The sequence below is a fragment of the Ursus arctos genome, unplaced genomic scaffold (genome assembly GCF_023065955.2).
Source record: "Ursus arctos isolate Adak ecotype North America unplaced genomic scaffold, UrsArc2.0 scaffold_37, whole genome shotgun sequence".
Lineage (NCBI taxonomy): Eukaryota > Metazoa > Chordata > Mammalia > Carnivora > Ursidae > Ursus > Ursus arctos.
In genome coordinates this window covers 5,644,621-5,922,987 of record NW_026623053.1, presented here as the reverse complement: position 1 = coordinate 5,922,987, position 278,367 = coordinate 5,644,621, and the positions used below count along the sequence as shown (strand labels likewise).

General features: G+C 47.2%; 13 protein-coding genes, 1 long non-coding RNA gene, 2 other non-coding genes and 1 pseudogene across 61 annotated transcripts; 12 read left to right on the top strand and 5 right to left on the bottom strand.

Annotated features, from left to right (window-relative positions):
- Nucleotides 1-4,678: 4,678 nt before the first annotated feature.
- Nucleotides 4,679-20,857, bottom strand: PABPN1 (poly(A) binding protein nuclear 1). Of its 5 annotated transcripts, XM_044379567.3 has the most exons (10): nt 20,681-20,773; nt 20,290-20,377; nt 19,375-19,814; nt 11,031-11,126; nt 8,490-8,604; nt 7,710-7,777; nt 7,318-7,424; nt 6,779-6,866; nt 6,538-6,689; nt 4,679-5,593 (listed from the first exon to the last, which is right to left on the bottom strand). In XM_044379567.3, the coding sequence occupies exons 3-10, from the start codon at nt 19,804-19,806 to the stop codon at nt 5,554-5,556; spliced, it is 1,098 nt and encodes a 365-aa protein (XP_044235502.1). In that variant the 5' UTR covers nt 19,807-19,814; nt 20,290-20,377; nt 20,681-20,773; the 3' UTR covers nt 4,679-5,553. The 5 variants fall into 5 exon arrangements, with proteins under 5 accessions (XP_044235502.1, XP_026342343.1, XP_057162340.1 ...); XM_026486558.4 differs by lacking the exons at nt 11,031-11,126; nt 19,375-19,814; nt 20,290-20,377; nt 20,681-20,773 and adding an exon at nt 8,955-9,320; XM_057306357.1 differs by lacking the exons at nt 11,031-11,126; nt 19,375-19,814; nt 20,290-20,377; nt 20,681-20,773 and adding an exon at nt 8,754-8,809.
- Nucleotides 9,706-19,619, top strand: LOC130542524 (uncharacterized). Its single transcript, XR_008957168.1, has 2 exons — nt 9,706-9,952; nt 19,152-19,619. It is a non-coding gene; the product is annotated as an uncharacterized LOC130542524 (long non-coding RNA).
- Nucleotides 20,858-20,880: 23 nt separating the features above from the next.
- PPP1R3E (protein phosphatase 1 regulatory subunit 3E) lies at nt 20,881-33,221 on the top strand. 20 transcript variants are annotated; one of them, XR_008957161.1, is made up of 6 exons: nt 20,881-21,273; nt 22,332-25,380; nt 25,634-26,087; nt 27,794-27,933; nt 30,915-31,063; nt 31,140-33,221. XR_008957161.1 is itself a non-coding variant. In XM_057306358.1 (4 exons), the coding sequence occupies exons 2-3, from the start codon at nt 24,964-24,966 to the stop codon at nt 26,054-26,056; spliced, it is 840 nt and encodes a 279-aa protein (XP_057162341.1). In that variant the 5' UTR covers nt 20,881-21,273; nt 22,332-24,963; the 3' UTR covers nt 26,057-26,087; nt 27,794-30,291. The 20 variants fall into 20 exon arrangements, 1 of the variants encoding a protein (XP_057162341.1); XR_008957164.1 differs by lacking the exon at nt 30,915-31,063; XR_008957163.1 differs by lacking the exon at nt 30,915-31,063 and having other exon boundaries at nt 25,634-26,173.
- A 1,764-nt stretch (nt 33,222-34,985) lies between these two features.
- On the top strand, nt 34,986-50,940 carry HOMEZ (homeobox and leucine zipper encoding). Of its 2 annotated transcripts, XM_044379561.3 has the most exons (3): nt 34,986-35,203; nt 40,365-41,989; nt 47,481-50,940. In XM_044379561.3, exons 1-2 carry the CDS (start codon nt 35,164-35,166, stop codon nt 41,963-41,965), a joined length of 1,641 nt encoding a protein of 546 aa, XP_044235496.2. In that variant the 5' UTR covers nt 34,986-35,163; the 3' UTR covers nt 41,966-41,989; nt 47,481-50,940. The 2 variants fall into 2 exon arrangements, with proteins under 2 accessions (XP_044235496.2, XP_026342334.2); XM_026486549.4 differs by lacking the exon at nt 47,481-50,940 and having other exon boundaries at nt 34,987-35,203; nt 40,365-43,144.
- RNF212B (ring finger protein 212B) lies at nt 43,878-70,156 on the bottom strand. The gene is made up of 14 exons (XM_026486551.3): nt 70,057-70,156; nt 67,500-67,552; nt 67,036-67,110; nt 54,275-54,390; nt 53,635-53,695; nt 52,875-52,903; nt 51,827-51,873; nt 51,562-51,604; nt 51,341-51,401; nt 50,692-50,740; nt 46,705-46,744; nt 46,320-46,420; nt 46,006-46,067; nt 43,878-44,479 (listed from the first exon to the last, which is right to left on the bottom strand). The coding sequence occupies exons 1-14, from the start codon at nt 70,154-70,156 to the stop codon at nt 44,414-44,416; spliced, it is 903 nt and encodes a 300-aa protein (XP_026342336.1). The 3' UTR covers nt 43,878-44,413.
- Nucleotides 70,157-95,386: 25,230 nt separating this feature from the next.
- On the top strand, nt 95,387-146,329 carry SLC7A8 (solute carrier family 7 member 8). Of its 3 annotated transcripts, XM_026486427.4 has the most exons (11): nt 95,387-96,448; nt 111,845-112,049; nt 112,966-113,117; nt 131,845-131,970; nt 133,646-133,799; nt 134,391-134,514; nt 135,992-136,095; nt 139,409-139,505; nt 141,616-141,765; nt 143,509-143,686; nt 144,196-146,329. In XM_026486427.4, exons 1-11 carry the CDS (start codon nt 96,298-96,300, stop codon nt 144,357-144,359), a joined length of 1,605 nt encoding a protein of 534 aa, XP_026342212.1. In that variant the 5' UTR covers nt 95,387-96,297; the 3' UTR covers nt 144,360-146,329. The 3 variants fall into 3 exon arrangements, with proteins under 3 accessions (XP_026342212.1, XP_044235506.1, XP_026342213.1); XM_044379571.3 differs by lacking the exons at nt 95,387-96,448; nt 111,845-112,049; nt 112,966-113,117 and adding an exon at nt 124,063-124,160; XM_026486428.4 differs by lacking the exons at nt 95,387-96,448; nt 111,845-112,049; nt 112,966-113,117; nt 133,646-133,799 and having other exon boundaries at nt 131,855-131,970.
- Nucleotides 132,666-132,827, top strand: LOC113246089 (U1 spliceosomal RNA). The gene has a single exon (XR_003312879.1). It is a non-coding gene; the product is annotated as a U1 spliceosomal RNA (small nuclear RNA).
- A 5,168-nt stretch (nt 146,330-151,497) lies between the features above and the next one.
- CEBPE (CCAAT enhancer binding protein epsilon) lies at nt 151,498-153,085 on the top strand. Its single transcript, XM_026486400.3, has 2 exons — nt 151,498-152,007; nt 152,600-153,085. Exons 1-2 carry the CDS (start codon nt 151,498-151,500, stop codon nt 152,933-152,935), a joined length of 846 nt encoding a protein of 281 aa, XP_026342185.1. The 3' UTR covers nt 152,936-153,085.
- An 8,495-nt stretch (nt 153,086-161,580) lies between these two features.
- On the top strand, nt 161,581-166,296 carry CIROP (ciliated left-right organizer metallopeptidase). Its single transcript, XM_048225549.2, has 14 exons — nt 161,581-161,884; nt 162,003-162,096; nt 162,187-162,238; nt 162,511-162,654; nt 162,939-163,064; nt 163,272-163,356; nt 163,502-163,647; nt 163,723-163,894; nt 164,051-164,120; nt 164,202-164,298; nt 164,403-164,675; nt 164,894-165,123; nt 165,299-165,478; nt 165,989-166,296. The coding sequence occupies exons 1-14, from the start codon at nt 161,581-161,583 to the stop codon at nt 166,194-166,196; spliced, it is 2,181 nt and encodes a 726-aa protein (XP_048081506.1). The 3' UTR covers nt 166,197-166,296.
- A 60-nt stretch (nt 166,297-166,356) lies between these two features.
- Nucleotides 166,357-169,359, bottom strand: LOC113246018 (uncharacterized). Its single transcript, XR_008957173.1, has 2 exons — nt 169,055-169,359; nt 166,357-167,678 (listed from the first exon to the last, which is right to left on the bottom strand). It is a non-coding gene; the product is annotated as an uncharacterized LOC113246018 (transcript).
- Nucleotides 169,360-169,376: 17 nt separating this feature from the next.
- Nucleotides 169,377-202,990, top strand: ACIN1 (apoptotic chromatin condensation inducer 1). 14 transcript variants are annotated; one of them, XM_026486430.4, is made up of 19 exons: nt 169,377-169,703; nt 171,117-171,182; nt 173,151-173,262; nt 173,664-173,783; nt 181,335-181,423; nt 182,713-183,984; nt 184,479-184,694; nt 185,191-185,306; nt 193,657-193,798; nt 197,277-197,319; nt 198,210-198,340; nt 198,474-198,590; nt 199,099-199,240; nt 199,571-199,716; nt 200,105-200,212; nt 200,352-200,459; nt 200,701-201,025; nt 201,137-201,237; nt 202,048-202,990. In XM_026486430.4, the coding sequence occupies exons 1-19, from the start codon at nt 169,392-169,394 to the stop codon at nt 202,372-202,374; spliced, it is 3,993 nt and encodes a 1,330-aa protein (XP_026342215.1). In that variant the 5' UTR covers nt 169,377-169,391; the 3' UTR covers nt 202,375-202,990. The 14 variants fall into 14 exon arrangements, with proteins under 14 accessions (XP_026342215.1, XP_026342214.1, XP_026342216.1 ...); XM_026486429.4 differs by having other exon boundaries at nt 198,207-198,340; nt 198,438-198,590; XM_044379609.3 differs by having other exon boundaries at nt 169,522-169,703; nt 198,438-198,590.
- Nucleotides 181,674-182,245, bottom strand: LOC113246002 (60S ribosomal protein L27a-like; annotated as a pseudogene).
- A 989-nt stretch (nt 202,991-203,979) lies between the features above and the next one.
- Nucleotides 203,980-213,287, top strand: CDH24 (cadherin 24). The gene is made up of 12 exons (XM_026486407.4): nt 203,980-204,092; nt 205,623-205,927; nt 206,112-206,406; nt 206,560-206,679; nt 206,753-206,920; nt 207,177-207,364; nt 207,763-208,016; nt 208,987-209,123; nt 211,390-211,511; nt 211,593-211,704; nt 211,933-212,181; nt 212,690-213,287. The coding sequence occupies exons 2-12, from the start codon at nt 205,727-205,729 to the stop codon at nt 213,187-213,189; spliced, it is 2,346 nt and encodes a 781-aa protein (XP_026342192.2). The 5' UTR covers nt 203,980-204,092; nt 205,623-205,726; the 3' UTR covers nt 213,190-213,287.
- A 4,454-nt stretch (nt 213,288-217,741) lies between these two features.
- On the bottom strand, nt 217,742-218,593 carry PSMB11 (proteasome subunit beta 11). Its single transcript, XM_026486471.2, has one exon. The coding sequence runs from the start codon at nt 218,591-218,593 to the stop codon at nt 217,742-217,744; it is 852 nt and encodes a 283-aa protein (XP_026342256.2).
- A 4,015-nt stretch (nt 218,594-222,608) lies between these two features.
- On the top strand, nt 222,609-229,137 carry PSMB5 (proteasome 20S subunit beta 5). Its single transcript, XM_026486569.3, has 3 exons — nt 222,609-222,864; nt 223,604-223,910; nt 228,634-229,137. The coding sequence occupies exons 1-3, from the start codon at nt 222,667-222,669 to the stop codon at nt 228,918-228,920; spliced, it is 792 nt and encodes a 263-aa protein (XP_026342354.1). The 5' UTR covers nt 222,609-222,666; the 3' UTR covers nt 228,921-229,137.
- Nucleotides 229,138-241,881: 12,744 nt separating this feature from the next.
- On the top strand, nt 241,882-263,454 carry CUNH14orf93 (chromosome unknown C14orf93 homolog). Of its 7 annotated transcripts, XM_044379578.3 has the most exons (9): nt 241,895-242,243; nt 242,344-242,442; nt 251,494-251,595; nt 253,721-254,481; nt 256,654-256,974; nt 260,717-260,778; nt 261,002-261,105; nt 261,999-262,111; nt 262,383-263,454. In XM_044379578.3, exons 4-9 carry the CDS (start codon nt 253,882-253,884, stop codon nt 262,800-262,802), a joined length of 1,620 nt encoding a protein of 539 aa, XP_044235513.1. In that variant the 5' UTR covers nt 241,895-242,243; nt 242,344-242,442; nt 251,494-251,595; nt 253,721-253,881; the 3' UTR covers nt 262,803-263,454. The 7 variants fall into 7 exon arrangements, with proteins under 7 accessions (XP_026342261.1, XP_057162378.1, XP_044235513.1 ...); XM_057306395.1 differs by lacking the exon at nt 251,494-251,595 and having other exon boundaries at nt 241,890-241,949; nt 253,657-254,481; XM_044379577.3 differs by lacking the exon at nt 251,494-251,595.
- A 3,200-nt stretch (nt 263,455-266,654) lies between these two features.
- AJUBA (ajuba LIM protein) lies at nt 266,655-277,276 on the top strand. The gene is made up of 8 exons (XM_026486538.4): nt 266,655-268,109; nt 270,820-270,921; nt 272,599-272,666; nt 272,800-272,862; nt 273,579-273,709; nt 273,791-273,842; nt 274,578-274,646; nt 275,126-277,276. The coding sequence occupies exons 1-8, from the start codon at nt 267,074-267,076 to the stop codon at nt 275,249-275,251; spliced, it is 1,647 nt and encodes a 548-aa protein (XP_026342323.1). The 5' UTR covers nt 266,655-267,073; the 3' UTR covers nt 275,252-277,276.
- Nucleotides 277,277-278,367: the final 1,091 nt, after the last annotated feature.

Here is a 278,367-nt window from a genome sequence, read left to right as displayed (position 1 = left end):
TTCTAGCCAGGGAAATGGGGCAAGAAAATGAGGAAAAAAAAAAAAAAAAAAGAGAGAGACACCTGGAATATAAGGACAATGTAAAACTATATTTGCAGATGGCATGATCTTGTATATATAGAATCCTAAGGACTACACACACACACAAACTGTTAGAACTAAACAAACAAGCTCAGTAAGGTTACTAAACTTACAATTAAACTTGTAGGATACCAGATCAATGTACAAAATGAACTGTATTTCTATACAACAGCAATGAACAACCTGAAAGCAAAATTAAGAAAACTCCATTTAATATAGCAAAAAAACAACACTTAGGAATAAATGTACTAAAAGAAGCATTGAGACGGGCACTGAAAACTACAAAACACTGTTGAAAGAAATGAAAGAAGACTTAAAGACATACCACTTTAGTAGTTTGGAAAACATGATACTGTTACAATGGCAATCGTCCCCAAATGGTTCTACAAATTCAATGTAATCCCTATTAAAATCCTGGCTTCCTTTTTTGCACAAACTGACAAGCGGGTTCTGAAATTCATATAAAATGTACAAGTCCCAAAATAGCTAAACAATCTTGAAAAAGAGCAAAATTGGAGGCCTCACACTTCCCACTTCCAAAACTTATTACAAAGGTACAGTAATGAACACAGTGTAGTATTGGCATAGGACAGCTATTATAGATCAATGGAGTAGAATTGAGACTCCAGAAATAAACCTATACGTTCATGGTTAATTAATTCATTTTCAGCAAGGGTGCCAACACCATTTAATGAGGAAAGAACAGCTTTTTAAACAAATGGTTCTGAGACAAATGCATATCTGCAAGGAGAAGAATGAAGTGGCCCTCTCCCTCACACCACACACAAAAGTTCATTCAAAATGGATCAAAGACCTAAATATAAGAGCTAAATTATAAAACTTTTAGGAGAAAATAGGGGCACCTGGGTGACTCAGTCAGCTAAGCAGCTGCCTTCGGCTCAGGTCATGATCTCAGGGTCCTGAGATCAAGCCCCGCTTCAGGCTCCCCGCCCAGTGGGGAGTCTGCTGCTCCCTCTCCCTCTGCTGCTGCCCCTGCTTGTGCTCTCACTCATGTTCTCTCAAATAAATAAAATCTTAAAAAAAAAAAACTTTTAGGAAAAAACATAGGCATAAATCTTCGTGACTTTTGCACTTCAAAGGATACTATCAAGAAAGTGAAAAAGCAACCTACAAAATGGGAGAAAATATTTGCAAATCATGTATATAAGGGTTTAGTATTCAGCATATATAAAGAACTCTTAAACTTCATCAATAAAAAGACAAATAAGCCAATTAAAAAGTGGGCAAAGAATCCAAACAGACGTTTCTTCAAAGAAGATACACAGATGGCTAGTAAGCATGAGAAAAGATGCTCAACATCATTAGTCATTAGGGAAATGCAAATAAGAAACATGAGATACCCCTTCATACCCACTAGGATGGCTGTAACCAACAAGATGGACAGTAATGAGTTTGATGAGGACGTGGAGAAACTGGAACCCTCATACACTACTGGCAGAAACGTCAAACAAAGCAGCTGCTTTCAAAAGCAGCCCAATGGTTCCTCAAAAGGTTAAACATGGTTTATTACCTCCACTCCCAGGTATATACCTAAGAAAAATGAAAAGGTATGTTCACAGAAAATCGTGTAGCTTGTAGCAGCACTGTCCCTAAGAGCAAAAAAGAAAAGAAAAGAAAAGAAAAGAAAAGAAAAGAAAAGAAAAGAAAAGAAAGAAAGGAAGAAAAAATGCAAATGTCCATCAACTCATGGATAATCAAATGTGGTCGATCAAAACAAGAAGCTATTACCCAGCTACGAAAAGGAATGAAGTACTGATACATGCTACAACATGGACTCTTGCAAACACGATGCTAAGTGAAGGAAACCAGACACAAAAGGCCACGTATTGTATGACCCCATTTATATGAAATATTCAGAACCCGCAAAGTCAGAGAAACAGAAATTAATAGTTGCTAAGGGGGAAAAAAATTAGGAGTGCTTGCTAATGGGTATAGGGTTCTTTTTGGGGTTATGAAAATGCTCTAAAATTACGTAATGGTGATAAATGGATATGTTAACCATCACCATATAAATATATATGTTATGCTAAACACCACTGAATTGTACACTTACAAGGTACATTTTTATGGTATGTGAATTATATTTAACAACAAAATCCATTCAGCTTTCAGTGGGATGCAAGTCAGAGTTACGGCAAAGTGACACTTCCCTTCAGCAAATAAAATGAAAGTTCTCTTACTAAATGATTCTTCTTGAACAAATGCTGGCACCCAAAACAGTACCCAGCACTTGGTAAATACTCAGTAAATGTCTGTTGAATCCACGATTACCACAAGCACAAATAAATGGAAAGAAGCATGAGAAATTAGCATTAGCAGAGTTGAAAGAGGTTTTAAAATTAGATCACGATTTTTAAAAAGCTACTCATTTCAACCATATAGAAGAACAACTATTTTTTTGAAAAAACGGTCTGGAAAAAAAAAAAAAACCAGCAAACTGTTTCTCTATTGTTGATGTCAGGTTGGGCATATCCTATCTGAAAAAGTTCTGGGTTGTCTTCGTTTGTTTTGTATCACTCATTGTCCCGCTTAAGATCTCTGACTCACTCTCACTCCAGAGAAATCTTGGAGACAGGCTCCCCCCAATCTCTTAAACACTTCCCTCCCCCACAATCCCAGTGAGACTAAGTTCATTACAATCCTTTGGTTAAGAGGGGGCTCATCAGGAGTGACTGACCAAAAAATAAGCAATCCTTCCCAAGGAAAGCAACTTTCTTCCATGCCACTTCCTCTAAAATCACTAAGATACAGGAAAAATAAGACCAGGTAAGGAGGGAAATCTGATTCTTGTGAGGATAGGAACCAGCAGGTCCAGGATAAAGGGAACTCCCAAGGGGGAATTAACACCTTCTGAGCACCTACTAAGTTATATAAAGGCACAATTCATGCCTTCAAGGAGCTTGCGACTCCAAGTGGGGAAACAGGGATGTAACTGCGTTAATTATAAAACCATGAAAGTGCTAAACAGAGATAGGAACGATTTGCCCTGAGAACGAAAGCGATTCATTCATGACTACGCAATGAAGGTTTCTGGCTTTGGTGCTTGGCTTTACACCTTGGCTTACACCTTATGATTCTGACACAGTAAATAGAATGGCCACAGCACAATCAATACAGGAACATAAAGTAAAAGTCAACTGGAATGCACAGGGCATCAGATGTAGAGCAAGATGTGGCAGGGAGCCTTAATCAGGATCAAATTGGGAAAGGGCTCAGTTCCGCATCTAAGTACATTTGTAATTATTGGTGGTAGAACAGGGGGGATTCTGGCAACACGAACTGGAGCCAGACATCTACCAGGAACCCACTTAAAGATAGGGAGTTGCTCAAGCAGTTAAAACAGAATGGAGAGAATGGGCATGATGCTGAAAATTGACTGGACATACAAAATTAAAAACAAAGAAGGGTAAAAAAAAAAAAAAAAAAAAAAAAAAAAGGACATTCACCCTGTCCAAGATCCAACAATTTATAGGGATTTCTTAGCTAAGCATTTAGTGCCCCCTGGTGGATAGAAGGGACCTTCCCAGCTTTAAGACACATTCTAGCCAATCTGATATTGAGATGCTATCCAGGCTCCTACTCATGAGCCTCTGCAGAAATCCCCACATTCAGATTACAAGGCACTATTCCAGTTGAATGGAGTTAGAGACGACAGACCCCTGAATGCTTAACAGACGACACAACAGGTGGCAGTAAAATACATGAGCAAATGCTAATGTCAACACTAGACCTGAGAACTCAGAAGACAAAGCCATTTGAGAAGTGGGGTAAGGCTTCATGGATATATAGGTCACTCATTTCCTTCACCTAAGATTACTGAGATCAGAGGCAATCACAAAATATCCTTTGAACATAAGTGAATAGAATACATAAAGGTTTCGGTATTTAGAAATCCTGTTAAGTAATGGGAAGACTGGAGCAAAAAGCCAGGAGGGCGATGTAGCACCCAAGAATTTTAAGACCAATCTCACGTAAGAATATAAAATGGAGTAATTCGGTTATTAATGTGACCAAGTACTAAACTCAAGGATACTAAATCAGTGAAAACCAGTTAAGTCCTAATTAACGGTGATTCAAAATGTTAGCTGAGCATAGTAAGTGGTCACCACGTGACTACAGAAGATAGCATAAGCTTTCCAATTGTCCTTGTTACCAAACTACTGCCTTTTCCCCCCATTTTTTGAGCTTACCTTGACGTAAAGACAAGAAAAGCTACCCAGACCCCAAGCTAAGACTCCAGTGCTGCTGCTGTGGGTAATTTGCACATGAAGTTTAATCAGGAGCGCACACTGAAGTGCCACTAGATCACTCTCATCTGGCCATTCTTTCACATCCCAGACTTATTCGGTGTACCTCTCAAACGCCAATCAGGCTGCATGCTACCCAGAAAACTCATCAGTCCCAACTAAATACACACTGTCCCTCTTGTAATTTTAACTCCTACTCCTTAACTGTGAGTGAGAACTTCCCCTCCACAACACCAGCACTTCCACAAAGGAGAATTAACAGCCATCTGGGATCTAAGAGAAAATAGGAAAATAGATAAATAATCCTTACACCCAAAAGGCCAAACAAATTTTTATTTTCAAAAACAACTTTATTCATGACACATATTAAAAAAAAACTCCCACCCCCTGGAAATGAGCTAAAAAAATAAACAAAATCCACCTCCCACCTCCCTGTTCCCACTTCCTCCCATTCCCTCCAAATAAAAGGGAAAAAAAGGCAAAGGAAAACAAAACAAAACAAAACAAAAAACTGAAAAACAAAAAACGCCCCAAAACCCCCCAAAACAAGGTAGTGCATTTCCCCAGGGGGTAGGGGAATTTACACTGGAGCCGCTGGGAGCGGAACGGAGATCTTCCGGCTACAGAAACCTGCAAAGAAAGACACTCAAAACAGAAAAAGAAACACAAAAGGAAACAAAAGAGATCACCAGGCAATCTGGAGGGGCAGGGAGCCGGAAAAGAGGGGTGGGGTGGGTGGCAGACCTGGCAGGACAGGAGCAGGTGGAGGGGACTGTGAAAGTTAGGGAGAAGATGGAGGGAAGGTAACAAGCAGAACAGTTTGGTGTCCTTCCAGAGCCCTGGGTAAAAAAACCCCTCCTACCACCCATGCCCACCTACCCTTGAGCAGCCCCCAAGGGGGTGAAGTGGGACAGGGAAACAAGGGGAGCAGCTTGAGCAGTTGAGACGTGTCCATGGCGAATCCCCAGAGTGAATGAGCAGCCCCCTGCCCCACTCCCTGGGCCTTCCCCTACTCCCCAAAGCAGGTCCCTCCTCAGCAGTTAGTTATGGGATTCTCCCCCCTTCCACAGTATATCTTTTTTTTAAAAAATATTTTTTTTTCCATCAAGGTCATCTTCTGTTTTTCTTTTTTTTTTTTTAATTCTTTTTTTTTTTTCCTTCTTTCCTCTTTTTTTCCTCTCTCTCCTCCTAATACACACTTTTTTTAGTAAGGGGAATACCATGATGTCGCTCTAGCCCGGCCCCTGGAAGAAAGAAGGAGAGTTAGGTGTTAACATGATCACTTAGGAGTTCAGCACAAGCCCCTCCCCGTGGGCCCTTGCCCCAGTTACAGTGCAGGGAATAGGGGGAAAGAAGTTTCCAAGTATCCTAAAACCGACCCCACGATCCCAGAAATTGCAACACTCCTGGCAAATGGGAGGGGGCAATTTAACAGAATACCTTGCCAGAGGCAAAAAAGCGCATCTGAGATATAGGGGCAAGAAAATGGACTCATTATTTATCCAGTTTCAGTTCTTCACAGCTCTTAAACCCCAGGCCTTCACGATCAGATCCTCCCTAATTCCTGGGAGCAGATAAGTAAATCTCATGAAAAGCCAAGGTCTATATGCCTATTCTGATTCTGTCTATCTAAAGGCAGAGAGATGATAGTAAAGCAACATGGGCACCACAAGAGGCCCAGAGACAAAGTTAACCTTGCAGAACACTGGCTCAGTTAAGGAGTAAATATCTCAGTATCCTCCCACACGGCTGTTGAGGAGGATCAACCAGCCTCTGGTACTCTTCCAAGGGAGGTTCAATCTTCAACCCCTCCTTAACTCTGGGAAAAGTAGCAAATGTCCAAGCAGAGCCTTCACTACTCTGAGGCCGTTCTTCCTGGCCTGCTGGGTAAACACCTTCACTGCCACCAACTCTCAAGGAAAAAAAAAAAAAGGCTGGGGGAAGAAGCATCTCTCAGAACAACAGTGGAGAGATCCAGCCCTTATCACCAATTCCTGCTCCAGAAAACGATGATGAGACTGGCCTCCTGGCCTGGCCTGCAACTACCTTCCTCACCCTGCACAGGCAGGAGACCAAGTCCCTGGAGACCAAGGGGAGGGTAAGTGAGGGAGGTTCCTCAGATCAGGAAAGAAGGAAACATACAGGGCTCATGGGAGGCGGGGGAGAGGAGCAGCCCATCTATCCTGACCTGTAGACGCGACCCCGGGGCCTGCTGTTAAAACCACTGTAGAATCGAGAGCGGGAACTGTTGTAGTTGGTGGTCCGGGCACGGTATCGGGCTCGTGGGAAACCCCGGTCTGTTGTGCTGATGCCTGGTCTGTTGGTTCGTTTTGGGATCACCTGAGAGAAAGGGATGTATAACAGAAAGCCTCAGAGTAAGCCTGGAGAGTTTATGCAGAACCAGAACAGCAGTGGGCAATGGGGCTTACCTTGATTTGTCTTCCTCTAAACAGGGACTCATCTAAGGCCAAGGAAGTCCTCACTGACTCTTTATCTGAGAACTCTATATATGCAAACCTGAAACAAATCATTGTCATTTATCTATCTGCAGTCACAAACAGCAGCTTCCACGTCAAATCCACCTTGCAGGTACGCTCTGCTTAGTAACGGCGTAGCCACATTTTTAATTATTTGTCAAAAATTTTTTAAATGGAATACTTCAATCTAAAATTCCAGCTACTCTTGGAAAATTATAGAATAGTTTACACAGGACCTGGATTTTCATATAGCAGAACCAGCTAGGGCTAAGCAAAAGCTGTCCCTCCCTCTTCTAGTTCATGATCCCACCCACGCTAACCTTCATCTTTGTCTGGTCTCTGAAGGCATTTATGTGCAACCCGATATATAACATTAATACCCAAACTTGTAAGACAAACACCACTTATTTTAACTTACTGCTTCGTATAATACATAATTTATCTATTTCTAAAATGTGATTAAAAAGACCTCAGTTTACTTCCCTACTTACCCTTTAGGATGGCCACTAAATTTGTCACAGAGTATGGTAACACGATTGACTGAACCACAGCCATGAAAGTGTGCTTCCAGCTCTTCTGCTGTTGCACCATAGTCCACCTGTGGGGGTAGAGGCGGTCATGTTTCACAGGTACCCTGCCTAGCCTCTAGGCTGGGCCACTCACATATACCAAGGCACATCAAATCTGGTTCTCTAAGAAACTAATCTTTTCTCTTCCCAACCCAGAGCCTCTGCTGATCGCCATTACCTTTTACCTCCTCCAACCCCCCCCCAATACTCCCCAAATCCACCACCTATTCTTGAGATGTTCCTTTCGAGGCTCCTATTAAGCAACTCCCAAAACAAGAGCTTCCCCCAACCCCAAATGAGACCCTAATACATACGTTGCCAACATAGATGGAACGGGCATCAGCCTCCATCTTCTCTTCAATAGACATGATCACTGGGCCAGCTTTGAAGAAAAAAGAACCCGGGGGGGGGGGGAGCTGGTTTTCTACTTGGCCAATTTTTGCTCCACTACCACCACCACCACTAGAGTGAGGGCAAGATTTTTATCTGTTCTGTTCGCTGCTGTACCCGTTAACAAGAATACTGTTTAGCACACAATAGGTACTCGCTGAACATTTGACAAATCAAGCAACAGATTAACACATTCTTAAAAATCAGAGAAAATGGTACAGGAATTCCCTCCTGCCCCCAAATCAATTGAAAAGCTTTGACTGAAATCATTTGAAAAGTGAACAAAATCAAGGGAACCCTAACTCAACATTTCTAGATTAAAGAGAAAGCCCCCCCCCACCCCCCTGCAGTCGAGCAGTTTCTCTTAGAGGACTCCTAACTAAAGGGTCTCCAACTAAAGGAAGAACTATGAGACTTGAAGGTCAAATGCCAGTTGGCAATCTCCACAAAGAGTAGAGGTAGACTAAAGAACAAAGAACACATTTGTGAAAAGGACAAAGAAAGGCACAAGACTACCATCATCAAAATATAGGTTTTTGCCTCACTAAGGTCAGAGAAACACACAATGGACTATGACCGCAGCACCTGCCCAGTAATTGCTCAGACAAGCAGCTCCAAGGTCCCGAGCATCTAATCCCATACAACCCGTGCTCGCACAACCCTTCCGAGGGCTCGGGCTCCGCGTGCAACCGACAGTTACTCACCATTGCCTGGAGGTGGACTCATATTCATCTGTTTCTCTACCTCGTTCTGTAGCTCCTTTAGCTTCTCAGCTTCTTCCTCCATCTCCCTGACTCGAGCTTTGATCGCTTCCAGCTCCTACAACGAGTGGAGAGGGTATGGAGAAGAGCTTAAGAGGAACCAACGCAGGGGCTCTGCCCTGCTCTCCGTCCGAGTGCGGCCCTAGCCATGCTCGGCCATTTCCCTCGCCCCACGCGCGGGTCACGATGAAAAGAAAAGCAAGCTACCTTCTCTAGAACAACACTAGGCACCCATAACGCCCGAATCAACCCGGCTGGGCCCCTTCTGGCGGTCGAGGATCCGTCCCCGGCCCTGCCCCAGCCACGTTATTCCCCGCCCACCCCCACCCCCCGCCTGCCTCCCGCTCGCCCGAGCTCTGGGCCTCCCGTGACACGGCCGGGCCTGCTCGCTCGCCCTCCTTCCCTCACCGGGTCCTCAATGGCGCCGTCCCCCGGGTCACCCTCGACCAGTCCCGGCTCCTCCTCCTCCTCCTGGCTGCCGGGGGCTCCCGAGCCAGGCCCAGGGCCCGGAGCTCCCGGGGGGGCGCGGGGCCGGGGCGGCTCCTCTTCGGGCTCGGGCTCCTGCTCGGGCTCCAGCAGCAGCTCCTCAGTCTCCAGTTCCTCAGACTCCAGGCCGTTCCCGTAGTCCCCTGCGCCCCCCGGGGCCCCCTCCCCGGCCTCCCCACCGGCCCCGGGCACAAGATGGCGCCGCCGCCCCGGCCCGGAGCCCCGACCGCCCGCAGCCCCCGCTGCTGCTGCCGCCGCCGCCGCCGCCGCCATCGCCGCTCAGACTGGGGCCCGCCGCCCGGCGATTGGAGAACTGCGCCGGGCACGCCGAGGATTCATTAGTCTAGCAGCCTGCCCGTCACCACGAGCTAGGACTCCATTGGGGAATATTACTTGGCAATCAAATAAGACCCCACCTCTAAGGCGGGATATTGCGCCAAATTCTCAAACCCTGGTAGGGGAATTGGCCTGTCAATCAACATACGTCCCACCTCCTCTAAAATCCTTAGGTAACAATACCGCCACGCTGTGACGACATTCTTGCTTCCCCCCCTGCCCCCCCCCCCCCCGCCGCCTCCAGGCGGGTCCGCGAAGTATATGACGCTCGGTGATTGGCCGCTGGCTGGGCGAGAGGAAAGGGCCAATCTTCCGATCGCCTCGCCGCAATGGCCGTCTCAGATGCCGATTGGCTCGTGAGATTCGAAGGGCTAATACCCGTTTCGTGACAGGTGAACCTTTGCCCCGCAACGGACCTCCAGGCTTCCAGCAATGGAAACCCGAGGTCACATGACTAGTCCTTAGGGGGGCCGCCATCTTGACACTACTGGTTGGCAAGTAGAGAGCTGTTGGAAAGCAGAGGCCGGAAACATTGAGGCGGTTCTTGGAAACTGGTTTGCTGACCAGGAAAGGACCAGTAGATGGTATGTTGCTGGAAATGGAGGTTCTGAATGTTGCTCTCCAGTAAGGAGCTTACTTTTCCCATCGAGGTTACTGGTACCAACATCCATCGGGTCTCCCAAACCAGAAAGCGGGGAGAAATCCTCACGCCAGAGCTACCAGTCCTGTCTAATTTGTCTTCCTTGCACAGGCATACTTTCCAAGCCTTCTGCTTATGCCCCAGTGTCAGCCTGTTTCTTGGACTTCTTGCTACAGCCCCCTAATAGGTCTCTTAGATTACAGTGTCACCCTTCCATCGCTACTAGACTGAGCTGGCCCCCCTTTGCTGGCCAGGTAAAAGTAAAACTCCACCATGGCCTTAGAGACCTCAGGACCAGCCTACTTCACAATGTTATTTCTACACTCCTCACTCCTGCACCCGGCTCTGTGCCTCTGTACACCCTGTCCCTCTTCAACCAGATAACTGCAAACCTCAGCATCACCTCCGGTGCAAAACCTTCCGCTAGCCTCTCCTTTCCCGTGACAAGCAGGCCTACCTCCACAGTGCGCTTAATCATTTTGTCCTGCATTGTGAGGGTTTGGAGTTGAGAGGCTGGATCCTATCTATATTTGCAGCTCCACTGTGGGGCAATATGCTTTGCATATAGTAGGTGTCAATAGATGTTTGCATTGACTGGGGATCTGGGTGCCACCCTCATTCTTCAACGCTTTCCCAGCCCCCAACCCTTTCTTCAGACCGCAGAGGAATTCCTCCACGCAGGTTCCCACCACATGTTCACTCTGAGATAACCTGTGAGACCTAGCCCTGGAAAGCAGGGTTGCCATATTGTAGTAGTAATACTACTCATTTATTAAAAAGGAAGGAACGACGGTGCTAAGTTTGCAAGAGGGTTATTTGTAGCCAGACCAAGCTAGGGCTTGACAGCCAGATTCAAATGAGCCCAACCAAATTAGTTAATCAGACAACCCCAGCAGGATGTGTATAGCTGGGGTGGGGAGATTTGGATAAGAGGAGATCCCTGTTAGCTAACCAAAAAATCAAAAGCTTCTTAGTATACCCCACTCTTCCCCTCACCCTCACTTTTTCTCACAAATCCTTACCTTAGGAACAAGGGGATTCAAAGCACAGTCATAGTCGCTTAAAATTTCACTGAAAATTACTTCAGCAGCCATCTCAGCTCCAGTGGTCTGGGAGAACTAACTTGAGCATGGAAGACAAGCTCTAAAAGACTGTGGGGTCCCTGGAAGAAAAAGGTTTTCTACTAATCCTAATCTAATCAAGATTTTGGTGTTTTATTGGTTCCTGGTTTAAACTAATCAAGCTGATCAAGGGAAATGGGATTTTTTTATAATGCCTTCAAATCCTATTTTTGTTGAGTACTTGATTTTCTAACAGGCACAATCCCAGACTCCTTATTATATTATTTCATTGAATTCTCACAACTCTACGAAGCAAATATTTCCAAAACTATAACTTTTTTAGGGATGAAGAAAGAGTGAAGTAACCTGCCCAAGTCATGGAACTAATTAAAAGTGAGCAGAGGTGGGGGGAAAAAAAAGTTAGCAGGGAACTCAGAGCTAGCTTTCAAAGCTTAGATCAAAATTACTATAAGGTCTGCTTTGCTACACAGAGCTTACATTATATATGATGTTGAAACTGGAAAAAGACTAAATTCCAACAATAGACAGATGATTAGGCAGACTTAATTATATCCAAAGATGATTATGCACCTATTAAAAGGGATACACATAGCATGTAATAACAAGCAAAAATAATTCTTGTTAAGCCAAAGAAGTAGAATGCAAAATTGTATATAAAGTATGATTAAAGTGTGATTATGGTATCTTATTTTTTAAAAAAATAACTTGGACTTGGGGGGAAAAGGGAACAAGAAACAGTCTGATCTTTTCTTTGGTAATATGTACTAAAAGCTTACAAACTATTGAGATTCTTAACCCAGTGATTGTATTTCTTATACTCTGCTCTAAAGAAACAATCTAAAACCTGGGTAAACATCTGAAAATAAAGACATTCATCAAAGTGAAAAAATGTAAGCAATTTGAATGTCCAAGTGGGCACATTCAGGAAAGTTGTTACACACACATAGATATAACTTTACATACTCATTTTGTCTTCAAAATATTTTTAATGACAAGGAAAAACTGTGCAATAGAACGGTAAGCAGAATTATAGTATAGAAAATTGTATATACAGCATAATCCTAAAATCGAAGCACAGATAGGAGATGGGAAAGAAATATGCCAAAATGTTAACAGTGGTACTTTCTGAGTAGTAGGATTAAACTTGATTTATACTTTTCTATGTTCTATGATTTTTCCACAATATATTATTTTTATTTCAAATTAACCCTCCAACTTCCAAACTTACTCTAGTAAGCACGATTACTGTCAAAGACATATTTAAAAAGATATTTGAATGGTGACTTGTAAAGTAAGATATACTTCCCTATTAGACTGTAAACTGCAAAAGGCCGGGACATCATCTTAATTATATTTGTATTCCCATTGCTCATCACTGTGTGCTCAATAAATGCTAACTGAATGAACTCTCTCCCATAATAATTTTAATATCTTGCCCATTGTTGATGCATAGAAAACATCAAAGAGGTAAGTTTCTAAGAATGAATTTGTAAGAAATTAGTGTGTAATGATGTGAAATTTACCCAACATGAGTATAATTTTCCTTCAGTAATAGCCTCTCAATAGAGGCCATGGAGTTTCGGGAACACTGAAACTCAGCGATGTTGTGCCCTAGAAGGAAACATGTGTTAAAAGAAGTGACTGGTTAGTGGACTTAAGAAAAGGAGAATTAAATCAGTAAAAAATGGATGAGGGCATCTCCAGTTCTGTCCAAAAGGTTAAAGCTGTCTCACTAAACTACATAAATACTTGGCTTCTTGGTATAGTTTCATCCCTATTTTTGACTCTTGCTTTTTTTGCCTGCTATAAGTCTCTATAATCTAGAACTTCGTTGTTTAGTAACGTACCCACTAGCCACACATGCCTTAAGCACTTGGAACATGAGTAGTCTGACTGGAGATGTACTGAAAGTGTCAAATATACACCAAATTTCAAAGACTTAGTATGAAAAAGCAACTGTAAAATAATTTAATAGCTGTAATATTAATTATAGGTTGAAATTATAATAATTTTTATAGACTGGCCTAAGTAAAATAGTATTAAAATTAGTTTTTACTTGTTTATTTTTGCTTTTTTAATGAAGCTACTAGAAAATGTAAAACTACTTATATGGCTTGCATTATATTTCCGTTGGACAGTGCTGATATAGAAGCTTGAAGCCTTGATCGTTTACTTACCTCCACTGTGGGGTGAACTCCAGTAATTTTGTTGTTTTTTGGGGGGGCTGAGCCCAACACGGGGCTTGAACTCACAACCCTGAGATGGAGACCTGAGCAGAGATGCCCAACCGACTGAGCCATCCAGGTGCCCCAACCCCAATTATTTTCTGATGCAAAGTCTAGCCTCGCCTACCTTAACTCCCTAGGTCTGTCCTTGGAGGGAAGTGCGGTGTCCATTTAAATGAGAAAGAACCTCCATTGGGCTGCTTATTTTCTATTCTGCTTGGTTAACTTCTTAAAAGCGGTGTACCTGGAAAACTTATTTTCATATACTGTACCAGAAATATGTGTTCTTTATGGAAAGATCAGAAAATACTGACATTAAGAAGAACAAAATAAAATCACCAGTAAAATCCAACACCCAGAGATAATCACTACTATTTTGGCATATACCCTTCCTGAAATTTTCAATACATAAATACGTATAAGAGGCGTGCGTGCACACACACACACACACACGTGTTTATATATTTATTTTAGCAAACTGGGATCATACTGTGTATATTATTTTCTGTTTTCTTTTTACCAAGTCAGAAACATCTTTCCGTGTCAATAAAAATATTTTTCCAATTTTATTTTCCATGACTTTACTCAAAAAAGTTACCTTAGAACTGAGGGCTTCCCTGACTAGGCTATTTAACATTAAAATCTATACTTACACCTTCCCAATTCCATGATAATGAATTATTTTTCTTCATAGCATTTATCACCTCCTAACGTGAAATGTTATGTTAATGAATAATGTGAGATGAATTTATTTAGTTAGTTTTTGTCTGTTTCCCTTATTAGAATGTAAGTAACATGAGGGCAGAAATTTGTGTCTGTGCACTTCTCTATCTCAGTGCCACGCACTGTGCTTAGCACACAGAAGAGGCCTGAATATTTGCTGCATGAATGAATGATTGAATCAGTAAAGAACTACAGAGATTTCTATTATATTACGTTTTCTGGTTGATTTTTAAAATAGTCTTAATTTATTTATGTCACACCTATATCCATATTTAAGGCAGCTTTTAAAGTTTTCAAAGGATCTGCTCTTAAGTAAAAACACAGAATGTCTACAATCCATCTATTTGCTAGCAACTGTTAACTAAATGTTGCCCAACTTTTATCAAAAGTACCATTTGAAGAAATGACATGTCATGGAGAAATGTCTGAAGGATAAACAATCCATCTATCCATTTAGGTAATCTGAAATTTAGCCCTGTATTAAAGCATCACAGGGTATCTTTGGGCTAAAATGTGATGAGCCTGATAAAACATGCTTAGGACCTACTGAATCCCCATTTGGTGTTTCTATGAGAAATACTGGTGTACAACTCGACATCGTATTTACCGTCGGGTGTTACAGAGGGTGACATCCTCCATATCATGTCAGAAGAGCCACAGAAGTTTTTGCCCAACTTAAGGAATAGATAGGCTTTTCTAAATCCTAACAAGAATGTGAATCTTGTTGTGTTTTCCAATTTGCCTTAGCTGCCAAGAAAGCTCAAGGCCTAATTCGTAGCTTCGCTTTAGTATTTGGAAATACTGCTTACAGAATGCTTTTCTGTACGTTAATTTTCCCTTTGCTGCCATCTTATTGTAAAATTTCAATTTACCGTTTACCTCTACTCTAAAAATCCGTATCTTCCTACTGTTTTGTCTTTTGTGTATTATAGTAAGATGTTACAAATGCTTTTTGGAAAGGAACTAGTCATATACAAATCAACCAATCATTAATTCAATCCTACTGCAGTGGACAGAAATGCTCTCATAGCCTGACAATATTAACGATTAAGGGCAGCTAATTCTCTTTCCCCTAATGCCACGTTCACCAAGCCACTCTTGGATTTTAATATGGCTTGCCCTGTTGATTTTCTGTAGAGACAGGATGGAAGCTCTCCTCTGAGCTGTATATTTCTAACTACAATTTAACACATAAACCCAGACGCAATTTAATTGCACTGGATTATATAAAGACTAAAAATTCCTGCTTATAATTTGAAATTAGGATCACCATTCCTGTCAGACGTGATTTTGATGTGGTCCTAGACTAGATGTACAGAGGGATGGGCTGAATAATTCCTGTAGCTTCCATCCACTTTAGCCGTTCGCATTAAAATGGCTGAAACCAAATATCTCAGGGGGCCAGGAAAGGAAGCAGGGGCTCCATTTTTGCCAGAAGTAGGCAGCAGGGTACGGGGGAGAAATGCTCATTATCATTAGAGGCTGAACCACAACTGGGGACTTGATTATCATCACAAAAAGATTTGGGGTAAGTTTTCTTTATTTTGGTTTGTTTTTCCTTTGTAGCCATCCCAAAGTACTGTATACACACGCCCTCTTAAGATTTGGGTTGGCACAAAGGAGCTCTTGGCTTTGGGTATTTGGCAGGGGTTGGGGGTGGGGGGAGAGAACAACTCTGATTTTCTTTTCTTTTTTGTCTCAACACTTTCCAAAATCCCTGTTACTCTAATTCTTGCCCTTAACAAGGTCATGAAGAGATGATTAGATCAAGAAATATCCTTACACCAGGCTACAGAGTGTAGAAGTCACAAACCCTGCTCAGTCCTTCTCATTAAACTTCTGGGCTTTATTTTTTTTTAATACGACCATTACATATTACACAAAAATAAAAGTCAAATGAACTTGGTATTTATAAATTATTAAATAAAAATACAGGAATATATATTTATATTTATAGAGCTTTTTCTTTTCTTCTAAACTAACCAAATCTGGTCTCCCGCCATTTTATGATTTAAAAAAGTAAAATAGCATATACCCTAGAATAAGTGGGGAGTGGGATTAATAATTGCAGGACCTAGTTGCCCTACTTCTGTCCTTCCTTGGCCTAAACAAAGTCCCTATTGTCCCTTTGGGCTCTGGAAAGCAAGAAACACCCTCTCCACCTATTTAATCTCTGAAAAATGGCAATTAGATTTATTTCCCTTATTTAAAAAAAAATGAAATAGATTTAAAAATTGGGAGCCATACTCAGCCTTCCTGGCCAAGAGCTAATCCCAAGGAACTATATGGCTCTAGAAGAGAGTCTCTAGTTTTCCCTGACAGAAGAGTCTCTGGGGTTTCCATTGCCCCTCAAGCTAAAAAGGACAGGACAGATCAAAACTGCCCACTATGGTCCCAAGCAAGCTATGCTCCTGGGAATCCAAGCCCTTTCCCCTTTCAGAAAACAACCTGTCCTTCCACGCGGGTGTGAAGGCCTCAGAGCAGGGCATTTCAGTTACCTCCCCAGGGTCCCTGCTGCTCCATTTGCTAAAGACCCCCAGGAGAGGTAACAGAGATAGGCGTCCTGTGGTAAAGGGGAGGGTGAAGAGTCTGCCCCAAACCTGGGGGAGCGCAGGCTCCAATTTGGAGCTGATGGTCTAGTCAGTGGTTTTCCAACTTTTTTTTTTTTCAGCAGCAAACCCCTTAATGCAAATAAAATCTTACCCTGAACCCCGATATGTAAGACAGCTACAAGGGGAGCTATTCTGTTTGAGGACATGTAGCCCAGCCTGCTTAGCACCCCCTCTTCACCTCCCCAAGGCCTCCTGAGGCAACCCCTAGGAAACTTCAGGGCTCTGCCAAGCAGTCTGAAAACCACTGGTCTAGTTTGTCCTGAGCAAGTCAGAGACCCCCCACCCCAACCGCCTGCCACAGACCAGCTCTGAGTTTCTGGTATCAGCATACTCACAACAGACCAAGTGGCTCATGCAGTCTACCACCTCCCCTATAAATACCATTAAAAAGTGCAGCCCTCTCTCAAAAGCAAAAGTCTGGGCTAAACACCTGAGGCCAATTTTGGTCCCACATTCTTGTGAGTACAACTATGTTGCCACATTCTGGGACCAAATGAAAATCTCCAAGAGTTAACCATGGTCTAGCTAAGCTGATCAGTGCTCAGGATCAAGGGCAGGGTTCTAGAGCACTGTGTCTGAAGTCAGCATTGGAGAGCAGCAATTTTAGCACCTTGGGAAGTGCAGCAGTGAGGTCTGGCTCAGGACATGCATCTGGAGTGAAACCGTTTCTCTTTCAAAAGAAAAAGCTATAATCGGAATCTGTTCTAGAGGACTGTGAGCTCTAAAGTTAATGTCCTCAGACTCTGAGGTACAGACAAGTAACACCCATGCAAACAGCGTGGCTTCGAAGAAAATAGAAATGCTTCTAGGTCATGGTAGGTACTCTAGAACCCATACACCTGGCCCTGGATAAAGCAGCACCAAAGCCCACTACATGGAATAGGCCAGTCACGGAGTATAGGTCACCCTCACACCCATGGGGTTCAGAGCTGGAATGTTCCTCTCAAGGCATCAGCAGTCTCACTGAGACACAGTGCAGGACCCAGACTGTACTCCAGGTCAACATTTACCTCCGCACACTCAAAAGGAAAATTAGAGTCCCAATTTAGAGTTTAAGTTTGGGTACAGAAGGTCCCAGAGACAGGGAACACTTTAGGCACCAATGTGCCCCAGTGGGAGAAGAGGGTGGCAGGTAGGTCCAGCGCCGCCCCCCCCCCCCCCAACCCGCCCACTGCAGGCTCCGCAGCCCTGTTTTCTGTTCAGGGCCCAGGAGGCAGCAGCAAGCACGTGATGCACAAGGAATGGGGATGGTGAAGCAAGGCCAGCTACAGAACTCTTCTCTCCAAAGCTCTGCTAATGACTTTCTGCCAAAAAGTGCCCAAAGCCCTCTTCTGGATACAGTGTTTCTCCCGCAGCCTTGAGGCATCAGGACAAGGAGAGGGGGGAGGAGAGGGTTGGGAGGAGGGGCAGAGAACTGCCCCTTGTTCTTGCCACTCCAACAGGGAGGTTTTCTCCTTGAATACGGCCACCAACAGGTTAGACAAGCAGCCCAGCATGCACACGAGCATGCGTGCACATGCACACGCGTGTCCAAGCAGCCCACCATCACAGCCACCTCTCCCTATCACCCGAGAACCTCAAGCTTCCATTTCAAAGGGATGTGCCTTCTGTGTTTTCCCCAAATCTCACTCATCTGAAGGAGACACAACTCCTTATGCAAGTCAACCTTCCTCAGGGCTACAAATTAAGGTCTAGGTATAGTTTTGTGTGCCCACACCTATAGATATGACCTCTCCCACCTCCTCCCAACCCTCGAATGACTTCACCTCCTGGACCCCCGACCTTCCAAATACATTCCCTAATGTCTCCGGCTCATCCTTCCAGCTGCCTGCCTGGCACACACAGCTCCTTCACACAGTGCCCTGCCCCTTCCCATCCCCATTCCATGCCCATCCATTCACCCCACTTCCTCCAAGGGCATTTCTCTTGTTCTGTTCCTGCTCTCCTGTCCCCCAGCCACACCTAGCCCCACCTGGCCCTGGACTTTCTCACTTGCTAGCAAAAAAGGCCCCTACAGTTACCAGGGCCCCCAGTGCCACGGCCCCTGTCAGCACTGTCCTCACTGAGGCCCAGTTCCCCTCCCGCAGACGCCGCGCCTCCTCCAGGGCCCCGTCCCCGTATAGAGCTGTGAACTCCGCCTGTGGGAGAGAAGGGAAGTAGGAGAGAAAGAAGGAGAAAGGGGTATCAGGAGAGGAAAGAGTGGAGGAAAGAGGAGAGGAAGAGTTCCAGTTCCATCCACTGCAAGCACTACCCCATACCCAGCTCCTCTCCAGCCAAAGCTCTACTGGCTGCAAGCCCCCATCATCCCCCCTGAGCTCCTGGCTCATTTGCCCTCTCTGCAGCAAGTGAATCCCAGCCTCTCCCTGGCCAAAATTTTTGCCCAGAACCGGCATCCTTTGCCGAGGCTTTCCTGACCACCACCCATCCCTGACACCCCCCACCCCCATGTCACGTACTCTGGTGTAAAAAGTTCCCAACAGTTGGATGCCATTTCCCTGCAGGCACTGTGTATTCTGTCCTCTGCTTTGGACCATGAGCCCATCCAGTGATGACTGCATGGCAGCCCTGGAGCGCAGAGTCCAGCGGGACACCCATAGTGAGGCCATCGGATTCCACCCAAATAGGGAGACTCAGCCCCCAGCCTCCAGCCAGAGCCCCCATCTTCCCTCTGGAGACCAGCTTTGCAGAGGGGTGTGCAGAGCAGCAATTTGAGAAGCTTCTTACCCAGCCCCCACTGCTGTGGATCCAGTCAGCCAGCCGTGTCTCCAGGTAGGCCACCATCCACTCTTGCACTTGTCCCACAAGTGGCTCCATCTCTTTGTTGACACTCTCAGCACACAGTGCGGCTCCAAAGACAAAGAAGGCCACCAGGCGGCCCCAGTTGGGGCCCCCTTGGAAGAGTTCGTCAGAGACCTGGGTGAAGCGTTGCTGGGCTGAGCCTGGGGTCACATGCAGCTGGGCTGCCAAATCAGAGAAGGTGCGCCGGAAGCGGGTCTCAAACTCATCTCCAGCTGCCCGCATGGCTTGGTGCAGTGGGTCAGCTGCTGGGCCCTCCCCAGGGCCAGCTCCACACACATAACCTTTCTGCCTCAGCTTATAGCCTACAAAGTCTGCCACTAGAGCCCGTGTGTCTGGGGCTGAGGCTGGGGTCGCCATCCGAGCGGCTGTAAGAGTCAAGGATGAAAGACTGGCATGAATATATGGTCAGAGAGCCAGAAGGGGTCCTTCAGGCTTGGCCAACCCAGTGAGGCAGGGAGAGAGGTGGGAGGAAAATGCTCAGAGACCACTGGGCAGGCAAGGGCAAGAACACGGGAATTAAGTCAAGGTGAGAGGCCAGGGCATGAGGGGCTGGCCATTAAATTCGTAATCTGCCACATTAAATGCAAAACAAGTAAATTTTATTTTTAAAATACTTTAGATTCTTTCCCTAATAGGAGAATACTAGCTCTGTAACACCCCCTACAAAACCCCTTTCCCCAGCACACACCTTTTTGGCTAAAGGAAGGGGCTTAGTACCTCCCCAGAGGGAAGATGTGAAGATGCTGGCAGAGGCACAAGATGGGGGAGGAGACAGGGGCTGAAGGGAAACGTGGGAGAAGCAAAGGGCTGCCCGGGACAGAGAAGGAAGGGGACACTCACCCAGCCTGGATGGCAGCTCTTAGGACCCAGCGCTGGTGGCAAGGAGCCCCCAGCTGGGGCCTTTCATCCTCCTGGCCAGCGTGGAGCCCTGGGAAGGGGAGGGGGAGAGCAGAGCTAGGCGGGGAAGGCCAGGGATCAGGGTCTGGACTGAGAAGGCTGGGGTTGCAGCTCCCCGGACCGGCCCCTGCCCCTGCCCCCAACGTTCTACCAGCTGTGTGGCCGAATCCATGTTTAATGACTGTCCTCCCGGGAAACCCAGGGCCAAGGGCTTCCTGCCGACACCATCTCTACTCCCGGCTCCCCCCAGTGCAGTCCAACAGCCCAGCTCCTCCTTCACCCCCACCCTTAGCAAGTCTCCAACCCCGCCTGCCTGCCAGGTTAGGGATCTCACGGGTCAGGCCGCTGCCAGGATCCGGGCCGTTTCCTGGTGCAGGAGCTGGGAGGGAGGGAGAGAGGGAGGAAGGGAGGGAAGGAAGGAGGGAGGAGAAAGGGGGGGGGCGGGAGGGAGGGCCCGGCGCCGGGTGATGATGGGGCCCAGAGATGCGTCCAGAGAGAGGGGCGGGGCTGGGAAGCAAGCTTGGGAAGGGCCACAACTCCGGAAGAGAGAGGCTGCTGGAGGCCAAGAAGAGCAGGGCGGAGAGGACACACAGGGCCAGGCTGGGCTCCTGGATCTGAAGGCTGCCCAGAGAAGCCGCCTAGGCCTCAGGACACCTCGGAGCAAATTCGCCATTTCCAGAAGGTCTCTGATGTTCCATGCACTTGTTGAATTTTTCCAGCCCTGGAGCGGATGCCTGGATTAGAGGAGCAGTTCCCATTTCAGTGGGAACTGCCTGCCAGGTGCCTCACCGTGTGGGACTGGCAGACACGACAGGGACACTGAACATTTCACTCCCTCTTTTCTCCAGGACCTTTAACCCAGTAGTCTCTCTGTGGGCTGGGGCTTTAGCCAGGCATCAAGACTTGGATCGCAAGTAGTTTCTGCAGGTAACTTTTCTTTACCTTCTTTCATTTTTTTTAAATCGGATTGGTTTTCTTTTTAATTCTTTTTACTCAACACATGAACTTATTCTCATGACAAGTTCAAACAATGTAGAGGTATAAGGGGAAAAAATACAAGTCCTCAATCTCCCTCCTTCCACCCCTTGCTCAATTCCACCTCCCTTTCTGGAGGTTGCCAATGTCAAGGTTGATGTTTACCCTTTCAGGTTTATATATATATATATATATATATATATATATATATATAATACACACACACATATATATATATAATACACATACATATGTGTATGCGTATTATTTATACATGGTAGTATATTGATACAGGGCAGTTCACAGGATGTGAAGCAGTGTGACCACAGGCGAGCCTCTTGAGGGCTCTCTCGGGCATTCTGATGGGGCCCCACTGGCTCTTGCACTGGCACTTCCTTTAGCTTCATTCGGAGGGATCTCCAACCAAAGGCTAGAAAGAGGGGTGACTCAGTCGTTAAGCATCTGCCTTCGGCTCAGGTCATGATCCTAGGGTCCTGGGATCGAGCCCCCACATTGGGCTCCCAGCTCAGTGGAGAGCCTGCTTCTCCCTCTCCCTCTGTTCCCTCTGCTTGTGCGTGCTCTCTCTCTCTCTGTCAAATAAATAAATAAATAAATAAAATCTTTAAAAAAACAAAAACAAAGGCTAGAAAGAGGCAACCCAATTTTCCTTTCCTGCTGGTTCCCTTTGCTTCTGCCTCCAGCCCAAGCCTTGATATTCCTATCTGCCCCTACAGTCGCCGGAGAAGAAAGGTCGTTTCTGTACCAATCAGAGTAACAACTCATACATTTGGAGGACTTATTAGGAGCTCGGTGCTTTCTTTGCATGCATGATATTTATCCTCACACCAATCCCTGTGCTGCTTTATTCTCATTCTATAGAAGAAGAGACTGAGGCTTGGAGAGGTTATTTACCCAAAGCCATATACTTAGAAACTGGTACTCAATTTTGTCTGACTGTAAAGTTTGTCTTAACGTCAGTGCATTGCTCTAAAGTCATCTCTCTGTTTCAGGTAATCTATGTTGTTATCACAGCACTGACAAGTCCAAACTCAGTTATCACCTCCATTCGGAATGCACAGCAGATTCCACACCTTTATGACTGTATCCTTTCAACCATCCTCCTTACTTTTTTGCTCTTGGGCTGATCGTTCCAGCTGCCACCAGCAAGCTGCCTTCTTTAGAGAATAACCTACTCCAATCCTTCATTTGCAATCCCGATTTCTTCTAAGACACTTACTTGAAATAACAACGCTTTTAGGTCTCAGGATCCAAATATATTTCTGTCTGCCCTCCCATTTATTTATAAACCCTCTGAGAGCAGGAACGGAATTTTATTGACTGTTATATCCTTCAGGGCTAATAGACCCTCAGTAAATGTTGATTGAACAAATCATTCAACGCCCCTGGCCAGTTATTGAGTAGGCCCACTCCGATGTTTGAAGATAACTGTAGTGGCTATTTAAGAAACAAAGACTGAACTGTGAAGTGGAAAAAAAAGAAAAGAAACAAACATTGATTTGGAATAAAAGTTCAATGTCAGTCTGAGCAGCCAGAACAGAGCTGCTAGACCAACACACATTATACCTGGTCCAAAGCTGCGTACCTCAAGGATCTTCTCAGACCAACACCACGGAGCCAAGGAATGACAGCTCAAACTATAGACAAAGCACAAGTATTTTTACCAGAAAACCTCAGGCCATATAGGCCCATGTAGAACCTTATTTATTCCTTCAATTATATATATATATATATAATTTCAATTAATATATATTAAAGATTTTATTTATTTGAAAGAGACAGAGAGAGCATGAGCAGGGGAGGGACAGAGGGAGAAGCAGACTCCTCGCTGAGCAGGGAATCTGATGTGGGGCTGGATCCCAGGCCCCTGGGATCATGACCTGAGCCAAAGGCAGATGCTTAACCGACTGAGGCACCCAGGAGCCCCTCAATGATATGTTTTACAAGAGCAGGGAAGACAGTTTTAAAATGCTCGACTATAACACAAATTAGTGTGACATTATTTTACACCCTAAAATAGGAAAAGAATATGTCCATGGATTATATATACATGTATAAAATCAAAAAATAAAACTCAGTATCACTTTAAAAATGATTCCTGGCTAAATAGCATTGCTAAGGTTAATACCGAGTTAAAATGCAAACAAGAATGACTTGTGTAACAAAATAGTATGTGTCCCACTGCTTATTTCCAACTTAGTCACTTGTGATTTTACAGTTAAACTATTGTGCTGTTTTAAATTTAGAGATTCCATTTCTACTCTAAGATTCCTCCTTACAATACTCTGAAGATGTTATCTATTACCACTAAATGTTTTAATCTTACATAACCAAGTGGATAAGAGAGTGGGCTCTATCTAGCACTGGACTACTGATGTTCTAATCCCAGGTCCTCAATCATTGCCTATGTGACCCTGGGCAAGAGTCCTAGCCCCTCTCTTCCTCAAATTTCTCAACTGTAAAATAGGCATACTAGTACTCCCTACTCTTTAGATGGCTATTTATAGGAGTTAATATTTGTAAGACTCTTACAAGCATACCTAGTAAATTGTTAAGTGTTATACAAAATCAGTAGGGGATTTAGGGGAAAATAATACACAAAATACTTCACTTTTTTCCCCCACCAATGTAGAACAAAATGAAGAAGAAAAAGCCAGCTCTGTGCCCCTGTTGGAAGCTCCCAGTGGAACTAGAACTCCACAGTCCCAACTGCAAGAGAGTTGTGTGTCCATTCATTCAATAATTTGAGAGCCTACTATGTGCTGAAACTGTGAATCAGACACAACCCCTGCCCTCAAAGGGCTTGCGGTGGGGTTGGAGATCAGAACTCTAATCTACCCTTTCACAGATGAGAAAACTGAGGTCCAGAGAAGTTATGCCACGCTCAAGGTCACACAGCAAAATACTACCAGAGGTGAGACCAGAGCTGTCTTCCCACAATTCAGCTTAGAACTCTTTTCCAGTGGACAACCCACCCTTTGGAGCGCCACATCTCAGCTTCTATTTGAGACACTGCCTAGTTTTTATGACCTGTCCTTCTGTGCACCCTCTGCAACCCCCCTCCAAAACCTGAAGCCTGGGGTTTGGAAAAGAAAATGGTGAGCCGAAGAGAAAGTCACACGCTGGGCATTTTGAACCATCCTCTACAAGAAAAGGAACGGTTACTCTGCCCTCGCTTAAGCATTAACTCTTCCCCTGCCAGAGAGGTTGAAGCCGTTTAAAAAAAAAAAAAAAAAAAAGCCTGAGTGGTCTCACTCAGGACCGGAAGGTGGATCCCCGCCCCCTGGTACGCGGCGAAGACAGATGGGGAGCCACCTGTCAGAGGACTGTGGGCGGGGGCCGGGGCCGAGAGGGCCGCGGGACCGGAGTAAGCGCCGCTGAGCGCACGCTCAGAGCAGACAGCTTGCAGGAGGCAGGAGATGATGGTCTAAAACCCTGAGAGCTGATGGTCAGAGCGGGGGAGAAATGTAGTCTCAGCTCCTGGTGGAGGATCCTGGAGGTGACAGCAAGGAGAGTACGCAACGGCGAGGGGCGGCTTCTGCGCCGACGCCGGGCAGTCGGGCGAGAGGAAAGCAGGGCAACGCGGCGGCGCTGCGGGCGGGCTCCGCCCGGGCGGGGGGTGCCATGTCTCGAGAGCGGCCCCCCCGCACCGACATCCCCCGCAACCTGAGCTTCATAGCCGCACTAACAGAGCGTGCCTACTACCGCAGCCAGCGGCCCAGCCTCGAGGAGGAGCCGGAGGTGGAGTCAGCCGAGGGCGGGACGCGCCTTGGGGCCCGATCCCGCGCTCACGCTCCGAGTCGGGGTCGCCGGGCCCTTTCTGCGCCCGCCGGAGGCGGCGGGGTCCGGGCGCCCCGCAGCCGCAGCCCCGACACCCGCAAGAGAGTGCGTTTCGCCGACGCACTCGGGCTGGAGCTGGCCGCGGTGCGCCGCTTCCGCCCCGGAGAGCTGCCCCGGGTGCCGCGCCACGTGCAAGTCCAGCTGCAGAGGGACGCCCTCCGCCACTTCGCGCCGTGCCAGCCTCGCGCCCGCGGCCTCCAGGTAGGCAGGCGGCAGCGGCACGCCCCTTTCCCGGGATCTCCCCGACCCGACCGCCGTGGGCGTGTGGGAGAGGATTTATCAAGCAACACCCATCTCCATCCCCAGCCCTAGACTTGGTCTTGCTCATTCGTTTTGGGGCCACTCTCTCAGCTGGGCTCCACTCCGACTGCGCCACGCCGGGGTCGGCCTCGGATTGGTCCAGTGCCTCGCCCTGACCCCGCCCCCGTCTCTCCTCTCCTCCCCCTTCCCCCAGGAGGCGCGCGCGGCCCTGGAGCCGGCCAGCGAGCCCGGCTTCGCCGCCCGCTTGCAGGCGCAGCGTATCTGCCTGGAACGCGCCGAGGCGGGCCCGCTGGGCGTGGCCGGGAGCGCGCGCGTGCTGGACCTGGCCTACGAGAAGCGCGTGAGCGTGCGCTGGAGCGCCGACGGCTGGCGGAGCCAACGCGAGGCACCCGCCTCCTACGCCGGCCCGGCCCCGCCCCCGCCGCGCGCGGACCGCTTCGCCTTCCGCCTTCCGGCGCCTCCCATTGGGGGCGCCCTGCTTTTCGCCTTGCGCTACCGCGTGACTGGCCACGAGTTCTGGGACAACAACGGCGGTCGTGACTATGCTCTACGTGGGCCCGAGCACCCCGGGAGTGGCGGAGCCCCGGAGCCCCAGGGCTGGATCCACTTTATCTGAGACGCCTGGGCCGACGGCGGGGAAACCAAAGGCACCCAGGGGCTGGGGGAGCCCGAAGATTTGGCGGGGAGGAACGAGAGAAACCGAGATTGGCTGGGAGCTGTCCAAGAGAGTCAAGTGGGGAGGACGAGGAGGATGGGAAAAATCAAAGGGGTGTGGGGAGTGGGCGGAATCAGCGAAGATCGGAGAGATAGGGGTGGAAAAACAGTTGGATGTGAGCGGTAGGAACCCAAAGCATAGAAGAAAAGAAACCAGAAAGGGCGCTGGAAGGATTAGAAAAAAAGCCAAACACTGGAGTTTAATGGTGATGTCCTATACCGTGAGTTAGTACTGGGAGAAAGTAAGTGGGTTCGTCAGACCTAGGCATTTGAAGATTAGGGTACGTCTTTGAGATTTAGGAGGTATTTTGTTTGAAGTAGGAGCCCACCCTACTGATGTCATTTGGATTGCCAGCTCATTCCCTCTTATCGCCGTTGCCACCTCAGGTCCCCCAAGTCCTGCCCATCCTAGCTTTATACTCAGCCATAATTGCCTTGCTTAAGTCCCAGGAACTTGGCCATTGCTCCACAATCCCTGACATTATGACAGGATTCCCTTGTCATTCCCGACTATCTATCCTGGGCTTCATTTTCCCCTGACTGGCTGGGTAGTGACGGCAGACTACAATCAGAGCTCCTTCCTCCTCCTCCAGGCAGCCCTGGGGATTAAAATGAAGGCAAAACCAACTCCAGGCCTGTCCTTGTAGCCAAATAATGCCGTGCCTGAGGAGTTGGTACACTCAGGGGCTTCCAGAAAAATGCCAGCCTTACCTTTCTGGGGTGCCTTTTAATGACCTTTAAGCACTTTATGCACTGTTTGTCAAGGAACAGTGAATCACAAGAATCACTGTAATGATTCTGCCTCAGAAGGAGTCACTGACTAGCTGTATTACTTTGGACAAAGTTACTTTACCTCTCTGGGCCCAGTCTTCTTGGGAAATTAGATTTTGACTAGGTGATCGGTCATAGTCTCTTCTTGCTTTGACATCTTATGATCTATGAGTGACGGCGTTAAAGAAGCCACATTCTCCAACCTACCGTTGGAGTGCTACAGTTCAGAACACACAACGCTCCCAGCATGTGGTTGGGGCTGAGGATGGGTCCTCCAGTTTTTGACACAGATACTCCAGAGCCCAGGAAGCATCCTATAACCAGCTTGCAGCCTGATGGTATTCCAGGGCCTTTTTCAAACTGCAGCTCATCCTCTGCCCCGTGCTTTTTGCTCTTGCCCCACAGACTTCCAGTCTAGGTACTTTGAGACAATTTGGGGCAGGTGCATCTCTGTTGGGGAAAGTGATGTTTGGGAGCCCCAGAGATGAAAGGAAACAATGTTGAGGCTCTCTTGGGAATAAAGGATTATGGATATAAGAAATGGAAAACATTTCAAGTCAAGAATCAAAGCCACTTAGTACTTAAATGGCGCCAGAAGATGGCAGTCTGTTCCAAACCCTGAGCAAGTGAAATGGGATAGCTGCACTCTTCTACCCATTCACAATCATGCCTTCCTGCTTAACCTCTGCTGGTAGTTTTTCCTTTCCTCTTGCCCTATTCCTAAGCTCTTTGCTTTTTTCTCTCCTTGTCCCTTTCTCTCATCACTTTCATTTTTCTTTTAGCATATAGGGTATTTACCTTCGTTTTCTCTTTTCAGTTTGCCTCCATCTTCATCCTTGGTGATATTTGCTATTCCTTCTCCCTCCAGAAGGGGTGGAGAACCTACTTCCTTTTCTCCAAGACCGTGGTTGATCGACCTTCCTCCCTCAGGCTCCTTCTTGACAGTCTTCTAGAAGGGAGAAGAGGGAAAAGAAGCAGTTCCTGATGCAGATGAACAGCTGCTCCCAGGTAACCAGCTCCCTACACCCTTTTCTGTCTGTTACTAGTTTCTCAAAAATACCTGGATCCCCCTCTTCCTTATTACTGAGTCAGAGAGTGCATGCACATGTGCCCATACATGCATTCAGAACAGAGTATGGGGCGTGTTACCAGGCCCCTCCTGTCCAGAGCCTTAGTCCTTTGAAGGAAGATGGCCGACAGAGAGGAACTCCGAGTCGCTCCTCAAAGAAATTCCGGTTTAAACATCATCCCTACGTGATGAGGAAAACAAAGAATTTCATGCATCTTGTGGGTCACCTTCAGGTCGAAGTTCCAGCAGAGTGAAGAGAGAACCTCCTGGAAGCCACCAAGCAATGCGCTTTTTAGTCATCAATGAAGAGCCCAAGGGAGAATGATGGAGAAGGAGCCTGGGTCAAGGCTCAGTGTATACTCATCTCTTGCCTAATGTGTATGCACTGTTGTCATGTTGTGTTAACAATCATAATAGCTCACATGTGCTTATCCACTCAGGTCTGGTGTCTTGCATGCATTATAATCCTCAGAGCAACCCTGTCAGTTGAGAAATACTATCCCTGTTTTAGAGATGAAGAAACAGCTCAGAAAAGCTCAGTAATTTGTTCGAGATCATATCACTGGTAAATGGCATAGCTGTGAACTCAGGATCTCCAGAGCCGCTGTGTATAACCATGTTACTATATTTTTTCCCTTTAAAAACGAAACTGAAAACTTTGCCATATATGATCTTCTATTAGGAAAAGACCACAGTTTCTAACTGCTCTGCCTTCCCACCCTCCCAGTTTACCGAACTGGCTTCGAGAAGGCAAAGTGCTGAGGGTCCCAAGCCCCCATGCGGAGCTTGCTGCTCTCCCCTGTACCAGTGTCCCAGCGCTGCAAAATCAGCAAGGGACCACACTGCCTGCCTGCTAGAGAACTTGGGAACCCACTTGAACTCCAGCTTTTCCATATATCGAGATTCTCTCCTGGCCCTAACCAACATTCTACACCTGTTGGTGCGACACCCCTTTCCACTCCCCGGACTGGTCTTGAACTGACCAATCCCTAAAGTTTCCACTAAAAGGTATCCCTGACTAGGACAGCTGCTGAGTGGTCTGTGCTTGGGCCCTCTCTGCGAGCTCAGGTATTACTGAGTGGATAAGTGTAAACTGGTTGGAGACCGGGAACTAAGGATAATCCATTTTCCCCTGAGCTTTCTCTGTAAGAAGTACTATGGCTTGCCCACCCCCCATTCTCAGCTTTATAGAACCAACACCTGAAACTTCTAGTTCTCCCCATATAGAGCTGCCCCAGGGCCTGAGGGGTAAGGTGATCGTCTAATCTGATATGGGAAACACTAGGAATTTGGTGGAATCTTTAGAGATGTGTTAGGTGTTAGGCATTGGGATGGGTCTTTCCCCTAGAGGCTAATGACTATATGAATAGGAGCAATTTCGTGTATAACTGGTCAGCTGTGGACTAGGCAGTGCTAGAAGAGAAAACATTACCCTGGTCGGGGGCTCAGGTCCTTGAGGCCACACAGCGGGACACTTTTGCCCATTTCTCTCATCCAGACCTCAGATGTCTTCCTACACTTACCTGACAGCCTTCCTCTCATACTTTCATTTCTCTTTATGAATGTAGCTCATTTCTCTTCACAATAAGCCCTAACTACTGAACTTTTCCAATCTAACTCCCACATTCCCTTGCTTCTAACACCTGTGTTTCTCTGGAGCTCCTCTGGATCCTTGCAATCTGCAGGCCATAGAGTCAGAGACCTGGAAAAGCTTGTCTTTGGAGATCCCATGCTCCAGTACAAATGAGGACTCAAGACTTCAGCAGGGTCAGAGAATTTGTTAGTGCCGCTCGAGATGGGGCTTAACCCCAGCCCTCCTGACCATGTCCCACTCCCAGGCTACAAAACAGGCCTCTACAGTCAGACCCGCACTTTTTCATGGCGAGGGATAATATCACAAATGCTTCATTTTCTGCTGCTAGTTTCCATTCCCTTCCCTATCCAGGCATAAAAAGAAACAAAAGGCACTTGTAGTTTTCTCTGTTTTCCCAGCCTTGGCACTTCTTTGGGTGATATTGCTAAGGAACAGTGAAGTTGCAGGAAGACTGAATAATCCACCCATTGACTAGCTAACCTGGAGAGGAATTGAAAGTTTGCTCTGTGAATCCCCCCAAACCACTGTTCTCATCAGGCTCTCCCAGAGCGTCCTCACCCTCTTCCCAGTGCAGCCCTGTTCACTGGGCCCCAAACCCACTAGTACTGTGCCTCACTTCAGCTTCCTCATGCAAATGCCCTCCCTTCTGGATAAAAGACCTCATATTTGAAATAAAGTCGAAATATGAAAGTATATCATAAAATACTGAGAAATATTGTTTGTTTGGGGTGGAGGGTGGCAAGAGACCCAGAAGTGAGATTTCTCTCTCCCACCCCCCATCTCTTGGTCATCTCATTTCTTAAAAGCCCTGTCTGCTGTTGTCCTATTGCTGTGCAAAAGCTGGGTGGGCAAAAGATATGGAGGAGTTGGGCAGCCCTGGAATAAGACCCCCTCCAATTGAATCCCACCACCATATTGGGTAGTGGTAGGAAAGTTATCAGGGCCCAGCTTTAGTCCCCTGGGGGCACCCAGCTCCAATTCCTGGTGCAGTTAAAGGGTAAGGCTTGGGTAAAAGTGCTGAGTTGCCCCTCAGGTTGGGGTGGGGCTCTTCTTCCTTGAGGGGGTCATCTAAGTTACATTCTCCTCCTCACTGAAGGAAAGAGCAAAGCCCCTTTTTTTCTGTCAAGGATAACCCTAAAGCAAAGCACAGGAAATGTGATGAAGAAGAAAAGCAAAGGCCTCTGTCTAATCCAGAACAGAGCAACAGGTATTAAAGTGAGGCATCCTTGAAAAAGATCAAGTTCTAACATAATATTGACTCCCACATCACCTGAAGGATGAGAGAATCCAGTTACCCACAAAATAATGAGACAATGTTTCTAATAGGGAAGCCGTAGCCTGAGACTAATCAGATGCTTCCTCATTACATCATAATGGCCAAGTTGTGACGTCATGGCCGAGCTCCCACACTTGCGTTGTGAAACTAGGTATGCTGAAGGGTGGAGTCAGCATGAGGAGCAGACACCCAAAGAGAGGTAAGCAGGCACTTCCCAGGGTTTTTCTCCGTGGCTTATTGCCTAAGGTCCCTCTGTGGCTCTAATGTCTTTCCAGGCTTCTCCCTGCGAGGTCTGTCTGAAATCCGTCTTCCACAAGCTCCACCGTGGCTTCTGCTATCCCAGATCTTCAACAGTTGCAGTTCTGATTGGTCAGCCCTCAGCTTTTGCATTTCTTAGGAGACCGGGCACAGGATGGTGGAGTGTGGTTCCCCTAAGTGATGCAGAAACTTGCCATACCCATTTGGGTTGTCCCAGGGGTAGATACACGTTTTGGGGTGCCTGAAACACAACTTTTGGAGCCTTTGAAAAGAAAAATACATTAGGCACAAAAGTGAAAACAGTTTAGAATGAGAAAAGATAAAATTTTTAAGGAGCTGACAAATACCACATCATAAAATCAAGAAAAATAACAAATTTTAAAAATTATCTACTTGACAAGCATATTTTTTTTACAGTTTTGTTTTTGGGAGCGTGCTCCTCGGTAGCTTTTTCATATGGTTGTAATGTTTTCTGTAAGGAGTGTAGAAAGGTAATTCAGCGTTCTACATGACCGCTTTTTTAAAAATTCTTAGTGATTTAGGAAATTTTCACCATCACACTTTATAAGTGATAATGTCACATAATTTTTTAGGATTTTTGTCAAACTTGAAAAAAAACACTACCAAATTTCTTTGATATATGTGTAAAATTTCAGAGCATTTCAAATTTGTAATGACTAATATACTCTGGATTGTCGACATTAGGATTAAGGTATAGGTATTAATCTGCTGGAGCTGCCATACAAAATACAACCCCCTGGGTGGCTTAAACCTGAAATTCTCAGTGGGGTCGGGGGAAGGGCTAGCCCAGTGAAGGGTATTCAGGAGGACACGTATTGCGTGGAGCACTGGGCGTTATATGCAAACAACGAATCATGGAACACTACATCAAAAGCTAATGCTGTATGGTGACTAACATATCATCATGATAATAAAAAAAATCCCAGAAATTCTCTTACAGTTGTAGAGCGTCGAAGTCTGAGATCGACGGATCTGCAGAGTTTACTTAATTCTGAGGTTCCTTTCCTTGGCTTATGGATAGCCATCTTCTCCCTATGGCTTCCCATGGTCTTTCCTATCTTTATGTCAGTGTCCAAATTTCCTATTATAAAGATACCAGGAATGTTGGATTAGGACTCACCCTGAAGACCTCATTTTAACTTAATTACCTCTTTATAGAACTTATTTCCAAATACGGTTACATTCTAAGATATCCGGAATTAGGACTTTATCAAATGAATGCGGGATGGGGGGGGGTGGACGACACAGTTCAGCCCCTAACACTATACTGGCTACTAAACTACAGAAGTAACTGCAAACCACAGTCATATACCGACTCAACCCAAACTAAATGTATCCCCAACTCAGTTTCCTTAGCCAATCCCAAAATACCCATGGCCTTTCCACTGCCACCTGACAAAAGGAGAAGTGTAATGGAGGGGAAGTCAGAAAGGAAAGAGACATCAATCTTAGCAAATTGCAGTTTGAATATTTTTTTTCAAGTTTTACAAAAAACCATGACCACGTTAACACATTCCTGGGGCTCCTCCAGTACTTTGGAAGAAGTCTGTGAAAGGGGTGGCCCTAAAACTTGAGTTTCCTTAGCTATATGGTAAATGTGCCTTTGGTTAATCCTGCTAATATCTAAGCCATGCAAAGGAAGAGAGAATTTTCACCAAAGATGGGGAATGAACATCTCTATGTTGAGGATGACATGACGAGTCCCCATTCTTCAGCACTAGTCTCTGGAAGAGCTGGGAAGGGTTGTTGTCTTGCTAAAGGTGGGGGTCCTCCCTTGTCTGATATTGTCACCCTGCATCTGTTCCTGTCTTCCAATCCTCATCCCAGTCCACTCCATCCCCTAAAGCTTTACGGTGAAATCCACATAAGAGGGAGGCTTCACGGGGAGCCTGGGTGGCTCAGTCAGTTAAGCGTTTGCCTTTGGCTCAGGTCATGATCCCAGGGTCCTGGGATGGAGCACCACATCAGGCTTCCTGCCTGCTTCTCCCTCTCCCTCTGCCCCTCCCCCTGCTTGTGCCCTCTCTCTCAAATAAATACATAAATAAATAAATAAAATCTTAATTAAAAAAAAAAAAAAAGAGGGAGGCTCCGGAAAAGGGGCAGATGAGTTTCTTCTTTCCTTGGACTTCCCCTCTCCTAAACTTGTCTTCAACTCTGCTCCCTACTCCTGAGTCTCAGGAGTGAGTGTCTTAATGAGACAAGAAAGGTGGCAGAGTTGTCCATCTTTCATATTTCCAAAAGCCCGTGATTAGTGTTGTCCAGGGTGCCTAACTGAACCGCCTATAGAGGGGCAGACACTAAGTTCCCACAGACTGCCTGGCTTTCCAGCCAGATAAGCATGAGTTCTTCCCAGTCAACCCAGTCTTATTTGTTTGGATTATGGGAGAACAACTTCTCCACTGAAAACTGAGGGCTGCTGCCGCCTGAAGTGTTTCACTTTTCTTTTTATTATATACAAACTCTTGGGGTATGGTAATAGTCAAGATTTAGGACAAAGTCTATGTATACTACCAGCCCCGGCTTAAACCCTGAGGGATCAGAAGTTTCTAACTCTAAAGCTGAGTATATATATCTTTCCTTGTTTACGCCTATTATGTTTTTGCTGGATACTAGTTTGAAGATTGTAGGGCTGGCTCTTAGGTTGAAATTTTTATTGAATGTAACGGGGGCTGGGAGGTGGGCAGGTACAAATACACGCATAACATAAAATAGGGCTCAGTGTTGAAGTGGAAATACATTTCTGATGTCTGACAACCATGAAAGTGCTCTAGACCTTAAATTGGAGCAATAAAGAATCTGTAATGGGGGTTGGTTTTGGGGGGAGTAAATGGGAGGGATGATGTCCGTGGAATACAAAGTCTGAAATTGTTTTATAAATTATTGTAGCTATGTAAGCTATTAAGTGACCTAAATAGGCAAAAAGAGACTTTTTCAAAGACCAGCATATGAGAAAAAAGAATCACTTCAGAAAGTACTGGTTCCAAGTTTTAGTCTGAAGACCGAGAATCCTAAATTTACAGATTTTTGGCCCAAATTCCAAATATATGAACTTTTGGCCCACAACTTCAGAGTGTGTGACTACTTTGGTGAAAAGTCCATTTTAATGCCATCCCTTTCTTGATAGTGAAAACCGAGGTCCCCTAAATATGAGGCAGGGTTGCAGGTACTCCTCACTGGGACAGAGAGGAGGGCCTAGGGGTCTGGTGGGTCCCAAACAGGTGCCCCTTCCGGCACTTAGTCTTTGGGAACACCTCTTCGGTGTTCCGAAGGCGCCGGGCTGCTGGGATCCTCGTCTTTCAGAAGGCGGCAAGAGATTTGATCCAGCCGGAGAACAAGTTCCCGGTTGCTCTAGGCGCTTCGTTTACAGTGACGCTGCTGACGGCCCTCGGCTGGGCAGGCGCGGCGCGGCTCCGTTCTACTCGCGTGTATGGCTGGCAAGGGGATGCTGAAAAAAGTCTTCCTTCAGGAGGAACAAATGGCGAGTAGGTGCAAGGCGGTCTTGGACAATTCAACAAACTGCTGTGAATTCCTTGGGGGAATTCCGGGAGGACCAGGGCTCAGCGTACTCCGAAGGTCCGGCGCGGAAAGGTCGAAGGCGGGGGGGGGGGGGGGGGGGGGGGGAGGTACCATTCACAGCACCCTGTCCCCGGGGGACATCTTCCCTGCCCCAGGCAGCCAATAGCCACCCCGGCTGAGGCCCACGCAGCCAATAACCGACTCCAGCCGAGACTCACGCAGCCAATGGCCGACCCACTGCGCTCCGCCGGGGCCCGCCTGCCTACTTCCACCAATCGGGACTCGGGCCACCTTGGCACCGCCCCTGGAGCCCGCCCCACCCATCCGCCCCGCCTCCAACTCGCCCGAGCAGGGTTGGGCTAGACGGGCGCGCTCTGGGGGACAGGGGGGGCAGTCCCGGTCCCGGCCCTCCGCGCGGGTGGGCTTGGAGCAGGCCGCACCGGGCGGGAACCCCACTCCCACCCCGGAGGCCCCCTGCCCTTTCTCCCCCTTTCCCCCCGGCCCATGGTGCGAGGCTGGGAGCCGCCGCCCGGGCCGGACCGCGGTGAGTGATCCCCAGCCCCTTCGACTTCCCTCCCAGCCCCTGTAAGATCTCCGACCTCCGGAGCCCCATCCCCACGTTGGGGGGGAGGAGAATTCTAGGCTCGAAGTCGCCGGGTTCTCTCTCGTTTCTCCTCTGGACTTTTCGGTTCCCTGTTGTAACTGGGGGAGGGTGAGTGGGTGTGTAGGGAGGAGGGGAAGGCTGGGTTGGGACGCCCTCCGCGAGGGGAGGATTGAGATTCGCCTGCTCCCTGGGGCTCATCGCCCCAAGTGCAGCAACTTTTTGTTCTCTGACCCAGTTTGGAGCCTTGTAGACTGCCTGCGAAATGGAGGATAGGAGAAACGTTTCCTTCCCAGGCCTCTCCTCCTCCCCCCACGACTACCTCCTGGCGACCTCAACACACTACAGAAATCTGGCCTTACTTCTGGGGAGCAGTGGTCTTTGGGAATGAAAGGTTTGGGAGAAACTGCCCCTTCTGACCCCCTACCCAGCCATACTCAGAAAACAAACCAGGAAAGTGAGAACCCGAATCCTCAGAGGTTCCTGGTTTTGCGTCCTAATCTGAGACTTCTAAACTGAAAGAAGACTCAAGCTGAGACCTGTTTGGTAATGTGGGCCCAGATCAGATCTTTTATCATATGAACCTCCTTCTCATCATACATTTGAAGCCCTTTTCTATTATATGATTAGGACAGGTAGGTGGCAATGATTGAAAAAAAACAAAAAAAGCCAGTTAAACTTGGGAATTTTTAAAATGATGCATACATATCTTAAGCATTGTCATTAAAAGTATGTTCTTTGCACCAATCTTTTGGGGTAGTGTCCAGGCGTTTTCTTTGTGTAAGTCTGCTGATTGGAGTTCCCAGTTGTCTTTCTAGTATAAACTGCACAAGCGAATTTCAAATCTGGCTGCACCCTGAGAACTTTAAAAAGTACTGATGCCTGGGCCCTAGTCCAGACTAAATCAGAATAAGGAGGAGGGTTCCCTGGTTTAAGTTTCCCAGGTAATTCTGATGTGCCACTGCCTGTCATCTATGATTTCCAGGTTTGGTTTTTGTTTTTGTTTTTTTTTTAATCCAGTGAGAATTTAAACATTTTGGAGCAATCCAAATGCAGAATACTTTTGAGATTTTTAAATCCCCTGCCCCTCCAATCTTTTTACAGTTGCCTACTACTCCCCACTCAACAACTGTACACTCCTTAACATCTGACTTTGTTCTCATAGAAACAATTTTTAGTGCACTAATTTTTCATAGGTTTATGTGATATTTAATTACATTATTATATAAATAAATTTTAAAAACCAGGCATAAACAGGTTGGGAATCACACACAACTGGTCCAGGCACACAGGGCAGCTGAAGGAAGCAGATGATTTTGGCACACTAGAGACTAGCCGGCCAGCCTCTAGGACGCAGCACACTGTGAGTGTCGGTCACATAACCCAATGGATCAGTTAAGCCAGGCTCCTGGCCCAATTGAACACCTCTCCCTTCCACTCACTCCACCTAATATCACCAATACCCAGTCCCTTCTAGACTTAAATTCTCGAGTCTTCCATCCACTCTTTCCGTTTGTTCACATCAAGCTGTATGTTCCTCTTTAAGCAATTAGCATCACTCCTTTTTTATTAAGTTGGAGGTACATAAGGCAGAGGTTCTTAACTTGGGCTTCTGGGCAGTTAGTGAACCCTCTTGAGATTATATATAATGTGTAGGTTTGGATGTTTATGGGGGGTAGTCATAACGTTCTGAGGGTCCATACCTTTATCTGATTCTCAAAGAAGTTCATGACCCAACAAGTTGAGAAGCACATAAGTTGAACACCACTAAAGATTCTTCAAGGCCCTTAAAACTGTATCACCAAAACACGTTTCAGTCAGTACTTCAATTCTTCTCTGAATAAAGATATAGGGTAATTTTGCAGGATCATTAGTTTCTCATTTGAACTGTCTCCTGCTTTAACCATAAATCTAGGCTCAAGCCTAAAGTTGTGAATACCTCTTTTTCCTAGGATTGTACGTACACCTAGACTGGAGGTTTAAGGTAGTCCATTCTTTTCTGCCATCTGTCTATGGGTATGGAAAGCCCAAAGGGAAAGAAGGGTGTTATCCTCTCTCTCTCTGTTTTTCTCATTACATTTCTTATTAGCTACTTGAAGTAGCTAATCCAGCTACTTCAGTAAGGCATATCCAGCATATTTAATAAGGATACAAATTTAGTAATTATTCAGAATAGGTAATCCCACCATCACTACCATCTCTGCCCCTAGGAGTCCTTACTTCTCCAGTTTTGATTCCCTTCTTTTTGTACCCTTTCCAAATGGAGGCATAAGAACACAAGACACCAGTGTCTTCATTGTGGTTTCGATTACTGTGGGGGTCTACCCTCCTTGTTATAGGTCTCATGAGCCACTCTGGTGGTAGTTTCTTCCTACATCAAAGCCATATTCTTCCAGGGAGGTACCAGGTAGCCATACAGTTGTGCCTTGATTTAAGCCACCATCCTATATCAGGAAATCGTCCACAATTGTGTGTGTGTGTAATTGGAAAGCTGGACGTATACAGTACACCAAATATAGTATTTGCATTACTGCTTGTTATAATTGATATAATTGATACCATGAGAATCTGGACGATAGCAAACCACATGAATGAAAGCAAAAATGCTTCCTTGTAAGGCTTATAGCTGTGCCTGTCTTATTTCCTGTCTGGCAGTCTTCATCCTTACACTGGACTGCTTTATTCCTTATGCTACAGTTTTATCTAAAGTATAACTGTGTCCTTAAAAAACAGGACACAAATAAGGTTAAGCAGATGTCAAGCGTTGCAATCATAAAGTATTCTCCAGCTTAGGTTTCCTGGTGTTCCTGGTGGGCCACAATGTCTTAAGTGGTGGTTTAGCACCTGTCAGTTGCTCACAGGCTACTCAGCTGTGTCTGGGATGAACCTGGAGGGTACGGGTAGAGTGACTACTACATTGGCCATTCATCTCGCTATCAAAAAGGATTTATATTCAAATTATGGATTCAATTCTCCTAAAGCTGCGATTTTCATACTTTTTTTTAAAGCAGCATAATCCATTCTGGAATTAAATCCAACTCCCAAAATGTAAAGAGCATAAAATCATGGATACCCTGGTTTCCTCCACTGCTCATTAGAATTAGGACCCTGCAAAAAGAGATTGAAACCAATGATTTTGAAGAATGCAGACTTTGCTTCACTTCCCTCGTCTAGGAGGAGAATGGCATTCCCTGATATCAGAATCACCCTGTGATGCTGAAGTAATGAGAAAAGCTGCTATTTATTGAGCCTTTACTTTGTTCTAGACATCACAGCAACTGCATTTTTTTCATTTAGCCAAAAACTTGTGAGGAAAGTGCTGTTTTGACCGCCTTTCTGAGGGGAAACTAAGGCTTCCTGAGGTTAAATGATTTGTCCAAGGACAGGCCGCACTCTAGGAAGGGGCGGAGCTGCAGTTAATCTCAAATGGGCCTCATCCAGGCCTCCACCCCAACAGCTGCTTTAGGTGTTGGCTACACAGGACACCTAGCACATAGTAGGTGTCTGGTAAAAATACATAACTTTACAGACGCTTAACACTGTGCATTTCTTACACATGGAGAAACTAAAGCTCCCCTAAGTTCAGTAACTTGCCCAAGATCACATAGCTGGTAAGTGGCAGAACTAGGATTCAAACTGCAGGCTGGCCTTACTCAGGGATCATATTTCTACCCACTGTGCCATGCTGCCTCCATTTACCCTCTTCTCTTCAAGCCTTTGGGATCTGCATGGCCTTCGGTTCATTAGATCCGCTTGTTAAAAGGAAGTGGTGACTCATTAAAATGCTTCCAAATTTTTCTAATCGTCAGATAAAATCCCTTGATACCACACTGTACTATAACTTCCTGGAGTTTCTTAAATTCCTTGAGATTCTTCTCAGTTCATCATGTAGCATTTACGTAGGAATCCTGTCCTATCCTTAACACATCAGAGGTAAATATTTATAAACTCGGATGGGATTTTTCTAAGAGTAAAGGGTGACAGATCTGTGAAAAGAGTTTCTAATGCCCAGACAGGGAGCTGAGTTAAAATTTGGTCAACAGAACTTCCTAGGAAATAACCTGAGCAGGGATTTCAGGAATGATGCAGAGTCAGGGGCTCTCCCTGCAGCCCCCACACCCACAGCCCTGGGAGCAGTGGCGCTGCTGGGGACATTGCAGGACCTGGCTGCAATTCGTAGTGCATGTGCCCACCTGGCCCTGAGAAAAAAGCTGGGCTACAGAGATAAGAGTGGCAGGCCTTCGGCCCTGTGTGAAGGGGCTGTTACAGTCTGAGGGAGCTCTCCAGGCTCCCCGGAGAGAGACTGAGCTGTTGGAAGAGACAAAGGCTGGGGGGAGGGGCTAACCTTTGTTCCGAGGATGACTTGGTGGAAACAGTTCCCTCTCTCTACCCCCACAGGACCCCCAAACCCAGGAGGAGTAAGCCCCATTTATCCCAGATATCTGACCTCTTATCCTACCGAGAGAAAATAAAGCTTAGCAGGTTTGGGTTTAGGGCTTAAAGCCACCATCATTCCCCTCCCGGAAGGACTCCACCACTGAGAAGGGAAGAGGAAAGGGGGCCGGGGGCTGGGCAGAGGAACAGTGCTGTCCTGCCTTCTCCATACTCCTCTCTCGTATTTCCCACCTGTCTCCACATTCTAGAGAGAATCATAAATTGTCAGGAGTTTAAGCATTTGCATCAGTTCTGAGATTACTGCACTTCATGTTTTTGTGGTTCAGTTTTCATCTTGTGACTCCTGTTCCATGAATTTAGAGGATGAAGGGAGATTGAATTAGAACAATAAAGGCAATAGAAGGAGGAGTTTTCCTCCTTAACCTCTACAGACAGATTTTTGTCCTGCGGACAGTATTCACTAGTCATGTGACTTGGGGTAAATTTAACTTCTATGGACTTTGGTTTTCCCATACATATGACAGGAATTATAACAGGCTTATAAAGTTAGGAAAATTAAATGAGAAATTGTTAAAACACTTTAAAAGCAATCCAGCACGGTACACAGACAGTTGATGGTATTGGAGTCCAGCACTTTTGTTTGGCAGAAATTGAGCAATGGGCTGAAAGAGGAGCCCCAGTGATTGAGCTGTTTCTCTTCTTATTACAGCTATCTCTGAAGGGCACAAATCAGAGAGCACCATGCCTCCTAATAAAGAGGCCAGCAGTCTTAATAGCTCCCCGGCGGGGCTCATCTGCCTCCCTCCAATCTCCGAGGAGCTACAGCTTGTGTGGACCCAAGCAGCCCAGACCAGTGAGCTGGATGGCAATGAACACTTGCTACAAACCTTCAGCTACTTCCCCTATCCCAGTCTAGCAGACATTGCCCTTCTCTGCTTACGCTATGGGCTGCAGATGGAGAAAGTCAAGACTTGGTTCATGGCCCAGCGCCTCCGCTGTGGCATTAGCTGGTCGTCTGAAGAAATAGAAGAGACTCGAGCCCGAGTGGTCTACCATCGGGACCAGCTCCATTTCAAATCCCTTCTCTCTTTTACTCATCATGCAGGGCGGCCCCCTGAGGAGGTGCCTCCTTCTCCAATGCCACCTCCAGAACAAGTGGGTCTTGGAATAGTGCCCCTGACTCTTAGTGAGCCCACCCAGATGAAAGGATTGAAGGTAGAGCCCGAGGAGTCCTCAGAGCTGCTGAGTCACCAGAAAGCAAAGGAACCCCTGATGGCACCTGGCAGTGGGGCATTCCCCCACCAATCAGATTTTTGGCAGGATCTTCAAAGCAGTGGCTTCTCCAAGCAGCAGGCAGGCAGAGGTCCCAACCAGTCACATGGCCTAGGTTCTGCTTCCTGGAACCACTCCACAGCTGTCCACCAGCCACATGCTCGGGATAAGCCCCCACCAATCTCACTACTTGCTAGTAGTTGTAAGCAGGAGTCAGCATCTAATACGACTCCTTCTTCTTCCTCTACCTCTTCTTCCACTTTCCCGGTACTGGCTAATGGAGCTACTGCCACCTCTAAACCCCTCCAGTCACTGGGCTGTATTTCACAGCCACTGTCACCCAATGAACAGGCACTGCCCCCACATCTGGAGCCAGCCTGGCCCCAGGGGCTAAGACATAACTCAGTACCAGGTAGGGTTGGCCCTGCAGAGTACCTTTCCCCAGATATGCAACGCCAGCGAAAGACCAAGCGCAAAACCAAAGAGCAGCTGGCTATCCTCAAATCTTTTTTTTTACAGTGCCAGTGGGCACGGCGTGAGGATTACCATAAATTAGAACAGATCACTGGTTTACCTCGGCCTGAGATCATTCAGTGGTTTGGTGACACACGCTATGCCTTGAAGCATGGGCAACTAAAATGGTTTCGGGACAACGCTGTACCTGGTGCCCCTAGTTTCCAGGACCCAGCAATTCCCACACCCCCACCTTCAACCCGCTCCTTGAATGAATGGGCTGAGACACCACCTCTGCCGAACCCCCCACCCCCACCGGATATACGACCCCTGGAGAGGTACTGGGCGGCCCACCAACAGCTACGGGAAAGTGATATCCCTCAACTGAGTCAGGCGTCAAGGCTTAGCACCCAGCAGGTTCTGGATTGGTTTGACTCTCGATTACCTGAGCCAGCTGAGGTGGTGGTTTGTCTAGATGAAGAGGAGGAAGAGGAGGAGGAAGAACTGCCAGAAGATGACGAGGATGAAGAGGAGGAGGAGGAGGAAGATGAGGATGACGATGACGATGTGATCATACAGGACTGAGTCGAGGGGACTAGGGGAGGGAAGGTCTGTTACTAAAAGATGAACCAACTTAGTAACTGTTTAAACAAAGAAACCACATTTTTTAAATTACCTTGTGGCAAAGAACTGAAAAGCTTTGTGTTCTTGAGGTTGGGGGATCGGGGATGTAGTGAGGGTGGACCAGGGAGGATGGCCATAGGACCCAAAGAGAGGTGGGGACTGGATGAGCAGAAATCAGGCCTCTCGTCTCAATGAAGAGAGTGCTGAGGATCTGGTCTGAGCCATGGGCTGGGAAAAGGCTTTTGCCCTCTTCATGTCTGCTGTTGTTTTCCCTTAGTGTACTATGGAGAGGCCAGTCCTTGGCCCCATATCTACAGGAGGACTGGAAAGGAGGAGTAAAGAATTTTTATTCAATTGATGATTCCAGTGCATCCCCCGGTCCCACCATTTTCCCTGGAATGTAAGGCTGCCTCACACCCCTTTTCTTTCTGAGTACAAGTCCATGCATAATACAGCTAAGAGTCTTAGTATGACTCAGTCTCATCACAAGTCTTTCTTAACGCACACCAACTTGACTGTATGTTTTACCTTCGCTGTTACTGAGGTGCACAGGTAGCAGAATGTTTTCATTTCTGATACTGGGACCATTTTGCCTTGTACTTTTTTTTTTTAATCTTTTTCCAAAATGCCCATTCTGTTCACTATTTGTCTCAGGGTAAATCTTCCCCATGGAGCTTGTGAAAAGTTTAATAATTGGGTGGAGAATAATTTAGACTGGATATTTATTGGACGTGGGAATTAGGGGAAATGTCCTTTTAAAAAGTAGAATTAGGTCACAGAGGGATAGAGGAGAGGGATGGTTTCTACTTTTCGGGAGGTGGGTGCGGGTACGTTCCAGGTTTGGTTTTACAAACCTGAAATTCCCTCCTGCCTAGCTTGACGGAGACTAATTTTTCATCTTTTTTGGTGTTGGTTCAATTTGTGTCTGTAATTGAGACTTTTTCCTCTATAGGGTCTGTCTTGGGGACAGAGGGACTCTGGTCTTTAACTGAATTGGTTATTGATGTTTTAGAATGGTTTTCATCAGATGGAGTCAGATATAAAAATGTCAATGGGTTAACCATCTAGAAATAAGAGTGGAAGCCCCATATCGGTAGAATAAGAATAAAAGGCCACAAATAAAATTGTTTCTCTCTCCTCCACTTTGCCACTTCTATGGTTTAGAGATTAATGGAGCCAAATCCATTAACATTCTGATTTAGTACACTTTTTTTTTTTTTTTTTTTTTAAGCAGCAGGATATATTGAGGTAGATTCAGAAAACAAAAACTTGGGGCGCCTGGGTGGCTCAGTTGGTTAGGCATCCAACTCATGGTTTCAGCTCAGGTTATAATCTCATGGGTCGTGAGATCTGGCTCTGCGCTCAGTGGGGCCTCTGTGTGAGGACTCTCTCCCTCTGTCCCTTCCCCCACTCGCATGTACACATGCGCGCGCTCTCTAAAATAAATAAATAAATACATCTTTAAAAAAAAATTAAAAGAACAGAAACTTTAAAAGGCAGTACATCTGTACCTATCACTGGGCAGGTCTGTTTCCTGTAGCTGCTACAGCACAGGCTCTTGCCCAGAAGAGGTGTCTAGAAATGCCTTTTAAAACAAATTCAGAGTTCCAGAAAGAACAGGGAATCCTAGTTCAGCTTCAGGGTCATTCCCAGGACCTAATTCATTTCTGGCAGATGTTTGCTGTGTTTACGCTTTTTCCATATTTTTGCTGATGGCCTGCCTGCCAGTGGCTGGCCCATTTAATTCCTCATTTCTATTTAGTACGCAAAGAAGAATACAGGTTTCATCTCAGTGGTGGTGGTCTTTGCCCATTCTCCCATTCTAGAGCTTGTAATATAAAACCAATAGAGTTGCAATAACAATAAAAGGACGTCTTTATTTTATCCATATACTTTAGTAAGCTGAAAGTCTGGGTCTCCAACTGTTCTCCGACAGAAAGAAAAATCAGCATAGTTAAGTAGGCATAGAGGAAACAATAGGCAAACAGAAGTATAATAAGTGAGGACAAGGAACAGAGTTGTTGCTTATTAACATTGGCAATGGAAGAATATAACCAAAGCTAAAAGAGTGAAATATAGAAATGAACCACACTTCATGAGTATATTACCTCTCACCCTCAGTGATGCCAAGAATTGTTTTTAAAACCTTTACTGTGCAGGAAACGAGAGCTTCATGAGTGTGGGAGAGATCTAAACATCTTCCTGAAGTACTAGCCTTATATAATGCCTGACCGTTTTTCTAGGAGGTAATACAGGGTGTATATGGTAAAGGTCAAGAGAGGTAAGGGTACAAAGTGAAACCAGGAAACAAGGCAGGGAAACATTTTCCAAGGCCATCGCTCTTAATGGGTATTGGATGCTCTAGGCCTTCCTTAATGCAATATGTATAGATCAGACCTTGAAGAACCTTCATCTGGAAGTAGTCCATGCTTCTCTTGACCTGGCTAGTCCCATCTGTCTCTGTTCGTAGAGAGTCTGCGGCGGAGGGCAGGAAGGCAGATATGGGCATTTATAGCAAAAAGCGTAATTAAGGCCCTCTCAAACCATTATGTGAAGTTTATCAAGACAGCAAATCACCGCTGCTGCTTCCCCATAGTTTTTTCCACTGTGTGATAACTAACTTTTCCAAACTTAAGATTTTATACACCTAGTGTGACAAAGGCTTCGTTGCTAATTATGAAACTCTCTAGAACACTTTAGTGGCTTATGGTAATAATAAGGCGGAATATTTAAAAAGCTATTTTGGAAGACCTGGAGAGGAGACTGGAGACCTGGAGACTATGCTGAGAGAGGAGTACCAGTGAGGCAGTATTCTCATGCCTCTGGGGAGGTAGCACTTCTTTTAATAACTTCTTTTTAAACTTTATTATCTAAATTTTCAAAAACTACAAAAGTAGAGTAGTATAACGAGCTGACGAGTACCCATCACCCAACTTCAACAAATAACTCATGGTGAATTTTTTTTTTTCATTTCTATTCTCTCTGTGTCCTATGTCCACTAGATTATACTAAAGCAAAACTCAGACAATCATCTAACTTCCTATCTTTAAATATTTTAGTAAGTTATCTCCAAAAGATAGACTATTTTTAAAAACATAACCAGAACAGCATTATGCCTACAAAAAAAATGATTAACAATTCCCTAATATCAAATATCCAAGGGGTATTCAGTTTTCAACTTTCTCATAAATGTTTTTGTTTTTTTACAGTTTGTTTCAATCAGGATCCAATTAGGGGCCATATATTTGTAGATGGCTTATATGTCTCTTAATTCTTTCTCATCTGTAAGTTAGTCCCTCCATTTGTGAGGATCTCAGCGATGTTATTTCCCCAGTGTTGCCTCTTAGGGCTTAGACCCTAATTTTTTGCCAATGAAAATAAAAGGCATTTGGAATATGAGAGCAAAATATTTACCTACCTTAGAATGTCCTTGGGGTCACCAGGAGCTTGGCATTGAAAAAGGGCCTAAATATCCTCAAAACCTGGGCCATAAAAGTTAAGAGGCAAGACTGGACTTTTCATGTAGAGCTCCTTACAAACCTCTCTTCTCGTTCCCATGCCCTTTTCCTCTTGTTGCCTACATCATATCAGAGTCCCATAAATTTATAAAGCATTATTCTAACCATCTCTAGAGAAGTGCAGTACCTCTACCCAAAAGATATATTCCATTGAAATACCTTTTTGTGGAACTTTTGGGAATGTTAGTTGTGTCTACACACTTAGTTCACACTGGCCACGACCTCTCAGTTTAAAGCCATTCACTACCATGTGACCTAATTTTTAAACCCCAAGCTAGGAAGCTAATCTGATAGTAGGACAGAATCTTTGAAATTGAGACCATCCTGGAAAATTGTGAACATATGATACCACATTTGAAACCCATGTCATTCTCCACTGGTTATATTCTACCACCTTAACAGGGGACCAAAAAGGCATTTCATGTGCAGGCCTAACCATGTGAGTTTTTCATACGCAGGCAAGTTAGACTAGCCAGGGCTCACCTGCTGAACTGGTAGCTGGAAACCAGGAAGACTCTCTAGTGGGGTTCTGCTTTCCCTCTGACCTGAAGGACAGAATTGAAATGGTGAAAGATAACTCCCTTGGGCAGTTCTTTGGCAGTGTTACTTATGGGTCAGGGTAAATAGGTAGGTCTTAATCTGTAGAACACTACTCAGAAGGGAAAAGACTTAGCAATTTAAGAGGTAGGCTATAAAGTCCATTCTTTTCCTAACTTCTTTTCATCTTGAAAATCTTCCTTTTAGTATATATGTCAATGGTTGAAGCTCCATTCCTTTGGGAATGTTATTTAACATACCTGAATTGTTGGGGGTGAGGACTCTTGTGTGGCCTGAATCCCCACCATTTAGGGATGGTCTGAAAGAAAAAATCCCCTGTCCAGAAGAGGCAGGTGAAGGCCTGAGGAGGGGAAATAGAAGCATTAGCAGGGAAAAGGAAGGTAAAGGTAAAAAGCATATGTCAAAGGAGAGCCTATATATTTAGACAAGATGGGAAATAAATACACTGCTTGCGACTGAAAGTAATTTGGACATATATAAGACACAGTACTATTAAATGCTCTCTTGTTTACAAGGTAGATTTATAAACTTCAGTGGTATAAGGCAGTAGAAAAGTAACCCCAGGGCTGCTGGCAGAGTGTCAGTGTGAACAGATGCCCAGTGAAAGGGAGCATAATTACTTACCTGTAAGATAGGCTGTGAGTAGAAGCTGGTGAAGGGGTTTCTGGAAAAAATAAAAATGAGCCTGTGAGATAACCCATGAACTGGAGGAGAGATTCATTCGAGTATACTTGGGACCAGGGCAAAGAAACCGGGGACCAAAGATTTTCAGTATATATGTTAGGCTTAGGGGCGAATAGCAAATGAAAAAGCTCACAAATCACCTAGCAGTGTCTCCTAAAGGTGCTTTCCTCTCTCTCTCTCTTTTAAAGATTTTATTTATTTTGAGAGAGCACAAACAGGGAGGGGCGGATGGAGAGGGAGAAGCAGACTCTCTGCTGAGCAGGGAGCCCCATGTGGGGCTCCATCCCAGGACTCCAGGGGATCATGACCTGAGCTGAAGGCAGACACTTAGCCGACTGAGACACCCAGGCCCCCCGTCTCTTTCATTAATTTGTGGACCAGGATTCATTACTGCCTTGATGTGCTCTAATATATCTGTGCATTGGTTTCCCCTCTAAGATGGGCATTACCAGGAAGAATGGCTATAGACAAAGGGTCATTAAATTAGTTAGGAGTGACAGCAAAAATGGTGGCATAAGGACCTCCAAAAGTTCTCTCCATAAAAGGAAAGAGAAAACTGGCAAAAATTGTCAGAATCAACTTTTTCAGAACTCCGTAAATTAACAAAGGGCTTGCAGCAGTCTGGGGAATGTTTATTCCAGAAAAATAGCCAAATGAGGTTAAGAACAATGGACTTTGTGGCATTTTAACTCGCCCTATTCCCATTTCTCCTCCAGCTCCGCGGTAGCCTTGAAAACCAACATTCTGGCAGTCATCGTGGGGATGGAATGGGGTTGGAACTCTTTCAAAGCCTCATTCCCAGAAAATAACCATTTGACCTGTCCAGTGGCAACTGGAAGACTCCACTTACAAGGCTGACTTTATTTGACCTGACCTGGAGCGCAAACTCATCAGGACTTGGAGCTTAGAGTTCACCACCTGTGAAAAGACTTTTCCCCAGGAGTGTTTGTTGTAAACAATTAGAAGCACTTTTTTGGGCTGCCTGAGGATGTGACTATCAATTGGGGCAAATAATAGGCTAACAGGAAAACACAGATGGAAGAGATGGGGAATGAGTTGTTGGGGACTCTGAAAACAACACATTCTTGGGATCTAGACCATATGCATATGCGGGACTGTATGCATGCTCAGAAAAGACCTGAAAAGGCCCCAGTCTCTTACCTTGAGGTCATACAAGCAGGTTGAAGGCTAAGGCACAGTTGTCAATTGCCTGGTTAAGTGCTGAAAGTGAGCCCCAACACACACAGAATCCCTCAGCAAAGACTGAGAGACTTACTGGTTCCAAGTGTTTAAGGGAATCTCTGTCCAATCATTAGCTGCCCACTAAACTAACTGAATAGAGACTTTGGTGGCTCCATATGACGATACAGCTTTTATAGAATTATTTTTAAAAAGTCACTAAACAACAATAAACAGCAAGAACAAAAAAAACCCCAGGGAGGGAGAAGAATCTGATTCCTAGAATTGCCATGTTATGTTATTTTAAATGTCCAGTTTCCAACAAAAAATGAAGTATACAAAGAAACAAGAAAGTATGACCCATATAAAAAAATAAAGCATCAATAGAAACTGTCCTTGAGGAAGCCCAGACATTGGACTAAGCCCAGCCTAGACTTTGTCTAGACAGACTTTAAATCAGATATTTTATTTTATTTAAAAGATTTTATTTATTTATTTGAGAGAGAGAGCGAGAGAGAGCATGAGCAGGGAAGAGAAGGAAAAGCAGGCTCCCTGTGAGCAAGGAGCCCCACGCGATGCCCGATCCCAGGACCCTGAGATCATGACCTGAGCTGAAGGCAAGACGCTTAACCAATTGAGCCACCCAGGCACCCTAAATCAGCTATTTAAAAAAATATGCTCAAATATCTTTGGGAACCATGTCTAAAGCACTAAAGGGAAGTGTAAGTATAGTATCTCAACAAATAGAGAATACTAATAAGGAAAAAAATATATTTAAAAGAACCAAATATAAATTTTGGAATTGAAAAGTATAACAAAAAGGAAAACTTCACTAGAGCAGCTCATCAGCACAAACAAGGAAAACAATCAGCAATTTGAAGTCCATTGAGATTATCCAATGTGAGGAAGAGAAAGAAAAAATAATGAAGAAAAATGGACAGAGTCTCAGAGACCTTGGTGGAACACCATCAAGTATATCAACACACGCATTATGGGATTCCTAGAAGAAGAATATTTGAAGAAAGAATATTTGAAGAAATAATGGCTGACAACTTCCCAAATTAGGTGAAAAAAAAATGAATCTACACGTCCAGCAAGCTCAACTTCTAAAGAAGTCTGTTAGATTTAGTTGGTATATAATGTTGTTCAAATCTTCTATTCCATTGGTTATCTTCTGTCTAGTTGTTCTATTTGTTATTGAAAGTAGGGTATTGAAATCCAGTAGTTTCCCTCTAGCTCTCTTCAGTTCTGTTAGTTTTGCTTCATGTGTTCTAGGACTTTGTTGTTAGGTGCATTTTTTTAAGATTTTATTTATTTGAGGGAGAGCAAGTGAGAGAGAGAACGAATTGGGGAAGGAGCAGAGGGAGAAGCGGGCTCCCTGCTCTGTGGGGAGACTAAAAGCAGGGGCAGCAGTCAGAGCAGAGGGAGAAGCAGACTCCCCTCTGAGCAGGGAGCCCAACACGGGACTCCATCCCAGGACCCTGGGATCATGGCCTGAGCCAAAGGCAGATGCTTAACTGACTGAGCCACCCAGGCACCCCAGGCCATACATGTTAAAGTATCTAAATTATACAAAGTATTTTGTCCTACCACAATGGAATGAAATAAAAAATCAATAACAGGAGGAAATCTGGGAAAATTAAATATGTGTTGATATTAAACAACATAGTGCCAAATAACCAATGGTTCAAAGAAAAAAAATCACAAAAGAAATTAGAGAATACTTTGAGACCAATGAAAAAGCCAGAAAATACTAAACCTTATAGGACACAATGAAAACATTGTGCTTAGGGTGAAATTTATAACTGAAAATGTCTACATTAAAAATGCACATCTCCAATCAATAATCCAACCTTTTTTCTTAAGAAACTAAAAGAGAACTAAACCCAAAACAAGCAGAAGGAAAGAAATAAAGCTTAGAGCAGAAATAAATGAAATAGAGAAGAGAAAAACAAAATCAACAAAACCAAAAGTAGTTTCTTTGAAATGTTCAACTAGATTGGCTAGTCTTCAGACAGGCTGTCCAAGAAAAAAGTAGAAAGCTTCAAATAACTAAAATCAGGAATGAAAGAGAGAATATTACTACTAACCTGACAAACTCTCCAGAAATTCTACATTTTTCAAAGGGTGGATATGAAAGAATTGGAGGGAAACTATTTGATGATTTTCAAAAATGGTTATCTAGAAAAAAATGTGCAAATTTCACAATTGCCTCTTGTGAAAGAAAGGGAAATCCTCTGATTAAGTATTCTGTACGGACTGGCTAATGTCCTTGAAAATAGTAATAACAAAAATAGTTCTAAGGGGAAAGAGACAAGAAATTAAGTGAGTATTCTTCACTGGAATATTTTTAAGATTAATACACGGTGAAGAAACCTGATACCTTTCAGGCCAACATAATCAGTGTCTAGTTAACCTTCCTTTTAGACCTAACTTCTACTGCCATCTTGTGGCAACTTAAAAAATCCAAATCTATTTTACTCAAATTCCATCTCTTGACCAGAGGTTTTCAGTGACTTTCTATTGCTCAAAAAAAGTTTCTCCTTATCAGTTTGAGAACAAGAATATCATTATTTGAAAAGTAGTAATATATCTGTGGATACCTGGAATCAGTGTCTGGAAAAAACCAAATGGCATTATATTATGCACCGAAAATGCATAATGGCATTATATTTGCAGAGAAAACCAGAAATCTGCTGGTATCTACACAAAATATGTTGGTTTCTGATGCTTTTTCCCCCTTCTCACCAATATAAGAGTCCCTGGGAGTGCTTCTTCCCTGCAGGCCTCTGGCTCCCTGATGGACAAATATTAAACATCAATTAATAAATATATCCCAATTCTCTGGTTTCCATATTCTTTGTAATTTCTCTATATCTACACATTGAAGCCTGTGTTGTGCCAGAATAGGAATGCTAGTTCAAGAAGGATACACACATTATTCCTTCCAAAATGAATTATTACTGTTAATTGAACATTTCCACTACTTTCATCCCATTTATTCTCTGTGTTAGCTTCTTTCTTTGAAAAAGACTTATTTATTTTAGAGAGTGAGAGTGAGGGAGTTGGGGGAGGGGCAGAGGGAGGGAATCTTTCAAGCAGACTCCCTGCTGGGTATGGAGCCCAGCACGGGGCTCCATCCCAGGACCCACGCAATCATGAGATCAAGAGATCATGACCCAGCCAAAACCAACCCAACTGACTGAGCAACTCTGGTGCCCCTCTCTGTGTTAGTTTCTAATATCAGGCCTGCATTTCCAAAAGAAAAGAGAGTCCAGGGATGGCATCGGATAATTTATGCCAAAACCAATATAAGCTTAATATTCTTGCCTGACATCTTTGCTTTCATTTAGCATTAGAAATCTCAATCTGGGAAGAGAACGTAAATATTACTTACTTGTCCCAAGCTACTAAAGCCAGACATTCTGTAAGAGAGAGATTCCACTGAGGGGGACCGACTGCGTAAGGTGAGACAAAAAGAAAACAAACAAACCTGGTGTGAAACTTGACATAGACCTAAAGTCTCCCCAGTCCCTACCTCTGCCATATCTAGGTATTTCTTTTATCTTCCAACTTTTGCCAGCAGTTTTCACGTGGCTGTGTAGGCTTCCTACTCACCTGACCACCTGGCTGCTATGCCGAGAACTGGGTCGTGGAGTGACTGAAAGACAATCAAGTGAGGAGTGAAGAGCTGCCATCCATGTCGTGGCCTGCCTTGCCTAGCCAACCTGTCACAAATGGGCATCTGGTTGTATGTTCCTCTCATATCACACACAAGATTAGGAAAATCGCATTATAGTCTCTGAAAGGAAACTATCTTCTATATGGGAAAAGGATATTTATTCATCTCACACAGATATTTGGGCAAACAAATGTTCTCTACCTGACTGTGATGGAGAAGTAATGCCCACTGGTCGAGGTGTGGCCAACCTGCAGGGAAAAAAAGAGGAAGCTCTAAGCGGAAGTTAAGTGCCCCCTGAGAGGATCAGTCAGATCATTGTTCATAGAAATAACAGCTTACCCTCTGAGTGCAAATTGCTTACTATCATGTATTACAGCTATCACCCCAAAATATGGAGGCAAAGTTTCCCTATGAGTTTCCTTGGCTCTCTAACTCCCTGAGTGAAACCTTCTCTACTGCCCATAATAGGAGAAATTTTGAAGTCCTCCTTTCTTCTTTCCCTCAGTGCCTTACCAAGCATATATCTACTATATATATATATATATATATATACATAAATTTTATATATATCTATCAATCTGTTTATCCACTCATAAATCCATCATTCCCTCTCTCCCATCATCCTCTCATCCATCTCTCCAACAAGCATTTATTTAGTGTTTATACATCCTAGATCCTGAGATTACAAAGATAACTAGAATATAGTTCCTAACTTTGAAAGGCTCACAGGCTAGTGGGAAAGACAAAAATAAATAAAAGCAATGTTTAAGTGTTATGATGGGTATATCAGAAGTAGAGAAACATGGAAGAACATTAGACTAACTTCTGTGAGCGTAGGAGCCATGTCTCTTAACCCACCAACACAGGGCTGAGGTAAAAAACATTTAATAGTTGGTACAGTACAGACTAACTGGTGACGTACCTCCAGCACCTAGCATGGTACCTGATAAACAACAGGCACTTAATATTGTTGAATAAATGAATAATAGAACATCAAGCTCTGCCTAATGTGGTCTTGACAGAGGAAATGACATGTGAGTTGAATTTTGAAGGATGAGTAGGATTTCATAAGAGTGAGCATTACATTCAAGATTTCACTTCAGCACTTTTCAGTGAGTAACCGGAGAAGTGAAAGATAAATTCACCAACCATTTCCTCCACCTTAGAGCCCACACAGGTGTTGCAGCCAAGAGTCAAGAAAGAACAGCAATTTTCAAACAGGGCTAGTATGGGGCCTGATAAAACTGACCTGCTTCCTTGGTACCAGTTTGGAGATTCCTGTAGGTGAAAAAAATGGGAGTGAAGGAAGCTGCAGCTAGGATTAGGGTTCTAATAGATGAATGTTACTTGCTAGATAACTAAGCTGCAATGTCCTCTAGCTGTGGTTGCTAAGATTCCCAGTAGGAGAAAAAAATAGCAGCAATGTTTCCCTAGGAAATCATTAGCTTTGACGGAATAAAATCTTAGTTCCTTTTCATAAAAACATATTGGGAATCCCTAAGACTGATTTATGTGGGAAAATATGGAGAGTCTAGGGGGGAGAGAAAGGAAAATGACAGGATAAAATGTGCTAGAATAGTTACAGTAGTAGGATCAATAGGAAAATCATATAAATACAAAGAACATTCTTAGGAAGAAAGAAACGTCTAGGAAATAGAGAGTTGGATTGGAGGAAGAGGAAGGGTCCTGAGGTGCCTTGGGATTCTTGAAGAGAAATTTTAAGTTACAACAGATGTCTCCGCAATAAGAGAGTTTCCCAAATGGCATGTCATGACTTCCTGATGTTCCAGAATGGGTTACCAGTATGTGACATATTGATCCTTTCAGTCTTCCTAGGTCTTCTGTGGCCTCGACCATTTATTACAGTGCACTTGTTGTATAAATATTATGTTATTTATGCCATGGTGTGGAAAAGGTTAGGAAACACTGTTCTATACAGCATCTAGTCAGCTAGACAAATGGGAAAAGTAGAAGAAAGAATACTAGTAAGGAAAACCTGTTTCATTCACCTTTAGAATGGCAAGACATTTCTTCAGTTCTCCATTTTCCTTCTTTAAGACTGACAGCTCTCTAGGGAAAAGATGGAAATAATCATCTCCAGTAGGTCAGTGGGATACAAACCCCGATTTTTATTGTTGTTGACATCTAGTTAATGCTTACAGAGAGATGCCTGCCACTATTCGAGGTATTTCTGTCAGAGATCTAGGGATTCAGGAGACAGAGGCAGAGTCTGATGGCCAAGAGAATCAGGTGGATAAAATAAGCAGTCACTAGGCATGATTTCAGAGGAGTTTACATTGAGTTCCGTTTCCTTTCCACACATACCCCTGGCCTGCTGCTGTCTGAAAACTTCCATCGAGGATTCCATCTTCTGGCTTAAGATTTCCAAAATACGCCCTCCTAGAGGTAACATTTTAAATGCTATCCCTCATCTTTATCACTGAAAAGCTATGCCCTATTTCTCCAAAGAAGCAATTTTTGACAGGGAAGTACAAGAGGAAAGCTGTAAAGTGAGGAGGGCCCCTACAGGGAAGAAAGAGAAAAACGAAATGGGGATTGAGGGGACCAAAAATTCTGTACCCAATTGACCCAAGACAAACACAAACACACGCAGCAATGTTCAGGCTTTGCTTGTAATTTGTCACTTACTTGTCCTGGCTGGTCACCATCTGTTGTGCCTCCTGCATGGCTGCTTCTAACTTTGTAATTCTATGCTTATAAAAGGCGATGAGGAGATCTGTTTGTTTCTTCTGGAAACGCCACACCTAGGGAAAAATAGATCTTTTTTTTGTTTTTAAAGATTTTACTTATTTATTTGACAGAGAGAGAGAGCCAGCGAGAGAGGGAACACAAGCAGGGGGAGTGGGAGAGGAAGAAGCAGGCTCCCAGTGGAGCAGGGAGCCGGATGTGGGGCTCGATCCCAGGACTCTGGGATCATGCCCTGAGCTGAAGGTAGACGCTTAACGACTGAGCCACCCAGGAACCCCCAAAAATAGATCTCTGACATACGCCCCCATAACTCCTTCCCCCTTACTTTTGGCAACCAAAGGAAATCCATCAATTCATCCTTTAATACTAATCATTTTCTTCTGGAGCATTTGGCCTAAATCATGACTGCCCAAAATTAGAGAATTTGGCGCTAGGGAAAGCCAAGTTTCTCATTTCCAGGACAATGACCTTTTAATATCTTAATGAGAATATTCTGGCATGGTAGAATAGCCCTTTGAAAACATAATCTTTCATCTTGAGCAAGGAGAGTGATACCAAAAAACTTTTTCAAGCTTAGAACTGGTTCTGACCTAACTTGTCTACTATTTGTCTGGACTCAACTTCCACATTCCTAGCTATTACAGAGCACTGGTAACCAAATTACTTCCCCTGAGGTTCTCACACTGGGGCACTTGCAGGTTCTTTATGCCACTACAGTAAAGGGCAAAGAAGCACAGAAGGAGATTACCTATTCCTGAATTTTATTTCTGGGCATGAGCAAATAATTTTATCTTTTGCTTTGTTTTACCATTTGATATACTGATGTGCCTTTCAGGGGATTACTGAATCAGAGCAAAAGTTAATATTTAGAAAGTGTTTTAGCTTTGTCAGGCTCTACTTTTGAATACACAGCAGTATTTATGTCTCATCTGCTTCCTCCCTACCAGACTATAAACCTTTTGTCTAAGGTCCTTCCCTAGATCTTGGTACTTTTGTCATAAACCTTTTGTTCGCACCTAATTTGCAAGTTGCTTTTGCCACCTTACTACAGAATCGTTCTTAAGAGTTTATATAGTCTCTAGGCTCTCTCCTTTCCAAACAAAAGCAAACTAGTTTCAACTAATTCTAGTTACGTAACATTTCATTATAGTCTTCTTTAGTTTTTTTTAAAAAGTGGTCATTTTCATAAAAATAAAACATGATCATTTTAAAAAATCTGAACAGTGCAGCTGCAGAAAAAGCCGCTCAGAATCACAGAAGTTACTTAAAGTGGCAAGGGGTTGGGGAGCAGTAGATGTTGAAAATAAATGTAATGTTTAGCCAAGAGATAGTATCCCAAACATCTTGACCCATTCTTGGGAGCAGTTTGCAGTGAAATATGCCTGATGCTAACTTAATTTATTTTAAAGGTATTGGTAAACTCATTATCTACCTTTTTTTTTTTTAAGATTTTATTTATTTATTCGACAAAGAGAGAGACAGCCAGCGAGAGAGGGAACACAAGCAGGGGGAGTGGGAGAGGAAGAAGCAGGCTCATAGTGGAGGAGCCTGATGTGGGGCTCGATCCCAGAACGCCGGGATCACGCCCTGAGCCAAAGGCAGACGCCTAACCGCTGTGCCACCCAGGCGCCCCTCATTATCTACCTTTGACTCTCACAACCTATTGGTTTGTCTTATCTATCTTTTTTTTTGGTCTTATCTATCTTTTATGAAACTGACTCCCTCATTTCATAGTATCTAAAGGTCTTAATATTTTAAATTATATCTCAAGGTAATCATACAGTTGAGAAAATATAAGTTTCTCTTTATAGAAGTATTCCACCTAAAAAAATGAGATAGGAATGACAGAATTAAATATTAGCATTTTGCAGCTCCTAATGAATGAATGGATCCATGTAAAGTTCATCATTGGCTACCATCACACAAACCAAGAGATGGAAGACTATTACGTACCTCTTGGTGGAGCACAACACCAAAAACTAGGCTTGCTTCACACCCACCCCCAACCAAATGATCTGATTAAGGAAATACAGAGCACAGACAAGCATTATTAAATGACTCCACAAGGGTACAATGAACAAAATCCACTCTGGGAACAACTCTATAGAACAAAAGACCATTTTTCTTCAATAACAATAAAAAAAGAGGGACACCTGGGTGCCTAGTGGGTTAAGTGTCCAACTCTTTATTTCAGCTCTGGTCATCTCAAGGTCCTCAGATGGAGCCCTATGTCTGGCTCCATGCTTAGCGGGGAGTCTGCTTGAGATTCTCCCTCTCCCTTTGCCCCTTCCCTGGTGCACACACACTCTTTTTCTCTCTCTAAAATACATAAATAAATCTTTTAAAAAAGTAATAAAGAAACGAGAGGAAACCTATAGTTAAATAGGAACTAAAGAGACATTAACAACTAACTGAATTATGGACCTTACTGAAACCCAAGTCAAACAAAATTTTAAAATAATTATGAAACAGCTGAAGAATTGTGAATACTGACTACTTACTGGAGAAGATTAGGGGATTGTTATTTTACTATGACATGCTTGTATTTAAGAAATGAGTCCCCATCTTTTAAGAGACACATTCTGAAACATTACCAGATTAAAATCATGTAATATCTGGTTTTGGCTTCAAAATAGTCTGGATGGAGTGGCTGGAAGTATACATAAAGGAAGATCGGCCATGAGCTGATAACTGGTGAAGTGGGGGGACAGATATATTAAACTGGAATTACTAAGATGGATAGTATGGGTTTCTGTCCTTTAGTAGTTCATCACCATAGTACAAGATGTTCAGAGATGTGAACCAATAAATAAAACACAAAGTGATCTGTAGAACAGAAGAAATATATGTAAAGTATAGAAATAATGATCAAGAGTTAACTGTTTAGGGGGTGCCTGAGTGGCTCAGTTGGTTAAGCATCTGACTTTCGATTTCAGCTCAGGTCATGATCTCACGGTGGGATCGCCTGCATCGGGCTCCGCGCTCAGTGGGGAGTCTGCTTCAGGATTCTCTCCTTCTGCCCCTCATCCCACTCATTCTCTCTCTCTCTCTCTAATAAATAAATAAATAAATCTTTAAATTAAAAAAAAGAGTTAACTATTTGGACTTCAGAGTGTAGAAGTCAGGCATTTCAGGCAGAGGTATGAAACTATACGGTGCATAAAAGAACTGCAAAGAACTCAATCTACCCTATAGATTAGGTAATAAATAGCCTACATAAGAACTGATGTTGGTATATAAGATGCGAGGTGGTCGTTGTGGATGTGATTGGAGAGGTTAGAAGAAACCAGACCATTAAGAGAACTAGGTGTCACTCTGAAAAATCTGAAACACAGGTGATGAAAAGCCACCAAAGGGTCTTGAAAAGGCAGTTACATGTTCAGATTTCTAATTGAAATAGATTATTATGGGGCTCAGAGAGGACAGATTTGAGCAAAACAGATCCCTAAAAACACCTCCTTATCAAAAGCAATTAGAGGACTGTTGATAAGATATCAGAGGCACCCACTCTGAATAGGAAAGCCATAGCAGCCCACCAGGTGGGCAGTTAAGTTTTGAGTTTCATAATTTGTGATCAAAACAATATTCCCTTTCACACTGCAACCTCCTGGTCAGTGATTTTAAAAAACTCAAATATACTGATTCAGAAGTCCTAAATATGACAGATTACCTTCTACTTTTCAGGTAAAATAATTTTAGACTAAATAAACCTTTCTTCAAAGGCATCATTGATTAGCTCAGTTGTTCAATTTTTAAATTCAAGTAAGGGGTGAAGAACTGGTCTGGTCTACTGATGAGATCAGGCCTTGACCTGATTTTACTCAAATGGCATATGTGGTAGTTACTTACGTATATGTTAGCAAAACATATGACCTCCAAGTCAGCAAACCACTGACCGTGGCCAGCTGCCTGTTTTTGTAAATAAAGTTTACTGGAATACCGTGCCCGTTTGTTTACATGCTGTCTGTAGCTGCTTCTCTGCTAGGGCAGCAGAGCGGAGTAGTTGCAACAGAGACTGTATGGCCTGCAATGCCGGAAAGGTTTACTGGCCTTTTAAGAAAAAGTTTATCGGGGTGCCCGAGTGGCTCGGTTGGTTGAGCGTTCGACTCTTGGTTTCGGCTCAGGTCAAGATCTCATGGGTTGTGAGATCGAGCCCCATGGGCTCTGTGCTCAGCTGGGAGTCTGCTTGAGGATTCTCTCCCTCTGCCCCTTCCCCCACTGGTGCGTGCGCGCTCTCTCTGTAAAATAAATAAATAGATCTTAAAAAAAAAAGTTTATCAATCCCAACACTAAATTTATGAAAGTCTTTATAAATCCATTTCTGTCTTTTTCTCTGAATTTTTTTGTGTGTGAATTTCTATCTTTCCCTCTTTTTCTATCACTCTCCTATTTCTTACTCTATTTAATGTCCTATTTTGTCTGTTCTTCCTATTTATATTTACTTAATGAACATTTGGGTTACTTGTTCTTAATTTTAAAATGGATGGGCCCAAAGAATGGGAGAAAATGTATGCAAATTGGGGTGCCTGGGTGGCTCAGTTGGTTAATCGGCTGTCTTTGGCTCAGGTCATGATCTTGGGGTCCTGGGATCGAGCCCCGTGTTGGGCTCCCTGCACAGTGGGGGAGTCTGCTTCTCTCTCTGCCCCTCCCCCCTCATGCACTCTCTCTCTCTCTCTCAAATAAATAAAATCTTTTAAAAAATGTGTGCAAATCATATATCTGGCAAGAGACTTGTACCTAGAATACATAAAGAACTCTTACAACTAATAACATAAAAACAATCCAATTTAAAAATGGGCAAAGGATCTGAATAGACATTACTTTAAAGAAGATATATAGGGGTGCCTGGGTGGCTCAGTCGTTAAGCGTCTGCCTTCGGCTCGGGTCATGATCTCAGGGTCCTGGGATCGAGTCCCGCATCGGGCTCCCTGCCCGGCAGGGAGCCGGCTTCTCCCTCTCCCACTCCCCCTGCTGTGTTCCCTCTCTTGCTGTCTCTCTCTCTCTCTGTCAAATAAATAAATAAATAAATAAAATATTAAAAAAAGAATAGGATATATAAATGGCCAGTAAGCACATGAAAAGATACTCAACATCATTTGTCATCAGAGGAATCCAAATCAAAACCACAATGAGATACCACTTTGCACCATTAAGATGGTTATAATAAAAAAGACAGATAAAAACAAGAGTTGGTGAGGACATGGAGAAATCAAAACCCTCATAAACTGCAGGTAAAAATGTAAAATATTGCAGGCATTTGAGAAAACAGTCTGGTATTTCCCCAAAAACATAAACATAGATTTCCCCCTTGACCCAGTAGTTCGACTCTTACGTATATACCCAAGAGAAATGAAAATACATGCCCACACAAAAACTTGTACACAAATATCAATAGAATTATTCATAATAGCCAAAAAGTGGAAACAGCCCAAATATCTCTCAACTGATGAATGAATATGTGAAATGTATACCCATCTATATAATGCAATATTATCTGGTCATGAAAAGGACTGAAGTACTAACGAAGTCTTAATACGTGCTACAATGTGGATGAACCTTAGAAGTACCCTGCCTAGTGAAGGCAGTCACAACAGATCACACATTGTAAAATTCCATATTTAGGAAATGTCCAGAATAGGCAAACCTATAGGGATAGAAAGTAAATTAGTGATTGCCTAGGGCTAGGGAGGGTAGAGAAGATTTGGAAAGTGCCTCTTCATGGATATAGGGTTTCTTCTGGGGGTAATAAAAATGTTCTAAAATTAGGTAACGATGATTGCATAATTACGTGAATATACTAAAAACACTGAAATGCATACTTCAAAGGGGTGAATTTGGTATGTAAAGTGTATGTCTATAAAGTTGTTATTTAAAAGCTAGGCAGGGGGCACCTGGGTGGCTCAGTCGGTTAAACGTCTGCCTTCAGCTCAGGTCATGATCCCCGGGTCCTGGGATCGAGTCCCATATAGGGCTCTCTGCTCAGCAGGGAGTCTGCTTCTCCCTCTCCCTCTCCCTCTCCCTCTGTGGTCTCCCTCCCTCTCTCTCAAATAAATAAAGTCTTAAAAAAAAAACTTAGGCAAGTATTTTATACTTCCCTTTGAAAACAACTTAAAAATACAAACTTTTTACTTATATGATCTTTAATTATTTTCCCATAGGTTTGTGACCTTCCATAATCCACTATGAGTTTTCCACATTATTCTTTAAACTAATATAGTACTTTACAGCTTTCAGAATGCTTTCACAGCATTATTTCACTGGACCTTTACAATAACTAAGATGAGTATTATTATTATTTCACATTACATGTGAGGGAGTGTGAATGATTCAAAGAAAGTTACAAGCTAGCAGACAGGTTTAGCTTCAATATTTCTACTTCAGTAATTTTCTCAGTATTACCACTTTACCATATTTCATATACTACAGTAAGGGAAAACCTCAATAGGAAAGATTATTCTATTCATTCTTTCAAAAAGTACTTACTGAATCCAGGTACTATGTCAGGAGCTTACAGAAAAGATGAATAAGATTAATTAATACTGCCCCTATTCTCATGGGATGACGCAGATGAGCAAACAGAAAATTATAATACAATATGGCAATATGGTATTGCATTGTAAGTACTGTGTGTACTTATCCCTGTATATGTCTGGGGACAAGAATGTTCTAGACAGATGGAACAGCATGTACAAAACAGCATGAAGCAACAGAGAAAATAATTTATATCAACAATTAAAATAAATTCGGGTATGTCTATATTATAGCTGGGGGTTGAGGGAGAGGATAAGAGGTGAGACTAAAAGGATCAGCAGGGACCAAATCAGGTCTGGCTGTCTGGGCCATGTTAAAGGTTGGGCTTTATTCTCAGAGCAACAGTTGTATTGAATGGTTTTAAGTAGTGAAATGAACTGATCATACCTATATTTTTTTAAAGGTTTCATTTATTTATTTTAGAGAGAGAGAGATATCATGAGCAGTTGGAGCAAAGGGAAAGGGAGACTCAAGCAGACTCTGTGCTGAGCATGGAGCCCAATGCAGGGCTCGATCTCACCACCCTAAGATCACCACCCAAGCAGAAACCAAGAGTCGGTCAATTAACTGACTGTGCCACCAGTCACCCCCTGATCACACCTATATTTAGAATGATTTCCTGTTGGGTGCCTGGGTGGCTCAGTCAATTCAGCAGCTGCCTTTGGCTCAGGTCATGATCCTGGAGACCCAGGATCAAGACCTGTATCAGTCTCCTAGCTCAGTCGGGGAGTCTGCTTCTCCCTCTGATCCTCCCCTCTCTCATGTTCTCTCTCCCCCTCATTCTCTCCCTCTCAAATGAATAAAATCTTTTAAAAAAATGATTTCCTGACTTCAGTATGGAGAACTGATAGGAAAAGACTGGAGGTCAAAAGATCTGTTAGGAAGGTACTACAATAATCGAGGAGAGAAACAATGATGAATTGAATTAGAAGGTTTGAGATAAAGTAGAAAGAGTCAAGGTTTGTTGTTGTTTTTTAAGATTTTATTTATTTGAGAGTGAGCGTGCATGTGCACAAATGGGGGAGGGGCAGAGAGAGAGGGAGAGAGAGAGAGAGGGAATGTCAAGCAGACCCTGTGCTGAGCGTGGCGCTCGACATGGAGCTAGATCTCACGACCCTGAGATCATGACCTGAGCCGAAATCAACCTGAGCCACCCAGGCACCCTGAAAGATTCAAGTTTTTTGGAGACATAATAATATGATTTAATAATGGATTGGAAATGCAAAGAAAAGAAGGAAGGAATTAAGAATGACTCACAGATTTTTGGTTTGGTCATTATGTGGATGGTAGACATTGACCATGATAGAAATAGGAAGAGTAGCCTGTTCTGTGTGTACGTGAAGGGTAGGCTGGGTAGAGGGGTGTTTAGGATACTGAGTTCAGTTTGAGACATATGGAATTAGTGAAGATATCAAGTCGGCAAATGGATATATGCCTGAAGTTGGGGGGGGGCAGGGAGCACTCATTCATTCAGCAAAGATTTATTGAGTGCTTCCTATGTAGCCAAACTGTGATCTTTGCATAGGATACAACGATGAACAAAACAAAGCTAGTCCCTGCCTCTGTGGAGCTTACAGTCTATGGAGCATACAACAAACACCTCAAAAATTGCAAATTATCCAAGTGTTACTAAGAAAACAAAAAGGTTTCTAGGACAGGGGCACCTGGGTGGCTCTTGATTTCGGCTCAGGTCATGATCTCAGGTCTTAGGATCAAGCCCTGCATCAGGCTCACTGCTCAGGTGGGAGTCTGCTTCTCTCTCTCCCTCTTCCTCTGCCCCTTCCTCCACTCTCACTCTCTCTCCCTAAAAAGGAGAAATAAATCTTAAAAAAAAAAAAGTTTCTAGGACAGAGAATAAAGGGGGCGGTACCCATTTTAAATATAGCAGTCAGAGAAAGGCTCCTCTGAGGTGACATTTAAGCTGAGATCTTTACTGGAGATAATAGAATGGGAAGTGATCCCCACGTTGACGATAACTGGAGCATGAGAGCGGATGAGATTATCCATGGAGAGTGTACGTGTCTGGTATAGAACCTGAGAAATAGAACGATTCAAGAGATGGACAGAGGAAGATAAACACAAAAGGGAGAAAGAAGTTGGTTCCAGTAGTCAAAGAAAGAATATTTTAAGGGGAGAGAGTGGGCCTAGATTGCTGCTGAGAAATCAAGGTCAGTAACAACAACAAAAAGTATCCATTGGATTTGATAACAAGGAAGCTATTAGTATTCTTTGCAAGAGCAGTTTCACTGAGATAATCTAAATGAAGCAGACTGCCGAGGGTTGGAAAGAGGTGTGGGAGGTGAGGAAGTGGACAGAGCGTAGACACATATCCTCCAGTGCACTCCAGTATGTTTCTCTTTCTCAAGAGTCTACACAACATGCTTTTGTGAGTGTCACCAACAATCCTCATGTCGCCAAATCCAGTCCTCCCTCCTTTGCCCGCATCTTCATGCCTCAACAGCATTTGACCCATCTGGTTATTTCTTCCTTCTTGAAACATTTCCCTTTCTTAGTTTCTGCGATACCACACTCTCCTTGCTGCCGCTCACTCACTGCTGCTCTTTTTTCTCTTCCTCCTCTACCTAATCACTAAATGTTGAAGGGGCTCCTTCTCTGGGTGATCTCATCCAGTCCCAAGGCTTTAAAAACTATCTGTATCCTAATGAGTTCCATATTTATATCTCTCTCTTTTTTTAAAGATTTTATTTATTTATTCGACAGAGGTAGAGACAGCCAGCGAGAGAGGGAACACAAGCAGGGGGAGTGGGAGAGGAAGAAGCAGGCTCATAGCGGAGGAGCCTGATGTGGGGCTCGATCCCATAATGCCGGGATCACGCCCTGAGCCGAAGGCAGACGCTTAACCGCTGTGCCACCCAGGCGCCCCCATATTTATATCTCTATCCTCGACCTATGTCCTGAGCTTCAGAATAGTAAATTTATCCACCTTTGTGATATCCTCCTGGAGCTCTAACAAGCATCTGTAACCTAATATGTCCCAAATCGTATTTTCCCTCAAATGGTCTTCTCAGCCTTGGTAAAGAGTATAATCATCCCATATATTTGTCTTGTTTTGCTCAAGACAAAAACCCGGATGTCTTCCTCAATTTCTCTCTTTCTCTCCTCTTCCACGTCCAAATCAACAACAGTTCTACCAGTTCTTCCTAGAAAACATCTCCGATTTGATTACCCTTCTCCATTTCTATTGTGACCATTTTAGCTCAAGAAGTCATACCTAGATTTCTCCCATAGCCTCTTATGTGGTCTCCCTGCTTCTACTCATCACTTCTCTATCGTTCGTTCTCCACTCAGCAGCCAGATTTCCTTTTAATATTCTATATCAGATAATGCCATTTCTGGGCTTAAAACCCTTCAATGGTGTCCACTGCCACTCAGAAGAAAATCTAAATTCCTTATCACGGGCTACAAGTACCTATATATAGGTTCAAGCCTCTCTCTCTGACCTTACCTTGAACCATTTCCACCTCCCTCCCAGCCTTAATGTGCATTCATTCATTTAACAAACATTTCTTATTCACTTAATTTTTGCCAGGTACCTCATTAGCCATTGGGCAATACAAAATTGATACCTGCCTTTCAAAAGTTTCGGTTAAGTAAGAGAAATAGACATAAGAACAAATAATTTAAAACACTTTTGCAGAAGTAAGAGCAAGGTGTTACGGGATTACAAAGGACTGTGCAGAAATCTGCCTACAGGAACCAGGGAAGGCTTTACCAAAGAAGGAACAATTACTGGCATGCATTTGAAAGATGGCTAGTTATGAGGGGCGCCTGGGTGGCTCAGTCATTAAGCGTCTGCCTTGGGCTCAGGGCGTGATCCCAAAGTCCTGGGATCGAGCCCCACATCGGGCTCCTCTGCCGGGAGCTTGCTTCTTCCTCTCCCATTCCCCCTGCTTGTGTTCCCTCTCGCTGGCTCTCTCTGTGTCAAATAAATAAATAAAATCTTAAAAAAAGAAAGATGGCTACTTATGGATAAGGGTGCAGTCTAAGACCTAGGATTAGAAGAATGCTCACAGGTCTATGAGGCTCTCCAATCCCCAAAGATACTTAAATAGTTTTACCTAGAGGTGAGTAAAGATTTCAAAACAGGAAGTTTTAACTATTTGCCATGGAGTAGTACAGCAGAAAAATGACCTTGGCAGGTCATTAACAAAGATCTGGGATGATTAAAACACAAGTGGATATTTAGATCAATATGCCATTCATTCATTTAACAATTTTTTGAGTGTCTGCTACATATTAAGAACTATCCAAAGAGCTGGGTATATAACAACAAACACAACCTACCAAATCTCTGAATTTATTGAGCCTACATTCCAGTGCAGGATTCAAACAATAAATAAGTATATAATGTTAGAGATAAGCGCTATGATGAAAAATAAAGCAGGGTAAATAGTGCTGGGGCTACCATTTGATATATGAGAGTCCATAAAGGTCTGACTGAGAAAGAACAATTTGAGCAGAGGCCTGAATGAGGCAATCTAGATATTATTTGGATCAGTTTTTCAACTTCACAGACTAGGAAAACACATTTTCAGACATTGCTGACTTCACCAAACTGGCCCTTCACTAAAGTGATGATTAACTGACCCTTTCCATTTATTTTATCTTGATTATTTGACCATGTGTAATTGGTCCCTTGATTAGGCAGGTTAGAATTCAGACTACATATAATTGCTCTACTGATCATTAGCTAATCCTGAGGTTAGTTATTAACCAAAAGTCTGCTCTTTCTCTTGCTCATGTGATCTTGTTTACATTTCTCCTTGAGTCTCAGCTAGATTTTATCTCCCCATAATGTTAAATAGTATCTCAAATATGATGGCTCACCCAAGCAACTAAAAACAGTATGCAATGAAAGCTTTAATTCCCCTTCCTCTATTTCCAGAGTTAGGATTGAGGGGTGAGACACCAACAAAAAATTAAATCTGCTATCTTCAGCCAGAACATGACAAAGGATCATCTTCATGTTAAGGAAAGGACTACTCTCATAAGAATGAGAAGTAAGAGTACAGAAGAAAAAAAGTGATAAAATCTCAAGAAACACTTCATGATAGAAATCCCATTAGGTTATAAAATAATCTCAGTGGAGAACTGGAGAATGGAAGGGGAAAACCAAAGTTTTTACAATTTGGGAACTTTCAAATGGTTATTCTGTCTTTTCTTCACTTCCTACCACATTCCTATTGCTCTTGACAAAGTCAACAGTATGCAAATATATGATGCATCAGGAAAGAAAAATATTTTCTAGGGGCGCCTGGGTAGCGCAGTCGTTAAAGCGTCTGCCTTCGGCTCAGGGCGTGATCCTGGCGTACCGGGATCGAGTCCCACATCAGGCTCCTCCGCTAGGAGCCTGCTTCTTCCTCTCCCACTCCCCCTGCTGTGTTCCCTCTCTCACTGGCTGTCTCTCTGTCACATAAATAAATAAAATCTTTAAAAAAAAAATATTTTCTAAAATTCAGGCAACCAATTATAAACACTAAAAGAATTAAATATATATGCATTACCAAAAAAGGTTACTGAAAAGTGAGAATGGGGAACAAGAAATCCCTTCTTGAACATAGGTCTTTAAGCAAAAGTTTGAGAGCTAGCCCACTAAATCTACTGACTACAGGGTCAGGCCTATATATCTAAAGCAATTTTTAGAAGATTCATTAGTCTGCACAGAAAGATGATAAAGCTCCTAGACCCTTCTTTATTCTTTTTCTGGGTGGGGAGAGGCTGAGGAGAGGGAGAGAGAAAATCTTAAACAGGCTCCATGCCCAGTGTGGAGCTGGCTATGAAGCTTGATCTTACAATCCTGAGATCATGACCCGAGCCATTATCAAAAGTCAGACACTTAACCAACTGAGCCACCCAGGTATCCCTAGAGCCTTCTTTATTCTTAAAAATTGCTTAATAGAAGCAGGAAGTGTAAGGCATGATATCAGCTACATAGTGGTTTTTACAGTCTATCACAGGTTTGGGGTCAGTAAAAAAGGTAACTGTTGAGATTTGTATCATTAGGGAAGAAAGCAAATGAACAGTCAATTCTCTCCATTGTGTACAAACAGAAAAATGTTATGTACAAAGAGAATCTTTGATTTAAAAAATTAGATGCAAATAGAATTTGCCTGGTGAATCTGATTTTTCTTCACTTTTGTTTCTCATACCTGAGAAATGTGACTAAAATACTGCAAAGCTGTTTCCACAGGGCTTTTGAAGTATATCTTCTCCTGAGGCTTCAGCTATGAAGAGAGTAAGACAAACATTGAGCATATCCACAATGGAATGAAATAAGATACTGGCAAATATGGCAAAGGATGGCAAAGGATGTTTCTAAAGCATCTGGTATTATTTCACTATGTTAAGTATGAGGAAGCTCACCACTGTCCTAGGAGAGTCAATTTTATGTTCTAACCCTCCTTACCTCATGCTTCAATAGCAGCAGCCACAAATAATTCTTCTACCTGTTGTTTAACCCCCTTTTTTTCCATTGCTATCTTTGAGTTTTATTTCTTTCCTTTTCTTTTTTTTTAATTTCAGTGCTTGGTCACTCATTAACTGTACTCCTTGTATACTTACTACAGACCAGGAATGGGATAAGATGGTTTGTGGCAGAGGTAGAAAAACTTACGTTATCAGAAAGAGCCAGATGCTTGCAAGCAGTTCCACAAACAGCACATTTTTCTAGGGGGGAAAGGGGAAAAAAATGTTTGGTTCTTCTGGGCAAGAGGTAAGATCTTCCTAAATTACATGGTAACAGTCAAGTAGGCTAGCAAGAAACAGGTTCTTACTGAATTTAGAATATTTTTGTGCTACAAAAGGACATCATCTTGAGCTCTGTCCTCAAAATCAATATTTCCAAACTTGTATGTTGGTGACAAGTACGGCTTTCACACTGTAGTTCTACCAATCTCCTCTTTTTTTTAAAAAAGATTTATTATTTATTTTGAGAGAAAGAGAGTGCACACGCATGATTTGGGGGGAGGGGCAGAGGGAGAGAGAGAGGGAGACAGAATCTCCAGCAGACTCTCCACTGACCTGGGGGCCTGACAAGGGACTTGATCAAGACCCTGAGATCATAACCCGAGCCAAAGTCAGACACTTAAATGACTGACCCACCCAAGCGTCCCTACCCATCTCCTCTTTATGAATTCCCAGTTTTCTTCTGCAGATGAGGGGGCAGTTCTAACCCTTCAGCAAGAGTACTAGAGTACACTTATGAGAGTGCTAGGAAGAACATGAGAGTACCAATGGTTTCAACTGTAGCTTGCTCTTTTCTCCCCCCATCTACCTGACAGTAGGCACACTGTAAATACTGCAAGAAACTCCCCAATTATTCCTGCCCTGTTGTCACTTTGCTAATAATCCTGGAACTTGTTTTGAAGCTCTTCTGCTCTCATTCTCTTATTAACCCAATCTGAAAGATGTAAAAATTAAAATTCCTAATTTTTCCCCTGAGTTAAAGTTTTAGTAGTAGTGCTGGTTATTGATTAAGATAAATGCCACATCAAGAGAAAACATCACATGACATATGCTTCACCGAGACAACCCTCTCCAAGGTGAGCTGCTGTTACCATAGTAAACAGTTTTGTTACTTCAGCAGATAAGTTAAAAGGGTCACGAGATCCATATAAAGAAAAAAAGCTTCTCCAGAGTCTAGTAACCTCAGTCTTCTTTCCTTGAGGACTAAAGGCTTTCCCCATTCTTCCCTCCATATTATTGCAGAGTGAGCTAGTAAGTATAAAACGCAAAACAAAGAAACTTCCCCAGCTCTCTGTCACCTGCAGGATAAAGTTCAGGCTCTTCAGTCTTGTATATAGAACCTTCCATCATCTGTCCATTGCCTACCTCTCTAGCCTCATCTTTTAACCATTTCTTACTTTATTTCTATGCTCTACCAATCCCAACGATGTGTAGCCCTCTGCACTATGGGTTTACAATATGGTATGCCTTTATACATACTGTTCTCTTAAACTAGAATGATCTTCCCTGCTTTATCCACTTCGCAACTCCAGTTTATTATTTAAACTCTACTGAAGCAACAGCTCTTCTATGAAATCTTTCCCTGATCAAAGCACCCTATCCTAAGTCCCTCTTCTGGGCTATCTCTATACCTTGTATGCATTTTGGCATGAAAAAAAAAACAACTTAAATTTAAGTCTCATTTCTAAGACCTAATAGCTGCAAGAAATTGGTCAAATCACTTATCCTATCTGAACCAGTTCCTCATTTGTAATACGGATCTACTAATAATTAGGGATTATTAGTGGGATTGTGATAAGGATACATAAAATTCATACATGTGGAAAATACTTTTTATTTTATTTTTTAAAGATTTATTTGTTTATTTTGGAGAGAGAGAGCAGGAGCAGGAACGGGGCAGAGGGAGAAGGAGAGGGAGAAAAGCAGACTCCCCGCTGAGCAGGGAGTCCAATTTGAGGCTCGATCCCAGGACCCTGAGATCATGACCTGAGCCGAAAACAAGAGTTGAACGCTCAACCTACTGAGCCATCCCGGCGCCCCCGGAAAATACTTTTTATTTTATTTTTAAAATATTTTATTTATTTATTTGAGAGAGAGGGAGAGAGAGAGAACACGAGTGGGGTGAGGGACAGAGGGAGAAGCAGACTCCCTGCCAAGCAGGGAGCTCGACGGAGCGCTCAATCCTGGGACTCCAGGATCATGACCTGAGCTGAAGGCAAAAACTTAACCGACTGAGACACCCAGGCTCCCTGGAAAATACTTTTTAAATTCCAAATGTATCACTACCACCACCACTACCATTATCATCTTCATCATCATCATCATTTCTAATCAAACATTTCACAGGCTAGACCACTTCCCATTAGAAATGACTCTTGTTATCAACCAAACTTTCCCCAATTCCTATTCATTACACTTATTTTTTCTCTATTCTCTAATTAGTCTGATAACCTTGGGGCTTTCCCTGTCACAGACCTCAAAACACTGACAAGTACCTTCTTGTCAAGTATTAGATATTCCATTTGCTAAATCATTCTTTATTAATGGGTGCCTCAAATTTACATAATCAATAGTGTCCTACTGTATCCATACTAACTTTGGCGTAATATGTGATTTTTATCCCAAGTCACATAGAGAAATGGCTAATCATCATTTCTAGGTTAAAAACATTTTTGCCTGAATCTGGAAACAGTTAAGGCACTCACCCAGAGTCACACACTTTTTACAGAAAATATGGCCACAGCTGGTGACAAAGAAATGGTCCCCATCTTTTCGGAAACACTGGTTGCAGTGAAACCAATCCATTCTGGAACAGACAACGAGAAAGAGGAAGAATAACCTGGAGCATAATATAATTACAGCTGTTCCAAAATCTATGTGACAATGTTTGCTTAGCTTCTGTTATCTTTTGGGGATGTAGGGACTATTTTTGTGGGTATTCCAGTTGGTTTTAAGGAAGTACACATACCTCTGAAGTGAAAAAAAGCAGACCGCAAACTATGTTATACCATTTTTTAAAAAGAAAAAATACATATATATTTAGAAAAGTAATGGGACAATGAGATTTTTTTTTTGAATGGTGAGATGATGATAGGTATTTGTGTGTGTGTGTGTGACCTTTACATATTTTTTGTTTTCCAAGTTTTCTGGATTAATTCGTGTACTGATTTGTAATCAGAAAAAACAATCTTAAAAAAAAAAAAGAACCATTCATTTCTTTCCTAATAGTTCCCTGTGATACAGTGAGATGGAGCAAGGAGGAAAGAATGGACCAAATAATAGATCTCATATTAGTCACTTGGGACGTATTTTTAGGTGAACATAAGAATGGACCAAATAATAGATCTCATATTAGTCACTTGGGACGTATTTTTAGGTGAACATGGTTTGTGAAAGATAATGTTGTCTCAGCTTGTACACTTTCCCTTCTACTCTACAGACACTCAGAATCATAGTTCTGGAAGGGGCTTCAAAAATCATTTAACATTTTATTCAATCCCATCATTTTTCAAAAGATATACCTGATGTTCACTGAAATTCAGTGACTTGTCCAAAGTTCCATCTTTAGTTAATGTCAGCTCTGGGATTAGAACTTGAGTCTTTTCACTCCCTGTCAAGCTCTTGCTACCACATCAAGTAAGCCTTTGTGTTAGACATGGCAACCATACATCCTATATTTTATGCCAATACTAATTCTATCCATATAATTGGTGAAATATATAATTATGTAAACGTGACTTTGTAAGATTTTTAAATGAAGAAATTGACATAAAAACATTTTAAAAACAAAATTTTAAATGAAAAATTTGACATATTAAAAAAATAAGTGAGCTGAAACACATGGAGCTGTAATTAGTTCATACCTATAATGAATTCACGTTTCATTCCATGAATATGTTATTTAAGAATATAATATCTATTAGTTTGATTTCCTTTAAAATTACATTAGGAAAATAACCCAAACAGAAGGTGACATTGTTTTCTCCATGTAAGTCTTTTCTTTAAAAAAGTTTTTAAGTGGCTTGTGGAGCGTTTCGCTAAAAGAATGGTGGCTAGTGTGCACCGCACTTTAACATTTTTGCCACAAAAGACAAGATTCACGATAAAAACTTGCTGAATAATCAGTTCAATGCAAATGCATTATATACAGCCATGAGCTTTAAATTTCGATTTATTGCTCACAATACACTAACTTCTGCCAGGAGGTGAGTCTGAAGAACTACTGAAAAGGTCCCACTATATATATACCCTGCTTTGTATAAGGGCAGCAAAAACAGTGTTAATCAAATGAGTTGTCCATAGGAACCCCTTATAAGAAGGGCAGTTAAGGGCTTGTGAGGGCAAGACTTGCCGGACTTCTAGAAGTGATGGCGATTTAGCAGTCTCATGACCGGTAATCCTTTTCTAGCTACAGTCCCTACCCGCTTGGCCGCCACGATCTCAGAAGCCCTGGAATCTCACCGAAATCATCCAGTTCTCCTCACGAAGAGCTGGAACTGGCGGGAAAATATACAGCAAGGCAGGCACCAGGCAGAAGCAAGAGGCTGGGAGTGGCCCGCGACGGCTCGTGAAAGGCGTGGGCGGGGCTCGAGGCAGTGGGCTGAGTGGGCGGGGCCTGGGGCGTGCGTGAGGCGTGGGCAGAGCCCACGGCCACGTACTGGGCGGGAAAGTTGGGCTCGTGGTAGCTGGCAAGAGGCAAGGGTGCCGCTTCTTGGTACTTGAGGAAAATTTACATCGTTTAAGAATGGGAACAAATGAGGAATATGGCCTAATCCCGTACAAATTACTGCGGAAACAAGGTAAGAGTAAATTTAAGAATGCTCCTATAGGTAATAACACGCTAGGAGAAAGTGGTCACAGAGCAGAGGAAAATTTCAACCATTTTTTAGTGAAATAAAAGAATGAATGTTTTGAAAGAATAGCATAAATCAGAAATAGGAAAGCTAAAAATGATGTGGGTAGAGAACATATTAAATAAGAACTAACAAATCCCGGGGGAAAAAGTTATAACTTTTTTCAGAAATAAAAGAATGAGAAAAAAAGCACAATTAATGGCTGAAAGAATAGTTTTTTCTTTTTAAAAAAAAGAGAAAAGGTTTTAAGAGAAAGTGATAGAAACAGAAAACAAGCAGAAGAGATTTTACACACACACACACACACACACACACACACGCACACGCATACTCAAACACGTTTATTCCTCCAAGGAAAACCAGAGAGCAATGCATTAGAACAAATATTTAAAACAAAATTTGGAACAAATTTTCCTGAAATAAAATAAGACTTAAGTCTACATATCGAAAGGGCATACCGTATATAGGAGGAAACTGACCCAGAACGGTCAAAACCAAAACATTTTTTTAAAAGATTTTATTTATTTATTTAAGAGAGAGACATCATGAGCAGGGGAGAGGGGCAGAGGGAGAAGCAGACTCCCCGCTGAGCACGGAGCAGGACTTGGGGCTCCATCCCAGGACCCCGGGATCGTGACCTGATCCGAAGGCAGGCGCTTAACCGACTGAGCCACCCAGGCGCCCAAGACCAGAACATTTCCTAATAAAATGATTGGTCTTTTTTTTTTTTTTTAAAGATTTTATTTATTTATTCGACAGAGATAGAGACAGCCAGTGAGAGAGGGAACACAAGCAGGGGGAGTGGGAGAGGAAGAAGCAGGCTCCTAGCGGAGGAGCCTGATGTGGGGCTCGATCCCAGAACGCCGGGATCACGCCCTGAGCCGAAGGCAGACGCTTAACCACTGTGCCACCTAGGCGCCCCTAAAATGATTGGTTTTAAAGACAAAGAAAGACCGCTTTAAACATCCAGACAAAAAAGTACTAGTCACTTATAAGGGAAAGAAAAGTATATTGGCATCAGACTTACCTACAGCCGCATTTTGTGCTAGAAACAATAAGGCAGCATTTTCAAGATTTTCACAATGAGAATATGATCTAAGAACTTTGTTTCTCCTTACATTGTGTTCAGGCGTAAAGGCTGCTGACAACAACAACAACAACAACAAAAATGTGAACATGAGCTTTCCCTGAGGAATCCAGTAAGCTGTGGTTTGCAAACTTTTTGGCCTCAGAACTCCTTCACATTTAAAAAATTATTGAAGACCCTCTTCCCAAAAATCTTTTGTGTATGTGGATTGTATCTATCAACATGAATGGTATTAGCAATTCAAACCAAGAAATTTTTTAAATATTTATTAATTCATTTGAAAACAACAATTATAAGCCCATTAAGTAGTAATATAACCTATGAAAAATAGTTATATTTTCCAAAATAAAAACTAGTGAGAAGAGTAGCATCATTGTTTTAGTTTCCTGATCTTTTACTGTCTGACTTTTATAGAAAGCAGCTGGGTTTGTGCATCTGCTTCTATACTCTGTTGCAGTATGTTGTTTTGGTTGAAATGTGTGAAGAAGATCTAGACTCACCCAAAAATGTAGTTAGAAAAGGCAGTAGTATTTTAATAGCCTATTCAGCTAATTGTGAAAATTTTTCTTTGACACTCCACCAAAATTCAAGTGGGAGTTTGTTAAAAGCTAGTTGTGATGTGGGATCTAACACCATGTTAATGAACGCGTAACATCTTATGTTTAAACCAAACCAGTCATTTGGAAAATATTGGTTCACTGAGTTATACACATTGACATATTTCATTATATGATATTAAATATTGACACATTTTATTATATAATTTTGAAAAATCATTTTTGTTAATATTACTACCCATTTTATTAGAAAAATCTTTGAAAATTGGGAAGTTGTCAGGCTCACAGTTGCAGATACAAATTTTCCAAAATTCAAATTTTTGTCTGAAAGCTTAAATTTTATCATTGGCAACAAATACTTTGCTTTTTCCTTGAAGTGACAAGCTCATTTTGTTTATTTTTGAGAAAATGTCTACCAAAGTCAGAGTAACTATAGTTTGTTAGTTGTTCTTTCAAGTAAAAATGGTGTTCCATAAAATAAGTGATTAGTTCAGCTCACAACTCAAACCATCACATAAATGGCTTTTCAAAATATAATCTTAATTCTACTCAAATACTCTGGGTCACAGAAAAAGGAAACTTTTAACATTTTTTTATGATCAGGCTCCCTGCTCAGCGGAGCGTCTGCTTCTGTCTCTCTGTCCCTCTATCCCTTCCCACCGCTCGTTCTCTCTCTCTCAAATAAAAACTTTAAAAAAATAAATAAAATTTTTTTTGTGAAATGAACTTAACATTGATAACAAAAAATGAAGAAGATTGCATACACACATAAAGCAACAAAACAGTCTCACTCAAGAATATGGATGTAAAGTTCTTTAAATAAGATATTAACAAATAGAATCCAACAACACATTTTTAAAAAGTATACATTATGACCAAGTGTTGTTCATTACAGGAATGAAATAATGGTTCAATATTGGGAAATCCATTAATGTTATTTATAGTGGTATTTCTAGGAAGAAATACCACGATTATCTCCACAGTTGCCAGTAAAACATTTGTCATAATTCACATCCATTTCTGATTTAAAATCTCATTGAAGTAGAAATCAGTGGATGTTTCCTTAACATGATTAAAAAGTGTGTGTGCGTGTGTGTGCACGCAGACGTGCACAAAAGCCAGCACATTTTTGGCTTTTTGCTTTTTAAGTTTTATTTATTTATTTATTTATTTATTTATTTATTTATTTATTTGAGAGAAAGCATGCTCCAGTCAGTGTGGGCCAGCAGGTGAGCAGGGGTTAGGAGAGGGACAAGGAGACTCTGCTCTGAGTGCGGGGCTGGGCATGGGGCTTGGTGAGGGGCTCCATCCTACAACCCCAGGATCATGACCTGAGCCGAAATCAAGAGCCAGCTGCCCAATGGACTGAGCCACCCAGGCACCCCAAAGCTTGCATGTTTTTTTAATGAGGAAACACTTGAGGCATTATTGTTACTTAGGAATAAGACAAGAATACCACTATCACTAAACGAAGTATCAGAATGTTAATTTAAAAGGATAAGATAAAAACATCTTTTTATAGCAGATGATGTCATGTATATCTGAGAAATGGAAGAGAATCAATAGGAAAATGTAAATAATATGAAAATTTAGTAAAGTAACATGTTATAAAATTAACAAAGGAAATACAGTAACCTTTCCATATTCAAATAATAATCAGAAGATGGAATAGGAAAGAAGACTCTTTAAAATAGCAACAAAGCATGGGGTGCCTGGGTGGCTCAGTTGGTTGGGCATCTGTCTCTTGATTTTAGCTCAGGTCGTGATCTCAGGGTCATGATCTCGGGTTCCTGGGATTGAGCCCCACTGGGCTCTGCACTAGGCGGGGAGTCTGCTTCTCTCTCTCTCTCTCTCCCTTTGCCCCTAAACCTGATCACACACTCTCTCTTTCTGAAGTAAAGAAATAAATCTTTTTTAAAAAAACCTAAAAATAAAATAGCAACAAAGCAGATAAAATGCTTAGGCAATAATTTAACAGAAATATGTAAATGTATATGAAGAATACTTTAAAATATTACTAAAAGAGCAAAAATCAACATAAACAAATGGAAAAGTAAGTCTTGTTTTTATTTTTTTAACATTTTTTATTTAAATTCAATTAATTAACATATATATTATTGGTTTCAGAGGTACAGGCCTGTGATTCATCAGTCTTATATAATACCCAGTACTCATTACATCACATGCCCTCCTTAATGTCCGTCACCCAGTTACCCCATCCCTCCACCCTCTCTAGCAACCCTCAGTTTGTTTCCTGTGATTAAGAGTCTCCTATGGTTTGTCTCCCTTTCTGATTTCATCTTGTTTTATTTTTTCCTCTCTTCCCCTATGATTCTCCATTTTGTTTCTTAAATTCTACATATCAGTGAGATCATATGATAATTATCTTTCTCTGATTGACTTATTTCATTTAGCCTAATGCCCTCTAGTTCCATCTATGTCATTGCAAATGGCAATATTTCCTTTTTGATGGCTGTGTAGTATTCCATTTGTGTGTGTGTGTGTGTGTGTGTGTGTGTGTGTGTGTGTGTGTGTGTAACACATCATCTTTATCCATTCATCTGTCGATGGACATCTGGGCTCTTTCCATAGTTTGGCTATTGTGGACATCGCTGCTATAAACATTGGGATTCAGGTGCTCCTTCAGATTGCTCCATTTGTATCTTTGGGTTAGATACCCAGTAGTGCAATTGCTGGGTCGTAGGGTAGCTCTATTTTTAACTTTTTGAGGAACCTTCATACTGCTTTCCAGAGTGGCTGAACCAGCTTGCATTCCCACCAACAATGAAGGAGGGTTCCCCTTTCTCTGCATCCTCATCAACATCTGTTGCTTCCTGACTTGTTAATTTTAGCCATTCTGGTAAGTCTTGTTTTTAGATAGGAAGAGTCAATATCCTAATGATGTCAGTTCTAAGTTAATTTATAAATGTAACATGATCCCAATTAAAAAAAAAACCACCAACAGGTTGTCTTCTGGAATTAAACAAATTGATCATAAAGTTCACATGAAAAATGACTAAACAAACAAGAGTACCCAGGAAAACCCTGAAAATGTTTAGCATCCTGTGGGGTAAATAGCTAGCTGCACCCAAAATTAAAATGTATTATAAAACCTCTGTAGGGACGCCTGGGTGGCTCAGTCAGTTAAGTGTCTGCCTTCAGCTCAGGTCATGATCCCAGGGTCCTGGGATCGAGCCCCAGGTCAGGCTCCTTGGTCAGTGGGGAGCCTGCTTCTCCCTCTGCCTGCCGCTCCCCTTGCTTGTGCTGTCTGTCTCTCTGATAAATAAATAAATAAATAAATAAATAAATAAATAAATAAATAAATAAAAATCTTTTTTAAAAAGTGGGAAAACATTCCTATGATTCAAAAATCTAGAAGCAATAATAGAAAAGAATGATTAATTTGACTAAAAGAAGACCTTTTGGGATGTCTGGGTGGCTCAATTGGTTAAGCATCTGCCTTCAGTTCAGGTCATGATCCCAGGGTCCTGGGATCGAGTTCCACATCAGGCTCCTTGCTCGGTGGAGAGCCTGCTTCACCCTCTGCCTGCTGCTCCCCTGCTTGTGCTTTCTCTCTCTCTCCCTCTGACAAACAAATAAATAAAATCTTTTAAAAAAATTTTAACAGAATCAAAGAAGACCTTTTGCCTGGCCAGACTCACACACACACACGCACATGCACACGTACACACACATACTCTGCCATAGATAAAGTCAAAAACTGAGTGACAAATTGGGAAATAATATCTTCCACTTAAATCACAAAGTACTGATAGCTTTAATATATAAAGAACATTTTTTAAAAAGACAATGACTTAATAGAAATTTGAGCCAAAGATATTTAGCCTCACTTTTAGTTAGAATTTAATTAGAATTAAGTTAAGACATAATTCCATATTGTCACGTCTATGATGTTCCTTGCCTACCTCTTTAAGTAGCCTTATTTAGTAATTTGTTTTATTGTCTAGTGTTTCTGAAATTAGAATTTCTGAATTTAACTTGTTATATAATTTCATCTTTTGGAAATATAATTGTTTTATGTACATATTCAAAAATATAATTTAAAACCAATTCCTAGAAAATTGGAGGGAAATGGGATTGAAATAAATGACTTTAACTGTACATCAGATTGGTGACCTTTTTTTTTTTTTTTTTTTTTTAAAGATTTTATTTATTTATTTGACAGAGATAGAGACAGCCAGCGAGAGAGGGAACACAAGCAGGGGGAGTGGGAGAGGAAGAAGCAGGCTCATAGCGGAGGAGCCTGATGTGGGGCCCGATCCCACAACGCAGGGATCACGCCCTGAGCCGAAGGCAGATGTTTAACCGCTGTGCCACCCAGGTGCCCCAAGATTGGTGACCTTTTAAACAAGTTTATTGAGATAGAATTGGCATACAATCGACTGTATATATTTAAAACTCACAATTTGATAAGTTTTTTTTTTAAAGATTTTATTTATTTATTTGACAGAGATAGAGACAGCCAGCGAGAGAGGGAACACAAGCAGGGGGAGTGGGAGAGGAAGAGGCAGGCTCAAAGTGGAGGAGCCTGACGTGGGGCTCGATCCCGTAACGCCGGGATCACACCCTGAGCCAAAGGCAGACGCTTAACCGCTGTGCCACTCAGGCGCCCCATAATTTGATAAGTTTTGACACATAAATACCCTTGAAACCATTACTACGATAGAGATAGTGAAGATATCCATCATCCCCCAAAGTTTCCTCATGCTTCTTTGTAAACCATTCTTCTCAACCCTCTCAACACTTCACTCCTCAGGTAACCCAGGTACTTTCTATCACCACAGATCAGTTTGCATTGTCTAGAGTTTTATCTACATAGAATCATATGTACTCTTTTTTGTCTAGTTTCTTTCACTCAGCTTAACGATTTTGGGACCCATCCATGTTGTTGCATGTATTGATAGTTCCTTTTTTCTTTTTGAAGATTTTATTTATTTGTATGAGAGAGCAAGAGCGAGAGTGAGAGAGAGAGAGAGACAGCAGGGGGTGGGGCAAGGGGAGAGGGAGAAGCAGATTCCCCAGTGAGCAGGGTGTGGAACAAGAGCCTGATTCCAGGACCCTGGGATCATGACCTGAAGGGAAGGCAGATGCTTAACTGAGCCACCCAGGCACCCCTCAATAGTTCTTCCATTTTTGCTGCTATTATTTCACTTTACTTCGTTTCACATTTCACTTTATACTGAGTAGTATGTATATACCACAATTTGTTTATCCATTTATCTGTTGATGGACATTTGAGTTGTTTCCAGTTGGGAGCTATTACAGATAAAGCTGCTATAAACATTCATGCACAAATCTTTGCACCTGTGCCTCTTTTTGTCTTGGGTAATTTCCTAGAAGCTGAATGGATAGATCATATAGTAGGTGTGGTAAGTATATGTTTAACTTTTGAAGAAACTGCCAAATTTCTCCAGAGAGGTTGTACCATTTTACATTCCCATCAGCAGTGTGTGAGAATTTCACGTTCTCCGTTTTATTGCTAGCACTTAATATGTTCAGTCTTTTTAATTTTAATGATTCTAACAGGTGTGTCGTAGTGCCTCATTGTGGTTTAATTTGTGTTTTCCTCATGACTAACGAAGGGGAACATCTTTTCATATGCTTATTTGCCATCTGTATATATATTTTTGGTGAAGTGTCCAAATCTTTTGCCCATTTTTAATTTGTTTATTTTCTTATTATTGATTTTGAGACTTCTTCATATATTCTGAAGAAACTCCTTCATCAAGTATATGCCCACGTTGTGGCTTGTCTTTTCAGTCTCTCTTAATAGTGGTTTTTGAAAAGTAAGTTTAATTTTTGATAAAGTCCAGTTTATCAATTTGTTCCTTTATGGAGCATTTTTTGGTGTCATATCTAAGATATCTTTGCCTAACCCAAGGTCACAGTTTCCCATGTTTCCTTCTAGAAATTCAAGAAATCTAAACTATATAGTTTTGAATTTATATTTAGGAATATGATTCATTTCGAGTTAATTTTTCTATATGGTATGAGGTATGGATTAAAGTTCTTTCATATGTATGTATGTGTTGTTTTGTTTTTGTTTTCTGCATGTGGACATCCAATTGTTCCAGCACAATCCATTGAAAAGATTATCTTTTCTCAACTAAATTGCCTTTGTCAAAAAATTAGTTGTCCATAAGAAAACAATTCCATTTATGATAGGATCAAAAATAATAAAATACTTAGGAATAAATGTAACCAAGGAGGTGCAAGACTTGTACATGGAAAACTACTTAACATTGTTGAAATTCTACCCAAAGCAATACACAGATTCAATACAATCCCTATCAAAATGCCAATGGTATATTTTGCAGAAATTGAAAAGCCCATCTTAAAATTCATATAGAATTTCAAAGGATCCAGAATAACCAAAACAATATTGAAAAGGAAGAAAGTTGGAGAACTCACATTTCCCAATTTCAAAACTTACTACAAAGGTAAGTGGTGCTGGCATAAGGGTAAACATATGGACCATGGAATAGAATTCAGAATCCAGAAATAAACCCTCACATCAATGGTCAACTGATTTTCAACAAGGGTGCTGAGACCATTCAGTGGGGGAAAGAATAATCTCTTCAGTAAATAGTGCTGGGAAAACTGGATATCCACATGAAAAAGAATAAAGTTGGACCCTTACCTTGTGCTATATACAAAAATTAACTAAAAATGGATCAAAGATCGAAATGTTATAGCAAAAACTATGAAACTCTTAGAAGAAAATATAAGGGCAAATCTTCATGGCCTTGGATTTCATGATGCTTTCTAAATATGACAAAAACACAAGCAACAAAAGAAAAAATGGATAAATAGTACTTTATTAAAATTAAAAACTTCTGTGTATCAAAGACCACTATCAAGAGAGCAAAAAGGCAATCCACAGAATGGGAGAAAATATTTGCAAATGATGTATTTGATATAGGTTTAATATCCAGAATATATAAAGAACTTCTACAACTCAACTACTAAAAGGCAACTCTTAAAAACAGAGCAGGGGTGCCTGCGTGGCTCAGTTGGTTAAGCATCCAACTCGATTTCAGCTCAGGTCATGACCTCAGGGTTGTGAGATCGAGCCCCACATCGGGCTCAGTGCTCAGTGTAGAATCTGCTTGGGATTCTCTTTCCCTCTTCTTCTGCCCCTCCCCTCACCCCCTCCCCCGCTCGCTCGTGCTCTAAATAAATTAATTAATTAATTAAGTCTTTAAAAGAAACCAGAGCAAATTATTTAAATAGACATTTCTACAAAGAAAAGATACAGATGGCCAATAGACACATGAAAAAATGCTCAATATCATTACTCATCATGGAAATGAAAATCAAAACCACAATGGGATACGATTTCACTTCTAATAGGATGGCTATACTTTTTTTAAAAGGAAAAGAAGAGTTGGGGAGGATGTGGAGAAATTGAAACCCAGGTATGTTACTGGTGAGCATATACAATGATGCCTTTGCTGGAAAACGGTCTGGTGATTCCTCAAAAAGTTAAACATAGAACTGCCTTACCTTATGACCCAGCAATTCCACTCCTAGGTATATGCCCTGAAGTATCAAAAACAGGGACTCAAACAGACAGTTGTACATCAGTGTTCACAATATTAATGCAGCATTATTCACAACAGCCAAAAGGTAGAAACAACATAAGTGTCCATTGACAGATGAATGGATAAATAATATGCTATACCCATATAATGGGATATTATTCAGCTATAAAAAGGAATGAAGTCCTGATACATGCTACAACATGAAGAAAACTTGGAAACATGCTAAGTGAAATGAAACAGACATAAAAGGACAAATATTGGGGCACCTGGGTGACTCAGTCGGTTAAGTGTCTGCCTTCAGCTCAGGTCATGATCTCAGGGTCCTGGGATCGAGCCCCACGTTGGGCTTCCTGCTCAGCATGGAGTCTGCCTCTCCCTCTGCCCCTCCCCCTGCTCCTTCCCTCTCTCTCACACTCTCTAGCACTCTCTCTCTCACTCTCTCAAATAAATTTATTCGAGAAAGAGAGTAAGAGAAATATTTATTCGAGAGAGAGAGTGCATGCATGAGTAGAGTAAGGGGTAGGGGGAGAGGGAGAAGCAGACTCCATGCTGAGCAGGGAGTCCAACCTGAGGCTCCATCCCAGGACCCTGGGATCATGACCTGAGCTAAAGGCAGACGCTTAACCGACTGAGTCACTCAGGTGACCCCAAATAAAATCTTTTTTTAAAAAAGGACAAATATTGTATGATTCTACTTATATGAAATATCTAGAATAGTCAAATTCATAGAGAAAGTAGATTAAAGGTTAGCATGGACTGGGAGAAGGAGAGAATTGGGGAATTATTGCTTAATGAGTACAGAATTTGTTTGAGATGGTGAAAAATTCTGGAACTAGAGGTGATGATTGCACAACATTGTGATGACACAGTTTTAAAAAGAATGCCACATAGGGTCTCCTGCGTGGCTTAGTTGGTTAAGCATCTAGTTTTTTATTTCGGCTCAGGTCATGATCTCAGGGTCATGAGATCAAGCCCTGCATCAGGCTCCATGCTTAGTCCAGAGTCTGCTTGTTCCTCTCCCTCTGCTCCTACACCCACTTGCATGCGTGCATGCTCTCTCTCTCTAAAATAAATAAAATCTTAAATAAAAAAAAAAAAGAATACCACATAGATGCAAGTGTCCTTCTCATCACATCACATTAGGGGGTTCATGATATCAACATGACAAAATGGTGATGTTAGTCTTGATGACTTGTTAAGGTAACGTTTGCCAGATTTCTGCCTTTAAAGTTCAAATATGATTCCCTTTCTATATTCCTTGGAAGCAAGATTACAAGTGCAGCACACCCTCAAAGTGGAGAAGTGTTTAAGCACCACCTCCTATAAGGAAGAATATCTATCTACATTATTTGGAATTCTTCTGTAAAGATTTGTTTCTACTCCACCATTCAGTTATATTTTCTGTCATTTATCTATATCAATATAGACACACCTGTATTTATTTTACACTTTGGATTTTACCCTAATACTATACTATTTTATTGCTCAAGTTATTCCATTTGGCTATTGGGGAACTCGTTCAGGTTGACTCCCCCAACCCTTTGAAACTTCTTTTCTTTCTGGTATCACAAGATGCTCCAGACTTATTTTGTATTTTTCTTGCCCCCAGCTCTAAAATCAGACATTTCTCTGGGGATCGTTGGTTGCTTTTTTTGCAGAATGGTATTTTGAAACCAAAAGCTGAGCACAAGGTGTGACTAGTCCTACGGAGATGTCAGTGCTTCTAGGTCCGCTCAGTGGACAGCCCTAGGTAATATGTATGCATACTAATTTCATGTATACACACATTTCTTTTTTTTTTTAAGGGAGGTTTTCATTTTTTTAAAAGATCTTATTTATTTATTTGACAGAGAGAGACAGCGAGAGAGGGAACACAAGCAGGGGGAGTGGGAGAGGAAGAAGCAGGCTCCTAGCGGAGGAGCCTGATGTGGGGCTCGATCCCAGAGCACCGGGATCACGCCCTGAGCCGCAGGCAGAAGCTTAACGACCAAGCCACCCAGGCACCCCTGTTCTATACCTTTTTAAAATAGCATTTTTATAATTTCAGACTTACAGAAAAGTACATAGAATTTCTGCTTACTTTAGTCCAGATTCTCCAAATGTTAGCATTGACCACATTTACTTTGTTATTCTCTCTATCGTTATTTTTTTCTGTTCCATTTGAGGATAATTTGCAGGCATAATGCCTCATTACTCCTAAATATTTCAGTGTATATTTCCCATAAACAAGGACATTCTCTCCCATAAGCACAGTACCATTATCAAAATCAAGAAACTAACATTGATATGGTACTATTATCTAATCTAGAAACCTTATTCAAATTTCACCAATTGTCCCCCAAATGTTCTTTATAGAAAGAGAAAAAAAAATGTTTTTTTCTGTCCAGAATCACATATTGCATTAAAAAAATTAGTTGTCCATTCAAAAATAATTAAAACAGAAGTTTATAAATTGGGAAGGGAAAGCCTATTGCCCCTGATCCTATTCCCCAAAGACAAATATGGTTGATAGCCTTTATATAAATCCTTCTAGAATTTCTTTCAATGCATATACCAACACACAACACACATATATGTTATACACTTAAACAAAAATATGATATACATAGTATCTACAATTTGTTTCTAGTTAATATTTCATTTTTTATACATCATTTTTTTAAAGTTTGCATGTTTTGATTAATTATACCTTATTTAATTAATAAATCCCATACTGATGGACACATAGTGTTTCCAAATTTTAACTATTGCAAAAACAAGCTGTAATAAACATCTTCATGTCATTTATCTTTGAGCATCCATGCAATTATTTCTAAAAGTAGTTTTCTAGACATACAATTGTTCATTAATTTTATACATTTTATAAATATATCTTGAATCCAGTGTCTTTCCATTTTTACCACTCTTGGATTTTTTTTTTTTTTAGAGAGGGAGAAGGGGAGAAAAAAATTTTTTTTAAGATTTTATTATTTATTTATTAGAGTGAGAGCACAAGCAAGCAGGGGGAGGGAGAGGGACAAGTAGACTCCGCACTCAGCATGGAGCCTGACATGAGGCTTGATCTCACGACCCTGAGATCGTGACTTGAACTGAAATCAAGAGTGGGACACTTGACAACTGAGCCACCCAGGCACCCCTACCACTCTTGCTTTCTTTTAGTCCCTCTTTATTCCCTGCTTTCATTAATAGCCTTCTAACTCTCCCTGCCTCCAGATTTGCCCAACTCCATTCCATCCTACCACTGCTGCCAGATCCAGTCACTCTTCTGCTTAAAACCGCCCAACACTTTCAAGACCATTTATCGAGCATGGAACTCAAACTCTTCATGATCTACATTTCTCTTTGTAACTCTCAATGTTTGGTCACCATGAACTTCAGTCTCATTGAATTTAAGTCACACTGTCTCACCTGTATGCCTTTGTGCAAACTGTTTCCTTTGCTTGGCATATCATCCTCTTTAACTTTTATTCATCCTTCCAGACTTAGCTCAGAAATCACTTTCTCCAGAGGCTTACCCTGGCCTGCCCACAGAGTGGAGCTCGCAGAGCATCCTTTGCATATCTCTAGCATGGCCCTTGTCTCACTGTTTTATAATTGTTTACTTCTTTCTCTCTCTCCAAACAGACTGGGAATATATGCATCTATATATAAGACGTGTGTGTGTGTGCGCGCGCGTGTGTATGTATATATGTGTGTGTGTGTGTGTGTGTGTGTCTTCACTTTGGAATTACTGTTCTAGCCACTAGATATATAACAAGGAGAAAGATAAAGTTCTGGCTCTCATGGATTTTTTGTTCCCCGGGATTCTAGTGGGGCAGTTGTATCTAAGCTCCCACTGTATCCCAGGCACAGAGCTACATGGGATGCAGGGAGGTACAAAGATATAAGAGATATTATCTATCCTTTAAAAAGCCTGTGACCTAACAGGGGAATCCATATGTATATACAACTACACACGCTATAAAGCAGAATATGTGATCATTTCAGAAACATTAATTCACCCAGTCAACAAGTAATTGAGTACCAACTGTATATGGTTAACAGATATGGCTCTTGCCTTGAAGGCACTTCCAGGATAGTAGGAGAAAAAGACACTTTAAAAAAAATCTCACAAATAAGTATACAACCATTAAGTACATTACTGTCATAAAAGACAAAACACCAGGAACTATGAGAGCATGTAATTTGGGAAGGCTTCCCTGAGGAAATATGGATTGCTGTGGGAACACAGAGAAAAGAGAGGTCAGGTTAATTCAGACAGATTTCCAGATGAACAGATATTTGAATGAGCCTAAAACAATGTGAAGATTTTATCCTGCAGAGGTGGAGGGGAGGGAAATTCCAGGCAGAGGGAAACCATCAGTAAAGACATCAATGTGGTCCAATGTGATTGAAGGGGAAGAGTGAATGGGACATAAAAAGGGATGGTGAGGAAAAGAGGAGGTTGTGAGGAAAAGCTGGAAAGATGGATTGAAGCTTCCATACAAGAATTCAGACTTTATTTTATAAGCTAGTAGTTTCCTCAAGCAATAAGCAGATCCACTGAATTAGAATCTCAGAGAGTATTTCGTGGGTGAAATGAAGATAGGCCATTGCATGAAGTTGCCACCAGAGGGTACCATAGGAGAAGGTCTACCTGAGAAATTATTGAGCACTTCCTTTGTGCCAAATATATATTTCCTGGGGTAACTGTGATGCTCCCTCAGCCAGCCATAGGGACCCCTGCTTTATACAATGGAGAATCATCAGAGGCTTTTGGGCAGGAGAGAAACAACGATCAACCCCATATTTTATAATTCTGGGGGCAGAATAAAGGGATGGAAAGTCACAGGCAGGGAGATTAGTTGGTAGTCCCTATTGCAGTGGGACAGGAAAGAGATAAGGATTTCTGGAATAGGGCAACAGCTATGGGATAAGAAGACAGTTGTGAGACAATTTTCAGAGGTGGAACTAACAGGACATTGTGACCAATTGGATATAGGGCTACAAAGGGAAAGGGAGGGGAAAAGATGAAGGTCTCAGGCCTGGGTGATTAAGACCATGATGTTATGATAGCAAGATGCGATGGCCATAGCTGCAAATCGGAACACAGGAGAGAACAGCTTTGTCTGGGTTGTTGAGAAGAGTTTGGTTTTGAAACCAATGACTGATATGACCTAATGGGGCTAAAACCAGAACTCAGAGCTGGGTCTTCTATTCTCACTCTAAGCACCCTTTTGAATATATGAATTGTAATTTTTTGGAAGTTTTCTTCTGCTCCTTGCATCATTCATGTTTTTTATTGTCTAGGGCTTTCATGCTAGAGCTTTCCTCAAATGTCCAGTGATCCTTTGTTGGGGAGTCCAAGTAACTAAGCTGTGGACTTCAGGAGGAAAGAGAAACACCTAAAGTGTCTGTATCTAAGGTCATTGTATTATGCAGAGTTCTTCAGGGAAACAGAACCAGTAGGGAACAATGGATGGATGGATGGATGGATGGATGGATGGATGGATGGATGGTTGGTTGGTTGGATGGAGATAGAGGCATACCTAGTTTTATTGTACTTTGCTTTATTGCACTCCACAGATACTGCATTTTTGACAAATTGAAGATTTGTGGGAATCCTGGTGCCATTTTTTCCAACAACATTTGCTCACTTGGTGTCTCTGTGCCACATTTTGGTAATTCTCATAATATTCCAATTTTTTCATTATTATTATTTGTTATGGTGATCTGTGATCAATCATCTTTAATTACTATTGTTATTTTGGGGGGTGTTACAAACAGCCCCCATATAAAATCACAAAATTAAATGTTGTGTGTGTTCTGACTGCTCTACTGACCAGCCATTCCCTCTTTTCTCTACCTCTCCTTGGGCCTCCCTATTCCTTGAGACACGATAGAATTGAAATAAAGCCAGTTAGGAACCTTACAATGGTCTCTAAGTGTTCAAGGGAAAGCAAGAGTTGCACATCTCTCACTTTTTTTTTTTTTAATTTTTAGAGAGAGAGAGAGAGAGAGCAAGCGGGAGGCAGGGGCAGAGGGAGAGGGAGAATCTTGAGCAGGCTCCATGCTAGGCATGGAGCCTGACATGGGGCTCAATCTCATGACCTGAGATCATGACGTGAGCTGAAATCAAGAGTCAGATGCCTATCCGACTGAGCCACCCAGGCCTTCCAAATATAGCCACCCAAGGCTCTCCAAACATATCTCTCACTTTAAATCAAAAGCTAGAAATGGTTAAGCTTAAGTGAGGAACACATGTCAAAAGCCAAGATAGGCTGAAAGATAGGCCTCTTATGCCAAACACTTAGCCAAGTTGTGAATTCAAAGAAGAGTTCTTGAAATGAAAAGTGCTACTCCAGTGAACACGGAAATGATAAGAAAGCAAAATAGCCTTATTGCTGTTAGTGTTAGTGGTCTGGATAGATCAAACCAGTTACAACATTTCCACAAACCAAAGCCTAATCCAGAGCAAGGCCTTCACTCTCCTCAATTCTTTGAAGGCTGAGAGAGGTGAGGAAGCTGTAGAAGAAAAGTTTATAGCTAGAAGAGGTTGGTTAATGAGGTTTAAGGAAAAAAGCTATCTCGATAACATAAAAGTGCAAGGTGAAGCAGCAGGTGCTGATGTAGAAGCCTCAGCAAGTTAGCCAGAAGATCTAGCTAAGACAGATAAAGGTAGCTACACTAAAGAACAGATTTTCGTTGTAGGTGAAACAGCCTTTTATTGGAAGAAGATGCCATCTAGGACTTCCATAGCTAGAGGGCATCAAATGCTACAGAGAAATCCTTTGTGAAAAGATGAGTCAATCAGTGTGGCAAACTTCATGGTTGTCTTATTTTAAGAAATTGCCCCAGCCGCCCCAGCCTTCAGCAACCACGACCCTGATCACTCATCAACCATCAACATCAAGGTAAGACCCTCCACCAACAAAAAAGATTATGGCTTGCTGAAAGCTCAGATGATGGTTAGCATTTTTTTAGCAATAAAATATTTTATAATTAAGGTATGTACGTTGTTTTTTTTAGACACTATGCTATTGCACATAATAGACTGCAATATAGTGTAAATGTGACTTTCATATGCACTGAGAAGCCAAAAAATTCATTTGACCCGCTTTATTGCAATGCTTGTTTTACTGGAAGCAAACCTGCAATATCTCCGAGCTTTGCCTGTATAGATATATAGGTAGAGGTCAAAGTAGAGACACAGACAGAAACAGAGATAGAGATACTATGATAAATTGGCTCATGCAATTATGAAGGCTGAGAAATCCCACAATCTGCTATCTGCAAGCTTGGAGACTCAAGAAAGTTGGTAGTGTAATTCATTGAGTCCAAAGGCCTGAGAATCATGGGAGGCAATGGTTAAAATCCAATCCAAAGGCTAGAGAAGATGTGAAAATGAGATGTCCCAACTCCAGCAGGCAGATTTAACACAGGCAAACAAGGACAAATTCCTCTGTTCTCTGCCTTTTGTCCTATTCAGGCCTGCAACAGATTGGATGATGCTCACTCACATTGGGGAGAGCAACCTTCACTGAGTTTACTGATTCAAATGCTAATCTCATCCAGAAACACCCTCAGGAACACACCCAGAAATAATATTTAATCTGGACATCCTGTGGCCAGTCAAGTTGACTCATAAAATTAATCATCACAGTGCATGAGGTCCTTGAAGGCCGGTCTTTGCTCACCATTGTATTCCTAGCACAGTAAATAGTTGATCAGATTGGCTGAATAGGTTAATGAAATTAATGACACCCAGTTACATATAATCCAATTTCTATTAGAATTTCTTTCTCTATTAGTCTAATAAATTGTGTAGTATTGGAAATTTCCTAAAAGATACATTATCTTTTAGGGATTTTATATTCTATATCAGTGATCTCCAAACTGTAGCCTGGCAAAAGTTGCAAATGATTGGATCCATAAATTTTCACTTACCTAGAGTTTTGTATTTCCTTCCCAACTTTGCTATGCATTTCTAATATAGGAGATCACAGTTAATTATCATGGTTTGGTGAGAAAGAGGAAAGAAGAAATAAAGCTATATTTTTAAAAATTTGTCTTAAGGAGAATAATTAAAGGCATAGCTATCACCAAATTAGCCACTATCGTTTTTGACATCCCCACAATTAGGACATTCTTGGATTTGGGGACCAGAAGGGAGTACTCTTTGTAAAATCCTCCTTTGGAACTTAGAATTTAGATTTTCAGCAATTGGCAGTAAATGATTAAAATTTATTTTGAAAGTGTACCTTTATTCTTTTTTTAAATTAATTAATTAATTTTTTAAATGTTTTTTTATTATATTATGTTAGTCACCATACAGTACGTCCCTGGTCTTTGATGTAAAGTTCGATGATTCATTAGTTGCATGAAAGTGTACCTTTATTCTTCTGATTCAATACGCAATGACTGTTGAATGAATATGTATTTATGAATTTGTTAAAAAGCAAAATACAACTGAGTAAATTTGAAACCCTAATTGACTTTATTTAGCAATTCATGAATCAGGCAGCATCCCATTTAAAGAGTGGAAAAGGACTCCATGGAGCTGTACAAAATGAAAGTCTTTTGTAGGCATATAGAGGCAGAAAAAGAAAATTTCTAACAAAGTGTGGGCACCTAGGTGGCTTAGTCAGCTGTGCGTCTGCCTTCGGCTTAGGTCCTGATCCCAGGACGGGATGGAGCCCCACATTGGGCTCCGTGCTCAGTGAGAACTCTGCTTCTCCCTCTCCCTCTGACCATCCTCTGCGCTTATGCTCGCTGTCTCTCTCTGTCTCAACTAAATAAATAAAACCTTAAAAAAAGGGGGGGGGGGCTCCTGGGTAGCGCAGTCGTTAAAGCGTCTGCCTTCGGCTCAGGGCGTGATCCTGGTGTTCCGGGATCGAGTCCCACATCAGGCTCCTCCGCTATGAGCCTGCTTCTTCCTCTCCCACTCCCCCTGCTGTGTTCCCTCTCTCGCTGGCTGTCTCTCTGTCACATAAATAAATAAAATCTTTAAAAAAAAAAGGGGGGGGGGAGTGGATTATTTCAGGCCAGGTCACCTTCCTTTGGGGGAAGGTCAGGGGGTCTACCAGGAAGCTTGCCTCACTAGTACTGATCAAGTAATACCAGACTGGTTAAAGGTCACATTTCTGGGAGAGGCTGAAAATGCAATTAGATTAGATATAAAGCCTTGGTTTGCTGACATAGGGCTTAGCACAAGTGACTCCATTTTGAGCCTGTTGTCTCTCTCTCTTTTTTTTTTTTTCTTTAACAAATTCTATATGCCAAGCACTGCTTTAGGCATTAAGGGTACAATGGTAAAGAAACAAGCCAAGTTTTGTTTGAATGAAACAATTTAAACATATACAAGCCAAGTGACCCCTATCTGCCTACATCCATCTTAAATAATAAAGGCCTGAGGCAGAGCTCAGCATTCAAAGAATAATGAGAAGTCCTAGAAGTCTGGTAGTACTAAGTGGAAGAGCAGAAGAATATAAATTTGGAGTGGCCAATAGGATCATGATAAAGATGACTTCAGATCTGATTCTTATGTATGATGGGCAGCCATTGAAGTGTTTTGAGCAGAGGGTGACATGGTGTAATCATGAATGGAGGTGAAGAAGGAAAACACATGATCAAAGACGTTGGGTGGCAGCTGAAAAGGAATGTAGAGCAAAGGGAGTTGTTAGGGGTCTTTCTTTCTTTCTTTCTTTCTTTCTTTCTTTCTTTCTTTTACTTTTCCTTCCTTCCTTCCTTCCTTCCTTCCTTCCTTCCTTCCTTCCTTCCTTCCTTCCTTCCTTCCATTTTTTATGGGAAGTATTACAGCACATTTGTTTGCTGATAGGAATAATCCCCTAGAGAGTGAAAAACTGATGATGCAGAAGAGAGAGGAATAATTGTAGGAGCAAAGTCCCTGAGTAGGTGAGTTGATCTGGGAGGCTGGTGCCCAAGTCAGGAAGATACATAGGAGCAGGCACAGCACATCCATTTCTATGGGAGAGAAGAGAGAGTATGTGGGTGCAGCTTCAGGCAGACTGACAGAGTTAGTGGTTGGAGGGTGTGGAAGTTCTCTTTGCCTTTCTGTTTTCTCCATGAAACGATAGGCAAAGACATCAACTGGACATGAGGATTTGGAGGATGGTATTTTCAGAGAAGAGAATGAAAGCGAGTGGAAGAGTCTTTTGACTGCAGGACAGTGGTAGGAATGCTGGGCATTGTTGGAGGCAGGTTGAGATCTGTGTTCCATATGAAATGATCTTCAAAGTCAAAATTTTGATTGTGTTTTTCTCCTCCATCTACAGTCCAGCTCCTCTCCAAGCACCGAGGACTATATCTTACTACAATTAATACACACATCAGTCCATCAGCTAGTATTTAATTTATTTATTATGCATTAATATACATTACCATTCATTCAATCAATCAATCAATCAATCAATCATATTTATTGAGTTCCAGGCACCATTTTTGGTATTGGGGTTACAGCAGTGAACAAAATAAATCTCTAATTTCAGGGAACTTACTTTCCATATCCTAAAAGATATGAGCCTTTATCTTTGGTAAACATAAATCCTCAGTGAAAACCAATTAGGAACTGGAAGTTTCCACATTTAAGTACTCAGGATTTGAGTCACTTAAATGCTTAGAAAGAATATCAACGTCCTGAGACAGATTTGGCCCAGCAAAGGAATTAAGGACATGAAGCTGCCTCAGGGAACGCACCTTTATTTCTTTCCCACTAGTGCTGGGCTAGCTCCCTGGAATCCAGCCAAGTGCAGCAGACAGAAGAGTAATCTGCTGGAATTTTTGTCTCTGGTGTCAGAGTAAGGATTCATCATTATCTCCAGAAGAGCATGAATTAATTGACCATCGTAACAAAACAGGATCTGCTTCATCCAAATTCTCAGGACTACATAAACCCTGGAAGATACAGCTTCCTTTGAACTTATGAATGTGTCCAAAATGCAAACAGAGCATACTCTAAAAAGGGCTTGTTATCTAACTACATCTCCTCAATTCATCTTCCTTCCTTTCTGACCTGTTTTGGCTTTTTCTTTTTTATTTCTTTCCTCTTTGCTCACTAATTTTCATCTGCTTTCCATTTGGAATGAAATAAAGGGTCTAGAACCACTAGCTCAGGAAACCACTGTTTCACTGTTTGACCATAGGCAGTGGTCACTGTGACTTTAGGAAGAAAGCTGCCTTTAATTGAAACCAGGGTTTCTTCTGACTCTGGGCATGTAGGTGCAAGCAGAAGAATGGAGTGGGAGCATGGACTGTGAGTTTCCTCCAGGAAGAGATTTGGGTCCTCTCTTTGTGATCTCAGACTTCACAACTGTGTTAGAAAAAACAAGAATAAAGCGTCTATTGGGTCCCAAAGGGAAAAAAAAAAGAATGGGGTAAATGAGCTTTGTGCTTTATTCCTCTGCATTAACAGATACTTCTTAGCTGTTGTTTCAGAAAGGAAATACGGGAACATGACTGTTTTGTTCAATATATTCAAGTAGTGTGTTCCTGTGCCATGTCTTTCTTTGTGCAGTAGGTGTCAGCCTCATACAGCCTTTCTCTTGCTAAGCCCATACTCATTAGAAAACGACCCTCTTACCCACCCTTTTCCCTAGTTAAAAGGATCACTTTCTTCCCATCTTAAGTGTGCAAATCAACAATAAACAGTCACCCAGATACTGGAAATAGAGTTGTACTAATACAGTTGGAAAATGGCCAAACCGAGCACTATGTGAAGGGGGTAACAAATGTTGAAGGGGAGGGCAGATTAAGTCCTGTGGGTGTCACTGAACAGATGTTAAGTGCCGACATCAAGGTGGCTCTCTAAAAGGCACAGTTATGACATTGACTCCAGAAGATGTGGACATGGCCCTGACCAAAGGCTTTCTGTTTCCCTCAGGTGGAAGAAGTTGAGACATCAGCAAGTAGGTATAGTGTCCCGGGAAGAGCTCTCCATGTGTAAACTATTGCCCAAAAATAGAATGTCTTGTTTTTGACCTCAGGTAAGATGCTTCTCTGAGGCTCAGCTTTCTAATCTTCGTAATAGGAAAAAGTCCACCCAATGTATTTAATAAAGAGGGAAAAAAACCCTGAGCTATTGGGCATAAAACAGTTTGTAGATTGTAAAGTAGCATTATTTAAATGTAGAAAGTAGAATAAAAGATGTAAAGGCAAATATAGAATAGTTAGGAGTAAAAATAATTCAGTTTTCAAAATTTCAATAAGAAACTTCAGTTAATCATTTCTGCAGATTTTTTTCAGCGTATTACATCAAGATTTTTGTACTCTTTTGTGTTCAGTATTAGTCATATGGAATTTTCACACCCTTAGGGTTTATTTCACAAAAAGATTCCAACCTGAAAAAAGCCATGTAATATGAATAAATGGTCCTGTTGAAAGAGGGAAGAGTCCTTAGTACTAAGTACTAAGTATTTTAGTGGTGTGCTTAGTACCACCACATCCCAAGAATGTGTTTGATCCCACAACCCTCCTTAACTTCTTTAATCATAAATTCAACCGGCTAAAGCCTGCCATTTTGTGGTCAGTTTGCACATTCATGTTTTATCTCATATTAAATCTACATCAGTTAAATTAGAAATATAAATATTACTGAAAGAACTCATATTTGAGAAGGAGAAAGATTATTTGTCTTATACCTTAATGTTGAAATTTGGGCAGAAGTCTTCAAATCATATTGTTTAAAAATGAATCCATCAAATTTTTCCTCAATGCTTTGTCCTTCAGGAAAGGCCAGAGGCAACTCAAAATTGCCATGACTCATCCCCTCCCGTGGAGCTTTGTGCTATATATTTCCTTACTTGTCTACTCTTTTTATTAAAAATCCTATTTATTTATTTATTTATTTATTTATTTATTTTGCTGAGGCTTTCAATTTGCTGTATCTTGAAGAAGAGGTTGAACTCCCAACCTTTGAAACTTTTTTATACTTGCTGAGTGGTTACGGGGCAAAGTGGAAATACTGTGGATTGGACTTTATCTTATTTGGAAAGTCTTTACTACAATAGCTCAACCATCCCTATTTTAAGCAATTAAGTATTTATTTTCCTTAAAATCCAATGTCTTTTGCAACATTTTCCAAAAAGTGACGCCAAATTTCTGTAGTTACTGGTCAGCTTGGGGACCTTTATTTTTTAGACCCACTCTAAAATCAAGCACTTTTGCATAATTTGTTTAACACAGATTCAAAATAATTTTATTTTAGATTTATAGTGTGGCCTGCTCTATTGCTTCTTGCTGTTTTTCAAAGTACTTTACAAATATAATAAATATCGTTGCTCTCACCGTAAGGCAGCAATTCCTGGGTTAAATTCTTTAGGGAAGCCAAGACACAATATCCATATGGTAATAAATTGCTTATCTCTTAACATCAACAATCTGCTTTATGATCAGAAAGGTGCTGAAAGCTCCCCACTCCTTGCCTGGTCTGCCTCTCAAATAATTTATCAATGCAAAAAATATTAGAAGCTGTGAAAGTTTCCATTCTACCAGATTTTGTGTCATTCTTTCCTGGATCTAAGGTGGGAGTCTTTTTTGTCATGTCTTAGCTAACACTAAATATGAGCTGTGAACAGTAAGTCTACCACCTCTTTCTGGTGATTGTGTTTCACCCATGCCCTTCACAGTTCACAATTATACTAAATGAACCTCTTTTCCATTATTCTTAATCCTTTCCATTCCCCTCCCCCAGCTGTGCATTTCCTACTTTCAGAAACTTGAAGACAAGGTCCTTACAACCTTCTCTCCTGTATCCTCAAATGATCCGGACATAAATATTTTAGCACAGTCACCAGTGTATTTCTGATGGTATTAAAGTGTCTGCACAACCGGTCCCTTATTTACAAAGCTCACAAACGCTGTATGACCTGTAACGCTATACCAGCTAATGAACTCTCCCAGAACAGTTGACGTGGAACGATTTTACTTCCACTTCTCACAAGGAGAAAGATGGAGAATGAGAGACGATTACAAAGCAGAATATTTTAATCCATCTTCTCGGTGATCTTCGGGGGCTGTGTGCTAATATTTAAATTGAAGAGGAGGGAGGAGACGGACAGAGGATGGAGAGACCGAGGAGGTGGGGGCGGAGCTAGCTCAGCACATAAAACCCCATGCTAAAAGGGAAGCACAATCGTGTGTGCCAGAGTCACTCTCCCATAACCTAGAGAGATGGGGCAGTCTGTGCCGTGAGGACGGAGCTCGGAAGAAAGAAAACAAGGACAGGAAAACAAACGAGACATACGAGGATATCTGGAAAAAGCAGAAGGCAGAAGACAAGGAGGGGAAAACAAACCCACAGCAGGTGGAAACAAGATCTAGAGCAAACCGGTCTGGTCCACAGTTGTTTTTCTGGAAGAGCAGAAAGTACCGGAGGATTACCTGTTTTCCCCTCAGTTAATGAAAACTCTTATCTTCATCAAAAAGAAAAGGCTAAGGGGAGGTAAAGACAATCTTTGTTTTCTTAGGGGCAGAGCTGAGTGAAACCCAGACTATCTTTGAAGCGTCTAAAATAAGCCACTGCCTGGTACACATTGCAGAACCATCCTGGTCTCTGAAGATCTACATCCCCTTCAGGAAAATTCCAGCCGGAGTAGCTGGTACAGTTCTATTTTTATATTTAAATATCTATGTCTCTCCCCCCCCCCTTTAACAACCCCTTCCTTGTTCGAAAGCACGAGTGACAAGAAAGTGTCAATACGGAATAGGAATATTTTCAGTTTTCTCTTTTTATCTGCCTGAGTCTTTTTTTTTTTTTAAAGAGGGTAGAAGTGGTCCTTATTTCAGAAAAGGACGTTTCAATTTGAAAGACAGTCTCTTAAAATATATTTACACCCACACGTATTTAGAAAGAGAGATACCTTTTGGAGGTGGAAATCCTATAAGAAGGATGGAAAAAGGAGCCAGGCACCGAAACAACACTGGAAAGAACCACCCAGGTGGGAGCGAGTCAGAGGCCAGCCCTGAGTCTGGTTCCGGAGGGGGCGGAGTAGCCCTGAAGAAAGAGATTGGATTGGTCAGTGCTTGTGGTATCATTGTAGGTGAGTCCAATTACTTTTCCCACCCACCACACCTTCCCTTCTCTGGTGGTCCTCTTGTGGAAACTTAGCCCCTTGAAAGTGCTATTTTTGCTTCCTACTCCCTGAGAAAAGAATTCTCATTCTCTTGTGCTGTAACCCATCCCCTACGGGTCAAGTTTGAGGGTCTAGGAAGCTGTGTATGTCATGCATCTCCTTCTTCAAACCAGGCTGAGCAGCTCTGTCCAGTGTTCATGGAATGGAGCAAATAGGGCTCACACACCTGGCTGAGGGTCAGCACTGCCTGGGAGCTTGTTGAAAATATAGGTCTCCTGGCTCCACACTTGAAGGCTCTGATTCCGTTGGCTTACGGTGGGGCTAGGGAACCTGAATTTCCAACAAGCTTTCATGCAGCCATCTCTTTAGCAGGCCGTGGACAGGCTTTTGAGACCTACTTAGTAGATATTCTGTTGTTGTGTGTTCTGAGAAATGTGGGCCTAGGGGATGTGTAATAACAAAAATAGCTACGACAGCAGTGATAACGCCTTGCCCTTCTATAGCTTTTTCATCTTATGGAGCACTCTCACTTTGTAAAGTAGATGCGACAGCGCTGCTATTCCCATTTCACAGATGAGGAAATAAATCATGGAAGAAAAGGAGAGATGAGATGGATTGTGCCTCTCCCTAAACATAGAGTTTGCAGTTTCTTTGGTTGCCTAGCAAGTCCGCCCAACTCTTAACTTTCATGGAAGACCTTATGAGGTTTTCAAAGGGAAATAGGAGTAAGTAGAATGACTAAAATGTGGAGTCAGGGGGGGAACTGATGGGTAGAATGTGTCCCAGCTGGAGGACTTTGAAGCTGGGGGGCCCAAGTGTACCTGAGAATGCCAGTGCAGGCCCCTCACCACAGTCTGCTGGGCAGAGGGTCCCAAATATGATTCCATCCCTAGACAACACATCTTCCTCTTTCCAGAGAGGCCCTGGAGATGGATGGGCAATGGCTCATTACTGTCCTTACTTCAAAGGGTGAGCGTTTCTTCTGCTGTTTTTGGTAGAGGGCTTTACCCTCTTCCCAGAGAAAGGGGCGTGGGATGGTCAGGCCAGATATGTTTGTGTCATCTCTCCAGAGTTCCTTTTGAGGGCTTATTGTGTCCTGTTGCCCATGAATCAGTGTCTCTGGATGAGTCCGTGTGATATGCAGGAGCACAGAGGCATTTTGGCGTCCAAGCGATAGTGACACTGGAGAACACCCTTGAAATCAAATAAAATCAGTACAGTATTCAGATAATCCTCTTCACCTCTACACCCAGACTTCAGTGATCATGTTATCTCCACGCTGTTTTCAAAATGGAATCCCGTTTTATCTAATTCTCTGAGTCTGGGAAATTTTCCAGGTATCTACAGTTATAAGAAAGGTAATGTTATTTTTAAAATTACAGTCATGATCTGAATCTCTCATTACCTTTTCTTTGCTTCTCCTTTATCTCAATTGCTGTAAAAAATGAGATCAGCAAAGTATTCAATATGTACAGCACATGCCAATTTAAGGTCTATAAATAGCCCAGAGCCCGTTACCTCTTTCACCAGTTTGACTGATAGGATTAAGCATTTTCCTCCCTTTGGGGAGGTTCTGATTCACACGCAGATGTGCACACCCACATGCACACAAGCACAGTCAAACCTCCTTTCTGCCTCAGCCTTGCTCACCCACCCCCGTGTATGTGCAGGTATTCAAGGGTAGAGGATATTTTCCTATACACTGAGGTGGTTCTTGTCTCTTTCTTCAATAGTTTCGTGAATGTTGAAAAAAAAATACAATCTCAGTTGGGTGAATGTTACTACTGATGTGTCCACAACCTCGTGGATTGTGCTTCAGTGTGAGAATAGTCCCAATATTCCCACTGACATTACAGTGACAAGAATAGTAACTCTGAGGTGAAGAGAGATCCCAAATAGGTGATTTCAGAGAAATCAGGATGTTTTTCCAAAGTGTGAGAATCTTTGTAGAGTTAATAGGCACTATTCCACCTCCATTTTAAGCTAGGGTGAGACGCAGATTTTCCCTTTAGGATGATATGGGGGCGAAATCCTTTCTGCTTCCCCTCCTTTGTGGCTGTTCAATCGCAGATGTGCTGAGCAGCTGCCCTGTCCTCTTCTAAAAGGGTTTCTGAGTGAATAATAGTGATTCAAGTCTTTTCAAGACCAAATGCAAAAATAGAAATGGCATTTTCCATGCAGAATTCAGTGATCTTCCAACACTGCGGAAGAGAGAAAATTAGAAGGCAAAAAGAGAAAGGAAATTTCCTAAGTGGGTCAGGTGATGCGGTATGGGAAAGGAGCATTTGCCCCAAATCCATCTATCTCATACCCAACTGACTTAAAAGGATAAGTTAAACTGTGTGTTTTGTACAAGCTCATAAAATTTCATTGACGGTCATCATTGATGATCTAAATAAGGAGTAACAGAATGGCAGGTGTTACAGGAATATAGGGTGGACTAATAGAAACCCATGCCCTAGAGTTACTTATAATCTGACTGGGGAAATGAGATTCATATACATTAAACAAAGAACATTAAAAATTAATGATGTGGTTGACTTATGTAGGAGCTGGATGAGGGGAAAGTTAGGTGAATTGTGGGAAACACAAGGAGAGAAAAGTTCTCACCCAGCACTAGATTAAGAAACATCTTGGGGCGCCTGGGTGGCACAGCGGTTAAGCGTCTGCCTTCGGCTCAGGGCGTGATCCCGGCGTTGTGGGATCGAGCCCCGCATCAGGCACCTCTGCTATGAGCCTGCTTCTTCCCCTCCCACTCCCCCTGCTTGTGTTCCCTCTCTCGCTGGCTGTCTCTATCTCTGTCAAATAAATAAATAAAAAATCTTTAAAAAAAAAAAAAAAAGAAACATCTTGAAGGATATGGGAAAAAATAGAATGGAGAAGGTGATGCTGGGAGATTTCATAGGTAAAAGAATAACAACTAAATGGTTATTCCCGTGAGAAAAAAAAAAAGTATCTTCTACATCTTTGAATCTGTGGTAGTTAGCCTGACATGGAACAATAGCTCAAATGATTGTTGTACTTAATTGGTTCTTGGACAAAAATCTGAATGTGGTAGTAATAAGAAGTGTTTGTCAGTTAACTGTTGGGAACCTGGCTTGAAAAATCTTTAAGAAAGGAATAATTTCATCAGCCTAGACAATTAGATTGGGCCATTTTAATTTTTTTTTTTTTTTTAAGTAAGCTCTACACCCTGTGTGGGGCTCGAACTCACAATCCTGAGATCAAGAATTGCACGCTCCACTGAGTGAGCTAGCCAGGCACTTCAGGCCATTTTAATTTTTTAACATCACCTTTGCCCTAATCTAACCAGACTGTTGCTCTCCATGCACTTGGCTAAGGAAATCTGTTGGCAACAGATGAACTTAGATTTCACCATGAATGTGAGGTCCCCGCAAAATCTAAAGAGAGTGTAATGGAACAGCAAAAAAAAAATTGTTTTAAATATTTTACTTTCTTATTTGAGAGAGAGAGAGAGAGCATGGGTGGCGAGGAGGGGCAGAAGGCGAGGGAGAAGGCTCCTGGATGCGGGCCTCGATCGCACCTGGGATCATGACCTGAGCCAAAGGTAGACGCTTAACAGACTGAGCCACCCACGCACCCCATGGAGCAGCAAAATTTATCTACTAATGATACCTAAGCTACTGTTAAAAGCTATCATTATTTTTTTAAGATTTTATTTATTTATTTATTTATTTATTTATTTATTTTAAAGATTTTATTTATTTATTTGACAGAGAGAGACAGCCAGCGAGAGAGGGAACACAGGCAAGGGGAGTAGGAGAGGAGGAAGCAGGCTCCCAGCGGAGAAGCCCGATGTGGGGCTCAATCCCAGGACTCCGGGATCACACCCTGAGCCGAAGGCAGACGCTTAACGACTGAGCCACCCAGGTGTCCCAAGATTTTATTTGTTAAGCAATCTCTCCACCCAACGTGGAGCTCAGACCTCCAACCTCGAGATCAAGGATGCACACTCCACGGACTGAGCCAGCCAGGTGCCCCAAAAGTTGTCATTATTAAGCACTTATTATATGCCAGAAACTTGCCCAATTACAGTAACATCAGTATCCTATTTATTTCTCGCAATACCCTTCTTGGGAGGCACTTATTATCCCTTTCTCCAGGTAAAGAAATAGAGGCTGAGAGGGGCAGGCAACTTGTTAAAGTTCACACAGCTAAAGAAGTATTGAAGGGAAGATTCAAACCTAAAGCTTGTCTGAATCCTGAATTGAGTTTTTAAGCATTCTTCTCTACTATTTCTATTTTTATGTCCTAAAGGCATGCTTTCCTTTAGCCCTGGGCAGAGGTCCTTATTTGTTTTTACAGATGAAGTTAGTGGTGTGTTCCCAGTGAAGAAGTGTCCCAGTGTAAAGGGGAGCTGAGCATTCAGCTAGGAGTGGAAGGCAACCTTCCTGGTACGATTGCAGTATGACTTGGGGGGCAGCCTGAGGTTGACTCAGCTATTACAGAATCTGGTCGGCACAGACCATCCTCCTATTAACTCTCCCACATGCACACCTTTCCTTTATGGACCAGAGTTTTCCCCAGCATGGTAGGGGTGCCCACAGAGTTCCTGGCTGTTTAGGTCACTTTATACCAGTTACATATTTAGGTATATACCCAGAATTCAGGTTTGGAGGCACCAGGCCGCTGCAGAGCCTAAAGAAAAAATATTTTTAATATGTCAGACCATTTTGTGTTTAGCACAATGTGTATTTATGAACGGACTTGGTATACTTGCTGCAGAACAATACTGAATGCAGATCTAGCTATTAGACCACTCTTTCCCACTAACAAGATTTTTTTTTAGTATTTATTGAGGCACCTGGCTGGCTCAATGGGTGGGGCATGTGACTCTTGGTCTCAGGGTGGTGAGTTCAAGCCCCACTGGGTATAGAGATTCCTTAAAAATAAAATCTTAAAAAAAATAAATAAAAAAATAGTATTTATTGAGCACTTAGTAAATGCCAGTTCTTGTGCTATGAACTTTTTATGTATATTACCTTATTTAATCCTGACCACAATCCCCCAGAAGTAGATACCATAATTATCTCTAATTTTAAACATGGGGAATTGAGTCACAGAGCTGGCAAATAATTTGCCCATGGTCACACAACTGATTACTGAGATGGCCTAACTCCAGAGCCAAAGCTCTTAGCCATTGCTAATTGCTAACTGGCAACCAAGAGAGAAAGGAATAAAGCCAGTATATATTGTGTGGTGGGGGAGTGGGCCATGGAGGACCATAACCTGACATTGGAGTCAGGAAAGACCATACATACCTGATACTGCAAAGGTTGGAGGAAAAACTTTATTTTGTTTTATTCATTTATTTGACAGAGAGAGCACAAGCAGGGGGATCGGCGGGTGGAGGGAGAGGGAGAAGCAGGCTACCCGCAGAGCAGGGACCCCAATGCTGTGGGGCTCGATTCCAGGACCCTGGGATCATGACCCGAGCAGAAAGCAGATGCTTAACCAACTGAGCCACCCAGGCACCCTGACTTTTTTTTTAAAGGGTATTTGTCAACAAAGAAGTGTAGCTATCTGTATGACCATACTACAGTGGCACTGGGCTGATTTGGACATTTTTCAAGTCCAAAAGATTTTCAGACCCATGTGTTTTCCACCACTTCAGAAGATTTTACATTTTAGTCTCTAGTATGATGTTTATTAGCTTTCTAATCCCCAAAATGCTACTGGGTGTTAACCAGAGGGATGGAGTGTGACAATTGCTTCTTGAGTTTGCACTTCAACTTTTTTTAAAAACATGGAGGGATTCGGATTTGGTTCATTCAAGATAAAAATGTGTTTAAAACTCATTGTTCTCAGAGAAAACTCTGAGACGGAAGCCAAGTAGGAGGCTTGTCAAAACAAACACATCTTGGTGAATAGAAAAAGGCTATTCCCAGCAGTGTAATCTTAAAAATAAGTAGCTACCATTTACTGAGCACTACTGTGCACTGCTAATGGTACCTGATCAGTGCTTTATAAATATTCTCTCCTAATTTCATGTAGTTAGTACAGTTATAGACAGGAAGGGTTTGAATGAATAAGTGGACAATGGCAGAGCCAGGATTCAACCTCAGGTCATTGAACTCTGAAGCCACTGGGCTTAACCAAAATGCTCCACAGCATGTAACTCCAGGCAGCTGGGGACAGGGATCCTGTTGCATGCTTCCTGCCTCCAGGAACCACGGAGCTCAAGGAGCAATCTGGGTGAGCCTGCCACTGGCAGGGCCATAATGTGTTCTCCCAAAGAGCAGAGCTGTGCAGAGCGAGTGACTAGCAGACTCTTGGGGTTGGGGGAAGACAGTAGGAACCCAGCAGGTAAAAAATTGTGTCCAAGAAACGGAACCAAATAGCTCATCTTATTTAGAAAAACACCACCAACAACAAAAATACCCTGTACCCAGATCACATGACCTTCTCGGAGAGGCTGGCACCATATCTATAGCTTTTCTGAATTAAACCAGCTTATTAAAGCAGCATGGAGGTATGGGGCATACACATGGGGGTTTCTCAAGTTGCCTGGCTACCAAGGTTTTCTGCTTTCCTCTGAGGGTTAATCCAGCATCACAGCTACCTATAAAGAAATACCTCAGGAATTTCTACTGTTGCTCTTGTTTTGTCGTTGTTAATGTTTGGGGTGATGCAGGGCTGTCAAAAAAGCAGGCGTGAGCAACTAATCCAGTAATATATTCTGAACCACCAGAAACAACCACCATTCTGGAGCCCGGGGACTAGGAACTGTTCCAATTTTTAACTCCTTGTTGAGCACACGAAGCAAGAAAGAGTATGCCTTGCACCCCTCCCAGCACATGCCTACAGAGGAGGCCCCCCAAGTCCTTTCTCCCAGGAAATCTGGAAATGGTAAACTGCAGGCTGCTCCTTGGACAGAAGTAGGAGCTGCTGATCACGGGATTTCAGACCAGCCCGCATTTTAACATTCAACAGACACTTATTCAGCACATTATATGCTAGGCCCTGTGTAGAGCACTGGTGAATTTTATTTCTAAGAAGCAAAAAGTACCCCTCAGGCCTATTTTAAGCTGTTTTATTTATAGAATGAATGAAGTTTGAGCTGAAAAGCTTTATCGATTACATCTCATCCCTCATCCTTTGTCACAGTCACAAGTATTCCCGTTGGTTTGCTCCCTACTTTAAATAACCTCAGCGTGAGCAATGACGTCACCCCTGGGGAGAGGGTGTCACAATATGCCAGAAGATGTTCCAGGGAACCTCACACTGCTTCACATTGTGAAGGTGGATTACCCAGAGAAAGTACCCATGCTGCAGAATTATCAATGTACTTTTCTCATCGGTATATAGATTTTAAATGTGCCTGTTTGTAGCTCAATGAAATGCATAAATGCTTTAGCTGTTTCTTTAGGGTACAATTCTGCATGTTTAGTAAGCAGTGGATATAGGCAGGTCAGGTTGCCTTAGGGATAAGGCAGCTTCTGTTAAGCAGGCTCTGATGCTGGCATAGAGGGCACATAATGAATTTTTCCATGATTTGTATCAGCGTGTCGTTGAAAAGGAGGAAGCAGTGATAATATAGCAAAAAAGGAGGGGCTCTGGAAGTAGTCTTAGGTTTGTAAACTGCTTGTCTGTTTGTAAGCTTTGTAACCTGCAACAAGTCAGTTATCAGTTTACTTACCTGTAAGTAGAAGTTTCTTGTGGAGTATTAAAATAAATCTGGTATCCCCTGGTATATATTTAATAAATTTTCGTTTCTTTCTCTCCTTGAGCTCCTCCTCCGCCATCACTCTCACTTTCCTCCCACCTCCAATTCCCTGACACACATTCACTTATTCGGGTTCAGAAATTTAGGTTGGAATGATCAGGCCAATGAAAAGAACTGGCCCGTTCAGTCCAAGCCTGACCTGTTTATCAACCAGCCAATGCTTTCCCCTTCTTCTCTGCTGATTGAGTCTTCTTACTCATCAGCATCCGTTGTGTACTTCCCCTCTTCCAGGAAGCTTGTTGTGAGCAGCCCACGACAGTGACCTTTCCATTCGTGATATCTTGTCATATAGCACAGTTGTTGTTGTCAGCTCCGTGTCCACTTACGTGTCCTCACTTCACACAATTCCTTGAGGACAGGGACTGAGTCTTACTCATTTTCACATCCCTGAGTATTCAGCCTGGCACGTGGCAAGTGCTTAGAAAGTATTTGTTGAATAATAGCAGTCGGTTAAAAACAAATCATCCATTGGAGATGTTTGACAATGTGAATATACTTAATGCTTCTTCCGAACTGTACACTTAAAAATGGTTAAGATGGGGGCGCCTGGGTGGCACAGCGGTTAAGCGTCTGCCTTCGGCTCAGGGCGTGATCCCGGCGTTATGGGATCGAGCCCCACATCAGGCTCCTCCGCTATGAGCCTGCTTCTTCCTCTCCCACTCCCCCTGCTTGTGTTCCCTCTCTCGCTGGCTGTCTCTATCTCTGTCGAATAAATAAATAAAATCTTTAAAAAAAAAAATGGTTAAGATGGCAATTTTAATGTTACATGTTTTTTACCACAATAAAAAAATTTTTTAGCCTAAAAATGAGTTATTCTCCGGGTGTCTGGGTGGCTCAGTTGCTTAAACGTCCAGCTCTTGATTTCAGCTCAGATCATGATCTCAAGGCTGTGGGATTGAGCCCCCTCATCGCCTCAGGCTCAGCACTCAGCGGGGAGTCTGCTTGAGATTCTCTCCCTCTTCTTCTCCCTCTGCACCTCTCTCCGCTCATACTCCTCTCTCTCTAAAATAAACAAATCTTTTAAATACTTTATTTATTTATTTGTCATAGAGAGAAAGAGAGCACAAGCAGGGGGAGCAGCAGGCAGAGGGAGAAGCAGGCTCCCTACTGAGCAGGGAGCCCAATGCAGGACTTGATCCCAGGACCCTGGGATCATGACCTGAGCCAAAGGGAGATGCTTAACCAACTGAGCCACCCAGGCATCCCTAAACAAATCTTTTAAAAAATGAGTTATTCTCGGGGCGCCTGGGTGGCTCAGTTGATTAAGTGTCTGCCTTCAGCTCAGGTCGTGATCCCAGGGTCCTGGGATTAAGTCCCACATTGAGCTCCTTGCTCAGCAGGGTGAATCTCCCTCTGCCTGCTGGTCCCTCTGCTTGTGTTCTCTCTCTCTCACACACACAAATAAATAAATAAATAAATAAATAAAATCTTTTAAAAAAGTCATCGAAGTTCCATTCTGAAAGGGACTTTAGGGATTAGCCAGATGATGACAGTGACGCTTGAGGTTAGAACAGTGTTTCTCAATGTTAGTGCTGTTACCATATGGGCCAGATACTTCGTTGTTGTGGGGGGCTGTCACGTGTATTGAAGGATGCTTAGCAGCAGCCCTGGCCTCCACTAGATGCCAGTAATACCCCTCCTCCAGTTGTAACAATGAGAGTGTCTGCAGTCATTGCCAACTGTCCCCTGGGGCTGGGGGAAATGGTACAAAATTGCCACTGGATGAGAACAACTGAGATAGACAAAACCTGTCTCTACTGGTGCCTGGTTCCCCAACAAGACAGGGAGATGCTGGAGGCCAAATGTGAATCTTTAATGGATATATGTGAGGACTCAGCACTTGTAGCCCCTCAGGCCAGGATGCCTGCTTTTCAGGGGCTGGTGGGTGGTGGTTGGCTCCATCTACTTCATTTAGAGGCCATGTGTGAACAAGTGCTTCCCAATGACCTTTTAAAGCAAGCATGTACAAAGTGGGTGCTCAATAAATACTTTTTGAGATGCAATTACCTGCTGGCCGCCCACCTGCAGCATCTAAAAATTATACCTAGGCAAGCAGACAAATGACTCAGAGAATGCTTCATGGTCCTGGCTCTGCAGTGCTGTTTTGGAGCCAAGCTTCTGTTCTTCTTTTTCTTCTAGAGATGGACTCTGTTCTTACTGCTGTGAAGTCTAGCAGTTCCTTATATTTGCTAGCATTTCATAGATTAGAAAGTGTTCCCACACGTATGTGATCTCCCATGATCCCCACAACAACCCTGTGTGGTCATCAGGGCAGGAACAATTATTCCATTCAGCAGGTGAAGGAAGGGACTGTCAGAAAAATTCAGGTCACACGGCTTGTGGGTGGCAAAGCAAGGAATCAATGGCTCCCCCAACTCTGAGCCTAGTGCCCTCTTCAGTTTTCAGTAAGGGATCCAAAACAGTGGAGTCCTGCAGCACCTTCCACATCTCTGTTCTGCTCAGGATGGCAACTCCAAAGGGCACGGGTCAGAGTCTTAACCTGCTGTCACTCTGATGTAGCTATTTGTACAGTCCTGATGGGAAAGTGTATACAGGGTAAGACGCATGGTGAGCTTCCTGCCATGAGAATCAAAGCCCCCAACATACCAGACCCTGCTTCCATCCTTCCCCCAGTCCTGAAAATCTTGAGATCTTCTTGGCCACTTGAAGGAAGAAGCATAAAGAAAGTTGACCTTAGTGACACCTGGGTGGCTCAGCTGGTTAAGAGTCTGCCTTTTGCTCAGGTCCTGATCCCAGGGTCCTGGGATTGAGCCCCAAGTTGGGCTCCCTGGTCAGTGGAAAGTCTGTTTATCCCTCTCCCTCTGCCCCGCCCCCCACCACTCATGCTCTCTCTCTTTCAAATAAATAAATAAAATCTTTAAAAAAAAAAAAGGGAAAAAAAAGAAAGTTCACCTTGCTTTTTTCTAAACATCATGGAAATGGACAGAACCTCCAAGCCCCAGGAGGAGCTCTGACTAGACTCTACGATTAGCATTAGTTATTAAGGAAGGCCAAAACCTTTTGTATCAGAGGGTCTGTTGGGCATTAGAAGTCTGTAAATCCATGCCCTAGGAAATTCTTTGATGCCTACAGCATTCTAGTGTGGACAAGCCTGGATGTGAGTAAGGCCTTAATAACAGTCACATGGGTATTGGCCCACAAGTAGGGAAGTCAGTGGTTATTCATGGCAAACATGGATTTTCTTAATTCCAACATTTTTCTAGTGAGGACTTGCCCACGGATACAACTTGGCCCCTTTTTTAATGGAGTGGTTTGCTTGGCTTTTCTTTGACAGAAGAAGCCAAGCTGGGCCTCATTGTCCAGGCATCCTAGGACCCCTTTTTTACTAAAGAAGATCTATGCGATAAGATGATTATTTTACTAATTGGGGTGGCTGAGAGGGAGGATTGAAACCTTGGCTACTCCAGATGGATGGGCATCTCATTCTTGAATAGTTTTATAGACAAGAAGTCTAAGAGTAAAACAATGGAGAAAAACATCCCCACAGTAATCAACTTTCTTCCAGCCTCTCAAGAAAGTTTCATAGTCAAGATAGAAAAGATCTTTCCTACTTCTCCTTTTTCAAAGCCACTCCAGAAAAACCTCATTTGGACAGGGTCCAAGTGTAAAAGTCCTGTTGTGCAATTTCTAGAGGAGAGGCCATGTGGAGTAGTGGAGGGAACCCAGGCCGGGAGTCCAAGGACTTGGCCTCTAGTCCAGGCCTTGCTGCCTATGCAGTATGTGACTTTGGTCAAGTCTCCTCACCTCTCTAAAACTCAGTCTTAGTGAAGGTAAATAGTGATGATAACACCCACCCTATGCCCCTAAGAAAGTAGTTCCAAGAATCAAATAAAGTAACAATTGTGAACACTTTGAAAATCACCATTGAAGGTGATGTGGCAGAAGGAAGGAATCAGATCTGTGTTGCAGGTCCTTAATAAGCATCTTCTCACAATAAGCATCATCTTAGTAAAACTGACTATTCCCTGGGAAAAGCTTGAGGCTACAACAAAAGATTTAGGTTGTAATCAGTTACTACTAACTTACTCTGTGGTTTAGGCAAATAACTACCTCTCTGTGTCTCAGTTTCTTCATCCATAAAATAGGGATGGTAATACCTCCCTCATTTTTTCATATTTGGAAAATTGAAATAATAGTTGCCCTATTTTCTTCCCCTATAAATTGGTGATGATAGGGGCGCCTGGGTGGCTCAGTCGGTTAAGTGTCTGACTTTGGCTCCGGTCATGATCTCAGAGTCCTGGGATGGAGCCCCGCATTGGGCTCCCCACTCCCTGGGGAGTCTGCTTGTCCCTCTGCTCCTCCTCCCCACCCCCCACTCATATTCTGTCTCTCTCAAATAAAAAAAATCTTAAAAAAAAATTGGAGATGGTAATAATAACCAGATTACTCTCTTCAGCAGTGAAATAAATGGATTGCTTTATTCATTTGCCTACAATACATACTTGACATACTTCATAGGATTTGGAGGTTCCAAAGAAACACTTATATTGCTCCGTGGAGATAAGCTCTAGTTGGATGTCTGACATCATTCATTCAGTAAACATTTATCGAGTGTCTACTGTGTGACACTTTGCAGGTGAAGGGAAGCAATAGAGTCCCTGCTGTCATGAATCTTATAAGTCCAGTGGGAGAGAGAAATAGTAATCAAATAATCACACTAAGATTGTAGATAGTAGGCATTACTTTTGAGTAAATGTAATGTGAATGTTCTTTCGGCTATGTGTGACATTCCTCCCCCGGCAGAAGCTCCAGAGTCCACTAAGGTGGAGGAAATGTTATCTGATTCTGGTTTTCTAGGTAGCAGCTTCCTAGAATCAGAGAGAGACATTCCTCTCCTTCCTGTTCTGTAGCCCTCTTGTTTTGGCTAGGATTTTATATATATATATATATATATATATATATATATATATATATATATATGGCAATATATATATATTACCTTATTAATTTTAGTTTGGTCACAATTAAGATTGCAGGGCGAGGGGTAGAAACCAATTTTTATAAAATGAAGATTCTTGTCCCAATGTCAGCCTATTACAAACCTCACCATCACTCCAGCAGCTCCACGGAAGGACATATTATGGAGAATAAGGGGAGGCAGTAAGTGATCAGACCCTGCAAATGGCTGTTGGTGTTGCACATCCCATCTTCCAGCAGCTGCCTCCACCTGCAGTGAGGAAAGGAGCACACACTCTGGAAATGCCAGAACAAAAGCTGGAGAACAGAAGTGCTTCTTGATCCCCACTGTGGTATTTGTTTTCCAAGAATCCTTAGTGGAACACTGACACTTCATTCCTGAGAAGACAGGATCTCTTCAATGACATTCACCCCTACTTCCTCCCTGTGACAGCCGTTCCTGGCTCCGAGAAATACCTAGCTGTTTCCCCACCACCTCCCTTTTCAGTACCTTGCAGACCAAAGTCAAACCTTGTTTTTCTCCTACATTGATCGTTTTTCTAACCCCTTGAACTAGTTTTATAATCTAGGTGTGTTACTCTCTTCATGGCTGCCTTTGAAATGCCCTACAAATTACTCTTCTGATAAATTCCTGCTAGACAAGGAGTTTATTATCACCTTTTGCACTGTTAGCAACCTCGTCTCCAGTTCTCAGCTTCTGGCACTTGGTATCTTCCAGGGGACAGCAGCACGTTTCGCTTGGCAGGTTAAGGGTCACCTGCCAGGGTAACTGTGTCCTGAGTCCTGGCACACCACCAGAAGGCCTCATAGTCTCCAGTAGCCCAACCTTCATGCAAAGCACACATGGAGACTGGTGGAGGAAAGAGGGCGGCTGAAATAGGTCCTCTTGTTCCTATCATAGGACTTTAAATAAATGTACAAGAAAAGGAAAAACCTTTAAGAACTGGTGGGGCCCAGAATCTCATTTTTCTCTCTCTCTTTGCCTGATGTTTAGATCACAAAGTTGAACGTGAGGGGTTGTTTCTTCCTTTATCATCTCTATATGCAGCCCAGGTCTGGTGGGATAGACTACCTGCATAGAAGGAAGGCAAGTTTGAGACAAGTGTGCTTCCTTTCCGGCTGCATCCAGCCGCAGATCCTGTATGTCAGTCTCATGGTTGCCGCTCTTCCTCCTGCCTAGACCGCTTCCCTCTCCCGTTCGTTATCTCACGCTGCAGTTTTTTTAGTGTGAAAAGCTTATTCTGTATCCCAGAGGAATAAAATGTGTTGCTTTTAGAAGGTGAATAGTCTCTTCTTGTCCCCTTTGACCGAAATAACTGATGCATGGCCTGGGATTAAATACCAAATTTTGATTTAGAAGTAAAAGTTTCAGGACTGGATTGAGGTTGAGTTATGCAAGTTGAGATCGGAAAGTCATTTTGAAAGTTGAGTGTAAATCCTCTATCCTGCATTTTGTTCAGCCCAGGTCTGGTTCCAAACCCCTTAAGAGAGGCGGTGGGAATTTAAGATGTCCTCAGAACACTGTCAAACCAAGCTGGCCTCATAATACTCCCGTTCTGCATTTCCACCTGGATCCATTTAGTCTCTGCTTCTTCCCTCAGACTTTTCGTAGTACAGCTGGGTGCTCTGATCACCACCTTGAATTACAGAAAGTAGAGGAAAGCTTGGGAAGGAACATGTCAGGAGCTGCCCCCACTGTCTTACTCCTCCCCTGCCCAACACACCCGTCCCAATAGCCAACCATTCAGTCCTTGCTGCCAGCCTCATCTCTCAGGAGAAAGCCAGCCTCTTGCACACAGAAGCAGAAATAGATTAGTGGAAAGCGCGCTGGATTAAGCATCAGGAGACTGACTTCTAGATCCAATTTTACCCATCAGTAGCTGTGGAATTTGGAAAAAGCATTTAACCCCTCTGTATCTTAGCCTCTTTGCAAAACAGAGAGAGAAATACCTGTTCCTCCTCCTCTTCCCGTACTTTGTAAGGTGGTTGTGAGAGTCACATGAAGCAATGGAGGGGACGACCTTTCAAGAATATAGTGCTAAACCTTTGCATGTATTGCACTTCTACAAACCATTTTGTAGGACTAGGGCTGTTTTTATAGGGTTATTTCATGTTCCTCATCAAGGGTGGGGCTGTCCTGTCTGGGGTGAAAGCCAGCCTCCAGGAGTGCTGTCGATGCTCATAGGTCTTAAAAACCCCCAGTCATGGGGTATGACCACAATCTATCCAAAACGTATTGCCCTGAGGCTTACTTTTGAAGCTTTCTACCCTGCAGACTGTCTCTGAGAACAGCCTGCTTTTCCAGTCCTGCCATTTCCAGTTAGTCTTAAGACCTTTGTTACCTCGGGTGGACCATGGTACAGCCCAGTGAGAGGGTCTTAAGGTTCAATACCCCAGCCACCGCTTACTACCATGTGGACTTGGGCAATACACTTGGTATCACTAAGACTCAGTTTCCTCCTCTGTAAAATGGGAGAAATGATATCTGACCCTGTAGAGGTGTCCTGAGGACTAAAGGAGACATGTAAATTATTACTAGACACACCTGCCTGAGGTGATTTATGCATTCCAAAGGCATTTTAGAATCAAACCAGAGATGAGACCACTCCTGTGAATGCCAGTCCTGTCAATTGTGCTGACTCCACTGTCTCCCCCGGCAACCTTGGTGCCTCATGCAGGGAACATCATTGGCTCTGGAATCTTCGTCTCGCCGAAAGGTGTGCTGGAAAACGCCGGCTCTGTGGGCCTCGCTCTCATTGTCTGGATTGTGACTGGTGTCATCACAGCCGTGGGAGCCCTGTGCTATGCTGAGCTTGGGGTCACCATCCCCAAATCTGGAGGTGACTACTCCTACGTCAAGGACATCTTTGGAGGACTGGCTGGGTAAGAGGATCTGTGGAGGCCTGGGTGGTCTAGAAGCTGAGGCCAGTGGTTTCCGGTGTGCCAAGGAGAGCTAGAGAATAGGATTCCTCTTTGCCTCCCTGTCATGGTTGTTAGTGTAGCTATGTGTCCCCTTGATTCTCCTGAGGGTGGCAGAAGAAACAGGTTATACTTTTTACCTCTCTGTTGATCTCAGTGGGCAAGATTCTATGGGTGACAGCAAACAGAACTTTATGACAACTCTGACCATAGACTCTCAGGGAAAGCATATCACAAAACAAAGCCCTCTTATCTTGACAAATCAGAGTGACCACCTAAGAAACAGGGTACCCTCTTCTCACATGACCAAGGATGATACCTTCCTGCAGGGCCAGGCCCTGATCTTGAGTTTCCTCAGCCTCTGCGGCCCTGCGACTGAGGAGCTGAGACCTCACCAAGGGGCCAAGGATGTGGAGGGCACTTCCCCCTCACAACCCCACTCAGTGCTGCCCCTGGCAGTTGCTGAAGTGGCCACACCTTAAGCATGTCCTGGCTGTCAGAATTCTTGGGTTGCCAATTTTATTTTCCACCGCTGGAAGTTGGGGGCCAGAGCATAGGGAAGGGATGGTAAAAGGAGAGGAGGGAGAGAAGGAATGCCAAGACATGTGTCATACTAGTAGACACTTCGTCCCTCATCGTCAAACCACTGTATTGTCATTGCGGAGGGCCGGCTGTTTGGTTGAGCAGGGGCTGGGCTGCTCAGCATCCCGGAAAAAAAAAAGAGCAAACGCACCCCTTTAGCCCACCCACCTCTCCTAACGCCGCCCAGTGACATGCCCAGGCTTCCCCCCATGACTCATGAATCCCTGCCATGCATGTTGGCGGGGGTGGGGGTCTCCGCAGCTGTCTTGGGTCAAGTTCTGTCCTGTTCCCCCTTCAGGTTCCTGAGGCTATGGATTGCGGTGCTGGTGATCTACCCCACCAACCAGGCTGTTATCGCCCTCACCTTCTCCAACTATGTGCTGCAGCCGCTCTTCCCCACCTGCTTCCCCCCAGAGTCTGGCCTTCGACTCCTGGCTGCCATCTGCTTATGTAAGTGCCATCTGGGCCTTGCTCTCAGGATGGCCTTTTTTGGCCTTCCTGGCGGTCCCATCTCTCCAATTCTCCTCCCTCTCCCTCTTTTCTTTCCTTCCCTCCTTTATTTTTCCCCCATTACTTTCCTACATGGGTGCTTGGATGAATTGATTCTGAATAATTAGCTGGTGTTAAAAAAAAAAAAGAAGAAGAAGAGGAAGAAATGCTCTGGATAGGTAGCTACTCAGAGGCACAGTAATTTTCACCAGAAGGCTCTTTACATCACACACAGCACTTTCATCTATTCTATCTGATCTGAGCCTCATGACAAATCCATGAGGTAAGCAGGGCCAGTATTATCACTTTTCTAGAGCAGATAAGGAAAGGAGCCAGGCAAGTGACATACCCAAGGTGGCAGGCCCTGAGTGGAGCCCAGGTCTCCTGATTCCTTCTCTTTCCAGCACGTACATACAGCGTACACTGTGCTGGAGGCTCCCTGCTGCTCGCAGGAAGATTTTTCTGGCTTCGTCCACCTCTACCTCAACCTGCCAGCTCACATCTTAAAACTCTTTGGGAGGAGAGTGTAAAGCTGTGAGTTGGGAGAAAATAATGCATTGTCTGTGGTCCCCACCCCGCTTGATACGTTTCCTGCCTAACTGGGGAGAAAAACTATACAGACAGGTTCTGTGGTGAGAAGTCAGTTGCAGTAAAAATTCAGAGAAGGGGGAAGGATGTCTGTGAGCTGGAATAGGTTAGAGATTTGTTGTAGAGAAGTTCTGCAACTCGTATTTTTAGGAATTCTCAGGGATCTCAGTGGATTGGGGTATTTTATATCTTTAAACCAAAAACTAATTTCTTTTTTTTTTTAGATTTATTTCTTTATTTTGGGGGGGAGGGGCAGACAAGCAGACTCCCTGCTGAGTGGGGAGGCTCACAAGGGGCTGGATCCCAGGACCCTGAGTTCATGACCTGAGCCGAAATCAAGAGTTGGACACTTTTTTTTTTTTTTTAATTTTACCTATCTTTTCTTTCTTTTTTTTTTTTTTTTAAGATTTTATTTATTTATTCGACAGAGACAGAGACAGCCAGCGAGAGAGGGAACACAAGCAGGGGGAGTGGGAGAGGAAGAAGCAGGCTCATAGTGAAGGAGCCTGATGTGGGGCTCGATCCCATAACGCCGGGATCACGCCCTGAGCCGAAGGCAGGTGCTTAACCACTGTGCCACCCAGGCGCCCCAAGAGTTGGACACTTAACCGACTGAGCCCTCCAGGCGCCCCCCACAAAACTAATTTCTAAAGTAAATATTTGGATTTTTTTCAAAGGCTCCACTTTTGGAGTTAACATGATCCCTGCCCTACCATACCTTTCAACACACATACACTTAGCTGAGGGCAGTGACCATCCAGGCCACACCCTTTCCCAGGTCTTCTTTCCTTCTGTCATGCTGGTGGGAGGGGGGGGAGGGGTCACTTGCCCACCCCAAAGTGTCTCACAGGGCAGCCAGCTGGGATCCAAGGAGTAGTCTCCTTGGCAAGTGTGACCTCTTTGGCAATGATATTCAGCTCTGGGGTAGACCCCTGCCATCCAGACAGGTGGTGCTATGGGGCCAAGAGACTTGTTTGGGCTGTATTCCTTGTGCTCTGTCAGTCCTGCTTATGGCCCTGGAGCCAAAGGAATGTGGGCTCCAGAACCAGATTGCCTGAGGCTGTATCTCTGCACCACTTTCTAATTGTGGCAAGGGCTTGGCAGAGTTCTGCACCCCACCCCACTGTGAGATGCAGGTTGTAATCCTGCCTGCACAGGAGGTCATGGTTGCAAGGATTGCATGAAACAACATAGGGTCTTAGCACAGGGTCATGTAGTCACTGAGGGTGGTCACTGAGGGTAGTCACTCAGTCCTTGCTTGCTAGCTGGATCCAGAGCTGGGAGGGAGAGGTGTGGGGAGGGGCGTGGGAATGCAGGAAGAGTTGCTGTTTCTGCCATCAGCCAGGTTAATGAGGGTGGGAAGGGGGACCCTGTAAGTGCTGGCCACTGCTATTTCAGTGTCTCGTGCATGCAGACTCGGCTTCCGTTTTCCTGCTGATACTGCTGAAGTGGCTCAGACAAGAGGCCACCCTTACTCTCCAATGAGAAATTAAGAACCCCAAGACTGGTCACCAAGGAGAGAAACCAGGCCATAGGGTAGAGTTCCCTGGACAGCTGACCCTACAACTTCCTTTGCCTTCCCCCAACCTGCCAAGGGTAGGTGAGCCCTGTGCAAAGACCCTCTATAGTAATACACCCCCATAGATGTCCCCTCAGGACAGGAGATTAGGACTGTCTCCTGCCTCTGCAGAAAGACGGGTTTGTATGCTGTCCCCTCTACAGCCCACCTCTCACCTTGACACTGCTAGCACCAAGCGAGGGAGGAATTTAGAACCTCTGATGACGGGGCGCCTGGGTGGCTCAGGGGCGCCTGGGTGGTTCAGTCGTTAAGCGTCTGCCTTCGGCTCAGGGCGTGATCCCGGCATTCTGGGATTGAGCCCCACATCAGGCTCCTATGCTGGGAGCCTGCTTCTTCCTCTCCCACTCCCCCTGCCTGTGTTCCCTCTCTCACTGGCTCTCTCTCTCTGTCAAATAAATAAATAAAAAGCTTTAAAAAAAAAAAAAAAAAGAACCTCTGATGACAACATGACAAAGTCCTCTCCTCTCCAAATTCCTGCCATCCAAGGTTCAATAAAGCTTATCTGGCTTGTCCTCTGCCTCCTGAGTAGAACTGCAAGGAGGTTATCTCAAACTTAACGTTGGTCAGTCCTGTCCTCCAGAGACAGGAATTTTTCAGTGCCCTTGACATAGGTATTCAAGTATTTTTTCACCTTCGTCAGGAGAAAAATCTTCCTAAACCCAAACTTATTTCTTCTTATTCCTTTTGGAGGGATTGAAAAACAGCTCCTCACCTCAGCCCATGTGCCACTCCCTTCCCCCCAGACATGAAGGCCATGTGGAGCCCACGACCCCTCTCCCTGCAGGGGTGTAGGTGCGGATGTAGCCACATGCTCACATTTTCTCACCAAAAACTCCCAGCTGCTTCGTGTCTGTGCGAAGAAAGGTTCTGTTTTCTGGTTGTTGAATACTTTTTTTTTTTTTGGAACCCATTTTACAGGCCCCTCAAATGATCTCTTAAGGTGTCCAGTGAAGGGGCGCCTGGGTGGCTCAGTCAGTTCAGCGTCTGCCTTCGGCTCAGGTCATGATCCCAGGATCCTGGGATGGAGCCCCTCATCGGGCTCCCTGCTCAGCGGGGAGTCTGCTTCTCCCTCTCCCTCTGCCCCTCCTTGCTACCCCCCACCCCCTCACCCCCACTCATGCTCTATCGCTCTCACTCTCAGATAAATAAATAAAATCTTTAAAAAAAGTAAAAAGGTATCCAGTGAAATAGGAACCAAACAGTCTGGAAGGCTTGATGGGTGCTACTTCCCATTTTTAAATGCTGTTACCTTTTTTTCCAGCCACCCTGTCCTCTTAGCAGGTGCCAGGCCAGCCGGCTGTGTGAAAATAGGCCTGGTGTTCTTTGGCAGAAGAGCCAAGAGTGGCCCAGTCCAGCTATATTTTTGAGAGAACCAGTGGAGAGCTTGGGCTTTTCTGAATGTATTTAAGCCAGAAGCTCTGCTTTCTGCTGTGTCATTTTGGCATGCCGAGGACAGGCTCGACCCACTGTCCCACTGTCGGATGAGAGGTTTTGAGGGAAAGGCCACCCTCTGTGGAGAGGTCACTGGTGTGTCATGGAGGGAGCTGGAGGACAGGGCGGGGAGCCCAGCAGGGAGAGCTGTGTGGCAAAGCCCCTGCCTGGCGTTGGCTGTGGGAGGGAGGAGATGAGGTCAAGTCTGGTTCTGTGGTGGGGCCCGAATACATCCGATGAAAGATAGTGGTGGGACAGCCAAATGGGGTGGAGAGGTGGAAAGAACCTGCTGGAACTGGCTTGCCTGCAAGGAGCCTTGGGGGGAGGGAGAAGGAACTGCAGATTGGGACCTGCTTATGCAACTGCAGCTGCCACTTTGAGTTACTCTATTATGTAGGTCAAAGCTGATTAGTCACTGCTGAGTCAGCAGAATAGCCCTAGCCACCAGGCAGTAAAAAAAGAATGTATTTTACATTTTAATTAAATGAAAAGCTTTCTCCCTTCTCCAGAGCAAGCATATTAGTGGGAGGAGGGACTGAGGAAAGAGGGGAATAGGAGGTGTTGAAACTTGGTTTTGGTGCCTTCCTCTGTGATTTGCTTGGAGTGTTTCTCTTTTCTTTCTTTCCCTTTTTACTACTTTGTAAATAAATGACTATATTGTTAGGTCAAAGATTCAAGTAATATATAAAGAGAGCCAACTGTGAAAGCTTCCCCTTATCTTCACCCCTCTCCCCTGCCCAGTAGCCCTGCTAACAGTGGATGGGTATCTTTCCAGTTCTAAAGAAAATGCATCCCTCCATGTGTGTGTCTGGGCATATACATATGGGTAGGTTATTTCTGCAGCTTACTGTTTTATCATTTAGCTATATCTTTTGGCTACTTCCTGAGTTTCTAGTTGTAAACAGAGTGGTCCCAGTGAAACTGAAGGAGCGTCCGGTGTTCTGGGGTCCCCCATTTGTGCTTCTTGCCCCCTTACTCTGGGTTTTCCTTCAGGATCTATTTGTCTCCCTGTCCTTGGGGCTGGGCCACCTTTCGCTCAGGCACCTCCTGGCCTCCTTCCTCTCTTCGGGGTCTGGGGTCATGTCCGGGATCTGAGGTAGAATTTTTTTCTTCTCATTCAAGTCTCCTCTTTCCCCTGAATGCCTGTACTAAAGAAGCTCCTTCTTTTCTCCCCCTGAGGGTATAAGAGTGCCCTGCATGCATTTCACAAGTAAAAAAAAAAAAAAAAAAAAAAAAAAAAAAACTTCTTATCTTGTTTTCTATCTTTCTACTAAGATTCCTAAGAGGCTGGTTTTTTAGGGCTTCAGATTACTCCTCCTCCTTTTTCTTCTTTTTTTCCTTCTTCTTTTTCTCCTCCTTCTCCTTTTTCTTCTCCCTTGAGCACTTTCGAAGGGAAAGGACTTTACTGTATATATGACTTTTAACCCTGAGTTGCTCTGCAATTCCTCTGTGGAAAGTTCCCAGGTCCGTGATGCAGGATGCTATGATCGATAAACCTGTGTGTTGTTTTGCAAGTCTCTTGCAAATTAATCCCTTGACATCAGAGGATTCTAGTCTTTCCTAACTTCTCTAAGTCCCTTAATCTCGGTTCATTTTCCTTTGAGGTTTCACATTCTCTAGCCCCAAATTTATCACCATGCACTAAACCTGTTGCTTCAGATGCCTGAGCAGCAATGCCTTCTTGCCCTCCTTAGCCCCCAGATTTCTTTGGGTGTCTCATAATCCTCGTATATATGAATCTGGACAAACATAGACCACCTACATTTGATTCCCATACATCCAAATCATCTCCTTCTCTGTACATCTTCTAGCTAGCCAGCATTTAAAATCTAAACACAATTGACCCTTGAATAATGCAGCAGTTAGGGGCGCTGACTCCCTGCACAATTGAAAATCCACATACAACTTTTGACTCCCCCAAAACTTAACTACTCTTAGCCTACTATACTGGAAGCCTTACCAAAAACATAAGCAGCCGATTAACACGTATTTTATATGTTGTATGTATAATATATACCATATTCTTACAATGAAGTAAGCTAAAAGTATTATTAAGAAAATCATAAGGAAGAGGGGCGTCTGGGTGGCGCAGTCATTAAGCGGCTGCCCTCGGCTCAGGGCGTGATCCCGGAGTCCTGGGATTGAGCCCCATGTCAGGCTCTTCTGCTGGGAGCCTGCTTCTTCCTCTCCCACTCCCCCTGCTTGTGTTCCCTCTCTCGCTGGCTGTCTCTCTCTGTCAAATAAGTAAATAAAATCTTAAAAAAAAAAAAGAAAATCATAAGGAAGAGAAAATACTTTTATAGTACTGTACTGTAGAAAATCCACATATAAGTAGACCTGGTCAGTTCAAACCCATGTTGTCCAAGGGTCAACTGCATATTGAAAAATCTCTTAATTTTTTACTGAGTGGTCAGTTTGACTAAAACCCCATTTTTCATTTTTATGATTCATAAAGACTAAAGTTATTTTGTAAGTGGCTTCCCAAGGAAAAAAGAAAGAAACTGCAAATCTATCAGTTAATCGCCAGATTGAGCTCCTACATTGAGTGGAGATAAGGCATTATTTATACAGAGTTTGGGAAGAGATTAAAGGCTAATGAAGAGATTGGTGTGCAAACAAATAATTACAATACAATGTGATGACAAAAGTGTTTGCAACACAGAGAAAGGTGCTTCAAAGTTGGGAGAGGAATGCTAGGGAAGGCTCCCAGATTGAGCCAAATCTTGCAAGGTAAATAGGTGGCTCTTGATAGGCATGAAATAGAACAGCCAGGTAGAGGAAAGGACACAAGCAAGACCTAGCGTCAAGACAGAAATGACCTGTTGGAGAAAAGCAAGTACTTTTGTGTGGAAAGCCCAGGAGAGTGACAGGAGATGAGGCTGAACAGGTGAGCAGAAGCCAGGTCTGGAAGGGTCCCATATATCATACAGGAGAGAGTAGGCCTCCTCCAAGACTCGGGAACCACTGGAGGATTTTGAGCAGAGGAGTAACATGATTAGGTTCACATCTGAGTGAAAAGAAGACTGTGACACTTAAAGCAGTGAGATGAGTTAGCAGGCTAAGCATTTGTGCAGGCCAGAGAAGTCCTGGCCTGAAATAAAAACAAAGTTACAAGGTGACAAAAACAAGATTTCAGAGTAGAATCAGCTGGACATGGTGATTGAGAGAGCAGTCTAGTTTATCTAGTATAAATCAAAATGAAACATCTCAACTGTCTAGCATTTACCATGAGCAGTCACAATGTGTTCTGCATTTCTGCCTTCCACTTCCCCCGCAAAGCCCCGGGGAGTCCTTAGCAAGTCTTTGGTTGGAAGTCTTCCTCAAGGTGGTCACCTCAGGTTCCTGTTCCAAAGCCTGCTGTAGAGTAGTACAGCTTAGAAAGGGGTTGAGACTCTTGGGATGCATTATATAAACGAGAATCTCAACACTTCGTTCATTCAACAAACATTTATTAAGTGCCCGTGATGTGCTAGATACTGTTTTTGGCACAGGAGATATAACAGTGAACCAAAAAACCCTCATTCTCATTTGCAGCAGCAGCAGGAAATGAAGCCTTAATCAGCATCTACTGAGTCTAGTCTTCTAGGTGCCACACAGGATGCAGAATCATTCGATCATTATCAAGTATCTGAGTGTCTGCTCCAGGAACTGTGTTAGGTATGAGGATACGTAGTCCCTGCACTAAGGAACCCATCTTCCACTGGATGATTCTGACAAGTACACAGGGCATTTCAGTTCTAAGTGGTAAATCCCCCAAGAGGACAATATCCAGACAGAGCTAAATATAACAGAAATGGGGGTAGGGACTGTGGTTGAGGAAAATCTTGGAGAAAATTACATATAAGTTGAGGAAAGTCTAGTTGGAGATAGCCAGACAGTATCCAGCGTGGAGAGGAAGATGGAATGGGATGGGGTGGGGAGAATGTTACAGCCGGCATTAACATGTGCCAATGTCTGGGGACAAGAAAGAACATGGCCCCCTGGGGGAACTCCAGGTAGTTCGGTATAGCCACAGCATAGACTAGAAGGTAGGAGATATAGATAGAGGTGAAGAGCCAGCCATGAAAGGGCTTTATGGGCAATGCTGGAAAGATTGGATTTTACCCTAAGAGCAATGGGAAGGCATTTTTAAAGGGTTTCTTTTTTTTTTTTTAAGATTTTTTTTTTTTTAAGATTTTATTTATTTATTCGACAGAGATAGAGACAGCCAGAGAGATAGGGAACAGAAGCAGGGGGAGTGGGAGAGGAAGAAGCAGGCTCATAGCGGAGGAGCCTGATGTGGGGCTCGATCCCATAACGCCGGGATCACGCCCTGAGCCGAAGGCAGACGCTTAACCGCTGTGCCACCCAGGCGCCCCTTTTTATTTTTATTTTTTTAAGATTTTATTTATTTATTTAACAGGGAGAGAGACAGCCAGCGAGAGAGGGAACACAAGCAGGCGGAGTGGGAGAGGAAGAAGCAGGCTCCCAGCAGAGCATGGGGCCCCATGTGGGGCTCGATCCCAGGACCCTGGGATCACACCCTGAGCCGAAGGCAGACACTTAACAACTGAGCCACCCAGGCGCCCCAATTAAAGGGTTTCAAACAGATAATTGATGTAATCATATTTACAATTTAGAAGACTCGTGGCTGCAAGGGTAAAGGATGAATTGGAGAGGGGAATAAGTTCAGAGACACGGAGACCAGGTACAGTGTGGTTACAGATATCCAGGATAGGGACGACAATGATGTGAATCCAGGGATGGAGCTGTGGAAATATACAGAAATAGATGTATTTGGCATTTACAAGGTAGAAATGGCAGGACCTGGTGATTAGGGTGATTAGGGAGTCAAGGATGGCACATTCGTGTTGGAATGCAGGTGAAATAAATCAAGGACAACACTGGATCATATTTTAATGCCTTGTCATTGGTGTGGTTCATAGTCAGTTGAGTTGGCCCCCAGCCTTCGCAACCCTTCCCATTCACTCTCAATTCTCAAGATCTGGTGCTGGGACTTGGAGAAGGCAGTCCAGGTGCTTTTGGCCTCCATGCCTGTAATGGCAGAGTGACCACCTGCTCTTCAGTGCCATTTGACCTCCTCCCTGCCCTATATGGCCTCTGGAGTATTCCTCGTGCCTATAGCCCTGGGAGTGAAGGCGTTTTTGTTATCCTCATTTTACATTTCCATAAGAGCAACCCAGTCTTGAGCTCTAAGAAGAACAAACCGTCGGTAAGTGCTTTATAGTTTATTTTTAATAGTAAACAGTTATAAATATCACAATGAATTCTAGAGTTTTATGGAGGTCTTCTTCTCTAGAGATGCATTGGTGATGGATGCTGCTGTCAATTGGTGTACATTGAGTTCTGTTCTCAGACCAGACTCTTTGTCCCACCAGCTACCTGAGAAGTCAGGGTCTTCTTTTTAGTTTCAGTATGCTTCAGTTGCTGGTCCAGATCATCTCCTCTTTCCTGGCTTTCCACACTGTCTCTTCTGGTCTCCAACTTTTACTCTCAGACTGGAGTTTGCTTTTCAAAGACTACACATAGCCAAGTCCTGGAAATTGGGGAATGAGGAGCTTGTTCCTGGGAATGTGTCTAGCCCTACTTGGGAGAATAATGAATGCGATTGAGGCTCCCTAAAAGAGAGTTTTCTAGTAGTTCAGCTTCCACCAGGAAGGAAATAACTCGCTAACTTTCTCGAACCAGTAGAAGATTAAATTCTCCCCCATCCTGTTGTTGTTGACTCTCAAGGATCACTTTGTTTTTCCCAGAGAAGTCAGAGTCTGCGGTTTCTGAAGTTCAGCCATTAATTGTGTCTGGTGAACTTGTAAGGGTTAATGTGACACCCCAAATTTATATCACACACCCAAGAACATAAAACTCAAGACTGATGGAAGTGAGGCCTAGTGTTAAAGGGTTCTTGGGGAAAAGATGAGAGGGAAGATTTGTTTTGAGAGTTTAGTGAGTTTGGGCACTACCTGCCATTGGAATAGGGTTATAACTGAACCAGTCTTGAGAATTTTGCAGCCTGGGTCCATGTTTATACTTGTCGGTGACACTAACAGAGCCCAGGAGTTTTCCAGTCCAAGAACCAGCCAGACCTCCCAGGACCCACACCCTCTCCTCCAAGGCTGAGGATAATGGAAAATCAGGCTAGCCTTCCTGAGCTCTGTGTAGACCCCGGAGAACCCGCCCCATGAGCGGCATCTACCCTGAGAATTAGGGCGTGATATAACAGGAATCTTTCAGGCTGGTGCTGGAACAGTGAGTAGGATTAAAAGGCAGCTCCCTGAGGCGGCATGGTGCACTAGGTCTGTCTCCCCTGCTTTTCAGCTGCCTTCCATTCCCCCCACTTCCCCCAGCTCAGAGGCCATGTTTGGCTTATGCTGAAGAGAGAAATACTCAGCTCTTGGAAAATGCTGAGCTGGGAGTTAGGGCTTTCTTGGCTAAACTAAGTACCAGATGGTGATTCAGCAGAAACTCCAGGTCTAGCAACTGGCACGGAGGGGTCAGGGGAAGAAGGAAGGGGAAGAGAGAGCCGGGAAGGGGGTGGGGCAGTGTGGGTGGGAGCTTAGCAGGAAGAATGCTTCCAGATGAAAGGGGCTGGAGAAGGACAAAATGTTACTGTAACACAATAGCAAGATCTGTTTCACAGCCTCTTGTGGCTCCACAGAAGCTGGGATCAAAGCTTAGTTTATAGGGAAGGGCTCATTTGATTGATTCTGGTGTTATTGCTGTTGCTTTGTTTTGATGTTTCTGTCTTTCATCAGTCAAGTTATTTACATGTATCCTAATACAACCTTTGTTTTAGGTAGGCAACAGCTTGAGACTTTATAATGCAGCTCCTCACCCCACGAGAAAAATGTCTCGCCCTGGGCATAGCATAAGGAAGGATTCTAGGAAGCTGGCTGTGTCTCTGCATTCATACGCATTTCCCTCCAGGTCTCTTTGAGGACTCAGAGGAGGAAAGATAGTTCAGGCTGGCAGACTTGGAACCTTATCAGAGCCTTGGGTTGTGTGCGTTAGAACTCAAACGGGGTTCCGTGTTTTCTTTGCCTATCAGTGCCTTTTGGCAGCCAGCACTGGTAACCTCCTAGATCTGGAAACGGCTGAGTTTAGGCAGGCCAACCCGAAGCAGCCTTTCCACATTTAGAAACACGTGCCCAGATCCTTCCAAGAGCAGGAGGGGGAGAGGCGGCCAAGGAGCCCCATCCGGCCTATCACAGAGCCCAGTGTCGCCACACCCCCTCCTACGGGCTGGGTGCTCCTGGGGCGCTCCAGCATGGGCACCATGGACACCAGAGGGCTGGTCTGAGGGGCGTCACTTTGCCTCTTTTGTCCCAGATCTGGAGGGAGGGAGTCAGGGGGACCTGGCAGAGCATGGCGGAAGGCGGAAGGAGGAGAAGTGCGTGCCCCAGCAAAAGGTGAGACTAAGATACCAATGCTTCTGGCAGGCAGGCCTATAACCCAGGTGAAATTTATGGCTGTTTCAGAGGGCTGGGAGCTCCATCCCAGAAAGGTGCTTATTTTGAAGTTCTGGAGAGGAACAGGGTGTTCTGATTTCTACAATGTGGCATCACAGCTTCGCTTTTCAGCAGCTGTCTGCTTAGTGCATTACATCTTTCTTTTTTCTGTCCTGGCCTTGTCTCTCTGTGCTGCTTCTCTCGATCTCTTTCCCCTCACTCGTAACGATGTGTGTTGTTCCCCCTCTTCCTTCCTCCCCGCTGTTGTTTCTCAGGCTCACTCTTTCCCTCCCTTCTTCGCTACCTGTCTTTATGGACTTTGGTAAGTCTGGGCATTTCCCCCCCTTTCTATTGACAGTTTTCTCTTATCTGAAAAGACAGGACTAGTTCTGGAAATGCTAAAGGAAAACAGACCTTTCCAAGCTGCCTCCAGCCCACTCCTGAGAAAGATGTGAGCCAGCAAGACCACGAAATCCTAAAGAAGTTCCCAGAATTTAAGAGAATATGTGGTGGTGACATTAACAAGGGGCCAGAGAAGGGAATACAAGGCAGGGAGTCAAGTCTGCCAGTGGGAAATAATTTTCTAAAGCTCTGGGAGCAACGGACATGACTCTCTTGGTCTCCCAGGGGTAGCCATCTTAGTCTTCCCCTTTTTGCCACATTGGCATCTTCCTGCTGTTCTGAAAGCAAACTGGCTAGTATCTTCAGGTGACTGACTCAGGGTGGCCCTTGAGCATTGACCATGGGTACCATTGACAGGAGCAGGGTGAGAAAGAATGTGGGAATGGACAGAGGGAAAGTGAGATAATGTGTATATGATAAAAGAAAGGCTGATGTAGTGGCAGAATAAACAACTAGGAACTGGGGGGGCAGGAGGACATTAGCTGGGGTCTCATTCCACTCTCATATTAAATGAGGTTCTGAGTCTCCCAGGTCATTCCTGGCTCTGATTGCTCATGAGGCTGGAAATGTGCCTCTGGGTAGTAGAGCACAGGCCTCAAACATCTCCCTCCAGTGCTGAGAGCTGTCTATAAGGAGAGCTCCGACTGGTTCATTCTTCTGAGCACTGTTCTTACAACAATCAGTCCAGCCCCCTATCCAAATGGCCCCGTCCTGGCTTTTACCCCATCGCACCAGAACGGTGTGGTCCATGAAGCAGAAGCTGGCTTGGCAAAAGGAGTGAGATTAGTTTTGGGATCCATGTAGGAAGGTGTTCACTGGTCCTCTGATGAAGGCACAGAATGACCCGTTGCCAGGCCAGTTCAGCAAGAGGCCAGGGTCCTCTGTCCAGAAGCATCAGAGCACCTGAAGACACAGACCTAGCCTGAGCTGATTGCAGACACTTAAAACCGGCCCCAGGGGCGCCTGGGTGGCACAGCGGTTGATCGTCTGCCTTTGGCTCAGGGCGTGATCCTGGCGTTGCGGGATCGAGCCCCACATCAGGCTCTTCCGCTATGAGCCTGCTTCTTCCTCTCCCACTCCCCCTGCTTGTGTTCCGTCTCTCACTGGCTGTCTCTCTCTGTCGAATAAATAAATAAAATCTTTAAAAAAAAAAAAAAAACCGGCCCCAAATTCCTTCTCTAATCCATGCTTACAATTTTCTAAATGAAGACTTATTTATTTTATGCTAGCAAGTCACTGACGTTCTGTTTAAAATGGACTGGGGTGCTTAATTTTAAATTGCCGCTTTTACCTATAGTCTATAACATATTCATCTAATGTAAAGGTTCCCAAAACCTGTTGTTCCTATTCTTTCTAAAATTTGTAGTCTTTAACCTTACCTCACCTCCTGCGGGATTGGGTTGACTCCACCTGGGAAAGTCCCAGAGCGAGCTCTGTCAGGGTGCTTTTGGTGTTGTCCAAAAGCAAGATAGTGCACAGTGTGGCCACTCTACCCTTTGACTGGAGGAAGGAACTCAGTCTTAGGGCTCTTGGGTTCATCGCTTGGCTTTCCATCTTGACTTCTTTTATGGCCTGTAATTATAGCCTCTGGTCAGTAAAATGAGGAGACCCAGCAAAACCATGGGGGCAGAGAAGAAAAGAATCGTATCTGTGAGCCTCCCAGCACTAGACTCACCTTGTAAGAAGTTTGGAACTTGGGCCTCAATTTGTATGTGTATCTGGGTTGCATGTGTGGGCCTGAAGTTGTATAGAATACGGAGGAGACTGGACAAGAGCCTGGAATTGGATGAAGCAGGGATATTGGGAGTGTCTTTTCCCCCAGATTTTTCTGAGAGGAAAAGCACAGCTAGAGTTATTGGAAGGTGAGCCTGTTTACTACTGTACAGAATTAGGAAGGGAAGGAACAGGAGACAGTAACACTTCAGCTATAGGATCCAGGTGTATGGAAGACTTGGAGTGTTCTCATGTGGTATAGAAATTTGCCAACTAGGTCAGCACATAGGTGACCTCACTTTCACTGTCTACTTCTAGAGAGCCCCACCACTTCCCTCCACTCGTGTCCTGCAAGGCCTGTGGACAGGCACTCCTTTGGGGTCTTGGGGTGTGTCGCCTGGTTGCTCTTTAAAAGTTTTGCTATTTCAGAGTGTGTCACCTGCTTTCTGGAGGCTCTGGGGACAGTTATTTCCTTGCCTTTTCCAGCTTCTAGAGACCCCGTACATTCTTTAGCTCCTGGGCCCTTCCTCCATCTTCAAAGCCCACAGCCTGGCTTCTTCAAATCTTTCTTTCTCCCTCTCTGACCTCTGTTTCTGATATCATGTCTCTTTTTCTAACTCTGACCCTCTGCCCAGGTCGGTGACGGGATCTGCAGTGTCGTTGATCTGAGAAGGACTCTGCCCCTCTCTGCCAGTCTTTCAGCTTTCCCACAGGCAGGGAGCACCGAGCCCACCTCTCCTATTCAGCAGCTGAGAGGCCCTGGGCTCTGAGCAGCTCACGAGATTGCTGGGTTCTGAGTCCCCTGCTCCCGCCTGCCTGTTTTTTGTATCCCTCCCATCACCTTGACATTAAGGTGTCGCCTTGTCACCTTTTCCAACTTGGCAGATTAAGTAACCAACCCCTGACTTCAGCATCTTTTTGAAGTATCGTCTTGATAGTCTTTTCACCTTTTTTAAAAACCCAGCAAACAGAAAGGATACAAAAGAGAAAGAGGAGAAAATGCCCAAGAAATACAGATAAGCTCTAGAGAAGCAGCAACCACCCCACAGCCGATTACAACGGACAAGAACCAGAGTCTAATGTCTTCTTATTTCTTTTATCCAGCTGGGCCAAAATTATAAAATTCTCCTTTTGGTTAGGGTCTCCCCCTCCTATAGGACACACCTCTGAATCCCTTGGGCTGAGTTAGGGGCACCCACTGGCTTCCGTGAAGAGCTCTGCTGTCACCACATTGTTGTACAATCATCTTCTAGCTCACCCATCTTCCCCACCTTGTGCTCTCAACTTCCTGAGGACGGGGACTTGTGTCTTGTAACTCTCCCACCTACCCGAGTGCCTAGCACAGTAGGCCCTTTGTAGATGATAGTTGGACGGACAGATGGGTGGATGGATGGATGGACGGATGAATGAAAACGCTCACATTTCAAGCTGCAGTGGCCACTGGTCCCCATCTACATGTGGCTTCCCTGAGGTCACTTTCTCAAGCATGCAGAATGCAGGGTCTGGCTGAGAAGAGAGAGGGGCCATAGCCATTAACCACAGAAAGGGGTTCTGGGTAGCAGAAGGCAGAGACAGGATGCCTGAACAGGGCAGGGGCTTGGCAAGCACCTGGCAGTGTTGCCTTCGCTCACTGACCTTTCCTCTCTGTTTGGAGGCTCAGGTTTCAGCCTGCTGTGAGGGAAGCTGTCCTGGGGTAGCAGGAGACTGAAAGTGCCCTCTTTCCCGTCGGTCACATGCTGTGATCACCCAACAGCAGGGATAAGGGTCAGATGTGAGGGCCTGCAGCCATTGTTCTAAGGAGATTAGTGTCACAGGCAAAATGTCTCCCCACCCCATTCTCGGGATTTCTCTTTTTATTTCTGAAAGATCTCTGTAAAGGTAAAAGGTTAAATATTAGTCAAGGGCTGGGTTCTTGTGAAACTGTGAAGATAAGGTCAGGTAGGACAGAAGACACCCACAGTAAGTTTATTTGACAAATTATCCCTTCCTTCAAACATCTCCCATCCCCCAGGAATATTCTGGAGCTGACTAAAGGAATCTTTTTGACTGCCTTGACAAGGTCCCTCTCCTAAAGGAGATAGATGATTTTGTGTTTTCTATCCCAGCCCACCAGGAGGTGGCCACACTCCCCCCACCTGCTGGGGGAAGAATGTCTGTGAGATGTCCTGCTCATCCTTTATTTCCCTCCAAGTACTCAAGTACTTTCCTGTCACCTCCCCACTGTGCCCTCTCCTCCCCTTGACAGAGGATAATTTTCTTCTCTGGGATCACAAGCTGGTTCCTTATTCTGTAATCCTTACCTATCCCTGAGCCTCATGGGTTTTGTGTCCTAATCTTCTTTTCATAAATCAATCTCCTTTATCCTTAAGTCATTGCTTATGTCTGCCTGAACTCCTGGGACCTGAGGGCCCAGCCTTGTACCTAGCAATCCTCAGGGCCCTGAGGAGAAACAGATCACAGGACCTGTTGCTTAGAGTGATCTGGGTTGGATTGTCACCAGGCATGTGATCCTGAAATCCTTTTTGAATTGAGTAAGATAAACCAAATGTGTGTTTATCAGAATGTCTCAGTCCATCTGGAACATTCGAGTATTTACAAGATGTTCTCCCTGTTCAGGCACTTAAAATCCTTCCTCTGACAACATGTTTTGGTTCTCCTTATATGACACCATTTTGAATTAACAGCTTCTTTATGAGGAGTCAAGAGTTTCTACTCTTGAAGTCAAGTTTCCTGACACTCGTTTGGCTCTGTGCAACCAACTGTGGATCGTGACCCCTTTTGATGAGATTCCTGGGGAGCAGGGGAGATTGTGGTACACATTCTACAATGTGTAGACTGAGCTGAGACTGCAGGGCTACTGTATTGGGGCATTTTCTGTATCCAAGTATTAAATATTTGTGGAGCACCTGCTATTTGCAGGCATTAGTGATGCCCTGGGATTAAAAGCATGAAAAGTCATAGTCCCTGCCCTCGTAGTCTACATGGAGACAGAGAAAAAGAAACAGATCATTATAATACAAAGAAGTAGATGCCAAAATTAAATATAAACAAAGTGGCCTGAGAAAAGAGAGGAGGGACAAACTTTATTCCTCGTCTATAAAATGCAGCTGGCGTATCTTACCTGCAATGCAGCCACATTGTCAGAAATAAGTAAAATAATAAACACAGAACAGGTGACATTTGAGCTGAATCTTAAAAGACGAGAAGGAGTTTGCCAGGTAGAGATTGTGTGGGCAGAAAGGTTACAGATAGATAATAATGTCCGGTCTTTACCATGTCAAAATGGTCTCAGATTCAAGTAAGGTCAGAAATACTTGAAAAGTAAAAGCACGGTTTAAAGATCAAGTATCAATATAATTTGATCAACTGTTCAAGTGAAGTCAGAGGCCTGGCCAGAGCTTGAGAAGAAAGTCTGGTGCCTCTGCGCGTGCGAATTGTACCTTTGGAGGACTGGGTGGGGGGCGTCCTGGTCACTGTTTCATAGGCAGGGGAAGCGAGGATTTTAACTCCTTCCCTTTGTTCTCAAGGACTTCCTAAGCACCAGGAAGGTGAGAGTCCCATTCCTGCGGCACAGGCTCCCTAGGTTGGTTGGGGAGTCCCTCCCTCCTAGGGATTCAGCCTCTGAACTCTCCTCTAGCCCTTAGAAGTTCCATGTAGTTCCATGTTGTTGGGATTTCTGTGCAAGCCCTACGACTCCCAGAATAGGAGGCAGAGTTAAAAGGCCCTGTGCCACCAAAGAAGATAGAGGGGCGGTGGCAAATAAGCACATGAAAACATGCTCAACGTCATCAGTCATGAGGGAAATGCAAACTGAAACCACAGTGAGATGCCACTACACACCTATTAGCATAGCCAAGCTTTTGGAGTGGACAATACCAAATGCTGAAAGGATTCAGAGCAACAGGAACTGATCTACATTGCTGGTGGAAATGCAAACGATATAGCCACTTTGTGGGGGGTTTTGTTGTTGTTGTGGTTGTTGTTGTTTTTAAGATTATTTTTTTTGAGAGCAAGAACGAGAGAGCATAAGCTGGGGGGAGGGGCAGAGGGAAAGGGAGAAGTGGGAGCCTGATGCCAGGCTCAATCCCAGGACCCCAGGATCATGACCTGAGCCGAAAGCAGAAACTTAACCAATATAACCACTTTGGAAAACAGTTTGGCTGTTTCTTACAAAGTTGAATATACATTTAGGGACACCTAGCTGGCTCAGTCAGTAGAGCATGTGACTTTTGATCTCGGGGCTATGAGTTCAAGCCTCACGTTGTGTATAGAGATTACTTTTTTTTTTTTAAAGATATTTATTTATTTATTTGTCTGAGAGAGAGAACAAGCAGGGGGAGCTGTAGGCAGAGGGAGAAGCAGGCTCTCTGCCAAGCAAGGAGCCCAATGTGGGACTTGATACCAGGACCCTGGGATCACGACCTGAGCTGAAGGCAGATGCTTAACCAACTGAGCCACCAGGTGTCCCTAGAGATTACTTTTAAAGATAACAAAATCTTAAAAAAAAAAAAAAAAAAGAATAAAGTTATACATTTACCTTATGACTCAGAATCTCACTCCTGGGTATTTACTCAAGAGAAAGGAAAACCTTTCTCAAAGATATCTACAGTCCATTTAAAGACTTCTATGCAAGTGTTGATAGGAGCTTTATTCATAATAGCCCCAAACTGGGAGCAACCCAGATGTCTATCAGCCAGTGAGTAGAAAACCAATACATAAAATGGAGCACTACATGAAAATAAAAAGACCAGACTATTGATGTACACAGCAACATGAGTGGATCTCAAAAGCATCATGTAAAGTGAAAGAAGCCAGACACAAAAGGCTACATATTGTATAATTCTGTTCATGTGACATTTTGGAAAAGGCAAAACTATAGGGACAGAAACCAAATTAGTGGTTGCCAGAGGTAGGGGAAGGGGACTGACTTCAAAGGAGCTCAGTATGCAGGAAAGAGAACTTTTTGGAGTGTTGGAAATGTTCCATATAAAGAGTATGGAAGTGATTAAATGACTGAATACGTTTATTAGATCTCATCAAAATGTACACGCAGAAAAATGAATTTTACTCTATGTAAATTACACCACAGGTTAAAAAAAAAAAAAAAAAAAAGATTCCCCCTAACCCACTGTTGCCCCAAGATCAGGCTGAGAAAGATGACATTCAGGATCCACCAGGTGCTCAGGGATCCCCCTGAACATACAATGGCCTGGAAACAAAGCCCACACTTGCACCCTGGTCAGTTGCTGATTTTCCTCAAAGCCAGTGCCTACACTTCCATGCCCACTTCTGGCTTCCAGCCCTGAGCAGGGCATGCTCTGACCGAGCTCTAATTTGTGGCACGTAATCTCCATTTGTAACCCATTAACCTAGCCAAAGTTTCTGGAAACTGGGGCTGGGCTTGAGAGAAATTTGGCTCGCCTGTTACAGTCCCATTGTCAGGAGCAAGGAGCGTTTCTGCTTCTGTGCAGAGGGTCTCCTACAGCCTCATTAGAGCCCTGACGGTATGTTTGGGGGTCTGTCATTTCAGTGCTGCTCACATGGGTCAACTGTGCCAGCGTGCGGTGGGCCACCCGGGTTCAAGACATTTTCACAGCTGGGAAGCTCCTGGCCCTGGCCCTAATCATCATCATGGGAGTTGTCCAGATCTGCAAAGGTGAGTATCACCCGAACAACCAGGCCCCACCCAACTTTCTGCCCCTGTCATGTACACACCCCCTCACACTGTCTTTGGACATGTGCACCCTGAGATTTCCCAATTCTGACCTTGAATGACTTTTCTTCACTTGCTTGACAAAGGGGAAGAGAAACCATTTTCCTGGGATGGTTGGCAGTTGAGCGTGCACCACCTGGTCTGCAGAGTTCAGGGCTCCCATGCTGACCTCCTGGCTCTGGCACAGCGAGGTGAAGCCCCCAGATCTCTGGACTCCTGTTGCCCTCTTGCCCCGTCCCCAGGGAAGCTCCCTACATCTTATATTGTATGTTGTCCCTATCTTAAAATGGGGAACAGAGGAGATTTTTACACATTTCAGAATTACTCATAATCTCTACAAGAGAGAGCTCGACATTCCTGGGGCCCCTGCCAACATTCCCCACTGGATTTGGTCCCTTCCAAGTCCGAGTCTTATATTTGGTTTCCATGGGAACCATGGCACCACTAGGCTCTGCCCAGTGTCACTGCCTCCTGGAGAAAGTCAGATGACAAACAGACCTCCCACCTGCCTACAAGCCTTGAAGGCCATGTGGGGTGCCTGGATATTTATTCCAGGAAACATAATTAAGGTTCTGCTGTTATTTTGACCAGTTGTGTTAAGCAGGTTATGTTGTGTAGACTTAAAGAAATCACTGTGTATACCTACCTGGTAGGGGAGATACCATGATCATGAAGGTGGTGTTCCAAGGGCGAGGCTTATCCATTGCACTATGGATGTGCTGACCCCTGCGATTTCCCCAAACATAAGAAATGGGACTACATAATTTGTGGTAGTGGGGACTGTGTTTATGATTTCCCCTAAAAAGAAAGAAAGAAACCACTGTGCTATCTTTTCAGATAAGTCCCTCCTATTCTGGCCCCGGTGTTTTCTCCTGATCAATCTAATCTCCTTGTATCGTGTCCAAATGCTAGATTACTGATGAATAAGTAAAATATGGGCAGCTGCTCTGTGTTCCATTACAACATCATCGGCAACCTTTCTTGAGGGCCCACTTGTGCGCAGGACACTATGCTAAGGGTTGGGAAGGCAGTGGAAAAGCTCTGTGCCGAAGGACCCTGTCCTCAGGGAATCTATATCATGGAGAGAGAGACCAGATAACTTAGAAAGAGACGGGAGTTATTGACAAAGAAAACAGAGCAAGCCTGAACTACTATGGCGTTATAGGAGCTTATGTTTGAGTGTTTGTTGTTCTCCATGCTTTCTTTGTGAAAATGTTTAAGCTTAGATATACAGGAAGGTGGTCAAGAGACTGCCAATGGCCCTAATCCTGCATCTCCAAATCCCAGCTCCCCCCACCCCACCCCTGCCCACCACCCCTGATTTACTCTACCCTGCCCTGGCCTTTCCTTCCAAGTACATTTGCCTTTTAAAGGAACATTGAGAACTGTGCTTTGAACCTGAGCCTGCATTTGGACTCCTGGTTCCCAGGTTCTGGGGAAGTCCTAATCTCTATGTCCCTGCTCTTTTTGGTCCCACTTCTCCAATGTGTGGGTTTCACTGAAACAGGACGAGAGCTGGATCATCACTGCAGGAGGGGCTGAGACAGGACTCGGCAGGCTGGAGCCGCCAGCCTCTGGCTCCTTTCTCTGAGCAGCCTCCTGCCCCTTGCGTCCACAGGAGAGTATTTCTGGCTGGAACCAAAGAACGCATTTGAGAATTTCCAAGAACCCGACATCGGCCTCATCGCACTGGCTTTCCTTCAGGGCTCCTTTGCCTACGGAGGCTGGAACTTTCTTAATTACGTGACTGAGGAACTTGTTGATCCCTACAAGTGAGTTGAAATAGCCCAGCTCTTCCCAAATCCCTTGAAAGGCCACGGCACCTGCTACTGGGAAGAGAGAGCCAAGTGTCCACTGGCCACTTCTCCACCTCCAGCCCCTGTTCTGACCGTGACCTAGTGTATCCTGAAGAAACAGTTATTTCTCAGGAACTTAAACCATTTACCGTCCACTCTGCCAGGAGGAGAAAAATGATCCCCTGACTGTCCCAGAGCAGATTAAAAGCTGAAACAGTGCTGAGGTAGCACCACTGTCTCAGATGAAATGTGCCGACAGGCCTCTAGGCACCTGACTTACCTGTCTTAGGACAGGAGGGTCTTTGTGTCTTGAGGCTGGGGAGAGGGGTGCATCATGGGGATTCCAGTTAGGAGGAGGTCAACAGGTATGGAGCATCTTCCCAGCCTACACTGTTTCCTTTCCTTTAAATTGCCCTGCCCATTTTGAGACCGAATCCACCGCCCAGGGAGAGGGAGTGTCACAAAAGGCTGCCAGGTCAGTTTGGAGCAGAAAGACAAGGCACTTCCCAAACCCCGTGACGAGGCGGGTGCCAGGCCTTTCTCCTCTCACCTCCTCTCCTTCTACAGGAACCTTCCCAGAGCCATCTTCATCTCCATCCCACTGGTCACATTTGTGTATGTCTTTGCCAATGTCGCTTATGTCACTGCAATGTCCCCCCAGGAGCTGCTGGCATCAAACGCAGTCGCTGTGGTAAGAAATCAAGCGCGCAGCCCCTGAAACCAGGAACGTTGACATAGACTTGCCTGATTGACCCCACTCACTTTTCCCTGATCCATGAATTTGTAGAATTGGAAGTCATCCGAGGTTCTCAGGGCAGGAACCATATCTTCAAGTGCCCAGGAGCAAACTGATGGCCACGTTGTACCTAGAACAGTGACCACGGCAGAACCAACTTGTTAGACTGTATGGCCACAAAGCTACATAACTTACTATATGACCCTTTCCAGAAAAAGTTTGCCAGCTCCTGATCTGGGGTACTTTAAACTCTAAATGTGAAGATTGTATAAAGGAGGTAATTTCCTCCTCAGAAAGATATAGTCTTGCACAAGACAACGCCATTCCTCTCTGCCTTCGTTTCTTCCTCTGGAAATCATGCAGCCTGACTCCTTCCCTCATCAGGGAAAAGTGTGTGCCAGTAAACAGGAAGTAGGCATGGTCGGTGCTCTTTGGGGGAAGACATGATGCAGATCCAAGGCACTGGGGTCTTTGATAACCGGAAAGACCTGGGAGCCATGCAGGCCCTGACCTGGCTTCTCCCGAGCCCCAACACCACCCTGCCAAACTGTCATCACGTGTCTCCTCTCAGAAGACTGTAAAGAAAGAGGCCCTCCGGTGTTCTGGGGCAGCCGTTTTCCATGACCACTGGCCTAACGCAACAGGACATCTATTCTAAGTGACTCCTCTTCCCTAATGTGCTAGAAATCGAGTGTGTACTGGGCTCAGAGAATATAGAAAAGGCTAGTCCCTTGACCTTTTACATTCCTTCAGTATAGGAAGACTACTCTATAGCTTCACCGCCTTTTCTTTCTCAGCCTACATAGTAGCCTGTTCTTATCATTTTCCCCTTCTTATCATATTATTTCTATGAACTTAGAAATTCTCACCCTATGAATTAGGAACCATTCCTATTTTACAGATGGGAAAACTGAGGCTCAAAAATTAAGGACCTTGCTCAAGGTCTCACAGCTCCAAACTGTTGGGCTAAGATTTGAACCCCAACCTGCCTGACTCATTAGTGTATAATGTAAGTGAGGCCTGGACTCCCACAGCTGGCTTCTGGTCCTGGCCCTCCACTTTCTGGATTTGTGATCTTAGGCAAGCTACCTAATTGCTTTGTGCCTTAGTTTCCTCATCCATAAAACAAGGAGAACAAATGTTAGCACATCATCGTCATTGTTGTTGTTGTTATTATTATTACCACCATGCACTGTCTCCTTCAGTTAATAGCCCAAAACACTTACTAAAACCCCACTGCGTGGTGATCACCGTGGGAAGGGAAGTGGTGGTGCAGTGCAGGAGGGGCTGGCGAATGCAACCCTCCCTGCAAGGACCCTAACAGGAGAGACTCAGCAAGGGTAGCGATGGAAGGGAGCATTCCCAGCAGAGACATACAAGTGGAGGGTTGTAACCTCGCCTCTTCTGCTCATCCCCTTGTCTTCTCTCCCAGACTTTTGGAGAGAAGCTCCTAGGGGTCATGGCTTGGATCATGCCCATTTCTGTTGCCCTGTCCACATTTGGAGGAGTCAATGGGTCTCTCTTCACCTCTTCCCGGTGAGTGTTGTTCCAGTCCTTCCTGGGCCAGGGGCCATTCTGCTGTGCACATTGCTCTGTGTATATGTGGGGCGGGGGGGCTTGTCTCTGTCAGCAGGGGTCTGTGTGGGCACCTGGGTGGTGACCTCGTAGGGGGTGATTGCTCACGAAGGGACGTTTGTGTGTCAGCTTGGACGCAGAGGGGTGTGTGCTGCTCACGTGGTCACCTGCAATGTGTGTGGCTTCACATGTAGTGGTGAGAAGCCCTGTCCCACCCCATTTTAATAGGAGCAGAGGGCAGAGGTCCCCGGCAGCCTGATGCAGTCCTAGGTCTGGGCACCGTGATTGGCAGCAGGACAGTGTCTCAGCGGCAGCCCCAGAGCCCCTTGCTACTTGCCTGAAAACAGGCTATGCTGGCTTGAAAGGAACCCCACTCTACAAGGGACCAGGAGGGATACAGGCCTGGGGCCTCTGGGCTGGCCTCTTATGGAAGTTCTGGAACCAGACTGCAGGTGGAATGTATCCTTCTCCCTGCTCAGCGGACAAGTGGCTATGGGCGGCCTTTTCATGGCCGCTCAGGAGACTCAGGCAGAGGGTATGAAGTGAGAGAAGTGGGGAAGAGCTGAAGGAAAACATTTGTCCAAAGCGAGGCCCCCAACTCCCAAGCTCTCAGGGAAGCCAGAAGCTCAAGTGGGTCCAGGAATCCCTAGCTCCTGCCTCTACACCCCCAGGAATCCAGCCCTTCCTCAGGGTCTCCTCTCGCTATGTCCAGAATGGGCTGTTGAGGCCAGCAGACGCTGGACTGTTTCCATCGGTGTTGTTCAAGGGGTCTTCCCACATTTGTTAGAAAGTTCCCCTGCCCCCAGGGCACCGTCCTACTTAAAAGATACAGCAAAAGCAGGGAATCCCTGAGTTCAGCTGCTTCCAAAGCCACGCATCACATCAGGGAGGAGTTCTCATGAAATGTCAAGGCAGTGCCATGTTTTCAGGACCCAGGGCAAGAAAGAGGGAGTGTGGGTGTCCTCTGTGCCCCAGGACCCTATGAGACTCACCCACAGCAACCTCGTGTGCGTGTTACACAGGAGCAGTGGCCACCTGGAGCCCCAGCCGAGGGCGAGCAGTGGAAGCGCAGTGACCCATGAGGCTCTCTGGGATCTATTGGAAGAAAGTGACTGGCTACAGTCACTTTAGAGTGGGGTTTGTCCCTCGGGCAGGCCAAGCAGCGGCCTGCATGCATGTGGTATAGCTGTGTGTGCATGCAGGACACGGCGGCCCCGGCGTGCGAGGCCTCTGATTCAGAGGCACGGCTCACCCACCAGGCCTCCTCTGCTCATCTTTCCAGTTCCTTCTTTCCTTCCTCCTCCTTCCCTCCTTCTCTCCTTCTCTCTCTTACTTTTTTGCGTTTGGTGTATGGAGAGGTTGACCCTTCCTGAGAAATAGGAGTGTGCGTGGGCGTGTGTCATGCTTAATGTCATTGTCTCTTCGTTGTCAGCTAGCCGGGCAAGGATTGTCTCTTGTGAACTTGACACTTGCAAATGCTGTTGGACCTGGACAATTACACTTGGTCCTGGCTGCATGTGGAGGAGGGACGTGAATGCAGGGCCCTGGCTATGTGCATGATGAGGCCTGCAGAGCACCCGGGGCTCAGCTGGGTGCATGAGGCTACACCGTAGAGGGACGATGCTGTGTGGCTGCATGAAACTGGTGACAGTGGCCTAGGTAGTTGATGATGGCAACTGATGGTGATGCACATGGGTACTTGGGGCCATAATGGACTCCCACACTTCTGCCAAACCGCTGCTGTTGGTTCTGCTCCCCCCTACACACAAATTACAAAGTAAGTGACAGGTTTTTTTTCAGAACAGCCAGCATGCTGATTCTGTGCCTTCCTGTCCCCATTACATCACCCCTTCCTCCTACCCCTCAGGTGCTGCTTTCTCCCTATAAAATCCTAGAGAAGAGAAAAGGATGTCTAATTCATACTAATATGTAAATGATTTCCAACAGCTTTTAATATTCTTTTCTCTGGGAAAAGGGAAGAGAAGAAGGGGTCCCTTTTACATTAAAATTTCTCTGTTTAAAAATAACTTTTAAACATCAATATCCTGGTCATGATATTATACTATAGTTAGGCAGTATGTTACCAGTAGAAATAGAGTGGGTACCTGGGATCTCTCTCTATTATTTCTTCCAGCTGCATGTGAGTCTACAATTATCTCCAAAAAAAGGTTTAATTTTTAAAAAGAGTAAAAAAATCATTTTTATTCCAATTAAAACTTTCTTGTCTATTTTAGAAATTAAATTTTTTAATAAAGTCTAAGGAAGAAAATTAAAATTACTCATAATCCCATCAGCCAGAGATAACCAGTTGGTATGTTTTTACATGACCATAATTTCTAAATTAATTAGAATCCCACTGTATGGAATCATACAGGTTTCTATCTAGCTCTTACCATTTGACATGTATTGTGAACCTGTTCTCATGTAAAGACTTTTTTTCAAAACATTAGGACTGTAAAATATCCCATCTTATAGATATATTATAATTTATCTAATCAATCTCTTACTTTTGGGCATTTAGGATATTTGTAGTGTTTTTTATCATCAGAATATCTTTTGTATATACCTTTCACTAACTAACTATTCATTTCCTTAGGATGGCTTCTTTAGGAATAGAAAAAGTAGCTTAAGAATATAAATTTTTAGGTATGATACAATACAGTGCATACTAGACAATAAATTACACAGATTGTTCAGATTAATGAGTTTTGAGAGTTGTAGACAGCGATGTAAGCACCTCCCAAAACAAGATATAGAACATTCCCACATACCCCCCAAGTTACCCCGTGTCCCTATCTGGTCCACCACCCATTCTCCATCCCCACAGTGGCAACTACCTCCTGACTAGGGTATCAATGTGTGTAAGGCTTTCCATGGACAGACAGTTCAGTCCCCATGTATCAGAGACCCTGTATCCCTTGAGGATGGGGGAGGCCCATTTTTAAAGGGATTAAGGCATTGTGAGACCCACAAAGTGAAGGCGCAGTCATCAGTAACCCCAAGCCACCCAGACCATACGTAGGGTCTCCAGGCACCCAGAATCCATCCGTTATCCACCGGCTGCCTCTGGTCTGCCTGCACCTGCACTTGTGAACATGGGTCCTGTGACAGGTGGGCTGGAGTGTGCATGGGAAGGTGGGTACTTGGGTGGGGTGGGGGTGGTGCTCCTGTGTGAGCAGAAGACGGGCCTGGATGAGGAAGCCCGGGCTGGGCAGGGAACATCCTTGGATGCTCTCTGCGCCATTCCAGGCTGACCTGCTTTTCTCTCCACCAGGCTGTTCTTTGCTGGAGCCAGGGAGGGCCACCTTCCCAGCGTGTTGGCCATGATCCACGTGAAGCGCTGCACCCCAATCCCAGCCTTGCTCTTCACAGTAAGGGCCCCTCCTTCTGCCAACCCTACACACACCCTCCCTCTTTGCACTTGCTCTGAGCTGGGAGTTCACACTTCCCACACACACCCCTGTCGCCCTCCTGGGCTGCTCCTAGGCCTCACTGGGTCTTAGGTAACGTGGCGAATGGTATACACGGGCTTTGTGGACATCAAGAAAAATGACAAAGAAAGACCCTGAGTCCTGAAACACCTTCCTTTTGGGTCCTTCCCATCCTTTTGGGTCAGACTGAAGCAACTGTCTCACGACTCTACAGTCTCATAAGGAAATCTCCTTTCTTGGCTCTCCCCTGCACCTGTTGCCCACAGGGTTGCAGCTTTGGGCCCCCACCCACTCCTGGCCAATCTCACACACCCCCACCACTCCCCATCAGTCTTCTTGCCCCAGGAGGCTCTGCCTTTCTCTCAGGAAACGTCACTGAAACAAATTCAGTGTTACGGGTAGACCAAATAAGACAAATCATAAAGAGAGGAAGACTGGCAACTGAAAATGGAGAAAAGGAAACAGGATAGGGAAGAAATGAGGGTAGAATGGCCCAGAGTAGAATCCTTTAGAGGGATAAAAAGAAAGAGCAAAGACTTGTCCCCACTGAGTCTTTTGAGTTATTTTTTTTTCTTTCCGGATCCTGAATAAAATATTGAAAATGACTTTGGTGCATCAGAAAAGCAGTTAGATCAGGATAATAGAGCTCTCAGGAGTCAAGTGCCTTCATTGTACAACATGCGGGGCAGTTCCAGCATGTTCAGATACAGGATGAAGGCCTAGCTGTGAAAGGTGCCTGGAGACCACCTGGTACTCCCCGTGAGACAGACTTATTTCCAGTTTGAGCCATTGGTGCAGTACTGTGACTGCAAGGCAAATACAGTCAAAATCTGGCTTATTCATCCATTAAAATCTTCTAGATTATTTTCACCATCAGATCTTACACAAGAACTGAACCTTCTTTTTTTTATTATTTAAGATTTTATTTATTTATTTGAGAGTCAGAGAGAGAGCACAAGCAGGGGGAAGTGGCAGAGGGAGAGGAAGAAGCAGGGGCCCCGCTGAGCAGAGAGCCTCATGTGGAGCCTGATGTGGGGCTCGATCCCGGGACCCGGGGATCAGGACCTGAGCTGAAGGCAAACGCTCAACCAGCTGAGCCACCCAGGCGCTCCAAGAACTGAACCTTCAGTTGGCCTTAACAAGTTAGCAGAGGGGCAGAACATGGTTCCAAGAGAGCCACTGAGCTGATTTTGAAGCTGTAAAGTGGATTCTATGAAGAAAACCTCATGGGGATTTGTGAGAGTTAAATGAGTTCGTGTTTGTAGAACATTAAGAGCAGCACTTGCCACCTAGTAAATGCTTTATAACTGTTTATGATATTAAAAAGGGGGGATGGGGGAAAAAGAAAAATAAACTGGATGACTCAGCCAGGAGAAGAGGATGAGGGCAGGAATAAAACTTTAATCTGCAGGTAACAGTCCTCCCTAAGGGATTAAAAAAAAACAAAACAACATCAACAAAATACCCACCTAAAATAGCTTGAGCTACAACCAGGGCAGACGTGTAAATGAGACCAGGGCAGACGTAGAGCGGTGCTGCTGGTGGCCAAGCCAGTTGTTTACAGCCAGTACCTATTCTGATTGGTTGGTGCCCATGCCATGCCAGCGGTGATATATTCTGATTATCACTCCTGCAATAAGAAAGAGCTTCCTGGCAATGAAGCTGTTAGCAATGGCCAGGGTGACCAGGGGCGGCTGTAAAGTCTCCATTTTAAGACATTCATCATGGGGCGCCCGGGTGGCACAGCGGTTGGGCGTCTGCCTTCGGCTCAGGGCGTGATCCCGGCGTTCTGGGATCGAGCCCCACATCAGGCTCCTCCGCTGGGAGCCTGCTTCTTCCTCTCCCACTTCCCCTACTTGTGTTCCCTCTCTCGCTGGCTGTCTCTCTCTCTGTCGAATAAATAAATAAAATCTTTAAAAAAAAAAAAAGACATTCATCGTAAGATGGCGCTGTCTGCCTAGAGGCAGGGGAACAGTCCCCTGACCTGTAAAGCGCCTCCAGTGTCTAAACCCCTTACTGATCACTGATGAGCTGCTCCCACTTCCCACAGTGCATCTCAACCCTGCTGATGCTGGTCACCAGCGACATGTACACACTCATCAACTACGTGGGCTTCATCAACTACCTCTTCTACGGAGTCACCATCGCCGGACAGATCGTTCTTCGCTGGAAGAAGCCCGACATCCCCCGCCCTATCAAGGTGCGAGAACCTCCCCTTGACCCCTTCCCCTCCTCCACTGGCTGTAGCTGCAGCTCACCTTGTTCTCAGCTGCCGACCACAGATGGGATCTACCGTCTCTATGATGGTAGCGGACAGACCCTTTGGAAAGCAAGGACCATGTGCGAATGGGGCAGCAGCCATTTCCATTTTCCACTGGAGACAGGACCAGAACAAATTGCAGCTGGAAGAGGAAGTTAGATTAAATGATACTTTAATCAGGTCATTCCTTTGGTTCCTACGACTCTTATAAACTCCGGTTGATTTTTTCCAGGCTCCCTTACCTCTCCAACCTTTCCCTGAACCCACTGGTCTGGCCAGTCTCCTCCTCATCCTTCCAGGTAGCTGCGTTCCCTTGAGCTATGTCTCTATCCCAGAATGAGTTTCCTTCTCCCACCTGCCTATCCAAATTATAACCGTTCCCCACATAGGCCCCAAGTTCCTCCTCTTCCTTCAAGCTTCCCAGTCCACTACAGCCCTCCACGAGCCTCCCTTTTTAAACTACTATAGCCCTATACATAGTGGGTGCCTGGTGAACCTACTGGTTGCTGCAAGAGATAACTGTGTGGTGGCAATGAATGGGATTGCTCAGAACAAAATATGCAAGAGGCTGTGGGTTCTCCTGCAAATTAGAATAGAGTATAGCCCTGAGCTATTTAAACAATACTATTCTGGAAACAAAGGAGACAAGGTCCTTCCAGAAGATTCTTCCAGCTGAGGAATTCCAGCTCTCCAAATCTGCTTTCTACCACCACTTCCCTACCTCTCTTAAAAAGCTTGCTAGTGGGATGACAAGGGAGAATAACCCATCCCTCCCCCAACCGTTGCATACCCTCTGAGAAGAGATGGCAAGGAAGAGAAAAGCAGGGGTCTTTTTTGTTTGTTTGTTTTTTAATATTTTACCCATTTGACAGAGGGAGAGAGGGAACACAAGCAGGGGGAGTGTGAGAGGGAGAAGCAGGCTTCCCGCTGAGCAGAGAGCCCGATGTGGGACTCGATCCCAGGGTCCTGGGATCATGACCTGAGCTGAAGGCAGATGCTTAACGACTGAGCCACCCAGGCGCCCCTGAATCTGGAGTCTTGAAGAAATCTCTACTGGGAACTCCCACCTGTGGCCAATAAGATGGCCAACAAGCCCATAGAGCTGATGCTTCTTTCTGAATAAAATCAAGGCCCCAGACTGCCTTATAGTATGGTAGGTTTCCTGACTTCTCAGATCTTGGCAGACTTATCTTCTCAGATTGCTTGAGAGAAACACACTGAGACTGATCCTGGCAGGAAGAATGGACATTTGCCACGTGGTGCCCAGATGAGGGCCCTGCCTAGAACCAGGAAAGGGGCAAGGAGTCTGACAGACCCAGGCCACCTCGTTCTTGCCCCTCACTCATTTCTCCACCTCTCCTCCACTCGAGGACCTCAGCAAATATATACCAATATACCAGCAAGCTTATCAGTCCCCATGGACTTCCCTGGCCGAAGCACGGATGACAAGGCCTTGTTTGCCTCTGTCCAAGAGAAAAGAGATGGCCAGTGAGGATCATTCCCTCCCTAGTCCGCCCCTCCTCTTCCCATGCTACTACCCGAGTTCACCAACATTTGCTGACATAGCACTTGAAGCCTAGCCTTTGCCCTCAAAGGTGCCTCTCTGTGGGTTGAGAAGAGGGAGGATGCCCTGATCCTGGGGGCCACACGGTCCACACAGCTAACAGCACCTCTGCTCCACAGATCAACCTGCTGTTCCCCATCATCTACTTGCTGTTCTGGGCCTTCCTGCTGATCTTTAGCCTGTGGTCGGAGCCCGTGGTGTGTGGCACTGGCCTGGCCATCATGCTGACAGGCGTGCCCGTCTATTTCCTGGGTGTTTACTGGCAACACAAGCCCAAGTGTTTCAATAACTTCATTGGTGAGTTGTTAAAAATGCCGGGTGGCTAGAGGATCTCCTCGTCGGGGTTAGGTCTCCTGGTCAGAGGCCTAGGCTGGTCCACAGAGCTCTGGAGAAGAAGATGAGGCAGGAAAGATGGGTGCCTTCCCAGAGACCTCTGAGGAGACGAGAACGGCTAAGGTTTGCACACAGACCCTAGACCTGGAAGAATAGGCATCCTGACAGCGTTCTGCAGGAGCTGCCCTGAGTAGAGACCAAGGGAGAGCCTGGAACCGGTGGTCACCAGGCTTAGGGAAGGTGGGCGACTAAGGCTTTGATGGGAACGGGCAGCCAGCAGATGAGCTGCCCGGAGACCAGGGAGGCAGCAAGGTGGCTGTCTCCTGGAATGTCTCCTGGAATGGGAGTCTCCTGAACGCCCTGGGGCTCTGCTGAGGCAACACGTGGGCCAGGGGAGTGGAGCAGGGTCGTGGCCGGCTCGGCCAGGTGGGTGGGACGCTCAGCACTGACCTGTTCTGTGTGACCTCCCGTAGAGTCGCTGACCCTGGTGAGCCAGAAGATGTGTGTGGTTGTGTACCCTGAGATGGAAGCGGGCTCGGGGACAGAGGAGGTACATGAGGACACGGAAGAGCAGCGGCAGCCCATCTACCAGCCCACTGCCGCCAAGGACAAGGACTCGGAGCAGCCCCAGCCCTGAGGACCACCGTCCCCTCTCAGCTGGCTCCTTCCTCCTACACCCCCTTCTTGCCTTCCTTCCCTGCCCAGGTCCCCCCAACACACACACACACACACACACACACACACCCCTCTGCTTCTGTCAAGCAGGGGCAGGACCTGGGTGTGGGTGGTAAGAACCTATAAACAAAGACACTGACATTTGTACCCAAAGAACCAGCCTCCCGCTACCAGGGCCTGTGTCCAAAACCCTCACCAGGGCTGCCCCAGGCAGTGGGGGGAGAGTGGAGCTGCTGGGGTCCTCTTCAGGGCCCTCCCCCCATCACTGGCCTCCTCAGGAGCCCAGTCCAGTGCTGCCTTCCCTCCCCATTCCTGAGCCCAAGGGAGGCCTCTGCTCAGAGAAGCGGAAGCAACAGTGAGTCAGTTGGGGAGGGACAGACTCAAGCAAATCTGTCATCTTTAAAGGTCAGCTGGAGAGACCTGTATCACCCTCCCTTCACTAGGGACCCAAGAAATCAGAGAAATGCTTCCCTTTGCCCTCTCCTCTCCCCCTCCCCGTGGTACCTCCCTCTACCGCAGCTTGGGCTCCCTGTCCAGAGCAAGGTTCCTGGCAGGACACCACCTCCCTACTGAGCTAAGGACCAATGAGCAGGAGAACTGCCCCCTCCCCCTAACCCAAGCCAGGCCTGTGGAACAGATTGGGAAAGGCTCAAATTGCTGAAACCCAGCCCTGTCCTGGTCTCCTGCATCCTGACCCCCACTTGGTGCCAAAGCTTCCTGAAGCCAGAAAGTCTTCTTGTTTTCAATGTAGTGGACATTTCTCTCCTAATGGCAAAGCTGCTTAGCTCTTCCTCCCTCCCCACTCCAAAGAGAACGAGCAGTCACTCCATGATCCCTGTAGCTATGCCCCCAACATACCCCCACGAGCCAGCACTGCTGGCGCCCCCATCATGCCCTTTTCCTCTTCTCTGACTTGGCTCCGGGACCAACCAGTGTGAAGGCTCCCCAAGCCCTTCAGGCCCGAAGCCCAAGCCAAATCAGCCTGAAATCACCTCCCATCCAAGAACTGGACCTAAAAATACTCCCTGATTTCTAACCCTCAGACAGACCTGGTATGAAAAGCCTTCCTGGAATGGAGGGTGCTTTCTCACCCACCCCCCAGAAGTGCCCATCCTGTAACCTCGGAGACTGGGGAGAGAGTGTCTTCTGAAGGCCAGTTCCTTCCTTCTTCCCCAACTCAGACACCCCCTTTCTGGTTCCACCACTGCCCTGTCTTTGGACAGCCTCCGAGACAGGATGAAAGGGCAGTGGCAGAAGGAACCCATTTTGGAGACACAGTCTCTGTGGCATGTGGACTTCTGGCCGTCCTGTGGGGAGAGGCTGCCTTTTCCTGTGCTCCAAAGGAAGGCCACCGTCTGTACCCTGGGCCTTGCAGCCCCCCTGCCACACTTGCTGTGCTAAGGACTGGGATCCTCTCATCCCAAAGCAGGAGTGCCCCCTTTCCTACCTCCCCCTACCATCTGCTGAGACTAGAATACGTGGGGAGTCCTCCTGGCTTGCTTGGCTTTCCCAGCTTCCTGCCTGGCCTACCTGACCCCCCCCCCCCAATTGGTGAGATGTCATGTTTGGTTTGAGTTTCGGTCCCTTCAGAGTGGACCCCAGGTGGGCTGGGGCTGGCCCCTGGAGGGTCAGGGGACCACCCTCCTGTTCCCTCTTTCAGTCCTCCAACCTCCACCCCTCCTTCAGTTGTTGGGGTTTATTTGTTTGTTCATTTGTTTCGTAAAGTGAATGCCTTACTTTTTGGATAAGTGTTTTTGAAGCTGGCATTTCTATTTCTTTTGGGTTTTTTAATGTAAGGTTGTTTGGGGTGGGGAGGGCATTAGTTATACCTGGATAATAATCCTGTGTCTTTGAGTTGGTTTAGGGTTACAGTTTGTTTTGTGGAGGGTTTGTTTTTTTTTTCTTTTGATGTAATAAAATTTTAAATGGAAATGAAGTTGTCGGTGGTAATAATTCAATGATCTTCTAAGACAGAGTCCCCAGGCATTTCCTATCTTCGTCAGGAGGTCTTTGGTTGCCAGGTTCCTTCCAGGATGGCATTCCCCAAGGCCCTTGCTCTGTCCCAGGGACCCGGTGCCAGCGCACTCAAACAACTATCTCACATTTGCGGGGGGGGGGGGGGGAGGCGGGGTAACTACCTCTCATTTTGAACCAAAAACTTTCTCATTTCTTCAGTGAAGTCACAAAGTGTTCATTCTCTGTGCACTGCGTGGAGAGCCTGCAGACTAGCTGGGAAGAGCCTCAGCACCGCCCGGGCAGGAAGGTCGGTGACAGACAGCACTAGGCTGAGGGGCAGAACAAAGGCAGAGTGGTTCTCCAAGGTCTGGTCAGCAAAGGCTTCTGGCACTGGGACAGCTGGCACCAAATGGGAAAGGAAGGGATGGGCTGAGCCTGTGGAGAGATGCCAGGGCGACTTAGGAAAGCAGCCAGCCAGATCCAAGGGGCCTGACAGGAGGGACGAGGAGGTGAGGCGGGGTCCCCTCAGCTGCACCAAGCGGAGTGAGAGGACCGTGTCTCGTCAGAGGACTAGGAAGGCTTTTGAGTGAGGACAAAGGAGGAAGCAGTGCGGTTGGGACCTGTCCCCGGGTGATTTGGGTTAATTGCTGGAGGAAGTTGATGGGATTAGACCCAGTCCTTGCTTGGAGTGCCTCCTTTGCGGGCAGCCCTCCCAGCTGCCTGTCCTGGGGTGGCATTACTCCAGAGCCAGCATGTCTGACAGACATGGGCAGGGGAGACGGGGGGGGGGGGGTGGTGTTAAGACATTATCCTCCACCATCTGGGACACGCGAGGACACAGGCAGGCAAGATGCCTCCACTCCCAGTCCTGGCCGGGTCCCAACACTTCTCAACTGTGGCTGGCATTTTTCTAGACTGAGGCTGGAGGCGCGCCAGTCACAGGGCACAGATGCTTGGCTCTAAGTTCCAGGTCAGCAGCCACTGAACAGCTGTGTGTCCTTGGGCAAGTCACTTAACCTATTTAGCACTTTTGGAGAAAAGAAAAAAAAAAAAAAGAGGGTTGAACCTAATCTCAAAGGTTCCTCAATCTCTCAGCCCAAGGTTGTCCCCAGTGGAGGGCAAAACCGGGCAGAGGCCAGTCTTATGCAAGAGGCTGTTCTCCAGGTCTCAAATCCACCTTTTGAACCCCCTCTTCCCCAACACATAAACTTTTCCTTTCCATGGGCTGCCAGCGTGTTCTCCATGTTGCCCCATTCCAAGAAGTCCGGCCCTCCCCAAACCCCTCTCGCTCTGTGGAGACACTCGTTCCTATCCACCATCACCACCACCACCACCACGACCACGACCAGCCCCCTCCCCCCCTTAAGTGACACGTGCTGATCATTTTAACCTGGTCAATGGCCAAATGTGGGTCTCCTCCAGAGCAACAGGCATTTATGTTTAACCTGGGCCTTTCCCCTGTCTTAACCCTGTCAGTCACTTTAATGGTAGGAATTCAGATGCTCTGACCTTAGGGAATTTGGGGGGTCACCAAAATCATAGCTGCATAAGCATTCATTTGTTAGTCACACACACACCTTATAACCACTGTATCCAAGGAGTTCGCTATGTACTGTGAGAATAGCAAACTTATTCCTGAATTTTCCGAGTCAGCACAAATTCCAAATACTTTGTTCCATTGTCTCCATAAAAATACTCGTACTTGACAAGCCAACTTTCCTTTATTTTAATTCAAGCAGTATGGTCACCACAGCTGAAGAGGTCCAAAAAATGGATCTGACCCTACTCTCGAGCAAATAGTCTACGAGGGAAACAAGGCAAGAAGGCTCCTGGCGCATACGCACGGCTCACTGGCCACTCGGGTGGGCCTCGAGCTGTGGCAGGCAGGCGCAGAATCTGCCAGATCCCCAGAGCCTGCGCAGAGACTGGCACTTACGTGCCCCAAAATGCCTGTCAAACTGAGGCCTCAGATGAGGCTGCAGATAGTGTGTCTGCCTGGGACACCCAGACAAGCCACGGGAGGTGGTGGAAGGGCGGTGGGAAGGCAACATTTACTGAGACCAGTAGATCTCTATACACTCTCATTCGAGGTTTCATTAAGCAATCCAACGAAGTAGAAGTTACTACTGCCATTTTACAAGTAAGATTAAATAACTTGCCCGAAGTCACCAAACTGGGAAGTGACAGAGGCAGGATGTAAGCCCGGGTCTCTCTAACACTTCACCGCTGGGCCAGGCTTGGCTGACTCCCTGTTGGAAGGACCGGTGAAGGAGGTGACCTTTACACCGAGGCCTGTTCCAAAGGCACTGAGATAATACACCTGCGTTGTTCTGGTTTAATGCAAACAGTAGCAACTGGAGCAGCAAGGAGGAAAAGAGCGTGCTGACCAGGGAGGGCTCCTTTCCACTCCTGAGCAGCTCCACGGAACCCAAGAATCCCCCAGCTCTTGTCTGGCACTGCCCTCCCCACCCCTGCTCCTGTCCAGTCCCTCCTCTTCCCCTGCCCAGACATCCAGAATGACGCCTGCCCCCACCAAACCCCTCAGTTACTGGGAAACGTGATGTCAGTACTCCAGCAACGTCAGCCACGAGCCTGGGAGGTGAGGGACTGAGATCACTTATCTCCCCGCGGCCCCAGCCTTTCTCATTTCCTGCCGGCTCTATTTGCACACTTCCCTGCTTCCTCCGGCACCCCGTTCACTCCTACTGACTACTGACGCAGTCTTCCCCTCCCCCCACCCCGGTGGCTGACTGAGGGCAAACAGGGCTCTCTGAGTCACACAGCTCCCCCTTTCTCTATCCCTTCTTGCATGGGGGTTTCGAGAACTAGCCCACTGCCCCTTCCCCCAAGATCAATGCTGCATCCTTGCCTGACCTTGGGCCGTTCGGCCTTTCAGCCTGTTTCCCTCCTTCAGAAGGGGGAGATAAAATGCCCTCGGTCTTGCTTCCTTTTCTACTTCACTCACAGGAAACGGTCAGCATGGAAAAGTGACTGTTTCAATGACCAAAAAAGGCATAACGCCAGAAAATGCCGGGCCTTAACCATCACCACTACTTCAGAGTCAGAGAGGACTAGAATTTCTCCTCATTGAGACAAGGCCCTGGCCCCAGTCCTCTCAGCCTGCCCACTCTCCCAGTAACTGCACTGCAAGCCCCCACCCCGCCATGATTCCCCTTCCTTCTTCTGGAGGCCCAGCAGGGTCCTGCCCTTGCCAGGGCTGTGGAAGGCTGCCCCCTGCCGTCCATCGGTTGCCTGACCACAGCAGCCCCTCTAGTCCCGAACTCTGGGCCGATATTGCCGCCTGGTGGTCAACAGAAGCACTCCTGCCAAACTGGAGTAGTTCAGCTCTGGTACCTGTTTGACACAAGGTCCTTTGAAAGACAGATGAGATGGAAACCTTCCCGTCTGGTCCCTGAGATCTGTCTCCGTGATGCACACAGATCTCCCCAGGCGAAGTCCCTCAAATTGAACAGAAAGCTCCTGGGGTCAGGTGGGGTGGTGGGGAGCGAGGGAGGAAGGAAGACACTAACGAGAGGGGTAACTAGCGGGACGTGAAGGCGGCCCTGTCTGCATCTGCATACTTCATTTTAGCGTTCAGTGCCCCCCATATCCGCTCTGCATTTGCCCCCACTGTGGCCTGGCCCTGGGTTTATTATAATTAATTATTATTAATACCCTACTTATTAAACCTTCTGGCCTCTATGGGGTGCTCCCAGCATTTGCCCGTGATCAAAGAGGCAGAGACACATTTCTGTGTCCTTTCCTTTTCTGGACCTATAGTCCCTTCTATAGGTGAAACTCAAGGTAAAATCAGAGCCACAGTAGCTCCTCTACCAGGAGAGAGTGGGGAGTTCCCAGAGGAAAAAGAAAAGGGAAGGGAAAGGGGGCCCAGCATGAGACCCAAAGTGCCGAGCGCGGGCTTCTCCCGGAGACCCTGAAACAGTCCCAGGAAGAGGTGATGACAAAAGAGAAGGCTTCTCAAGCCTCACAAGAGGAAGTGGACCCGAGAGACACGCACCGAGGTCAGAGAACGGCCATGCAGAAGGAAAGACAGCAAACCGAGCTGCAGCGAGCGCCTGAGCCCTGCGGCCCCGAGGCACAGGAAACAGGGCAGAGCCCCAGGACCAGAGCAGGGGGCAGAGTGCCAGCCTGGGGCTCCGGCAGCGCAGGGCAGCTGGAAGAGACAGCACTGAAGCCGCCAGAGAAGAGCGGCTGGCGGCTCCTGGGGCAGCGGCCTGCCTGGGCCTGGGGCACGGGGCCCACGTCCTGAGCAGATGCCTCAGCCAAGCCTTGGCAGTCAGCAGCAGTGCCAGGCTGCTGGGGCCACCCACGGCTAGAGGCACCAGAGGGTTTGGGCTATTGCACAAAAACCTAGCAAACGGGCGTGCTCTGCACCACAGGACCCAGTGCAGGGCTTGGTCCCCGAACCTATCGCTATAACCCCCTCAAACAACGCCCCCTGGCCTGCACCCAAAAGAATGCCCTGGGGGTGGGGCTACAAAAGGAACCGGCTGCCCCTGGGGGTAGGTGGAGCCCAGCCTTGCGGGGGGACAGAGGGGGAGGCATTTCAAGGGAGGAGCTCTGATCGGGCTGGGGGTCGGCGCTGTAAGAGGGTTTTCTCGGTTCATTCTGACTTGGCACCTCATTCTGCACAGAACTTTTTGGAAGTCGGAGGGAGGAGGACACTCAGAGTGAGGTGCTGCCCTCAGCGAGGACTCTGGAATCCCTTGGACTCAAGAGGGAGGGGGGAGGCATTCCCAGAAGCATCAGCTCCCAGGCACCTCAGAACCCCGGCTTGGACCCTACCCAAAGAGTGCTCCCAACTGCTAAATAGACCAGGGGCCCCATTTCTCTGAGCTCTGCATCCCTCCCTCCGGGGTGCGCCCTGCCCCTCCCTGAGTCACCCCAGGGAGAGAGGGGGAAAAAAGGGAAGAGAAAAGAGGCATTGACTACAGAGGAAGGAAAAGGAAACAGCAGAGGGAGGAGAGAGGCCACGCAGGAGTGGGTGACAGAGGAGAGCGGAGAGGGCAGGTCTAGGGCAGATCTAGGGCAGGGGGAGATAGGGAGAGGGCAGGCAGAGCATCCCAGAGGGTGCCCCAAGAGCAGGGCGGCAGGGGCGGGGAGCCGAGGGGGGCGGGCCGGCCATGTCCCACGGGACCTACTACGAGTGTGAGCCCCGGGCTGGCCAGCAGCCACTCGAGTTCTCAGGGGGCCGAGCGGGGCCCGGGGAGCTGGGGGACATGTGTGAGCATGAGGCCTCCATCGACCTCTCGGCCTACATCGAGTCTGGGGAGGAACAGCTCCTCTCCGACCTCTTCGCTGTGAAGCCGGCACCCGAGGCCCGAGGCCTTAAGGGGCCTGGAACCCCTGCCTTCCCCCACTACCTGCCGCCTGACCCGCGGCCCTTCGCCTACCCCCCACATACCTTCGGCCCTGACAGGAAGGCCTTGGGGCCCGGCATCTACAGCAGCCCCGGGAGCTACGACCCCAGGGCTGTGGCCGTGAAGGAGGAGCCCCGGGGGCCGGAGGGCAGCCGAGGGGCCGGCCGCGGCGGCTACAATGCCCTGCAGTACCAAGTAGCACACTGCGGGCAGACGGCCATGCACCTGCCCCCGGCCCTGGCAGCGCCCAGCCAGCCCCTGCGCGTCCTCAAGGTAAGAGCAGGCCCACGCTCGCACCTGCCACCCAGGGGCTGGAGGGAGGCCTGTGCCGGTGGGGGACTCTGGCTCCTGCTTGCGCGAACGAGTCCGTGTTTGGTGTTGCTCTGTGAGACCCAACCACCCCCAAACCCTCTGTGCTCACCACCCCACCATGACCCCTCTTTGCTTCGCTGTCAGCTCATTGTCATCCTGAGCCCCACCATGGGGCTGGGATCCAGGGTGTCCTGCAGCCCTGTGGCCCGCTGACCTGCCCAGACCTCAGGGCCCAGCAGCCCCTTCCTCTTGTTTCTCTGCCGCCTGCTTCTAGAAAAGGAAATGCCTGCCGATCAGAGGACTAGAGACTCCAGAGAGATTGAAGGAAGGTGTCCTCAGACCGTGTGGGAATATGAAAGGCGGTTTGGGTCAGAGCAGGGGACTCTCGGCAAGTGGCAGGGCAACGGCTGCTTTTACTGGGAGGCCCGAGCTGGCTCTGGGTCCCGTATCTCTTTGCAGGCCAAGCGTGCCGGGGCTGCTGGGATTCCTGCCCGCCTCCACTCAGCCTCCTGGCCAGCCCTCACTTCTCGTCCCTCCGTGCCTTTCCTTCCAGGCCCCTGTGGCCGCCGCCGCACCCCCCTGCAGCCCCCTCCTCAAGGCGCCATCCCCAGCTGGCCCCTCGCACAAAGGCAAGAAGGCGGTGAACAAGGACAGCCTGGAGTACCGGCTGCGCCGGGAGCGGAACAACATCGCCGTGCGCAAGAGCCGTGACAAGGCCAAGAGGCGCATCCTGGAGACGCAGCAGAAGGTGCTGGAATACATGGCAGAGAACGAGCGCCTCCGCAGTCGTGTGGAGCAGCTGACCCAGGAGCTGGACACCCTGCGAAACCTCTTCCGCCAGATCCCCGAGGCCGCCAACCTCATCAAGGGTGTGGGGGGCTGCAGCTGAGCCCGGCTGGCAGACTGTGGCACCGGCCCCCCCCAGCCCACCTGACCTGGGGATCCCTACCCTGCTGGGGCTCTAGAGCCCCTCACAGGCCAAGCCTGAGACAGAGACCATGGACAAATGGCAGCGGGTGGCAAGGGAGGAGGGTGGACCCCAGCATAATGATTCGGTGGCTGAATAAAATTGCACTATGACTCAGTAATGGGCCTGCACACTGGGCCTGGGCGTGGGGGGGGCTGTGCATGTGTGACATGGGGGCTTCAAGGGCGGGAATGCGTGTGACTTGGTTTGCATACCTCTTGGCTTCATGCCCAAATGAATATCCAAGAACACAGATACACTCCCCCAACAACACACCACACAGCCAGGCTGTGTGTCTGTCACTCTGCTCCTCTCTCCCCCTGCCCCCACCCCAGCCCGCTCTATCCTTCTGGATGATGAAGGCACCCCATCCCCACAACCCCACAGGACCGGAAGCACCTCTGGAGACTTCCCTAACAGAGTTCTGTGGCTTGTGGGGAGATCCCAGTGCCACCCAGTCCCTTATGCCTAGGCCTGCTGACCCCAGCACCTTGAAATATAGGTCTGGGAGCTCCCGTCAGCTTCCAGATGGCTCTGCCATATTTAGGGTCCCCTAACTCTGAATCCTGGACTCGACCCCTTCTCTCAATTTCCACAACTTGAGGCCACCAGGCTGACATCCCCCCATGGCTCCCACCCACTCCCCATTGTCCCTCACTCCCTGGGACTGGGGTTCCCCATAGCACTAGAATCTGAGTGCTTGGGGGAGGACTCCGTTGGGAAAGGCCTCGAGACCTGTGTGAACAGGAGAAAGTTGATAATGAGGGGGAAAATCTGCCTCGGCCAGCGAAACCCCTCGTGCGAAGCGTTTTCTCTTTCATAGAACTCTAGCCCAAGGGCCTCCGTCTGAGTCTCCCTCCGGTTTTTACTAGCTGTGTGACCCAAACCAGTTACCTCGCTGTGTGCCTCAGTTTCCCTGTCTGCACTATGGGGGCTGTATTACTACCCACCTCACAGTGTTGTTATGTTCATAGACAAACATGGTCTGGCACATGGTAAAGTGAATAGTCATTATTATTCCATCTGGCTAGAACTGAAAGGAACTCAAGATCTCATCTAAACTTCTCACTTTGTAGGTGAGGAAACTGAGGCCTCAGGGGGGAATGGGGCTTAGCCAGAGTTACACTTGTTCCTTAGAGGCAGAACCAAAAATAGCTCCAAAAAAAATCACGGATCTCAAGAGGTGCTGGAAGAGACCTCAAGAGATCGTCTGGTGGGCTTTGGCCTCAGACGAGCAAGATAGCGTGAGCCACATCTTACAGATAAAGCAGCTGAGGGCCCAAGGGGATAAGAGACATTGTCCTGAAGCTCTCTCCGTCCCTTTGCTGTGTCAGCACATGGCACCTGTCTCTAGGCCATGAACACGCTCCCCACAGAGGCACACAGCACAGGGTGGGCCTGCCGGCCCCATTCAGTAAGCAAGCAGGGATTGTGGGCGGACTCAGAAACAGGAGACAGCACGGGCGCAGTCTCTCCTAAACCACCAATGATCTGCAGGCCCCTGCTGAGAAAGCCCGAGTTAGGTATCAAGGAATAACCTTCTGAGAGGGGGAGAGACGGGATTCTCCCAGTATCCTCTCTCTCCCACCCTTCCCCCCATTTCCACATCCCCAGCAGCAGAGACTTCCTGCATCTTGGGCATCCGTGTGCACCACGCCTGCCTCACCCAGCACTCGGTCCCTCCCTGCCTTTGCCTCTGTGTCCCTCAGGCACCCTCTCCTACACCTGTCCCTGGATCCTACTGTCCCAGACCTGGTCGGGGCCGGTAGATCTGAACCTCTAGATGGATAATTCCCTGACCCATAGGGCCTCCTGCATTCATAAGGGGGAGGTGCCAGTCTCCATGGATGCCCGGGAGAATCCCACACCGACCTTCTAGCCCAGGGGGATGGGGTTGCATAAGGGGGGTTTGTACAGAACAGGGTAAATGACTCAACCTCCGGATTTCCTCCTCTCGGCTCAAGACCACTGCCCCTTGACTTATTTTCAAGGTTCTGGGTGATGGGACCTAGGCTGGTTCTGCGTCAACACTGAGCTGCTTTCCCATCACTCGGAACTGGGTCTCCTCCCAGCCCCCTATAATCCTGCAGCTCCTTGGGGTGGGGGGCCTGGAACCAGGGCCGGAGAAGTGTCACTGCCCCACCGTGAGAAAAGAGCATGCCTAGTCCCTGCATGACCACGAGCATGTCCCCAAATCTCTGGCAGATCACGTCCCAGGGAGGAGACAGGTAGCCAGAAGTCACACTTTCTGAATGCGGCTTTTAACCTTACCTCAACTGGTGTGGGCCAAAGTAACGTATCCAACGACTATTTGTAGAGCATCTTGCCTGTGTCGGGCCCTTGCCAGGTGTCAAGAACACCATGGTGACCAAGAAAGACCCAGCTCTTAGCTGAATGGGCGGGAAGAAAAAAGCAACAAGCAAGTGCACTGGGCGTCTTCCTTTGCCCTTTAGATCCCCTTGACCCCTGACGGGCTGTTGCACGGAGGGTAAAGTCGAGTGCTTATCCCCCAACTCTCCCCTGTAGGGGGATGGGCACCCTCCACTGCCCTCTCTCAGAGGATCCCGCCCTTATGGCCCCCGGGGGCTGTAATGGAGCCCGCGGCAGCTAGCTGGCTCCTTCGTCATTCCTCGCAGCTTTCCCTCAGTCCCGTTCCTTCACGCCTCTACAAACACCTTCAGTAAATTCATTAATTACTCCATTCAGGGAAACCAAATAAACGAGCAGGAAGGGAGGTTACGTTAGCTGGGGTGGTCAAGGAAGGCTTCTCTGAGGAGGTGACATTGAAGTTGAAACCTAACAAATTTCAAGGACGAGGCAGGTGTGCCAAGTTGGGGGGGAGGCCTAAGAGGTCTGATGATCAAGAAAAAGAAAGAAAGCCAAGTGAGGCTGGCTGAATAGGAAGGATAGATGAGAAAATGCCTTCCTCCATCTAGAACGGAATTGCCAAGAACTTTTTTTCCATTCCCTCTGCTGGAGAGCTCAGTCCCTAAGAAACCGATATGGGACAGAGCAAGCTTCCAGCACCCAAGCCCCTTCTCCCGCTCACCCCCACCCCCACAGGAGAGTTGCTGCAGGGAAAGAAGAGGCAGAAGGAGCCCCAAGGCGCTAGTCCTCAGGACACGGTGACTTTAAGACACCAGCAAATCAAGGTCCAAAGAGCACACACGTGCATCCCCGTTGCTTTAGACTCCACTCGTGAGCTGAGCGGGATGAGAGTGCTGAGCTTTAAAGTCAGGATCTCAGGCCTTGGGGAAGCGGCCACGGAGAAGGAAGGCTGTTTGGTGATACCGGGAAGAGAGAGGAAGCTGCCCAAGGTGAGCCAGCCAAGGTCAGTCCTGCAGTGGCTGCTTGTGAAAGCTGCTCCCCTGCTCGGTGCACACCTCCCCACCCCACCCCCCACGGATTGCCACACGCCTGGGCCCCCAGGGCCCCCATCCCAGTGTTGCAAGATCCCGGTTGGGGTTGTGGGGGTGGAAAGGGGCCTCTTCACCTCCACCCCTACCCTGTGCCAGCCAGGGAGGGGGCTACGGGATGCAGGGGGCTGTATAGGAGATGCTGAAGCAGCAAGAGCCAGGGCCGGCTGAGGGCCTGTGTGCCTCCTCTCCCACAGGCCGGTCACTTCCTGTCACCCTCGCTGGCCCCCAGCAAGCACACCTCTCCTTTCAGCCTGTGCTGCTCCCGAGTGGGAATGGTCCAGCTTGGACGGGACTCCTGACTGGCCTCTGTCAGTGCAACTATAAGCAGACCTGGTCCCCGAAAATCGTCACCGGCACAGGAGACATTCCCTGAGGCGACCTACTGCAGACGTGGTGGGTATTCTCCGAGGAAAATAGCTGCCACTGGCTGTCATTTCCGACTTCCCAGTCCTAGGACTTGGGAAAAGGCAGGCTTCCTAACAGGGAGAGCCCCACCTGCAGAGCTGTGGCCTCCCCTTTGGGTTTAGAAACAGATATCGGAGGTAGGTAGACGTAAGCCGCACACCGAATGGATCCCCCACGCCCCACAAGCCAGACTTCGCTCCGAGGCCCCAAACTGCCCAACCCTCCGTGGCCCCCCACACCTAGCACTGCTGCCCCCGGCCGGGCCATCCCACCCTGCTGCAATCGGGACGGTTTGCAAAACGCCTGCTCGCTCCCGCTCTGTCACCATCTGAGGTTAGGGCTGCGCTCGGGAGATAAGCCCAGGCCCCACCCGCCGTCCAGAGTGAGCCGGCTGGCCTGCTGCAATCGGGACGGTTTGCAAAACCCCTGCTCGCTCCCGCTCTGTCACCATCTGAGGTTAGGGCTGCGCCCCAAGATAAAGGCTAGCCCCGCCCACGGGCTGGGCCTCCAAACCTCTCAAGCAGCATGGCCAAGAGACAGAGCTCCTGGGAAGCCACTCAGGGTCTGGCAGCCTCACTCAGGCCCTGCGCAGACATGCCTCTCGGCCTGGTCCTCCCCTCCCCGCTTTTCCCCTCCATCCCTAACCTCACCTCTGCACGCCTATCCTCATTACCACCCTCTCCCCACACTGGCCATCTGCTCTCCTCACCTTGGACCTTCCACCCCCACCTTTCCTCCCCACTCACATCCCTCCTGTCTCCTCACCACGCCCATTCATGTATGCTTTTGCTCAAAAAGTACTTCTAACACCTACTCCAGGCTGGACACTTTGCTTGTTATAGAAGCTACAGAATATACGGGGAGAGCAGTCGCTGCCCTCGTGGGGCTCACAGATTCATGAGGGGGGCAGACACATAACACCACAAATAAATTGACCATTCTAAGTGGGCAGTGCTATGTGGCAAAAGTAAAGGGTGACTGGGACGGATGTTAACAAGGGTGCCTGACGTAAAGGTGAAAGTCGGGCAAGGCTTCTTTGAGGAAGTAACGTGCAGTCATCTGCAAGGTGAGGAGTCAGACGGGCAAAGAGCAGGGGTTCCCTGCAGACAGAGAAATGTATGCTAAGGCCCCAGACAGGCCCCTCCTGGTCACTGACAGGCTGGGGGAGAGACCGAGTCAGAGAGGGGCTGAGGCCACATCTCCCTCTGCTGGAATCCACCTCCCAAAGGACGAGGACATTTCCTGTCCTCTAAGGAGAAAGAAGGGACAGCAGCAGCCACAGATACAGGCACAGGGCAGAGGTAGCAGGCGGCGCCTGCGTCCGTTTTGTCCCATGACTGTGTTCTGTCCCGTGACTGTCTTCACCGGACCGAGGAGCTCAGTGCCAGTGACTGAGCGCGAGGCTCTGAGGAGCAGGCTCTAAGGTGCAAGACCCCAGGTGCAGAGAGGGAGGAGGACTGAGATTGCTGACTTAAGAGCGCCCCGCTGAGGTCAATGATGACCACGGAGTGACCACAGGCTGTCCTCTGGGGTGATTGCCCTCGGCGGTCCTTAGCTGCCGGGGCCAGTGTGGAGAAGACAAACATTGGGAGGCAGGATGCACGGGACAGACAGCGAGGGGGAGTGGGGGGCGCTTTCGAAGGAGGGATTTGGTGAAGAGCCTGGAACCCAAGGTGGAAGATGAAAAGACAGGGAGGGCCGGCGGTTCTTCCAGGAGCCCCTAGAACAGCTGCAGTGAACCCACTTGGGCAAACAGACCGTGAGGACAGGAGATCATATCAGAGAGTGTGATGTTTGATTCAGTTATTTCATAGGTGCTGCAGTTTCTGGTGATGATAAGGCTCCTGGAAGTGGCTTGCTGAGGTCGAACGGAGAAGGTTCGAGATGGCTGAGCGAAGGCACTGAGAGGCTGTGCTGGATGGAGCAGCCACACGGACGATGACATCACCAAGAGGGCTCTGCTCATCCCCATCCTCTCCCACACCCTGTCCTCGTCCTAGCTGGCCTCCACCTCTTCCCCTTCCTCCTCAGCACCCTCCCTCCCACTCCCTAATGTCCTCCCTCTGCACCCTCTTCTCACCTTGTCCCCTCCTGTCCTCTTCACCTTCTGCGCTGCGGTCTGCCCCGCCCTCTGCCACGCCTCATCACCTCATCGTCTCCTAATCCTTCTTCCCTTCTGTCTCCACCTGTTCTCCCCGCCCCCCTCTTTCTACTCTCCACGCTGTGCACCTGAGAACACGATAGCACGGTGGCTTAAACCCCACATTCACCACCGACCCACGCTGCCTAATTTTGCTGTTCCTCGGTTGTAAAATTGGGGTAATTATAATCATACCTACCCTGGAAGGTGGCCAAAAAGAATACATGATTCTAAAGCACTCGCAAGACATCTGGGCACAAAGGGAATGCTCAAATAACTGTTATTCTCACCCTCTCTCCTTACCTCCTCTCTTTTTCTCCAAGCCACCTTCCCACCTCCATTATCCCTCTGTGCCTACTTAACACCTCTTCAAAGAGGCACAGGCGAACCAGACTCAGCCCCTGCCCACAGTCTAGCAGGGGAACAAGCACAGAAATAAATGTCTGGAGAATATAATAAGCGCTACTTGAAAGATGTGGAAGAATGGCTATTGGAGGACAGAGGCGATGCAAACCACCTCTGCCCCGGGGGAGTAAAGAAAAAAATCTCAGCAGGCAGAGACCCTCTCAGCTGGCTCTGGAAAGACGAGGAAGAATTGGCCAGGCAAAAGCAGGAAAGAGGTATTCCAGCAGAAGAAACACGAGGTGTTTCTCGAGCTCTTTCTGCTGGAAGGTACGAAGTTCTGCACCCATGTGTGAAGTTCGGAAGAAGCCCTGCCGGGCGCACCCTCCTCGACGCGGCCACAAGGGGGCAGCAAAGCATTAGGAGTGACAGCTGAGCGGGGCCGGGGAAAACCTGAGGAGAGCCACACAGACCTCGACCCCCTTGGGCCAATCGTGACCAAGCGGGTTTTCCCCAGATCTGGCTGCCCAGCCAGGGAAAAGAGGGCGTCTGACACGTGGAGAAAAAGGTTTGTCTTAGGAAAAGAACAAGAGTCCCCTAAAGAATTGTACGCACGTCAAGAACAGAGCCGTTCTCCACTGAGTTGAAAGTGTCTATAGAATATAACTGCTGATGTGACTTGGTATTGACCAGGAGCCAGGTGCTGTTCTCAGCACTTTACAAATCTTTTTTCTTTTTTTTAAGTAGGCTCCATGCCCAGCGTGGAGCCCAATGTGGGGCTTGAACTCACAACCCTGACACTTAACCGACTGAGCCACCCAGGTGCCCCTTAAAAAGTCTTTACTTTCTCCTCCAAGCAATCTTGCCAGGGAAGTACAGTCGTCCCCCTTTTGCAGATGGGAACCTGGAGGCATTGGGCTAGAGTCACCAAGTGGAAAGCGGCAGAGTTGGTTTGGCTCCAGCGTTTGGCTGCCTCCCTTGTAACTGGTCGTTCCAGCTACAGGTCTGGTACGTCAAAGTATAAAATCGGCCTCCCTGGGAAGTCAGCAGGCCTTCTGTAAACTCTTGTCCTGTCTGTAACTAATTAGCTGGGTTGCTTTATGGCATTTCACCTCTGACCCGTTTCTTCAAAAGTCAAGCAATGGGGTCAGGTTCTGTTCCTTGGGATGACTGGGCCCTCGGGACCACGCCACGCTGCGGCTACCGGGAGGCGGGCTGACCTTGGAGGAGAGCAGGACCGGAAGGGAGAGCCGCTAAGCCCACGATTACTGCAGGAGAGGGGGAGGAGAGGCGCCTCCTGTGAAGTAGGGTTCCCTCCCGTCCCCCCCAGCAAGTGTGGAATTTGGGCAGAAGGTGTCAAGTAAGAAAGGCTTCCCAGTGTAATTATAGGGAAGGTAGGAATTGGCCAGGCAGGCAGGGAAGGAGGGGTATCCAGGCAGGGGAAACAGGATGTGAAAGCACAGTGTGAGCAGAGAAAACAGGGAGTTCCAAGAGCTGGGTGAGAACGTCCTTGAGCATATCCTATTAATGTCCATTTTAAGAGGTGACTTTCCCTTCCAGCATGCCCACATGTGGCTCTGCGAAGCCCCAGGGAGCCAACACGACAGCCTCTCCTAGGAGGTGTCGGTCAGCCAACGTGTATTTGCTGCGCGCCTACTAAGTGCCCTACGCGGATGCAGAAGGTGCCTGCAAGACTAGCCGTTTAGTTAGAGCCCACTCAGTTCTGAGAGCGGGGCCAGGGCCGTGCAGAAGCCTCATTTGCCCATCTCCAGTGAGATAAGTAGGCATCTATGAAGCACAGAGCGTCCCCACGCACACCATTATGTTAACACCGATTTTTTAGTTCTGGGAAGGTTCCAAGGCTGTCTGCTCAGAAAGGGGAATTAGAATGACAGATTCCTAAATAAGGCAGGCTCCTCTCTGGAAAGATCAGTTGAGGCCTTAGTAGTAACTCTGCCTCCCCCAACCCCCGCCACGCCACACACACACACACACACACACACACACACACTCACTCACTCACACAGCTCCCCACCTCTGGCACCCCCAGGAGGCGGCAGCTTTGGCCCTTGTGGTTCACATCCAACCTCCTGGCGGGAACTGTAGATTTAGTCAACAACTTTCAAATCTTGAAAAAATAAGCAAGAGGGGTAGAGAGGGTATGGAGAGAGATAGAGAGAGGGAAGCCAGAAGTAAGGGAGGCAGGGAAGAGGGGAGCAGAAGACAGGATCCAGGGCAGGTCAGGGAGAAACACTTGCAAGATGTTGCTGTTGCTGCTGCTGCTGGGGACTGCCGCGAGCAGGTGCCTGCATGACGAGACGCAGAAGTCTGTGACCCTTCTCAGGCCCCATCTCTCCCAGCCTGCCCCAAACCTCCGCTCTTCCACCCTTACCCTGCCTGGCTCCCGTGATCCTCAACCCCTGCGAATCCGAACCTGCTGTATCAAAGACCCTGTATCAGATGGAGCTTGGGATCCTGAGGGAGCCGGAATGAGAGGGGGACCCCGAGCTCTGGCCCTGGCCGCAGCTAGGCAGGCTGCTCAGCAACTCCAGGGAATCCTTGCAGGTGAGTAGGGAACAGAAGGAGGCAGGGAGGGCTGAGGAGTAGAGGGCTAGGGAGGACGACAACAAGAGAAAAGGAACTCTGAGATGTTGAGGTGAAACTGACCACTCATCTTTCTAAGTCCCTCCAGTGCAAGGCCCCCTGCTTCTGAGTCGAGACCCTGCACAGTACTGCCATGCTGTCTGGGGGGACCCAGACACCCCAAACTACCACAGGTGACTTCATGTCATTGAGAATGTATATACGACCTCTTCAGGGTACCCAGAAATGTCTCCAGCCCACCTACAGATGTTCACTCTTGGCAGGTGCAGCCTCCTGAACCCAGGGTACAAAGGAGAGAGTTGCCTGGGGGCAAAGGTAAGACCAGTTTCTGATTTGGGAACCTGACATCTCTAGCCTGCCTAGACTTCTCCAAGACCATTAGCACCAAAATTGCTTAATGTGCTTCCTAGCAAATGTAGGTTCCTGAGCCCCTTCTCCCCCTGGCAATTTATTAAATTAGAGACCTGGGGTGGGGGAGGTGGCAGGAGCCCCTATGCTGATAAAGACTGTCCCCTCCTCACTCCCAGTACCCAGTTTCCTACTGTCCTCACCTGCTAAGCTAGATGCTACACTTCACTCCCGGCCAGATCCCTGATGCCCATCTCCGTGGCTACGCACTGTGGCCAGAACAGGGTCCCCCACAACTGGTCCAGCCAGATGGCCCCGGGGTCCAGGACACTGATTTTCTCCTGTACGTGTGGGTGGCCCACACTTCCAAGTGCCATGGAGAGGTGAGACCCAAATCAAATCCTTTGCCCTGTCCTGCCTCTCTTCAGTTTAAATATCACGGGAAGGAGGAGGGAGCACAAAGGCAGTTTTTATTAAATTATGCTTATTCGAGGTCACTTGGTCATGTTGAAGAAGTTTGGGTGTTGGGTGGGAGCTAAGCCTCTTCAAACCATCCCTTCGTACTATCCCTGCTGAGTTCCCTGGGAGTCCGTTGTTCAGGAAGGTTTCTTTTGTGTTCCCCCACTTCCCTGCTTCCCACCCCTACCTTGTCCTGGCCCCTCCACAGCCCTCTGTCATAGCCTATGCTGCCTGCTGCCAGCTGGACTCGGAAGACAGACCCCTTGCCGGTACCATCGTCTACTGTGCCCAGCATCTCACCAGCCGCAGCCTCAGCCATAGTGACATCGTCATGGTGACTGCTGCATGATGAGTAGGAAGGCGCGGACCGGTTGGGGAGGGGGGCAGGTCCCTCGGCTTCCCGTGAAGCAGAAGAATCCACTCAGGATGGAGGAGAGGGTGCCCCAACTCTAGGAACAGCTGATCAGGCAGAGGGGCTATTGGGTGGCAGGTCAATCTGCTCCGTCCCTGTCCGCCTCACCCTGCAGTCCTTTGTCCTTAGGTCACACTCCATGAATTGCTCCATGCTCTGGGTTTCTCCGGACAGCTCTTCAAGAAGTGGCGGGATTGCCCCTCAGGACCCAGCGGTAAGTGGGAGGACTGAGGGCAAGCTTTCTCGTGATGTCAACGAGAGGGGATCACTGCCACCCCACCGACTCCTTCCTTCCAGCGCTGCTCCCCCCTTCCTAGGGTTCCTCTCCTCATATTGCCTTCTTCCCTTTCTGTGCTCAGTTGGAGAGAACTGTTCTACAAGGCAACAAGTGACAAGGCGAGATAAGTGGGGACAGCTGCTTCTCACCACCCCAACTGTTAGCCACAGCCTGGCCAAACACTTGGGAGTGCCAGGGGCTTCACCGGGTGTTCCCTTGGAAGAGGAGGTGGGAAAGGGAACCCCTGGAGCTGCTGGAAGGAAGAGGGAGTGGTTGGGTGGCAACCAGCTGCCTCCTCCCTAGGGCCCTTTGTCTTCACACTGGGAGGCCCGACTGCTCCAGGGCTCTATAATGACTGCTACCTTCGATGGTGCCCGGCGCACTCGACTCGATCCCATCACTCTCGCTGCCCTCGAAGATTCGGGATGGTACCGGGTCAATCACAGCGCTGCGGAGGAGCTGCTGTGGGGCCAGGGTGAGAACCAGGGAGAATGGCAGCAGGGGCAGCGAGAGGTTGGGAGGGATTTTCTGCCGCTGAGGTGTCACCGAAGCCGTGAGCACAGCTGGCCCTGAGGGATGCTGGGGCCTTCATTTGTTCGGAGCGCTCTTTCTCTTCCTGTCTCTCCAGCAGGATCCGGCCTGGAATTTGGTCTGCCCACGACCTGTGGGGCGGGCTCCTCAGACTTCTTCTGCACTGGCAGGTACGTGATGTGTGCTGCTTGGGCGAGGGGCTGTACGGCTGTCGGGGACCCTGGTGGTCAGCGGCCATCCCTTTCACACAGCGGACTGGGCTGCCACTACCTGCATCTGGACAAGGGAAGCTGCTCCTCAGACCCCCTGCTGGAAGGCTGCCGCATGTACAAGCCCTTGGCCAATGGGGTGAGATGACTGGAGAACAGAATGAACCGAGCGCGCCGCCCGGAGCGCAGTCCACTTCTAAGGCACCTGGCAAACACTTCTCTGCCTCCTGCCCCGCCTTTCAGAGTGAATGCTGGAAGAAGGAAAACGGGCTCCCCCCTGGGGCAGAGAACCCCCACGGGGAAATTTACCATTCCCAGAGTCGTTGCTTCCTTGCCAACCTCACTTCACAACCGCTCCGTGAGGACGAGACCAGGCACCCCTCTGAGATCCCGCACCCGAAGGAAGCAGAGCTCAGCGGCCGCTGCTACTTACGTCAATGCACAGAGAGGGGAGCATACAAGGTGCGGGCAGAGGGAGCACCCTGGGCCCCGTGCCTTCCTGGAAAGGCTATTCAGGTGGGTGTCGTAAGTGAAAAGCCATATAGCACACTGGCAAAAGGAAGTTTTAAAGTGCGCATACGGTAGTACTATCCGACCTACTTCGATGTTCTTCATTTTTTACTAAGTACCCACTGAGTCCATGACCCTGATCTAGATTGTACTTTTTCCTTGGAAGGACGGCTTGAGCAAGCAATTGAGGTGCTAACTACACCCTGCTATGTATTTCCTGGCAGATACCTGGGTACTCCGGCCTTCTCTTGTGTCCCCGGGGCCGGCTGTGTCAAACCAACGAAGGTACCAGTGCCGTTCCTTCCCCACCTGTGAGGCTTCCGCCCCAAGACCTGTTATCCCAGTTGTCTTTACAATTAGCTGGGCCCCCAGGCCACTCGGTGGCGAAGGAAGAGCTGGACGGGCTGACCGAAGCAGTACTCCAGGCTCTTGTGAGCAGAGGCAGCACCGGCAGGTAAAGGGAGCGTTCAGGCTGAGGATGTATACAGTGGGCCAGGGGAAATGCTTACGTGGGTTCCTTCACAACTCTCCTCTGAAGACTTTGTCCCGCTCCTAAGCCTGTATCTGCTTCAGGAGATATACTCTTCCAGGGACTCTGCCTCCCTCAAGAGATCCAAATATCCCTCTAGGTGCTATTTCCACAACCCCTCCATTACCACTAGTCTGGTGTTCACTGTGTACATGGGCAAGCCCCCTGCCTGCCAAGGGCCTTCGGTTGGTATGCTGCACAGGGCCCTGACCCTGACTCTCCAGAAGAAGCCCCTAGAAGTACATTATGGAGGAGCCATCTTTACCACAGGACACATCAGGTAAGATAATATCCCAAGTCATCTTTCAAATTCCTGGAGTCCAGATGTTTGAAATTGCATTCAACACTCACTCGTATGTAGGTCCTACACAGGATTATTTGTTTCAGAAAACAACTAACGTGATCACCTCAGATCTGTCACTATGGGACACCTTTCCCTCCACAATAATGGGAGTTCTCCATCTCTAGGACATATGGATCCTAGTCCTCTTCCTTCCTTAAGTACTAACAGGGCACTGTGTCCAGTTACCCAAACACCATAGTCTAACGCTTCCCTTAAACCATTTCCCTCACTGCCAAGTTAGGTCTCCTTCCAATAACTTAAGTTGCTGGGAGACTTGGGTCTTGGTCTTTTTCCTACTTTCAGGTTCTATATTCCTGATTTCCTGTGTAGCTTATTGACTGGATGAAGCAGGGTTTCATGAGCTCTGTGTATTAGGATAAAGGTGAAGCCCTTCACCTACTAAGCCTAGGCATTATTCCAAGCCAAGTGTTACCTCTGTGTTCCTAGGTTGCTGGTTACCTTGGCCCATAATCCCTCTGTGACCCATCTAGCACTGTCCACGGGACTCTGCCTAACACTGCTTATCGTGGTGGGTGCACTGGGAACCGTGGCCTATCAAAAACGAGCTACTCTTCGGGTGGCACCATCTGCCCCTCACCATTCACCAGAGCTGCAAGACACAAGGGGCCCAGCTGGAGGAATAAGGGAGGTGTGATGTTACCCAGAGCATGACAGGGTAGATAGGGCAGATTATTTCTTGGAAGACAACTGGATGGCAAGTCTACACTTCAGTTCTACTTTTCTCAGAATGCCTCTTTCTCTAGGAATCACCTCAGTACTAGCCTTGTAATGAAAAAAAGCAAGAGACACGGTTCTGAAGATTCATTCTTTATTTTGATACAAAAAATAAACCCTTCAAACTATAAAGTGTCACTTGATTTCATATCACAAGCAAACTTATAGGAATCTGTTACCAGCTCCAAGAATATCACATATACTCTAGGAAGTCATTGCTATTTGCATTCAAACATACATCAGTGTGAAAGGAGTAATTAATCATCTCCCTCTCCTGATTTTTCCATAATTTTACAAAATCATCACTAGGAAAGCTAATAGTAAGAAGGTCACACGATTATGCCACAATCTGGTAAGGGCAGTGAAACCAGCCATGTGAATCCAATTAAACTATAAAAACATGACCTTTTATTGTCCTTCTCTCCTGTTTCTGGAACAGGAAGGCTCTACTTTATAGCCCCGTGGGCCAGCAAAATGCTTGAGTTATAATGTGTAGGTTTCTTCTGGTTATACTTGCAAAAGAAGCCACGGAATTCTTGAGGGTCTGACATGTAGAAAGGAGCAAGCTAGGAGGCAAACTGCTGATCTGGATTTACTTAGATGGGAAACATTTATGCGAGCAATCCAGTTGATAGGCTGTTAACGTTGAAATAACCAAGCCTTGGGGTGCCTGGGTGGCTCAGTCGGGTAAGCATCCAACTCTTGATTTCGGCTCAGGTCATGATCTCAGGGTTGTGAGACTGAGCCCCATGTCAGGGTCGGTGCTGGGCATGAAGCCTGCTTAAGATTCTCTCTCTCCCTCTCCCTCTGCCCCTCCCCACTCCCAAAGAAATAATCAAGCCTGTACTGGTCAACAAGTTTGGTTAGCTGACCAGGATACCATCCCTAAACCTTTAAGTGACATATTTGAAGTTCTCAGAGTAAAGTTGCGGCTCCGTCAGCTGTGATTATCTTCTTTGATTTTAATGCCCATCAGTCTTTACCAGCCGTAGCAGCCACTGCCTGGTAAAACTTTGCCACGAAGTCTGGCTCACTGACCTCCAGCTGCCTGACAAATTCATTGCGCTCCTGCTCAGCCCAACCTCGAAACCACTGATCCCAAAGACGTAGCTGGCACTCAAAGATACAAGGTGGTCGGTTTGCTCCAGACACACTAAGCTGCTCCAGCCCTTCCAGCAGTGGCTGTAACTTTCCTGGCACTGCCTTAGCTACCAGGTCCTGTAGGAAACGTTCACGCTGTGGACCTGACCAACTGGCAAACCAGTGAAGAATACACTTCATCTCCTGGGAAGTGATGTAAGACATTGGGGGAGGGGAAGAGTTAGTAATACTGTCCGGTACTGAGGGTAAGGGAGAAGAGAAGGATAGTGGCATCGAAGAGGAAGATGATTCCAGTGGCATCCTGAAATATAAAAGCACTGTTATATACTCTCTAGATAGAGTAACCAAAATACAACTTCCCAACAAGGAATCTTATCACAATCAGCATCTACAGATAAAACTACTTTTCAACAATTCAGTTTACAGAGTACTTCATATAGGTTATTATCCAATTGCCTCAGAGAAGTCACTCAAGAATAACTTCATTTCATACTTGCCAACCTTCCTGTTTCAAACCTATCACCCTCTCCAACCACTACTTCTCCCCATTATTCTTATAAAAAACCTAAAAATAACCAACATATTTCTTGCTTATTCTCTCCGGTCTACTATGTTTCAGGGTGAGTAAAGAAAAAATGAGCAATGTTGGTGCATCTCATCTTGCTTAAAATGAAAAAAGGTACACATTTTTTAATCCAGTACATGCAGCTGGTCTGGGCCTATATGTTAATCATTCCAGACCTATCAACAGAGAGAAAGGAAAAAAAAAGAAAAAAGAAAAAATCATACATGATGAAAGAGCCTTCTTTGTAATGTGCATACAGCCTCTGAAATATGCCCAGAACTTCGTAACATTCATTACTTCCTTATATTTCCATTAAGGCACCAGGAAAAACTGAAGAGCAGAGTAAGTGAGGGTGCCTGACCCAAAATAAGATAACACAGTAAGAGAAAATAGGGAGAAGCCACGTTTATTCAAGACTGAAAAAAGTCTAGTCGGTTTGGTGGCTTAGGAGTGTAACAAGTGTTATATTGCTGTAGATGTCTGACAATAGATGTCTCTGCACATTTTCCTTAAGGTTTAATGTAAAATACCTATTGATGCCCTGCCATTGATTTGCATTAGTAATGCAAATAGGTTAGTCGACCTGAATAGGTTTCGCGAGTTCCAGTTTCAATCTCAAACAATGAAAACCTTAAACTACTTATCAATGACCTATTTTCTGTTTGCGTTTCTTCTGCTGCAAGCTAGGAGTATTTGTAGTAACAAAGAAAGGAACCCCTAAGCAATCAACATCAGTTCAGAACCCAAACAGTCCAAGGAAATTGCCTTTTTCACAGCAATTCCTAAGGAACTTTATTCTCGTACTCGGGTAAGGAAAAACTTTCGCCGAGTCGTGCGACATGGCCTCCAGAGCAAACTCAAGTTCAACGATTATGAATTAGTTCACGGTCTGGGCCCAAAGACACGGTGCTGCCACTTGCCTACTTTGGAGGCCAGGGAGTCCGGCATTCCAAGGACCCAGAGAGCAACGTAGTCTTAGATGGGAGTGGCGGGGATTCAGAGATTGGGAGGCGGCAGCTGTATCGGTAGCAGAGCGGGAAGCGTGCCCTACTACCGTCACCCGCAAACACCGAGTCTGACCCGGCCCAGAGAGGGATTTCTGCCCCGCTTACCTCCCCTTTCCTCTCACAGGGCACCCGAAGACCGTCACAAAAGTGCTTAAACTCCAACTGTCGCCGCCGCTTCCATGTTTCCTGAAAACCCTAAGCGGGGCCAGCCCGGCAGCCCACGCACTTCCGGTCGCGGACCAGCCCCAAACACCCAAGCGCCTCAGCGCCTCAGCCTTAGGTTCGGAGATAGCCGAGTAACTCCGATTTTGGTTATGCCAGAGTCGAGGGCTTCCGAGCACATTCGATTCAAAGCCTCGGTAAGACGAAAATAACCGAGCTCTGAAAGCAGAGCGAGGGAGGGGGAAGTGGCTGGGAGGAGGGAAAGAACTGATTGGTGCCGATGTGGGGACGGAAATTCCCGAGCAGTTCCGGAGGAACCCGGGGAGTTCTGAGTGGTAATCGAGGGGTTGACTATGGCAGTGGGCGGGGTCAGCCCGGTACGTTCGAAGGGCGTTGGCGGAAATTACCGAAGATGCCCGAAGCCGTCGGGACGGACCCGAGTACCTCACGCAAGATGGCGGAGCTGGAGGAGGTGACTCTGGACGGGAAGCCTCTTCAGGCGCTGCGGGTGACCGACCTGAAGGCCGCACTGGAGCAGCGAGGCCTAGCGAAGAGCGGGCAGAAGAGTGCCCTGGTCAAGCGGCTCAAAGGGGTGAGAAGCCGGCGCTGCCGGGGTGTCGGAGGGGAGCGGACCCGGTAGAGACGAGTCTCTGCCGCGGCGCAGGCGCAGTGTCCGGGCTCCGCGCGAGCTCGCTCAGGCCGCCAGCGCGAGCCTCCGGATCCGCGCGCACGGTGGTTGGTGAGGCTCGCGCTGGAATAGAGATAGCGCCGGTTCCCGCCTTAACGGCAGCGGCGCGAGCCCAAAATGGGAGGGTGCGCGCTACTCTCCCGGAGTGTCTTAAGCTCCTTCCTCCTTCCCCCACCCCCTCCTTGTTTGTGTCTGTGGTTTCGGCGCATGCGCTGCAGAAGGAGTTAAATCCCACTACTACCCCCGGCGTTGCTGGCCTGAGGGGGGCGAATTGGGCTGGGTCGGAGTTAGGGGTATAGTTGGGCGGAGGGGTTAATGGGGTTGGTGTCGGTGTTAGTGTCCGGAAGAATAGGATTGGGATAGAGTAAAATGTCTACCTGATTAGATTAGGAGGTGAGATGAAGAGAAACCGTGATTTGAAGGGACTTGGTTATAGAGGGGTGTATAATTTATAGGGCATCCAGAAGCAGTTTGGGCGGATAAGAGTTTGGTGCATATTGGTGGGGGAGGTGGGGCAGGTTGGTATATGTTGGGGGTTTTGAATCGATTTGAGTATCTTAGGGTGGGATCGTCATGAGGTGGGTGGATTTGTGTGTTCAGATTTGGTTTAAAGGGAGGGAAGATGAGGATGTCTTGGTTTTAATTGGGGTTAATTAGGATACATGGCCTGTAGTGCAGATTAGGGCTGGGTTGGCTCAAGGGTTAAATTGACAGACCGTTGCCTCTACAGAAGCTTACGGTTTCGTGTGTGGATTGGGTCAGCCATAGTTTAGAGTCTGTGGTCATTTTGTTCTCTAGCCTCCTTTCTGAAATTTTTATAGAGTTGATGAATCTAGGTGTCACTCTGTTGGAAACAATACAAGTTCACTCAAGTAGATCTAGTCCTGGGTAACTGACCAAGTAATTCAATCAGGCCCAAACCAGCAGCCCCGTGTTGGTTTCCTGTATTTGAAGCTGACTTGAGTATTTGAAGTCATTTTACCTGCATGGCCAGATTTAGAAGGGGCATTAGTCAGAAGTGCAGGAGATAATAGGGACTGTAGTACTGGTTCTGTCACTGTCACTGATTTTATTACATATCCAGGTTGGTGATTTTCTCCATGTGCCTGCATTTTACGTTTGTACTTTTGGGAGCAGTAACCATGGCTACTTTTAAGGGTCTTCTGAAGATGAATGAGAATTAGTAAAGGGCTTTTAGGTCCCTGGAAAAGAAGTACAGGTTAAGTGTGTATGGTTAGTCATTGCATTCAATGAAGAGATGGGGTGGGGTGGGGGTTTATTCCCTTAGATTCTGACTTTTGCCCTTCTCTGTACCAGGCTCTAATGCTAGAAAATTTACAGAAACACTCAACACCCCATGCTGCATTCCAGCCAAATTCCCAGGTAAGAAAAAAAGATTCATTAGATAGGGTGGCCTCTTTGGATGCACAGACAGATGGAAGGACATAATGATGTACACTTGATGCTTAATTCCTCACCAGTATTTTCCTGAGTTCCCTGGGTTGGAAATTTCCTCATACCAGGACAGTTGAATTCTAATAAAGAATTCAAGAACCGAATTAGAAGAGCTAGTAATTAATTTCTGATACTTGCAATGGTATGTGCAGAAAGATGTGGCTCCAATTGATTAAGTGTAGTGCAAGAATCTGAAGTCATTTATTTGTCATTGATTTGGGAAAAGTAGTTGATGTCTTTGAATGTAGATGTGAAGTAGACAATCAATAAGGAGTGTAAGAAAATACTTGCTGATCAAGAACTCTTGTGTTAACATAGATTTTCCAAGAATTCAATCCTTTGGAAATTATCCACCATCACTAGTGTTAATGCTAACTATGCAAATATCATTAATTCCTCTGTTACTTAGGGCAAGAAACTTAACCTTTGGAGGCCCTGGATTCCTCAGTTGCTATGTATAATATGAGAGAAGTTTGGACTATATCTATAGTTTTATAACTGCTCTGCTTTGGTTTTGTAGAGCTGCTTTTGGGGGCTTCCTGGGGAGATAACCTTCCCAAGTGAGCAGGCGTTCACATTCCCCTCTTAACTAAATTAGATCTACTTTTATCTGTTTTGTATATTGAGTTTCAGCTTAAGATTTCTTTAGAAGAAATCATTCCACAGTTTTAAAAAAATTAGATTTTTAGACTTTGTGATCTCATAAGATTTTTTTCAGCTCTTAAAATCCCCTCACTATAGTGTGTTACTTCCGTAAAGGATAAATCCAGGTCTTCGTTAGTGCAGTGTTGTGCGGCTCTCCTACTAGGTGAAGTCCCAGGATACTGTGGAAAAACAAGAGAGCCTTCCTACTCCCTGGTTACCACTTAATTAAGATATAATCTAGTCAGTTTACAGATGTTTAGGTAAGTATAAGCTTAAGAAACTGCGTAAGTTAATCAGTTTGTAATTATATTCCTTTTATTCATTGCATTTTAGGCTTTGAAGCTTTGCTTTTATTAACCTAGGATTTTTGCAGCAAATGCATATGCTCTCTAATACATGCAGCCCACACTTGATCAATGTCCGCTGAATACCAAGAGACTCATCTCTATTTTAGGTGAAAATAAACATTTACCATGCTTAGGAAAGATGACTAAAAACATAAACAATATTTATTCAGGTTTTTAAATTTTTTTGGAGTTCTAGTAGGACTTGCTAAGCAAGAAGGTTCTGGGAGGAGGCCTTGTGAAGAGAAAACTGAAAGACAGAAGAGTGCTGTGGGAGTCTGTGTTGCAGGAAAAAAATGGGAAAGGGGATTAAGCTCCTGGATAGTGTTACCAAGGATTTCTTCCCACCCAAAGAAAGTGGAGTTAAAACTCTGTCTCAGTGCTGAACAGACATCCCTTTTCTTAATCTTTTGCTGTCATACTCTAAGTACTGTACTTGAATTTGGAGATGTTTGACAGAATGATTCCTGGATAGGTGGAGATTGACCTTTTTTATCAACAAAAAATGACCTAGTATGATCTAATATTTTTTCTTTTCAGTTGTTGTTATCACGAAAAGGAAAATTTAGATTATATTTAGATAATATTTTAGATTAAAATTTTAGATTAAAAGACATAATTTTACAGGAATTTTGATTTTAAGTTATATGGGCATCGCTGGTTGGGAACTGAATATTTAAAATAAGAAATTATGTGCAGTTCCTCTTTTTGCCATCTTTTATGAATCACAGGCTTCTTTATTTTGGTCCTCAACATAAGAGTAGCTTAGAAGAGGGCCTTCCAACATTTTGATTATCTTTCTTGGGCTCAAATATAAGGAGTAGACCTTTGCTCCGTGGCATCTTCTTCCTTGTGTTTTCTTGGTTTGCTTTCCTTGACTTTTCTTTTTTCCGTGTCTTCTACACAGATTGGCGAGGAAATGAGCCAGAACAGTTTCATAAAGCAGTATCTGGAAAAGCAGCAGGAGCTACTTAGGCAGCGTCTGGAACGTGAAGCCCGAGAAGCTGCAGAACTTGAAGGTAAGCCCAGACTGTCACAAGGAGTTTTTCATTCTTACTCCTGTCACTGAGCAGATAGGTCTGTTTAGGCAATTTCTGGAATAAGTCAGGCTGAAACTGCTACTTACTTGCTTTGGTAGTTAAGCCAAGTGAGTTGTTTATTTACCTTTTGTTAGGGAAGAAAACACTTAATTTAACTGTTAGAAGAGGATTCCTGCCAATAGGAAGAATTATAAGTAAATTAAGCTACCCTTTAAATGAGGTAGATCTTAATCCCAGGGAGTTTTTCTTTGTGTACAGTGCTCTTTTTAGTATATACTCGGTGTCCCATGACTTTGCCTGATCTCCTTCACTCCTCTACATATTCCCACATGCTTAGCCCTTCACTCCCTCCCTGCCCCGACCCAATCTGTACTTTGCAGAAGCTTCAGCTGAGTCGGAGGACGAGATGATCCATCCTGAGGGAGTGGCTTCCCTGCTGCCTCCTGACTTTCAGAGCAGCCTGGAGAGACCAGAGCTGGAGCTCAGCAGACACTCGCCCAGTACGTATCTCCCTCCCCACTGCGCTGTTTTGTCAATCCTGCGTAGTTGGTGGGGGGAGGTAGTTAGGCCTCCTTTCATGCTAAGCTTCCATTAGAGTCCCAGGGAAATTGTGACATTGATACTTCACATCTGTTTTTCATGGGAATTATGTCCTTTTGGAAGTCTGCTTTCATCTGTATGTCATGTAACCCCTCAGAGTGTTTTACTAAGGCAGTATGATGTTTCTTCTCGTCTGTATCTCTTTAACCTCCTCTATCTCTGAATTGAGCAGTGGTCACAACTGTTTGTCATCTCTTCACCAGTTGTATAGATTACCTATTACACATCCAGTCATCCCCCCCAAATGGGTATCTGCTGTAGTTTATTAATTCATTCAACAAATTTTTGTTAAGTGCCTGTTGTATGCCAGGCACATGCTACGCACCAGAAATATAGTAGAGAAAAGACAAATCTCTGCCCTAATGAAACGTATGGCCTAGCGAGGAGATGGACATTAATCAAATTATTATATAATTAGTTACCATCGTGCTGTGTGCTCTGAGAGGCAGTGCAGAGTATCATGGGAGCATGTTACAAGGAGCTCTAACTCACTGTGTGGAGTTGGGTCAAGCAAGATTATTTTTTTTCACATAAAAATTAAGCACCCAGTTTTGTGTAGTATTTCAAGCAAAAGTCTATAAATGCAGCCTTTGTCTTCTAAACTACCTAAGATGGTATGCTTTTAGGAGAACATGTATGTAAGATACATGGACAGTAGGTACATCTGTTAAACCAATGTGTACATTAAAAGTATTTTGAATCATTATTAATGTTAATGGTCATAGGGAAGGTGATCACTCCATATTTAATTTTTAGAACGTGTAGAAGTTACTGGCTCTTCTGATTAATGTAGAATTCCTTTTTTTTTTTTTTTTTAAGATTTTATTTATTTGAGAGAGAGAGAACAAGCATGAGGGGGGAGAGAGGAGGAGGAGCAGAGGGAGAGGGAGAAGCATATTCCCTACCAAGCAGGGAGCCCGACATGGGGCTCAATCCTGAGACTCCAGGATCATGGCCTGACCCGAAGGCAGACCCTTAACTGACTGAGCCATCCAGGCACCCCTAGAATTCCTTTCTGAGCAAAATTTTTAAGATATTTAATGGTAGAAGAAAAATAAGTTTTTTAGAGATCTCTTTTCTCCTCAAATACAAAAGTAGCAGAGCCTCAATTGATCCATTTTGCTCCTAGCACTCTTTTCCCTGATTGTAAAGCCAGGAGGAAGGGGAAGATTGTTCTAAATTAGTTTGTTAGTGTTTCTTCTCAAGTAAAAGTCAGTCCAGAAAATATTTATTAAATTGCTGCTATATTCATATCTCCATGCTAGAGTATATGGGGAGTTAGCACTTTGTAAAATCTTTTCAGGAGAGAGAAGATGATCGCACATAAAGCCAACAACAGAAGATGGTGTGTTGTAAAGTGACATATAAGGGGCGCCTGAGTGGCCCAGTCGTTAAGAGTCTGCTTTCAGCTCAGGGCGTGATCCCAGAGTCCTGGGATCGAGCCCCACATCAGGCTCCTCCACTGGGAGCCTGCATCTTCCTCTCCCACTCCCTCTGCCTTTGTTCCCTCTCTCGCTGGCTGTCTCTCTTTCTCTGTCAAATAAATAAATAAAATCTTAAAAAAAATAAAAAATAAAAAAAATGATATATAAATAGTGCAAACACACAGACCATAAAAATGCAGAGTAAAAGTTCTCTGAGGACTAGAGTGATTAGAGAGAGCTTCATGAAAAACGTGTGATTTGAGCTGAGCCCTTAAAAAAATGTAGGATTTGAATTGGTCCAGAGGAGACAAGAGAGCATTTTTAGGAAGAAACAAAAACATAAAGATAGGGATGAATGTGATATTTTTAAAGGAGAGGTAATAAATCTAGCCAGAGTAAAGTGTTCTTGCCTATTCAAGAATAGTCAGAGGAACAATTAAAAAGGTACATTGGGATAATATTGCAAAGAGCTTTGAATATCAAGCCAACAAATAGGAGATGTTTTATTCTAAAGTAAGGGAGAAACCATTGAAAATTCTTGATAGGAACATGATTTGATGAAGAACTTTATTTAAAAAAAGAGAGTCTCTCTCAGTTCTAAATGTAGTTCGAAATGGAAATGAAAAATGGATCCTGAAATAGAAATAAGGCTTCAAAAGCAAATAAAGATTTAGAATAAAGGTAACCAGCCTCTTCAGTGCTTTTTGTCCTTAGTGGGACTCTGCCTGTGGCGGTAATTGGTGAAGGAGGGGAAATGGGTAGAAGAAGAGAAAAGATAGAGGTGAAAAATAAATTAGAAGAGGTGAATGTAGTAAATTGTAGAGTAACTAAGAATTGCCATTTGTTCTCTTCAGTGTACCCTCCCTCTGCCATAAACTTTCTTACCTCTGATCTTGGCTAGAATATGAATATCGTAGGTGTGGTACAAAATTTGGTCAGGGCCCTAAATGGAGTGGCAGCTGGGAGTTCTAGCAGTGCTTAGTTGATCAGTGGTAACGCCTGGAGTTTACCCAGAAAACTAGATTCTTTGAAGATGTGCAGTGTTAGTCTTCCATAGGCCAGTAAACTGTTGGGATGCCAACTTATTTGGATGTTTTGGGGGTTTTTTCTTTAATAAGAATTTCATTAAAGGAAGGTTTTTAGTAACAGTTTGCCAGTCAGTAGTGGCACCTGAGGATATTTTTTTTGTATTAAACTGTTTTTAAGAATATGGCTTCCTGGGCCCTACCCCAAGAATCTCAGGGAATGTGAGTCCCTGGGACTCTACATTTTTTAAAAGTCCCCTAGTAGTTAGTTCTCTTAATCAACTCAGTTTTTGAATGACTAACTGAAAGAATAGTTTCTCAGTATTGTAATTAATCAGGATCTTTGGCTTATATTCCAGCAACCTCCTGTTTATGTGCTGTAGACAAAACCTCAAATAGGAAGAACTGGTTTATAACATCCTTCCTGGCTCTTCTTCTTGACTTCTCTCTGTACCACTTTCTTCAGATTTTTCTAACGTGTTGGGAGACCGTATCCACCCTCCATAGTCAGAAATTGTCTAGACTCGCCTCTAGATCATACAAAAATCCTTATTGCTATTAGTTAACTATTTCAAAAAGAGTCCAATCTAGGAAAATTAGTAGGAAAATAGAAAAACATTTAAAAATGGGTATCAGTGTACAGATTCTTCAACAAAGGTATAGCTCCAGGGGATCTTAACCAGCCTTTTGCTTATAGGGCATATAGTCCTCATTCCTTTTTCTCATATTAAATCTGGAAGCTGAGATAAGTTACTCAGCTAACATGAGTCAGATTTAGGGTTGGCATCATTGCCAGGTCTCCATTCTGTTAATTCCTGCTTCTTATTTATATCCAAGGATTTGTTTTCTAGAATGAAGAAATTACTTTCCTCTGTGGCCCTTATTAACATTCTTCACTTCTCTACTGTCTAGCAGCCTGAAGCCTTCTGACTTTGGAATCTTGGAAATCTTATACTTACCCTTTCTTTTCAACTCCTGAAATATATTTCTTAACTTTAATTGGCTCCACCGTTTGTTAAAGGTGCTCATTTTCTACACATCACGTATTATTAACATCTGGTTTAAGACACTTAATGTGGCCATGTGCCCATAACAGAAGATGTCACCTTTCCCAGAAGCTTGTCTGCATCACATCAGTTCCTTACAGGGAGCTAGAAAGTGATTCCTCATTTCTTCTTTATCTTGTTTTTTCTTCTTTATATTTTGTGTTGCTTACTAAGTTCCTGTTTTACGTCTGAGGGTCCCCTCCAGTTGTCATTTTTTTGGCAAAACAGTCATGACCAAAACTTTCTGAATAGCCCACATCTCTTTGATGACTTACTCCTAAGTGCTTCCAGAGAACTAATCATCTAGAACCCTGGCACTGCTGTTTTACAGCACCCAAACAACATTATGACCCAATAGGATAGCATTCAGCTTCTATTTGCTTGTACATACCTAATTTTAAAATCACAACTCTAGAACTGTTTGACCTGTTTAACACATTTATCTCTGACCAACTTCATAAAACATGTCTTTTTCCCACTCCTTAAAAATCACATTTATTTATTCAGAGTGTATAGGTGCTTACAGAGAGCTTGTTATTCACCACAAAGCACCTTCAGTATGGCTTTAAATATGTGCATATAACTCCTGTTTTTAAATTAAAAAGAAAACAAAGAGAATGTTTCTTAGATAGAACTTGCAGTGATAGGGGTGCCTGGGTGGCTCAGTCCATTAAACATCTGCCTTCAGCTCAGGTCATGTTCTCAGGGTCCTGGGATGGAGTCCCACATTGGGCTCCCTGCTCAGCAGGGAGCCTGCTTCTCCCTCTCCCTCTGCGAGCTACTCCCCCTGCTTGTGTGCGCGCACTCTCTATAAATAAATAAAATCTTAAAAAAAAAAAAAGAACTTGCAGTGATGAAAGCCAGTACTTAGGATGCCTAGGCCTATGAATTTTACCTATTTGTAGGATTTGAAGAGTATATTTTTTCTCCAGAAGATAGGAATTTATCCTTTTAAAAATACTTATTTTCTTATTACAAAAAGTAATATGTATTTATTAAAGAAAATTTGGAAACACTAGGAAAAAAAGTTTTTAAATCATCCATAGTCTCACAAACTAAAAAAAACCTCACTTGATATTTTGCTGTATAATTTTCCTCATCTTTTCTTTGTCTCTGTAAAGCTTAAAATATCTGCAATATTCAGATCATAATTGTCCCTCTGACCTAGTTAACTTTTTTATTTTTTAAGAGAGACAGTATGTGAGGGGACAGGGAGGTGCAGAGGGAGAGGGAGAGAGAATCTTAAGCAGGCTGCACACCCAGTGTAGAGCCTGACAAGGGGCTCGATCTCACGACATTGAGATCATGATCTGAGCCAAAATCTAGAATCCGATGCTTAACCAACTAAGCCACCCAGACACACACACACCCCCTTTTTTTTAAATTCTTAAGTATCTGGATGGTTTTAGGACTTTTTTTTTTTTTTTTTTTTTTTAATTTTTATAGGGGCGCCTGGGTAGCGCAGTGGTTAAGTGTCTGCCTTCAGCTCAGGGTGTGATCCCAGCGTCCTGGGTTTGAGCCCCACATCGGGCTCCTCCACTAAGGGAGCCTGCTTCTTCCTCTCCCACTCCCCCTGCTCGTGTTCTCTCTCTCTGTCAAATAAATAAATAAAATCTTAAAAAAAATTATAAAAATAATGTTCAACATGGGATTTGAATTCACAACCCTGAGATCAAGAGCCTCACGTTCTACCAACTGAGGCAGCGAGGCACCCCCAAGACATTATTTTTTAGAGCAGTTTTAGGTTCATTACAAAATTGAGAGGAGGGTACAGAGATTTCCTGTATGCCTTCTACTCCCGCAAATGCGTAGCCTCTCCCGTTACCATCCTCATCATTGTGGTACATTTTTTAAAATTGAAGAACCTACATTGGCAATCATAGTCACCCGTGATCCATAGTTTACCTTAGGGTTCACTCTTGAGTTGTACATTTTGTGGGTTTGGACAAATGTATAATATATACCCATCATTCCAGTATCATACAGAGTATTTTCACTGTTGTAAAAATCGTTTCTGCTCTGCCTGTTCGTCCCTCCCCCCGGCCTCTATCTTTTCTTTTTTTTGTTAAACGACAAAAATTCCTTCTTCATTTTATACTTGTAGAGGAGCTTTATCTAAAATTGATGGAAAATAATTTTCTTTCGGTTTTACTCATTTTGTAATTTAACCTATTCCAGATTATTTAATTATGAAATTATTATTATTATAATCACATTATTTATTGATTTCTTACAGATTATCCGTCAGTGTTTGCTAGAGAACCTGGCCTGTTACTATATATCCTAACCATAGATCCTATACACACACCCATAATGCAAGTCTCTATTCACTAACCCAGATATGAAATGGTATATATTTAGGGATCCTGTGAGTGAAGTGATCATGGAGTAAAGTTTTACAAAGTATGTGCAGTCTTTTAGTTCATTTTACGTTTCTTCTTTTAATTACAGAAGCAAAGACTAATTCATTTTAGATTTTGGGATACAGAAATAAGAAGACCTTGGGTTAGAGCTCACACCATCTGTTTTATTTGCACCAGTTTAGCGTAGGACATGGTTTTGGGCATCATTTAAGCTTGTTGTACTATATTAAAATTGAGTCCAATCTAGCTGAGTTAAGTATCTGGAATATACTCATCTTTAGGCTGTTTTCTAAACTGGTTCTCATCAGTATTTGCACTGGTATTCTGTGTAATATTGTAATACTGGTAGGAAACTTAGAAATCTTTCAGTCCATCTCTGCCTTTTTCTTGGTCAAGACATTTAGACCCAAATTGGTTGGTGTTTTTTTTTTGTTTTGTTGTGTTTGTTTTTTTTGTTTTTTGGGGTTTTTTTTAGAGAAGAGTGAGGTCGCTGGCAGGAGAGTGGGGAGGGGCAGAGGGAGAAGGAGAGAGAGAATTTCAAGCAGGCTCCATGCTCAGTGCAGAGGCCAATGCGGGGCTCAGTCTCAGGACTCTGAGATCATGACCTGAGCCAAAATCAAGAGTCAAACGCTTAACCCACTAAGCCACCCAGGTGCCCCAAGACCAAATTGTTTAAGTGATTTATGCACAGTTACCTTCCTTCATGGAATGTGAATGAAAATTTTTTTCCAGTTTTACATGGAGTTATTATTTGAAATGACCTAGATTGGTAGTTTTCAAGCTTTCTTGAAGTTATATTTCCTTTCAAAAAGAAATCTCACCTTGAGCTCTATATAAAAACATAATTGAGAGGGCCCATTTCTGAAGCCCTGCCCAGTGGCTTGAAGTAATTTCTAGGAACTTTGGGGCCTGAAAACAGTTCATTTAAGTACTTACTTCATGAGATTGTTCTGGTTTGTTAATCATCATATTTTGTTCAAAACTAGTAATGGTAGCAATAGGCAATCCAGAAAAATGGTGACAAAACATTTTATAGAAATAAGTGCACTTTGTACATTTCTGCAAGACAGTTTGAAGCCCCTGGTAGTTATGAAGCTCTGGGTGGTTATTTTATAGTTATTTGAGTTATTTGTAATATGTGAATTGGCTCTGAGATACTGAAAATATTTCAGACGTGCACAGCAGGAATTGTTAATAAGACCCTTAGAACTTTATTTTTCTTTATTTTCAAGATTTATTTCTTTCTTTTTGAGAGAGCGAGCTCGCACATGCGAGCGGTGGGGGGGTGGGGCAGAGGGAGAGAGAGGAAATCCTCAAGCAGACTTCCCCACTGAGTGTGGAGCCCAAGGGCAGGGTTCGGTCCCTGGACCCTGAGCTCATCACCTGAGCCAAAGCCAAGAGTCAGACGCTTAACCAACTGAGCCACCCAGGTGCGCCCCGCCCCCAGAACTTTATATAATCTTCATCATAGAAGTTAAAGAAAGTAATACAGATATGTATTGACCAGCTCATATGCTATGATTGAATTTTAGAAAGCATCCTTGAATGAATGTTTATGCCATGAATCTGACTTGATTTTCTTTCATTTGGTAGGAAAAAGCTCCTCTATTTCTGAAGAGAAAGGTGAATCTGATGATGATAAACCAAGAAAAGGAGAAAGACGGTCACCCAGGGTCAGACAGGTAACTCCAATACTTCTTAAAGCATCTGTCAACTTCTTTGGGTACTGCTTTGGCTATCTCCTCCTCTTCTTCCTCCTCAGACTTTTTCAGAGATGGCATCTCTTTAGATTTCTGTAGTCCTCTTCTTTCTCCTCGTTATCTCATTTTGGGTTTGTTTTTGGGGGGGGGGTTTTGTTTGTTTGTTTGTTTTTCTTTTTGTTTTTTTCCAAAAGCACTTATTGGCATTTAATGAACCTCCCTCCACGTGGCTTCAAGCTACCAGGACACAGTGCCCCCCAGTCCCCTTCATCTTCTCAGCTCTTCTACTAAAGAACTTGGCCTTCACGATGACAGGCTGTTTGGGGAGCTTTCCCTTCCCCTAAACTAGATAGTAGCCTGACTGTCCCACGTCAGGGATAGGAGTAGCTCCAGTCTTGTTTCTGGAAGCATATTTCCCCGTGTCTGCTCACTGACGAAGGTCTGCAGTTTGTCAAGGTGGACAGAAGGGCAGAAGCTCTGGTTCCCCTTTAAGTGCTCATGCCTTGTACCAAGGTTTCCCAAGTGACCTGGGTGATATTTGTCGAAGTTGATCCTGTAATGATGCGTGTCCCCAGCATTACCCTGGCCTTCTCTGGCTTCCGGTGCTTGCTGATGCGGCCGTGGCTCAGGTGGCCCTGAAGTGTCCGAGTCTTCCTCAGTCTGGATGGCACGTGGGCAGCCTAGACAAAAGAGCTGTTTTTTGTTTTTTAATTAGGTCTGCTCAGATTTCTAAGCAAATATAAAAAAATTAAAACTTAATTATGAAAGCTGACAGGCTGGTCTGTATTCCTAAAATACATTCATTATTAGAAAAGATACAGTTATTCAATTAGAACTTTAAAGCCATAGGATACAGTGTTAAGTGAGCAGAACACAAAAGTGCGTCTGTGGTATGATCATGACTGTGGAAAAGAAATGATGGGAAAAAAATTAAATATACCAAAATGATAAAAATAATTAGATTAAGTGATGATAGGTCAGTTCCCCCACCCCCTTGCCACTTTCTAGACATTTAGTTTGTATTTATTTTTAAAGCTTGAAACTAAAAAATGAACTAGTAGCCGTTTCATTATTGTATTCCATTTACACCCTATTTTGATCCCCGTAAAATCTTGGTCACAGGTCATGCTTGTTTACAGCCACACTTGTTGGTGTGGATGCAAGCCTGTATCATTGAGTTTCTCCTTCCTATGGGTATCTCCTGTGATACGTTTTTCTTCTGTTAATAGTGAGCAAATATACTTGGATCCATTGTATATCTTTTCTTTCAGGCAAGAGCAGCTAAACTCTCTGAGTGTAGCCAGGTGGCTGAGGAGGAAGAGGATCAAGAAACACCTTCCAGAAATCTGAGGGTCAGAGCAGATCGAAATTTGAAAACAGAGGAGGAAGAAGAAGAGGACGAGGAAGAGGAAGAAGAGGAGGAAGAAGAAGAGGAAGATGAAGGACAAAAATCTAGGGATGCACCAGTCCTGAAACAGTTTCAGGAAGCAGAAGAGGGGGAAGAGATGCCCAGAGCAAAACCAGAGGAGGTGATAGATGAGAGACCCCAAACCATAAGATCCCAGGAACAGGAGGGGTTAGAGAGAGGAGGAAGAGTCACAAGGTCCCAGGAAGAAGCCAGAAGAAGTCATATGGCCAGACATCAGCAGGAGAAAGAAATGAAAACAATTTCTCCCCTTGAGGAAGAAGAAAAGGAAATAAAATCTTCAAAAGGCTTGGAGGAAAAATCAAAGTCCCCTTCCCCTCCTCGACTGACTGAAGATCTGGAGAAGGCCCCTCTTGTGCTACAACCAGAGCAAAATGCCAGTGAGGAGGAAACTCCCCCACCTTTACTTACCAAGGAAGCATCTTCACCACCACTTAATACACAACTCCAGAGTGAAGAAGAAGTAGAGCCCATGGAAGGCCCAGCTCCCCCTGTCCTCACTCAGCTATCTCCTCCTAATACAGATGCTGAGGCCAGGGAGCTATTAATATCTCAGCATACTGTCCAGTTGGTGGGAGGCCTGTCTCCTTTGTCAAGTCCTGTAGACACCAAAGCAGAATCTCTAGCAGAGAAAGTGCCAGAGGAGAGTGTCCTGCCTCTAGTTCAGAAAAGCACACTAGCTGAATGCTCAACCCAGAAGGGTCTTGAAACTGAGTCAGAAAAGTCTGCTCAACCATTCCCTCTTAAAATCGAGGAATTAGCACCGGCCAAAGGGATTACTGAGGAATCTCTGAAACAGCTGTCTTTGGAACAGAAGGAAGGTAGAAGGGCTTCTCATACCCTTCTCCCAAGCCACAGATTGAAACAGTCAGCTGACTCCTCCTCAAGCCGGTCCTCCTCTTCATCCTCCAGTTCTAGATCAAGATCTCGGTCTCCTGACAGCTCAGGCTCTCAGTCTCACTCATCTCCAAGATCCAAGCAGAGAGATGTATCTCGGGCACGTACTCACACCAACCCTCGTGGTAGATCCGAGATGGGCTCCCGATCAACATCAGAGTCCAGGTCTCGTTCCCGTTCCCGTTCCCGTTCTCGTTCAGCTTCAAGCAACAGCAGAAAAGTAAGTGTGGGAGAATCCTGGGTGCATTGATGTTTTGTTTGTATTCCAGTGTGTTTCAACCCCAGGAGAACCTATTATAGTTTCTGGCAGGAATGGGAAAAGCTTCCTTTACTCCCCAGGTCAGTGATTACTTTCCCATCATTTCTGAGTCTAATTTTTAATTCATTGATCCCTAAATAGAGTCCTTTCTCATTTTTTTGAGTCCCTTCGATTCCAAAGTTGAATCATTTACCCATCTTCACTAGACTGTAAACTTGAAGATATGGACGTGCCTTTTTATGTATGTATCCTAGTATTCTAGCATCTAGTTGGGATTTAATAAATAATTTCCTGAATGCTCTAGGAACTTAAGGAGATCACGAACTCAAAGAGGATAAACATAGGGAGAGAAGGGCCCAAAGTATTAAACCAAGTCAGTGGAAGTTGGGAAACTCAGTGACATACTGAATATATACCATATAAAATAATTTGCCTTATGTGCTTCATTTCCTTAGTCTCTGAGCCCTGGAGTCTCCAGGGACAGCAGCACCAGCTACACTGAAACCAAAGATCCCTCTTCTGGTCAGGAGGTTGCAACTCCACCAGTGCCACAACTGCAGGTCCTTGAGCCAAAGGAGAGGACTTCCACCTCATCCTCTATCCGAGTGAGGCGTTTGAGCCAACCTGAGCCAGCTGAAAAGCATGTGACCCAGAGGTTACAACCTGAGCGGGTAGGCTATTATGCCCCCTCCCTAGAAGGAGATGGAGGATTAGGCATGATTTTCCCTTTTGTCTTAACTATAAAACTGAAGGGTCAATCTGGATAAGTTTCAATAGAAATATAGATGGTTGGGGGATACCTGTAAGATTCCACTGGTCCAACTCCCTGGTCCCTGAAAGCTCTATATGAAACTAGGTGGCAGGGTTCTCATGTCCAGGGCTCCCAGGGTCACTCCGACAGAATGTCTCCTTTTTTTCTGCTCCAACGGAAGTCTTTTCTCAGTTCTCTCAAAAAAGAATTCTAATAAAATGATTGCTGGCATAGAAATTCTTTAAGCAATATTCCATTCCACTTCTAAACGAAAATAACAAAGATCTATAGGGCTAAGTGTGGAGCTGCTACTGCGTAAGTCCTGCTCTGCCTTTTACCAGCTCCAGGTTAAAGAAAAGGAACCAAGCAGATTTAAGTACGTTGCTATGGGTGTTCTGCTATGTTTGTCCTGACAGGGGAGCCCAAAGAAGTGTGAAGCTGAAGAGGCAGAGCCACCAGCTGCCACACAGCCCCAAACCTCAGAGACCCAGACCGCTCACCTACCAGAATCAGAAAGGATTCATCACACTGTGTAAGTAATCTGTCTCAACTGAGGTATAACAAGGAACTGGGGGTGTGGAATAGTTCTTTGCTCCCTGGGGTTCTTTGACTAAGCAGTCCTACTTTCCTTTTAAAGCAGAAAGGCAGAGCTTTATCTGGACAGAGGCTAGGCTTCAGGTGTTATGTTGAGGGCTGCCACTGGAATTCTTAAGGTGTACTCTGAAAAGTGGTGGTTAGAGCATAAGGAAACCCATATCTGGAATCATCTGACCAAAATAGTTCCTTTAAGGAGCAGGTAGCAGAGGCTTTGATTTCCAAACTCAAGGCGGTGTAAGGGAGTTGACTGAGGGCATCTTAACTCAGTCTTTAACTCAAGTTTACCGGCTACATCTGAGCCTGGGAACACAGTTTAATAAAGAATAAAGAATATCAAGAGTCTACCAAGAAAGGCACAGGAGGGTGTTGTTTTTGAGTTTCTGTTGTTTTCCTTGGTTATTACCTGTCTTTTTATTAAGCACAGTCTTAGTTCTTACTGGACACAATACAGCAAAATATGAAGCATGTATCAGTCACGTCAGAAGTTTGTTATTGGGCCGCTAAGACCTTTGGATTGATTTTTACCATTTACATAATTAATGTGAGTTTTTATTCCTTATATTTAGTTCTAGAAAAATACAGGTAAGAACAGGTATATTATTCATTCATTATTCTGAGCTAGGTACTATATGTTAAGAAGCCATTGAACGCAGATTCCTGGCTTTAGAGTCCCATGGGAAATGAAAAGCAAAACATTGTGGAAATACTGCTTAGCTTTTAGACATCAAGAATCCTGTACTGCATTTACTGCTTTATTTTTTTTTTTTTTTTTTTTTTTTTTTTTTTTTTTAAAGATTTTATTTATTTATTCGACAGAGATAGAGACAGCCAGCAAGAGAGGGAACACAAGCAGGGGGAGTGGGAGAGGAAGAAGCAGGCTCATAGCAGAGGAGCCTGATGTGGGGCTCGATCCCATAACACCAGGATCACGCCCTGAGCCGAAGGCAGACGCTTAACCGCTGTGCCACTCAGGCACCCCGTGCATTTACTGCTTTAGTGAACATCCAGTGTAGACAGTTGGTCTAAAGTTATTCTCTGTGGGTTTTATGTCATTTTAACACTAATACTACCAGTATGATTTTTTCCTTTATGTAAAAGTCTAATAATTTACACTTTTCTGAGAGCTTCAGACTATCCTTACCTCTGATTTTGGAGGGTGGTGGGCAGGTGACATGATTTATGATCTCATTTCCTTATGACTTTAATACTAGTTTTATACTCCTTACTATCTGTATAGTTTTTCTTTGGGATATACGCTTGCTACTGTCTAATTCTAATGGTCTTGCCTCTGCTGCCATCTTGTGGCCATTACGTTTTTGGTTTGAAAGTCAAAAGTTCACTCTACTTCCTTTGAAAAGTTTTTGGTTTTCCCTTTTGGGGTGGGTACATTATCCTTTGGAGAGGGTTTTTCTTCTAGGACCATAAAGTGAAAACCCAGCGGATTCTGGAAGGTGTTCAGGATTCCCCAGCTACACCATCGATGAGGAAATGGGGTGACACCTTCCCTTCCATATCCATCAACCAGAGATAATACCTGCCCTCCCCTACCCCATCCCATGGGGGTACAGCATGTCCTTTGTATAATGGCAGTTTTGAAGTAGGTGTTGACAACCCGCTAGTAATTGGGACTGAGGAACTGCCTCCTATACACCTTGAAAAGCAAGTAATTTTCTAAAAAGGTTTTGTTTGCCCTAAAATTCGGTTGGTCTGTGAGATCCTGGCAACAAAATGGCACTTGGTGCTGTTCTGAAACATCTTTATTTCTGGACTTTAGTCCAGGGCAAATGAAGCTTGGAGTCCTGTACAGAGTGTTTCTCCTCACGTAAAGGTGCCTTTGATCTTCCATTTTATGACTGAGGTAATCTAGTCACATTGATCCCAAGAAGGTGATAGGCAAGTGGCACCTTGGGCAAATACTGAGACTGTCCATTGTTGCCTAGGCAAGCTTCAGTGGAGCAGCCTATAGGGGAGAAATGCAGTCTGAGCTCAGGAGTAGCTCACACACATCCCCTTTACCTACTTTCCCTCTGCCTGTCTTCCAGATGGTCTATTCAACAGCCTAATAAAAAGACATGCCCAAGGGCCTAAACTCATAGGCTATTCTGGCACCGGATTTGGTAATGAATCTTTGAGAGGTTTACCTACATTTCTGGAAGCCCTACTGCATCTGATTCACAACAGTCCTCCTAGTCTTTCACCCCTGTAGAGTCCCTAGTTTTCAGCCTGGTGACCTCTGGAGCCCCTGGCCAATTTTAAAAATGGGATCAACAGTGCTAAGTGGAAAAGACTATTTGTGGCCTAACCTTGGTTTTCCTTTCTCTCTCAATGAGAGACAGAGCTAGGGCCTGTTGATTCAGTAAAGTGTTAAAAAAAAAAAAAAAAAAAAAGACTTCAAGGACCTGTCAGCACCTGGAAGAGATTGCCTAACTTTTTTTGTGCTTTGTTGAATCCATTCTGATTCTGATTGTGCCCTGAGGAATTCTTAATTTATGAGGTAAGGTATCTTGTCATTGCTTGGAGCAGGAATTCGTGAGCCCTCAGTCCTATTTCAGTTGAGCCATGTTCTAAAATCCAGTCTTCTGCCCGCTATGGATATAACAAAAGTGTCTTCATACAGCAGAAAATAATGCTACTCTGTTTTTACATTAAAAAAAAAAAAATGGGGGGGAAGAACTTTTGTGTGAGCAACTATATTATCTGGCAATAGTTAATTTTTCCAAATACAGCCTTCCTGAGTACACAACCCTTGCAGGCAATGGCAGCTTTGGGCTTTTGGCTTATTATGTTTAGTTGTCCTTTTGCCTGAGTATGAGGAAGAAAATAGTCCTTTAAGCCAATATGACAATGTAATGGTTACTCTGCAGGGAATCTGTAGTACCAATATGCCAGATAATGCATAATTTTTAAAAGTAGAATTTATTATCATCAGTAGCATTTGCTTACTGAGGAATTGGAATCTAAGGACATACCCCCAAAATCATATCATCCTTGGTTATCTTGAAACTAGTATGCCCCTGCGGTATTCTATATTTAAGTCTCACTGCCTGAGAATAGTCACTTCCCACTATTTCATATCAGGTCTTCAGCTCCTCATGAATTTTCTACAGTAATTAAAATTCAAACATACACGCCTGTAGAAATTTCCTTTTCTGTTAGTTCCTCTGAATCTTATTTAGATATGAACTATAATGTGATGTTGTCAGGCTCCAAGTAGTTCTCTCCTTTTCTTCTGGGCTGCAAATGCTTTGTATGCTGTTCAGTTATGGATAGAGAACTCCCACCCCCAAACCGCCATACAATTTCACAGATTTCTCAAAGATATCAGAAATATTTGTGCAGGGGCATCTGGGTGGCACAGCGGTTAAGCGTCTGCCTTCGGCTCAGGGCGTGATCCCAGCGTTGTGGGATCGAGCCCCACATCAGGCTCCTCCGCTATGAGCCTGCTTCTCCCTCTCCCACTCCCCCTGCTTGTGTTCCCTCTCTCGCTGGCTGTCTCTCTCTCTCTGTCAAATAAATAAATAAAATCTTTAAAAAAAAAAAAAAAAAAAAAAAAAAAAAATTTGTGCAAGAACTTAAATGTGGGAAGGGAGATGTCTAGATGCCTTTTGCTTAAAAAGGACTCAAAAGCTGCATGGTCCTCTGACAAGTTGCTAACGAGGCTTTGGGACTGGCCCTGCAAATAGATTTGAGTCCTTTTGGGGGGCAGTTTCAGGGATTCCTTTTTTTCTTATGAAAATAAAGTCTTAGGAATCTTGGATCCCACAGAATTGTTTGTGGGGAAATAGATGGCACAAATTCACTGGGTCTTAAGAAGGCCAAGGATAATGTCGCAAAATTCTTATTCGTGAAAAAATGAGAATTTCCAATGAAAGAAAATTTCTTCCTCCAAGGAAGCTGCTTCTGGAGAGGCATATTGGCAGCTGAAACTATTTTAGGACAATTGATGGATAGGGAACATTTTTAGAGGATGCTGGAAGGTAACATTCTTTGTGAAGTAACATTCTCTGTGGGAATTCCATCTAAAATAAGAAAATTTGGGGGTTCTTTTTGGCTCAGGTTGGTAGAGCATGCGACTCTTGATCTCAGGGTCATGAGTTCATTTTTTTTTTTTTAAGATTTTATTTATTTATTCGACAGAGATAGAGACAGCCAGCGAGAGAGGGAACACAAGCAGGGGGAGTGGGAGAGGAAGAAGCAGGCTCATAGTGGAGGAGCCTGACGTGGGGCTCGATCCCGTAACGCCAGGATCACGCCCTGAGCCAAAGGCAGACGCTCAGCCGCTGTGCCACCCAGGCGCCCCAGGGTCATGAGTTCAGACCCCACATTGGGCATAGAGCTTACTTTACGAAGAAGAAGAATAAAACTTTTAGTTCAGCAAGCAGTTATTAAAGTGTCCACTTGGTACATACAATGACACCTAATTCAGAAATATTTACTGAGCATTTCTTTGTGTTAGGCCCTGAGCTAGGGATTAAAGGATGTAGTCCCTGACCTTGAGGAATCCTGCAAGGTGAAGGTGAGGGGCAAGTCAAGCAACGGTCATTATACAGAGTGATGAGGTCCTTGCCGAAAACCTGTCAAACCAACTACTGAATGCTTTCGCATCAGGGAAAGCGCAGTTCACTCTTTGAGAAAACTCAGAAAAAGCTCCATAGGTGGTGTCAAATGAGATAATGGCCTGTTAAATGTGCATGTTTTTATGCATATCCTTACCTTGACTTGGAGTGTTGTCTAAGCCAGACTTTTTTTTTTTATAAAAAAAAATTTTTTTTAAGATTATTTATTTATTTATTTGACAGAGACAGCCAGCGAGAGAGGGAACACAAGCAGGGGGAGTGGGAGAGGAAGAAGCAGGCTCCTAGCGGAGGAGCCTGACGTGGGGCTCAATCCCAGAACGCTGGGATCACACCCTGAGCCGAAGGCAGACGCTTAACGACTGTGCCACCCAGGCGCCCCTGTCTAAGCCAGACTCTTAGGGGCAAAGCCTTATTACACTGTTTCATGAAATAGGTGTTGTTGTGATCCCCACTTTACAGATAAAGTAAGAGAGACACAGAGAGGATCAAGGACTCGCCCAGTGTCATAGAATCTTGTATGGGAGCACAGTTGGGCCGTGATTGGGCCCTAGCCAGTTAGACTGCAGAGCGCTCAGTCTTACGGAGCAGACAGGGACCACCAAGTGAAAGGGAACTTGTAGAGTAATGTGTAATTACTCTAAAAGTATGTAGCATGTAGTCAGCATGTACAAGATTTTAAGCCATGGGGAGGAAAATTTATTCCTGGCTGAAAGCTCTGGTATTACAAATGACATAATATCGAGCTTTTCACTAAATCCCTTACTGCTGAACCTCTGCTGCCACTAGGATGCAGAAGGAGCACCTTTGCAGTCAACAGAGGAGTCTGAGCATCTGCTGAGTGCTTTTTGAATGGTTAGAGTCAGCTGCTTATTTCACATTTAGTCTGGTGAAGATGCCCGTGATTAATAATTTCCTTAGTTCCCAAACACTTCAGGCCCAGCAGACCTCCCCCCGCCCCGTGTAACAGCTCTCCCACTTTGGCTTCTTATCTCCTTCGGAGCCCCCACCTTGGAGCCCTTGCTCCAAGAAGTGGCCTTCGTGCTTCAGCTACCCAAGGTCTCCTTGCCCTGTTTATCCTTTTCCTTTCTGGCTCCAGTGGACCCCGGGGCAGGGTGACCTTATTAAAGACTGTGAAACAAAGTTGTCTGTCATCTCTTTAGAGACACCTCACCCCCTCTCTACTGGTAACTCAAAAAGGAGCTCTCTCTGCTGTCCTCTCCTCCCGCCATCCCTGGAGAAAGGACAGGTTGGAGTAGCAACACGTGGTCATTGCTTGGGGTGAGCAGCCAGCTAGCTACTCCAGTGATTGGATAGTGCCAGTTCTCATCCCACCTCCCCACATGAACAGCTGACTGGCTTCTAGGATCGAGGGAGGTGGGCACATAAAAAATTGCTCAGGATCCTCTATTCTCTATCTCTTTCAACTTTGGCTTTGTCGTCTTCCTTCTTTAATCATTTTTCACTCCCAAGCTCTTGCTGTTTCCCTTCCTTCTATTCTCTGGAATCTTCCAAGCAAGCAGCTGTACCTTTGTATGTCCTCTCCACCCAGCCCCCTCCCCCGCCCCCTGGGAAGACAAGGAGAGCGCACCCTTTCCCTGTGGGGTTAGGCCTCGGTAGCTGGTGTAACCTGAGAAAAGAAGGAAAAAGGCCAGGCCTATTGAGCCAGCAGTGAGCTCCCTGTGGCCTGCCAGAGGATAAGAACCTTGCTCACTCAGCGCCCTCCCTCTTCTCTTTCCCCTCCCCTGCTGCAGCAGGGCCCTCCCCCATCCGCACACACGGGCTGCTGGGTAAGTGGCAAGATGGCTCCCCTGCATGTCTCCGGCTGATCGCCGCCGCTCCGCCAATACAATAGAGCCAGCCACTACCAGCAGCCTGGCCCTCTTCCTCCTCCTTCTCCAGAGAGACCAATCCAGCCGAACTCGGGGTTTGCCGTGAGGACTTAACGCTTATCTCTTAAAAGCCAGATCTATTTTAGCCTCCCCTCACCACCACCACCACCACCTCCCCTTCCATTTACCATTTTTTGGATCCCCAGTTGCTGCATCTCGATTTTCTCTCTCTGGATCGGGTGGCTGGGGAGGAGGTGGTGGGCTCTTGGGACAAGGAAGGTGTTGTGGTTTTTTTTTTTAATTTTTTAGGATTTTTTTTGTTTGGTTTTTGTTATTTCTTCCATTCCAGAAAGGGATAAACAGCACTTCCAGGGGGAGAAAAAAAATCATGTTATCAGAAAGCAAAGAAGGGTGAGAGCTTCACATTTCCATGTATCCCTTTTCCCCACCGCTCTAGCCTACCTCATCTTCCTTCTCTTCCCCATGGCTTTCATTCCGTCTTTTCGTTTTGGTTTGTTTTCAGTCATTCTGCTTTCCCCCTTTGTCCTTCCTGCCTGTTTTCTAATTGGCCCAACTTGCCCTCTCCGTGTGGGAAATAGGTATTTTTTGGATAAGTCTTTTCTTTAGATTTAGGCAGTTGAATCGCGTGTTTCTGTGGGGGCCGGTTAGCTGGGGGCACAGTTCCGATTTTCCCCTCCCCCTTCCCGTGCATCCCTCCCTGCCTGCTCTGGGGAGGCTGTTCTGACCTCTGAGTGTCAGTCAGCCTTTTGGGAATGCTGAATTTTCTGGTGGTGGTGGTTATCAGCGTGGGGAGGCTTGGTTTCCCCTCTCCTGGGTCTTAGGCCCCTGCTCATCTTAATTTGATTTTTTCCCCCCTAGTGTTTGAGTGGTAGTGGGAGTGAGATTAGAGATAGAAGTTAGGGATGAAGACACAAAAAGGAGATGGGAAGATAGTTTATCTGAAGTGAATCTCTGGAATTCATTGCCTGAAATGGGAGCTAACTTGTGTGATTCAGAGAGGGGGTGGGGGGATTCAGTATTTGTAGTGGGGGGGGGGGATACAGGGTGTGGGGGAGGGTGTGTCCTGACTGGGAGGCCTCCTCTCTTTATCTCTTGGAAGTTGTTGGAATGAGGGAGTGGGAGAAACTGGGCGAAAGCCGAATGTAAGAACAATTCCTACACCTCTGAGCAGGTAAAAGTAGCCTGATTCTCTGAGCTTTCCAACTCCAGCTTTTGTAATTTGTCCTTTTGGATGGGAAGGTCCTTACTGAAGTTTGAACCCTCGTCAGCCCTACTTTCCCCGCAACCCCCTCCCCCGCCCAATTTCTCCATTCCTGTTGTTTCCAGATCCTCTTGGTCGGTAGGCCTTATTAAGCAGTTGATTATAAACACAAGGTTGGGATCACTTGCCACAGCCATTCTTTCTTGTCTTCTTAAGCAATCAGGCTTCCCTTAATTTTTCATGCAGTTTTGTTAAAGATGCCTGTGGCCAGGGGATAGGGAGGCCATAGGGTTGTGGGCAAATCACAGTCACTTTTGAGGGACTGTGTTCAGAGGAGTATGTTTCTCCTTTCCATGTAAAAGTACTCTGGTAAATTACCTAAAAACAGTTGGGAGTCCTGACCCCACACGTCACAGCTTTATTCCATCTGGGCAGTGGGTGGATGTGGTTGCTGCGATCTGTGCTCTTCTCCCAAGGAAGACAGTTTCCCAGTTTTCCTGTGTGGGCAAGGTCTCTAGTCTCATCTGAAAAGCAGCCCTCCCAACCCCACCTAAGTGATGAGGCATGGGGGTTTCCTGACCCAAAACTAACGTCTTGCTCTCTCTTCCCCTTGGTTCTCTCCTGCCCTTCCCTCCCTACCTCTCCCCATACTGTCAGTGAGGAGAAGGAGGAAGTGACGATGGACACAAGTGAAAACAGACCTGAAAATGAGGTTCCAGAACCCCCCGTGCCTATTGCAGACCAAGTCAGCAATGATGACCGCCCAGAGGGCAGTGTTGAAGATGAGGAGAAGAAAGAGGTAAATTTCCAAGCCACCTGTTGGGGTGGGTGGGCAGGAGCGGGCCTAGGGGAAAGCGTAGACCACTTTGGTGATCCCTCTTACACAGTGGGATAGCTTAAAGAAGGGGATAGGCAGACTTGGATCAGGATAGGGCCAAGGGAGAATTCGCTGGTTTAGCAAGGGAGACCCCTTGTGATGGGGACAGGGCTCATTCATTCCTCTTTCTTTGTTGGGGAAGTAGAGCAGTCCAGACTCTTGGAAGTTTGTAACTAAAGGAAAAGTCAGTTAATGGCCCTTTATCCAAGACCCAGGCCCAGCTTTCCCTGCTACCCTCTCCGAAGCGTCTCCCTGTGGTAACTTAGCTTTCCCTCCTTTTTAAAAGCCTGTGGGAGCTCACCGCCATCTAGTGGGCTTTGGTGATTCTGAGCTGACGAGCCCTGCTGAGGAATTTTTGTTCCTCCTCTGCCCTCTAGCGGTCATATTGCAGAGATGTCGCTACTTAAGAAGCCAGCACTTGGGGTGATCCCAAAAGCCCCTTCTCCGCACATCTCAGATCCCTCTAGTTCCTTTTTTGGCATATATGTTATCTTGTGTCCTGCACCCAATTCAGGGGGCTCCCCCCATCAGAGCCAGCGAAGTCTTCTTGGCTCTTAAAGTAATAGAGAAAGGATTAGCTGGGTTTGGGAGTGGGGTAACAGGATGGGAGGGACTGTCGTGTGTGTAGCCTTTCTTTGGTGTGTGTTGCGGGGGTGGGGGCCGGTGAAAGTGATTTGATGTGCAGAATATTATTTATTACAAGGTCCTTCTTCCCCGTAAAACTTTGTCCAAGTACCTCATGTACGGTAATCCGCCCGTAAAATATAACCCTGCCCAACTGGCCAATCGCTGATGCCGCCTCTTCCTCTGGACCCACCCGCTGCTACTGAGCTGCCCAATCAGAGCCGAGTCTGCTATCCAGGTGTCTTGGCCAGAGGGGGGCATGTATATGGGATCCTGTGATGGGCCCCCTTTTGCCTCCCTGCCTTGCTTACATCAGGGGGCCAAGAAGAGCACTGTTCTGGAGAGACTTGTATTGAGAAAGCAAAAAGCATTTGGAAAGGGGTGGACTTGCATCATCTCCCTATTTGGGACACCCCAAGAAGAGCTTGTGTCAGTGCTGGGGCGCCTGCCCACATGCCCTTACCCTTTTGAGGACTGTGGGTTGCCTTGTTTGCTACAGACTGTTGGGATCCCCATCTAGGGCACCAAGACCTCCTAAAGAGTCAATGTTTGTGATCACAGTGCCATGCTGTAAAATACCAAGTGGAGGCTCTCGGCTTAAGCTGTGACGACTAGGAGCCCTGCAGAGAAGTCTAGGGTTTGAGCCCAGGGATTTAATGCTGATGACAGCCAGCCATGTATCACCACTTGCTCATCAGATGGACTTTCCTTTGGTCCCTGTTGTCCATGGTGAAGGGCAGCATGTTGGTCGCTCCAACTTCTCCTCCATCCCTGGAGGCAGGGGCTCATCCACCCACCTGACTGGAACCACTGTCTCAGCTGGAGTCCCTGAGGAGATGCCACACAACTCTCAGAAGAAAAGTATTCTGACCTTGCTGCTGAATGTGTGCCAGGTCCTGGGGCTATCCACCTACTGCCCCCAGGCTGCCTTCATCAGAGGCTCCATGAGCCCACTCGGTGAGAGGACCCCTTCCCCATTTACAGGCAGAGGAGAAAGGGACTCTGGAGTCGTCACCTGGATTCCAAGTATTGGGTGGTGGTATTGCTGGATCTTGCCACTGGTGGACATAGGGTCCTGCCTGCCTCTCACGATAAAAGGCCAGGACCATTCCTGCTACTCACAGGCCATCTCATCAGGGACTGCAAGATGATGCCCCTACAGGGCTGGGACTGATGTCTCTGCCCTTTTCCCCCCGTACCCCTCGCTGAGCCTGGCCACCGCCAGTGAACTGTCTTGACATCATGGAAACTGGGCAGCGTCCCCCCACACGTTTTCCTCCCGCCCCCCCTGCGCCCCTGGGAGGACTCTGGCAGTGCCGTGCTGACCACCACGCCGTGCGCCCACCTTTTTTGCCAACCCAACCCCCCACCAATTGCACAGCGCCTAGCAGGGAGGGCTCATTCTGATTGGACCGGCGGTTGACTAGATACAGTACACAGTGAGGTGCGATTGGCTGAACTGAAGATCCCAGGTGTGAGATGGTACCTGGAACATTTGTCATATTCCTAGTTATTTTCTTCTTTATTTTCTTCTTCTTTTTATTTAATCTTTTATTTTGATTATTTTCTCTTTCTTTATTTTTCTGGTTTCTTTATTGGATTTATTTATTTATTTGGTTCATGTTTTTCCTGTTTTAATTAAGACCTTTTTTTTTCTTTTTCTTTTTCTTTTTTTTTTTTTCCTCACTAACTTACCCATTGAGAGCGGCCCGGCTAGGGGTCAGGCTGGCCCTTAACGGAGACCAAGGAGACTTGGTTAGACGACACAAACGGGGCTGGGGGGTGGATGGGGAAAGGGGATTTCATCCAGAGGGTCCTGCCCTACCCTTTAGAAGGGTGGTAGGTCTTAGTTTTTCCAGAAATAAGCACTGAAATCTAAAAACACTCTAATCCCCTTTTCTCTCTCTCCCAGTTTTTGCTCTGTCCATAGTCTTTCTCCCACTGAGTATTTGGGGCAGAAACTTGCTCGAAGGCAGGTTTGGGAGTTTCTGGTCCTTGGCAGAGCCCGTAAGGCTTAAGCCCTGGTTGGAGAGGAAACAGTAAGGCTCTGCTAGAGCTCTGTACAGTGGGTTGGAAAGCCTGAGGCTCCCTGGGGACAGTCTGCCCCTCAAAATAAAAACCTTCCTTTACCAAAGTCACCTTTAAAGTCTTTCTGCTGGCATTTGGCTCAGGAGCCTCATCTCTGGTGGGTCTAGTGCTGCCCTGTAGGGGTGTGGACAGTCACAACAGTCTGCTGTCCAAGTGGCTCAAAGCCGCAGTCGGTGGCTGTCCGGCTGGACATTGAGAAAGGGAGGAGGCTCACCTTGTTGCCGTGATCATCCCAAAGTTGGTTTTCCTTGTTTCCTCATGTTTTCTGAGAGTTTACAAGGAGACCTAGGAGGACTAGATGACCCAGTTCTGGGCATATCTTGTTGGGTTTGGCGTCCTCTCGACCCATAGAGACAGTGGAAGAGGGCATGACCAATGCCTTTAAAGGGCTGGGAGGCTCCTGAATTCCTCTTCCAGCTTATTTCTGGTTAAGCTAATACACAGGTGTGGTATGGACTAGATGACTTTTCCCTGCTGTGATGTTTGATTTTATTTTTTTCTCTAACTTGCATTGATTCTGCTTCGTTTTTGCCGTTTGCCGCTTCTGTTTTGGTCTCTGTCTGTCTCTGTGTTTCTCTCTCTCTGTGTCTTTGGAGCCTATGCTAAGACTGCCCCATCTAACCTCCTTCCCCCCTCTCTGTGGGGTGTGTCTCTTTCTCTTCCCCCCCCCCTTTTCTTCTCTATACAGAGCTCGCTGCCCAAATCATTCAAGAGGAAGATCTCCGTTGTCTGTAAGTCTAGCCCCAAATCCCTGATAAAGGTCAGGAGTACCATAGAAATCAGTTCACAGAGAAATAGGTTCCCATTCTCTCTCGGTGGCATTCTTGGGTCACCCCTTCCCACCCCATGCCCTCCACCCAGCACATCTACATCTTGGCATATTTATGGTTCCATTTGAAATTCAGAACTTCAGATAATCCCTGTCATTTTTTCCAGGTCACGTTTGTTTCTTGACTAATGACACTGTGAAGTGTCTCACCATTTCCTGTCTAGCCCTACGTGCGTTTCCTCTTTCAGATATCTGAGCCCTTAGAACCAGCAGTGGGTTTGAGGGACTCCTCTGTAATGTTTATCCGTTTGTCCTTTATTCTGAGGGAGTGTCTGAGGAAAGGAGAGTAGAATGCTCACACCTCTAACAGTAACATTTTTAACATTTTCGCAATAAGGAACTCTAAATCGACAAAAGTGTAATAGACCTTTAGAACTTAATAGGAAGTCATAGTGTGAAAATGAACCTAAAGCATGATCGGATCATGTCACAATCTCACATTAACTTTAATTAGATATGGGTGCCACATAGTCTTGTTTTTCTGCATTCCTATGGCCTTCTCAGTCTGCCCCAGTTCTTCAGTTATTTGTACTACTAAAAGTTCAAACTGCTCACCACCCTGGTTACCCATCCCTCATTGCCTTCAGAGATCAGTAGTTTTTATTGGTCAGAAAGTGGCTCCAGTCCTTTTACTGTTCACTTTGAAGCATGGTTTCCCCAGTCCCCCAGTACAATTTTCTTAAGTTAACCTTTTACTGAAATTCCAGTCGAAGGCTATCTTTAGGTGTTAGTGGTGTGAACTGGCAGAGGACCTAAGACCATCTAACCGGTCCTATTTCTTGGGGACAGCAGCTACCAAGGGGGTGCCAGCTGGAAACAGTGACACAGAGGGGGGCCAGCCTGGTCGGAAGCGGCGTTGGGGAGCCAGCACAGCCACCACACAGAAGAAACCCTCCATCAGTATCACCACCGAGTCACTCAAGGTGAGGTGGGAGGAGCCGGGGAGGGGAGGATAAGACACGTTGAGGTGGGAGTAGACACGGGCCCAGTGTAACGGGGTGGGGGGTATCTGTGTCCCAGAGCCTCATCCCCGACATCAAACCCCTGGCGGGGCAGGAGGCTATTGTGGATCTTCATGCTGACGACTCCCGAATCTCTGAGGATGAGACAGAGCGTAATGGTGACGATGGAACCCATGACAAAGGGCTGAAGATATGCCGGACTGTCACCCAGGTAAGGCTCTTGCATCCCAATGTCGGGAGCAGGCAGCGGCCTCCGAGCAGGCAACCATAGAGTCCAGGAAGGGAAGTCTGCCATCTGTGCAGAGGGTTGGGCTAATTGCCCTTTTAGGGGTCAACGGACTACCCCATCCAGCCTGTTGTCCCTAATAAAGAAAATTTTATTAGAACACGGCTACAGGAGCTCATTACTCTTATCTCTGGCTGCTTAAGAGCTATAACGTCAGCCTTGAATAGTTGCACCAGAGACTGTATGACTCAGAAGGCCTAAAAATATTTCTCATCTTGCCCTATACAGAAAAAATTTGCGCACTCCTGCCTTCGTTTTGCTTATGGCAGAGTTGAGGCATTAATAATCCTGGGATCCAGTGGAGAATGAAATCTTTCCCCTAGTGGAAGGAACAAGCTCGGTTGGCTGTACCACCCTCTCTCAGGAAACCAGAGGCAGAGAAGAGCGTGCCGGTTTGTGTTTAAGAATTCCTCCATTATCTGATACCGTACAGGTAGTGCCTGCAGAGGGCCAGGAGAATGGCCAAAGGGAAGAAGAGGAGGAAGAGAAGGAGCCTGAAGCAGAACCCCCTATACCTGCCCAGGTTTCAGTAGAGGTGGCCTTGCCCCCGCCTGTGGAGCATGAAGTAAAGAAAGGTGGGTAAAGCATGCAGCTCCCTGAATGCCCGGAGCACTTCATTTGGACTTTTTTAAAGAAAGCATTTGATGGGTTCTGCCTTTTATTACAGTGATTTGCATATCTGTTTTAACCTCCCTCTCCTAGTTATTAAGCTACTCGAGAGCTAGGTTAGAATCTTTGAATCTCCATAATGAGCTTTGCATAGACAGTACTTTGCACACTGTGGGTGCTCAGCACAGTCGGATGGAAGAGTGACTGCTTGGTGGGGAGTAAGAGAAAGGCCCCGCAGAGGTAGGAGAGCCAGCCTTGCTCCCTGCTGAAAACCGTTCATGTGCTCTTTTTGATAGTAACTTTAGGAGATACCTTAACTCGACGTTCCATTAGCCAGCAAAAGTCTGGAGTTTCCATTACAATCGATGACCCAGTCCGAACTGCTCAGGTGCCCTCCCCGCCCCGGGGCAAGATCAGTAACATCGTCCACATCTCCAATTTGGTGAGTAGGAGTCGTTTCCCACAGCACAAGGCTTGTTGAGTGGTTAAGAGTTTGAGCTTTGGATTCCTGTTACTTCACTTCAACTCCTAGATCTGCTAGTTACTCACTGAGTGACTGACTTAATCTCTCACAACCGGTCTCTTCATCTGAAAAATGGGAACAAAGTATCAGCCTGCAGGGCTGTCTGGAGGATTTGTGGAGGGCCTGGCACATAGTGTCTCCGTTAGTGTTACCGCTCTTGGCTCCTCTCACATTCCCACGTGAGTTCCTGCCCCCCTCTGCACCCACTCTGGACTCCTGTGCCATACATTTGGGGAATCTGAAGACTAGTTACAGGAGTATTGTTCTTGCCTTCTTCGAGACTCGGAAACTGCGTTTTCCTTGGCAGGTGCGTCCCTTCACTTTAGGCCAACTGAAGGAATTGTTGGGCCGGACAGGAACTCTGGTGGAAGAGGCCTTCTGGATTGACAAGATCAAATCTCACTGCTTTGTAACGGTGAGGGGAGGAAGCTGATTCTCTAGGTTGTGGCATGTATTTCCTTTTGTAACCAATGTGGGCAAGTTCGGGGGCTGTGTGGCAAGTGGGAGGGGTCGAGGCCTGTGGTGACCTTCTGCCTTCTCCCGTCCTTCACCAGTACTCAACAGTAGAGGAAGCAGTTGCCACCCGCACAGCTCTACATGGGGTCAAATGGCCCCAGTCCAATCCCAAATTCCTTTGTGCTGACTATGCGGAGCAAGATGAGGTAAGAAACCTAGGGAAAGGAAGGAGGGGAGGAGCAGGGGAGGCCATTATCTGCTAGAATCCAGCTGAGATCCTGGCCAAACCTGCAGTCACGGAGATTCCTTCTCCCTCTTCCCCCTAGCCCTCTGTTCCTTTCGACGAACCATGGGGCTCCAAAATCTGTATGCCCTCGTACCTGGGCTCCTTCAGTGGGAGTGTTACCCTCTCCATCCTGACTGTCCTTGTCCCTCCTCTACCCACAGCTGGATTATCACCGGGGCCTCTTGGTGGACCGTCCCTCTGAAACTAAGACAGAGGAGCAGGGGGTACCACGGCCCCTGCACCCCCCGCCCCCACCCCCAGCCCAGCCACCACAGCATCCCCGGGCAGAGCAGCGGGAGCAGGAGCGGGCGGTGCGGGAGCAGTGGGCAGAGCGGGAACGGGAAATGGAACGGCGGGAGCGAACTCGATCAGAGCGTGAATGGGATCGGGACAAAGTTCGAGAAGGGCCCCGTTCCCGATCACGGTCCCGTGACCGCCGCCGCAAGGAACGTGCGAAGTCTAAAGAAAAGAAGAGTGAGAAGAAAGGTACTTAGCTGTGGGGACACACATACCTGCTCGTAGGTGGGAAAGGGACCCAAAGGGGATGGGACACAGAGTCATAGGGCATAAGGTCTGACTCACTTGCTTCCACCTCAGAGAAAGCTCAGGAGGAACCGCCTGCCAAGCTGCTGGACGACCTTTTCCGTAAGACCAAGGCAGCTCCCTGCATCTATTGGCTCCCGCTGACTGACAGCCAGGTGAGTGCTCCCTTCCTGCTCTGCTCAGAGTAGCACCCAGGCTTGACGGCAGTGCGAGGGGGAGAGTCGCTTGACTATTGGTGTGAGCAGGCCCAGGTGTTGGCTTAGGATAAGGGAAGAAACTAAGCATCACGGAAAGGCAGTTTTAAGAACCAGGTGACCGTACGCCGTCGAGAAGCCAAACCCAAGAGTGCGAAGGGCAACACAAAGACAGGAACTGGGTTTGTGTGTCTAGGAAGCGGGCTGTGCCAGCCATCCTTTCTGGAAATTAGATTTCAGGTAGCTGAGAAACCATTTCTCTGCTTTTTTAGATCTAGGATTTTTTGCCCTTTTTTTTTTTTTTTTTTTTCAATTTTTATTTATTGGTAAGTAATCTCCACACCAAATGTGGGGCTCGAACTCACAACCCCAAGATCGAGAATTGCATCCTCTTCCAACTGAGCCAGCCGGGCACCCCTAGGATTTTTTACTTTTTAAATTGAAGTTTCTTTGTAATGGGCCTTTTTGGGAATTTGAGGCTGGTGTACTCAGCTAAAGGGAAAAGCGGTGTGTTCACATCTGAGTAGCGAGAGAAATACCAGCGGTAAGGCATGGATGGTGCCGCTGCCTGTCATGGGTGTAAAAGGCAAACACTTAGAGGGATTGGGACCCGGAGGCAAAGATGGAAGTGATTGCTGACAACCCCCTTCCTGCGTAACAGCACAGGCGGCAGTGATCCTGAGCTAGGGCAGGGTCCAGAGACAGAGACAAAGTGGGACAGGCGTGAGTGGGGCTGAGATTGCTCTCCTCTGCCTTTGCCGCCTGCTGCAGATTGTTCAGAAGGAGGCAGAGCGGGCTGAACGGGCCAAGGAGCGGGAGAAGCGGCGAAAGGAGCAAGAAGAGGAAGAGCAAAAGGAGCGGGAGAAGGAAGCAGAACGGGAACGGAACCGACAGCTGGAGCGGGAGAAGCGTCGAGAGCACAGCCGAGAGAGGGACAGGGAAAGAGAGAGGGAGAGGGAGCGTGACAGGGGTGATCGAGATCGGGAGAGGGAGAGGGACCGGGAGCGAGGCAGGGAGAGGGACCGCAGAGACACCAAGCGCCACAGCAGGAGCCGGAGTCGGAGCACACCTGTGCGGGACCGGGGTGGGCGCCGCTAGCCGGGAACACCTGAGGGAGAGCTGCAGGCATCAGCCACCCTGCCCCGGGGGGTTCGAGGCCACAGAGGGATAGGTACAATTTCCACCGCCCTAGAACCAGGGGTCTTTCACACCATTTACCCAGTGCTCGAGTATGGCTGCCACCTGACCCCACATACCAAATGGAGCAGTGGCCGTCTTTCCCCCCAAAACCCCACACCCATAACCTATCTCTTGGGAGTTAGCCCTCTCCTCCCTCTCATTCCCCATTGTTGAGTCTGAGAGGGAAGAGCTAGGTTAGGGAGGGAGGTGGTTGGCCCAGAGGTGGGGAACAGCCAGGAGCCCCAGACCTCTCATTTTTCCTCCATCCTGCTCACCACCTCCTTTGGGTACTCACAACCCCCTCTTGGGAACAGCCGGGGCCAGGACTGGGTCACCTATGAGCTGAATCAGCATCTCCTCCTGAGTCCCAGGGCCCCTGCAGTTCCCAGTCTCTTCTGTCCTGCAGCCCTTGCCTCCTGCCCACCGGTTCCACTTTATATCCACCTTTTTCCTTTTGTTCAATTTTTATTTTTATTTTTTTTATTATTAAATGATGTGGTCTATGGAAAATAATAAAAATCTGACTTAGTTTTAACTAGTGCGTGAGACTGGCTTTCCTTGGGCAGGGCCCGGGGGAGAGCCGCACTGAGTCCAAGAGGATGGCTGTAGCGCGGGGCCACCATGGCTTGCACTCCATACACTTGCTAGGCAGGCTGCTGCTTCCTGGAGCAGGGAGTTCCCGCGCTCCATCCCTGCCTGTCTCTACCCACATCACCACACAGCCTCTTCGTCACTGGAGGCCAGAGGGGAAGACCCCTGGGAAGAGGAGGGTCCCTGTCCAGGTTCCCAGTCCCCAGTTAGAGACATTTGGTCACCTGCTCGCCACCTTCAAGGCGCCTCCCACAGCGGCCGCCAGGGGGCGGCAGCCACTCGCTCAGTGGGCGCCTGTAAATGAGCTTCCCAAAAAGGCTCTGCTCCCCACCGCCGTCCCCTCCCGCTGCTGTCGTGCCTCGGTCCCTGACCCGCTCCCAGGGCCCGCCCGCGGACTCCTTGGACTCTTCCGCCGGCCTTAAGCGCTCCCCAGTCGGCCGGCTGTGGTGCCCCGCACCGGCTCCCCAAATGCCGCCTCCTTGCGGCCGGGGTTCACAGCAGCCCCAGAGGCCGCTCCGGCAGCGGGAGCGGGAGCCGGGCCTCTCCGCAGCCGGCTCCTAATTCCCCGCCTCACCGCGCGCTCACCCTTCGCCCCGCTGCAGGGGGGCGTGCGGGGCCGCTCGGTGCTCCCGGCTGCACCCTCCCCGCCAGCCGTTCGGAGACGGCCTGGCGCCGGGGCCTGGACGTCCTCCCGCCCGAGTGCCCCGCCGGGCGCTGCGGGCCCGGTCCGGGAGGGGCGCCGCATCTGTATGCGCCCGGCGGCCGGGCAGCGCCGCCCCCGCCCCCGCCGCGCGGGCCCGGGCTGGCCGGGGAGGGTCGGAGGCTGGGCTCTCTCCCGCGCGCCGCGGAGCCGCCTCGCTCCTCCGCAGGCGGAGCCTCCTTCCCCCGCCCCCTCCGTCTCGCTCCCTTGTTCTCGCCGGGGCCGCTCAGACCTGCAGCGGAGCCGCGGCGCCCGCTCCGATCGGCTCGGGGCTGCGCCCCCGGGACCCGGCGACGCGGGCGGGCGGGGACGCTCCCCGCCGGCCTGGGCCCCTCGTCACCGCCAGGTAAGGGCGCCTGCCCCGGAGCCCGGGGTCGGGAACCCGCGGAGGGGCAGCAGGGGGCCCGCAGCCTGCGGGTGTCTTCAGAGCGGTGCGCTCCGTGGCTGGGAGCCCACTGCCGGCTCCCTTCTCCCGCGCTCTACCTCTTTCCCTTCTTCCCTCGCACCTCTCTCCCTCCTTTCCCCATTTTCCTCTCCCTCTGTTTCTCTTCACCCTGCCTTCTCTCTGCCTGTTTGCCTCTTCTGCCCCTTCCCTCTCCCTCTTGCCCTTTCTCCACCTCCTCTTCCTCTTTGCCTTTTCCTTCCCCTACCTTTCCTTTCCTGTCTTTCTCTTTGCCTTTTCCCGCTCTCCTTTCCTTCCCCCGTCTCTTCCCTCTCGCCGCCTCTTCCCTTCTCTCTATCCTGTTTCCCACTCCTCCAACCCTTTCCTTCTCCTTCTCGTCCCGCCTCCCGCTCTGGTCCCCGGCTTCCCTCCCGGCTTCCCTCTTCCCTCGGGAGGGAAAGGACTGGCAGGTGTGTGTCTGCTGTGGGGGAGGAGGGGCGGCAGCCACAGCTACCTGAGGGGTCCCCCCAGGAGGAGAGGGAGGAGTCAGCAGTGGGAAGGGTCCTCTCTCCAGCTCCCTTCCCCAAGCCCCTCCTGGCTGCCCCCTCTCTCAGATTGAAGTTCCCGAGGCCTGCTCTGACCCCCGCAGCTGAGGGCTACCCCCCACCTGCCCATCACTTGCAGAAAGCCCCTCTGCCCCCCTCCTACCCATTCCCAAGCCTGTTACCTATGACTCCTCTCTGTCTGTCAGACACCCAGGCTGCCTCCTTTGATCTCTTTCCTTGTGTCTCTTGCTGCCATTCTGTCTCACTCTGTGCCGGACAGTGCCTGAGTCTGGGTCTCACCATCACTAGCACTGAGTCTGTAGTCTCTGCTCTCCTCTCCCAGCCTCCTGGCCCTGCCCCCAGCTCTACACCCTCTTCTTTCTTCCCCGCACTCTGCCTCCTGAGCCCAGTCCCCCTTCAAGGACTTCAGCTGGCAGTGTGGGCTGGGGGCAGGTTCCAGAGAGGTGGGGTTCCCTATGGAGGAGGGACTTCCACAGTCTCTCAACCCTGTCTCAGCCTGCACGCCTTGTCATAGCTCAGCCTGACCCCAGCCACCCTGAGACCACACCTCCGTGAGTGCCAGCCCCCGGATTTTAAGCCCTTTCCCTGGTAGCCCCAACTCCTCCGGCCCCCTGGCCGCATACCCAACCTGGCAGCACAGGGGTAGATCTTGGGTTCCAAACCTTCCCCGCATCCCCCCTCCTGTTTTCCTCCCCAGCTTCTCTACTTAGAGTTGACTGGCCAGAGATTTATCAGTTTGTAGGGCTGGAGGTGAATACAGGCAGAGCCTGGTGGAGGGAAGGATCAGACCGTCTGCTCTGTCTCAGTCTGGGTTCTGGGCAGGGGGGTGTCTGGTTCCTTGGAGGTCTGATCTTCGGCATCTAACTTTGGTTGGGGGATGGGGAGAGTTAAGGGTTTCCTTGACCCTGAACAGCTACCTGTCCTACAGGTGTGGATCCATGGGGTAGCCCCAAAGCATCTGCCCTTCTGCCCCGGCCAGCTCATGCCTCAGTACCCGGGGACAGTGAACAGAGCCCTGCCTGGAGCCCAAACATGTGGGGCCTGGTGAGGCTCCTGCTGGCCTGGCTGGGTGGCTGGGGCTGCATGGGGCGCCTGGCAGCCCCAGCCCGGGCCTGGACGGGGTCCCGGGGGAGCCCAGGACCAGTGCTGCTGCGGAACCGAAGGAGCTGGGTGTGGAACCAGTTCTTTGTCATTGAGGAATACGCCGGTCCAGAGCCCGTCCTTATCGGTAAGGTAAGGACCAGCCCTTCCCATGTCTGCCCTGACTCTCGAGGCCCTTAGGCCCCGCCCTGCAACTTCATCACTTCTTCAATGACCTTGGTCCCTCAGGACTCCCAACACTCCACCCAGTCATAGGCTCTTTAACCTTTCTGTCCCTATGCTGGGAACCTGCTGCCGTTTCTCTCCGACCCTACAGCTGCACTCGGATGTGGACCGGGGCGAGGGCCGCACCAAGTACCTGCTGACCGGGGAGGGGGCAGGCACTGTATTTGTGATTGATGAGGCCACAGGCAATATCCATGTCACCAAGAGCCTGGACCGGGAGGAGAAGGCACAGTACGTGCTGCTTGCCCAAGCCGTGGACCGAGCCTCAAACCGGCCTCTGGAGCCCCCGTCGGAGTTTATCATCAAGGTGCAGGACATTAATGACAACCCGCCTATCTTTCCCCTCGGGCCATACCACGCCACCGTGCCCGAGATGTCCAATGTCGGTGAGTACCCCAACTCTGACATCCCAGATCCCGTCTCCTGGAGCACCCTCACCTCTCCTTCCCGCATTGCTCTCGTGTCTGGGTCCCCCTCATTTGCTGTTCTTTCCCACCTGGCCCTGCCCCTGCTGAGTGGGGTGCCGGGGTCCCCCACAGGGACGTCAGTGATCCAGGTGACTGCTCACGATGCCGATGACCCCAGCTACGGGAACAGTGCCAAGCTGGTGTATACCGTGCTGGATGGACTGCCTTTCTTCTCGGTGGACCCCCAGACTGGTGAGGATAGCGTTCGGAGCCTGGTGGGGCAGCCATGCGAACAGGCACCCCCTGACCCGTCGTGTCTCCCTAGGAGTGGTGCGTACTGCCATCCCCAACATGGACCGGGAGACGCAGGAGGAGTTCTTGGTGGTGATTCAGGCCAAGGACATGGGCGGCCACATGGGGGGGCTGTCGGGCAGCACTACGGTGACGGTCACCCTCAGCGATGTCAACGACAACCCCCCCAAGTTCCCTCAGAGTAAGGGGCCAGTGCTGCCACCAGAGCCATCCTTTGCCCACCCCCACCCCCTACAGCCTCTGGAGAAGCCTTGCCTCCACCCACCACCACCACCACCACCACCCCCTCACCACCACCCCCCAACCCCCCTTCCTCCCCCCCCCCCCCCCCCCCCCCCCCCCCCCGCTCTCCTCCAGCCAGACCCCAGGAGAAGGAAGTTCCGGGAGAGGGAGGAGGGCTGGGAACCCAAGATGTCTCCCCTCCGTCCTCCCTCAAGGCCTATACCAGTTCTCGGTGGTGGAGACGGCTGGGCCGGGCACCCTGGTGGGCCGGCTGCGGGCCCAGGACCCCGATCTGGGGGACAACGCCCTCATGGCATACAGCATCCTGGACGGAGAGGGGGCTGAAGCCTTCAGCATCAGCACAGACTCCCAGGGTCGAGATGGGCTCCTCACTGTCCGCAAGGTTAGCCTCCTGTCTGCTAACACTCGCACACTCACTCCTACCTACCTCTTGCCCCACAAGGCTCACTTCTAACTGGTCTAGAACAGACTCGGGACCGCTGCGCTGGAGCTCAGAGATCAGGGTCATCTTTCTGCTGAGGGACTGGGGGGCCCAGCAAGGGGGAGAGACTGGCTCAGGATTTTTCATGTACAGTCTATGATGGAGCTGGGGGCAGACCTAAGGTCACAGGCTGAGTCATCTGCCTCACACTGACCACTGCGGCCACTGCCCCTCAGTGCCCACCTCTCCTCTCAGGTGGGCTGAGCGCCGCATGCATGGGGAGGGGACCTCTCACCTTCGGGACCTTGGGCCTGCTCTGGTTTCCTGTGCCTCAGTCACTCCACCTCCCCTCCCCATAGCCCCTAGACTTCGAGACACGGCGCTCCTATTCCTTCCGCGTGGAGGCCACCAACACCCTCATCGACCCAGCCTACTTGAGGCGAGGGCCCTTCAAGGACGTGGCCTCCGTGCGTGTGGCTGTGCAGGATGCCCCAGAGCCACCTGCCTTCACCCAGGCTGCCTATCACCTGGCGGTGCCTGAGAACAAAGCTCCCGGGACACTGGTGGGCCAGGTCTCAGCAGCAGACCTGGATTCCCCAGCCAGCCCAATCAGGTGAGCTGGGGTGTGGGTAGGGGAAGGGCCAGGCCTCAGGGAAGGAGCCCAGTGGCAGGCTATTCCCACCGAGGATGGGCCCCCTTCACCGAAAATCCCACTCACCTCCTGGCAGAGGTCTCCTCTCTGCAGGGCTGAGGGCCAGGGAAGGCCTGGAGGACCCAGCTAGCACCACCACCCCCGCCCCCGCCCCCGCCCCAGCTCCAGCCATCCCTCTGGGAGGATAGCAGTGGCGCCTCCCAGTGGCTGTGCAAGCAGATGCAGGCTCCTCGGCCGAGCGCCGATGCTGGATGGCTGGCTACCACTATCCCTCCGCACATTTTATCCACTCGATAACATTCAGTTTTCACAACAGCCCTGTGAAGTGGGCACAATCATCCCCAGTTATTTTAGAGGGTAGGCCCCGACAGGTTAAGTTCCTTGCCCAAGGTCACATAGTCAGGAAACAGCAGAGCTGGGACTCGAATCCAGATTTGTCTGCCTTGAGAAGAGCCACTCTTCCCACCTTTCAGCATCCCTGTCACAGGAATGAGGGGGGTGCTGGGGGCATTCCCATTTTGTAGTTAAGTAAACAGAGGTTAAACGATTCACCCAAGGTCACACAGCTGGTCTGAGGCAGAGCAAGCCTGGGGTCCCTGCGTCTCTAGCATAGAGCCCAGAAGTCAGAAAGACAGGCTGTTTTCCCCTCCTTCCACCTCTTTCTGTCTGTCCCGCACCATGAAACCCAGTCCCCCTGAGTCTCAGGACAGGTGTTTAATGTTGATAACTTCCCTAAGCGATTTGTCTTTTAAGGGGACCCTAATGTGGTTTATGGCTCTGGGTACCCGGGGCAGGCTCAGCCCAGCGAGCTCGGGCCCTCTGCCCAGAAGAACCAAGAGGCCCGTCAAGGCGAACAGAAGGGAGGGAGGGGTAGCAGCAAGCTCTGGCCCTGCCCGCAGATCAGCCCCCAGCTCCGCTCCATCTTCCCCAGATACTCCATCCTCCCCCACTCGGATCCAGAGCGCTGCTTCTCCATCGAGCCCGAAGACGGCACCATCCGCACAGTGGTGCCCCTGGACCGCGAGGCTCGCGTCTGGCACAACCTCACGGTGCTGGCCACAGAGCTCGGTGAGGAGCCCGGGGCCCCCAGGAGAGGGAGAAGGCGGCGGCAGCCTGGCCGAAGAGCTGTCCCTGAGCAGGGAGAGGGGAGGCAGTCACTGCCCCCGCTGGCTTCCCAGCCTGGATCACCACCACCAGGCAGGCCTCCTGGTCTCTGAGGTTGGGCTGGCCTGGATACAGTGGATCTGCCTGCGCATTCCCCTGACTTTAAATTCACTCACATACCTGACTTTCCCCAACTGGGAAACAAACCCAACCTCAAATAGCTCCTAAGCCCCAGGAAACCCCAATCTGCCGCCTGGCAGACCCTGTCCTGCCCACTGTCCACTTCAGGCTGAAGCCAGGGGCCAGGGCGGGTCTGGGCCCCTCCTCTGGAGGCTGACTGGAGGGCTCCAGCAGCCCCTCCCAGGGAAGCCCTACAGAGAGCCCTCAAGATAGCGGAGAGCGGCCCTCTCTGGCCCCTGTCAGCCACCAGTCACCAGCAGCAGGCTTTGGCTGCCTCTGGGCGGCCGTGGCCCATGGAGTCAGGGAGACCTCCCAGACCCCTGTGAACCTCGCCTTATCACTACCGCTCACGCTGCGGGGCCTCCTACCTTTGCTGTCTGTGTCTGGTCTATGGGAACTGTCACTGTGTGCACAGATGTTTGTACACGGCAGCGAAGAGCTCTATGTGTGTGCATGTGATTGTGTACGTGTGTGTATAATTCCGTGTGTGTGACCCATACATATACACACATGTAGTTGTGTGTGTGTGTGTGTGTAGTCGAGCGAGTAGAATAATTAGATGCGTATAAGGATAGGTACAAGTAGCTGTTTGTATGTATCACTCTGTGTATATACGTGTTCGTGGACGGAGAATTTATTACCTAGTGAGTACCAGGAACTGTTCTAAGTACCAAACGTGGATTAATTAACGTGATCACCAGCACAACTTTATGAGGGAGGTTTGATTATTTCCCTGTTCGAAAATAAGGAAACTCAGACAAAGAGCAGTTAAGTAACTGCCCCAAGTCACACTGACGTGAAGGGGCAGAGCCATGAGACCCCGTGAGGCTGCGGAGTCAGAGTGCTTAGCCCCTCACCACGTTGCCTGTCATGCGTAGACGGTTACGTGTACGGGCCCATGTGTACGTCCCCGTGCCTGTGTGTTACATGGCGCTGCATGCGTGTCTGTCCGCGTGAATGTCCCCGTGTGTCTATACAGTGCTTCGAGTTGTCCGTGTACACGTAGCTGGCCGTCTGTGTGTGTGTGTGTGTGTGTGTGTGTGTTTCCCTCCCTGCCTTCTCACCCTCCCACCAAATCCTGCTCTCCAGCAAACCCCAAGATCAACTAGCAGGCCCTGGGCCCTTATTGCAGAGAAGGAATGGAGCCCCCAACCTTTTGTGAGGGAGCCCACTCAGCCTCCCTTGCCCAGGCTGGGACCTTGGCCCCTTCCCCGGGGCAGGCCAGCTCTCTCCCCACCTGGGAGAGGACTAAAGAATCTGGGAGGCTCGGCCAGGAGAGGCGGGCATCAGGGTGGGCAGGGATACCTGTTTTCCATTCTTTCTCGAATGCCACTGGCAGTGAGGAGCAGGTCAGGGTAGTGACGGGAAGCCACCTGATGAAGGGTTGCATGAAGAAGGGGGCCCGTGTCTGGCTGTGGCACCCAGGCTGGCCTGGTTCCCCAAGGCCAACTCTAAGTGCTACTCATTGCTATGCCATAGCCTTCCAACCGCTGACGGGGCGTGTGGGTGTGTGTGTGTCTGTCTGTCTGTCCGTCTCCGTCTGTCTCGCCGGTGCTGTGTATGGAAATGCATCCTCTGGACCCCGGGGCGGGGGGACGGTGACACTGAATGCACTGTGTGTATCCAACGCCCACTTCACACCTGTTGTATTTGTTCTGAATGCTGAGTACACATCGAATATATGGCATGAATGTGTTTGTTTCGTGCCTGTTGTCTGTGTGCACCCCGTATGCACCTTCTGTCTACCTTTCACTTGTGGCGCCTGTGCCGGGCTGTGGGTCATCCTGGATGCCCATCATGGGTGCCTCGCCTTTGGGCTGTGCGTCCCACGCCGCACTTACCTGGGCTGCCATGTGAATGCTGGATGCTCTTGGTGGGGTTCCATTCATTTCACAACGCCGTCTGCTGCTTGCATGTTGCATGCAAATACCGCGTGTGGCACGTGTGTGCGTACGCTTCATGGGGCCTCCGGGCCCACGCACCATGTGTGCTGTGTGTCAACTGTTGCGTGTGCGTGGTGGGGGTGTATGTGTTCATGTTCTGGCTCCAGACAGCTCCGCACAGGCCTCCCGTGTGCAAGTGGACATCCAGATCCTGGACGAGAATGACAACGCTCCCCAGCTGGCCGAGCCCTACGACACCTTCGTGTGTGACTCTGCAGCCCCTGGCCAGGTGAGCCGCTGAGGCAGAGGGGTCGGGACCCTACGACCTCCAGCTGCGCACTCCATACAAGGCCTCTCTTCTTGCTCCCAGCTGATTGAGGTCATCCGGGCCCTAGACAGAGATGAGGTGGGCAATAGTAGCCGTGTCTCCCTTCAAGGCCCTCTGGGCCCCGATGCCAACTTCACTGTCCGAGACAACCGAGGTAGGTGGCCTCCCCGCTCTCCTCCTCCCCTACCATCCCCTAGCCCAGCCCGCCTCACCCCTGCCCACACATCTGGGCCCTGCACCCAACAGAAGGTAGATGTGGACGTGCACGCATCTGCTCTTCGCCGGCCTTCCCCATTGCGGCCTTCCCCATTCTCCCTGGGCCGCACCCACCCTACTGGGACGGTGTCTCAGGAGGGGGCCCAACACCTTGCCTCTCCCACAGATGGCTCCGCCAGCCTGCTGCTGCCCTCTCGCCCTGCTCCGCCCCGCCAGGCACCCTATCTGGTTCCCATAGCACTGTGGGACTGGGGGCAGCCAGCCCTGAGCAGCACTGCCACAGTGACTGTCAGCGTGTGCCGCTGCCGGCCCGACGGCTCCGTGGCTTCCTGCCGGCCCGAGGCTCAGCTCTCACCCGCAGGGCTCAGCACTGGGGCCCTGCTTGCCATCATCACCTGTGTGGGCACCCTGCTTGGTGAGTCGGGCCACCTTGGGACGTGGATGTGGGGTCCGAGCCTGCAGGGGGTAGAGAGAGGAGCCAGCTCCCTGGACCCAGCGAAATCCACCCTAGGGCTTGAAGGATCCCCCATGCTGGGATTTTCCCGCTACCTTGTGTGTCCGAGAGAAGAGCTCTGGCCTCGAGTCCCTGACATTACCAGTCCACAATGACAGCAACAAGCCTTAAAAACTTTATTGAAGCCTGACTCTGGACCCTGTGCGATTTCATAACATGTCATGTTTTCCACACCAGCCCTCTAAGGGTCAAAGAGGTTCAGAGAAGCAAAGCAACTCCCCACAGTCACACGGCGAGTGCGGGGTGAAGTCAGGCCTCCAAGGGGGCTTGCCAGGTGTCACACCCGTCTTGCCACCCCCAGGCCACACTGTCTCCTCTGTCTCCCAACCTGCGTGCGGTCCAGAAGGGAAGCAGGCCGCCGTGCTCGGGGTCCCGCGGGCTCAGCGGCCTATGTGCGCCTCTCCCCCAGCCCTGGTGGTGCTGTTCGCGGCCCTGCGGCGGCAGAAGCAGGAAGCGCTGATGGTGCTGGAGGAGGAGGACGTCCGCGAGAACATCATCACCTACGACGACGAGGGCGGCGGCGAAGAGGACACGGAGGCCTTCGACATCAGCGCCCTGCAGAACCCCGACGGGGCGGCCCCGCCGAACCCCGGGCCGCCGGTGCGCCGCGACGTCCTGCCCCGGGCCCGGGCGTCCCGCCAGCCCAGGCCCCCCGGCCCCGCGGATGTGGCCCAGCTCCTGGCGCTGCGGCTCCGCGAGGCGGACGACGACCCCAGCGTGCCGCCCTACGACTCGGTGCAGGTGTACGGCTACGAGGGCCGCGGCTCCTCCTGCGGCTCCCTCAGCTCCCTGGGCTCCGGCAGCGAGGCGGGGGGCGCCCCAGGCCCCGCCGAGCCCCTGGACGACTGGGGGCCGCTCTTCCGCACCCTGGCAGAGCTGTACGGGGCCAAGGAGCCCCCGGCCCCCTGACAGCCGGCCCGGCCCTGCCCGCCCGGTGGGGCAGCCCGCACAGGCCCTCTGAGTGAGCCCCCTGGGGTCCAGGCAGGCGGCAGCAGCCCGGGGGGGGGGGGGGGGGAGCCCCCAGGCCTCCTCTCCGCCCTGTGTCCCTCTTCCCAGCTTCCCCAGGGCAACCTCCTTCTTACCTCCCTCCTCCCGAGAGTCGTCTGTATGTCTCCCTCCAGGGATCTCCGTCTCTTCCTGTAACACTCTCCTGTCTGGGTCTGGATTGTGTGGCTCAACTCTGAATCTCTCTGTTCTTTCACTGTGATTCCACTCTCTCCGTGACTCTGTGTTGTCTGCCGGATTCTAAATCTCTCACACCCCTCTCTCTGTTTCCCTTGCCCACACACATGCTCTGTGTCTGTCTCCTGCCCACATCTGCCTGCATTCTCTCTGGGTCCCTGTGACTGGCTCTTCAGTTTTTTCTGTTGTCCATCCCAAAAGCAAGAGAAACTTCCAGCCACTGCTGCCCACCTTCCTGCGGGGGATGTTCGGCCCCAGGTCAGTGCCCCTAACTAAGGGGGTGGGGAGGGGGGGAGCACAGAGATGGCCTAAAGACTTCCTCCACTCACCACCTAGAACCCCGGGCTCTCCTGTCTTTACAGACCTGTCCGCATGGTTCCATCCATCACTCATGGCCTCATCCTGGCTCCACTGGCCTCCAGCAGAGAGAGGGTGCCAGCCCACCTCCCAGGGCGAGAGCTCCAGCCCCCCACCCGGCCGCCTCCCTGGAGCTCTGCCCAGCTGTTGGCCTGCCCTGGGCATCCCAGCTCTGGGCATTGTCTTGTGTGCTTCCCAGGCCCCAGGGGGAGGGGAGGGGAAGGAAAGGAAAGGGGGAGGCAGCTGGGGAAGGGGAAAAAGGGAGGAAGGGGAGGGGCCTCCATCTCTAATTTCATAATAAACAAACACTTTATTTTCTAAAGCTGGAGCCCTGTTTCCAGTTTTGCACGCACGCTTCTGTACAGAGCTTCCCTGTGCCATAGGGTGGGAGGAGAGGCCGGACCCAACCCCTACGGCTCCTTTCTTCTTTCAGGGGCAGTCCACTCAAGTCCCTCTAGCCCGAGGAGGGTTTGGGTTGTTTCCATTCAGGGAGTAAGTACCCCCACTGCCAACTCTCCTGTTCCTTGTTGGTCTCAAAATGTCCAAGGGAATTAAGGGGGATTGGCCACAGGGGAGGGTGGCAAGGAGAGTGCGGGTGAGAGCTCCTGAGAAGAGAGGGGGAGAGAGAAGAGACTAAGAAGAGAGGAAGAGGGGTTTCAGACTGGGAAAAAATGTGGCTGGGGGGCAGGAGAGGGGGCAAGCCAGTCCTCCGGGGCCTGAGGTGCCAGGTGGGAGAGGGTGGGCCGGGGTGAGATGGTGTAGTCACATTGATTCTGGGCCCAGTGCCTCCACCTTTAATTCTTCCCAGTCCTGGTCTTACTCTCCATGTAACACAAAGGAGGAGGGAGAGGGACCAGTGAGGCGAGCTATCGAGCTATCGAGGGTCCCAGGGGTCGAATCAAAGTCAACTGGGGTGTGAGCTGAGTAGAGGGCCATCATTTCTCAGTATGCACTCCCTGAGCAGAGAAGGGAAGTCCTAACTCCAGGCAGGGCTCCTGGAGGTCTGAAGTGGTGGGTCAGGACCAATCCTCCATCCTCGATCCTTATGACCCTCCCCTCCAAGTGTGGGGTGCTGGCCATCGGGGGGAGCTAGTGCAATGGGAAGATGCCTTCTCTCACACCTTCCATGCCTGCTTGGTTAGGGCAACCAGGTGGCAGAACAGGACCCTTGCCCCGGGGCTGGACTTGTCCTTTGCTGTGTGAAGGGTGGAACCAGAGCCCTGACTGGCCAAAGGCCTGTGCGAGAGCAGGCTGACTGTCCCCCGAAGGAGACGATTAGGAGCCAACACCCCAAGCGTGGTGTCAGAGGGACAGGGTTTTCCAGTTCAGGGCAGGATGGGCAAGCTCTCTGCCCCTTTGGTCTCACCCCAACATCTGCATCAAGCCTTTGGGAGTAAGTGGAGAAAAGGGAGGGACTGACTGGTGGGCCACTCCTAGGTGGTGAGGCGTGCGCAGAAGTGGGATTCGGCCTTTAGGTGCCCTCCCAGGTCTCCCTACCCAGTTCCTGAGGTCCAACCCAACTCTGACTCTGGCAAATGCGGAGGGAAAAACAGGGCATAGGGGAACAGGCCTGTCAGCAAGACCCCTGGGCTTATCTCTGGTCTCAAATACCTCATCAGCTCGAAGGACAGAACCTGTCAAAGGGACCGTGGAAGGAAAGGAGAAGGGAGAGAAGGGGCAAGGTGACAGGAGAAGGAGGGGCTCCCTTCCTATTCTGCCCTGTATGTGGGTCCCCCCCCCCTTTATGCGAAGGGGAAGGGCACAGAGCATCCCAGGGGAGGGAGCTGCAGGCAGTTTTTGAGCCTGTGACTGGGCTCAGGTTGCAACCCCAGGCTGCAAGCGTACACACACACACTTTTTCACATTCCTGGGGCCTCAGGGGTGTGAAGACGCAGAAGTGGGGAACTAATGCGATGAGCTCTGCCCCCACTTCCTCTCTGCTTTGGACCATTTTTCCAAAATAAGTGGCAAGGCCTGGGTTTCTCTCCAAAGAGGGGCTGCTCTCCTTATCCAGATGTTACCACTTTCTCTTCCAGTCTCTTTCCTGTCTCTGTACACAGGAACTGCACGGGCACCACCTACCGCACTTGCGCGCACACACTTCTACTGGGCCACACACTCACACCGGGACGCAGATCCACATACATCTCCGCACTTGGAGGTGCACGCTCTACGCCTGAGTCCATCACCCACTTGCACCCGGGGCAAAAGCTTTCCTCCTGTGCTTCTCCACAACGAGGCTGGCCCTGGTCCCTGAACTCCGCTTATCATTCCCAGAGCCCCGCACCTTCTCCCCAGAGGCTGAGGAATGGACAGGCGGTGCAGGGTTGCTGTTGAGGCCACCGACCAGATTCCTGGACCCTGACTCAGAATGCTAGCCCTCCTGTATGAGGCAGCTTTCTGCCGCTTCTCCTCCCCACCCCCCAATTTCCTCCCTCTGCCTCCACTGCTTTCCTTCCTGAGACTCCCTGGCCCTTCCTCCATCCTCCCTAATCATGCCCTGAAGCCCAGAGCCTGGGAGTCTCCTCTGTCTGGCCAGCTCCAGCCTGGAGGAATTCTTAGCAGGAAATGCAGTGTTGGGGCTTGGGGCTCAGAGCGGGGCTGCAGGCTGAGAGGAGGGGTGTCCAGGAGGGAGGAAAGGGGGCTTCGAATCTTGGGACTGGAGGCTCTGCAGGAGTGGGATGAGAGACAGAAGGTTCAGCAACCTTCCTTCCGGTCAGTCCCCATCTCTTGGTTGACTGTGCTTCCCACCCCACCCCCCTTCAACTTTGTTTGGGGAGATGCAGGGCAGGGCAGGTGGCCCTCCTGGAACTGGCAGCCGGCAAGGCCAAGTCAGGGCTTACAGAGGAGCTGGAGGAGGGGCCGGAAGGGGGGGAGAGGATGTGTTAGCCCAACAGTTCCCACTGGCACAGCCACCTCCCTCTTTTCTTCATTCCCCAGAGGGAATGACAGGAAGGAAAGGCTGGAAAGAAGGCAAAGGGAAGAAAGGAGGAAGGGGAAAGAAGTCTGGCAGCAGCAGTGAGGAGGCTGGAAGACCAGAGCTCCCAGTGGGCTGTGGCCATGGCTCCAGGCCCTGGGGGGAGGGGGTGGCCCAGCTGCTTTCTCCCGCACCTCACTCCCAGATCCCTGCAGGGCCTTGGGCAGAGAGGGGAGGCAAGAAAAAGGCCCTGGGAGGCCAGAGCTGTGCTAAAGGAGCAGAGCTCTGGAGTGGAAGGCCTGGGTTCCAGCCTCACCTCTGCCACTTACTGTGCGACCCTGGGCGAGTCGCATAACCCTTGAACCTGTTTCTTCTTCTGTAAAGTGAGGATAATTTCTACCTCAGAGTTACCATGAGAAGCGCATTTGGAAGGAGTAGCGACTGTAGTCTTTCGAGTCCCTCGGGGTCAGGGCAGGGGCCGAGGGGACAACTGCTGGGAGAAGCCCCTCACCACCACAGGGTCCATGCTGCCCTGCCCGCCCCCAGCCTGGGCACTCTGGGCGACTTGCCCCACCTTACCCCTCTCCCAGCTACGCCCCTCACCAAGGTGACAAAGTGACGAAGACTGAAGCTGAGATGAGCACAGGAATGGGAAGCAAAGAGAGCGGGGATCCCGTGGGAAAAAGAGGCAGAGAGGGTGGTGAGAAAGAGGGTCTAGCACCTAGCCCCATGTCTGGCGTGCAGCAGGCACGCGGGGAGGATTCGCCCAGAGGAGGACTTGGGGGGGGGGGGAAGGCAGCTGGACCAATCCACCGGGCATCCCGAGGCACGTGTTGGACAGTCATCAATAGCGTTGGGAGGCAGAAGCGGATGGAGACTTGGAACGAACGGCTGGGGACCCCTATGGACTGGAGCCAGATGCGCTGAGGCTGCTCCCCCCACCCCCGTGCCCATCCTCCCACCCACTCCCTTAGCCTACCCCCCCCCCCCAAGTCCTGCCGCTTCTCACAGCATCTCAGTCTCTGCGGACACCCTGGAGCCTCCGTGCAGGGTGGCGGGCTCAGGCTGGTCCCGGCGGGCCTCCTCCTCCTCCTCCGGCTCCGGAAGCTTCTGCAGCTGCGAGTACAGCACACAGGCGTCGTTGCGAGACACGTACTCCCATCCGCTCTCCCGCACGTGGAAAAGGTCCACAGAACCCCCGGAGTAGGCGTCGCGGTGGGTGGCGTGGGCCACGGCGCAGCGGGCCAGGGCGTAGGCTTCCTGGGGGCTCATGTCGTAGCGGTAGCCGCGGTCTAGCACGCCGTAGGCGTAGGGAGATCCGGAGCCCACGGAGAAGACGTTGCCTGGCAGGCGGGTGCCGTCACTGTAGACGTAGAAGAGGGCAGGGCCCGAGCGGTCCCAGCCGCACAGCGCGGTGGCCACGCACAGATCGAGGCCGCGGTAGCGGGACAGCATGGCCGCCAGGAGGCGGGCGGCTCCGGCCACGCTGGGGGGCTGGCCCTCCCGCAGGGCCCGCAGCCGCAGCTCCCGCCGCAGCACGCGGTACCAGGTGGCGCAGTCGGCCGACGTGCCGGACGTGGTGCCCAGGAGGTGCTGGTGCACGGGGATGATCTTGCGGGAGGCCGGGCACTGCACATAGTTGCCGCAGGAGGACCGCGTGTCCGCGGCGGCGATGACTCCGTGGCGGAAGCGGAAGGCCAAGGTGGTGGTGCCATGCGCCAGCCCGGGGCTGTGGCTCCGCACGAAGGTTGCGGGGTCCCAGCCTGGGGGCACGGCCCAGCCACCCGCCCGAGGCAGGTGAGGCGATGGTCCCTGGGTGTCGGGGGCCTGCCACTTGCACACATCCTGCAAAGCCATCTCTGGGGCTGAGTGATGGCCGCAAGGACCCGGGCAGGGCTTTGTGGGCTGGAATGGGGGGGGGGGGGGGCGGTGCGCAGGGGGAGAGACGCTAAGGAGAAGCTGGGCTGCAGCCAGAACCGGCGCAGACGGGCACGTGATCTACGGCTTCCCTCCTCCCTACCCCGGAGTCAGGCTTTGGGACTGCTCTGAGGAGCAGCCTCCTCCATCTCGGAGGATTGCTGAGGGGAGGCAGGAGGGGGCCAGTGAAGTCTCCAGTGCTGGGAAGACGCTGCTGGTGACACACCCGAGCGTCCCCCAAGGAGTCTCCCATCTATCACCCTCTGAGCACCTGGAGTGGGGTGGGGGCTGGGGTAACCTGGAAGGAAAGGAGGCATGAGTGGAAGGAGCACAGCCAGGTCCCTCTTGTTTCTCCTGTGGGGGGGGGGGGGGGCACTGGGCTTGCAAAGACAAATGAGGCTCTGTCCCGGCCTCGGAGGAGGTAAAGACAAGTCAGCGCTCCAGTGCAATCGGAGTGGAGTGCTGGGAGGGACGCCTGGCTGGCTCCGTGGGAAAGCATGCGAGTCCTGCTCTCGGGGTTCTGAGTTCCAGCGCCATGTTGAGCAGAGAGCTGACTTTAAGAAAAAACAGGGGGGCACCTGGGTAGCTCAGTCAGTTCAATGTCCAGCTCTTGATTTCAGTTCAGGTCATGATCTCAGGGTGGTGAGATCAAGCCCCACCTCAGGCTCTGTGCTCAGCGTTGGAATCCGCCTGGATTCTCTCTCCCTCTCCCTTTGCCCCTCCCCGGGCTCATGCTCTATAAATCAATCAATCAATCAGTCAAATCTTAAAAAAAAAAAAAAAAAAAAAAAAAAGAACAAGAGTGCTGTGGACCCACCAAGGTAGGAGTTTTGTTTTGTTGTTGGTTTTTTTTTTTTTTTCATTAAGATTTTATGTATTCAAGAGAGAGAAAAAGCACAAATAGGGGGAGCACAAGAGGGAGAGGGAGAAGCAGGCTTTCCGCTGAGCAGGGAGCTTGATGCTGAACTCGATTTCAGGACCCTGGCGTCTGACCTGAGCCAAAGGCAGACGCTTAACCGAGCTGCCCAGGTGCCCAAGGCAAGAGCCTTTGAGGTTGGGTTCTCTCTTCAGGGTTTGGGGCCAGGGCACTATAATGCTTAGCTCACACTTTGACTTTCTAGTCAGGCGGGGGAAAAAGAAATGGACAGAGACCAGAACAAAAGAGACAAATCCAAGAGAGTCTTCTATGAGGAGGAGGGGTACTCAAATACCTTCCAGAAAGGCAGGGTATAGAGGGAACAGGGTGAAGGGAAACTAGAACGTGGAGCTCTCTTTCTCTTCTGCTTTGGAGGTGCATATGAACTTCCATCTGCATGAAGACAGCATTCCTGACCATTCTCTGGCAGTGTAGCTTCTCTGTTTGTGGGAAAGTTCTGAGGATGGAGCTGAAAGTATCTAATGGTCTTCCCTCTCCCGGTCCCCCTTCTGCCCGGGAATTCACAATAGCAAGAGAGTTGTTCGTAGTTCCAAGGCAAGAGAAACCACTGATCTTGTCCCCATAAGGCTGAGTCTAGGTCTTAGACCAGCCAGGGGTGGGCAAGGGGTGGCGTTAGTGGACCCTGACAGCTGGCCCTTCAGAAAGACAAAGTAGATTGGGACAGAGTAACAAGCTGCAACTGCTTCTGGCACCATCTGGAGTATATTTTACTAAACACTGCAGCTCACAAGGGTGCTGTGGAAGTGGATTTAGTCAAAGAGAAAGAGCCTGGACCCCCCACCCCCAGATACCATGATGGCGGGGCTATACAGTCAGTACTTAGCGCAAGGGCAAGCATGTCATGGGATGACTGGAGAAACGAGGAGGCCACGCTAAAGTCCAACCAATCTTACTCCCTTCTTTTGCACAGGACCACAGGGGACTCTTACTGGAGAGATAAGTATGTCTCCTGTTTTTAAAGACTAAGCCTTAGATATTGTAAATATGGATGGATTGTCACTTCCCTAGGTCAAGCCATTCTCAAGTCAGATCTGGATGGTTGCATGGCCTTCTAACTGGCCACCCTCCAGTCTCCCCTCTAATTTTATCCTCCACACTGACATGTTTTCCTAAGGTATCACTTGAATCCTGTGTCTTCTCTACTAAGAAACCTTGAAGGGCTACAAGGTCAAACCCAAACCACCTTCTCTTCCCCAAGCTGGCATTTAAGGCCCACTATGGTCCCACAATGCTGAGGAGCTGAATCTTACAGAACATTTTTAAGCAGGCAAGAGATAAGATGAAGACGGTGTTTTAGGAAAATCAATCTGGTGCTGTGCAAAATGAATTAGAGAATACAGTTTGGGCCCAGAAGATCAGTTAGGAGAATATTTCAGTAATTCGGGAGAGAGGAAATAAGAAGCCAAAGGTGGTATCGGTATTGCAATGAAAAAAGAACATGAGAAGCATTGTAGAGGAAGAATCAACAGCACTTGGCGACTTACTGAATGTGATGGAAAGGAAGGGGAGTTGTTGAAGATGGCCACGGCTTCAAGCCTCTGCCACTGGAAGAACATTGTGGCCATCTCTCATTTGGCAAGCATTTACTAAGCATACAGTGGGCGCAGAGATGAACAGTAGAGAAATACCCGTCTTTAGACACAATCAAATACATTTACAGCCAGCTAAAATGTGAAAGTGTCTTAGGAGAGGTACAAATGCTATTAGTGGCAGTGTGAACGAACCAGAGGGAAGAGTCAGAAGGAGGACAAGTTGCATTGCAGGGGGGACTGCAAAATAATACCTGCTCTATAAACAGGCACTCTGCATTTTCCACACCATCCAAGTGTGAGACGCAGATAAAGATCTTCTGCTTCATTACATTCTGATGGTTGGGCTTGGAAAGGGTTGCCAAATTTCAGCATTAAAAATACAACATATGCAGAGTCTGCTGGAGAAGAGGAGGGGCTGAGTTGGGCATCAGAGGAAAGCAGAATTTAGATATTGATGGATGTTGCTGCTGGAATCCAGCAAGGAAGGCCAGACACTGACTTCATAGAACCATAAAGCAGGAGGCAACAGTTCATACATTTGCCCACTTCCTTGTTTGTTATGGGTCCCAAAAGGGTTGAAAAATGAAGGTGGGTGGAGAGAGGGAGAGACAATGATATATTACCACATTCTTGTATTAATAAAGAGCTTGTCTTAGCAAGCTTAAGTTAGAGAACCTCTTGGTACATCTTTATGGAGTGTCAACCCTCCTCCAGGCTCTGAGATGGTAAATGACTATTGACTCAGTTATTTGGAGCTGAATTGAGAATCTAGTTTGTGGATTAACTGAGCCCCATATGTTTCCTTCTTTATTCTTCCGCCTTTTGTGCAATACATTACTTATTAGAATTTCCACCTCAGGGTGGGAGTAAAGAGAATATTAAATCTTAAAAATTGGTTATGTTACAGAATTTGGGTAGTGTGGCGGGTAATGCTATCAAATAACAAGAGCTATAGCACTTTTATTTTGTTGCAATTTTTACCACAAACTACTGTGGTTTAACTAACTTCACAGGAAAATGGCCTCAGAGTACATCACTATTTTACCCAGTATTACAAGGTGCCCTTAAACAAAATGGCAACTTCAGTCGCGTTAATAGGATGCTAAAGCCTCACAGATGTAAAGTATTGCTTGGACACCCGGCAGGGCGGGGACGACTTAGTGTTAAGGGTTCTGAAAGGATTTTCAACTAGTCACTCCCTTCTCAAAGATGGCCGGCTTCACTTCCCTTACGCAACACGGACGTTTCCGATCGCTTCCTATGAATTAGAGCTGAATTTAATCCAGTGCTGCTTGCCTGACTGAAGTCAAGATGACAACAACATTCCTTTACAATTTAGAGGAAATCGAGCCGTTTACTTTTACTCCCTCGGTGAAAACAGTCCCTAGCGTCTGGCTCTTGTATTTGGAGGCGTGGTTGCCAGTAGTTAAAATGGCTCCTCCCTGGGATAACTTTAATAGGAAGTGAAGCTGCGACGGCGAGGCGTTGCCCGGTAGCTCTCTGGTAGGCCTTCTCGCGGGGAGTTCCTTGTGCCCTCACTAGACATGGCGCTGGCCAGTGTGTTGGAGAGGCAGCTACCGGTGAACGGGCTCGGGTTTTTCGGACTCGGGGGTCGTGCGGATCTGCTGGACCTGGGTCCAGGGAGTCCCAGCGATGGGCTGAGCCTGGCCGCGCCCAACTGGGGTGTCGCGGAGGAGCCGAGAATCGAAATGCTTCATGGAACCACCACCCTGGCCTTCAAGGTGCGGACCCAACTGCCGCGCAGGGCTGAGACCCGTGCGCCCGCGCTCTTCCCGGCCTTCCCGGCCATCCAGCTGGACCGGAGCCCGCGAGGGCCGCGAGCACGGAGCCTAGTGGGAGCCTCGGGCTTGTCCTCCCGACCCCGTGGTTTCGCTGTCTCATTGCCCCGAGAGGCCTCGGTTCTCGCTCTAGCCATAGGACCGTGGGGCTGAGGTTGAGGGGGAGAAGAAGCCCGAGGGGGCTTGGGTTGATTCCTAGGCAACGCCAAGTGGCTCCGGTCCAGGAAAGGGGAGGCCTCAGAAGCAATGAGCATTGGCGGAGGAAGGGATGTTTAACCATTAACTAAAGGTTTTTAGAAACTGGGTCCCCATTAGGCGAGGGTAACTGAAAAGCTGTCTTTTGAGGGGGAGGTTGGTGGGAGGGAACACTGTGGTAGGAGCCAGACAGCTGGGATTCCTGATCCAGCTTGGCAGTAACTAGCTCCACAGTCTTGGGCACAGCGTTCGATCTCATTGAACGTGTTTCCTCATCTATAAAACGAAATTGAAGTTAATACTGGTTATACCCATGTTGAGGGATCGATGTGAAGCTTGGTTGATATTAATATGTGGAAAGCATCTTGTGAAGTGTAAAAGGACAGAGGAAGACGTTCTGGTCTTCCATTGATGCAAAAAGAAACGTCAAGGAGATGTTCCTGTGGTCTGATGTGGCCTGTTATGTGTTTTCTTCTGATCTTAACAGTTTCAACATGGAGTCATTGTTGCAGCGGACTCTCGGGCCACAGCGGGTGCCTATATAGCCTCCCAGACAGTAAAGAAGGTGATAGAGATCAATCCCTACCTGCTGGGCACCATGGCTGGGGGTGCAGCGGATTGCAGCTTCTGGGAGCGGCTATTGGCTCGGCAATGTCGAATCTATGAGCTTCGAAACAAGGAACGCATCTCAGTAGCAGCTGCCTCCAAGCTGCTTGCCAACATGGTGTATCAGTATAAAGGCATGGGGCTGTCCATGGGCACCATGATCTGTGGCTGGGATAAGAGAGGCCCTGGTGAGTTAAGCTGCAACAACTTGGTTCTTGGGCTGGCACTACAGAGAGGAGGGGTTGGATGAACAGGTGAATGAAAGGGCTTTGTGTCAGTGCTGGGGATGGGTTGATTGGGTCCTGCGCCCTTTCCTCTCTTTGTTCAAGGAAGGCGCTACAGTGTAGGAGAGCGCATGGAGCTTAGACTAGCTGTGTCATTGACCACCCCATGCGACCTTACTTTGGCTGCTCCTTTTCCCAGTCAGTTTCATCATCTGTTAGGTTGGTTAAATGAGGTAATACACGTAAAACATGCAGTGTCTGGCACATAATGTTTCTCCTTCTCTTCTCTCCCATAAAAGGATAAGACCTACAAAGAGTGTCTTTGAGAATTAAATTGGATAATAGACATAAAAACTCCAGTCAGTGTCTTCTAATAAAAATAGAATGTGAGCCACACGTGTAATTTAAAATTGCCTAATGGAGGGGCACCTGGCTGGCTCAGTCAGTGAGCAGATAACTCCTGATCTCAGGGTGGAGAGTTCAAGCTCCACGTTGGGCATAGAGCTTACCTAAAAAAAATAAAAATAATAATAAAAAAATAACAGTTTTTTAAAAGATTTTATTTATTTGAGAGAGAGAGTGAGCGAGAGCAAGCGAGTCTGAGCAGAAGGAGAAGAAGAAGCAGGCTCCCTGATGTGGGGCTCGATCCCTGGACTCCAGGATCATGACCTGAGCCAAAGGCAGGCACTTAATCAACTGAACCACCCGGGCGCCCCAAAACAATTTTTTAGGATTGTCTAATGGATATATTTAAAAAATAGAAAGATGGGGACATTGTAATGATTCATTTAATACAGAATACCTAAAATAATGCCATTTTGGCATGTGCGTTAGCCCCATTTCAGGTGCTCAATGCCACATGTTGCTGGTGGCCACTGTACTGGACAGTGAAACTCTGATATACAGGAAGTTAGTCATTTCTCTTCCCTTTTTTCCTTCAGGGAGTCTTTGGCCTAGAAGGGGCCTTTAGGGCTCATCCTTTCCTTGCTTGATAGAATCACCCTAGGACCCTAGGTCCCATTCTGTCATCTCTGAAAATAAATTTCTTAGCCTTTTTCTCTTTCTAGGATATAGAAACCTTGCCAGGAAGTTCACCCTTTTATCTGATGTCAGTTCTTTTCAACCAGTTTGGTTTTGTTTGTTTGTTTAAAGTTTTATTCATTTAAGTAATCTCTACACCCAACGCGGGGCTCAGACTCACCCCCCCTGAGATCAAGAGTCCCACGCTCTGCAGACTGAGCCAGCCCAGCACCTCAGCTTTTCAACCAGTTTTGGATGTCTCTTTATCAAGCTGAAACACAGTCACTTTCTGTATAATTTCCCCCCTCCATTGCTTGAGTAGAATTATTCTTCCCTTTTGTTTTTGCTTTATTCGTTCACCTGCTTACTGAGTGCCTCGTTTTCCTCAGTCGAACAACTGCAGGATACCTAGCGCTTTTCCACTTGCTTTGGAAACCACCAGTTCACTGCTCAGTGGAGGGTGAATGAGAATGTTAAAAAGTGGATGTGAGAGAGGAATGTGGCTCGGTACTTTGGAAATTGAGATGCATTTTGGGGAAAAGTGTGAAAGAACAGCTCCATACATCTTGTGTGGCCCAGGGAAGCATTTTGGAAATGTTGCTTTGTACCCTTAGGTATTGGGTCTGTTACAGGTGGTGGAAGCGGTGTACGAGGGTATAGATGCTGGCTAGCAAGGAAAACCCGAGAAGCTAGAGCATAACCTGAATCGTGCCTTCTCAAGAACCCTTCCTGACAGCCTGTCCCATTTAGGATGAGTCAGCCCCTCGCCTCAAAAAGCAGACAAGTGAAAAAGGATCACCGATTACTTAACAAGAGGCTAAATGAGATGAATGCCATTTGTAAAAGAACCGATATGATGCTGAGGGAGTTTTGAGGACGAAGGGATTATTTCTGATGGGAGGAATCGGGGATGACTTCATGGATAAGTGGCAGTTGTCCAGGATGTGCAAATGAGAGAAAGGAAGCATGGTGAACAAAGGAGTGGGGGAACGAGGCGTGAGGTTTTGGGGAAGTAACTGAAAGCCCAGTTTGTTTGTTTATTTATTTATTTTAAAGATATTATTTATTTATTTGAGGGAGAGAGAGAGCACGTGCTCACAAGCAGGGGGAGCAGCAGGCAGAGGGAGAGGAAGAATCAGGGTCTCCGCTGAGCAGGAAGCCTGATGTGGGGCTTGATCCCAGAACCCTTGGATCATGACCTGGGCCGAAGGCAGGCGCTTAACCGACCGAGCCACCCAAAAGCCCAGTTTAATCAGAACTAAGGTTGTGTGAAGAGGCGTAGTGAGCCAGAGAGCCAGAGAGCTGAGCTGGAACCAGGTCGTGAGCCTGCTAGGCATGGCAGTGGTGATGGGACTGTGGAGGGGCTACTTTGGGGCAGACATTGGAATCCTTGAACCTGAAAATTGCTCAGCATTTGGTTCTCAACTGGCTTGCTTTAGAATCACCTGGAGAACTTAAAACACAAGCCCCATACTTGTTCCCCCCCAGACCAACTGAAAGAGAATACCTGGGGTAAGTCCTGGGCATCTTTTTTTTTTTTTTTTTTAAAGATTTTATTTTATTTATTCATTCAACAGAGATAGAGACAGCCAGCGAGAGAGGGAACACAGGCAGGGGGAGTGGGAGAGGAAGAAGCAGGCTCATAGCGGAAGAGCCTGATGTGGGGCTCGATCCCAGAATGCCGGATCACGCCCTGAGCCGAAGGCAGATGCTTAACCACTGTGCCACCCAGGCGCCCCTTGGGCATCTTTTTAAAAAGCTTCCTTAGCTGATTCTGATGTACAGTGAGAGATGGGAATAGAAAGATTAACGGTGCCATTGGCAAGCTGTATTTGAGAACACGGGAGCCAGTGTGGGCAGGTGGAGCATGAGAGAGATGAGTTTGGTTGGTAATGGAGAGCCACTGAAAGTATTTGAGGATAGGAAGTTTGAATCTGAACTTGGTGACAATGGCATTGATAAAAATTCTATTAAAATCTTCGTCTAAATTTTCATCTATACTAAAAATTAGCCAACTTCTTCATAAAGGGCCAAATAATAAGTAATGTAGGATTAGGCCATATGGTATTTGTCTCAACTACCTAACTCTCCTGCTTTAGCACAAAAGTAGGCATAGTATGTACACAAATGGGCACGGCTGTGTTCCAGTAAAACTTTATTCACAAAAACAGGCAGCTGGCTTGGCCAGCCCCCGACCTATACCAGCACTGTCCGATGGAAATACAATGTGAGCCATACGTGTAATTTTAAATTTTATAGTAGCCACATTTTTAAAATTAAAGATAAAAAAAGAGAAATTAATTTTAATGACCTGTTTTATTTTGGAGAGCCTGGGTGATGCAGTCAGTTAGGCATCGGCCCTTGGTTTCAGCTCAGGTGTGATCTCAGGGTCGCGCGCAGCATGGAGTCTGCTTAGGATTCTCTCTCCCTCTCCCTCTGTCCCTCCACCCTGTGTGCACATGGACTCGACGCACACACTCTCTCTCCCTAAAATAAATAAATCTTAACATAATAATTTATTTTATAGATCCAAAACACTGTCGTTTCAGCATGTGGTGCCAGCTTCATTTCAAATGTTCGGTGGTCACACGTGGCTAGTGGCTTCCGTATTGGACAGTGTAGGACTCTGCGATATGATTGGGAACTCTAGGCTCTCTCTTACTGTGTGATGTATGTCTTGTCCCCCAGATAATCTAAACTTTGAGGGCTAGGATTGTTTTCTTTTTTTTAAGATTTTATTTATTTGAGAGAGAGAAAGAGCACGAGGGGGAGTGTGGAGAGGGAGAAGCAGACTCCCCACCGAGCAAGGAGCCTGATGCGGGACTCAATCCCAGGACCCTGGGATTATGACCTGAGCCGAAGGCAGACGCTTAACCACTTAACCAACTGAACCACCCAGGCGCCCCGGGGCTAGGATTGTTTTAAACATTATCTCCCACAGTGCCCGAAATTCTACGCTTGAAACCTAAGTCATGGGCACCTGGGTGGCTCAGCTTCTGCCTTTGGCTTGGGTTGTGATCCCAGGGTCCTGGGATAGAGCTCCGTGTAGGGCTCCCTGCTCAGTGGGGAGTCTGCTTCTCCCTCTGCCCCTCCCCGTGCTTGTGCTTGCGCGCTCTCTCTCTCTGTGTCTCTCTCTGTCAAATAAATAAAACCTTAAAAAAAAAAGATACCTAAGTCATTTGGATTGTACTTGTTTTTTGGTGACGCGGCGAGGACAAGAAAGCAGTTATAACGTGAGGGGAGGGGAGGTGGTATGTTGTAGAATCCAGGGGTCTTAATATTTAATTTGATTCCTTCAGCTACTTTTTTTTTTCTTAAATAGATTTTATTTATTTATTTATTTGACAGAGCAGAAGCAGGGGGAGTGGCAGGCAGAGGGAGAGGAAGAAGCAGGCTTCCTGCTGAGCAGGGAGCCTGATGTGGGGCTCGATCCCAGGACCCCGGGATCGTGACCCAAGCCAAAGGCAGACACTTAACTGAGCCACCTAGGTGCCCCCAGCTTTTTCTTTTCTTTTTTTTTTTTAAGTAATTTAATAGACGTACTGTTTTCTTGTTTATCTGTTGGTCTCCCCTGGGTTTCAAGGGGATGGGGAACTTTTCTCGGAGAATGAATGAGATGTCAAAAGGATGGTCATTTTATTCCTGCTAACCTCACCTGTCTTTCCAGGCCTCTACTATGTGGACAGCGAAGGAAACCGGATCTCGGGGGCCACCTTCTCTGTAGGTTCTGGCTCTGTGTATGCCTATGGGGTCATGGATCGGGGTTACTCCTATGACCTAGAGGTGGAAGAGGCCTACGATCTGGCCCGCCGAGCCATCTACCAAGCCACCTACAGAGATGCGTACTCGGGAGGTGCAGTCAACCTCTACCACGTGCGGGAGGATGGCTGGACCCGAGTGTCCAGTGACAATGTAGCTGATCTACAGGACAAATACAGTGGCTCCGCCCCCTGAGGGAGGGGGTGTGGCTGCCTGCATGTCCTGGGGGCACTGCGGCTGGTAATGTGGATACTGCGCCCCATCCTCTAGTGGGGGGGGTCCTCACTTGGGTTGATAACTTTTTTAAGCTCTGGTGCCCTTGACCTCTATGTGTCACTAGTTGTTAATGACCTGCTGCAGAGGTGATTTTGTTTTACTGTCTTGGGTGTTAACATGACACTACCCCACCTCAGCCTGTGTTGTGTCTTTTGTCCACACTGTCCCTCCTCCAAGCACTTTACAGCCAAATAAGCCAGGACAGTGGGAGGGCACTGACTGTAATTACAGGAAACAGCGGTGTGAAGACATTGTCTAGTGAACACATTAGCATCCCCACTCATGAAGCTAATAACAAAGGAGAAGGAGAGGGAGGCGGGGAGGAGGGAGAGACTTCCCGATTCTGTTTGCAAAGAGATGAAAAGTTGATGAGGTGGAAAGATGCACAGGGCTGTATGAGGAAGAGCTGCAGGGGGAGAGGCGCTCACCCTGTGGGGGGGGAGGGGAGGCCAGTGCTACACGCGGAGCAGAAAGGTGAAGACTGGTGAATCTTAAATCAATTGGGAAGGGAAGGTTTGGACCCTGGGAAAAGAGGACAAAGAGGTGAGCGTGAAAGCCGTAGTGACCACAAGCTTGGCGATCCTTGTCCTTTTGGCTCTCGGGTGTGTGCACGTGTAGGGGACGGCCCTCGATGGTGGGCTTATAGCCTCCTGGACAGGAAGCGGCACAAAACTGTCACTGGCACATGTGGGTGGGGAGGAGGCCCTGCTGAGAGCAGAGCATGGTTGATTTATCACAGCCAGCACTGAGGGGGCTCCCAAGCTATGGTGGCAGCAGATGGCAAAGCCTTCTGTTAAAGAGAAGACGTAAGCATAGGGGAGACAGAGGAGGTTGATGGGAGAAACCTTTAGAAAAAAATGGAGAGAAGGGGGTAACGGTACTGCTTTGTTTTTAGTGAGCAAGAAGGGAAAAAAGTGGCTGGTGAGGGTGACAGCCCAGCGTCATATTTTGAGGCTGAGGGGTTTGAGAAATCGAGGGGGTGGGGCCTCCTCTCCCCCGCGGTGCGGATACCTTCCCATCCCCCTCAGCCTTGTGCCGTCGTGTATTGATTGACGAGGGCTGTCGGCCAGGAACTGATCGAGGCTTGTTAATTGCATTTGTCAAATGCAGGGAAATGGGGAATTAGTGAGATTGGAGCAGGGAGTTTGGAAAACAAATGACTGGTGCCTAAGGAGATTCTTTTTGCTGAAAAGTGCCTCAGGAGCCCCTGGAGTCAGGGAGCTGCTTGTGCTAGCGGGGAGTCATCCCCCCGCCATCAGCCAGTGGTTAGCTGTGTGAGAGGCACAGTACAGTCGTGCTCTCGTTCAGGGCGCTGGTTTGCAGACCTTTGTTACAAGTTAGAACCTTAGGGGCACCTGGCTGGCTCAGTGGGTGAAGCGTGCGACTGTCGGTCAGGATCATGAATTTGAGCCCCACGTTGAGCATACAGCTTACTTAAAAAAATCAGGACCTTAAAAAAAAAAGAACCCCTAGGAGAAATTCTAACACCTGAGAGAAATCAAATCAGGTTGAAATAGAGTTGTTGAGGGGTCCAGAGCCTCCACCACTGAGCCGCCTCTTCCACGGAGCCATGGTCCATAGACCACCTCCCCGCCTCCACACCTCTACGTATACACACTCCCCGGTGCTTCTTGGAACCCGAAGGAACACAGTTTGAAAATTACTGTCCTGGGAAATAAGCTGGAGGGTGGAAAGAGAGTTGAAGATTGGAATTCTTTTACGTGAGCAAGCCTAAGACTCTCTAGCTCATGAAAAAAAGTCTGGAGAGAAGAGACGGTCTTGAAGCAACGCTCCCCTTGCCCGGTTTCCGTCTCACGCCCGGCTTTGGCAGTGGTCTAGCTGTCGAACGTAAGCTCCTGTTCTGCACTGGCTGAGGCCTTCCGTTCAGGCAAGAAAATGCACAATCGTCAGTCCCGTGTTCTGTTCTGCACATGCCCGTTTCTCTTCCTTGCTGGATCTTGGAAAAAAGAGTGAATTAATGGAAGAGATCAATTTGTGGTAGGTTTTCTGGAGAGAAAGTAGAGCAGAGGTAGAGGAAAACTGCACGTGTCTAGGCCCAGTCTTGCGCACCCTGGGCAGTTGTGGCCTCTTGCTGCTGAGTGCGGTGGGGAGCTGGCTTTGCAGGGATGTTGTATGTCTGTGCTGCGGGGGTGGGTGATGGATGCCACAAGGCGCTGGAGAGATTCTGTCGAGTGGCGTGGACCAGTTCAGGGACTGCCATCGGATTCATTTCCCAGGGCAGTCCTCTTGACAAAGGATGATGGAAAAGAAATTGCCTTAAATAGCTGGAAGATTAATTTCTCTCGGCAGTTCCCAGGCGTCCACGGGACAGGGCTCATTAAGTGATGTCTGACAATTTCTCCTCCTTCTACAGATAGCTCGGTGACACCAAAATCTGACTCCTCGGGGTAGGTAATGGGACTAATCTGGTTAAAGAGAGAGCAAACACTCCTCCAGGCCTTGTGCTTTCTCTCGCTAGCAGGGACTGCTGTGGGGTTGAAGGCGGGTGAGCCTTATAGCACCTCCACACCAGACAAGGGAGGGCTGGGAGGGCGGGGGTAGAATGTTCAGGAAGGAAAGGGAAAAGGTAGGTGAGGACATGGGGGAGGGGGAGGAAGGGCACCAGGAAAGGAAATCCGGGACCAGACTGTAATAGTTACCGAGTGTTCCCTCTTTAGGCAAAACCAGAAGGTCAACATCTCTTGATATCCTCCTCAGCTCGCCAATGAGAAAACTGTCAAAGCCATTTGGGGAGTGGAAGGTTACATCCTTTGAGGGAAAATAAAACAACTGATTTATTCTGGTCCATGGAATCTGTGTGGTCTGTTAGGGGAGAGGAGCAAGAAGTGGGATGAAAAGGGAGTAAGGTAAAAAAAAAAAATGTGGAGGGAAACTGCGGGGAGCAGTTCCCTTGTGTCAGACGGTGAGGAGGAAGATTGGGTCAGTGAAGGGTTTACCGGAGCGTCTCTAATCTGGGGAGCACGGGGAGGGGTTTTATGTGGTTAGTTGTGCGTGTTCCCTAGAAGAGCCCCTCCTGGCAGGGCTATGGCGGGAGATGCGGGGCTTTGACACTGACCAGCAGCAGTGACCTCAGGACATGAGTCAGGGCTTTATGATTAAAATATGCATATATTGCAACCCAGCAACTCTGCTGTATTTTGTGTGTTTCTTGTTTGTTTTCAAAATCCTGGTTTCCCTTCAGGAAGCCAGAGTCCTATTGGGAAAGCTTTAATTATAGCCGGCAAGGGCAGAGAGCGCACACAGCATCAGAACTGCCCCAGTCAGCAGCTGCTGCCACCTCCCGCCTGACCCCGGCCGGCCCTCCCTCCCCGCCCCCCTCCCCCGTCAACTGTCCACCTTCCTGCGGCGCTCCCCAGGCCTGGCCTCTGAGCCAACTTCTTGCTTCCAGGGGCTGTGCCCCACCGAAGCATTTCAATACAAACCATTTCCAAAATGTCCTGTTCGCAGTTGTTAGTGGGTCAGGCAGAAGAAATTCTACCCACGTCAGCTTCTTGGGTTTATTTAACCCAACTCATTTCTCCCTGAAGCTTTCCCTCCAAGTGAGGTGCCAAGCCTAACTTGGTACTTAACCCTTTATAATCCAGATTCAGCTGTCCTCAGCCACAAATATCTGCCCTAGTTTATTGGAAGGGAAGTAAGACACCATGGATTCCAGCTCTTCTGATGCCCCCACCCCACCGTCTCAGGCTGCCTGCGCCTTGTCTCTGTTCTCCCGAGGCTCGACTCCATGTTTTCTCTCTGTTCCCTCACTTGGTAAAAAAAAAAAAAAAATTCCCTTTTCTTGCCTCCCCAGAATTGAAGTAAAAACCAATCAATCAATACACCAAGTGCTGCGGTGGACTTTAATGTAACGAGAAAAGGTTATCACTAGCTGCGGGGTACCCAAAGCGCTGGTATTGCAGAGGGAAACACGGATGGACGGAGAGAACGTGAGCTAGAGAGAACCAGAGACAAACGAGAGAAGCAGGGAAGCAAGTCCGGGGCAGCAAGAGTGAGAGTGAGCGAAGTGGAGAGGGAGACGCGGACATGGCAGGAAGAATGGCAGGAGACAGTGATGGGCAGAGCAGCGCCGCAGAAGGGGAATGGGGGGGCAGGCAGGGAAAGGAGACTCCAAAGGACAGGGATCCGGAGAGTGGGCAGAGAAACAGGGGGAAGGAAGTGGCTAGAAGCTAATGCACAATGAAGCATGTCCCCCTGGAGACAGATAATTTCTCCAGCCATACATAATGAGCACGTGGCCCTCTACGCGCTGGCCTGCACTGTCACAGTCGCTTACGTTCCGCAAGCATCTCTCCACTTCTGCCCTGCTTGTGCAAGGCTGGGAAGAAGGTTTGAGCCCTCAGAACCACCTTCTCAACCCAGCCAGGCCAAAGACAGGAAAATAGAACCGAGTCTCACGAGGAGCTGGGTCACAGATTCAGTACCTTTTACCTTTTTCCTTTTAGGTTCGTGAAGAGACCCTCTCTTCCCTCGCTCTGTACCCCCTGGCCACGCCCATCACACATGCATAACTCATCCCGTTTTTTTCTGTAACGCCCACAGGTCAGGGCCAAGGCTGTTCAAACGGAGAGAGGAAGGCCACAAGCTCCCAGAAAGACAGGAATAGCGGGTGCTCCCAGTGGGAAGGAAATAAGTAGCTCCAAGGAGGAATGCGTGCAGACAGAAGGGACCAAAGTCAAGGGGATATTTTTGCAACTACTACCACTCTTTTCCCAGCTTAGCCTCAAGGCCAGCGTTGTCCCAAGGCCATCATATGTTCGAAGCTTCCCCATGCATACGGAGTTTCACACAATACATAGGCTCTTCTTGCATGATAGCTTATCTCCAGTGGTGACGTCGGGGGTGTCAGATCAGAGGGAATCCAGCGAGGGGCGCCTGGGTGGCTCAGTCGTTAAGCGTCTGCCTTCAGCTCAGGGCGTGATCCCGGCGTTCTGGGATCGAGCCCCGCATCAGGCTCCTCCGCTGGGAGCCTGCTTCTTCCTCTCCCACTCCCCCTGCTTGTGTTCCCTCTCTTGCTGGCTGTCTCTCTCTGTCAAATAAATAAATAAAATCTTAAAAAAAAAAAAAAAAGAGGGAATCCAGTGAGTACCAGGGTTCTGCAGGAGGCCTCATAATCACCCCCTGCCGCTTGAGTCCTGAGGCTGCACCCCCAGCTTAGTCTCTGGAAAAGAAAGCAGTGGAGCATTTTAAACCAGAACAACAGATGAAGCATAGTCCCATGGTAGCCCCCAAAGAAGCAAAATGTGCAGAAAGGTGGCTCAGCCTTGAGTCAGTAGAGCCTGAATGTGGTCCGTGGTAGGGGTAGCAGCGTTCCCCCAACTCATTTAAACAGTCTAAGGCACGTGGCACTTCGAAGAGCATCTCCGTTAAGGGTCTCTTGTTATTGTGTGATCTCTCTTCCTTTCAGTCAAACACTTACTATACTGTACTTTTTGTTTATTCCCCAGTGTCTAGGATGGTGCAGGCTACTCAGTAGAGATAATATAATACATGTATTTTAATTAATAAATGAATGAATGAAGGACTTCACCATGTGCCCTTATGTCAATGATTCTTTCTTACCCTTCTCAGAACTGTGACTCCCTATAATTGTTGAATTTCAAGATGCTGTTTGCTGTTCTTTTTTTTTTTTTTAAGATTTTATTTATATATTTGTCAGAGAGAGAGCACAAGCAGGGGGAGAGGCAGGCAGAGGGAGAAGCAGGCTCCCTGCTGAGCAAGGAGCCGGATGTGGGACTTGATTCCAGAACCCTGGAATCACGATCTGAGCCGAAGGCAGCTCAGACACTTAACTGACTGAGCCACTCAGGCGTCCCTGCTTTTTTTTTTTTTTCCTGTTTGCTGCTCTTAAGCATACTTTGAAACATATATTAATTTTTTTAAAATATTTTATTTACTTGAGAGAGAGAGAGAGAGCAGAGGGGGAGGGGCCAAGAGAGAGGGAGAGAGAATCTCAAGCAGACTCTGCACTGAGCACAGAGCCCAACTCCGAGCCTGACAGGAGGCTCCATCTCACGACTCATGAGATCATGACCTCAGCCAAAGCCAAGAGTTGGATGCTTGACCAACTGAGCCGCCCAGGCACCCCTAATTTTTTAAATTAAGACAAAATTACTTGCTTGGGAATGTTTTAAAAATGTTATGCCACACCCTGCTTATAAATGAAGACAAGTAGGTGTCATAAAAAAGCAGTTTTTATTTTTTTAAGATTTTATTCTTAAGTGATCTCTACACCCAACATGGGGCTTGAACTCACAACCCCTAGATCAAGAGTCACATGCTACTGACTGAGCCAGCCAGGCGCCCCATAAAAAGCAGGTTCAGGAATAGTCCTGCCCGCTCCCACCTTGCCCAGATTCTGCAGTCCCGCTGTCTTTCCCTTCAAATGATAGCATTCTGTCTCACACGAAATATGGTCAAGCCCTGAAGAATTGAGCTCCCGGGGGGTAGCTCTGTAGGGTATCTCTCTTTGCATGTGTTGTTTTGTTTTGTCTTCTGTTAGATCAATGGGCAGAGGCTTAGCCGATTTTCAAGTCTGGTCCCTAGATGTCAGGTGCGTGAGTGAATTGCTCTTTACAAGGGAAGGACGAATCGATGGTGAAAGGGAGGTTCATGTATCACCAACCCCTGCACCTTAAAAACAAAAGCCACTTTCCTTTGGGTTTGGGTTTTTTTCACAACCTAGAATTGTTGCCACTTGTTCTTCTCCCACCTGTTTAAAAACATTCTTCGACTTTCTAGGTGGTATTCATTAACATGCTCTTTTGAATTTTCTGAAGCATTATAACAAAGTCTGAAATAAATCAGGAAATGCCAGAATCCATGAGACTATTTCCTTGTCTCAAGTAAGGGCTGAATCTAAGTATCTAAAGCAAAAACATGATCTATTTTTATTATTTTTACAATTTTCAAATATTTCAAGACCAGAAAAGTTGAAAGACCAGTACAACAAATACCCATATACCCTTCATATAGATTCACTAATTGATATCATTTTGCCACATGTGGTTATCTCCATATGTATATATCTATTTATTTGTTAATATGTATTTTACCAAATCATTTGAAAGTTAAGAGATCATGGCATTTGACCCCTTAATGTGTCTCCTAAGAGCTGAGACAGTCTCCTGTGACACCATAATACCACACCAAGAAATGTAACTGATATAATCATATTATCTGGTATCTTATCCGTATTCAGATTCCTCATCTGTCCACATGGTGCCCATAATAGTTTTCTCTTTTCCTGATCCGGAAGTCAGTCAAGGCTCCCACATCACATTTAATTGTCATATCTTTTTAGTTTAGTTTAGAACAGGCTCCTGTGTGTGTGTGTGTGTGTGTGTGTCTTTTTTGACATTTATACTTTGAAGAGTCCAGGCCATCATCTGTCACGTGCAGCCCAGATTTGTCTGACCGTTTCCTCCTGATTACAGTCCAGTTCACATTCTTAGCAAGAATGTTACCTAGGCGATGTTGTACGTTTCCCCTTGTACCGCACCAGGAGACACGTGTCAGTTTGTCACATTACCGGTGATGTGAAGTTTGTTTGCCAGATTTCTCTACTGTTAAGGCACGTTTGCCCTTTGTAATTAATTAGTAAACTAATAATTAGTAGAGTGATCATTTAAGATCATGTGAATATCCTGTTCTCCGGCAGTCTTGCAGCCAATGGATTTGACAACCACTGATTATCCTTCCTGAAACCATTTTTGCATTGGTGGTTGCCAAACGCTGGTTTTTTCATTTCTGTCATTTCTTCTGCATTCATTAGTGGGCGTCTATCTTTCTTCTCCTCCTCCTCTTCTTTCTCATTCTCCTACGTTTTCACATTTATCTATATTTCTTTTTTTTTTTTTTTGCATTTTAACTGTTTTGATATGGATTGCTTTTTGCTGGTCTTTAAGAAAGAGTTCCCAGCTGTTTATACAATTTCCTTTGCATTTAATAATCAGTCTGATTCAGAAATTTTTTCCTTTTTTTTTTTTTTTAAGATTTTATTTATCTATTTGACAGAGAGGCAGCAAGAGAGGGAACACAAGCAGGGGGAGTGGGAGAGGGACAAGCAGGCTTCCCGCTGAACAGGGAGCTCGAAGCGGGACTCGATCCCAGAATGCTGGGATCATGACCTGAGCCGAAGGCAGAAGCTTAATGACTGAGCCACTCAGGCGCCCAGAAATGTTTTCCTTTAAAATTTAATCTGCCTTGCAGCGCCTGAGTGACTCAGTGGGTTGAGCATCTGCTTTCTGTTTAGGTCATGATTCCAGAGTTCTGGAATCGAGTCCCTCAAAGGGCTCCCTGCTCGGAGGGGAGGCTGCTTCTCCCTCTCCCTCTGCTCCTCCCCTGCTCGTCCTCTCTCCCTTGCTCTCTCACTCTCTCAAATAAATAAATAAATAAAATCTTTAAAAAAATTATTTAAAATCTAATCTGCCCTCACTCCTGCTACGGCATAACCTTCTTTACTTGCTGCTCCTTGAGTGCTGTTCTCTGCTCCCTGCCTGTCTTCCTTCTCTTTTCCTTTGCATTATCTTCATCCTTTCTGTAACCTCTTTCAAGTTTTCAAACCTCAGCTCTCTCAGACACTTCCCTCTCCAGTGCCTCTGAGGACATACTCCCAACTGACTCTGGGATTTCCTTCCACTACCGTTCTAAAATGCTCTCGGGTGTGTTAATGAATGACTGTCGGAAGCAGCTTCCCGGCCTCACTCCAGGGGAAGTTAGATTTCACTGTATGGGGAGGCTCCCGTGGGATCTCACTGAACAGAAATAGCTTAAAATAAAGAGATCTGCTTGATTCAAAGCCAAATGAGCAGCTTTTCCTCAATCGACAAGTCATCTGTAAAGTTTAACATTTGAAATCTCCAATGTTTTGGAGTTCAAAATTGTAATTTTTTTAGGTGAAAAAGGTGCATTTTCTTTCTATTCTCATTACCTAATAGCACAAAAATGCTTCACTCCAACTTTCTACCAAAGATTCCTCTATGGCCATAGGGGAAAAAAAGAAGCTTAAAATGAAATGGCTTTTCCAACTTAATTCTGGCCTTTGTAGAAATGGACTCATAATTTAAAACGTATCCCAGGAGGGGTGCCTGGGTGGCTCAGCTGGTTAAGCGGCCAACTCTTGATTTCAGCTCAGGTCATGATCTCAGTGTCGAGAGATCGAGCCCTGGCTTGGGTTCTGTGCTGGGGATGGGGCCTGCTTAGGATTCTCTCTCTCCTTCTCCCTCTGCACCCCCCCTCCTGCCCTCCACACACTCTCTCTAAAATAAAAAAATAAAATATATCCCAGGAGACTTTGGTGGGGGAGGGGGTGGTATGAATATTCTATTGATCCTCAGAGAGAAGACAGCTTATCTTTCGTGGACTCAAAACAAGAGACCAAAAGAGGGTAACATGGAAAGGCAGAGTGGATTTCAGTTTAGGCGCAGACTAACGATTGCTCAAGAGCACAGGTTCTGAAATCAGGAGGCCTGGATTCAAGTTCTGACTCCACCATTTAGTGAGCTCAGGGACCTTGAGGCAAGTCACCTTCCCTCTCTGAGTCTGTTTTCTCCTCTGGAAAAGAGACAGTATAATAGTACTTATCTCATAGAACCGATTAAATGAAAGAGTCCCTGGCACCAAGTAAACCCTCAATAAATGTCAATTATAATAATTGTCTTTAACAATTCTATTTTTCCTTCATCCTAACATTTTGAAAATGACCGCCTGTATGTTTGTGGATAGAAGATGTTAGAGTAGGGGGGCGCCTGGGTGGCATAGCGGTTAAGCGTCTGCCTTTGGCTCAGGGCGTGATCCCGGCATTATGGGATCGAGCCCCACATCAGGCTCCTCCGCTATGAGCCTGCTTCTTCCTCTCCCACTCCCCCTGCTTGTGTTCCCTCTCTCGCTGGCTGTCTCTATCTCTGTCGAATAAATAAATAAAATCTTCAGAAAAAAAAAAAAGATGTTAGAGTAGGGGCTCCCAGTTAAGGGTCCTACTCTTTTTTTCTTTCTTTCTTTCTTTTTTTTTTTTTTAAGATTTTATTTATTTATGTCTTTGAGAAAGAGAGACAACACAAGTGGGGGAAGGGGCAGAGGGAGAGGGAGAGAAGCCCACTCTCCGCTGAGCACAGAGCCCAACACGGAGCTCGATCCCAGAACCCCGAGATCATGACCTGAGCCGAAGTCAGGTGTTTCACCAACTGAACTACGGTGCCCCATGGCGTCTGACTCTTGATCTCAGCTCAGGTCTTGATCTCAAGTTTGTAAGTTCTTAAATAAATCTTCCTAGCGATTTCCTGGCTGGCTTGTGTTATTTTAAAAAAAATTTTTAATGGAAAATATGGGGAAAGAAACAGAAAACCTATAACCCTTAAGAATATAAACACTGCTCAGGCGCCTGGGTGGCACAGTGGGTTAAGCGTCTGATTCTTGGTTTTGACTCAGGTCGTGATCTCATTGTTGTGGGATTGAGCCCCATGTTGGGCTCCACGCTCAGTGTGGAGTCTGCTTCAAATTCTCTCCACCTCTCTTTCCCATTCACTCTCTCTCTCAAAGAAATAAAATCTTTTTTTTTTTAAAGATTTTATTTATTTATTCGATAGAGATAGAGACAGCCAGCGAGAGAGGGAACACAAGCAGGGGGAGTGGGAGAGGAAGAAGAAGGCTCCTAGCGGAGGAGCCTGATGTGGGGCTCGATCCCATAACGCGGGATCACGCCCTGAGCCGAAGGTAGACGCTTAACCGCTGTGCCACCCAGGCACCCCAAAATCTTAATAAATAAACAAACAGACAAATAAAATAAAAGCTATAAAGTGAAGGGCTCCTGGCTGGCTCAGTCAGAGGAACATGTGACTCTTGATCCCCATGTTGGATGTAGAGATTACTTTAAAAAAAAACAAAATCTTTACGAAACAAAAAATAAAAGCTATGCCGTGGAGCCAGTGAGGCATATGATTAAGAACTTGGGCTATGGAACTAGATTTTCTAGGTTCGAATCCCAGGTCTACCTCTTATTACTTGTATAACCTTAGTCACTTATTACAGATGGCCCCTGACTTAGGATTTTTTTGACTTAACAATGGTGTAAAAGTGATACACATTTAATAGAAACCTTACTTGGGATTTGGAATTTGGCTCTTGTCTGGGGCTAGTGATATGCAGTAGGATACTCTGTCATGATGCAGGCCAGAGGCAGTGAGCCAAAGCTCGCGGGCAGCCAGGCTGTCACAAGCATAAACAACCAATACACTTACAACTGTTCTGTTTTTCACTTTTGGTACAGTATTCAATAAATTACATGAGATAGTCAACTCTTAATTATAAAATAGGCTCGTATTAGATGATATTGGCCAACTGTAGGCTAATATAAGCGTTCCAGGCACTTTTAAGGTATGAGGTTCAGGAGGGAGGTGTATTAAAATCACATTCAATTTAATATTTACAACTTAGGAAGTAACTCCATGTAAGTTGAGAAAGATCTGAATACCTCTCTGTACTTGAGTCTCGAATATAAAATGCGGAGAGGTGTGCCTGGCTGGCTCCATTGGTAGAGCATGCAACTTTTAATCTCAGGGTCATGAGTTCAAACTCCATGTTGGGGGTGGAGCCTACTTAAAAGAAAAGAAAAGAAAAAGAAAAAAATACATTATACAATGGGGGAAAAACATAGTACCTCCCCACTACTGTGGAGGTTAAATAAATTAATATTTGTGAAAAGTTCAGAACAACCCCTGCCCAGTAAGTGTTCAGGAGCTGTTACTGTGGAAGGCACATGCTTGGTGTGGGATCTGAGTTTCAAAATTTGGGTCTTAGCTAGAAAAAAATTCACTCATTTAGTTATAAATGATTTTTTCCCGGTGCTTCCCAAACGTCCACAATTAGGCCAGCTGCTAAAGAAAGAACGAAACAACCACCACTATCACCAGTTCCTGAATGGAAGAAGTTTAAGATATGAACTCTGATCTCAAACAGCCTACTGGTGTGAAATCACTAAAGTATGTGAAACAATCAAGGTAGAGTTAAGCGCTGCTAACCGAGAAAGCCTGAAGTTCTAGCTGGTAGGAGAGAAGGAAGTGGTCTGTGCTGACGGAAATAGCTGAAGAAGAACGGATAACAACTGTCGGAGAGGAGGAAACAGGCGTTATTCCAAGCAGACAGGAGCACTCGAGCAAAGGAATAATTCGGGGTTGGAAAGGTGAGGGCAGTGGGAACCGAGAACAAACAAGGGTGTGGGACCAGATTATGGGCGGTTTAACATTCAAGTACAGGCCCCCAAGTCCTCGTGCAGGAGTAAAGGGGAGTCATTTTAGGTTCCTGGGAATGTTATTTTAACCAAGTAGAGAAAAACTGGAGGCTCAGGCTGAGCGAAAGCAGCGCCCAAAGTCTAAGACTATTTCGTCCTTCACCTTGCTTGGAACGTTCGTTCACGTAAAGGTGGGAGTGTCAAGCAACAGACACGACCCGGAGACGTTCTACCTGGAAATCAGAAGCTCAGGCCGACGCGCCAAGCCCTTGATGCCTAATTCCAGGCTGGAATTCTACTGACTAGCCAGCTAACCAAGTTTAGCACATTGTCAGGAGCTCGCTCACTAACTGTTACCCGTATTGATGCCGAGGGCCTCGTTTCACTGAGAAAGGACGATGGGAAAGGGTGAGGAGGGTGAGAAAGTGAAAGGAAAGCGACAGAGGCGGGGAAGGGGATAGATGCGAGCCGACCGCCAGGGTCCACCCGCGAGGGGGTCGGGGTCGGGGGTCGGGGGGCCCTCAGGGGCCCCCTGGGGACCCGGCCTCGGGCGCGGCGCGTGTGCTCGCGGGCGGGGCGCCCCGCGGCCGCCGGCGGCCAATCCGGGAGGGCGTCCGGGGAGGGGCGGGGCCTGCCGGCTCGGGCGCCGCGAGTCCTCCTTTTTGCACACACACGAATACAAAGAGCCATACGACCTTCGGGTATCCTTTTTCCATTTTTTCCCTCCTTAATCTTGTGTGTGTTTTCAAAAATTTTAAAAATAGAGATCTGTGGCAGTGCTGGGGTGAGGAAACTGTTGCTAAGGGGAATTTGCGCTTTCCCCCATTTCTTTTTCTGTCTCTCTTCCTCTTTCTTTTTCCTGGTCAAGGTTTTAAATATACCAAGAAGTTGAGAAGCAGGATGGCCGTGTACAACTATTTCCAGCCAAATTTATAGAGATTTTTTTTTTCTTTTTGTTATCACATTTTAAGAACTGGTAAATTTTTATGGCCGAGGTATTTAAAACATTTAGCCGCTTGGGGAGTATAGATTTCTTTTTTCTTTTTTTCTTTTTCTTTCTTCTTCTTCTTCTTCTTCTTTTTTTTTTTTTTTTAGGCGGGGCGAAGGGATAATGTAAATTTCTGCCACGGGCAACGTCAAGGGCAACGTGGAAAGAAGCGGAGACTTGAGAGACTCCCTCACAAAGCTGTTGGCGTACGTTTTACACACCCTCCCCCAGAACCAAAACCAAGTGGCTTGAATGTGGCAATTGTCCAAGGCCAATCGGTTAAAAATGTTTGGATGTTATAATTGAGACACTCATCTCCCCGGGGAGGAGGGCAAAACCCTTCTTACAAATGTGTCTTACATTTTCAGGAAGACATTGTGTGTTTGTGTGTGTGTGTGTGTGTGAGTTTTGAAGCAAATGATTTCATAAAGATTTATCCTGGGGTTTTGTGCTTTGTGTATATGTACAGTATGTGTATATGTGCCACATCAGATTCTGTTTTCAAAAGAGATTACCTTTGATTTTATGTGTGCAAAGTGGCCCTTATTAGGATGGGATTTTTTTTTTCTGTTGTGTTCCCAAATGTGATCCAAACAGGATTTCGTGCGCAAATTAGAGTTTAGAAGAAATCCTATGCTTAGCACACTTAGGCACGTTCATTTTATGTGCATTTACTGTATTTTTCTACTCCTCTAAAGTCTCAGATTAGTGAATAATTAAATAATTGCCAGGGAGTGTATAGTCCATGTGGCAAATGAGGGTAGGCAATTTATTGAATCTGTGGTTCAAAGTCTTCTTTACTGACTGTTTTGCCTTGAGTGGTTTTGCTTTTTATTGTCTCATGTTCTTAAATGTACAGCTGTGTATATTTTGGCCTTTATGTGTGGTTTGGTTGGTGTGTTCAGAAAGGAAGTTTTCTCTTGGCTTTTTGACAAAGTGGTCGTTTCTAGGTTGGGATTTGTTCGAAAAGCTCCACAGCTGGCAAAGTGTCAGGAAAATAATCCAGTCAAGTCCAATTCTCAAAAACCGTTCCTGGGGGTTGTGATGGGGGAGGGGCGAAGAGGAGGCAAAGGTAAATAATACATAGGAGGCGGATACGAAATGCATTGTGGTTATCGTGTTGCATTTTTGGATTGAGAAGCCTTCTCCCCAGGTCTAAGAGTCACAGAGAAAAGGGTAAGAAATCAGAGGACAAAACAAGCACAGAGCAAAGCCTCCTGTTACGTGAGCCATAGTCTCACTTCATCCTGTTAATGAACCACTGTCTCCTGTTAGGAGTCATACTGAAAATATATTCAAATCTGTATTCACAGATTGGGGAGTGAAAGCATAGGAAGTATATGGGGCGATGAGGGAGAAACTGGAATGTCACCAGCGAAGTAGCAACCAGGATATAAAAAAGGATCTGTAGAGTTCAAATTTAATTACAACAAAGCCTCTGTAGGATGACCGTAATACATTTCCATTCCTCAGCCAGCGCCCTACTCAGTTTCAAGTAGTATTTAGGACGCCGAAACAACAGCTTTAAAATTGTTTGTCCAGGTCTTGAAATTCACTGTAATGGAAGTGGCCCTCTGTGGGCTCTCCGAACTTCTTACCTGTACCGGGTGTGTTTTTATTTCCTAACAATGCAAGTCAGATCAGGACTTAATAAAATATCTCAAATATGGATCATTCCACAAGTTTAGACCTGCATGCATATCTTTGAAATCTAGTCAGATTCCAGTGACTTTGTGATGGCAGCTTTGCCGGGAATTTTTAATGGAGTTTTGTTCTAATTCTTTTCCCCAGCACTGCAGGCCATCGCTTTTTAGCTTCTTGGGAGAGAGAGCTCGTCGTCCCAGGGAGGTACACAACCCAAGCCTCTGACTTGCTTGATTTTTACAAGGAACCTAGGCTCATGTCCAGTGTCCTTGATTTGAGTCCCACGAACATATGATTGGCTTGGCCTTCCTACCAAAGCACAGCTAAACTCGGTTGACTGTGGGACTCGCGGGGCTCCTAAAGATGAAAACTTTGAACTAAAGGGGAACTGCCACCTTGCTAGTGGTATCTAAAAGATCCGTAACCAAGGCCGACAGGAATTAAAAGCCTTCCACCACCAAATGTATGAGACCTATTTGTGGCATTGAATTTATAATCGTGTACACGCAGCTTTGTAAGCAGCAAAGAACAAACCCGTGTAAACAAAACAAAACAAGCTAAAGATGGCGCCTGACGGCCTTGAAAAAGCCTCGTAGTCGTGTCCCTCCCTGAAGTGGCCCCTCCCCTCCCTGGCTCGTTGAGTGATTGTGGATTGCAGCCAATAAAGTCCCTGGTCCTGCCCCCCACCGTCCAATCGCCAATCACCGGGAGCCAGAGGACGGGAGGGGCGGTGCCTCCCCGCGTGCGCGCGCTGGCGGGGTACACGGGCCGGCGCCGCGGTCTCCCTTTCCAGGCTGCGCGCTCGTGTTGGCGCCGCTGAGTCAGCTGGAGCGGCGGCGCGGGGCACACGCGGTGGAACACCCGTGACGGGAACACCTGTAGGGCTGCCAGAGTCCGACCGCAGCGGGAAGTTCCCGGCGGCTCTCAGCCCAAGTCCGCAGAGCTATTGTGGCCACAGAGTCAACCCATGGTGACCCGGCGAGATCCCTGACCGCGCCTCGGGCCACGGTGCTGTTTGCCGCTACACCCCTTTCCCCGGAACCCCCAGGGCACTCTCTGCGGTGGGGCTCACGGGCGAGTCGCCCTGACCCGAGGGCAGTCAGTGCTCGAGCTCTGTTCTCCCTGTGTCGGAAATGGTTGTACTGTCCCTGGTGCCCACCTTGTCATCTTTGATTAATATTTAATCAACTAACATTTACTGAGGGCTCGCGGAGCGCATGATGTAGCTTTTGGAGCTAGCTTTTCATTTTTCAGTTGATCTAGAAATGCAGGACTTGTCCTTTATGTCAGGCACATTTCTATGAAGATCTTAAACCGAGAATTTAATCTTAGCAAGTTGCACTTTTAACAAATGTAAATAAAAAAGACTGCTACACTAGGCTAAAAACTCTTAAACCACTATACAAGTATACTTGGAATCTTCGGATTAGTGGAGGCTTTTCTTAGAATCTCATTCTCCCCTTAGGTCCACATCTCTCTCTTTCTCTCTCTCTTTTTTTCCCCCCGAAAATGAGGTCTTAGATTTTCTCTGCAGATCAGTAGATGGTTCGATCTTTCAAAATGTGGGAAAATAATATTTTCTGGTGTTTGCTTACCTGCTCTGGTGTGGTAAAGGGGCTCTTTTTTGATAGAAACAGGTGAGCCATATTGCACCTTCAAGTGGAGGAGTAGGGCTGACCAGCACGGTTGGAGCTTTAAGTGGCCATTTTCCTTTCTTTATTTCTTAAAATGAAAATTATGGTATGAATTGCTGTGCTTTCAGTAATCGCATTTAAGGAAGTCCATTGCTAGCGTGACCCTGAATGAGTCAAGGGCCCATTATAAAGACATATATCATCAGAGTGATACCATATCATACACATCTATTAAATCGTGAGGAAACTTTTATTTTTCACAGTTTGGAGGTGAACTCAGTCATGCAGAAAATTCAAACTCAGAATGGGTTGAAAGCAAGCAAGGGAGCTGCCAGGAGGATGATATATTTAGTTCTAACACAAATACATGTGACTTGGGAGGAAAGGTGTAGTTAAGATTATGGACAGTCTCACCCTGAACTGTCTGAAGAAGATGACTTTTCTTTCTTTTTTATCTAAATATTTATGAAGAAAATATAAAAATTACCAAAAAGTACATTTTCTGGACCCTTTCACATGTGTTAAAATTAGACCAACACTGAATGAACCCCAAACATATATTTTATGCAAACTTAAGTTTGACAGCTGCTGTCACTTTGTATTGGCAACTCGTCAAAAGATTAGTGATCTTTTTTTAACACTCAATTCTAAAAGTTGATAGCATTTTGCAAAAAGCTTACATATTATTCCTGGTGGTCAACCTTAGTTTACTCCTTTTTTTTTTTCCTTTCCGGAATGAAAATATGAATTCTTGGCTTGAAAATAAATTAGCAATCTGAAATCGCAAAAGTTGATCCTATTAAAATGTTTAGTAATGGTGGTTTATATGCTGCCCAGATTAATTCACTATAGTTAACCATTGTTTTGCCAGACATTCCATGGATTGCTTCATGGGTTATTGAATTAAAGTTCTACGTTACAGAAGTAAAATAAGGATGTCAGAATAAAGTTTATGCACCTTCATAATGTTGGCAGGGTTAAATGGGCTCTAGAACCATGAACCAGTGTTGGAAAAAAGCAAGAATAATTAATTGTGTTAGTTTGGGAGCATTCGAAAACGATTTAACAGGTTGTAACAACAGATAATGCAGCACTTTTTATAATAAAGTTCTATTATCAATTTGGATTATTCATAGTGAGGAAAATCTTCCTCTAAGTAAAAAGAGAGTCTCCATAGTGTATCTCTTTGTCTTCCTCTCTCCACCTCAATCTTTGCTCTGTATTTATTTTTTCTTCTCTGCAGTTTCAGGGAAGAGTTACCCTTCCTTCCTTCTCACATTGGGAGGATCCTTCCTAGAAGAAAACTTAAATTCTTTTCTAATATCTTCATCGTTTACTTTCTCACAGCTTTCTTCTTTCTTTCTTTCTTTCTTTCTTTCTTTCTTTCTTTCTTTCCTTCCTTCCTTCCTTCCTTCCTTCCTTCCTTCCTTCCTTCCTTCTCTTCCTTCCTTCCTTCTTCTTCTTTTTGTCTTTCTTTCTTTCAAGTCTTGTTCTTCTTCTCCTTTTTTTTTTTTTTTAAGTAGGCTGCACATGGGGCTTGAGCTCATGACCCTGAGATCAAGAGTCACATGCTCTACTGACTGAGCCAGCCAGGTACCCTTGGTAGATCTATTTTTAATTTTTGGAGGAACCTTAATACTTTTGTCCAGAGTGGCTGCACCAGTTTGCATTCCCAACAGCAGTGCACCGGGCTCCTTTTTCTCCACATCCGCCAACACTTGTTGTGTCTTGTGTTTTTGATTTAACCATCCTGAGAGGTGTGAGATGACAGCTCATTGTGGTTTTGATTCGCATTTCCCTGGTGATGAGTGATGTTGAGCATCTTTTCCTGTGTCTCTTGGCCATCCGTATGGCCATCTGCTTTGGAGAAATGTCTCTTCATGTCTTCTGCCCATATATAAATTGGATTATTTGGGGTTTTTTGCATTGAGTCGTATAAGTTCTTTATATTTTAGATACCTTTATTGGATATGTCATTTGCAAATATCTTCTCCCATTCAGTAGGTTGTCTTAGTTTTGCTGACTATTTCCTTTGCTGTACAGAAGTTTTTTGTTTTGATGTAGTCCCGATAGTTTTGTTGTTGTTTGTTTGTTTTTTAGAGAGGGAGAGGGGGGAGGGGCAAAGGGAAAGAGAATTTTAAGCAGACTCTACGGCTAGTGCAAAGCCTATGTTTGGTTCAGTCTCACGATCCTGAGATCATGACCTGAGCCAAAATCAAGAGTCTGACGCTTAATTGACTGAGCCACTCAGGCGCTCCCCAATAGTTTATTTTTGCTTTTGTTTCCCTTGCCTCAGGAGATATATCTAGAAAAATGTTGCTGCGGCTAATGTCACAGAAATCACTGACCTTTTTCTTTCTGCTTTGTAAATACAGTAAAGCTCTAGAACCTCTTCTGACTTCCTTGTTACTTCCTTGCTTTCATAACTAAACTCTAGAAGACTTGATTTCATGTCTCATTTGCATTTTCTCTCCATCAATTCCTCTTTCATCTACTGCATAGTATTACTTTCACTGAAAAATCACTTCTCTGGTCATGACCAATGACCATCACAGACAAATAAATTGTATCTCCTTAATTTTCATCTTTTTTAGCCATTCTGCTGCACCTGTCACAGTTGATTAAAGCCACGTTCTTGAAATTCTTTCTACTTTGACTTTCATAACACTCCTTTTCTCCCACCTCACTGACCATTCTTCTCTTTTAATGAAGCCTCTTGCACAGATTGGCTGTAAGCGCTGTCCTTGGCCTTTGCATTTCACACTTTCTCCTTTCTCCTTGGAGAGTGCATTCACTTTCTCAGGTTCAACTACAACCCTCCTGCTAAAGATTCTAAATCTGCATTCCAGCTCTGACCTTTCTCTTGTTTTTTTTTTTTTTTTTTGGTCTTAGTTGCTATCAGGACATCCATTTAAAGATGTTGCTATCAGTCTGAAATTTAACTTGTTAAGTACACACATCTGGGGCTCCTAGCTGGCTCAGTTGGTAGAGCATGTGACTCTTGATCTCAGGGGTGGTGAGTTTGAGCCCCAAGTTGGGCCTAGAGCTCACTAAAAAATAATAAATAAATATCTATATACATACACATCTTCTCTAATATGGTGGTGCCTCCTCTCAACGTCCTCATTTCCTTTTTTTTTTAATTAATTTATTTATTTGAGAGAGAGGTTGTGTGGGTGGGAGGGAGGGAGAGAGGGAGAGAATCTAAGGCGACTTCCCCACTGAGCACAGAACCTGATGTGGGGGCGATCCCACAACCCATGAGATCATGACCTGAGCCAAAACCAAGAGTCAGACAACCAACCAACTGAGCCACCCAGGCGTCCCTCGACGTTCTCATTTCTCTCATTCTGTCAATGGTACCATCTTCTGACCGTCGGGTTGATAATCTTGAAGTTGTCTTTAGCCCACATTTCTGTCCCCTGTATTTATTAAATAAAGAAATATCATCAGGTCTTCCTTCAGGATGTTGAATCTTCATATCCACAACCCTCATTCTCAACTCACTTCAGGATTGAAGAGTCTCCTAATAATCTCTCCCTCTTCCACTTTCGGTATCTAAGATAGGCGTCAGCAAACTGGAGCCCATAGGCTAAGTCTGGCCTGCCATCTGTTTTTATATGGCCCATGAGCTAGGAATGGCTTTTATATTTTTTAATGTAAGTGTTAAATATACTATCTTCCGACATTTCTGTGTCCATCAATAAAGTTTTATTGGAACACAGTCGTGCTCATTGTTTATGTATTGTCCATGGCTGCTTTGTGCTGCAATGGCAGAGTTGAGTAGTTGTGACAGTAACCACATGACCTGCAAAGCCAAAACGACTTACTGTCTGGTCCTTTACCGGAAAAGGTTTGCTGACCCCTACTCTAAGGGTTTCTTTGCCATGGTTTTCAAAGTCCTGTGTCAGCTTTCCATACCTTTGCTCTGACCTCGCACACGTACCGTGGAAATTCCTGTAATGTGTGTTTTTTCCTCTCATCTCTCGTGCCTTCTTCCCACCCTCCCAGTTCCTTTTATACATTGCCCAAGGCTCAGTTGGAGGTTTTTCTTCTGTAAGACCCCTTTCTCATATGATTTTGTTCCGTTGATCTATCCATTATTTTTAACTATCTCCTCAAGAATTCTTGTCTGCACCGTATTTTTAGGCACTTGTGTGTATTTTTGCTTTGTTCTTTAGACATTCCATTCTCACATATGCTGTAAGCTCATTCCATGTAGGGACTTTGTCTTCCCTTCATTTGAGTACTTGTGGCAATCCGTTTCGGTGACTCATCCTTCAGCAGGGCCTTGCATACAGAGAATTTTTAGAAACTTTTTTTTTTCAAATTTTTTTTTTCTCTAATGGGGATGTATGTAGCTAATGAAATTTGTGTTTTGTTTTGTTTTTAATCCAGATTATCCAGCATTTAAGTTGTTATCTGGTTAGTAAATATTATAATGTGAAAGATTCCTTTATTACCTGCTGACTTTGCTTTCTTTCCTTGTCCTTTCATTGCAATGTCTTAGAGCTTAAGTGGATACAGGAGCCAGGACAATTAAGTCAGCAGGAATGTCCACAGAAACCAAAAAGAGTTATTTGAATACCCATTCTGCTACACTGCACTCTACCGGGTTTATATAGACAGCTTAATTAAAAACAACAACAACAGCACACCAATTGTTGCTCTGAATGTGACATTCTAAAATGGACATAGTTAGGGGCACCTGATGGGCTCAGTCAGTTAAGCGTCTGACCCTTGACTTCAGCTCAGGTCATGATCTCAGCGTTGTGAGATTGAGTCGGGCTCTGTGCTGGACATGGAGCCTGCTTAAGATTCCCTCCCTCTCTCTCTGCCCCTCCGCCCTCTAAAAAACGATAATAATTAAAAGTAAATAAATAAAATAGACATACATAGTTAGGGTGTTATTGGGGTTTTTTAAAGATTTTATTTATTTATTTATTTATTTATTTGAGAGAGCATGAGAGAGAGCATGAGTTGGGGAGAGGGGCAGAGAGAGAGGGAAAAACAGACTCCTTGCTGAGCAGGGAGCCCCATGCGGGGTTTGATCCCAGGACCCTGAGATCATGACCTGAGCCCAAGGCAGATGCTTAACTGACTGAGCCACCCAGGTGCCCCAGACATAGGTTAATACACAAAGTAGAAAAGTAGAAAGAAATTGAGGAACAAAATTATAGAGATGGTAGAATCATGATTTGGGTTGGGGAGGGGCCGAGGGAGAGGGAGAGAGAGAGAGAGAATCTTAAGCAGGCTCCACACCCAGCACAGAGCCCAATGTGGGGCTCAATCTTGCAACCCTGAGATCATGACCGAACCGAAATCAAGAGTCAGACTCTTAACTGACTGAGCCATTCAGTCACCCCGAATCATGATTTTTTTATGTCAACACAAATATGAAAATATATTTATCATTAAAAGCTAGCAGAGTTGTATATTATCCCCAGTCTAAAGCCAGTTCATAAGAGTAAATTGCAAATACCCTGCTTTCTCAATTACCTTTCTAATGTACATCAGAGAAGCTTTTATATGTATACATGCATCTTGGTAGACTTGAATTTATTGTTTCTTAGAAATCTGTTATTAAATTTAGGGGGGAAATCTCCCAAGTTCCATTTCAAGCCATTGCATTTTTTCAAGATTGGGAAATCAGGACGGGGGTCCAGGATGGGAACACAGAATATTTCAGGAATAATCTTAATATCATCCAGCTGCTATTTGTGAAGCACTGAGCGCGTGCCAGCATTCTGTAGGTGCCTTACATATATTATGTATGTATAATCATCACAAGAACATTCCAAGTAGGCAGAGACGAGAGCACTGGCGCTCAGAAAAGGGAATAATTTCTCCAAGTTCACACAGCTGTTAAGTAGTGCATACAGCAGGATGAGAACCATATGTGTGTATACACACACACACACACACACACACACACACACATATATATATATATATATATTTTTTTTTTTTTACTTCCAGTTCAGTGCTGTTTTGGAATGATGACTTGGGAAAGACCAATCAAGGGGAAGGGCTCAAGGCAGGCACGGCACTGGCAGGGGTAAAGGCCTCTTGCAAGAAAGAGTAAGTGTTTGGGGCAAGAACGTAGCCCTTGTCAATTTGGTACCAGAAGGGGTACCCACCCAGTGTGCCAACCTGATGCATCTTAGTTTCTTTTTTTTTTTTTTTTAAGATTTTATTTATTTATTTGTCAGAAAGAGAGACAGCAAGCACACAAGCAGGGGGAGATGCAGAGGCAGAGGGAGAAGCAGGCTCCCCGCTGATGCAGGACTCCATCCCAGGACCCTGGGATCATGACCTGAGCCGAAGGCAGACGCTTAACCCACTGAGCCACTCAGGTGTCCCTGCGTCTTAGTTTCTGATTTTACAAATATTGAACCCAATCGGCAACCATCTGTATCTTCTACATAACTGTCTTTCTCGCAATAGCCATGTTTCAGGTTAAACTCCTTGCATGATGTTGGTTAAAAACCCTGCAAGCACAGTGAAGGCCCTTATTCAGGAAGGGAAAGGATATATAAATGATTCACCCATAAACTGGCAGGACTTGCTTAGTGCTTTCCTCTAACCTTTAGTTTTAGGTTAAGCTGTGCCTTCCAGTGACCCTAATGACAGAGAAGCTGCAAGTGGATTTGAGTGAAGTCCTTACAAGTGAATACCTGGCACAGAAAACGTTTTTTTGATATAAAAGGTGGAAAGAGCAAATCAAAGAGTATTCTTTAATAACCAAACATAATTAAAATGCATTGTCAGATTTACATTTTAGTACCTCAGAGGCATTGATTATTACCTGTTTCTGAAATGAGATGGCTGATTCAAAAAAAAAAAAAAAAAGCCCCCAAATCTCAATATATAGAAAATTCTCTTACCCGCCTCCTCTTTTTTTTAATTGTGGTGTTATGATATAATTTACAGGGTAAGATGGAAACGGATCTCTTGCGGAAAATGTAAACATACTTAAGATTCTGTCACTTAGGAAGCTTCAGGCAGAAGGATTCTTTTTTCTATAATCAAGTATTTAGCAAAGACAACATGAAGCTCCTTGGACAGTTCGCAGTCATACAATCCAACCCTCCCATACCTTTTTTCTTTTCCTCCTAGAGTAGTTTCCTTCCTTACCTAGGGTGATTCAAAAGTGAGGCAGTTCGGTTTATCATCCATATTCTGGTTTCCTCTTGAATGGGGCTGGTCCTGCGGGCAAAGTGGCAGTGCTGAGCTCTTTAGACAGGCCTTTTGAGCTTTGCCCCTCCCTCAAGGAGCTTGAGATGTGGAGATGAGGGGTCTCAGAGGTCCTTGGGGCTACCAGCTGTAGGATTCAGAGCAGCTGGATTCCTTTTCAGAGGCTGGAGGCTCAGACGCACAACTGTGAGAGCCAGGGGGCTGTGTGGCCCTGGGTCACTGCAGCTTGATTCTCTGATCCAGCTTTCCCCTTCCTTTCCCTGCCCCATCCCCAAGCATCAGTGATACAACAGTGTGAGGTTGGTGACATGTTGAGGGCTGTCGGTATATTCCTTACCTAGGAGTCTTACTCTGAATGCATCTGTAACAAAATTATAGAGAGGGTAGAATCGTGATTCTTTATGTCAACAAAAAGTGGTTATCAGTTAAAAAAAATAAACACTAGATTGAAAGTAGCAATAACTGGATTCTGCCGTCTCCCTCTGACCTTGAAAAAGATCTATAACTCGTCTGCATGTCTCTTCGGTGGACCTGGGGTAATATGTGTTTCCTAGAGCTTCTGTGTGGTAGAGATAACCTGCGGGATGTGTTCTGAACTCCTTAAGGAATGATGTCAAGGAGACAAAAGGCAATGACTGTTATTACCGCAAAGATAGTGAGGAGGCAAAGACAGATATGCATTTTCTTCCTTAATCTTCTCATCTTTCCAGATGCTTGTGGGTCCTTTTGAGTCCCCCCCCTCTGTTCCTTAGGTTGGCGTGGCGGGGGGTGGGGGGTGTTCCATGCTTGGGTGCAGGAAGAATGCCTTCTACCCCCTGACACTGTGTTCAACAGGAAGGCCTGTGTAGGCAGCACCCTTTGGGTCAGCGGTGAGTGGGACCCCCAGCGCGCTGTGCTAGGAGAGCCCGGGGTCTGCAGATAGAAGAAGGCATCTCTCTTCTGCAGACGGAGGACAGGCAGCCATGGATCGGGTGCTCCTTCACAGCTTGCCTACTCCTCCTTCACACAGCCCACCGCCTGGTGCCCAGGCTCCTCTGGTCACCCTCCATGACACAGGAAAGTGAATCCAAAGAGGCCAGTGCTTCCTACCCGCCTCGAGTCGAGCCGACTGGGGACACCTCTGGGACCAGCCCGGCAGTGTGAGCGCCGTTGTTCCCGCGGCCCTCCGCCATGTCCTTCAGTGCCACCATCCTCTTCTCCCCTCCCGGTGGCAGCGAGGCCAGATGCTGCTGCTGTGCGTGCAAGAGCGAGACGAGTGCGAGCAGCGCGGGCTCCCAGGGCGGGAACCCTCCTGCCAGCACCCCCATCACGGTGACCGGCCATGGCCTGGCCGTTCAGAGTTCAGAGCAGCTCCTGCATATCATCTACCAGCGGGTGGAGAAGGCCGTGGGCCTGGCCGAGGCCGCCCTGGGGCTGGCCCGGGCCAACAACGAACTGCTGAAGCGCCTGCAGGAGGAGGTGGGTGAGCTGCGGCAAGGGAAAGCCTCGGCCCCCGATGAAGATGGGGCCAGCCGGGCGCACGGCTCGCCGCCCCCGGAGCCGGGGCCTCTCAAGGAGAGCCCGGGGGAGGCCTGCAAGGCGGCGGCCGCGGCGGAGGAGGAGTGTGACAGCGTGGGCAGCGGCATGCAGGTGGTGATTGAGGAGCTGTGGCAGGTGGGAGCCGCCTCGGCCGTGGGGCCCGGGCCCTTGGGCTTCCCGGCGGCGCAGAGGGACGCGCGGCTCCCGGGCTGCGCCCTGACGGCCGGCGACGCGGCCCCGCTGCTCAATCCCGTGAGTATGGCCGCAGAGCGGGCGGCGGTGGCGCGGGTGGCTCCCGGGGGCTTTTCCTGGCCCGTCCCTCTGCCTTCTCCCTCCCTCTGGTTTCTTCCCAGCCTTCAGCCTTGCTTTTGGTGTTCTTGTGCGGACACAGGACAGCACGAGGCGTCCTGGCAGGGCCGGGCAGCCCTCGCCTGCTTTCCGCCGAAGCCTCGGTGGCCCGAGTGCGTCTCTGGCGCGCGGGGTGCTGGCCGCGCCCTCCCCTGGCTCTCAGGGACCCGGGTGCCCCCTCCTCCTGCACAGCTGGCTCCGCTGCTACCCGGGCTCTGCCTCTCCTGGCGAGGAGGCCTGCCGCGCACAGACGGCTCATTCATATTTTATCACGGGCCCTCTGCTTGCCAAGAGGAATTCAGTACAGATAGAGAGATGGGAATGGGGCGGGGAGAGGCAGAGGTGCAGAGAGAGGGAGAGCCAGAGAGGGACAGAGGGAGGGATAGGGAGAGGACAAAGGGAACGGAAAGACAGGTATAGGGAGGGAAGGAGGCAGGTGGAGATGAAGGGTTGAGGAAGGAGGAAAAGTGAAAAGAGCATAGAGGAAAAGTGAATCGAAACGGAAAGAGACTTTGGGCGCGCAAGAGAACGTGGGAGAGGGTGGGAAGGCAGTACAGGGAAGGGAAAAGCGTGAGGCCGAGAAGTGGACAGCTGGGAGTTCCTGGGAAGGGAGAGACAGGTTGGGAGAGCGACGAAAGCAAGCGCGCATATTTTGTGAGCAGGAAAAGACACAGAAGTACACTGTGCTATTTCAGTTTCTTTCCTGCTCAGGGCCATCTGAGCAGGAAAACCCTGGCTGAGTGTAGTAAAAACTGCCGAGTGTGGCACATGGAAGTACAAGAAGGAGATGGAGCAACTAGGGAGATCACAGAGATGGGAAAGTAACAGATGTGTCACCACTTGAGAGACAGTGGGAGGTCTGTCAGCTCTCCTCCCCCATGCTCCCCCCCCCCCCCCCGCCACCCTCTCTTTCCTCTTCCCGCACACACAACAAGGCCCAGACACCCAGGAAAGAGAAAAGGAGCAGAACACACCAGGGAGATGGGAGGGAGGAAACTCCCAGCCCATCTGCTAGATCTGAGACATGAATGTGTAAGCCCCCTGTCCCCCTCCAGTGTCACGCTGCAGCTGGTCACTGCTCCCTGAAGGCCTAGCCATGTGGTGGGTGGTGGCCACTGCCCACCTGCCCCACTCTGCCCAGCCAGGACTCTGGGGGTTGGGGCAGAGGGTTTGGGGCTGCAGGGAGGTGGGAGGAGGCAGGGGGTACCAGGTACCAGGCCAGGCGATGCCCTGAGCTTTGGTTCTGTCAGGCAGGGAAGGCTTCCAAGCCGACAGGATGGAATTAGATTTCACAGCGTAGAAAGCAGCTCACAGGTCTATAAATCTCAGCCTCCTCCCCCGCTTCTTTCTGTGTTTTTTTTACCCCCACTTTCACTGTTTTGTTTTCTTGGCTGCAGAAATCCCCCCTCCTTTCTTCCCTCTCTCTCCTTCCTCCCTCCTTCCTTTCCCTGCCCTGTATGTCCTTGAGTGAGGGCACAGGCAGCAAGTGGATGTCAGGACAGTGACAGTCAGATGTGGCCAGGGCGGGATCAAGGTGAGGACACAGACATGTCCTGTGAAGGGATTGGAGGGGGGTCGGGGGGGGTAGAGGCTGGGAGGGCCAGCCTCTCTAGAAATTTCTGACTTTATATCTCCCTTCTTTGCTCCAATTTTTCTCCTGTTTCTCCTGTTTGTTGTTATCATTTTATTTTCTTGTTCCTTCTCTTGCTTGGTGTTCCTTTCTTATCATCACTTCCTCCCCCAATCCCTTTTAGACAAAATACTTGCCTGGCTATGGTTCTCATACCCAAGAGCAAATCATAGATGATTCCTCACAAATAGAGCATCAGAAACAAGCCTTGTCCTTGTAATCAGTCCTATGGGTAATGATTCAACCCAAGAGGCCCTATATATCCAAGAAATATTTGCCAACACTCCTGTAGGAGTCCCAGAGAAACAAGCTATTGACCATTAAAGACTGTGCTGGATTCCCCCTGCTTTCCACTCTCTGTTCGCTATCCTTGGCCAAGGAATGATGGTTGACCAGGTTCCCCCAAGCCCGGATGGCTAATAGGCTATTCTTTTTTATGTCCGTAGCTGGTGGATGATTATGTGGCCTCTGAGGGTGCGGTACAGCGGGTGCTGGTCCCTGCTTATGCCAAGCAGCTCTCACCCGCCACACAACTGGCTATCCAGCGGGCCACCTCAGAGACAGGGCCAGAAAATGGAAGCAAGCTGCCACCACCCCGCCCCGAGGACATGCTCAGTGCTGCTGCTGCGCTGGATGGTGCCTTGGAAGAGTCAGGCCCCGGGGGAGCAGGGGAGCTGAGACACTCTCTAGGGTTTACCGCTTCCCCATGCAGGACCAGAGGGAGTGGGCAGAAGAACTCCAGGCGCAAGCGGGATCTGGTACTCTCCGTGAGTGAGCTCAATTCTATACATTTTTCTTCAGTCTGGAGAGAGAAGTGAGGAATGAAGTGTGGGTTGATTTTAAACTTCCCATATTGAATGAATGGTATCCTGAATCCTACTGGAGTGGGAGGGGCAAGAAGGAGACAGATGGGTCCATAGCCCAAGGGATAGGCAGACCCTCTGCTAATTGGGGACCTTTATAGAGGCTTTTCCACATAGATTGAAATCTTCTGTTTAAAGAGAAGGGAATTAGATCACATCTTCTCCCGGTGAGCTAACAGTCCTAATGGGAAGATCTTTAAGGGACCGAGCAGACTGACCACTGAAGGGTGGCACTGGAAACGGCCTGCAGATTACCAGTGGTTCAGGGCCCCTTGGCAGGATGGCCAGGGTATGCTGAGGCGGTCCTAAACCCCAAAGGCGCAGAGCGCCCCTAGACACTCAGCTCAATTATGGAGGTTTGGCGAGTCTAGGGAGCTCCTAAGAGCTCTTGGCAGGGAAGGAACTGGGCTGAACCAGTTCTGCCTGACACTTGGAGTGGCTTGGAGCCTCAGGAGCACCCCTGCACACCCTCAGTGCACAGGGCAGCCACTAACAATGATTCTCCCTAACACGTCCAGCATGCCAGGGTTGAGAAATCCTGCTCTAGGGTGACCATTGTCCTTTGGATCACCTCTGTGTCCTCAAACATCCTTCCGATAACCATGGGGGGTGTGCTTTACCTAGATTCTGTTCATTTGAGCTGTAAGGCATTTCCCTTCTCTGGCTCATGGCTGATAGAGTCACTGGAGGGTTCTGGATAGGAGGGGAGCTCACCATTCACACCCACCTGAAATCTGGTCACAGTCTAGCCCTTTTCCTCTTGTCACAGTCTTAGTAAAGGTTGAAGCCCACCAGGTACGGTGAGTACCTCCTTCATCTTTACTGAAGATTCTTCTTTCATTACTTCTTGCTTCTTTTTCCCTTTTCTAAGGGCTCCTGACTCTTACCCTCCCTTTCATTTGATTTGTTTTTACATCGAGGGGTTCTTTCTTTCCCTGGGAAGGAAGATACCATTTATAATCAGAATCAACTGGTTTCTAATCTTCATTTTAAATTTTGGTTATGTTCAGGGATAGCTCACTTAATCAAGAATAGGGAATGGGTTTAGTTTTTCTGTCACAAACTTCTGGCCCAAGAGGGCCGCTCTTGCTTCCAGTGACAGAAATGGAGGCATATACCTAGAAATGCATCGCAAGGGATTTCCCAAAACTTCATAGTGTTTAAATCATGAATAACTACATGATAATTACAATTTGCATAAAAATGGGACTTCTGACCGCTCCTGCTTCTTCTGCCTACCTCCTCCTGCGAGAGGTCTGGGGCCGAGGCTTGGCTGCTGCCTGCCCTTTGGAGAGCCCGGTGGAACTGAGGACCTAACAGGAGGGCAGTGTGCTCACCCCTCCTGCTGTCTGTTGCAGTGCTTGGAAAGGCCCTGGAGGCCCAGCCAGGGAATTTTGCTGCCCATCACAGAGGAAGGTTTCAAATGTTCTTGTGCCAGACGGTGGCTTCAACGGAGAGGGTTAGCTGCAGGCCTTCAGTCTTCCAGCCTTTAGCTCTGGGAAGGAATCAGAGAGGTGTCCCTCCAGTCTGCTCAGGCCGCTATGGATTGCTGCTAGGGATCCAAAAGGACCAAAGGGGAACCACTCACTTCTTGGAATGCGAGAGATTCCAGCCACCCGTGGGGAAATGTATTTATTTTTAGCTCACCCAGGAGGTAGGGGAGCCAGCAGCCTTTACAGTCTTAACACTTATTACTGTCTTAGAGTATTTTCCCTTTCCGCTTCAAGGCTGGCTTGATTTTTATCAGCCGATCTCTTCTAAGCCACTTGAATCGGAAGCTGTGCAACTCCTTTTTTTTCTTTCTTCCTTTCCTTTTCTTCCTTTCCTTTTCTTTCTTTCTTCCTTCCTTCCTCCCTTCCTTCCTTCCTTCCTTCCTCCCTTCCTCCCTTCCTTCCTTCCTTCCTCCCTTCCTCCCTTCCTTCCTTCCTTCCTCCCTTCCTTCCTTCCTTCCTTCCTCCCTTCCTTCCTTCCTTCCTCCCTTCCTTCCTTCCTTCCTTTCTTTTTCAACACTTTCCAATTCTTTCTGAAGGCTTCACCCATCCTTTGTGATTCCTGAAGTTGGGACTTCTAACAGGTAAAATAACTATATCAAATACGAAGCTAATTTAGTAACATTCCTCTTTATAGAGTGGAGACCCTAACCATAAAAAGTTGACAGTACTTTCCTAAACTGATATGGTCAGTCAGTCAGAGGCAGAAGGGTAAATTGGGGATTTCTCAGCTGAAGCGGAAGCCCGGAGATCAGGATATGAGTCCGTTGGTTTAGGGCTGGGAATTTCCAAGGGCTGAGGGAGCTTGGGATGAAAATACCATCAGAAACGCCAAAACTAAATTTAATCAGAAGAAATGTAAAATCCTGCATCAAAGTTGAAAAAAGCAAAACAGTTGCAGAATGGCAGAGATAGTAATCCGTGTGAAAAACGGACTCGAGTTGACTGTAGGCTCACTAGGAATGGAAACTGTGACCTTAGGAATAGGGGTGGGGTTGCTAAGAAAGTTAATACCATCTTGGGTTTCATTCCTAGAAGTGTAGAGTGCCATTCCGCAAAGTAATGCTCCCTTTGGCCAGGTCTCCACTGATGGATTAGATTCAGTGCCCACTGCCACGTTGTCCGAGGGACACTGGCCAGCCAGAGAGCCTGATGGTTTCGAGAGGCATCTGTCTGGACACTCTGTCATGAGGAATGGCCGAAGGACTTGGGGCTATTTAGACCGGATAGAAGACCTGGGGAGTACATGAGAGACTTCAAAGATTTTAGGTGCTGTTAGGGGCAAAACTGGCCAGATTTTGGAGTCTAAGGCAAAACTTTTTAACAATCAGACATGTTCAACAGTAAAAAAGCTGACTCGAAAAAGTAGTGAGAACCCATTCTTAAAGGTATGTAAGCAAAGCTGAAAGCCTGTGGAATGATGTGAAAGGGAGGTTGGGTGATAGCGTCTCCAAGGTCCTTTGCATTTCACATCTCTGTTATTTTAGGTTTGTGTTTTTCAGACCATAGTGTGTGTCCCCTTGAGATTTGTGGTAATGTGCGAAGGAATATACTGAGGGCATTTTCCTGGGTCATCAATTTTACTAGAAGATTAAGAAGACATTTGTAAAAATTTTATTTTATTTAAATTCAATTAATGAACATATAGTGTAGTATTAGTTTCAGAGATAAAGTTCAGTGATTCATCAGTTGCATGTAACACCCAGTGCTCATTATAAGAAGACATTTTTAGATTAAAAGAAATACAGATATATTGTAAAGAAAACTTTAAAATTTGCAAGAATAGAGGCCCTGAAGAAAAGTCCACTTGCAGTAGTCCTGGTGTATATTTGCTGTCTCCTGGCTATTAGGAAGGAGTATGTTTGTGAAAATGTCTGAGATCTTTTGCCCTTCATATTTCCCAGAAAATGAAGTAAGACCAGGGATGATCCTGGAGTCCCCATACAAGTTAAATGATAAGGACCACAAAAGGGAGGACATTCGAATTACTGACTTAGATAGGCTCTCTGGCTAAGAAGGGGCATCAACAGATATGGTGCCCAGACTATGGGAAGGATTCAGGCAGAAAACCCCATAGGGACAATGCCTAGGGATCAGAGGAGGGTTTCATTATATCCATTCCTGGTTTGAATCTGTATTTGTTTTTGTCCCCTTAGAAATTGGTCCACAATGTGCATAACCACATCACCAATGACAAGAGATTCAATGGGTCTGAAAGGTATGATCTTCTTGAGGGAAAAGAATCACAAGGTACTCTGCCAACAAGAGGGAAGTAGAGGGCTGTTCCGGTATAACAATGAGGCTAAGGCTTTGCCCTCACCATTGCCCCTGCATCCTGTCCTTGGCCACGGGGGAGTTTACCACAAAGGTGATTTGTGCCAGGAATCTCTGCCTGACTTTTAAAATGCTGACTGCCTCGTTCACAATCTTCTTTGTGACAGCATCAAGTCCTCTTGGAATATTTCAGTAGTGAAGTTCCTTCTGGAAAAGCTCAAGCAGGAGCTGGTGACCAGTCCCCACAATTACACTGATAAGGAGCTGAAAGGTGAGAAAAACTGAATTAACTCCCATCTCATCCTTTTTCCACTGGCTGTTCTTGGTCAGAGAAGAGGCATAATGGAGATGATTTAGGTGGTTTTGAAAATAGTGGACTTAAAACATTTTTTTGGCTATTCTCACATCTTCACAGGATCGTTTCTTTTTCTTTTTTCTTTTCTTTCTTTCTTTCTTTGAGAGAGAGAGAGATTGAGCGGGGTGTGGGGGGGAAGAATCCCAAACAGACTCTGTGCTGAGCTTGGAGCCCAACACGGCTTGATCCCAGGACCACGAGAGCACGACCCAAGGCGAAATCAAGTCGGAAGGTCAACCAACTGAGCCACCCAGGCGCCCAGGATTGCTTCTAATTGCCTTTTTATTCCCCTATCCTGCTTGAAATGAAAATGGGAGAAGGAAAGGGCTAACACCAGCAGGCATGATGTTTCCAGCAGGGCCTGAATCTAGGGTGTTATGAAAAGGAAGTCAGAATCCAGGCCTGCCCTTTTCTCCCTAAATATTACATCCTGGGTTTTCTACTTTCCTTACTCTTCTATTATTTGCCCATAGCTAGCCCTGAAGCATTAAGAAAGCTTCTGCTGAAAAAGCACTGGTAATCCATTACCAGCAGAGTAGAATGGGAATGGGTTCAATTGAGCCCGGGTCCGGGGAGGGAGCTACAGAAGCTCAGACTTGTTGTGTGCCAGTGGGAGAAATGGGGGAGTCAGTGCTAGACAGGGAGGTGGGCAGAGAGAGCCAAACCAAAGCAGAGTAAATAGATGCTGATGGGTCTGTGAGAAAGCCCACTGTCTAGACTGAGTCTCACCCTCCCAGCCAGTAGTGTTAGGGCAGAAAAAAATGGCTGAGGACCTGCTCTCTGCCCCGTCCCTTCTCCCTCTTCGCCAGGAGCCTGTGTAGCCTACTTCCTCACTAAGAGGCGTGAGTACCGCAACTCCCTGAACCCCTTTAAAGGCCTGAAGGAAAAAGAGGAGAAGAAGCTTCGAAGTCGCAGATACCGGGTAGGTGTCTAGGCCTTCCTTTCAAGGTGCTAAACACTAAACCCTACTAAGCTGCAGTGGGAAGGGCCAGGGGATGTGGCATCTGAGAATAGGGCTGAGAGCCAGGAATGTTGGCAGATAGAGGAGGGGGGGAGCCGGTTCTAAGATGACTTGGGGGCTAGGTTCTCTCAGACACAGATTTTACACGGCCTTCTTCCTACGAGAACCCTCTCCCCAAATCTAATCCATAGTTTGTTTCTCTGCCTGTCTCTGCCCTGGGCTCCTACCTTAGCTTTTTGCCAACCGATCCAGCATCATGAGGCATTTTGGACCTGAGGACCAACGCCTGTGGAAGGATGTGACAGAAGAGCTGATGTCAGATGAAGAGGACAGTCTTAATGAGCCAGGTGTCTGGGTGGCCCGGCCTCCCCGGTTCCGGGCCCAGCGCCTCACGGAGCTCTGTTACCACCTGGATGCCAACTCTAAACATGGCACTAAAGCCAACCGTGTGTATGGGCCTCCCTCAGACCGATTACCTTCTGCTGAGGCCCAGCTCCTTCCACCAGAACTTTATAATCCTAATTTCCAAGAAGAGGAAGATGAGGGAGGTGATGAGAATGGACCTGTCTCCCCACCTTTTGACCAACCCCACAAAACCTGCTGTCCTGACTTGAACTCATTCATTGAAATCAAGGTGGAAAAGGATGAATGAAATCTATAACCAAGAATAACTCTGGCATCTGCCACTCCCCATGTCCCAGGAATGAGTGGCCATGGAGCTTTCCCAAATGACAAGATGTCCTCTGCAGTCTGAGAAAGCAAATCTGTCTCTCTTCTTACCACAGCCCCCAATGGAAGTAGAAGCTGTGGTGGGATAAAAGACTTACCTAGGAGGGGGACCTCCCCGCTCCCCGTGAATGGCAAGCCAGAAAATGCTTATTTCTAAGCACAAGTAGTGCCTCGGGGAGCCTGGGCTGAGAAAAGGAGGAGGGTGGGTCTAAGAAACATGAGGCCTTCTTGACATATGCCCCAGTCTCTGAGTTGGTTTTGTTTTGTTTTATTTGTTTGTTTGTTTTTCTTTCTGGTTTCACTCAAAGCTCTGGGGAAGCAGCCCTGGTTGTCCCTTCTGCCTCCCCCTGACTGCCAGTCTGGCTCTGCAGTGGCCTCAGCACTGGACCAGTCCAGGGCCCTACCGCCCCCTGGTGGGCAGTTTCAGTCATGGGCTTGAGTCTTCTGAGCAGAGCACTGCTCCATTCCTATTTGGGAATTGGGATAAAGATATAACGGCTATTGTTTATTGAATTATGTAAGGCAGATTTTATTATTCCCATCTTACACATGAAGAAATTAAAGCTTAAAGAGTTCCCGTGTCTCACTGGCAGCTGCTCTCCCACCGTGTGACCCAGCAGTATGTGGGGCTTCGTAGCTATTTCTTAGTCCTGTCAGCCAAGCTGTATTTTGAGGAAGGGGTGAGTGTGTGTGGGTGCGTGTGTGTGTGCACGTGTGTACACACGCACAGGCACCCACACACACTTGCATACAAACTTTGTGCCTGCTGAATGGACTGTGAAGTAAAAATGGCCTTCTGTTCAGTCATACAACAAACACTGATTACTTACTGGGTGTCAGGTCCTGTGTTGGGTGCTGTGGGTACACTGTTGATCAGGTTAGATGCTGATTAGAGGTTTTATTATCTAATCAGGAAGCCAGGCAGTTAAGCAGACAGTGAAATGAACTGTGATAAGGGTGATGATGGGGGAGTGTAAGGTGCAGCGGCAGCAGACAGCAGGGGTGGCTGACCTGCTCGGGTGCTCTGGAAAGGTTTCTCAGAGAGCGGTGCTTCAGCTGGCACCTGAAAGATGGGGAGGCGTTAACCAGAAGGGAAGGGGAGGCCGGGAGTGTTCCAAACAAGGGAATAGCAAGGACGAAAATCCAGAGGGAAGAGAGAGCACAGAGGAGTTGCCATCCTCCTGCAGAACAGTTTGAGGAGGGGATGGTGCAGAGAGAAGCTGGAGAGACACGGAGACGTCAAGTATCTTAAAGAATACAGACTTCAGTTCGAAGGCGGTGAGAATTCGTTCAAAGGTGGTAAGCAGGGAAACGAGGTGATCAGTTTTGTGTTTGAGAAGAATCCCTTGCCCTCGGTAGGAGATGGATGGCACGGACAAAGCTGGGCTGGGGTGTGTGTGTGGGGCTCCTTCTGCAGTGGCTCAGGAGAGAAGAGACAGCTGGACAGAAAGCGATGGTGAGAGAAGGACAGATTTGAAAGTTATTTAAGACGCCAAACTGATAGGACTTGGTGATTGACAGGGCTTGGTGACAGGACTTAGTTGAGGTGGAGGGAGGAGGACAGAAGGTTGATGTTCAGGTTTCTGGCTTAAGCAGCTGAGGGCTTAATGGCGCCGTTTACTCGGGATGCTAGAGGAGCCAGTTTCGGGAGGCAGGGAAGGTGAAGTCAGTTGAGAGTGTGGTACGCCTCTGAGATAACCAAGTGGAGATGCTAGTAGTCAGCTGAGTTTTTAAGTCTAAGAAAGTCTGGGCTAAGGGGCGCCTGGCTGGCTCAGTCAGGGGAGTATGCGACTCTTGATCTCAGGGTCATGAGTTCAAGCCCCACGTTGGGCGTAGAGCTTACTTTAAAAAAGAAAAAATGTCTGGGCTAGAGATAAGGATTTGGGAGCCATCTGTGTACATAGTTCGTAATTTAAGTCTTGAGGAGGGAGAACAGGGCCTGTGGAGTTCCTGGCTCCAGTTGAGACTATGGAGCGGTTACCCCGAGGTCGTGAGCACCACCGAGCACGCCTTCAGTGCATCCCTCTGCCCCTTCACTTGTCTCTGGTTCTTGTTATCCCCTGAAAATATATATCCCAGCTGTGCCCATTGCTGCCACTACCAACTCCCTCATGCGCCTTCTTTCAAGGCTTCTCAACTTCCCGTAAGGTTCACTCTCCCATCCTCACTCCGAAGTGGGAAAGCTTCCAAATATAAGAGGCTCTGTGGATATTTTGGTTTTAAGTAGTTGGAAGAATCCAGGTTCTCCTTGCCCATCTGGAGACAGGAAAGGAGGGAGAGCTTTCTGGTTCATTCTGAAGATGTCGCTCCCAGCAGGTTCTGGAGGCAATCTGATAGCCCCCCTCTGTTACTAATGCTTTCAGTGCTCCCTGATTCTAGTCTGAGAGTGAACTCTCCTCTGGATCAGAGAAAAGCTGTAGGCCTGACAGGGAAACAGAGAGGCTGATTCTCCAGAGAGATGAGGTCAGGGAGACAATGCAGCTAGGACAAAGAAGCCAAATAGTTTGTGCCAAATTAATTTCCCCAAAGATATTAACCTCTTTTGCTTCCCCATTCCCTAAGGCTACACTAAGATTATGAAAGGTGTTCAAAATGTTGAAATGAAAATAATATGCATGATTTGTTTGCATATAATTTTCATTCTCATTTACTATCTAAATACAAAGGAATCATTTTTCCTTCCCCATTCTACCTCCTCCACCCCTTGCCCCTGACGTGCTAGTCAGGGCAAAATCAGTCGCGCTGGTATCCAATTAGGCACGTTCAGCTTCAGCCACCCTTTCTTCCTTTCCTTATTCTTGATCCTTCCAATATGGCCAACACTAGAAGTCTCTTCTTTCCCTTTTCCACCCTGATCATTTTCACCTGCTAGCTCGTCTAAATGACATTTCTTTTCTTCCTCTTTAATACTTGACTCTTTATCACCAATCTCCTGCAGGCCCGCCAAGGGGGAGGTGTTCGCTAGCCTCAAAACCAGGCCTTCTATCCCCATAGTCGCCTGAAATAGTTGTTAAAAATCTCTTTTCCCAACACCAGGGGGTGTCTTCTATTCCTCTATCTGTCCAACCGGACGGTAGAGAGGAGTCCCAACCCTCTTCCTCACTTCTCTTGCATAGACACCAAAGCTCCTTCCCTCCCTACCGTCGCAGAGCTTTGGGTTCACAGAGTGGTGTCCTTTTATTGCAAGATTATCTGTTGGGCTCATTCTGTCTGGACTTGCACAAATTTGCCTTTTTCTTAGTCCGCTCATCCTTCCGTCTCCGCACCACCCACGATCCCATCCCTTTTCTCCGGCTCCCCCTTTCTTTCGCTACCTGTCTTCCACCACCGCTCTACGCGGGCTTCCTCGCCCTTCTGGGCTCTTCACATAAGCGTCTCTGAACCTCTTTATGTATCTATCTACCTTTCTTTCTCCCTGTCCCTCTCTTTATGGATCTTTCCCTGTCTCACTACTTCTGTGCCAGTCTCTCTTCATCTCTCCCACAGTCCCCACAGTAGGAACAAAGTCACGATGTTTGCGCAGAACATGCCTCGCGTCGCCCCGTGCCGAACCGCGACATTCCACCGTGCCCCTCCGCGCATTCCAACTGCAGACAAAGAGTTCCTCTCCCCCTCCCCCACTTTTCCCGGTCCCAATTCCTGAGAGATGTAGTAGCAGCTGCCCAAACTGCCCCTCGGCCGGCTCTCGCCTCCAGTCGGCTGGTCTCCACCTCCAGGACAGTTAGCACCGGCACCACCCTCCCCCGCCGACGTACCAGAGATCCCTGCGCAGACACCCCGTTCCTCTCACACACAGCGCTCCGCCTCTCCCGGAAAGTAGATCCGGCCAGGCAGACAAAAGTTTGGGAGAGAAGTTCGGACTGTGCTGAGTGTGAGAGCGAGGGGGGCGGGGGCTGGGGAGAGTGGGGCGGCCGGGCGAGTGGACGCGTGAACAGACAGACCTGCGGACGGGACAGCCGCGGCCGTAGGCTCTTCTGGCCCCGCTTAACCCCTGAAGCGCGGGGGGAAGCAGCCCCTCTCGCTGGGGGATGCTGCGGGATTCCCGGCGCCGGGCATCCGGGCCGCCCGCTAAACCCCTGTGCCTACCCCGTACCCCCGGGGAACCGGAGTCCGGCCGCTGGGAAAGAGAAGCGGCTGCCGAGACGCTGCAGGGTGCCGGGCGGGGAGGGGGCTGGAGGCCCCAGGCCCGAGGGCATGGAGCGGTTAGGGGAGAAAGCCAGTCGCCTGCTGGAGAAGTTAAGGCTCTCGGACTCCGGCAGCGCCAAGTTCGGCCGCAGAAAGGGTGAATCTAGCCGGTCTGGGTCTGATGGGACCCCCGGGCCGGGCAAGGGGCGCCTGAGTGGGTTGGGGGGTCCTAGGAAATCAGGGCCCCGTGGAGCTACTGGGGGACCTGGGGATGAGCCGTTGGAGCCAGCCCGGGAGCAGGGCCCCTTGGACGCTGAGCGGAACCCGCGCGGCTCCTTTGAGGCGCAGCGCTACGAAGGCTCCTTTCCCGGGGGGCCGCCTCCCGCCCGGGCCTTGCCTCTACCTCAGTCATTGCCCCCCGACTTTCGGCTGGAGACCACGGCCCCAGCTCTAAGCCCCCGCTCCAGTTTCGCCAGTAGCTCAGCCAGTGACGCCAGCAAGCCGTCTAGTCCCCGGGGCAGCCTGCTGCTGGACGGGGCGGGGGCAGGCGGAGCCGGAGGTAGCCGACCCTGCAGCAATCGTACCAGCGGCATCAGCATGGGCTACGACCAGCGCCACGGCAGCCCCCTGCCCGCCGGGCCTTGCCTGTTTGGCCCACCCCTGGCTGGGGCTCCAGCGGGCTATTCCCCTGGAGGGGTGCCGTCCGCCTACCCGGAGCTCCACGCTGCGCTGGACCGACTGTGCGCTCATCGGCCCGCGGGGTTCGGCTGCCAGGAAAGCCGCCACTCATATCCCCCGGCCCTGGGCAGCCCCGGAGCTCTAGCCGGAGCCGGAGTGGGTGCGGCAGGGCCCTTGGAGAGACGCGGGGCGCAACCCGGACGACACTCAGTGACCGGCTATGGGGACTGCGCTGCGGGCGCCCGATACCAGGATGAGCTAACAGCGTTGCTGCGCCTGACGGTGGGCACGGGTGGGCGAGAAGCCGGCGCCCGCGGAGAACCCTCGGGGATTGAGCCGTCGGGTCTCGAGGAGCCGCCGGGTCCGTTCGTTCCAGAGGCCGCCCGGGCCCGGATGCGGGAGCCGGAGGCCAGAGAGGACTACTTCGGTGAGTGAGAGAAGTGGTTAGGGACGGGACCCGTCACCTCATTCGTTCCCCACTGCCCCGACGGCCCAAATTGCCGGCGCCGGGAAGTCGGGGGCGGAGACGCGGAGCTAGAAAGGAGGCAGGAGGAATTTTGCCTTCCCACTAGGTCTCAAATGGACCAGGGGTTCCTTATTCCTGCTACACTCAACCCCCTGATTATCTCGTGAGTCCCAGTTGAAGCTTTAGAGCCTCCGTTTTTCGCGGTAGGAGGCCTGGTAGGGAGGGGACCAAGTAGGGAGTGAGAGCATCCCCCCATCCTGCTCCCCCCTTGGCGGCGGTGCCCCTGCAGGCTTCTGCGCGCCGCGCCCCCACCCGGGCCCAAGCTCCGCCCGCAGGAATTCGGGGAATGCGCGGGTGGGGGGCGGGGCGGGCGGGCCGCGTGCGTGCCGGCTCCTGCCCGGGCGCTCCAGGTGCCCGCGGGCGGGGCCGGCCGCGCGGCGCAGGGCGGAGGGTGGGGTGCGGTGGCGGGGAGAGGGGGCGGGGGCTGCTGCCTGCTAACACGCGCGGAGCCGTGGCCGCGGTCGGGGAGATGGAGCCTGGGAGGGAGGGTGAAGCGCTCTGGGACCGAAAGCAGGGACCCTGCTGCTGGCTCGTCCCAGTCCTGCTGGCTTGCTGCGTGCGTGGGCATTTAAGAGGAGACCAGGTGGTGTCCGCTTCTATTTTCCCCGTCTTCCGGAAGTCAGGGCAGAAGCCATAACCACCTGGACACCAGCATCCCTAGCAGGTTAACGACCCTGTGTAACTGCCAGAAATAACCTGGCCTTCAGTTTGGGCCACAACCTGCTCAGAATTCAGGCTAGAAATAGCACGTTATTTTCTGCCTCTGTTAAGGAAACCTGGTCGCTCGCTCTCTCCCGCACGCGATTACCTTTAAGGAGTATTGATTGATTATATGCCTCAGCTACCGGGGGATATCGGGATCTTGAAGGATCTTTTTAGCTAAGACCCACAGCCACCACTTCGTTACATAAAGAAACGCTAACACGGTAGGAAGAAAGAAATGGAAGGCCCGTGGGCCTCTCCTCACCTTTCCCACCATCCATGTTCCTGCTCTGGACCTCTGTGGCTAGAAATGTGGACAGGAAGGGCACATTGAGGCCGAAGTTGAGAGGTAGCAGGGCTGCAGGCCGACAGGGCCCTCCCTGCCCGGTTCAACCCCAGTCCTCCCATCCTAAGGGAGGAAAGCCTAGAGTAGATGATGCTTTGGTCAAGGGAGACTAAGTGACAGGATCCTTTTAGCATTTTCCTTTTGGGGCCCATGAGAAGGGGCAGTTGAGTGAAAGAAGTCTCTTTGGCCAAGCCATCAGAGTGAAAAGGAAGAAAGGAGCTTCAACCGAGTGCAATAAAACGGCAGGAAGAACCTAGGTGTGGATATGCTGGGTTAGAGGCGGCGAGGTGAACATGCCTGAGCAGTTTGCGCCTGTCTTCCCATAATGTCCATGGCTTCCCAAAGAAGTGGCTCTGATGGGCCCCCCTGGCATGGTGATCTTGGTTCACTCTTATGGGCACTTTGACCCCAGAGCTAGAGGCTGCTTCTTCCTGAGAGTCGGGTTGCGTCCGCTGACAGAATTCCCAGCCTGACTGTACCCTCCTACTCTGGCCCCTAGTTAGGGGCCCTCTTCCTTGGCTACAGCTTTGCCCAGCTGCCAGAGGGTGGGAGCAGGACAGGCCTGGGCCCATCAGTTGCTGCAGCTGCTGCACGGGCTCCCAAGCCCCTGGGCAAAGACTGGGATGGGCCCCAACAGGCAAGGAGTATGGCAGTGTGCCGAGGGGGAGAGGTGGGGCGGGGTGAGGCGGGCCCGTTGGGATCTGCTCCCCAAAGACAGGCCCTAGCCCTCACTCATGGGCCTGGAATTGGGGAGTGGAGGGAGGGACGAACACACCCAGGAAAGGCGGGTGTCAGAGCCAGGTGTATGTATTTTGGGGGGGGGGGGGTCAGAGAATAGCAGTTCAGCTCTATCCTTCCCATGATAGATTTCAGGGAGACATTAGGGATTCTGTCACCCTTCCCCCACCTTCCTGTGCAACCTCCAGTCCCTGGAACACACCCTACATTCTTAGCAGCCACCTCCCCATAGGAGTCATGCTCACATGGTCCCCTCTGCACAGGGCCCTCTGCTGAGCCATCTCCTTCTTTCCATCCTTGGAAGCCTGGCGGTGTGGAGCAGTAAGAAGTCGTTCTGTAGCTACATAGCAGCTCATTTTACGGATGGGGAAACTGAGGTCCCAGGATGGCTTTCTGGGCCTGGCCTGCTTTCTCTTGGAGTCCGCTGCTGGGCCATTATGGACTGGCATCTGTGACTCTTTGTCCCACACAGTGCAACAGGGGTCATACCCTTGCCTTGTTAGTCTTTTCTCCCGGACAATTATCTGCACATTTGAAGGTCAAGGACTATATCTTTGACTCTCTCCAATTTTCCACAGTATCGGGCACCCTGTTTTTGCTGGGCACAAAATAGATGCTCAGAAAATATCTGTTGATTAATCAGCAAACAAGAATGGGTCTGCTCAGCCAAGATTTCGCTGCATCCCATTTCTTGTCATCAAAGGAAGGCTGGGACTCGGGGTGCTCCGGAACAATCTGGAAAGAGCAGTCAGGAAAGCTCCCGAATCCCTGGTTTTGAGCTGGGGGTGTCGGATGTGACGCTGACAAGCTCTTCCCTCCCCTCAGGCACCTGTATGAAGTGCAACAAAGGCATCTACGGGCAGAGCAACGCCTGCCAGGCCCTGGACAGCCTCTACCACACCCAGTGCTTTGTCTGCTGCTCCTGTGGTGAGTGCGGCCCTTGGGCCTTGTGCACGGGGCGGCCTGAGGCCTCAAGCACGCCCCACACGCGCACACACTCACAAGTGCCTAGGGAAGGCCGAGCTTGTGCCTCTTCAGGTCCCCCCGCCGTGTATCTGGATGCCCACTGCTGCCCCACCTTCCCTCCTCTGTGCTGTACCTGGCTCTCCAGCCGCCATGTTGGGTCTGCTTTCTGGAGTCAGCCCTCCCTTTCTACATTCAGCCTTTTTCCTCCCCTCTGTTCCTCCCTCTTTCTTCTGCCTCCTTGCTTGCCCAGCCTGGACTCCAGCCCGGCCTCCTCGGCCTCTCCTTGGTGGGGTTTGGTCCTGGACAGTCTGAGTTGCCTGGGGCGACAGTGAAAGACTGGAATGTGGGAAGGGTGGGGGTGGGCTGGGGAATGGGGAGCCATGGGGGGCGGAGAGAGGGGTTTTCTCTTGGCTGGTCAGAGTTCAGCCACCTCGCTGGAGTGCAGGCCACAGGGCCATGCCAAGCTGATGACATCACGCTCCAGGAATGCCCGCCACTGTTAGCTCAGGAGGCCCGCCTGGGTGGGGGGGGTGCTCCCAGCGGCCTTAACTCCCCAGCCCTTCCCTCACCTCCCTCATTACCCCTCCCCACTGCTTGCCCACTCTTGATTCCTTTGCTAAACCTTTAATCTCCTATCTCTGCCTGTCTGACTCCAGCACTCAGCTTTTCTCTCCCCCTACTCCAGCCACCACCACCGCCCCCATCCAGCCCCTCCACCCCCCACCTCAGCCCGGTTCTCTTAGGTTCATCCATCTGTCTGTCCTGTGTATAGGGCTTCTTCTGGGTGTGCCTCTTTCCCTCTCTGTACCCACGTTGTGTCTCATGAGTTTCTAAGTCAGCTTTTCCAAACCACTGGGCAGAGGTGGAAGAGATTTCGAACCGGAGAGGGCAGAGGAGGCGGCAAGCTTGCCCGTTCTCCACCCTGGCTGTCACTCCTCCCCTCTCCCTCACAATTTAGACACCCTGGAGCATTTCCTAAGTGTTGGTCACATGCCTTGTCTGCTCACAGAAGATCCTGGATTCTCTGGGTTCCTCTCATCTTGAGGAAGTAGTCTAGTGCAGCGGGAGAGGGAACTGACTTTGCTCCCAAGCAAAGCACTTTGTTCCCAACAGTAATGCCAGTATTTCCTGACCTCTACTGAGCCTGTCCCTGGAGGAAGACAGACAGGGCGAGGAGAGCAGGATGGCCGTGCACAGGCAAAGAGGTTGAAAGGTCCCAGAGGGCAAGGGCTGCAACAATGCGACCACCTCCGTGGGCATTGTTCAGCACCTTGTTCAGAGCTCCTTTACCTTGTACCCCAGCCTGCGGTTGGCTTTGCTCTCCCTGGTGGCTTCCCATGCACTGGAGAGGAAGGCACTCACCGAGGGAGGACAGGATCCTAGAAAACTGTTGAGGCAGGAACTGGAGGAGCAGCGAGCAGAGGAGAGCAGAAGTGGGCAGGAGTGAGACCAAAGTAAACTGGAATTGCATCAGATGGGATTTTGTGTAGAGAGGGAGGACACACAGCAGTGAGGAGCATGGGTACTATAGTCCAGATTTACATACATCCTGCGACATTGGAGAGCAGTGACCCTGGGGTGGGGACTCCGTGTACGTGGACCCTGGGATGGCTCCAGTCCCTTGTCTGCTGCTTCTAGGGCGAACTTTGCGCTGCAAGGCTTTCTACAGCGTCAACGGCTCTGTGTACTGTGAGGAAGATTATCTGGTGAGTGAGGGGGGCCCCTGGCCTGGAGTTGGCTCCCACACTGGGACCCCCTTCTTGGTAGCCCATTGGGGTTCCGCCCATCAGGTCGTTCTCTACTTGTAATATCCTCCCTTGGTCTTTTCTTTCTCCCTAGTTTTCAGGGTTTCAGGAGGCAGCTGAGAAATGCTGTGTCTGTGGTCACTTGATTTTGGAGAAGGTAAAGTGCCTTCAGCTGAGCCTCTGTGTGAGGCTGGGGGCCTGAGGGGTAGCTCCAGGGCCTAAGTGGGTACTGAGAAGAGGCGGAGGGAGGAACCCTATCACCACATGAGGCGCTTTCATCTCATTCTTCCCCAGAGCAAGCGTTCACAGTGGCTTCCCTCTGCCGGTGGCGTCAAGTCTGGACCCCTAATCCTGCCATCCCCAAGCCTCTGTGGTCTGGTCCCTGCCTAATTCTGCAGGCACAGCCAAGCTAGGAGTGTGGGGTCCTGGGTCTTAATCCCCTTTCTGCTACTGGCTGGGATCACTTAGAACTCAGGCTGGTGGTTGTTGTTTTTCCATAAGAAGGAGGACTAGGATTAGATCAGTGGCCCTCAACCCTAGCAGGTCACCTAGGAAGAAGTCAAGAAACTAACCAGTGCCTGGGTCATCATCAGAGACTGTGGTGAAAACTTCTGGGGTGAGGCCCAGGCATTGATGGGTTTTACAAGCTCCCCGAGGGATCCTGATATGCAGCCCGGGGTCGGACCATTGGCCTGGATGCTCTCTAAGACCATTTTCAAGGTTTCTGGGCCCCTCCGATTACATAGCATTGTTCTGGGAGGAGAGCAGGGAGTTAGATGAGGTTGGGGGGCAGTGGGGAGCACCGCAGGTAACTGGGTAGCTGGAGAAGCGAGACTGGAGGGAGACTGATTCTCCTCCCACCCCGTGAGCCAGATCCTGCAGGCCATGGGGAAGTCCTATCACCCAGGCTGCTTCCGCTGCATCGTTTGCAACAAGTGTCTAGATGGCATCCCCTTCACAGTGGACTTCTCCAACCAGGTGTACTGTGTCACTGACTACCACAAGTGAGTCTCCCCCCTGGGGTGCGGTGTGGACTGGCCTCGGGGCTTCCCCAACCTCAACCATCTCTGCCCTCTCTTTTTCAGAAATTATGCTCCTAAGTGTGCAGCCTGCGGCCAGCCCATCCTCCCCTCAGAGGTCAGTATGTCTGGGTTCTCCTGCGGGGCAGCCAGTGCTGCTGCCCCAGGGAAGGGGATGGGGACGTTACGGCCTGGCTTCCCGTGGGAGGCGGTGGTGCTGAGGAATGTACTCTGCAAAGATTCCCGTGTGACTCTGCTCTCAGGGTCACCACCCTGACCCTAACATCCGGGCCTGGACATGTCTGACAGCCTCACTGGGCCCAGGCTTCATCCCGTCTCTCCCAGTCCAGAGGAGGAGACGTTCTTTGAGGTCAGGGTCACCAGATCCCAGATGTAGGGGCTAGAAAAAGGTGGGAAGAATCCTCAGGGCTTGTAGGAAGATGTCAGCAATGATTTACGCTGTGTGCGCTACACGGTGGCCTACGGAGAGAATGCAAAAGCCAGTGAGGAACCAGAGCCTACTGGATCTCCTTGTCCCCAGCTTAGCTTACTTTCCTTAGGCTGCCTGCCCCTTTTCCCTCGCCACAGCTCGGAGGGTAGGTAAGGCTAGAGCTGCTAGACAGAGGGAAGACTGAGAGGACGTGCCCTACTAGAGGAAGCATCAAGGAAGGGGAAGGGCAAAGTTCTAGTAGGATTTGCAAAGGCCATTCCAAGGCTGTGGATCATTGCAGAGAGTTCTCTCTGGAGGCCTTCGTATGATCTTCGCATTGGGGTGGGAAGGGGCCCGTAGCAGGGAGGGCAGAATTGGGGTTGTCATGCTACGCTCATCCCGTGGGGGTCTCCATCATTTCAGGGCTGTGAGGACATTGTGAGGGTGATATCGATGGACCGAGATTATCACTTTGAGTGCTACCACTGTGAGGTGAGTGTTCGGAGCCAGGGCTCCTGGAGGAGAATCTGGAGAAGGGGACCAGGGCTGGGGGAGGAGGCATGTCCCTGGACTGCCCGAGTCTGTAGGAGAGGTCTAAGGCCTGGGAACCGGGAAGGTGCTCCGACCTGTCTACAGTATCTCTCCCATCCTCCCGTCCTCCAGCCACTCTCTCTGGTCCTGGGTGTTGAGTCCTTTCTGCATCTGGTTCCCCGATGGTGGTGGGGGTGGGGGGAGGACAGGACTAAACTGGGGACTCCTGGTAACCACTGCAAATGGGCGGCTGTCTCGTTATTCCTGCTGTGGCAGCGACACCTGCTGTCCCGCTGAGGTATTTTCTCGGGCTTCTCCTCGGGGAGTCCATCCCTTCCGACCTCACCCCCCCTTTCTTCCAGTCGTTAGGAGGCAGGGCAGACTCCCAGCATGGCCGAGGTTCCCCGGGCTGGGGTGAACTGGGTGTCTCTCTTCCCTAGGACTGCCGGATGCAGCTGAGTGATGAGGAAGGCTGCTGCTGCTTCCCTCTGGATGGGCACTTGCTCTGCCACGGCTGTCACATGCAGCGGCTCAGTGCCCGACAGCCCCCTGCCAACTACATCTGAACTGCGGTCACCGCTGCTGCCTTCGCCACCCCTGACAAATTCCTCTGGCCAGAGGGCCCCGCTGAGGCCAGCCGAGGCAAGGAACGCACTCCCAGGCCAGGCAGAAGAGTCCTCTGGGGAGGGCCCCAAGGGCCAGAGACCCAAAGATATGACATTCCAAATGGACTGTGGACAAGGAGCCTTCCATTTGCCACGGTGGGGTGACTGGCTTTCTTTCCACGTGCGCAGCCTGTGCTGTGGCCTATCCTCAGGCGTGCACGGGCAGGTTCCAGTACTTTCTAAAGGTCTGACTCACGTCTGTATCTCCAGCATAAGTCAAGCAGTGTTCTGGCTTTGGATTATAGGAAGAGGACATCGTGAACACTCCTCACTCTTTTGCACCCCCCACGTAGGTCAGATACGGGGTCAGCGGGTTCTTACCACAGTATCTTATCTCTGTATCTGGATGAAGAGGTAGAAACTGGACCTTATTAATGAGTTGTTTCTTGGCCACCTTCTCTCTAAGGACCAGGAGAGCTGCTCAGCCCTGTGCTGGGAAGAGGGGCAGCTCGGGTGGATCCGCTGCCTGTGTTGCCTGTCTCTCAGGGACTCCCCTGGACCTGGGAAGCCTAGGTGGATGCCTGTCCTGGGTTGTTCTCAGCTCGGGGACGTGACGAGTGGGTCTTTGGGGGTGGAGGGGCCAGGCCAGCCGTGCAGGAAGCCTCAGGCCAGGCCACGCACCCAGGTGCAGGCGCACGGAGCCCTCCAGCCACTGTATACACAGAGAGCCACAGTCACAGACACACACTCACTCTTTCACTCCCTTCTTCTCAGGTCACTGTCACCCCCGTCCCCTCACATAGCTCACCACTCCAGACCTCCCACCCCGCAGAGGGATCCAGGATTCCAGCCCCTGCAACTCCCAAGATCTGAGGTACTGGGAAGCCAGAGGGGCGACCCACTTTGACCTGGTTCTGGTCCGTTTGGCTAAAATCGGTCCCTTAAAGCCAATTCATGGGAGACTTATACACTTAAAGTTTACTTCACTGGTTTTTTGTGGTTTTTTTTCAGCTCAGAAAAGATGGTTTTATTGAAAGCGCAGGGACAAGACCCATGGGTGGAAGAGCTGCCGAAGTTTACCTCACTTAATGACCAGTTTGCCCAAAGTTCAGTTCCCTTTGGTGTGTTTTTATAGCCATTGGGTGTTCTATTGTTGTTATGTTTCAGGTGTTTTAAGGATTTATATCTCTTCATCCAATAGTACTTCTGAGTTACTTTCAACCACGTAAGTTTATCAAATTTGGAGCACTTTGTAAATGATGAAATGGCTTCCTACTTTTATGGACATCTTTCCCTATATTATCTACTTTTCAGACACTTTTCGAAAAAGTTTAAAGTTTCTAGCAGCTATAATTGGTACAGACATTCTGTGTATCATTTTTTGTGTTTCTTAATCTAATATTCCTTGACAAATTCAATGCCTTGGAAAACATAATGGAGCTCATACGATTTTGATGCTTTGGCCTAACTTCTACATTCCTGGTGTTAAAAATGCCAATATATTCTAAACAAATGAACAACCATGCGGCATATTCCGTTGACTAATTAAAGGCTACATAGACAAGAGCAATAAAAAGTCAAAGGGTGACTCTGCTAACTCCTTTTGAAAGTGCTGCAGATTTGATAAATATTTATTTGAGACTAATTGTCTCTAGGTGACTTGGTTTGAGGCAAATTAATCTGATAATCTTTGATCCTTAGTCTTCATTCTCTGTCACTTAGAGCTTCATACTGGAAATGGTGACTCCTGAGAACAGAAATCCCGCATTTCGGGGTTACTCTAAGGTGGCCATGTCAGCCAAGCTGGGGTCTCAGAGGAGAGGCCTGTGCGTGAGGGTATGGTTGAGAGGAAGAGCCCACATTCATACCACTGACTGCTGGAGGGGATGCACTTTTTGGAGGGATAAATGTTCTGAATCTAGGTGGCTTGATCTATAGCTGGGGTTGCTTTTTCTGAATTATTATTATTAAATAAGTGAATACAAAGACTCTGGGCAATTTTCTCACCAGGCCGCTTCAGGCCTGGGAAATCCAGGCAAGCATGTATAACTTTACATCCATCCTTTCTTTGACTCTTGGGGGTCTTGTCCACTCCGACCCTTCATTTCTTTCTTTTTTTTTTTTAAGATTTTATTTATTTATTTGACAGAGAGAGAGACAACCAGCGAGAGAGGGAACACAAGCAGGGGGAGTGGGAGAGGAAGAAGCAGGCTCACAGTGGAGGAGCCTGATGTGGGGCTCGATCCCACAACGCCGGGATCACGCCCTGAGCCGAAGGCAGACGCTTCACCGCTGTGCCACCCAGGCATCCCCCCCCCTTCGTTTCTAGCTCCCTATTTCAGCCTCCCATCTGTTGCTGACCAGCTGGTTCCTTTCTGGGTCTACGCTCATCTGTGCTGGCCCCAGGGCTTCCCAAGACTATTCTTGCCAATGGGGCTACTCTCTCCCTCCTTCCCGAGGAAAAACAAGTGCTAGCATCTGATGAGGACAGGCCCAGGGAAGGCAGGCCGTGGCAGAGGAGCAGCCCCCGCCACCCCACGTCATCACTGGCAGGCTCCCAAGTGTACCCTGCCTTGCAAGAGTTTGCCTTCTTCCTGTTCGCTGGGAGACTGCTTCTCCTCAGTCGTCCTGTTTTATATCTACAGCCGATAGATGCCTGGGGTGCTGCAAAGGATACAGCAATCAGTAGACCTTGTCTGGCCAACTAACCACCTGCTTTCCATCAACAGCCACTAGGCCCGAGATGGAGAAAGGAGGAAATGGAAGAATTACAGATCCATTGTGTAGACGTCTGTGGGTGAGAGTCACAGTGCAGGGAGCAGGCTTTCACAGCCGACTTCGGCCATTGCTCTGGTCAGCCCCGTTCACCACAGGCTGGAACGTGGCTTGTGAAGAATAAGACTGGCGGTGGTTCTCTCTCTGCCTCACTCCTTAGAGACCTTTCCCCCTTCACCACCTGGAGCTCTCTAGGCCAGGGAAATGGTAAGATTCCATTTGTAATCAGGCTGGAGACTGTCCTCAGTCAAGAAAGTAGAGAAAGCTATTTTCAGGCACGTAAAGCCAGCCGGAGGAGGTCC

What these genes read in the sequence shown, in the direction of transcription:
- SLC7A8 (XM_026486427.4), top strand. Translation starts at nt 96,298, where the DNA reads ATGGAAAAAGGAGCCAGGCACCGAAACAACACTGGAAAGAACCACCCA. An exon ending in ATCTTTGGAGGACTGGCTGG is followed by an intron (nt 112,050 to 112,965) that starts GTAAGAGGATCT and finishes TTCCCCCTTCAG; the next exon opens with GTTCCTGAGGCTATGGATTG. An exon ending in TCTCTCTTCACCTCTTCCCG is followed by an intron (nt 136,096 to 139,408) that starts GTGAGTGTTGTT and finishes TCTCTCCACCAG; the next exon opens with GCTGTTCTTTGCTGGAGCCA.
- HOMEZ (XM_044379561.3), top strand. Translation starts at nt 35,164, where the DNA reads ATGGTGCGAGGCTGGGAGCCGCCGCCCGGGCCGGACCGCG. An exon ending in GCCGCCCGGGCCGGACCGCG is followed by an intron (nt 35,204 to 40,364) that starts GTGAGTGATCCC and finishes TTCTTATTACAG; the next exon opens with CTATCTCTGAAGGGCACAAA.
- CUNH14orf93 (XM_026486476.4), top strand. Translation starts at nt 253,882, where the DNA reads ATGTCCTTCAGTGCCACCATCCTCTTCTCCCCTCCCGGTGGCAGCGAG. An exon ending in AGCGGGATCTGGTACTCTCC is followed by an intron (nt 256,975 to 260,716) that starts GTGAGTGAGCTC and finishes TTGTCCCCTTAG; the next exon opens with AAATTGGTCCACAATGTGCA. An exon ending in CACTGATAAGGAGCTGAAAG is followed by an intron (nt 261,106 to 261,998) that starts GTGAGAAAAACT and finishes CCTCTTCGCCAG; the next exon opens with GAGCCTGTGTAGCCTACTTC.
- RNF212B (XM_026486551.3), bottom strand. Translation starts at nt 70,156, where the DNA reads ATGGATTGGTTTCACTGCAACCAGTGTTTCCGAAAAGATGGGGACCAT. An exon ending in TAAAAAGTGTGTGACTCTGG is followed by an intron (nt 67,553 to 70,056) that starts GTGAGTGCCTTA and finishes TTTCCCCCCTAG; the next exon opens with AAAAATGTGCTGTTTGTGGA. An exon ending in ACTCACAGCCTATCTTACAG is followed by an intron (nt 46,421 to 46,704) that starts GTAAGTAATTAT and finishes TCCCCTCCTCAG; the next exon opens with GCCTTCACCTGCCTCTTCTG.
- CEBPE (XM_026486400.3), top strand. Translation starts at nt 151,498, where the DNA reads ATGTCCCACGGGACCTACTACGAGTGTGAGCCCCGGGCTGGCCAGCAG. An exon ending in AGCCCCTGCGCGTCCTCAAG is followed by an intron (nt 152,008 to 152,599) that starts GTAAGAGCAGGC and finishes CTTTCCTTCCAG; the next exon opens with GCCCCTGTGGCCGCCGCCGC.
- CIROP (XM_048225549.2), top strand. Translation starts at nt 161,581, where the DNA reads ATGTTGCTGTTGCTGCTGCTGCTGGGGACTGCCGCGAGCAGGTGCCTG. An exon ending in CTTCCAAGTGCCATGGAGAG is followed by an intron (nt 162,655 to 162,938) that starts GTGAGACCCAAA and finishes GCCCCTCCACAG; the next exon opens with CCCTCTGTCATAGCCTATGC. An exon ending in GCCATAGTGACATCGTCATG is followed by an intron (nt 163,065 to 163,271) that starts GTGACTGCTGCA and finishes CTTTGTCCTTAG; the next exon opens with GTCACACTCCATGAATTGCT.
- ACIN1 (XM_026486429.4), top strand. Translation starts at nt 169,392, where the DNA reads ATGTGGGGACGGAAATTCCCGAGCAGTTCCGGAGGAACCCGGGGAGTT. An exon ending in AGAAGCTGCAGAACTTGAAG is followed by an intron (nt 173,263 to 173,663) that starts GTAAGCCCAGAC and finishes TGTACTTTGCAG; the next exon opens with AAGCTTCAGCTGAGTCGGAG. An exon ending in TCACCACCGAGTCACTCAAG is followed by an intron (nt 198,341 to 198,437) that starts GTGAGGTGGGAG and finishes TCTGTGTCCCAG; the next exon opens with AGCCTCATCCCCGACATCAA.
- CDH24 (XM_026486407.4), top strand. Translation starts at nt 205,727, where the DNA reads ATGTGGGGCCTGGTGAGGCTCCTGCTGGCCTGGCTGGGTGGCTGGGGC. An exon ending in AGCCCGTCCTTATCGGTAAG is followed by an intron (nt 205,928 to 206,111) that starts GTAAGGACCAGC and finishes CCGACCCTACAG; the next exon opens with CTGCACTCGGATGTGGACCG. An exon ending in CCCCCCCAAGTTCCCTCAGA is followed by an intron (nt 206,921 to 207,176) that starts GTAAGGGGCCAG and finishes TCCTCCCTCAAG; the next exon opens with GCCTATACCAGTTCTCGGTG.
- PSMB5 (XM_026486569.3), top strand. Translation starts at nt 222,667, where the DNA reads ATGGCGCTGGCCAGTGTGTTGGAGAGGCAGCTACCGGTGAACGGGCTC. An exon ending in CCACCACCCTGGCCTTCAAG is followed by an intron (nt 222,865 to 223,603) that starts GTGCGGACCCAA and finishes TGATCTTAACAG; the next exon opens with TTTCAACATGGAGTCATTGT. An exon ending in CTGGGATAAGAGAGGCCCTG is followed by an intron (nt 223,911 to 228,633) that starts GTGAGTTAAGCT and finishes CTGTCTTTCCAG; the next exon opens with GCCTCTACTATGTGGACAGC.
- PABPN1 (XM_044379567.3), bottom strand. Translation starts at nt 19,806, where the DNA reads ATGGCGACCCCAGCCTCAGCCCCAGACACACGGGCTCTAGTGGCAGAC. An exon ending in TGAATCCCCTTGTTCCTAAG is followed by an intron (nt 8,605 to 11,030) that starts GTAAGGATTTGT and finishes CACTCGTTGTAG; the next exon opens with GAGCTGGAAGCGATCAAAGC. An exon ending in GAGTCCACCTCCAGGCAATG is followed by an intron (nt 7,778 to 8,489) that starts GTGAGTAACTGT and finishes TTTTCTTCAAAG; the next exon opens with CTGGCCCAGTGATCATGTCT.
- PSMB11 (XM_026486471.2), bottom strand. Translation starts at nt 218,593, where the DNA reads ATGGCTTTGCAGGATGTGTGCAAGTGGCAGGCCCCCGACACCCAGGGA.
- PPP1R3E (XM_057306358.1), top strand. Translation starts at nt 24,964, where the DNA reads ATGTCTCGAGAGCGGCCCCCCCGCACCGACATCCCCCGCAACCTGAGC. An exon ending in CTCGCGCCCGCGGCCTCCAG is followed by an intron (nt 25,381 to 25,633) that starts GTAGGCAGGCGG and finishes CCCTTCCCCCAG; the next exon opens with GAGGCGCGCGCGGCCCTGGA.
- AJUBA (XM_026486538.4), top strand. Translation starts at nt 267,074, where the DNA reads ATGGAGCGGTTAGGGGAGAAAGCCAGTCGCCTGCTGGAGAAGTTAAGG. An exon ending in GTCACTTGATTTTGGAGAAG is followed by an intron (nt 272,863 to 273,578) that starts GTAAAGTGCCTT and finishes CCCGTGAGCCAG; the next exon opens with ATCCTGCAGGCCATGGGGAA. An exon ending in TTGAGTGCTACCACTGTGAG is followed by an intron (nt 274,647 to 275,125) that starts GTGAGTGTTCGG and finishes TCTCTTCCCTAG; the next exon opens with GACTGCCGGATGCAGCTGAG.